Source organism: Durio zibethinus, chromosome 7 (genome assembly GCF_047325235.1).
Source record: "Durio zibethinus cultivar Kanyao isolate XHJ-2024 chromosome 7, ASM4732523v1, whole genome shotgun sequence".
NCBI lineage: Eukaryota > Viridiplantae > Streptophyta > Magnoliopsida > Malvales > Malvaceae > Durio > Durio zibethinus.
The window spans coordinates 26,857,135-27,102,500 of record NC_143168.1 but is presented as its reverse complement, the minus strand read 5'-3'; the positions used below and the strand labels follow the sequence as shown (position 1 = coordinate 27,102,500).

At 30.6% G+C, this 245,366-nt stretch overlaps 7 protein-coding genes, 4 long non-coding RNA genes and 8 pseudogenes across 19 annotated transcripts; 17 read left to right on the top strand and 2 right to left on the bottom strand.

The window, feature by feature from the left end:
• Positions 1–9,197: 9,197 nt before the first annotated feature.
• Positions 9,198–12,496, top strand: LOC111277606 (disease resistance protein At4g27190-like; annotated as a pseudogene).
• A 48-nt stretch (positions 12,497–12,544) lies between these two features.
• LOC149518282 (uncharacterized) lies at positions 12,545–13,917 on the top strand. The gene is made up of 4 exons (XM_089763459.1): positions 12,545–12,592; positions 12,715–13,458; positions 13,736–13,801; positions 13,894–13,917. Exons 1-4 carry the CDS (start codon positions 12,545–12,547, stop codon positions 13,915–13,917), a joined length of 882 nt encoding a protein of 293 aa, XP_089619585.1.
• On the top strand, positions 13,659–27,671 carry LOC111277604 (uncharacterized). The gene is made up of 9 exons (XM_089763458.1): positions 13,659–14,569; positions 14,764–15,228; positions 22,713–23,543; positions 24,296–24,423; positions 24,482–24,536; positions 25,012–25,033; positions 26,347–26,460; positions 27,048–27,100; positions 27,573–27,671. Exons 1-9 carry the CDS (start codon positions 13,937–13,939, stop codon positions 27,669–27,671), a joined length of 2,400 nt encoding a protein of 799 aa, XP_089619584.1. The 5' UTR covers positions 13,659–13,936.
• A 2,018-nt stretch (positions 27,672–29,689) lies between these two features.
• On the top strand, positions 29,690–33,370 carry LOC149518281 (uncharacterized). Its single transcript, XM_089763457.1, has 8 exons — positions 29,690–30,091; positions 30,668–30,850; positions 31,370–31,495; positions 31,965–32,046; positions 32,272–32,403; positions 32,697–32,958; positions 33,042–33,180; positions 33,362–33,370. The coding sequence occupies exons 1-8, from the start codon at positions 29,690–29,692 to the stop codon at positions 33,368–33,370; spliced, it is 1,335 nt and encodes a 444-aa protein (XP_089619583.1).
• On the top strand, positions 31,971–34,421 carry LOC149518280 (uncharacterized; annotated as a pseudogene).
• Positions 34,422–50,509: 16,088 nt separating this feature from the next.
• On the top strand, positions 50,510–52,732 carry LOC149518279 (uncharacterized). The gene is made up of 4 exons (XR_016343837.1): positions 50,510–50,790; positions 50,875–51,898; positions 52,137–52,225; positions 52,370–52,732. It is a non-coding gene; the product is annotated as an uncharacterized LOC149518279 (long non-coding RNA).
• Positions 52,733–53,326: 594 nt separating this feature from the next.
• Positions 53,327–55,400, top strand: LOC149518278 (uncharacterized). Its single transcript, XR_016343836.1, has 3 exons — positions 53,327–53,605; positions 54,186–54,871; positions 55,017–55,400. It is a non-coding gene; the product is annotated as an uncharacterized LOC149518278 (long non-coding RNA).
• A 4,406-nt stretch (positions 55,401–59,806) lies between these two features.
• LOC149518277 (putative CCR4-associated factor 1 homolog 7 pseudogene) lies at positions 59,807–80,948 on the bottom strand (annotated as a pseudogene).
• An 850-nt stretch (positions 80,949–81,798) lies between these two features.
• LOC111277908 (uncharacterized) lies at positions 81,799–100,625 on the top strand. Of its 6 annotated transcripts, none has more exons than XM_089764083.1 (17): positions 81,799–85,041; positions 85,844–86,308; positions 87,005–87,469; positions 87,572–88,309; positions 88,591–89,427; positions 89,617–90,060; positions 91,544–92,008; positions 94,102–94,593; positions 95,559–96,395; positions 96,918–97,373; positions 97,482–97,702; positions 97,783–97,973; positions 98,087–98,189; positions 98,663–98,780; positions 98,861–99,606; positions 99,808–99,933; positions 100,092–100,625. In XM_089764083.1, exons 1-11 carry the CDS (start codon positions 82,504–82,506, stop codon positions 97,590–97,592), a joined length of 7,848 nt encoding a protein of 2,615 aa, XP_089620209.1. In that variant the 5' UTR covers positions 81,799–82,503; the 3' UTR covers positions 97,593–97,702; positions 97,783–97,973; positions 98,087–98,189; positions 98,663–98,780; positions 98,861–99,606; positions 99,808–99,933; positions 100,092–100,625. The 6 variants fall into 6 exon arrangements, with proteins under 6 accessions (XP_089620209.1, XP_089620208.1, XP_089620207.1 ...); XM_089764082.1 differs by having other exon boundaries at positions 97,783–98,000; XM_089764081.1 differs by having other exon boundaries at positions 97,783–98,189; positions 98,861–99,467; positions 99,554–99,606.
• A 4,660-nt stretch (positions 100,626–105,285) lies between these two features.
• Positions 105,286–119,903, top strand: LOC111277596 (uncharacterized). Its single transcript, XM_089763456.1, has 15 exons — positions 105,286–107,811; positions 107,924–108,385; positions 108,508–108,601; positions 108,782–109,251; positions 109,529–110,362; positions 110,555–111,019; positions 113,739–113,858; positions 114,961–115,791; positions 116,240–116,304; positions 116,559–116,648; positions 116,707–116,761; positions 117,237–117,258; positions 118,579–118,692; positions 119,280–119,332; positions 119,805–119,903. Exons 1-15 carry the CDS (start codon positions 105,286–105,288, stop codon positions 119,901–119,903), a joined length of 6,300 nt encoding a protein of 2,099 aa, XP_089619582.1.
• A 285-nt stretch (positions 119,904–120,188) lies between these two features.
• On the top strand, positions 120,189–123,339 carry LOC149518276 (uncharacterized; annotated as a pseudogene).
• A 57-nt stretch (positions 123,340–123,396) lies between these two features.
• On the top strand, positions 123,397–124,277 carry LOC149518275 (secreted RxLR effector protein 161 pseudogene; annotated as a pseudogene).
• A 5,774-nt stretch (positions 124,278–130,051) lies between these two features.
• On the top strand, positions 130,052–133,409 carry LOC149518274 (uncharacterized; annotated as a pseudogene).
• A 16,648-nt stretch (positions 133,410–150,057) lies between these two features.
• Positions 150,058–152,294, top strand: LOC149518273 (uncharacterized). Its single transcript, XR_016343735.1, has 4 exons — positions 150,058–150,349; positions 150,434–151,459; positions 151,698–151,786; positions 151,931–152,294. It is a non-coding gene; the product is annotated as an uncharacterized LOC149518273 (long non-coding RNA).
• Positions 152,295–152,887: 593 nt separating this feature from the next.
• Positions 152,888–154,961, top strand: LOC149518272 (uncharacterized). Its single transcript, XR_016343736.1, has 3 exons — positions 152,888–153,166; positions 153,747–154,432; positions 154,578–154,961. It is a non-coding gene; the product is annotated as an uncharacterized LOC149518272 (long non-coding RNA).
• Positions 154,962–159,397: 4,436 nt separating this feature from the next.
• Positions 159,398–180,568, bottom strand: LOC149518271 (putative CCR4-associated factor 1 homolog 7 pseudogene; annotated as a pseudogene).
• Positions 180,569–181,375: 807 nt separating this feature from the next.
• On the top strand, positions 181,376–198,686 carry LOC111280948 (uncharacterized). Of its 3 annotated transcripts, none has more exons than XM_089764077.1 (15): positions 181,376–184,618; positions 185,421–185,885; positions 186,582–187,046; positions 187,149–187,886; positions 188,168–189,004; positions 189,194–189,637; positions 191,121–191,585; positions 193,680–194,171; positions 195,137–195,973; positions 196,497–196,952; positions 197,061–197,281; positions 197,362–197,552; positions 197,666–197,768; positions 198,242–198,359; positions 198,440–198,686. In XM_089764077.1, the coding sequence occupies exons 1-11, from the start codon at positions 182,081–182,083 to the stop codon at positions 197,169–197,171; spliced, it is 7,848 nt and encodes a 2,615-aa protein (XP_089620203.1). In that variant the 5' UTR covers positions 181,376–182,080; the 3' UTR covers positions 197,172–197,281; positions 197,362–197,552; positions 197,666–197,768; positions 198,242–198,359; positions 198,440–198,686. The 3 variants fall into 3 exon arrangements, with proteins under 3 accessions (XP_089620203.1, XP_089620202.1, XP_089620201.1); XM_089764076.1 differs by having other exon boundaries at positions 197,362–197,579; XM_089764075.1 differs by having other exon boundaries at positions 197,362–197,768.
• Positions 198,243–200,202, top strand: LOC149518270 (putative protein S-acyltransferase 17; annotated as a pseudogene). The gene is made up of 7 exons (XR_016343444.1): positions 198,243–198,268; positions 198,440–198,514; positions 198,574–198,628; positions 198,956–199,046; positions 199,133–199,185; positions 199,387–199,512; positions 199,671–200,202. The product of XR_016343444.1 is annotated as a putative protein S-acyltransferase 17 (transcript).
• Positions 200,203–204,755: 4,553 nt separating this feature from the next.
• Positions 204,756–216,630, top strand: LOC149518269 (uncharacterized). The gene is given in 8 exon segments (XM_089763454.1): positions 204,756–205,002; positions 205,005–207,412; positions 207,509–207,970; positions 208,093–208,836; positions 209,114–209,947; positions 210,139–210,603; positions 214,440–214,559; positions 215,663–216,630. Coding segments are annotated over 8 exon segments (6,087 nt in total). The 5' UTR covers positions 204,756–204,872; the 3' UTR covers positions 216,587–216,630.
• The last annotated feature ends 28,736 nt before the right edge of the window (positions 216,631–245,366 follow it).

Here is a 245,366-nt window from a genome sequence, read left to right as displayed (position 1 = left end):
TAAAAAATCAGCCAATTATTTTCTTTCGTCTTCCCACTCTCTACCTCACCTTTTATTTAAAAATTTCGATGTGCACTCCTGTTTGTCTGTGCCCTTTTGTTCTCTTTTAATCTTTTTAAACATACACATTCATACTTTTAATCTCTTATAATTTTATGAGTTATGTATCTCATAAAATTGTAAAACTTTTTTATATTTTTTTATCATATCAAATTTCGTAAAAACCTCTTTATAAGCTTAATAATTTGACTATAAAAAAATTATATTTTTTAAATTTAAAATTTTTTTTATCAAATATATCTAATTAATTTTGAAAAAATTTTACTTAAAATTTTTTACGAGATTTGAGTTATTATCCCAATGGAGTTCGTGTTAAGTTAGGGATTGTGGTTGTTATGGGTATTGTAAGGTGGCGTGAATGAGGTCTGTGATTATTGCCGGAGGTTAGTGACGAGAGGATGGTAGGCGATCGAAAAGGAAAATTTGGCAGAGAGTGTATCTCTGGTCTCAAAGGTGATAATTGTAGGCTGTGAAAGATTGTCTATGAAAACTGTAGTTAGTAGAAAACAAGTTAGAGGATCAAGGTGTTTTATTGCTTGTGTGATTGATCCCCCTACTCTCGGCTCTCATGTTTGAAGGCTCCATTTATGAATAAAATTGGGAGTTCAAATCTCTTATTTTCAGGGATCCAGCCTCCATTATCAATTGAATTTCAACTGCTAATAAAGACCAACAGTGTGAAACTTTTTTCTAATTTGGAATTTGGATTAACAAACCAGTTGATTTAGCTTCTGCCCTTTTTTTCTAATTTTTTTAACTTTTTTCAAAAATTTTTTATTTTTTGGATTTTCTTTTTGACTTTTTCCAACTTTTTTACAATTTTTTCTTTATTTTTTGTTCACAAAAATAAAAATAAAATCAAATTAGTTTCTAACAAGCTTTAAAATTTAGGATTCATTATTGGAATTTGGGCTTGGCCCAAACTAAACTTTGAATTAGATTGATTTTTTATTTAAGAAAATTTAAAATTCAATTAAGCTCAAAATATAAATCACAATTAACTTGCAACTCGTGCAATGCACAGATTATTTTTGTTTTATTTTAATTTAAATAAAAATAAAAATTAATATTATTAAATTAGTAACATGTTCAAAATATATATAAAATTTAAATAATATAATTAAAATATTAAATCATAATAAAAATAAAACTTTTAGTTAACAAATTAATAAACTTTAAAATATATGATAAATAATATTGGAGGAAGAAAAAACATCTATAAGATATTGTAAAAAATATTATTAATTATGTCAACAAAATATTAAAATAGAAACTAAAATTCTTATCACTTTAAATGAACTTTATTCAATTTGCATCATTTCCAATTTTTTTTTATTATTTTTGTATACTTACAAATTTATGTAATTTTAAGATAAGTTTTATTTATTTAAGAGAAATAATCATTTTAAATGTTTAAATATTATAACTGATAACTTACTCTTGTGTGACATTTTTTTTTGTAGGAGTTTTAATAATATCATAATCTTTAGCATTTATATGGCTTTCCAAATCTTTGTCCTTTTCAATTGTTTTGAGGTTGATATCTGATACGAAATTATGTTTTTGTAAAAAGTAAAATAAAATAGTTTTAAATTTTAAATAATAGTATTAAATTATAAATAATTATCTAAAAAAATTATTGGCAAAAAATTTTAATGAAATGTATTAAACTACTTACCTTTTGTATTTTTTCAAGTAAATACCAACTCTCTTCTGTATAAAGTATCTCATAAACATATGTAACAGTCAATCTTAAACTTTCATGAAAAATGTTGTAATTATTGAGTTCTACTTCAAAAATATATGAATGGCCTATCAACTCTTCCAATATTTTTTACACTTTGGCATCTCCATATTCCTATGAATGAGTTTTATATAAATTTAATTAAATAACATTGATATTCATACAAATTTAGAAAATTATTTTGAATATGATATAACCTTATTTTTCATTTGAAACAATTGTTCAACTGTATATTCTAGAATTCGATTAGCTTTTCCATAAAAAAGGACAAATGGTGCATTGCCAAGCTCATCCGATACATTGACAATTAACTTGTACCTATGATGGAATATTAATAATAATCAAACTTACCTTTAATTGAAAAAAATGAAAAAAAAATATATATCCAAACGATTATGTTTTAAATTAATTATTTAAAAATATCTCAATAAATTTTACTTAAATTGACATATAATGATGATGGAATTTAATGATACCTTATAACTGAAAGTTGGGTTTAATGTACACAATCCTTGCAAGCATAACCTCTGTCAACTTCTAACACCTTTTTTCTATGCACTGCACATGACAAATAATACCATCCATACCTCGTGTCGATTTGCATTATAATACCTTGGTTAGGGAGAATCCATAAATATTAAATTTTGAATAATTACTATAATCTCCTTGGAATAATAATTATAATATCTAATTTTTATAATGAGATTATTGAAAGTGTTTTTGACAAAAAAAACCTTCAATAATCCCTTCTTAAAAATTGAAGGAGATTATTCAAGGCATTTTTAATCAAAACCACATTGAATAATCTCCTTAATAAAAATGGAAGCAGAATATTGAAGGTATTTTTGATAAAAAACACCTTCAATAATCTTTTCTAAAAAATTAGAGGGGATTACTTACAGCGTTTTTGACAAAAAATACCTTCAATAATCTCATCACTAAAAATAGAAGGGAAATGTTGAAAGCGTTTTTTGGTCAAAAATGCCTTTAATAATGTTTTCTAAAAAATTGAAAAGGATTATTTAAGGCATTTTTGGTCAAAAACGTCATAAATAATTCCTTTCAAAAATATTTGAAAAGATTATCGAATGTATTTTTTAGGTAAAAACACCTTCAATAATCTCTTCTAAAAAATTAGTGGGGAATATTAAAGGTGTTTTTTTTATCAAAAAACGCTTTAAATAATCCTCACTACAAAATTGAAAGGGATTATTAAGACTTTTTTAGCCAGAAACACCTTTAATAACCCATTCAATTTTATGAGTGAATTATTTAAGGCGTATTCTAGGGAAAAAAAACCTTGAATAATCTCTAATACAAAATTGGAAGGCATTATTCAAGGCGTTTTTAGAAAAAAATACATTGAATAATCATCTCATAAAAATTGAAAGGGATTATTGAAGGTGTTTTTAGTTAGAAATACCTTCAATAATCCCATTAAATTTTATGAGGAGATTATTGAAGGTATTTTTACCTATAAAATACCTTGAATAATTCTCAAATTGAGTGATCATTTTTTTTAGCTTATTCAAGGCGTTTTTATCCAACAATGCCTTGAACAATCAATTCATAAAAATTAAAATGGATTATTTAAGGCATTTTTTGCCAGAAACGCCTTGAATAATCTTCATTAAATTTTTTGTTTAAAAAATACCTTAAATAATCCCTTCAAAAAATATTTGAGGGGATTATTAAAAATGTTTTTGGGCAAAAATGCCTTCAATAATTCATTCTAAAAAATTGGAAAGAAATACTGAAGGTAATTTTAGCTAAAATCACCTTTAGTAATCCCCTTAATAAAAATGAATGAGGAATATTGAAGGCGTTTTTGGTAAAAAAAAAACCCTTGAATAATCTCCAATACAAAATTGAAGGGAATTATTGAAAGTATTTTTAGCCGAAAATACCTTAAATAACCCATTCAATTTTATGATTGGATTATTCAAGGCGTATTTTGAAAAAAATGCCTTGAATAATCCCTAATACAAAATTGGAGGGGATTATTCAAGACATTTTTAGCTAAAAATGGTTTCAATAATTACCTCATAAAAATTGAAAGGGATTATTAAATGTATTTTTGACCAGAAATGCTTTTAATAACCCCATTAAATTTTATGAGGAGATTATTGAAGGTGTTTTTACCCATAAAATGTATTGAATAATTCCCAAATTGAGTAATCACCTTTTTGGAGATTATTCAAGGCATTTTTATCCATAAATGCCTTGAATAATCCATTCATAAAATTAGAGAGGATTATTCGAGACGTTTTTAGCCAAAAACGGTTTGAATAATCATTTCATAAAAATTGAAGGAGATTATTAAATGTATTTTTTTATCAGAAACGACCTTAATAACCCTATTAAATTTTATGAAGAGATTATTGAAGGTGTTTTTGCCTATAAAACACTTGAATAATTTTCAATTGAGTGATAACTTTTTTGGAGATTATTAAGGCATTTTTATCCAAAAACACATTGAATAATCAACTTATAAAATTTGAAGTGAATTATTGAAGGCATTTTTTGTCAAAAATACCTTGAATAATCTTCATTAAAATTTTTTGTTTTGGAGATTATTCAAGGCATTTCTGGACAAAAACGCCTCAAATAATCCTAAAAAAAAAATGATAGGAGATTATTGAAGGCGTTTTTGGTCAAAAGCGCCTTGAATAATCCCTTACGAAAAATTTAATGGAGGTTATTCAAGGTGTTCTAGCTAAAAACACCTTCAATAATCCTCTCATAAAAATTTTTGAGAATTATTCAAAGTGTTTTTGGTCAGAAACGCCTTGAATAATCCCATTCAATTTTTTGTAAATTGAAAGCATTTTCATGCCAAACGTCATATATAAACCAAAATTTTTACCAGAATGATGCCTACAACTGACTTGCATTCATTTTTAGTACAACTAACTTGCATGCTTTTCAAAATGGTAATGGTTATTTCATTCGATTACTATATTTTTATTGTTATCATTCATCAATCATTAATTTGTATCATTCGATTTGTTTTAGATTTTTGGTTGGTATGTTAAAAAACACAAAAGACTTGCATGCTTTATTTATAAATATCATATAAAAACATAAATATAGTAGTAGTGTGGAAAATTAAGGAAAGCAATATTCAAACAGATATATATGGTAGCAATAATTAATTAATTTAGTGCAATATCATGTCCCTTATTCTTTAAAACAGCCGAACATGATGTATAGTTACGTTGGAAATCACCAAAAGCAGGAAAATTTAGCTTGAGAAATTGAAAACATTTTAAAACTACTCAGGACCATGGCAAAAAGTGGAAGACTATTTAAAATTAAAACATTTATTTCTAAATGGAAGATCCATCCGATTAGTTTGTTGAATGTGATGGGTGATGAGGTGATACATGGGATAAGGAAATTTTTTTTGAATTTAAATTGGTTTTTTATTTAAAATTTAAAATTTTAGATAATTTAATAATTTTTTAAATATATTTTTTAATAAGTAGTTTAAATTTAGTAAATATCTTATGTATCATTAAAAAAAAATTTAAGGAATTTTCTTATGTGTCGAAAACAGAAGATATCCATGTAAACGTTTACGTCAACAAATTTTATCTGGTAATTATGTATGTTGTAATATAATATATATATATATATATATGATTAGTTAAAGATTCAACGATCCATTTTATGAATTTGGACAAAATTAAGCAATAATAATAATAATAATAATAATAATAATAATACAATTTTAAGAAAGAAGGGTTTTGACCATTAGAATCATGAGAGAGAATGCATCTATCTTGTACAAGAGAAAATATATGTGATTTTTACATGAGAGATGGTTTTTCTATAAAAGAAAAAAGTAAGGAAAACATAGACCTTGTATGGAATAAGAGATATTATATGGATTTAAATACTAATGAAAATGATGAGATTTGCGTCGAAGTATGAGTGCATTGTTTGTTTTGTTGGATGTACATACTGATTTTTTTTTTACATTTATAATAATTTTTTTATGGTTCATAAATAAATAATGGATAAATATAATTTTTTACCTAATTTAGTTTATTATTTTCTCGATGTTGTATATGCTTTTACTAGAAAATCTCAATTTTTTTTCTTTCTTTCTTTCTTTCTTCTTAACAAAAAATTCATAATATGAGGATAAAAAGTAAAGAAAAGTGATTGCAAGTATTAATATTTGAATTTTAAATTTGTTGAAGCAATCACTTTTCTTTACTTTTTATCCTCATATTATGAATTTTTTGTTAAGAAGAAGAAGAAAAAGAAGTAGAAGAAGAAGAAGAAGAAGAAGAAAACTTGCAATCAAATTTTTTTACATTTTATCCCCATATTCTGAATTTTTTGTTAAGAATAAGAAGAAGAAGAAGAAAGAAAGAAAAAATATTGAGATTTTCTAGTAAAAGCATATACAACATCAAGAAAATAATAAACTAAATTAGGTAAAAGATTATATTTATGCATTATTTATTTATGAACCATAAGTAGTAATAATAATAATAATAATAATAATAATAATAATAATAATATATTATTATTATTATTATTATTATTATTATTATTATTATTATAATACAATTTTAAGAAGGAAGGGTTTTGACCATTAGAATCATGAGAAAGAATACATCTATCTTGTACAAGAGAAAATATATGTGATTTTTACATGAGAGATGAGTTTTCTATAAAAAAGAAAAAGTAAGGAAAACATAGACCCTGTATGGAATAAGAGATATTATATGGATTTTAATACTAATGAAAATGATGAGATTTGTGTTGGAGTATGAGTGCATTGTTTGTTTTGTTGGATGTACATACTGATTTTTTTTTTTTACATTTATAATAAGTTTTTTTATGGTTCATAAATAAAAAATGCATAAATATAATCTTTTACCTAATTTAGTTTATTATTTTCTTGATGTTGTACATGCTTTTACTAGAAAATCTCAATATTTTCTTCTTCTTCTTCTTCTTTTTCTTAAAAAAAAAATTCATAATATGAGGATAAAAAGTAAAAAAAAGTGATTGCAAGTCTTCTTCTTCTTTTTTCTCTTTTTTTTTTTCTTTTTCTTCTAAACAAAAAATTCATAATATGAGGATACGAAGTAAAGAAAAGTAATTGCAAGTATTAATATTTGAATTTTAAATTTGTTGAAGCAATCACTTTTCTTTACTTTTTATCCTCATATTATGAATTTTTTGTTAAAAAGAAGAATAATAATAAAAAGAAGAAGACTTGTAATCACTTTTCTTTACTTTTTATCCTCATATTATGAATTTTTTGTTAAGAAGAAGAAGAAGAAAAAGAAGAAGAAGAAAGAAAAAAAATTAAGATTTTCTAGTAAAAGCATATACAACATCGAGAAAATAATGAACTAAATTAGGTAAAAGATTATATTTATGCATTATTTATTTATGAACCATAAGTAATAATAATAATAATAATAATAATAATATTATTATTATTATTATTATTATTATTATTATTATTATTATTATACAATTTTAAGGAGGAAGGGTTTTGACCATTAGAATCATGAGAGAGAATGCATCTATCTTGTACAAGAAAAAATATATATGCTTTTTAAATGAGAGATGAGTTTTCTATAAAAAAGAAAAAGTAAGGAAAACATAGACCTTGTATGGAATAAGAGATATTATATGGATTTAAATACTAATGAAAATGATGAGATTTGTGTCGGAGTATGAGTGCATTGTTTGTTTTGTTGGATGTACGTACTGATTTTTTTTTTTACATTTATAATAAGTTTTTTTTTATGGTTCATAAATAAAAAATGCATAAATATAATCTTTTACCTAATTTAGTTTATTATTTTCTCAATGTTGTACATGCTTTTACTAGAAAATCTCAATATTTTTCTTCTTCCTCTTCTTCTTCTTCTTCTTAACAAAAAATTCATAATATGAGGATAAAAAATAAAGAAAAGTGATTGCAAGTATTAATATTTGAATTTTAAATTTATTGAATATGGTAGTAAAATAGAACCAAATGAATTAAATCTTAAGTTTATAGGGTTTATAATTTTACATTTCCATTTATAATTTTTTCTTTTATATTTCCTACAATATGAAGTAAGTGGTATAGTATTATTGTAGCTAGTATGTATTTATTTATTAATTTGTTTTATAATTGGTTGGTAGTTGTCATGGCTAAAAAGATAATGACCAACTAATTTTGGGGTTAGTCTTTCTTTGTAATTTGCTTGTAGCTTCTATTGTCCTTATCATGATAATGTATGACATTAACTTACTGAATTAAAAAAAGTTATTAAAGAGTATAGAAAAACATTGTTATAACAACTACCTTATTTGCTTGTCGCTTCCAAATGTCTTCTTTTTTTGTCTATATCAATTTTTGTAGATTTATAAGTGTTAACACATGATTTGTTGGCCGGTCATATTTTATTAGTAATTGCTAACTCTCATTAATTTTAAAAAAAAAATTGCAAGTTGCAGTAAAATCAGATGATTTTATTGTCATAGAAGTTGATTTTATCGCCATAAAAGTTAAATGAATCAAGAAAAATTGAAATATTTCGTAGATGAAATTTAGATTCCAATCATATTATCAATTATTTATCTTTGGTGGTGCATGGAAAGCACCCTAAACTTTGTTTGACCGAAAAAAAGTTGATATATATATATATATATATATATATATATATAATCCAAATACAGAGTTGTTTTTTTCTTTCTTATTTGTTAGTGTTGGTGAATGGAGCTACTTTCTTGCTTATGCTTTTGGAATGATGTATTATTTAGACTCCATTTGATTGGTTGTTATTTTTTATATTTATTAAAAGATATAAATGTAAATCAAACAGAACCTGATTTATTTAATAAAATTAGTAACCAAGCTTTCTTTACTTAATTAGTAATATTTCTATTGTGAATTACATTGCTCATATAATTAAAAAACAAAAAAACTATGAAGGCTTATTTTCTATGGGAAATAAAAAAAAAAAAAGACTTTGTTTTGGTAATGAAAAAATTTTGTACGATGCTGGAGTTTTTCTATTATTTAGTTGAAGTGATAATATATATATTTTTAATATAGCTATCTAAGGCATTTTTGTCTTTCATCAAAACTGCTCTTTCCTATTTGGATTGGGACTGCATTTAGACAGCGACGCATGAAACAGTTTGGAAGCTTTATTTTCGAAAGTCAGTCTTTCATTATAATTGCTATTTCTATGTTCAAAATTCTAAGCAAATCGCAATGTGAAACAGTTTCTTAATTTCTTCCTTTAATAGAAAGGAAAGAACTTTGGGCAATCTGATGACTGATCCAATTTTTTCATCATGGGTCGCTTTCTTCTATCTGCCCACAAATAAGGCTTCAACCTTTCTCCTAAACTCATCTCATCCCTTTAATCGTTTTCCACTCTTAAGTTTTTGCTTAAATTCAGTTTCTCTTTTTACAAAAACCCTTTTCCCTACTTCCCTCCTTGCTGCATTTGTCTTTTTCTAACCTGCTTTTAATCCCCTTGTTCTTCTCTTTTTTTCCTCTCTGTTTCTCTCATTGATTGCTAACGGTTCGGAAGACGAGTCTGTCTAAACCATTTCCAGTCTTTACCCATAACTGATTTTACATATATTCCTCGCTGTCATTATCTTTCTTGTTAATTGCTCTCCTGTTGTCTCTGTTTTATTCTGTCATTTGCTTTGCTTGTTTGCTTGAAACTAAACAATCAACCAAAAAATAAACATGGAACCAATTGCAACTGGCACTGCAGCCAGACTTTCTTCGGAAGCTGGGAAAGGCATCTTTCATGAAATCAAACGTCATATGAGATATGTAACTATCTATAAGAAAAACGTTGAAAATTTTGAGGAGAAAATCAAGATGTTGTTGGCGAAAAGAGAAAGTGTTCAGAAAGAGATCGAAGTTGCAGAAAGGAACGTGGAGAAGATTAAACCGCACGTCGAGCTTTGGTGCAGTACTGTGGACAAGGTCATCAAAGACGAGGTGGAAAGTGTGAAGGATCTTCAAGACAAAGCAACCACCACGTGCTTCATTGGCTTGTGTCCTAACATTAAGTCTCGCTACCAACTTAGCAGGAAAGCAGAAGAAGTTGTCGCGGCTGTTAATGAACACCTTAAACAAGGTGAATTCAACACTGTTTCATGCCCTGCTCCTCCGCCAGCAATAGTTGATGCAACTCCTAAAGATTTTGAGAACTTCGAATCAAGAGCAATGGTTTTTAAAGACATCACGGAGGCATTGAAAGATGTTACTATCAACGTGATAGGGGTGTATGGGATGGCTGGCGTGGGCAAAACCACTCTAGTCAAAGAAGTCGCTAGACAAGTCAAAGAAGATAAGTTATTTAATTTGGTGGTTATGGCAGTTGTGAATCAGACTCCTGACGTTCAAAAAATTCAAGACCAACTTGCAGATTTATTGGGTCTATAATTAGAAGAAACGAGTATGGTTGTAAGAGCAGGTCGGTTGCGCGAAAGATTGAAGAAAGAGAAGAAGGTTCTCGTTATGTGGGGATTCCTTTAGGAGATGAGAATAGGGATGCAACATATTGATCACGTCAAGAGATCTAAATGTTCTAAGGAATGAGACGGATGCTCAGAAAAATTTTGCTCTATCTGTTTTAGAAGGTAAAGAAGCTTGGGACCTGTTTAAGAAGATGGCTGGGGACGATGCTGAAAGTCCTGAGTTGCGATCTACAGCAATCGAAGTAGCGAAAAAATGTGCAGGACTGCCTGTCGCCATTGTAACAGTTGCAAGGGCTTTAAGAAACAAAGGGTCACGTGGAATGATGCTTTGAGAAAACTACAAAGGCCTTCCCCAACAAACTTCACTGGAATACCAGCACATATTTATTCAGCGATAGAGTTGAGTTACAACCAGTTGGAAAGCGAAGAACTCAAACAGACATTCTTGCTTTGTGGTCTACTAGGTCATAACACTGCCATTGGAGACTTGCTGAAATATACCGTTGGTTTGGGTTTATTTCATGGTGTCAACACAGTAGAAGAAACCCGAGATAGATTGCTGACAGTGGTGAGTGACCTCAAATCCTCTCGTTTGTTGCATGATAGTTACACCAATGTGCGTGTTGATATGCATGATCTCATTTGTGATGTGGCGTTAGCAATTGCTTCTAGGGACAACAATGTGTTTGCATTAAAAGACGAAGATGTTCTGAAAGATTGGCCTAATGGAGAGACAATGGAAAAATGCACCATGATTAGTTTGAGATATGCTAATATTAGCTATTTTCCGAAAGAGTTGAAATGTCCGCGACTTACCTTTTTCTTTGTGGGTAGCAAAGATTCTTCTGTGAAAATACCAACCAGCTTTTTCATGGAAATGAAAAATCTTGAAGTATTAGATTTGACTAAGATGCATTTTTCGTACTTACCTTCATCAATTAGTCTTTTAAAAAATCTTCGAACATTGTGCCTAGATCAATGTGTGCTGCGAGATATTACCCTTATTGGAGAGCTTAAGAATTTAGAAATTCTTAGCCTTTTGAGTTCTGATATTGAAATGCTGCCTAAGGAAATTGGGCAACTGGTTAAACTAAAGTTGTTAGATCTGAGTGACTGTACCAAACTCAAGATAATACTACGAGGTCTCTTATCAAGTTTTTCCAGATTAGAAGAATTATTTATGGCCAATAGTTTTGTTCATTGGGAAGTAGAGGGACAAGTCAATGCTAGTCTTGCTGAATTGAAGGCTTTGTCTTGCTTGACCACTTTAAATGTTCATATTTTTGATGCTAAGATTATTCCAAAAGACTTGTTCCCAGCGAAATTGAAAAGATATAAGATTTTCATAGGAGATCAGGCAAGGGATAGGTTTTTTAAGAATGAATGCTTGAGAGCACTTAACTTGAAGCTAAACACAAGCATTCATCATTTGGATCCTGGAATTAAAAGGTTGTTGATGAACACTGAAGATCTGTACCTTGAAGAAATGAAAGGTGCCAAGATTGTGCTGCCTGAATTCCATGACTGGCATTGTTTTCGATATTTGAAGAATCTCGATATCCAAAATGGTTTGGAGATCCAATATATCGTTGATGATCATGATGCAGTTGATATAATTGAGTTTCTCCAATTACGATCTTTGACACTTGAAGATCTACCAAAGCTCGTTAGCTTCTGCTCTGGGAACAAACCGGGCTCTGCTTTCATACCTCAACATCAGTTGCCACTTTTCAGTCGAAAGGTAATTATGTATTCTTGAGTAGTAATGTTTTTTGAACCTATTCTTGTGTTGGAAAACATCATTCCTTTTTTTTTCAATGTTTTAATTCTAGAGTAATTACACACATGTAGATGGTCTTCCCTTGCTTGGAGAATCTTCATTTGTCCTCAATCAATGTTGAAAGGATATGGCAGAGCCAGCTTTCAAATAAATCTGACTACACTCAGAATCTGACAAGTTTGATCATTAAGGGTTGTGACAACTTAAAACATCTATTATCATCTTCCATGGCTACAAGTCTAGCACATCTCAAATGTTTTGAGATAGTTGAATGCAAGTGCTTGAGGGAGATAATATTTACAGAAGATATAGAAGAAGAAAACAAGTCTACGATTTCATTTCCTCAATTAAACTCTCTAAAGATAAGGAATCTTCAGCATATCATTGGATTTTGTTCAAAAGATTATAATATTGAATTCCCATCCTTGAAGTTATAGGAGATAAAGAACTGTCCTCGATTGGAGGGATTCGTATATAAATCTACAATGGAGGAGAACCAATGTTTCTCTCCACAAGTTCTCTTCAGTGAAAAGGTATTACAGTTAATATTTTCTTTTGTAAACTTGCTTACCCTGTGTATGGCTTTTAAGGTTTTTGATATATTGTTGGAACTAACTTTTATATATTACTTATTAATGGTATGAATTACATATAGGTTGCATTTCCTACTTTGGCAAAGATGAACCTATCCCACTTGAGCAATATGAAGATGATATGGCACAATCACCTGTCTGCAAGTTCCTTTTGCAAACTGGAAAGAATGGAGGTTAGACACTGTGATGAGTTATTGACTATTTTTCCATCTACTATGCTGTTGGGAGGAACATTCCAACTACTGCAAAGTATGTCAGTATCCCATTGTGGTTCACTAGAAGAGGTATTTGAACTACAAATGTTAAAAATGGAAGACCCGCGAGTTGTGGCTACCCAACTAAGAGAATTGTATGTTTTTAATCTACCAAAATTGAAGAATGTTTGGAACAAGGACCCCCAAGGAATTTTGACATTTCAAAATTTAAATGTAGTATACGTTAGGGCCCGTTGGAGTTTGAAGTATGTGTTTCCGGCCTCAATTGCCAGAGTTCTTCCACAACTTAAAGATCTTACAGTAGATAGCTGCGCAGTGGAGGAGATTGTTTCGAAAGCGGAAGGATGGGAAATGGGTGTTACTAATTTTGAGTTTGATCAAGTGTCCTCCCTAGTGCTATGGAACCTTCCAAAACTTAAATGTTTCTATCCAGGAATGCATACAACAAAGTGGCCAATGTTAAAAAAGTTTAAAACATACCACTGCAACAAAGTGAAGATACTTGACATCGGATACCTTAATTTGCCAGAAATGAATGAGGATGACCATTTGGAGTCCCCAATCCAACCACCACTCTTGTTAGTTGAAAAGGTATGACCTCTAGCACATACTTAAAAAGCTACCTTGTTAATAATACCTTGTACCTGATCTTTTTTATTGATCATTTCATTCAAATTTGAATTATATCATTTCTAAAAGTCTTATAATGGAAATTCACTAGCTCTTTAGACTTTAAGCAAAGAGACACAAGCACCTATGTACCAATTAGCCAAATGCTTAGATGCTGTAATATATCTCTTAGTAGATAAATTTTCCATTTTCACTAGAAAAGTACAAAATTCTAATTGATTTTTCTTTGCTTTTTTAGGTGGTTCCTAAATTAGAAGAAGTGTCCTTGACCAGCGATGACATTGCAATCATATGTGATAGCAAGGTTTCCAAAGGCATTTTCCATGAAATAAAAGCTCTTTATTTGGAATGCTACCACGATGAATCTGCTATTTTCCCAACTATCTTTCTTGAAAGATTCAGCAATTTGGAAAAGCTTGAGGTGATTTGTTGCAAATTTATGGATTTATTCTCCTCCGAAGGAGGTTTTGGTAAGGGGACCAATGCTCAAACGCTTTTACCTATTAGAAACTTAAGACTGAACAGCCTTTATTATAAAAAACACATATGGACGCAAGGGTCACGACTTGACTGCAATTTTCCCAATCTTGAAACACTTGAAGTTTCCAATTGTGGCAACTTGATTAGCTTAGGATTGTCCTCAACACCTTTTCAAAATCTCATGACTTTGGATGTTCGGGAATGTGAAGCAATGATAAACTTAGTTACATCCTTAGCAGTCGAAAGTTTGGTCCAACTCAAAAATTTGAGAATAAAAAACTGTGTTTCAATGAAACAAATTATTGGAAATGAGGGAGATGATGAAGCAGCCTCTGTCATTATTTTCAACCGGTTGAAATGTTTGGAACTTGGACATTTACCAAGCCTCAAAAGCTTTTGTTCAGGCAATCACACATTTGGATTCCCATCTTTGGACCAAGTAATTGTAAGCCAGTGTCCTGAATTGGAGATCTTTTGCAAGGGAGAGTTAAATGCTCCAACTCTGCAAAGAGTACAAGTAACTGACAAAGATGAGAAGGGACATTGGGATGGTGACCTTAATAGCACAATTCAACAGTTGTTCAAAAAAAAGGTACTTACTGATTTACAAAAGTTTATTTTTTTTTAATCTTTGAAATAAATGTCTTTTTAGGCAAGCTTTTTATTGGTAGATGTTATTTTCAACCATTTATTATTATTTTTTGGGTTTGATTTTATTCAAGTTTTATATATTCTTTTTTTTTTTTGTGTGTGGTAATAATTGGTGTCATAAATTGGATTCCGTAGGTTGACTATGAAGCAATGGAGTATCTAATGCTTACTGAGTTTTCCAAGGCAATAGAGATCTGGAGGGATAATCTTCCAAAAAGTTTAAATTTAAAAAATCTTAAATGTTTGGAAGTTTATGAATGTAATAGCTTGACATACGTATTTACCACTTCCATGGTTTTGGATCTTGTGCAATTGAAGCAGATGCAAGTTAGAAATTGTCCGATGATGGAGCAAATTATCACAAATGATGGAGTAGAGGAAGCAGCTACAAACACAATCATGTTCCCTTCCCTTCAATCCATAAGTATTGTGTCATGTTCAAACTTAAGAAGTTTTTATTTGGGAAGTAATACGGTGGAATGTCCATATTTGACAGCACTTGGGTTAGTGGATTGCCCTAAGATGGTTGCATTCATATCTTCATCTCCAAGAGAGCAGAATATAGAGAATATTGGTATTGCACCATTGTTCAATGATAAGGTTAGTTTTTGTTTCTGCATTTGGTTCTTTATTTTCTATTAATGACTTTTTATTAAATTGAAATATTGGATAATATTTGTTTATTTCTTATTCATTACATTAACTATTTTACTCTTAATTAATATATTTTATTAAATTGAAATGTTGTCTAATATTTATTTATTTTCTTATTAACACTGAAAACTTTATTAAAATAAACTTATCTTAATTGATAATTTTTTTATTGAACTAAATATTAATTAATTTTGATCTATTTTATTTCTTTTTTAATCTTGAATTTTTTATCAAAATAAACTATTTTTAATCAAATTTAATTCGTATACCTTTCTATCATTAAAAAGTTTAAATATGTATAAGATTTATTATTAATATATAATAAATAAGTTGCAAAATGTTATTTTTTTATATATTCTAATTGAATTAGATATAAAGGGACTATTGTTTTTCCTCTTCATATTTTTTTTTCTTTTTTATGAAAGTCTATTTTCCTATTAAAGAGAGGAGAGATTCACTTATACTAGCTTAAGAGCTACACATTTTTTGACCTTTTAATCAAAATGGTTAAATGTAAGTGTTAAAGATTTAATTTTGATATAAAGGTCAAAAAAATATGTAACTCTAATATCGATTGTAAGTAGATCCTTACACACACGCGCGCGCGCACACACACACATATATATATATATATAAAGTGATTAACTTACGTCAGTGTAAAACTTTTTAATTTTAGTTTTATATCTTTTTCTAGTCATTGATATTAATAGATTTAACAGATGAGATTAAACCATTTTTTCATTTGTCTCTTCAATTACTTTGATATATTGAAATCAATGATTAAAAAAAAAATATAAAACTAAAAAATTTTAGACTGATGTAAATTTGTCCCTCTTTTCTTTATATATGAAGAGGTATCTACCTACATTAGTGTAAATCTTACATTTTATATTATTCTTGGATCAAAATTACTAAAATTAAAATTATTATTTTGATTCAAATTATTTATGAATTTGATTTTGATCCAAATGTCAAAAAAAATATAAGACTTATATTAGTATAAGTAAATCCTTACTTTCTCTTTCTCTCTCTCTCTCTCTATATATATATATATATATATATATATCTTATGTTAGTTATTTAAATTTATTTTATATCTCGTAATATATAAAAATAGTCAATAAATTTTAAATAGCATAATAAATTGGTTTTAATGTACTTTCTTGAAAATAATTTAACAAAATAAGGAAAACATAATATTAGAAAGCCAGATAATGAAATGACAATGTTACATAATTCATAGAATATGTTGTTGGGAAATACCACAATACCCACGCGCAGCAACCACACACAAAATAACAAGCTCAAATCAAGAATAAGAAAACACAAATATATTTGGTTCAGCCCAACTCAAAATGGCCTACTCCAAATCTAATCCACTATCAAATAAATCTTTACAATTGTGAGACTTTTAGAATGAGAAAAGTCTCCTAAAACTCCTTACTCAAAACTTAACCCAAAACCCAATTACACCCTTTAATAGCCTACTCACTTAGCTATTCTCTTGGTGTCTAACTCTCTGAGGTTACTAAACTAAAACCAAAACATCTTATTTATAGGGGTGAAACCCTTTATACCTTTACTAAACTCCCGATGTGGGATACAAGACAAATTCAAACTTACTTAACTTTCGATGTGGGATTCTGAGATTCAAGGCAAATCCCAACAAATCCTCCCTTGACTTGAATCTCCAAACACTTCAACAGTATCTGCAAAGCTAACATGCTTACCTTTCTTCTTTTCTTTCATCACAGGCATTCCAGCAACTGAGCCTCCATCAAACATGTACAAGTGATTGACCCTATTCCCTTGTAGAATCACACTACCATTCTTGTACACTTTCAACCAATCATTACTACCATAATATGTGTACCCTCGAGAAGCTAACTCACCCAAAGCAATCAAATTGTAGTGACAATTTGGTACATACCTTACATGACGAAGTGTCCTAATAACACCATTGTGAGATTTAAGGCGAACACTCCCAATGCCTTGAATCTGCACATTTTCTTTGTTAGCAACCACAATATCCCCATACTTTTCATTCTCATTCAACTCCACAAAGCAGCTCCTATCATTGCAAACATGAACTGTAGCAGCTGAATCTAAAACCCAACCTTTGTCACTTTTCAAAGTCTGGGTCTCATCCACACAAGTTGTCAAAACAACATCATCATCATCAGACAAAATAGCAGCAGTATCACTCTTTTCTTCATCTGATTTCTTCTCATCATTCGCCCTTTTGAAAGCAGCCATATCCCTTCTCAGCTTCCTGCAGCGCACTTGGATATGTCCCTTCTTACCACAATAATAACATTCTACATCATTGTAATCTCTGTCTCTTGACTTAGATCTCCATCTTGATCCATCAATCCTCTTTTGAGTCCTCCCTCGATCAAAACCCTCTACAGCTAGTGTACTCCCCCCAGGTGATGAGTTCTGAGCTCCCATAAACCTTTCATTCTCACGCAACAGGGCAGTCACATCATCCAACTTCAAAGTAGACCTACCTACCAACACAGTCTGAACTAAAGGCCTATAAAACTTGGGCAAAGATGACAGCAAAATTAAAGCTTTCTCTTCATCTTTTAACTCATCAACAGAAATCGCTAGCAATTGAGAAACCAATTTATTAAATTCATTCAGGTGATTATGAAGACTCATACCTTTTTCCATCTTCAGAGAATACAGATCCATCTTCAAACATAATCTATTAGTCAACGACTTCGAAGCATAAATACCTTCAAGCTTATCCCACAAACTCTTCGGAGTACTCTCAGTCAACACACTGTACTTTACTTCTGGAGCTAACGCCAATCTAATAGTACTAACGGCTTTCTTCTGAATCCTATTCCAATTAGCATCAGACATTCCTTCAGGCTTACTACTCTCTAATGCTTGATCCAACCCTTGTTGTACTAACAGATCTTGAATCGTACTTTGCCATAACATAAAATTACTCTTTCCATCAAATAACGGAATCTCAAACTTAGGCATAGACATACCAGACATACCTTCTTCAGACATCTTCAAACACTGCTTCACGATCTCTTGGACCCACGAACCTCGAACCTGGAACCTCGCTCTGATACCACTTGTTGGGAAATACCACAATACCCACGCGCAGCAACCACACACAAAATAACAAGCTCAAATCAAGAATAAGAAAACACAAATATATTTGGTTCAGCCCAACTCAAAATGGCCTACTCCAAATCTAATCCACTATCAAATAAATCTTTACAATTGTGAGACTTTTAGAATGAGAAAAGTCTCCTAAAACTCCTTACTCAAAACTTAACCCAAAACCCAATTACACCCTTTAATAGCCTACTCACTTAGCTATTCTCTTGGTGTCTAACTCTCTGAGGTTACTAAACTAAAACCAAAACATCTTATTTATAGGGGTGAAACCCTTTATACCTTTACTAAACTCCCGATGTGGGATACAAGACAAATTCAAACTTACTTAACTTTCGATGTGGGATTCTGAGATTCAAGGCAAATCCCAACATATGTATATTATTAAATAATTATAAAGTGATAATTCCTCATGTTACTCAATGTCCTATTTAAATTTATTTTTATAAGTAGTTTGTGTATTATATTAGCACTCTTTCACTTTGTGTATTTTTTTTCTCTTTTTGCATGCAAAAGGATGATAGCAAATTAGAAAATATCGAACTTCAATACTACTTTAGGATTTTAATTACTTAGTCTATAAAAAATTAATTATAAAAAATAATACAATAAATTTCTATGATAATAGATGAGGTATACCTTTAATTACCTTAATATGTATATACATTTTAATTACTTATCTATACCTTACTATTAAAAGAATTTCCAAAGGATTTTGCATTTGACATCCATTGAAAATCTTTTAATTGCCGAGGATGTTAAAGGGATTTGTTTTTTTGTGCTTCTAAATGCATCTCTATTTTTTTTCGACACCTATTTTATTTTTTTAAAATCATATTTAAGTGAAATTACTTAATTACTCTTCTTACCTTTAAAATATTTGAATATTCATATCTGAAAAGTCAAATATCTTACCAAATATATGTTTTTGGTAAGTTATATAAGTTATCGGAATATCCGATAACTTATATAAATTACTAGATTAAGTTACCTGATATGCATGTCTAGTAACTTATATAATTTAACGAAATTTTATATATGATAAATTATTTAAACTTAAAAAACTTTAAATCTTAAATTGTAAATCTTAAATTTAAAAATTTAGTTGAGAAAAAAAAATCACATAGCTTGAAAATTTTCGTAACACTGACTGATAAAAACTATAGCTTTAATAAAAATAGGACTTCATTACAACATATAAGTTTTGGATTTTCTTCTTGATTTTAATGATCTAAGAGAAGGGAAATGACCAATGTTTTTTTATGAAATTTTTAAGCCACTTAAATGATGTTTCTAATGAGAATCGAAAATTTTTAAAAGTTTTCAAATTTGAGAATTTGAAATCTTTTAAAAATTTTTGGATAGAGAATCCTAAAGTTTATAAAAGCTTTTTTTTTTAAAAAAAATAATTAAATAATTTCACCTAAAATAGCTTTGAAAAAAAGAATAGGCATGAAGAATAAGCACGGAATACAAATAAAAACTTTTTTTTGAAGTAAAGGGTTTTGTTATATATTAAAGTTAGGTACATATAAATTTACTTTAATACCTTTTGTTTCCAATGTGAGATATATTTTTTGTTTGCTACTTGGCTCACAAGAGCTTGGCATGTCCCAAGCTTTTTTTCTTTTAAATTTCATCTTTATTGAATATAAATAATAATATTACTAATAGAGAGGGATCTGTTGTCACTAGTATAAGAGTTACACTTTTTTGCTCTTATATCAAAATTAAATTTATAACACTTATATTTAGTCATTTTGATTCAAAGGTAAAAAATATATAATACTCACACTAATATAAGTGGAACCCTCATCTTCTTAATAAGTTATCTTATTTTTTATTTTTTAAATATAAATTTTTATTTTTTTTGAAGTGGTCTCCTTAATGTTGCAATTTTTTATATTTATTTATTTTTGATATATTCTTCTATGTTAAATTTAATATTTTAATTTGATTTTCTTATAGAAAAAAGATATTGAAAAATCTAAAAAGAGAGAGAATGATAGAGAAATAGTCATAATATTTATTTTTTAATAAAAATTAAAATATGATAAAATTAAAAAATTCTCAAATAATAGATGAGATAATTTTCCTACTTACAATATCTACAAATATCTACTCTATTAGTAGTAATAGTAACTATATATTTACTATATAAAAATTTATATTATATACAAAATTTCCAACACTACTGTAAGATTGATATATGTTCAACATTAGAAGTACATACATAATAAAAGGATGTAAAATAAAACAATCATAAAAATTGTATATATAGTAGTTTAAAAACAAGAAAAAATATATAAAAATTAAAATAATATATTTACATTTCAAGTGTTATTATCCTCTATATCCTACTTAATTTTATCTAGTTATAAGTAATTAATATATTAAAATTAACCCCATGCAACGCAAGGGCTAAACACTAGTTATTTTATTATTATAATTATTGCAATGATGTGCTATCTACTTGCAATGCAATTGTAGAAAAAATTAGTAGTTTTTTATGCTCTTAATCAGAATCCTTTAAACAGTGGTTCTTTCATCAACTAATTTCATCTTTCTTAAATTTTTGTTAAGATTTGAAATTGACATTTTTCCTTCTCTTTTGTGTATCTTATCAATTTAGTAGTATAGTTTATTTCTTCTTATTAATGCAATCAAATAAATTTTTTTATAGGTGGTGTTTCCTAACTTAAGAGATTTGGCAATCGTTGGCTCTGGAAATTGGACAATGATATGGGATGATAAACTCATTTTGGATTCATTTTATGAACTAACTGTCCTTTTAGTGGAAAATTGTGAGAAACTTTTGAATATATTTTCATTTCATATGATGGAAAGACTTGACAAACTCGAAAATTTTTTAATTGTGAACTGTGAATCCTTAGTAGACATAATTAGACCTGATCATGGATTCAATTCCATTGAATCAGCCACTAATTTTATATTTCCTAATGTAAGAAGCCTGTTACTTCAACAATTGCCCAAATTGAAGAACTTCTACTCCAGGCAGCATACTACAAGCTGGCCATCCTTAAAACAATTGCAGGTGAAAGGATGCGACAATGTGGAGATATTAGCTAGGCAGTACCTAAGCTTTTCGGAAACACTTAGAGAGAGCTAATCGGAAATTATCTCTTTTCAACAACCCTTGTTTTGCGTCACTGAGGTATGAACCCCTAATATTTATGTACAATGTAAGCATTTAAAGATTGTTATACTATACCTTTCTATTTTCATTTTTTTTGTTTTCAAAAATTTTGTTTTGAAAACATAAAACATAGTTGATAAGTAATTTTGTTAAATATAAAAAAAAATACTTAAATCATTGCAAATATAATAATAATTCAATAAACAATAAAATTTTAAGAATTAAATAAAAATAATATTGTATTTGTTAAATAAAATTATAATATTTGCATAATATTTTTATTACTATTTGATAGTACGTAATATTAAATATTTTATTTCATTATATTAGAATTTAATGTCCTTTAAATAATAATATAATTGAATATATACATAATAATAAAATTAGAAAATATTAATTAAATTAATATTTAAAAAACAATAATTTGACTAATATTAATAAAATTAAATTTATAATATTTAAATTAATTAATATAATTCTAATTGTGATATATTCTATAATAAAATGAACCTATAACCCATAATTAAAATTCAATAATATTAGCTATCGATTGTTGAATTTTTAGTGACATAAAATCCTTTTATAGAAACAACAAAGGATTTAAACCTTTCAAAACTTTTAACTTTTTGTAGAATTTGTTTAGTTAAGTTCTAATTTGCTGATTAATTTATTTATTTGATTATTCAATGATTTCTTATATATAGGTGTAGTATTTTATTATAATTATAATTTCTCTTTTACTTGTAATTTCAAAAAAAAAAATTCTTATATATAGATGTAATACTAAAAAAATTTTCGTTAACACAAGTTAGGTTGGTTAAACATAACATGTTTTACATGCATGATAAATTTCATCCATGATTTTTATTTTTATTTTTTTTTTATATTTTGGGCCCGCCACTGCACCAAATAAGGCTTTTACCATGTAACATGTCACGTGGACATTCTGTTTGAATGCCATGTGAACATTTGTCTCAATTGTTATTGAAAAAATGTGAGAAAATAATCAACATGGAAATTTCAAAGGTTAAGGATATAAATAGAGCAACTTAAAAGTTAAAGATCATAGATGAAATTTATCATTCAAAATCATTGTTTTTGTTTTAACATATTTTGTAATTGTGATTCTCAGAATGCATTCCCCAATTTAGAATGGTTACTTTTGGAAAAGAATGACATTATGATGGAGATATGGCATGGACAACTTCCGACCCAATACTTTTGCAAACTAACAGATCTTTGGCTCGAAAGAGTTCCCAATAGATCAGTTACTATCTTAAACAGTTTCACTCATTTACTACCAAATCTTGAAAAGCTTGTTGTGAGAGAAGCTCCCTTCAGTAACATATTTCAATGCGAAGGACTTGGGGGTGAGGAGGAACATCCAGGAACACTTGCTCGGTTGAGTGAATTAACGCTGCATGAGCTTCCTGAGTTGACACATATCTGGAAGGAAGAATTCCAAGTTGGAGAAGTTTTCAGCAACCTTTCAACACTACAACTGTGGAAATGTGACAAATTAAAGAATTTAGTGCCGTCCTATGTGTATTTTAAACATTTGACAACTCTGGAAGTGTCAAATTGTCAAGGGCTTAAGAATTTAGTAGCACTCCCAACGGCAAAAAGCATGGTGGCACTCACAAAATTGAGAATTATTGATTGCCAAATGATAGAAGAAACCATAGCTTATGGAAGTGATGATGTGAAGGATGGCATCGTCTTCTCGCAGCTGAAGTCTTTGGAACTTTGTAGTCTTCCGATCTTATCAAGCTTCTGCTCAGGGGATTATGCCTTCGAATTCCCTTCTTTGGAAGAGGTTATTGTGAGAAACTGTCCAAAGATGGAGATTTTCTGCGGAGGAGAGTTAGCTACACCAAGTTTGCGGAGAGTGCAATTTGCTGAAGATAAAGAGCGTTGGGATGGCAATCTAAACACCACCATGGAACAAATTTTCATAGAAATGGTATGTGTTCATTCAAATACTCTCTTTTCTTTTCTTTTTTTTTTTTTTACAAAATTTCAGAATTTTTTGTTCTTTTTGCTTCTAAAGTATGTTAAAGCTAACCATTCTAAATAGTTGCAATTTGGCTTAATTAACTAGGATTGTTTTTCTATGTTCTGACATATTATACTAAAGCAGAATGTCATAAAGAATAATTACGGACTAATTAAGTTTAATCTTTCTGAAAAGAAATTCAGGAATTCAGTTGATGGATAAGTGTTTTTCAGCAGACAGTAAAACTACATATACAGGATGGAGTAGACGCACCTTTATTCTTTATCCGGTAATAAAGATTATTATTATTGAAATGAAGATTTGATGCCCACTCATAAAATTGCAGTCACATTTTTATGGAATGGAAGATTATAGCCATGAAATCAGAAGTAATCTGATATGTTAAACCTTTTTTGCAGTTGCATAGTCAAAACTTAGTGGTTATATATGTCACCTTGTTTTTAGAATTCTCTGCAAATATGTGGTTCTTTTAACAGAGTTTGATTTCACTTTTATTATGATGTTGTTATGTTTACAGAGTGTCCAGAATTCTATAGCGGAGGAAGGTTGCGTGACACAAGCTCAAGCTGAATAAAAAAAACGTTTTCTATGTTTTTGAGACAAGTGCTTCACCTCATGTTCTTTTGCTTCACCTCATGTTCTTTTGAGAATTAAAGGTATTCTTTTGCAAAACTTCATTTGTCTTCTCATATTGTCAGAATTTCTTTATAGTTGGTGTGGTGCTTCTTTGTTTCAGGATGAATGGAGCACACCTCTGCTCTACAACCAACCCTGTCAAAGCTGCCATGTTTCAGGGTTCCAGAAGCCTATTTCTCTACCTAACAATGTTTGTTTTTAAAATTTTTGCAATATTGAGTGATTTGGATTTTTGTATTGATCTCTAGGTACCTTGACAGTAGTTCGGATTTTGATATTCTTAAAGATCTTGTTTACGAATATGTATATTTTATTTAACTGTAAATTACATCACATGATATTGATCTTTCTTGTGTTCTTGTCATGGCTACTGTCAATAGATGGCTACCATAGACATCAAATTCTAAGCTAGGATTTCCTCTGTTAATGCTTTACTGGTTCAGCCTTTGACAATGTGGATTTTGGTATGATATTTGTAATTAGTTGTATCAACAATTCTTGTTTTGTCCTTCAATTAGTCAATCCTAGTTATTTCTTCAAACCCACAATTCTGAAGAAGAATGAAGATCATATTTAGCATTCTGCAGTCATATCCTTCTTTGCATGTACGGGACAATTTTTGCGGGACAATTGAAAGAATTGAGAGTTGTATATATTTTGAGGGGTAAATCGATTTGGACTAACGTTTTCTAGATTCTTAATGATCCATCGACTAAACAATTAATGTAATTGTCTTTGTTTTTCCAGTTTATTATGGTGTAGATGATTCTTTTGGCAGTTTAGCTCCTCATATCGTGCAGGTGAGTGTCATATGCCATCTGAATTATTGCTAAGGGTTATTGCTTGATGTGAGCTACAATTATTGTTTTGAAACAACTAAAGGAAGATTAACTTCCTATATTATCTTCATTATTTTGAGATATTTTCTGCTTTAAGTTTTGCTTCTTGCAGTAGATATTTTGAGTTTAATAAATTGTCTTTTGGTTTGTCGCTGTGGCTGTTGGGCTCTTTACCATTTTTCCATTTGATTTGTTGAGTACATTTCAACGACTTCAAACTCTCAAAATATCTAGTTGTAGTTCAGTGGAACATATATTTGAACTCCAAAGGTTAAATATGAAAGAAACAAATGTTGTGGCTACTCAACTAAGAGAATTGTATGTTGTTAATCTACCAAAATTGAAGAATGTTTGGAACATGGACCCCCAAGGAATTTTAACGTTTCAAAATCTAAATTTATTTTTTGTTTTGAATTGTTGGAGTCTGAAGGATGTGTTTCCAGCTTTAGTAGCCAGAGTTCTTCCACAACTTAAAGATCTTACAGTAGATAGCTGAAGATAAAGAGCGTTGGGATGGCAATCTACACTCTTACTTTTCATAGAAATGGTATGTGGTCATTCAGATACCTTTTTTTTTTTCAAAATTTTAGAATTTTTTATTCCTTTTGCTTCTACACTCTGTTAAAGCTAACCATTCTAAATACTTGCAATTTTGCTTAATTAATTATGGTTGCTTTTCTATGTTCTGAGATGTTAACTAAAGCAGAACGTCTTAGAGTGTGATTTCGGACTAATTAAATTTAATCTTTCTGACAATAATTCATGGATTTAGTTTATGGATAAGTGTTTTTTAGCAGACAACAAAACTACATATATAGGATGTAGTAGATACTTCTGTATTCTTTATCTGATAATAAAGATTATCATTATTCAAATGAAGATTTGATGCCCACTCATAAAAGTGTACAATCCATAGTAACATTTTTATAGAACGGAAGATTACAGCCATGCAATCAGAAGTAATTTTAAATATTTTTTTAGTTTCATATTCAAAACTTAGTGGCTATGTATGTCACCTTGTTTATAGAATTCTCTGAAATATGTGGTTCTTTTAACAGAGTTTGGTTTCACTTTTATTATGATGTTGTTATGTTTACAGAATGTCCAGAATTCTATAGCGAAGGAAGATTGTCTGACACAAGCTCAAGCTGAATAAAAAAGAATGTTTTCTATGGTTTTGAGAGAAGTACTTCACCTTATGTTCTTTTGAGAAGTAAAGGTATTCTTTTGCTAAACTTCATTTGTCTTCTCATATTCTCACAATTTCTTTATAGTTGGTGTGGCAATTCTTTGTTTCAAGATGAATGGAGCACTCTCTGCACTACCACCAACCCTGTCAAAGCTGCCATGTTTCAGGGTTCCAGAAGCCTATTTCACTACCTACCAATGTTTGTTTTTAAATTTTTTCTATTTTCGATTGATTTGGATTGTCTCTATTGATTTCTAGGTAACTTTAACCCTAGTTTGGATTTTTCTCTACCTAAAGATCTCTTTTACGAATATGTATATGGAGACACCTAGCATCTATTTAACCGTAAATTTCGTCGCATGATATTGATCTTTCTTGTGTTCTGTCATGGCCACTGTCAATAGATGGATACCATAGACATTAAATTTTAAGCTAGCATTTCCTCTGTTAATGCTTTACTGGTTCAGCCTTTGACAATGTGGATTTTTGTATGATATTTGTAATTAGTTGTATCAACAATTCTTATTTTGTCCTTCAATTAGTCAATCCTAATTATTACTTCAAACCCACAATTTTAAAGAAGACTGAAGATCATATTTAGCATTCTGCAGTTATATCCTTCTTTGCATTTACGGGACAATTGCTATTGGATTGGTTCTTGCTGGGCGATTGAAAGAATTGAAAGTAGTATATATTTTAACAGGTAAATCGATTTGTACTAAGATTTTCTAGTTTCTTAATGCTCTACATACTAAATGTTCAACGCCATTTTCTTTGTTTTTCCAGTTTATTATGTTGTAGATAATTCTTTTGGCAGTTCAGCTCCTCACATTGTACAGGTGAGTTTTTATATATTCTGTAATCTGAATTATTGCCAAGGGTTATTGCTTGATGTGAGACTACAACTTTTGTTTTGAAACAACTAAAGCAAGATTAACTTCCTATAGTGTCTTCATTATTTTGAAATGTTTTCTGCTTTATGTTTTGGATCTTGCAGTAGATATTTTGAGTTCAATAAATTGTCTATTGGTTTGTCGCAGTGGCTGTTGTGCTTATATAACACCCAAGTACTACTTAAGGTTTTCATGGCTATAGTTTCTCTCTTATTGGTGTATCATGGTAATCTTTGTCTTACAAACACCACAACAAACAATGTGAGATCCGTTGAAACCTTGTCGAGTAGTTTGTTACTTGAATTTGCCAACCCAGCCTTGACCGAACATAAACCTTCAAATAGCTGGCTACGCTAATTGAGCTGTTATTGAAACCATGAAACTATAATCATATGTTTTCATCTGTCTGAAAATACAGACCTTCAAGTGGCAAGACTACTTTGGCTGGCGGAAGAAACTGAGTGCAGCAAGAGCCAAGCCCTGCAGCATTAAAGGCAAGCATCACCTGGATGAGTAGCAATGGAAAACCTCTGGAGAGCAAATGTAAATCCTTCTTCAGAAGGTCCCCTCTAGAGGAGACTGAAGGTGTTGTAAAGAATAATGCGTATAACAATGGATTCTTTTACAATTTCTTTGAGGTCATTTGTCCGGTTTCGACAAAAGCATCATTTTTGCAGACCGAAACAAAATTTGGCTAAGATTGTCAGCTGTTAATAGCTATTCATTCACTCGGCTTTCACCTCCAGTCATCAAGTTGTCAGCCAGAAATTCAAGATGATCAGGTTTAAATCTCAAGAGTTGCATATGGAGCAAAGTCCATTGTACAGCTTCTTCACTGGCTGTAGAATTATTGTTCAAGTAAAAGGATTAACGATACATCTTATTTTAATTGTAAGAACAGCATTTAGATTCCCCAATGCCATTGCCTCTGCCAGTCTTGATCCAGTTTCATTATGATGGTGCAAGAATTAGATAGTATTCACTGCAGCCCATCTAACTTCATCACCTGCTTGACTTTCTGTGTAACCAAACTATCTAAGTACTTTTATCCAGCTGCTTCCATTGATGGGAAGCATTTGTTAGATATTGACTCAAATTCTAATTGATAATCAGTTTGAATTTCAGTGAAATTTTATAAGTTAATACTCCCTCTATATTTATAAAGCTTCATTACTTGATCATCAAGAATTCTTATTTACTAAGAACTTTTATCCATTAAAAATATTTATTCTTAATTATCAAGTAATTTTTTAATTAATAGAATTTTATTGGAATTCAAATTGATTCTCAAATAGAATTTGAGTTAATATCGAACAAATCTCTATCTTAGCACAAATTTTACTATAACATTGACATCCAAAAACCTTTTCATTCATTTATAGTGTATAGAAATATATATTCTTATAATGAATCAAATATAAATCTTTTTGTTTATATATTCATTCAAATGTTGGTCTCAATTCCAACTTCCCCTAAAACTATATATGCTCATAAATGCAATCCTTTTTTGATTGACAATAAGGCTATGACCTGAATGTGGATGCTTTAACATATTATTTCTATTCAGATTTTTTTAATAAATTTATTATCATAAATTAGTGATAATCATTAATCTGATTCTAATCTCAAATTGATTAGAATAATAATTTAGATCTTCGAATAAAAAATTGATAACACGAAATCAGTTTCTCTTGAGGTAGGGAAGTAATTTCTGTTCAAATGCACCGCCTGCCATTGCATTGGCAAACACCATTTCGTAGTTTTTGTCATAGCATTTTATACTAAAAAACTAGTCTTTTTCTTATGTTACATTTTAATTTTCTAATTTCTCTATTAATTTAGTATAATTTCATGATTGTAGTCAGTGTTCCCTTGCTTGTAGAACCTTCATTTGTCTTCAATCAATGTTGAAAGGATATGGCACAATCGGCTTTCAAATATATCTGAGTACTACACTCAAAATCTAACAAGTTTGATTATTGAAGCTTGTGACAACTGAAAACATCTATTTGTCATCTTCCATGGTTAGAAGCCTAGTGCATCTTAAATGCTTTGAGATAGTTGAATGTAAATGCTTAAGAGAGGTGATATTCACAGAGGATCTAGAAGAAGAAGGCAAAGCTATGATTTCATTACCTCAATTAAACTCTCCAAAGACAAGGAATCTTCAACTTCTCATTGGGTTTTGTTCAGAAAATTATATTATTGAATTCCCATCCTTGAAGTTTCTGGAGATAGAGCAATGTCCTCAGTTGCAGGGTTTCGTAAATAAATCTACAATGGAGGAGAACCAACATTTCTCTCCACAAACTCTCTTTGATGAAAAGGTAGATTTATTGTTATAAAGTTCTTTGCTCTACTTGATTTCCTATTTTATTTTACCTTTATCTTTGGAACTAATTGCTCTTGTTTTCACATTACACGTAGGTTGCGTTCCCTAGTTTGGAAAGACTGAGCATTTCCTGCTTGAGAAATATGAAAATGATATGGCACAATCAATAACTCTCTGTAAATTCCTTTTGCAAACTGGAAAAAATGGCAGTTGAACAGCGTAATGAGGCCTTTACCATTTTTCCATTTGATTTATTGAGTACATTTGAACGACTGCAAACTCTAGAGGTATCTAATTGTGGTTTAGTGGAACATATATTTGAACTCCAAAGGTTAAATATGAAAGAAACACATGCTGTGGCTACTCAACTAAGAGAATTAATGTATGTTGTTAATCTACCAAAATTGAAGAATGTTTGGAACAAGGACCCCCAAGGAATTTTAACATTTCAAAATCTAAATGTAGTATTTGTTTGGAACTATTGGAATCTGAAGAATGTGTTTCCAGCTTTAGTAGCCAGATTTCTACCACAGCTGAAAGATCTTACGGTAGCTAGCTGCGCGGTGAAGGAGATTGTTTTGAAAGCGGAAGGATGGGAAACGACTGTTACTAATTTTGAGTTTGATTGAATCTCCTCCCTTATGCTCTGGAACCTGCCAAAACTCAAATGCTTCTATTCAGGGATGCATACAACAAAGTGGCCAATGTTAAAAAAGTTGAAAACATACCATTGCAACGAAGTGCAGACATCGGATGTCTTAATTTGCCAGATATGAATTGAGGATGGCCAATTGGAGTCCCCAATCCAACCACCACTTTTCTTAGTTGAAAATGTATGAAACCTACCTCATACTAAGTTACCAGCTGGTCCCAACAATAACATATACTTGATTTTTTTTCTTGGTAACCTAGAATATTTATCATTAATCATTTGATTCAAATGTGATCGTATAAGTTCCCTATATTTCAAATGTGTTTCAATTGGATTAGGAAAATTCAAATCAATTGTGATTAAAAAAAGTGAACTAAAGTTTAAGATACGACCTGAACGCATTAAAAGACTAGCATGTCTCACATGTTTGCATGTAATTTTTTTTTCTCTCGCACGCTAGTAGAATAAATTTTTCATGATTTTTTTCATAAAGTACAAAATTGTAATTGACTTTACATTGGTTTTGCAGGTCATTCCAAAATTAGAAGAAGTGTCTTTAAACAGTGATGACATTGCAATGATATGTGATAACAAGTTTTCTACTGGTCTTTTCCATAAAATTAGAGTTCTTCAAATCTTCTACCACCAGGATTCATCTGCTGTTTTCCGAATTACTTTTCTGGAAAGATTCAACAATCTGGAAATGCTTGAGGTAACTTGCTGCAAATTCAAAGAGGTGTTCTCTTATGAAGGAGATGTTGGAAATGAGACAAAAGCTGAGATAATTTTACCAATTAGAAACTTAAGACTGAACAGCCTTCATCATCTAAAACATATATGGAAGCAAAAGTCACGACTAGAGTGCATTCTTCCCAATCTTGAAACTTTCGAGGTTTTCAGTTGTGGCAATATGATTAGTTTAGGATTGTCCTCAACACCTTTTCAAAATCTCATGATTTTGGATCTTTGGGAGTGCGAAGCACTGATAAACTTGGTTACATCCTCAACAGTCCAAAGTTTTCCGCAGCTCAAAAATTTGAAACTGTGTTTCAATGAAAGAAATTGTGAGAAATGAAGGAGATGTTGAAGCAACATATGACATCATTTTCAATAGGTTGAAATGTCTGGAGCTTCGACATTTACCAAGCTTTAAAAGCTTTTGTTCAAGCAATCATAATTTTGGGTTTCCATCTTTGGATCAAGTAATAGTGAGCCGTGTTCTGAATTGAAGGTTTTTTGCAAGGTAGATATCAATGCACCAATTTTGCAAAGAGTACAAGTAATTACAGGTGAAGATGGGAAGAGACATTGGGATGGTGACCTTAATAGCACTGTTCAACATTTGTATGCAAAAAAGGTACTAAAATGGTTTATTTATCTTTGAAATCATTTGTCCTGATAGGCTCATTTTAAGATTTTTATTAATGGGTGTTGTTCTGAAGCACAGATAAGGATCAAATTATTTGTCTGGTTTAATTTTGCTTTAAGCTTTTTGTTTTTCTTGGGATGAGGCTCAAAGTTTATCATTCTAATTAAGGTGACGAACCAAAATTACCACGTATCATTGAACGTGTACAATTTTAACATTGTACTTCTAATTATAAAAATAATAAAAATTAATAGTAAAAGATAATATTCCTATTATTTATCGATTTGAATCGCATTAAAAGTATATATTAAAATTGCACTTCTTCATGGATTAGAGTTAAATTTGGTTCAATATTATTCTAAGTAGAGTGATAAATTTGGCTTTCATCCTTTTTTTTTTTTTTTGTCATGGTAGTTGCTTTCATAATATAACTGATGTAGTAAATTGGATCTTGTAGGTTGAATACAAAGCAAGGGAGTATCTAGTACTCTCTGAGTTTTCTAAGTCAGTGGAAATATGGAAGCAAAATCTTCAAGAAAGTTTACATTTCAAAAGTCTTCAATGTTTGAAAGTTTATGAATGTAATAGCTTGGTATACATATTTACTGCTTCCCTGACTTTGGATCTTGTGCAACTCAAGAAGATCATTGTAAAAAATTGCTCCATGATGAAGCAAATTATCTAGAATGACGGAACAGAGGAATTCACAACAAACTCAATCATGTTCCCTTCCCTTCAGAGCATGAGTCTTGTGTCATGTTCAGACTTGACGAGCTTTTATTTGGGAGGTACTACTATGGAATGCCCATCTTTGGTAGAGATTATGGTAGTAGATTGTCCAAAGATGTTTGTATTCGCTTCTACTTTTATTAGAGAGAATGAGTCAGAGGCAATTGGTACTCCACCCTTTTTCAGTGATAAGGTTAGGGTTTTTTTTTTTTTTTTCAAGTACTTATAAGATTAGTTTTTGTTGGTTTCTTCAATGTTACTTTCTTCTTCTATGCTCATGTATTCGTAAATGCTCTTATATTTCTTTATGCTTGTAGCTTTTCTTTTATTTATTGGTTTCAGCTTTCTTTAATTTTTGTTCAAATTTGAAGTTGTTACTTTTCTATCTCTTTTGTATATCTTATCACTGGTACTATAGTGTATTTTCCATCGTTAGCACAACCAAATAAATCTTTGGTAGGTGGCATTCCCCAACTTGAGAGATTTGGTAATCCAAGGCACTGGAAATTGACGAAGATATGGGACGACAACTTCGCCGTGGATTTATTTCGTGAACTAGATGCCATCGTAGTGAAGAATTGTGGAAAAGTTTTGAATATTTTTCCACTTAATATGATGGAAAGACTTGATAAACTAGAAGAGCTACATATAATGGACTGTGAATCTTTAGAGGAAATAATCAGTTCTGATCATGGACTCAATTCCAGTGAATCAACCATGATGTTTGTACTTCCCAAAATGAGATTCTTGGCACTTCATAGGCTGCCTAAATTGAAGAGTTTGTACTCCATGTTGCATTCTACAGATCCTTAAAAGAATTGCAGGTGATCGCATGTGACAAAGTGGAGATATTGGCTAGGGAGTTCGTTAGCTTCCCAGCTGAAACGCTTGGAGAGAGCCAACTTGGAGTCTCTTCTCAACAACCCCTGTTTTGGATTAGTGAGGTATGAACCTATAATAACTATACAAAGCAAGTGACATTTGGCTTGAACTGATGAATTTTCGATGCCAATTTTCTGTGGTCGATTAAATCAGGGTCTAATTTAACTAAATTTGCTTTATCTTTAATTTCTGGTAATTCCACAAGCATCTACTATTGCTTTACCATGCCATTGTACCTTGCAGCTAAGATGAACTATATCCTCTTTGTTTGTCTTGTGTAATATGAACTAATTTTCACTCATTAACGAGATGAATTACACACAGGTTGCATTTCCTAAGTTGGAGATTACGATAATTTCCCACTTGAGAAATATGAAGATGATATGGCACGACCAACTCTCTGCAAATTCTTTTTGCAAAGTGGAAAAATTGGTAGTTGAACACTGTGATGAGCTATTGACCATTTTTCCATTTGATATGTTGCTGACATTCCATCGATTGCAAACTCTGAGGGTATCCTATTGTGTTTCACTTCAAGAGATATTTCAACTCCAATGGTTAAATATGGAAGAAACGCCAGTTGTGGCTGCCCAATTGAGAGAATTGCACATCCAAAATCTACCAAAATTGAAGCATGTTTGGAACAAGGACCCCCAAGGAATTTTAACATTTCGAAATTTAAGTGTAGTATTTGTTGGGAACTGTTGGAATCTGAAGAATGTGTTTCCAGCTTCAGTAGCAAGAGTTCTTCCATAACTTAAAGATCTTACAGTAGCTAGCTGCGCGGTGGAGGAGATTGTTTCGAAAGCAGAAGGATGGGAAACGACTGTTACTAATTTTGAGTTTGAACGAGTGTCCTCCCTTACGCTCTGGAACCTGCCAAAACTCAAATGTTTCTATCCAGGGATGCATACAACAAAGTGGCCAATGTTAAAAAAGTTGAAAACGTACCATTGCAATGAAGTGAAGATATTTGACATTGGATGTCCTAATTTGTCAGATATGAATGAAGATGACCAATTGGAGTCCCCAATCCTGCCACCACTTTTCTTAGTTGAAAAGGTATGAACTCGAGCTCATAGTTAAAAAGCTACCTTCTTGTAATAATATCATGTACCTGATTTTTTGTATTGATCATTTGGTTCAAATTTGAATTATATCATTTTTCTAAATTTTCTAAAATTGGCAAAAGTTTTGTAGTTGGTTCCCAAATTAGAAGAACTGTCCTTGACCAACGATGACATTGCAATCATATGTGACAACAAGGTTTCCAAAGGCCTTTTCAATGAAATAAAAGCTCCTTATTTGCTATGCTACCATAATGAATCTGCTATTTTCCCAACTATCTTTCTTGAAAGATACAACATTTTGGAAAAGCTTGAGATGATTTGCAGCAAATTTGAAGATCTTTTCTGCCACGAAGGCGGTGTTGGTAAGGGGACAAATGTTTTAACAATTTTACCAATTAGAAAAGTTCATTATCTAAAACACATATGGATGCAATGGTCACAACTTGACTGCATTCTTCCCAATCTTGAAACAATTGAAGTTTCCAGTTGTGGCGATGTGATTAGTTTAGTATTGTCCTCGACACCTTTTCAGAATCTCATGACTTCAGATGTTTGGGAGTGTGAAGCAATGATAAACTTAGTTACATCCTTAGCTGTCCAAAATTTGCTGCAACTAAAAATTTTGAGGATAAGAAACTGTGTTTCAATGAAAGAAATTGTTGGAAATGAGGGAGATGATGAAGCTGTTTACAGATCGGAGGTTGGTAGCATCCATCAACTCCATGTGCTTGAACACCGATATTAAAATGTTCAACTTGGATGCAGTAAGTATATGATAATATATAAAAGCTGAATAGGGCAATGTATTGAGTCAACCTGGAGTGCAAGCTTAAATGGGCACTGAGACAACCTAGGTGACAAGGTTGAGTGCTGTGACCTAACCTAAAAGCGTACTAGAGATGTGAAGTTGCCTGACCTAAAGAAGATGTTACTAAGACTTACTCGCACGGGAAAGACGAGGTGGAACTCATAAATGAACAGAAGAGATTATGGGGATAAGATTCAAATGTGAGTAAAGAATCTCACATCACTAAAATTTTGAATAAAATATTTTATATATACATGGAGGATCGAAGAACCTAATAGCTTAAATTTTTAGACTCAAATAATATCTAACATATATGTATAAATTCCCTGATGTGCTCCCATGAACTTCGATATTTATGAAGCCTTAAAAGCTTTTGTTCAGGCAATCATACATTTGGTGTCACGCCCTGAGACTAAGACGTAACACGGCTATATTACCTTAAAGTAAACCCTAAAGTAATACGAAGCTTTTTTTTTTAATCATTCTAAAATTCTTCAATAAACTGATATAGTCTGCCTAGTAAAATTCATATCTTTAATCCAACTAATGATACATCTCTAAATATCCAAATACAAATCATATAAAATACAAAATCATTTCATAAGATTTCATTTGCCAACATTGTCTCTGATGACTAAGTAATCTTTCCCATTTGATCTTCTAGCTTTCACAAAACTAAGCAAACTTATCACTTACTCATCTGTAAAGAAAAAGAAAAAAGAAAATGAGCAAACCACATCTCAACAAATATAGGCTCACACACTTTACCAGATTAAACATATTTTTCATACATATCATATAGATCATTTAAAACGTTCGTCAAATCATAATGTCAAAACATTTCAAAGATCATCTTTCTATCAAACATTTCATAAATTCATAAATTAATATAAAAACATGTCAATTCATAAATCATTACAAAATATGCTATCATTTAAATATCGTAATCAAACCAATCATGGATCAATCATTAAAAATCATTGTCAATCATTATTATCATTTGTTTATCGTTAGCTACAGCCACTGCTATAACCCGTGACATTGGCCGTATCGACAATTTCATCTTCATGATCATTGCTAACTATTATAGCTGTTAGCCAAGACCTTATGCTAACTACTATAATCCGTTAGCAGGGCCGTATGATAATGTCTATGCTAACTACTATAACCAATTAGCCAAGGCTGTAGAACTAGTTTTAATGTCGATGATCCCACTTTTCAAAGATGTAAAAATGTAGCTATCATAAAATTGTTCTTTAAACATAAATCATTTTCTCATTTCATTTATAAGCATAATCTATCGTTTACATAGCAAAAACACAAAATAATCATATGCTTGGTTTTATTTTCATATATAAAAAAATAATGAAATAAAATATTTTCTCATTTAGAAACATATATATATATATATATATATATACATAGGTTCCAAAATAAGTAAAGTGTGCGAGATTCTACTTACCTCCTTTCGATTCCACCACCTAGTTTTTTCTCTCCAAATAATTAATGACCCATTCAAGATAATTTCAACATAACAGTAATTAATCAACCCATTTGAGACCACTTATACTAAAACAATTAAGTTAAACAAGAATTAACTTAAGTAACTAATTCTGGCAGCCTACACTTCTTTCACTAAAACAATCATATCTTAAAATATCCAACTCAAAATCAAAATCTTTTTAATATATTAGAAACTAGACTCGATATGTTTTCTAACCATATATGGCCCATCTCGTTATTCCTTGTGGATTAATTATAACCATTTTTGAAATCCACGTCATATGCTGCTGCCAGATAACCTGTATGCCTTCTAATAAAAATTACGTATATATTCATAGGAAACTTCAAATTCGATTCCATTTCTTTCATTGGAAAGTAGACTCAATAAGCTTTCGAAAAATATATAGCTTAATATGTAAATTCTTGTATAAAAATTAATACAATTTTCGTAATTCAACCTTAATATTGCTGCTTTACAGCCTATATATCCTTAAGTAAAAATTAGATAACTCTTCATAAAGAACTTGGATTCGACTTCTGTTTATTTCATTAGAAAATAGATTCAACATTCTTTCCAATGATATATAATAATCACAGTAATAATCTATCCATTAATATAAAATTTTATTTTAATTCATTAATGCAGATTATAGCATCTCATCCAAAAATAGAATTTCTCTCTTAATCTTTAAAAACTCAAATCCCCACTTTCAGCCTTTAAACTCCATTCAATAATCATCAATAAATCTTAAGAACATGAAATAAACAAAGCCCAGTAATTTACCCAAATAGATCATGAAGATTAATGAAAGATTTCATAATTTTCTTGATTTTTCTCTCAAAACTTTAACTTCAAATAATAGCAATCAACATGATGTTTTTTCTTAAATAAAAAGAGGGCATATACTCACCATTAGGAGATTAACTCAATTGTAGCTTTTGATTTTGAATCTTCAACTTGATTTTTTATGTTCTCTAACCCCAAGGAAGATGAGAAAGAATAACTCCTATTTTCTTTCTGTTTCATGATAGCTAGGTTTTCTTTCATATAATTAATCTCTTAATAAACTGATTGGTTTTGGTATTAGTCTAACCCAATTATCATTTGGGCTGGGTATTACATTCTCCCCTTCTTATAAAAAGTTTTGTCTTTGAAACTTGATTTACATCCACATCTTATTCCTCTATTTTTGTCATCACTTCTCTTGTTGTATGATTGTCTTATTAGACTTTAACAAAAGTAATCATTTTGCCTCAAAAACTAGTTCTTTCCAATCAACCATTCGAAAAAGATATTTTTAATATGTTAAAACTCATATCATCTTGAATTTTCAAATACTCATATCCAATCACATAACTTCTACCAAGATATTCTCTTAACATAGATTCATCATGTACACTAGACATCAAAGGTGATAGTATTCTTTTATTTTGAACTTTTTTCACTTTACCAAGAACTTTAAATGTCCTTACATAATACAAACTTAACCTTTCTTACTTTATAATCTTCATAACGAGTATAAATCATTAACCACTTGAAGCTTTAAATCATATCTCCAAATTCTGGTATAATTCTTTTGCTTACTTTAAACCATTGCTTAATTAACCAAAATTTATCAGCCATTTGTTCCATAAATTCAAAAAATAAAAGTTTTTCTTCTTTGTCCTTATCCCAATAAGTTTAAGACTTCTACTCCCATACTAAACCTCCAAATGAATAATTGAATATTTGTCTTATGACTATCATTATAAAATATATCTTCAAGTCATGACATAAGCACTTCTTAAAAGAATGTCAATCAATGATAAAACCTCAAAAACTAGAAAGAACACAAAATATTCTTATCCAAAATCCATTAGTCCTTATTTATTAAAGATTCATCACTTTCTCCACTAACAATAGCATAAAAGTTTAGAACTTAAAATAAATCAGGCTTTCACTGCGCACTCTGATATTTCTTTCCAATAAAATTCTAACAAATTTACTTTCATAACATTGTTTTATAACAAGAAAAACATATGTCCACAAATTTTCATGTAATTCACTTTACGTTGGGTATATACAACCTTAAAGTTGAATAATAGTATCAACAAATCCTTTAGTCACAAAAAAAAATCATATAGTACTTTAATTTTCTTTTCTTCTCTACTGACAATATGAAATTTTCTATCAATTAACCATTAGAATACATATGTAATCAATGCAATAAATCATATCCATAAATTTATACCATGTAAATTCAAACATAAATCTCTAGTTATTAAAGTTGTCTCCAATTTTGAATATTATGCTTTCTAATTTAATAGACCAATTATTATATAACAATTGATTCTTCATAATCCCCACAAACATCATAATGTCTAAAATTTTCTTTTTACCAAATATATTGCTATCATCTCTAAGTCAAAATCAAAACCTATGCATCATAATCCATAAGTAAAATTCTCTTGTAGAATTTAAATAATAAAAACTCCAAATACTTGAATTTGTGCTGAAAATATAGTTATAAATAATAACCAAATGCATCACATTATTTCAGAAGTTCTTTCAAACTTTTCTAAAATCGAATACATGCTCAGCATCACCAAGTACACAAAATCATCACTTGTAAGATTTCAACCAATCTTTCTTAGCCAAAACATATATATTTTTCTATAAATTAATTACTCCTTCAAAAGCAACTTTCTTACTAAATCATCTAGATAACCATAATTTTAATTTTTATCCACAATTTTAATTCCTTGCTAAATACATAGCCTTGTACCACAATAGGCAATGTTCTCCATAAATATAAAATTCGAAAGAATCCAATAGTATACTTCAATTAGAAATTATAAGCACAAATTAATCACTTTAGCCATTAAGAAAAAAAAATCAACACACCCCAAATAGGAATTTAATGATCAAACTTTAAATTAACTATACAAACATCCAACTCGCATGATCAATCCTTAAATACTTTGGCAATAAAAAATGTAGAACCAAATCAAGTGAACATCATTCTTTACGTGTATTAGACTATTTACCACAATTATCATATTTCGGATTAAATCCTTCAAAATAAATTCTCAAACATTATAATCCATAAATAATTACTTTAAAATTTCAAAACATCATTTCATTCAAGCTCCAATATTCTATACTTTTAATTTCAATAATGTACACCAATATTCCAATCTTAATTCATGATTAGGGATTCACTTTGCACTTATCAAATACTTTAAAAAAAATCTTATTAAGTTAAAGATCTTTTCTCAAACCCATAGGATCTCCAATGATCAAATTGTTCTCTTGAATAATCCTTTAACTCATAAAGTATATCTCATTATAAGCCGCATCAAAATCTCTTCAACTTATAAAATCGCACTATATCAAAGTAATTACACTTCTTTTTAACTATAAGATCCAAAAGTAATATGTAAATATCAATAAAAATAATTACACAAAAAATTTCTTGAATCATTGATTCCTTAAAATTCATTGAAACTTTAACTACTACAAAATTCATTGAATCTTTTTACTTATACTCACCACTATAGTTTATGGATCAAAGTTATGCTCTCAAAAAAATCATCACATTATCCAAAGGTCATCATCTAAATTCTTAAAAATCTTCACATAATATATAGATCATAACGATGTTCATAGAACGTCTCTTTCAATTCAAAGATCATAAGCTACCTTTTTTGAAAATCATTATTAATCTAATTATCATAATCTAACTTCTTAGAAATCTCCAAAGATCATAATCATAGTTCTTAAAAAATCTTCAAAATTATCATATAAGCTTTTTAACATCTCACATAGTTTAAAGATCATAACCTGAACTCTTAGAAAATCTCCAAGAAACATAACATAGGCTTTTAAAGAAAATCTCATCATAATCTACAAATCATAATCTAACTCTTAAAAATTCTACAAAAATCGTAACTTAAGCTTTGATATCACTTTATGTCATGCCCCAAGACTAAGGCGTAACACGGTCATATTACCTTAAAATAAACCCCAAAGTAATACGAAGCCTTATTTCTTAATCATTTTAAAATTCTTCAATAAACTAATATAGTCTACCTAGTAAAATCTATATCTTTAATCTAACTAATGATACATATCTAAATATCCAAATACAAATCATACAAAATACAAAATCGTTTCATAAGATTTCATTGGCCAACATTGTCTCAGACAACTAAGTAATCTTTTCCATTTGATCTTTCAGCTTTCACAAAACTAAGCAAACTTATCACTTACTCATTTGTAAAGAAAAAGAAAAATGAGCAAACTACAGCTCAGCAAGTATAAGCTCACACACTTTATCAGATTAAGTATCTTTTTCATACATATCATATAGATCATTTAAAATGTTCGTCAAATCATAATGTCAAAACATTTCAAAGATCATCTTTCTATCAAACATTTCATAAATTCATAAATCAATATAAAAACATGTCAATTCATAAATCATTGCAAAATATGCTACCATTCAAATATCGTAATCAAACCAAATCATAGATCAATCATTAAAAATCATTACCAATCATCATCATCATAAATCATCATTATCATTTGTTTATCGTTAGCTATGGTCACTACTATAACCCGTGACATTGGTCGTATCAATAATTTCATCCTCATGATCATTACTACCTATTATAACCCGCTAGCCGGGATTGTACGCTAACTACTATAATCCGTTAGCAGGGCCGTACTTCCTAAGGATGTAAAAACGTAGCTATCATAAAATCTTTCTTTAAACATAAATCATTTTCTCATTTCATTCATAAGGATGATCCATCGTTTATATAGCAAAAACACAAAATAATCATATGCCTGGTCTTATTTTCATATATAAAAAATAATGAAATAAAATATTTTCTCATTTAGAAACATATATATACATATACATAGGTTCAAAAACAAGCTAAGTGTGTGAGATTCTATTTGTCTCCTTTCGATTCTACCACTTAGTTTTTCTCTCCAAATAATTAACGGCCTATTCAAAATAATTTCAACATAACAATAATTAATCAATCCATTTGAGACCATTTATACCAAAACAATTAAGTTAAACAAGAATTAACTTAAGTAACTAATTCTGGAAGCCTGCATTTCTTTCACTAAAACAATCATATCTCAAGATATCCAACTTAGAATCAAAATCTTTTTAATGCGTTAGAAACTAGACTCGATAAGCTTTCTTACGGCCCATCTCGTTATTCCTTGTGGATTAATTATAACCATTTTTAAATTCTACGTCATATGCTACTGCCAGACAGCCTATATGCCTTCTAATAAAAATTATGTATATATTCATAGGAAACTCCAAATTTGATTCCACTTCTTTTGTTGAAAAGTAGACATAATAAGCTTTCCAAACATATATGGCTTAATCTATAAATTCTTGTATAAAAATTAAGAAAATTTTAGTAATTCAACCCTGATGTTGCTGCCTTATAACCTGCATATCCTTAAGTAAAAATTAGATAAGTCTTCATAAAGAACTCAGATTCGACTTTCGTTTGTTTCATTAGAAAATAGATTCAACATTCTTTCCAATTATATATAATAATCATAGCAATAATCTATCCATTAATACAAAATTCTATTTTAATTCATTATTGTAGATCATAGCATCTCATCCAAATATAGAATTTCTCCCTTGATCTTTAAAAACTCAAATCCTCACTTTCAGCCTTTAAACTCCATTCAATAATTAATAAATCTTAAGAACATAAAATAAACAAAGCCCAATAATTTACCCAAATAGATCATGAAGATTAATGAAAGATTTCATAATTTTCTTAGTTTTCCTCTCAAAACTTCAACTCTAAATAATATCAATCAACATAATATTTTTTTTAAATAATAAAAAAAAGGTATTTACTTACCATTAGGAGATTAACTCAATTGTAGCCTTTGATTTTAAATCTTCAACTTGATTTTTCATGTTCTCTACCCTAAAAAAGATGAGAAAGAATAACTTATATTTTTTTCTGTTTCATGGTAGCTAGGTTTTCTTTCATATAATTAATCTTTTAATAAACTGATGGGCTTTGGTATTAGTCTAGGCCAATTATCATTTGAGCTGGGGTATTACATTTGGCTTCCTTTCTTTGGACCAAGTAATTGTTAGCAAGTGTCCTGAATTGGAGATTTTCTGCAATGGAGAATTGAATGCACCAATTTTGCAAAGAGTACAAATAGTTATGGGCAATGATGAGAAGGAACACTAGGTTGGTGACCTGAATAGCACCATCCAATAGTTATACACAAAAAAGGTGCTTATTTATTTACAAAAGCTTTTTTCTTTTATCTTTGAAATTATTTGTCTTGTGAGGGGTTTTAAAAACACTTGGAAAGAGCCAAGAGAAAATTATCTCTTCTCAACAATCCTTGTTTTTGGTCACTCAGGTATGAACACATAATATTTGTGTTTCTTATTTTTAGTTTTTTGTTTTAAAAAATTTTGTTTTGAAAATATAAACATGTTTGATAAGTAATTTTGTTACATATGAAAAAAAAACACTTAAATCATTGCAAATGTAATTTTCAATACACAAAATAAAATCTTACAAATTAAATATAAATAATATTGTATTTATTAATAAAATTATATTATTTGCATAATATTATTTAATAGATTTGATAATAGTATTAAATAATTTTATTTAATCATATTTGATTTAGTGTCCTTTAAATAATATTATAATTAAATATAATATTAAATATAATTAAATATAATATTAAATAACAAGGTTATAAATATTAATTAAATTAAAAAAATAAAAAGTAATAATTATATAGATATTAAATTAAATTAAATTGATAATATTTATATAATTAGTAATTCTAAGTGATGTATTCAATTATGATATGAATCCATAATCCATAATCCATAATTGATAATTCAATAGCATTAGCTATGACTATTGAATTTTTAGTGCCAACTTATGGATTAAGCTCTCTTTAAACAAACAACAAAGATTTAAACCTTCTAAAGCGCTATGTTAATACAAGTTAGGTTGGTTGATCGTTAGGGTTGCAAATAGTATGTTTTATATGCATGATAAATTTCATCCATGATCTTTAGTTTGCTTTTTTTTTTTTTTTGTTTCACTTTCACCACTATGCGTCTATGCCATGTAAAGCTTTTACTATGTAACATGCGATGTGGACATTCCCTTAGCTTACAATTTGAACAAATTTTTTTTTTTTTTTTTTGCAATTGTTAGTAAACAATGTGATAAAATAATCAAAATGAAAATCTAAAAGATTAAGAATCTAAATAGAACAATTCAAAAGTTAGGAGAAGGATTAAAACTAGAATAAAAGTTAGAGATCATAGATGAAATTTTCTAATTCAAAATCCTTTGCTTTTGTTTAACATGTTTCTTAATTTTGGTTCTCAGGATACATTCCCCAATTTAGAGTAGTTATTTTTGGAAAAAAAATGACATTATGATTGAGATATGGCACGGACAACTTTTGACCCAATATTTTCCCAAACTAACTCTTTTTTCCCTTGAAAGAATTCCCAACAGATCCGGTACTATCCTAAACAGATTCATTTAGTCATTACCAAATCTTGAAGCACTTTATGTGAGAGAAGCTCCCTTCAAGGAAATATTTCAATACGAAAGACTTGGGGGTGAGGAGGAACATCCAAGGGCACCTTCCCGATTGAGTGAATTAACACTGATAGAACTTCTTGAGTTGACAAATATCTGGAAGGAAGAATTCCAAGTTGGAGAAATTTTCAGTAACCTGAGAACCCTAGAAGTGTCAAAATGTGACAGATTAAAGACTTTAGTGCCATCCTCTATATACTTTAAAAATTTAACAACTCTGTAAGTGTCAAATTGTCACGGGCTTAAGAATTTAGTTTCACTCCTAACGACAAAAAGCTTGGTGGTATTCACAAAAATGATTATTACTAATTGCCAAATGATAAAAGAAATCATAGCTCATAAAAGGGATGATGTGAAGGATGGCATCGTGTTCTTTTAGCTAAAGTCATTAGAGATTGGTAGTCTTTCGAGCTTATCAAGCTTCTACTAAGGGAATTATGCCTTTGGATTCTCTTTCTTGGAAAAGGTTATTGCGAGAAACTCTCACAAGATGAAAATTTTCTGTTGAGAAGAGTTAACTGCACCAAGTTTGTGTTGGGCCTAAAGTAATAAATACAACAATACAAAATCAATATATCATAATAACCCATAATAATAGACAATAATCAACAATGCAAGAAAAATAAAGTACACCTAGATTTATGTGAAAAATCTTTCAGTGTAGAGGAAAAAATCACGAACCACCAAAAAATCTCTACTATCAAATAATGGATATACAAAGTTATTTTCTAGCTAAAACTAGAGCTAATCAATAACTAGAGAGAGATAGTTAGCAAAAATCTCATCAAATAAGTGACTCAATAAATACACCTTAGATTTATTCCTTGAAAGCTTCAAACTCGATCTTCACCATTTAAAATATAAAACTTTAAATCATAAACCTGCTAACAAAATTTTAGCTTAATCGAACCACGGATTGATTTTTGTTCAACCAACTCTCCCTTCTCCCTTTTCTCTCTATTTTTTTAGCTTTTTTTCTTTCTTTTCTTGGTTTGCGACACTACCTTAAAACAATATCTCTTTTTTTTATTAAGTAGCTAGGGCTTTGTATAAAAAGAAAGACCAATGCCCATAGCCTTTGTTTGGTCCAAAACCAATTACATAGGGCTAGACTACATTTTTCTAACAATCTCCCCCTCCATCCCCATTGGGAGGAGATTCATCACCATAGTAGTTTCATTTGAAACTTACCTTGGCCAAGTTACTGTAGAGTTCAAGCTTTTTCCTGAGAAGTATCTTAGTTAACATATCTACTGCATTCTCATTTGTATGGATTTTCTTCAACAATGTCTGCTATTTTTTAGTCACTGAACGTAACTAATGATATCTAATATCAATGTGCTTTGTTCTAGCATGGTACATGGCATTCTTACTCAAATCTAAAGCATTCTGACTATCACAAAATATCACATACTCTTTTTGATTCAACTTCAATTCAAGAAGAAAATGTTTCATCCAAAGCATTTCTTTACCTACTTCGATTGCTACAATATACTCAGTCTCTGTAATTGACAAAGCAACACACTTTTATAACTTAGACTGTCAAGACACAACTCCTCTTGTAAAAGTGAACAAATACCCTGAAGTAGATTTCCTACCATCAAGATCACCTGCCATGTTAGCATCAGTAAACCCTTCTAGAACTAGTTGTGAAACTTCATAAATTAAGCACATTTTTAAAGTATCTATCAAATATGTGAAAATCTATTTCATTGTTTTCCAGTGAACCTTTCTCGGATTAGAAAGAAATCTGCTCAATATACCAATTGCATGAATAATATTAGGCCATGTACAAACCATAAGATACATTAAAAAATCGATTGCAGAAGAATAAAAAATACTACACATAGCTAGTTGCTCTTCCTTAGTCACTGGATAAGATTTCTTACTCATATGAAAATGGTAGGCAAGTGGATTGCTAACTGATTTAGCATGTTGCATGTTGAATTTACTAAACACCCCTTCAACATACCTTTTATAGGACAATCATAGCTTTTCAGCTCTCTTATCCCGAATAATGTCCATACCAAGAATTTGTTTTGTTGGATCTAAATCCTTTATGTCAAAAGACTTAGATAATTATTCTTTCAACTTGCGAACCATACTAGCATCTTGTCTCACAATCAACATATTATTAACATATAACAAAAGAATAATGAAGTTACCATCAGAAAAGTTTTTGACATACACACAAGGCTTCACTATCATTTTTTTATAGCAATGGCTCACCATAAAAGAATCAAACTTTTTGTACCACTATCGTGGAGCTTGTTTCAAGCCATACAAGCTTTTCTTTAGGTTACAAACTAAGTGTTGTTTCCCTTTCACTTCAAAACCCTCAGGCTGATTCATATAAATGTCTTCCTACAAGTTACCATGCAAGAATGCAGTTTTAACATTAAGTTGCTTAAGCTCAAGATTCGAACTAGCTATTAATCCCTGCACCACTCGAATGAAACTTATCTTCATAACTGGTGCGAAGATTTCATCAAAATCGATGCTTGATTTTTGAGAAAAACCTTTACCACCAATTTAGCTTTATACCTCACTAGTTAGTTACCATTCTTTTTTAACTTGAACACCCATTTATTTTTCTATAGCCTCTTTCTTTTCAAAAGTTTAATAAGATCATAAGTACTATTTTTTCGTAATGACTCAATATCTTTTTTCATTGCTTTTAATCAGTGCTCTCTATCAGAAGTAACTTGCACATCTTGAAAGCTCTCTGGCTCCCCCTCACTGGTAACTAAAATAAAATCTAAACTTGGATGCTTGGTAGATGACCTATGCTATCTAGTAGATCTCCTAGGCTGAAACTCCACACCACCTGATATCGAAGGTAGCTCCCCTTGCTCAACACTCTTTGGTGAAAAAGATTACTTTTCTTGCTCAAAACTGATTGCATCTGGCTCATCACTAACTGTGGCTGACTTATTCATATCTCCAAGTTTTATTTTTTACTCATTTTCACCATTTATGGCTCTTTCTTGTGAAACTCCTATCGGTGTTAAAACGTCACACTTAATAGTAACTTATGTAGTCTTCTCATTTTTTTCAAGATCTGCTACGGTTACTTTTTCATGAAAGATCACATCTTTGCTTCTGATTGTCTTTTTTTTCATTGGATCCTATATCTTGTAGCCAAATTTTTCATCACTATATCCTATAAATACAATAGTATAACTTTACTATCAAGCTTTGACCTATATTTTTTCGGTACATGCATGAATGCTTTACATCCAAAAACTTTTAAGTGAGAGTATCAAGCATCTTTCTCTATCCATACTCTTTCTAGAATGTCAAAGCCCAAAAGAATTGATGGTGATCTATTAAGCAAATAACAAGTTGTGTTGACTGTTTCACCCCAGAATGGCTTTAGAAATTTTGTCATCCTTATCATGCATCTGACTTTTTTCATAATGGTGTAGTTCATCCTTTCAACTATACCATTATGCTATAATGTTTCAGGTTCTATTATCTCATGCTTGATCTCATGCTTTGAATAGTACTCTTCAAAGTCTTTGGATGTGTATTCCTCACCATTATCAGTCTGAATACACTTTAAGGGTAACCTTGTCATCTTTTTCACTATGGCATAAAATTTTTAAAAATACTATAATCCATGGCTTTTGTTTTTTAACATATACACCTAAATCTTATGTGAAGCATCATCAATAAAAGTAACAAAATACCTCCTACCACCAATGACTCAATCTCAATGGGACCACATACATCAGAATAAATTAATTTTAATCTATTTTCTTTTCTTTGAGAACTCTTACGAAAGGAAACTCTATTATGCTTACCAAACAAATAATGATCACATGAATTGAAAGACATACCTTTGGTCAAGGGAATGAGAAACTACCTTGCCAAAATCTGTAACCTCTTTTCACTCATGTGTGCGAGCCTCTGTGCCATAAGTTTGCTGAAGCATCAACCTCAATGGCATTTATCTTGTTGTTGTTCAATTGTATCTATGTCTTATACATTATGCAGCATAGTTTTTTCCTTGCAACTACCATAGATCCTTTGAAAAGCTTTCACTATCCATTCTTTTGTTGACTCTCATATCCTTTTTTATTAAGGACATTAATAGCAAGCAAGTTTATTCTCATATCCGAAATGTGTCTGACATCCCTCAAAGTCAACATGCAGCCAGTACTAATTTGTACAACAATATCACCAATCCTAACAATCTGTGACACACTCTTATTTTCCATCTTAGTGTAACCTAAGTCTCCTACTTTGTAAGTTGTAAACAACTCTCTCTTAAGAATACAATAATATGTCGCTCCTGCGTCAACCATCCATTCAATATCAGAATCATCAACATGATTACAATCACCATGTGTACAAATCAAAGTAACTAAATCACTACCTGAATTCGTTACAATATTATCATCATCTGAACTCTTTCTTTCTTATCTTTTCACTCTTGCTTTAAGATTTTACAATGTCATTTTATATGACCTATTTTACCATAATGAAATACTTCATTTTATCTTTGGACTTAGATCTATGTTTAGATTTACTATAGCATTTTGAGTTTTGACCTCTATCAATGTTTCTACCCTTGTTCTCTATAACCAGAGCTTGATTCCCAAGGTCTATATCTTTTCACCTTGTTTATTCATTAAGCATATTGTCCTTTATCATTTCTAATGTCACCTTATAATCAAAAGCTGAATTAAGAATAGTCACAACTAGAGTATTCTAACTGTTTGACAATAAACCCAAAAGAAATAATGCCTTCATTTCATCATCCATCTTAAGCTCCATAGTAGTCATCCGATTAAATATATCTTGAAAATCACTCAAGTGCTCTGTAATAGATTGTCCATCACTATACTGTAAAGTTGTAAGCTTTTTAACAAGCATAACTTTATTCATACCTGTTTTTCTCTCATACAATACTGTTAATTTTTCTCAAACAATGTAGGCATCTGCTTTGTGCGCTACATGATAGAACATGCTAATATCAACCAATTTTCTAATTGTAGCCAGCATCTTTTTACCTAACTTCTTTCAGTTTTCATCTGTCATATCTACTGGTTTAGTCGAATCACCCAATACTAGCTCATACAAATCTTTACAATATAAATGATCTTCCATCATAGGCTTCTAAATTGAAAAATTTGATGTTGTCAATTTTATCATGGAACATGTATCACCCTTCATGATTTCAAATAGAATTTACTTCTATCTTGGGCTACTTTTGTATCATTATCTCAAAATAACCCTATCTCTAATACTATTTATTAGGCCTAAAGCAATAAACACAACAACGCAAAAGCAATATATCGTAATAATCAATAGTAATAGACAACAATCAACAATTAACAATGTAGGAAAAATAAAGCACACTAAGATTTACATGAAAAACCCTTTAATGTAGAGGGAAAAATCACGGACCACTAAAAAAATTTCCACTATCAAATAATGGATATATAAAGTTCTTCTCTAGCTAAAACTAGAGCTAATCAACAACTAAAAAGAGACAATTAGAGAAATCTCACCAAATAGGTGACTCAAGAAATACACTTTGGATTTGTTCCTAAAGAGTTTCAAACTCGATATTCACCGTTCAGAATGTAGAACTCCGAATCATAAACCTGCTGACAAAATTTTAACTCAATCGGATCATAGATCGACTTTCGTTCATCCAACTCTCCCTTTTGCTTTTTCTTTCTATTTTTTTGGCTTTTTTTCTTTCTTTTATTGGTTTATGACACCACTTTAAAATAACCTCACCTCTTTTTATTAAGTAGCTAGGGCTCTATGTAAAAAGAAAGACTAAGGCCCATGACCTTTGATTAGTTCAAAACCAATTACATGGGGCTGGACCCCATTTTCCTAACAGATTGCCAGAGAGTGAAATTTGCTGAAGATAAAAGAGCGTTGGGATGGCAATCTAAACACCACCATGGAACAAATTTTCATAGAAATGTTATGTGTTCATTCAAATACTTTAGTTTTTGCAAAATTTCAGAATTTTTTATTCTTTTTGCTTCTACACTCTATTAAAGCTAAGCATTCTAACTTAGTTGCAATTTTGCTTAATTATGATTGCTTTTCTATGTTCTGACATTTTATACTAAAGCAGAATGTCTTAAGAGTGTAATTGCAGACTAATTAACTTTAATCTTTTCTGAAAAGAAGTTTATGAATTCAGTTGATGGATAAGTGTTTTTCAGCATGCATCAAAACTACATATATATGATGGAATAAACACACCTGTATTCTTTATCTGGCAATGAAGATAATAATAATAATAATAATAATAATAATAATAATTATTATTATTATTATTATTATTATTAGTGAAATGAAGATTGATGCCGACTCATAAAATTCTAATAAAATTTTTATAGAATGGAAGATTATAATCATGTAATCAGAAGTAACATGATATTTTAAACATTTGTGGCATATTCAAAATATAGTGGTTATATATGCCTCCTTATAGAATTCTCTGAAAATATGTGTTTCGTTTAACAGTGTTTGGTTTCAATTTTAGTAAGATGTTGTTATGTTTACAGAATGTCCAGAATTCTATAACAGAGGAAGGTTGTCTGACACAAGCTCAAGCTGGATAAAAACAATGTTTTCTATGTTTTTGAGTGGAAGTACTTCACCTCATGTTCTTTTGAGGATTAAAGGTATTCTTTTTCAAAAACTTCATTTGTCTTCTGATATTGTCACAATTTCTTTATAGTTGTTGGTGCGGTGCTTCTTTGTTTCAGGATGAAGGGGAACTCCTCGGCTCTACCACCAACCCTGTCAAAGCTGCCATGTTTCAGCATTCCAGAAGCCTATTTCACTAGCCACCAATTTTTGTTTTTAAAATTTTTGCAATATTGAATGACTTGGATTTTTTTTATTGGTTTCTAGGTACCTCAACAGTAGTTTGGATTTGAAACTTCTTAAAGATATCTTTTACGAGAATGTGTATGGAGACACCTTGCATTTATTTAACCGTAAATTCAATCAGGTGATATTGGATCTTTCGTGTTTCAGTCATGGCTGCTGTCAATAGAGGGCTGCCATAGACATCAAATTCTAAGCTAGGATTCCTCTGCAATATACATCATTGTAGATTTCTGTACGATATTTGTCAACAATTCTTGTTTTGTCCTTCAATTAGTCAAACATAGTTATAACTTCAAACCTATAATTCCAAAGAAGGCTGAAGACCATATATATCTTGGATTTGGCTAAGCTCGAAAAACGGATAAGTTTGCACATAATTTGTGCGACTCCTTGAGTTAAATTTAGATGGTGACTGACAACCAAGCATCAGCTCAAATGCATGCATGTTAGTCAGATTTTTGGACTTTATGAGTTCGAGAAGATTTAGATGTCTAAGATCTTTTTGAAGTGAGTTAAGTAAATAGGAGTTTGAGGTTAGAAATAGATTAAAAATTTCAAACAATAGAATTAGATAGTGAGTGGCCCTTATGCTTCCATTACCTCCACTTCTCTGTTTCATTTTATAATTGCTTGTAAAATGATACCAACCTTGCTAATTTTTTTTTTCGATCTTCATTTTAAACCAGTTTTCAATTGCATTTCAAAATAGTGGTTATATCGCCTTGTTAAATGAATTTCTCTGAAAATAGAGGGTTACTTCAGTGTTTGCTTTGATTTCACATTTATTGTGAAGTTGCTACGTTTTCAGAATGCCCAGAATTCTGTAGAAGACTAAGGCTGATGATACACAACAAAGGTGGATAAAGACAATGCTTGTATATATGTTCTTTTGAGAAGGTATTCTTTCGCAGAACTTCATTTGAGTGCTTTAGCTGTGCCCCATATTGTCACAATTGCTTTTATAGTTATTTATTCCATTCTCTTCCCCAAATCTCAATTTTATGCAAAGGCTTCTCTGTTCTAATATGCTTTACTAGTTCATATTTTTAGGCTGTGGATTTCTGTATGATATATATTCATAATAAGTTGTATTAAAAATTAATTCTTGATTTCTCCATTATTTTGTCATTCTTAGTTGTCTGAAAAATATATTACAAAGAAGACTGAAGATCCATATCACGCATTTGCCTTTGGTATTCATGATTGACGGGGGAAAGTTAGACGGTGAGTGGATCCTTATGCTTCCACCAACCCTTTTTTTTATTGGGTACTTTATTTGTGTGGTTTTTTCTTTCATTATTCATGATTGATTTTTTTACTGTACAAATTGAAATAATTGAGTAGCAATTGATGACTTTTCTTGTGTAGGTTAAAATAATTGATTAAAAGAAAGATTGTCTTCTATCTACCTTCCCAGTTCTTACCCTAGCAGTGCAGTGTGGACTGAATGATGCATTTTCTTCGGCGAAGCAGGATAGATGTTGCCCAGTTGTTTCATTCTTTTTGTTCTTACAAAATGTTAGTTCAAGGAAAAAAACAGTGTGGATTAAAAGAGTGTTATTTCTTTTAATTCTTTTAATTTTCTTCGGCTGTGTGGACTAAAAGAGTGTTTCACTTCCTACAAAATGTTAGTTGAAGGAGTTTTGTTTTGTTTTGTTTTTTTTTTTAACTTTTTAATATTAATGTATGATATATGTTAAAATCCAGTAAAAAATTCCATTTTTCTACAGTTAATTTTGTGCTCTTTTGAAATATGATGTGTGTGTTTTTTTATATTTCCAAAAGATTAGCATATATATAAAATTTTGGATTGAGTGGGTGTTAAATTTACTCATTAATAATAAAAATAATATAAATTTCAGATTGAGTGGTTTTGTAAAAATTGATATCCCACCAAATTGTAAAAAATATATATTTTATTATTAATTTTATATTTTCTATATACATTATATTAATAAAATTATTATTTAATAACTTAACTTATGAAATTAATATTTTAAGTTTAATGAGATATTCATGCGGAGTCCCTTATAAATTTTTTTAAATTTTTATTCTTTTAATTAAATAAATTTTATGAAAAATAAAATCAATTAAAATATTCATGTATCACTTTGTTTGGATTTTTTATCTTTTATTTTTTTAATTAAATAAATTTTACGATAAAAGTTAATAAAATAATAAAATTTTGACTCTTGAAAACGCGCGTTTGTTATGCTAGTAAATTACAAAGAAGACTGAAGATATATATCTTACATTTGTGTAAGCTATAAAAAGGAATTGTTTCCGTGGGTCCTTATGCTTCCACCAAGTTCATTTTTCTTGGATTCTTTGCTTGTGTGGTTTTTGCTTTCCTTATTCATAATTGATGGAAAGTTAGACAGTGAATGGATCCCTATGCTTCCACCAACCTTTTTTTGTATTGGGTATTTTATTCGTGTGATTTTATCATTCATTATTCATAATTGATGCTTTTTATCGTGCAAGTTGAAATAATTAAGTAGCAGAAAGATGCCGCTTTTTCAGTCAAGCAAGATAGAGGTTGTCCAATTGTTTCATTCTTTTAATTCTTTTGAAGCTAAAGGATTGTTTCACTCCTTACAAAATGTAAGTTCAAGAAATTTTTTTTGGTAACTTTTTAATATATATATTGGAAACCAATAAATAACACAATTTTTGTACATTTAATTATGTGCTCTTTTAAAACATGACGTGCTTTTTGTTTTCATTTTCTAGAGATTAGCATATACTATATATCAATTGTTTACATCTATTTTTAATATTATATAAAATTTCGGATCGAGTTGGGTGTTAAATTTACTCATTAATACTAAAAATAATATAAATTTCAGATTGCATGATTTGTAAAAAATTCATATTCAGTCAAATCGGATAGATCTTTTATTTAAAAATTAGGAAAGAGTAAGAAATAGATTTAAAGTGCCCTATATCAAATTATTCCATGTAATTTATAAAAACATATATTTTATTATCTTTTTATATTTATATTTATATATATTATATTAATAAAATTATTATTTTATAATTTAATTTAAAATATTAATATTTTAAACTTAATTAAGATATTTATGTAATTTTCCTATGAGCTCTATTTTCTCATTTTTTGTTTTTTTTTTTTTGTGAACATTGAAATAATTGAGCAGCAATTTATGTTTTTTCTGTGCAGATTGAGTTGATTGAGCAGCAGAAATATTCTCTTCTTTCTACATTCCCAGTTCCGACCCTAGCAGTGCCGTGTCAACTGAATGAAACATTTTCTTCAACCAAGAAGATAGCTGTTGCCCGATTTTTAAAATGGTTTATCAAACACATTAACAATAAAATTATTAAAAAATTTTAATTTTTAATGATTTAAAAATTTTAAATAAGTTATCAAATGAATTAAAAAACTTTTATCAAAGAGTATAAGAAAAGCTACCGCAAGTGCCTTTTTTTTTTTTTTGGCTAAAAGCTATTTCCTGCTTTTTTTCTGTCGGCAGGTTAAAAATGTTAATTCACATTATTTGTTGGCAACTGCAGACTTTTATTAAATATTTTTTTTAAAATTGCGAGTGCTTTAGCTATGCCCCATATTGTCACAATTGCTTTTATAGTTATTTATTCCATTCTCTTCCCCAAATCTCAATTTTATGCAAAGGCTTCTCTGTTTTAATATGCTTTACTGTTTCATATTTTTAGGCTGTGGATTTCTGTATGATATATATTCATAATAAGTTGTATTAAAAATTAATGCTTGATTTCTCCATTATTTTGTCATTCTTAGTTGTCTGAAAAATATATTACAAAGAAGACTGAAGATCCATATTACGCATGTGCCTTTGGTATTCATGATTGACGGGGGAAAGTTAGACGGTGAGTGGATCCTTATGCTTCCACCAACCCTTTTTTTTATTGGGTACTTTATTTGTGTGGTTTTTCCTTTCATTATTCATGATTGATTTTTTTACTGTACAAATTGAAATAATTGAGTAGCAAATTGATGACTTTTCTTGTGTAGGTTAAAATAATTGATCAAAAGAAAGATTGTCTTCTATCTACCTTCCCAGTTCTTACCCTAGCAGTGCAGTGTGGACTGAATGATGCATTTTCTTCGGCGAAGCAGGATAGATGTTGCCTAGTTGTTTCATTCTTTTTATTCTTACAAAATGTTAGCTCAAGGAAAAAAACAGTGTGGACTAAAAGAGTGTTATTTCTTTTAATTCTTTTAATTTTCTTCGGCTGTGTGGACTAAAAGAGTGTTTCACTTCCTACAAAATGTTAGTTGAAGGAATTTTGTTTTTTTTTTTTGTAACTTTTTAATATTAATGTATGATATATGTTAAAATCCAGTAAAAAACTCCATTTTCTACAGTTAATTTTGTGCTCTTTTGAAATATGATGTGGATGTGTGTGTTTTTTTATATTTCCAAAAGATTAGCATATATATAAAATTTTGGATTGAGTCGGGTGTTAAATTTACTCATTAATAATAAAAATAATACAAATTTCAGATTGAGTGGTTTTGTAAAAATTGATATCCCACCAAATTGTAAAAAATATATATTTTATTATTAATTTTATATTTTCTATATACATTATATTAATAAAATTATTATTTAATAACTTAACTTATGAAATTAATATTTTAAGTTTAATGAGATATTCATGCGGAGTCCCTTATAAATTTTTTTAAATTTTTATTCTTTTAATTAAATAAATTTTATGAAAAATAAAATCAATTAAAATATTCATGTATCACTTTGTTTGGATTTTTTATCTTTTATTTTTTTAATTAAATAAATTTTACGATAAAAATTAATAAAATAATAAAATTTTGACTCTTGAAAACGCACGTTTGTTATGCTAGTAAATTACAAAGAAGACTGAAGATATATATCTTACATTTGTGTAAGCTATAAAAAGGAATTGTTTCCGTGGGTCCTTATGCTTCCACCAAGTTCATTTTTCTTGGATTCTTTGCTTGTGTGGTTTTTGCTTTCCTTATTCATAATTGATGGAAAGTTAGACAGTGAATGGATCCCTATGCTTCCACCAACCTTTTTTTGTATTGGGTATTTTATTCGTGTGATTTTATCATTCATTATTCATAATTGATGCTTTTTATCGTGCAAGTTGAAATAATTAAGTAGCAGAAAGATGCCTCTTTTTCAGTCAAGCAAGATAGAGGTTGTCCAATTGTTTCATTCTTTTAATTCTTTTGAAGCTAAAGGATTGTTTCACTCCTTACAATATGTAAGTTCAAGAAATTTTTTTTTTTGGTAACTTTGTAATATTAATGTACGATATATATTGGAATCCAATAAATAACACAATTTTTGTACATTTAATTATGAGCTCTTTTAAAACATGACGTGCTTTTTGTTTTCATTTTCTAGAGATTAGCATATCCTATATATCAATTGTTTACATCTATTCATAATATTATATAAAATTTCGGATTGAGTTGGGTGTTAAATTTACTCATTAATACTAAAAATAATATAAATTTCAGATTGAATGATTTGTAAAAATTTCATATTCAGTCAAATCGGATAGATCTTTTATTTAAAAATTAGGAAAGAGTAAGAAATAGATTTAAAGTGCTCTATGTCAAATTATTCCATGTAATTTATAAAAACATATATTTTATTATCTTTTTATTTTTATATTTATATATATTATATTAATAAAATTATTATTTTATAATTTAATTTAAAATATTAATATTTTAAACTTAATTGAGATATTTATGTAATTTTCCTATGAGCTCTATTTTCTCATTTTTTGTTTTTTTTTTTTGTGAACATTGAAATAATTGAGCAGCAATTTATGTTTTTTCTGTGCAGATTGAGTTGATTGAGCAGCAGAAATATTCTCTTCTTTCTACATTCCCAGTTCCGACCCTAGCAGTGCCGTGTCAACTGAATGAAACATTTTCTTCAACCAAGAAGATAGCTGTTGCCCGATTTTTAAAATGATTTATCAAACACATTAACAATAAAATTATTAAAAAATTTTAATTTTTAATGATTTAAAAATTTTAAATAATTTATCAAATGAATTAAAAAACTTTTATCAAAGAGTATAAGAAAAGCTACCGCAAGTGCCTTTTTTTTTTTTTTTTGATTTGGCTAAAAGCTATTTCATCCTTTTTTTCCATCGGCAGGTTAAAAATGTTAATTCACATTATTTGTTGGCAACTGCAGACTTTTATTAAATATTTTTTTTAAAATTGCGAGTTTCACCAAAATTCAAATAAAAAAAGTTGATTTTAATATATTACTATAGTAATAATCCCGGGAGATATATTTTTTATGAATTCAAATATTTTTTTTATAAAATATATCTTAAATAAAAAAATATAAAAAAAAGTTTAAGTTAAAAAAATTTATTTACATACTTCAATCTCAATTTTTTTTTTCATAAAGTCATATTTGATCATCTTATTTTTTAGTATTCAATAATATTTCTCGATTGAGAGCTTGAAATTATTCCATAATATATTTCTTAAATATAAAAATTTACACTAAGCAATAAATAAGTCTATGAAATTATGGAAAATAATAAGTAGATTTACAAAGAAGATTTAATTATTTTTATGTATCAAAGTAAATAAGCCACGCAATAATTTAGAGGTTAGAAAAAAATGAAATTGATATATAAATTGTAGACTTAATATAGTGTGCTGGTTTTTTACTTAAATTTTAATAATGAGCTGCTGGAATATATAGCTAATAATGAAAAAGGCCATGGAGAAGATAAAAGGTCGTAACAGTAGTATCCAACTTCTACTTTTTGACTTTCGCTATCTTGATTAGTGAATTTCACAAAGGATTTAATGACTCAGCATGCTAAATCAGATTAAAGTAAAAATTTTTGCTTTTTTTTTTTTTTTAAGGTCACACCCTTTATTTATATATACACAGCATGTTTTTGATATTATCTTCAAAATATTTAGCTGAAAGCCAAGAAAAAAAAAGATAAAATTAAAAAATAAAAAAAAAATGCAAAGGAGGTGAAATTAACTTGAAAGTAAGATTATGTGCAGATGTTTTGCTGGGATAAAATTGATATAGAAAATGTTTCATGGACCTTTGAAGAAAGACATCATTTTAGTCTCTAAGAACATGGTCCCGAAAATTGGATATCACTATCCACAAATATTGATATATTTCAACAACAAACAATTTACATTATTTATAGATGTCAATGTAAAATCAAATGTATATTTTGTAACAATAGCTACAATAGTTATTTTAGCCAACATACATCTGAGCACTGATCATTATATTTTTGGTATTTATATTATTACGTAAAGAAAAAAAATAATGATTTATATTTTTGGGATTAACAAACTATATTCATAAATCACTACGACACGTTGAAATCACATAAAGAAATAGCATTAGAGACTTTAAAATATCATTACCTAAAGAAAAAAAGAAACTTATTTTTATTTTCACTTGACAAAGCAAACCAAAAAAATCTTGTAAACATTAAGGAATTTAATTAATTTTGAAGCAAAATTATGCAACAAAGGATAGTATAAAATAGTAAAAAAAAGTTTAGAAAAAATGTTATAAGAATTTTGTATGCATTTTGTATGGGTTTAATGAGGATTGTAAAATTAATTTATGAAACGTAATTAGATATATCCAATTCCTCTCTCTTCTTAAATCTTTTCTCTTCTCTAATGTTCTTGTAAAAGTTCTTTCAATCTGTAAATATTAAGTTCTTTATTGAAAGCCTAAAATTAATTTTTAAAAATACATATAAAAAAATAATTCAATTTTTTTTTTCATTTTCACTAATCAGTTTGGTTTTTCTATAGTACAAAATCTCTAAACACTTATCTTTTCTCAAATTTTTTTAAGAAAACCTTCAATTTACTTTCTCTAATTTCGATTCTCTCTTTTTTGTTTTTTTTTTTCAATTATTTGGGAGAAGCTTAGTTTGGAATAACAAAAGTCAATTTTATTAAAGTTCAATCCAAGAAAATAAAAAGGAAACATAAAAATATTAAAGAACAAAAAAAAAAGACATAAAAAAGAAAATGAATAAAAAAATAAGACAAAACAATGAGAATAATTCGAAGTCGTGAACGAGTAAAAATTAAACACCCACTTGGCTTTTCTCTTCTCTACTGTCACATCTTTGTTTCCCCACCATCCTTCTCTCTCTCCCTCGTCCCTCTTATTTCTTATGCTCCGTCAGCTTTATCTTCTTTTAAAATCTTCTTACTTATTTGTTTTTTCTACCTAAAACTTTATTTTTATTATATTTTTTTAATATATAATACATAAATAAATTTTTTTAATAAAATACCTAAACTATATATTTATTTATTAAATTATTTTAACTCTTAACATAATTAAAAAAAAATATTGATGTAACATAAATATTTAATAAGATAATAATACATAAAAAAATTTTAATTAATGTCTCATCAGTATTAAAAATATTTTTAAAAAAATTTTATAAAATTTTAAAATTTTTTAAAAAAATTTAAAAAAATTCAAAATTTTTTTTAAAAATTATCAAAAAAATTAAGGAAAATTAAAAATTTTCAAAAAATCTAAAATTTTCAAAAAATCCAAAATTTTTCAAAAAAATCTTGAAAAATTCAAAAAATGAATATTTTAATAAAAATAAAAATTTTTTAAAATAAAAAAAAATCACAAAAACTTAAAAAATATTTAAAATAAAAAAAGCCTTTGACATTTATCTGTGGGTATGGAACGCACTCGTAAAGACAAACAAAGAGTCGTCCAAATCTATTTTTATCTTCTTTTTTTTTTTTGGTTTTTATTACTTTTCGTTATCAATGAATACTTTGTCCATCTCATCATCTAATCCATACACCACACCTGAATATTTTCCAAAGAGCCACTAAAGAAATCCTCTTTCAATTTTATGAATGTATAAGATGTGAGCAAACTATCAGAACCTGCTTGATGACAAATCCCAACTCTTTCCAAATCCAACAATTCTGCAAGCTTGTTCAATCCACCATGTAGACTGTTGCAAAACTTCATCAAGTGCTTGATATCTTAAAGGGTGGGGAAATAAACAATGATCAAACTAAAGAACCCAACTTGGGTATCTGGCAAATTATGGCAAAGTCAAAAGCTTTAGCAAGTAACCTAAATCATAAACACTATGGAAAGTAACCCAATGCACACTATCATCCAAAATAATCTCTGAATTATAGCCACCAAAATTGTTCGATTTTAAGTCAAGTCTTGTTTTAAAGTTCATCGCGTGTATTAAGTTTTCAGATCTAGACCTGATTTTGATTTTGAATCAATTAGGCTTCAGGCCTAATTTGATCTAACCAGACCCAAAGCCCAATCTCATTCTTTATGCCCAAAATATATTTATATTTATATTTTATTTTATTTTATTCTATTTTTTTACTTTAATATTTATTAATTAAACAAAAAATATAATTAATTAATAAATAAATAACAGAAAACAGGGGGTTGATGTACGGCATTGCTATCCAGTCCCATTAGACCAACCACTCAGTCCCATCAGACTAACCATCCCAGTCTCATCAGACCAGTCACGCTTGTGACCTAACTAGACCAGCCACCAAACCAGTTGCCAGACCAGCCACCCCTTCACCAGGCCCTACAACTGCTCTACAGACACCTACAGCCACCCTCTACAACCCCTAGACCACCCATTGTCCCGAACATATACCCGGCCCTATAAAAAACCACGCTTCCTCGCCTTCCAAGTTCTGGGACACACCTCTATTTTCACAAATTCACAAAAAAAAAAAAAACGCAATCATCCCCGTAGGAAGGAGCCTCAGTGCCAAAGCCACCTACACAAAAAAAGGATCATCAGTTAATCTTAAAAGAAAAACACAAAAAACTTCAAACCCCGATCTATGCCAATTGGGGCTATTTCTCGCGAAAGAGATAGCGAATTTGAGCTTAGGAGGTTGAAAGGAGCTTTTCGATGAATTTTAAAAATTTTCAATCACCGACGATCATCGATGACGACCACTGGTAGTGACCTATACAGTGGTATGCGCGACGGTAGTACACCAGACTCTGGTGAAGCCAGAGAAAGCTTCTGAACTGAAAACTTTTTTTTTGAAAAAGTGAAAAAATGAGTTTAAAAAAAGTTGGCTTTTATATAAAAAAAAAACAAAGCCCAAAACGATGTCGTATTGGACCAAGGAGGATCTACGCGTCTACCCGAACTTGACTCGAGATCTGCACAATCGATCCGGTGACTCGTCTTTTAACCGACCCTGAACCAGCTCATCTAAACCGTTAGCCGAACCGCCACTCGACCGGCTCAACTGAACTGCTTACTGAATCGCCTCTGTTTTCGACCCAGCTGAACCAACGTTGACCGATCCGATTCAGGTAAAAAATTTGTTTATTATTTTTATTTTTATATAGTATTTATTTATATCATTTTTAAAATTATTATTATTGTTTCTTATGCATGCTTTAAAACTTTTAGAGTTTATTAAAATAAATACTTTTTGTTTTATAGTAATAATTAACAATAATAATAATTAAATGACAATAACAATAATAAAATTCAAATGTTTTTTAAAAACTTTTAATTCCTATTAATGTTTTTTTTAATAATCCAAGTATTAAATAAAAAATAATAAAATATGCATAAAATAATAATAATTAATAACAAAAAACTTTTTCCTGCCTAGATGTTGAAGGGAATACAATCGTGTTTTAAAAAATAATAATTTTGCTTAGATGTTGGAGAATTACTATTAAAAATAATAAATAATATTAAAACTAAATAAATTAATATTAACTCTTCATAATAAAAATTTATTTTCTTGAAAATCATAAAAATCGAACTTGCTCCAAAAGTTCACATAGATGTTAGAGATTTTTAGAGATGTTTGCGTTTTCTTTAACCCTAAAATTAAAATCCTAAAATCCAAAATCCCAAACCTTAAAATCCAAAATCCCAAACCCTAAGAGTTTGAACCCCAAATTTAGCATACACCCCTTAATCATTCCCCAAAAATCATCCAAGTCATAAACCTATACCCTAAATCTATTTCGAAACTTTAAGGAAACGTGCGAAAATCTCACATGAAATGATTTGTTTTCGAATGCTGCCTAGATGATAGGGTATTTAGGAAACTTTATTTCATTAAGTTTTTTTACACGAATTCTTAATTCGTATTAATAATGGGATTAATAAATAAAAAGTATAATAGTAAATTAGAATCTTAAATATAAATAGTTGCACCTAAGCTCTGCCTAGATGTTGAAGAGTTAAGGTGGTCTCATTATACTAAAAATTCGACTTTAAAATTGCATTTCATCCTATATAATATTCATTGGCATACTTACATTAGCATGTTATCGTTGGCAGTCATTTGCATCTTTTTGTCTTTAATTTTTACTATAGGATGATAAAGTGTTTTATAATAAAAAGGGACAATACATTCTTTTAAAAAAAATTTTTGTGATATTATAAAATAAAACAAAAATAATATTTCAAAGGAAATAATTCTTGGTACTTTACCTAGATGTTACAGAGTTACCAACAATTATCTTTTATAAAGCGTGTTATTTAATTTTAAGGATTGTTATGTTAAATCTTAAGTGAAAAGAGTTATTTTAAATTCTGCCTAGATGTTGAAAAATTTGAAGATAATTCTTTAACTTAAAGATTTTCTCACTATTCTTAAAATAAAGAGTTTTAGCAAATTTTTTTTTTCAAATGAAAAGGATTATTATTAAATTTTAAATTAAAACTATTTCATCCAACATAGAAAATATCGTATAATGAATTGGTACCAATTTATAGGCATTATGGGGGTGCTAATCTTTCCCCATACGTAATTAACTTTCGGACTCAACTTGATTTTTGTAGACCAAAATTTATCTTTTTGATAAACTTTAAACCCATTTTTATAGTTTTGTTAAAAAGATAAACTTTTGGGTGGCCAATCACACCATAAAAAAAGATTGGTGGCGACTTTTTTTATTTTTCTTGATTTTTAAAATTTTTTACGTCTAGGGGTCCTAAACAGTTTGGTGACTCCACTGGGATTATTAGTTGAGAGTCAAGCTAAAATTTTCATTATGCGTTATTGACAATGGTTGGATTTAATTAGTTTTATTTGATAGTTAATTTAATTGCTTTATTTTATTTTTCACAAATATAGAAGTTAATGAATAAAATAAATTGTATGTTAGTTATTACTTTATTTTGGTTTTGTGTTATGATTTATTTATGTTATGTTGATTAATACATCACTTTTTACACATTTTACATATTCATTTGCATGCATGAGCTCTAGATCCGAGCTCTATTCTTTTTAGGAGGAAGTGAAGTAGCTACGTGCTCGTGAGGTGATAACCTCTGCATTTACTAGCGAAATACTTTCACTTAGATTGAACCATTTCCGTTAGTAGCCTGTAATGGGTAAGGATCAGGGAGCCTTACTAGTCTATAACGGACAATAATGTGAGGAATAGTGAGAATCTTTAGATACGTAAATCTTAACCTGGCATATAGTGAGCCGTAAGGCCTAGCCTTAGGATAGAGCCATGCCGTCCTTTAGAAAATTACCTAAAATTGGGACACCATATATTCTGTTCTGTCATATACATGTTTATTTATTTATTTACTTCTTTATTTATTTATTTTATTTACATTACTAATTTGTTTAATTCTTTTGTTGCCTTTAATTTTGCTGCATGCATCATATAGGTATCATATTTCTTAAGAGGGTATTGTTTTGGATCAATCTTTAGTAAAGAACTTTTAGAAAACCTACGAGATGTCATCTGTGTGTAAGAGCTACTTAGAGGTTAAGAGCTAATAAAAAAGTACTCAGAAGAAAGAAAGAGATTATTTAGTAGATGATCATATCCCGTCGCTACTACAGTCAGTGCACATGGATCTTAATCAAAATGACATATCAAAATTGAAAGTCATTTGGAAATAGTGGGGAATAGAAAGAAAGAAATCTTTTTTCAAGAAATATGGGGATGTGGCACTATTCATGTCAGTAAAGATTGATGAACAGCTGATTAGAGCAACAATAGAATTTTGGGATCTATCTTACCAATGCTTTGTTTTTAAACAAAAAGACTTGACCCCTATAATTGAAGAATATTCATCTTTACTTCGGATCAAATTTGTCAATCAAGACAAGATCTATTGAAAAGAGAAGAAAACCACTTAATATAAAAAAAAAACTAGCCAAGATCATGTAAGTAAAGGTTGAAGAGATAGACAAGCACAAGAAGGAAAAGAATGGGTTGAGACTATTCCATCAGCTTTTCTGTTCGAGTATATAAAAAAGTATATTGATATTGATCAAGGGTTGGATGTGTTTGCTTTGGCCATGTATGGATTGATGATATTTCCTAAGGTGTTAAGACATATAGAAACATCAGTGATTGACTTTTTTGAGCAATTGGATAAAGGAATCAACTCTTCACCAAATATTTTGGCAGAAACTGTTAGATCACTTAATTTTTGTTGAAGAAAGGGTGATGGGCAATTTATGAAGTGTGCTCAATTACTTTTTGTTTGGCTCACAAGCCACTTTTGGAGAAAAGAAAAGGTATCATTTCGACCATTCTTCATTCATTTCATTCTCATTAAGGAGTTTGTTGTCAATGAATAGAGAAGGGATTGGACAAAAGGTCAGTGGATGTCATTCTTTCTAGAACTCACTAGTGATGATGTAACATGAAAGGCACCATGGATGCTTCCTATGACTATCTTGTATAGTTGTGGAGATGAGTCATGGGTACCTTTGTTAGGAATATGGGAGGTAGTGAGTTATGCACTTCTTATAGTTCAAAGATAATATGACTCACGACAGTTTATTCCTATGAGTCATAGACTCAGTTCACTCGAGTTTGATTATAGGACACCCGATTATGTGAAAAGGGTTCGTGAAATCATCAAAGCATGAAAGCAAGTCAATTGAATGAGCCCAGCTAGATTTATAGATAATGTTACAGAAGGTTACTTTACGTGAAGGATAAAAAATGTCTAATGAAATTAGGCCTTTTGATACCAGTATTGTTAACTTTTAAGATTGCGCAATGAGAGTTTGAGATTGAAAGAAAAAAGTTAAAGAAAGAGAAGATGACTATGATGGATCAAGTTAACTAATTGAGACATGATTTAATGATAAAAGATGATGTAGTACAGAAGTTGACCAAGGAACGAAAGGTATTGAAAGAAGATTTGCAAAATCTGCATCAAAAAAATAAGAAATTGAGGTTGGACAGTAGACCTTTAAAGGGATTTAAGAAGGATATGGAAGAATTAAGAGATATGGTGGAGTATTGAAAGAATAAAGCTCGATAGAATAAGGAAGTGATCTCTACACTCACCAAAGAACAGCATGAATGAAAAGAAAAACTTTCAAGAGCTTTTAAAAAGGTAGCGAAGTGCCAAAAGGAAACCAAAAAGCTAAAAATTAAACTAAGGAATGAATAGAATAGGAACTCCGATTTGTAAAATGAGAAAAAGGCTTTAGAGCAAGAATTAATGAGCTTAAAGCTTTAGTTGACAAACAATCAAAGTCACATAGATAAGATTTTAGCTGAATGATAAGAGAGAAAGGATTATTGGGCTCGCACTTGCAATATGAAAGTGGATGCTCGAGAAATATAGAGATCTGAAAGTTTAAGGAGACAACAATACATAGAACATTTGACCATTCAAATTTACAAGGCTATCCGAAAAACAAGATATATGGTCAAAAAGGCAGAAGCACTGGAATGAAAGATTGTACCGACTCAAGGCTACAGTCAGAGACTATTGAACTTTTTGTGTGAAGCTAGAGAGCAATATGCTCAAATCAAATGTTTTTATGGTTTTAATGCAAGGATGATCGGATGATGTATAAAGATTCTCATGGTTAATGAAAGTTTCTTTTTGTTCCTATTGATCTAAAATAATACCCACAATTTGCATATCATTCATTCCATACATGCATTTTAATAAAGGTAAATACTGACATAATAAACAATGATATTATATTATGCGTTCTAATTCATGGTTAAAAAACTACGGTTCAAGAATAGCAAAGTCGAATAATCTAAGTTAGACAATCCCGCATAGATATAATACTCGTTTTCAAGCTCGAGTTATGGAAGAAGAGAACGCAACTAAATTTAAGAGAGTTGAAAGAGCACAAGAGAAAATAAGAGAAAGAGTGATGGAGATACAACAAAGTATCAAAGCACAAATAGCTGAATTAAGACAACTACTAACTGGTTCATTGAACGATGTAGACACTAAATTTATCCAGATTTTAATTAAGTTTTAGTTATCAAATTTTAATTCTCGAGCTATCGAGTCAAAACCCGATTTTAATTCAATTGGGCTTCAAGCTCGATTTCAATTCGACTGGGCCTAAAGTCTGATTTTGATTGGGCCTGAAACCCATTTTATTTTTTAAACCCCAGCCTGCCTTTTATTATTTATTTATTAAATTAAACAAAAATATGAAATACAAAAAAATACAAAATACAAAATACAAAAAAATACCAAAAAACCAAAATATAAAATACCAAAAATATATAAAATACAAAAAAAAGAATAAAAAAATAAAAAATGGGGGATGGCAGTGGTGCCTTCCTCAGCACCACTGGCATCATGCCCTACCCACCATACCCTATCCCTCTCCCATACCTTACAAATGTTATCCTAGCTATCCTACCCTACCACTGAATAAAACAGAAAAAATAAAAAAGGGTGAGGAGCTCGTGCTCACCCCCATGTCGAGTCTTGTGCCACCTACTCAGGCATAAGACACGGTAAGAGCTCTATAAATAGAGCTCCTGGCCGAATGAAAAGAGGGAAGAAAAGGGAATCCTGCCAAAAAAAATCAACACAATCCTCGCCATTCGACAAGGAACCCAACGCCAAGTGAGAGCCTCTGCACAAAAAATAAAATAAAATCAGTTTAAAAAAAATGACACACAAAAAAAATTGTGGTCAAAACTTTCAAGCTAGATCTACGCTATTTGGAGCATTTTTAGGTGAAATGGGGGTTGGATCTATGTTTAGGGTGTTAAGAGGAATATTTTGGGAAATTTTGAAAATTTTTGACATCGATAACGATGGTCGGAGCTCGTCGCCGACGAGGACTACGGCGGCCATCACGATGGATAGCCACCGGCCCCAGGTCGACCTGAAAAAAAAAAGAAGGAGAGAGCGATTTTTAGATGAGGGAAGAAATGACCAAAAAACAATTTGGCTTTTATATAAGCTGTCAATAGCCAAAATAACACCGTTTTAATAAACGCCCAAAACGACGCCATTTTAGACACCCAGATCCGCGTGTCAACTCGTGACCCGACCTGGGGTCCGCGCACCTGACCCGATGATCCGTTTCTCCTTCAGCCTCTGATCGATCCATCTGAATCGAACCAGACCAAATCGAATTGCCCCAAACCGTTGAACCGACCCAGACCGAACCGCTGATGCCAGACCGAACCGTCGGTTCGAATCGCACGTTGATCGATCCGGTTCAGGTAAAAAATTTTTTTTTTAATTTTTTAAATTTTTTTAAAATATTATTTTTGTTATTTTAATTATCATTATTAATATTTATGCATGTAAAAATGTTTAAATTTACCAAAATAAATTTTTATTATTTTATTAATATTAATTATGATAAAAGCTTTTATATTAATTTTAGAATAAATCTTATAAAATAATAAAAAATAATAATATAAATAAGGAAAAAGGAAATTTTATCCAATGATGGGATTCTAAAAGTATTCCGAGTAATGATGCTTTACGAAATCTCTAGGTGAGAAGATTTTTTTAAAAATATTACTAGTGTATTCGAATATTTATAAAAAATATTCAATATAATAAAATTCTTTTTTTCTTTAAAATTTCAATTAAAAATAAAAAAATCAAATTAAAATTAATAATTTTTTTTTTTTAAAAATAAAATGTTTGCATCAACAAAATTATCATTTGCATTGTATACATGGCATAAGTTTTATGAAACATAAATTTGAGCCTCTAAGAATGAGATTCTAAAATATTCTGAAAAGCGATGCCTAAGAAATCTCTAGATGAAAAAAGTTCTTCTAATGTTACCAACATATTGGAACATTTTAAGAATTATTTCAATAAAAAGGTTCTAATTTATTTTTCTCAAATAAAAATGAAACAATAATTAAAAAAATTAAAAACCAATTTTTAATAAATAAAATATCAAGAAAATTATTTTTTAAACACTGAAAATGGGACTTTTTTTTTTTCAAAATCAAAGGATAACATGTAGTTAATTGGTACCATTTTAAACAGGCACTGTGGGGGTGCTAATCCTTCCCTACACGTAACCGACTCCCGAACCCAGACCGTTACGCAAACCCTAAAATTATCCTTTTAATAAATTTTGATTAATTTTAAGATTTCATAAAAGGATATGTTTTAATAGGTGGCCAATCATACCTAGCCAAAAAAGATTGGTGATGACTCTGTTTTTTTTTTATTTTTTTATTTTCGTTTCCAAATTCGTCAGGCAAACACAAAACCGTTACGACAAATGGTAAATGAGTTACTGGTGCATCAAGGATAGAGGAATAAGTTAATACTGAAGAACCACTTTATCCTCTAAGATTCACTCTGCCTTAGGCCCAAGCTCAAGCTCCTTGTGGCATACATATATGCCCACCAAGTGTGCAGCCATACCCCTATGTCAATCATTCTGCTAGCCAACAATCGATCCACTTGAATACTAATGTGAGGCCTATCCCAACTGATCCTATCATAGTACCAAATCTTGATGAACCAGTTGAATAAGAAAAGTCCTGTGAAATGTCAGAGCCCATTATAAACTCAAAAATACAAAACAAGTATGATCAATTTGAAGAGAAGCTCAAAAGTAATAAAAAGTAATTATATATGCGGGGTTATTGATGCTAATAAGCTAAGCTTGGTACTTAATTTAGTTATCCTGATTAAATTTAAAATCCTAAACTTTGAAAAATATGATGAAACAAAATATCCTTCTGCTTATATTATCATGTTCTATCAAAAGATAACAGATCATACCCAGAATGACAAACTCATGATAACTATTTTCAAGATAATTTAACTGGATCAACAGTAAGATGGTTAGTACAGTTAGATCAAAGTAAAATTCATACATGAAAAGACTTGACCAAAACCTTTATTACTCAATATAAGCATGTCATTGATATGACCCTTGATAGGTTGTCATTACAAAATATGGAGAAGAAATCAATGAAAACCTTTAAAGAATATGCATATCGATGAAGAGATGCAACGGCCTAGGTCTAACCACCACTAATTAAAAAAGAGATAACTGTGCTATTTGTCAACACACTAAAAACCCCATACTATAATAGGTTGGTGAGGAATACCATGAAAAACTTCTCTAACATGGTAATCTTGGAAGAAATGATAGAGAATGTCATCAAAAGTGGTAAAATTGAAGGGACCGAAAGAAAAACAGTGAGCTCAAAAAAAAAATAATAAGAGAGACATGCTATCACTTACAAAAATTTTTCATATCGTCCTTTTATCCCATATAGTTCAAATCCATCATACCCTCTCTATTACCCTGCTACCAACCAAATTTTTCAGTAATTATATTATTACTGAGCACCCCTAACAACTACCGCGTAGATCAAGCTTTAGCCCTCAACCATCTAATTGCACCCCCGTATCTCTAACCCAACCATTCGCCCAATCAACCCACCAAAATAATAATCAAAGAAACCCACTAAACAATAACAATCAGGAAAGACCTCATTTCGATCCAATTCTCATGTTTTACATCGATTTGTACTCTTAGTTGGTGAGAGGCCACCTTATCACTTCTTCTTATGTGAAACCATTAAAGCCACCTTACCCTAGTTGATATGACCCTAACGCTAAGTGCGATTATCACTATTGTGTTACATGACACTTTACTGAAAATTGCATAGCATTTAAATATAAAGTACAGGGTCTAATAAAATTATGGGCTTTTAACTTTTGACACCAAATTCAAGCCAAGTGTGAGTGAAAACCCTTTGCCAGATCACATCGAAAGAAAAATTGATATGGTGGGTAACGAAAAAGATGTGAAAATCAAAAGATACGTGGATAAAGTAAAGATCCCTTTTGAACGGTTGTATGATTGTTTATGTGAGACAAGTATGATTCAAACGCTATTTTTGGATGAAAATGAAAGTTATGAAGACCTTGACCAATTTTTCAAATACCATGAAAAAACGGTTGGATATTCGATCCAAGTTTGTGAAACCTTTAGACAAATATTACAGAGCTTGATGAATGAGGCCATCATTAAGTTTTATGATGAATGTGATGAAAAAAATGTAAATACAGTAGGTGGCGAGCATCCTAGCAAGTCTTTTTTTCCAAACCTCTCACTGTCTACTATAATGAGAAATCAAAGCCCGTAGCTGAGAAAACCATTTCCTCTTCCAAGACACCAATAACTATTTATGTCCCCAATCCATTTTCTTACCAAACTGATAAAATAGTCTCATAAAAGTACGATTATGATGTTGTGATAGAAGGGATTGATGTGACTTCGAATGATCTAGGTATGAAAAATATTGCCAACATAACAGGAGTAGAATGAATGACTCAAAGTGGTCGGATTTACACTCTCAATATGTCAGCGAGGGCCAGAAGGGGAAAGTAAAATAAGAAAAGAAAACATAAAGGTAAATTAAAATTTTCAGCCAGTAGCAAGCCTAGAAGTGTAAATCAACAAATCGATGTTAGAAAAAGAAGCCTTTGAGTTTTTAAAAATCATCAAGCATAATGAGTATAGTGAGGTAGATCAGCTGAATAAACTACCAGCTCGTATTTTTTTATTGTCATTATTGCTAAATTCAGAGCCACACAAGAATGCTTTTTTAAAAGTACTTAATCAGGTTTATGTCAAGCATAATATTTTTGTTGAAAAGATAGATCACACAGTCAAAAATATTATAGACCCAAATTTTATCTCTTTTAATAATAATGAAATACCTTCAAAAAGACGATGTAGTGTTAAGGCCTTGCTTATTACTGTAAAATATAAAACCCACACTATGGCCAAAGTTTTGATTAACAATGGATCCTCCATTAATGTCATACCTCTAATGATGTTGACAAGACTCCCGGTAGACTCCTCTCACATGTAAAATAGTCATATGATTGTAAGAACGTTTAATGGAGCACGAAGAGAAGTAATTGGCGATATAGAGATCCCATTATAGATCGATCCTTGTACCTTTAACATTTTATTTCAAGTGATGGACATAACTCATGCATATAGTTATTTACTGAGAAAATTTTGGATTCACACGACCAAAGTTATACTTTCATCTCTGCACTAGAAGGTCAAATTTATCGTAAAAGGGAAACAAGTATGTGTAAATGGTAAGGAGGATTTATTAGTAACAAAAACCTTAACCATTCCTTACGTTGAGGTTGCAGAAGAAGCAATCGAATGTTCATTCAGAGCTTTTGAAGTAGCAAATGCTACTTATGTCAGAGATGGGTCAAAGATACCGATCTCTCAATTGTCAAAAACAATAAATATGGTGATTAAAAAGACTATTGACAAAGGTTGGCAAGCTGGGTAAGGCTTACGAAAAGCTTTACAAGGAATTGCAACAGCACCCCGTTTGGTGAAAAATGGGGATTAAGCTATAAGCCTATGGCTATTGATAAAAAGAACATAATGCTAGAAAAGAAAAAAAAAAGAGAATGACACGCTTCAAAGGGCAAGACTTGATTGATAAAGAAATGGTGTTCCCTTATTTGTATAAAACATTTTATTCAGGCGGGCATATTTATCCTAGATCAATAGAGGTTGAACAGAGAAAACTAGTAATAGGATTGAAGGAAGCCTTTTCTCGATTTCAAATTGAAGCAAATGAAAGAGTCATGCAAGATAAAGAGATCTTTTTTTCTTTTTAGGTTAAGAGACCCGAGAATGGTATACCATTTTTGTTATCTTTGAACCTTTTAACTCAAAAATTTCAATTGCTTCTGCCCAAGAGCATGCGGAGGTTAAATGTATAGGCTTATTTTCATTGTCTTAATAAAATGATGGATGCAATGCATTTCATGTATACTGTGTTCTCTATTTTTCATTTTTCATTCTTTTTTCATAGCTATCATCTTTCTTTTTGCCAAGATCAATATATATTTCTTTATGATTATACCCATTTTTAGGTTTTCTAATAATGAACATTATGGATGACCAAGGCAATAACACCAGGTTTGATTTTAAAAATTCGATTTACATTAGCGAGCTTGATAACGATAATAATTCAGAAAACTATGATTTGCCTCACGATCTACTGAAATGGATGGAGTAAGAAGAGAAAATTATAATACCCCATCAAGAATTGACTGACATGTTGAATTTGAAAGACGATGAGAATAAGAAAAAAGTTAGGATCGGTACTTTATTATCACCGATTGAGAAACAAAAACTGGTGAATTTATTACAAGAATATATAGATGTATTTGCATGGTCCTATCAAGATATGCTCAAACTTAGCACGGAGGTGGTTAAGCATAGATTGTCTTTAAAACCCAGAGTGTTGATTGGTACAGTAAAAGTTGAGACGCATGAAGCCAAAAATGTTAGTAAAGATAAAAGAGGAAGTAAAGAAGCAATTTGATGCTGATTTTTTGTAAGTAGCCAAGTACCCTGAATGGGTAGCCAATATAGTCTCGGTTTTAAAGAAAGATGAAAAAGTTAGAATATGTGTAGACTATCAATATTTGAATAGGGCTAGCCTAAAAGATAATTTTCGTTGCCACATATTGATACCTTTATGGATAACACTGTTAAACACTTCACTTTTTTCAATCATGGATGGGTTTTCTAGCTTTAACCAAATTAAAATAGCTCGTGAAGATATGGAAAAAACCACATTTGTGACAATGTGAGGCACATTTTGCTATAAAGTCATGCCTTTCGGGTAAAAAAATGATGGTGCCATATATCAAAAAGTGACGGTCATTTTTTTTCATGATATAATGCACAAAGAGACAGAAGTATATGTCGATGATATGATAGCTAAGTTTTAAGAAAGTCAAGATCATGTTGTTAATTTTAAAATACTTTTTGAAAGATTACTGAGATACCAGCTCAAGTTAAATCTAGCCAAATGCATCTTTGATGTTAAATCTGAAAAGCTTCTAAGGTTTATAGTCAATGAAAGAGGTATAGAAATAGACCCTGATAAGATTCAAGCCATTCAAGAGTTGTCAGTGCTGTACATGCAGAAGGAAGTGAGAGGCTTTTTAGGACGATTGAATTATATTTCTTGCTTCATATCTCAACTTACCTCAAAATGCGATCCAATCTTTAAGTTACTTAGTAAAAATAATCCTGGTGAATGGGATGAAGAATGCCAAAATGCCTTTGAAAAGATTAAAGAGTATTTGACAAGCCCATCAGTGTTAGTACCACCAGTTGTAGGAAGGTCGTTAATTGTATATCTAACTAATCAAGAAAAATTAAAATGATGTGTATTGGGGTAAAAAGATGAAACAGGCAAGAAAGAGCACGTTGTTTACTATTTGAGTAAAAAGTTTACAGAATATAAGGCCAAGTATCCCCAAATAGAAAAAATATATTGTGCCCTAGCTTGGACTACTCGTAGATTCAGGCAGTATATGCTCTATCATACGACTTGGCTGATATCAAAATTAGATCCCTTCAAGTACATTTTTGAAAAACCATTTCTATCAGATAGGATAAGGAGATGGTAAGTCATGCTCTCGAAATATGATATTGTGTATGTGACATAAAAGTTCATAAAAGGGAGCGTAATAGCTAATTTTTTTGCGTATCGAGCTATAAAAGATTACAAGCCTATGAAGTTTGAGTTTTTAAATAAAGACTTGATGGCGATCTTGCAAGACGAAAATGAAAAGCTTGTAAGAAAAGTGTGGAAGATGTTTTTTAATAAGGCATCCAGTATAATAGGGCATGGCATTGGGGCATGGCTAATATCCTTATAAGGGAATTATTACCTCTGTACTGCAATGTTAGATTTCAATTGCACAAACAATGTTGCTAAATACAAAGCATGTGTCATGAGGTTACAAATGGCCATTGAAAAGAAGATTGAAACATTAAAAGTATATGGGGATTTAGCCTTGGTAATTTATCAACTAAAAGGTGAATGGAAGACCATGGCCCCGAAACTAGTGTTATATTAAAGGCACATAATCGGCTTGATGAAACATTTTAAAAAGATCCAATTTCAAAATGTTTCTCAAAAAAAAATTCAGATTGCTGATGCCTTGACTACTTTGACAACAATGTTCAAGTTAAATGATAGTACGAGAATCTAGCCTATCATAGTATAAATGAAAAATTCACCAACCTATTGTTCGAACGTGAAAGAAGAGGTAAATCGATAACTATGGTACTATGACATTATACAGTATATCAAGTGCCAAAACTACCCAGAGCAGGCCTTAGAAAATGATAAGAGGATCATTTAAAAATTAACAGCAGGATTTGTGCTTGATGGAGAAATCCTATATAATAAGAGTTGAAACTAGATCTTGCTAAGTTGTGTAGACACTATCAAAGCAAGAATGATTCTCGAAGAAGTACACGAAAGAATTTACGAAACACATGCTAATGGGAATATAATGGCCAAATAGATTATAAGAGCAGGTTACTATTGGTCTACGATGGAAAATGATTGTATCAATTACACCAGAAAGTGCCATAAATGCCAAATTTATACAAATAAAATTCATTCCAATTCAGTCTCACTGTATGTCTCGACACCACCATGGCCTTTTTTTATGTGAGGAATGGATATGATCGAACCCATAACCCTAAAAGCTTCAAATGGGCATCGCTTTATCTTTGTGATAATCGATTACTTTACCAAAAGGATAGAAACAACTTCGTACGCTAGTATCACACGATCAGTAGTGTGCGGATTCATCTTAGATAATATATCGGTATAAGCTCCCAAAAAGAATCATCTTAGATAATGCTAGCCACTTAAACAATAAAATGATGAAAGAATTGTGTGCATAGTTCAAGATAAAGCATCATCATTTAGCACCATATCGCCTAAAAATAAATGGTGCAATGAAAGTTACCTTTTGCCATACTTGCCTATAGAACATCAATTCAAACCTCCATGGGGGCCACCCCATTTTCGCTAGTATATATGATGGAAGCTGTACTACCGATTGAAGTAGAAATTCCTTTTCTGAGAATTTTGATGAAGGTAAAATTGAATGAAGCAAATTGGGTTCGAGATCATTTCAAGCAACTGAATCTTATTGAAGAGAAAAGGCTCTCGGCACTCAGCCATTGACAAATGTACCAAAGAAGAATCAAGAGAGCACATGACAAGAAGATACAATCTCGAAGTTTTCATGAAGGTGAATTGGTTTTGAAAAGGGTTTTGCTATAACAACATGACAATAGAGAAAAATGGACGCCCAATTGGGAAAATCCATATATGGTAAAAAAAGTATTTTCTAGCAAAGCTCTGATCCTTACAGAAATGGATAGTGATAAATTACCAAATCTTGTGAATTTAGACACTGTCAAGAAATATTTTACTTAAAAAAAAGATGTATAAAAAAATAAAAAAAGGGAGATGATTCAGACTGAAAACCCGAAAAGGCAGTTTGAACCAAAAAGTGGTCATTTGAGCTGTAAACTTAAAAATGTAGCTTAAATAAAGGTGGAGCTAAAAAAAAATCCTTCAAAGAATGAAGGAGTGGCACCAAATGGACAAATCGTTGCCAGAATTAAGAGAGATGACTTTTAGGGGTAAGTTCTCATTAGTTATAGATATAGGGCAATGATTGGTTGTATGAAATCAAACGTGATAAAATCACAAATGTAACGTGTTTTTGGAAAAGATCTAATCTGAGTAGGCCAAGGTCATTCAAATGTTCATTATCTAGGGAATTGATATTCGATTTTTGAAATACTTTTGAGTTAACTATTCTTTGTGTCCCAAAAAGCTTATCTTTATCTTTCTAAATCCAAAATACCCCATTACTGACCTTGAACCTGAAATCATTGCATTTATCATTTAAAATTAAGATAATGATTGATAAAGTTCATAATAGACCAATGCATCATTCGAAAAGAGAATGCAATATAAGGATGACAGAAATAATGATACAGGGTCAGAAAGAATAAAATGAAATTGATTAATCACTGAAAATAAAGAAAAGAGAAGAGATAAAAAAAGAATTCAAAGAAGATTTTAGAGTAACTAAAAGCCAAATAGGTCTATCAGAAGATGAAGATTTTTGGATGAAAATCAAAAGTCTTAAAAAGATGAGACTACTGGAAACAGCTCTTAAAGTTTGAAAGAATTGAATCAAAAACTTGAATTAACTTGGATGAAAACACATGATATAATTCATTGATTACATCTTTGTCTTTTCATTCATCATAATCATTGCATACATCACATATCTCTTGATAAGTTGCATAAAAGGTTTCTTTATGAAACATCAGGAAGAATCAGCATTTTTTAAAAAAAAAAAACAAAGATGATGACCTTGAAGATGGTATGTTATCTTTAGCACGATTCTTAGAATTGAAACTATCAACCTATAAAGTGCCCAATCCTTTATTGTTCAACTCACAGCTTAGTCTTAGTCACATTTATTATCTCGATTCATGGTTTAATCCCGATCTCATTATTCTTTAACTTACGATTTAATCCTAATCACATTATTTCTTGACTCGCAGTTTAATCCCCGTCTTGTTATTCATTGACTCGTGATTTAATCTCAGTCCCTTTATCTTTTGACTTGCAGTTCAATCCCGATTATCTTTATTTATTTATTTATTTCTGTTATTTTTTTGTTTACTTGCGGTTTAATCCCAATCTCTTTACTTTTAAGTCGAGGTTTAATCTCGATCCTTATTATTTCTCTAACTTACGGTTTAATCCCAGTCTCTTTATTTTTTTGACTCGTGATTCAATCTTGATCGTCTTTATCCTCTTGACTCGTGGTTCAACCTCAATCCTCATGATTCATTGACTCACGATTTAATCCTGGTCGTTATTATTTTCTTTACTTATGGTTCAGTCCCAATCGTCTTTATCCTCTTAACTTATGATTCAATCTCAATCATCTTTATCCTTTGGACTTGCGGTTCAACCCCAGTCCTTATGATTTCTTGACTCACTATTTAATCCCAGTAATCATTGTTTTCTTAACTCGTGGTTCAATCTCAATCGTCTTTATCCTATTAACTTGTGATTCAATCCCGATTGTCTTTATTCTCTTGACTCACGGTTTAATCCCAATCATCGTCATTCATTGACTCGCAATTCAATCATGGTCTTATTATTCTTCGACTCGCGATTAAATCCTGATCTCTTCAGCTTCTCTGACGAGCGGTTCAATATCGATCTCTTTATTTCTAAGTAGCAATTTCATCCTGATGGTCATTATTTTTTGACTCGTAGTTCGATCATGGTCTTATTATTCATCGACTCGTGGTTTAATCCCAATCATCTTAATTTTTTGACTCATGGTAACAAAAAAAAAAAACAACAAAAAAGAAAAAACAAAACAAAATTTTTTAGCTTCAGACAAAATTGATGTCTTTATCTTTGCCATATTACTGATTCTCAGTAATGTACAAAAAGGGGTAGCTGTAGACACCAAATTTATCTGATTTTTAGTCAAGTCTCATTTTAAAGTTCATCGTGTGTTTGAGTTTTCAGGCCTAGGCCTGATTTCAATTTTGACTCTATTAGGCTTCAGGCGAAGCCCAATCTCATTCTTTAAGCCCAAAACATATTTATATTTATATTTTATTTTATTTTTTTACTTTAATATTTATTAATTAAACAAAAAATACAATTAATAAATAAAAAATAAAAAAGATAGAAAACATGGGATTGGTGTATGACGTCGCTATCCAGTCCCATCAAACCAACCATCCCAGTTTCATCAGACCAGTCACACTTATGACCTAACCAAACCAGCCTCCAGACCAGTCGCTAGACCAGCCACCCCTTCATTAGAGCCCTACAGTTGCCCTATGGACACCTATAGCCACCCTTTACAACCCCTAGACCACCTACTGTCCCGAACATATACCTAGCCCTATAAAGAACTCAGCTTCATCCCCTTTCAAGTTCTAGGACACACTTCCATTTCCAAAAACACAAAAACTTCCACACCTAGAAGCTTAAAACCATTCCTAGAAACCCAAACATTTCCCCATCCCCACCTATCAGAAAATAAAAAAAAAAAAACCAAAACAAATCCATAAAAACAAAAAAAAAAACACAGTCCTCTCGTTAAGGAGGAGCCTCAACGCTGAAGCCACCTGCACAAAAAAAAGATCATTAGCTAATCTTAAAAAAAAAAGAACACAAAAAATTTCAAACCCCGATCTATGCCAATTGAGGCTATTTCTCACGAAAAGGATAGTGGATCTGAGCTTAAGAGGTCGAAAAGAGCTTTTCGGTGAATTTTGAAATTTTTTGATCACCAGCGATCACCGGCGACGACCATCGATGACGACCCATATGGCGACCGACGCGATGACAGTACACCAGACTCTGGTGAAGCCAGAGAAAGCTTCTAAATTGAAAACTTTTTTTTCTGGAGAGGTGAAAAAATGAGTTAAAAAAAACTTGACTTTTATATAAGAAAAACAAAGCCCAAAACAACGTGGTATTGGACCCAGGAGGATCCACTCGTCTACCCGAACCCAATCAGAGATCCACGCAACTGACCTGGTGACCTATCCTTCAATTGACCCTGAACCGACTCAGTCGAACTGCTAGCCGAACCGCCACTCAATCGACTTAACCAAACTGCTTATCGAACCGCCCCTGTTTTTAGCCCAACCAAACTGGTGTTGACTGAACCATTGACCGGTCTGGTTCAGGTAAAACTCTTTTTTAAAATTTTTTTTATTTTTATATATTATTTATTTATATCATTTTTAACATTATTATTATTGTTTCTTATGCATGCTTTAAAACTTTTAGAGTTTATTAAAATAAATATTTTTTATTTTATAGTAATAATTAACAATAATAATAATTAAATGACAATAACAATAATAAAATTCAAATGTTTTTTAAAAACTTTTAATTCCTATTAATTTTTTTTAATAATCCAAGTATTAAATAAAAAATAATAAAATATGCATAAAATAATAATAATAATAATAATATAAAAAAAACTTTTTCCTACCTAGATGTTGGAGAGAATACAATCATGTTTTAAAAAATGATAATTCTGCCTAGATATTAAGAAATTATTATTAAAAATAATAAATAATATTAAAACTAAATAAATTAATATTAACTCTTCATAATAAAAATTTATTTTCTTGAAATTCATAAAAATTGAACTTGCTCCAAAAATCTGCCTAGATGTTGAAAATTTTTAAAAATGTTCGCTTTTTCTTTAACCATAAAATTGAAATCCTAAAATCCAAAATCCAGAATCTTAAAATCCAAAACTTTAAAATCCAAAATCCCAGACCCAGAAGAGTTTAAACCCCAAATTTAGGATACACCCCCTAATCATTCCCTAAAAATTGTGCAAGTCATAAACCTATACCCTAAATCTATTTCGAAACTTTAAGGATACGTGTGAAAATCTCACATGAAATGATTTGTTTTTGAATGCTGCCTAGATGATGGAGTATTTAGGGAACTTTATTTCATTAAGTTTTTTCACATGAATTCTTAATTCGCATTAATAATGAGATTAATAAATAAAAAGTATAATAGTAAATTGAGATCTTAAATATAAATAGTCACACCTAAGCTTTACCAAGATGTTAGAGAGTTAGGGTGGTCTCATTATACTTAAGAACCCGATTTTAAAATTGCATTTCATCATACATAATATTCATTGGTATACATACATTAACATGTTATCATTGGCAGTCATTTGCACTCTTTTGTCTTTAATTTTTACTATAGGATGATAAAGTGTTTTATAATAAAAAAGGACAATACATTTTTAAAAAAAATATTTGTGATATTATAAAATAAAATAAAAATAACATTATGAAGGAAATAATTCTTGGTATTCTACCTAGATGTTAGAGAGTTACCAATAATTATCTTTTATAAAGAGTGTTATTTCATTTTAAGGATTGTTGTGTTAAATTTTAAGTGAAAATGATTATTTTAAATTCTACTTAGATGTTGGAGAATTTGAAGATAATTCTTTAACTTAAAAATTTTCTCAATATTCTTAAATAAAGAGTTTTAGCAAAATTTTTTTTCAAACGAAAGGGATTATTATTAAATTTTAAATTAAAACTATCTCATCCAACATCGAAAATAGCACATAAAGAAGTGATATCAATTTATGGGCGTTGTGGGGGTGCTAATCCTTTCCTACACGTACTGACTCTTGAACTCAATATGATTTTTATAAACCAAAATTTATCTTTTTGATAAACCTAAAATTTTTTTTTATAGTTTTGTTAAAAAGATAAATTTTTAGGTGACCAATCATACCATAAAAAAGATTGATGACGACTTCTTTTATTTTTTTCGATTTTTAAAATTCTTTACGTTTGACAGTCTCAAAACTATTACGACATGAACACGTCAAAAGCTCACCAAACCTCATTGCTTTAATGCCCTTCTCATTGTTTTTTTTTCTTGAAATCTTGCCTCAAAAGCTCGACAGAATCATTAGCAAACACATCCTCGTTGATATTAAACTCACCGAAATTGAATTGTCAAATGCAAAACTTATCAGTTCCACATGTAGGCAAGGTTCCTTTCTCATGATCCGAAAACGTAAGACCCAGCTGAATCAACTTTAACCTATCAACATTGTCTTTCAAAGTTTGGTTGTTATACTCATAGCTGTTCTTGAAATTGACCACGGGATGCAATACAATGCTTGGAAACTTGGTTTCCATGGCAATGTAAGGGTAATCATCGACCATTTCAAGAATTTTTCAAAATTTTTTTGAAAATTTATGGATTTTTTTAATTTTGATTTTTTAAAAAATTTTTAAAATTTTTTAGAATTTTCTTAGATTTTTTTAATTTTTAAAAAATTTTTGAATGTTTTTTGAATTTTAAATTTTTTTTATAATTTTTAAAAATATTTTAAAATATTTTAAATTTTTTATAATTTTTTTTTTAATTTTGATATGATATTGGTGATATCATATTAATTAAATTATTTTTAACAAGTGCTAACATTAAATGTTCATGTGACGTTAATATTTTTTTAATGATCTTAAAAATTGAGATAATTTATTATGCGAAAATACAACTTAAATATTTAATTAAAATTTTTTTATTTAAATAGCACGTTAAAAAAAGTACATAGTTTAGAGACAAAATGATATGTTATCTCTTTTTTTTTATTATTTTAACTGAAAGGATAAAATGAGTATTTTCAAACTTAACAGTTTGTCAAGAGAAAACTCTCATGCATTTATCTTTCATCAAAATTTTTCTTTGATCTATTATTATTATTATTTGTGCAATTTTGAAGGTTGGAAAAGATAAATATCGGAAAAGTTAACGACTAAGTGCAATTTCAAAGCAAGTAACCAATAGAAAATGGTGAATAATTAATGCATCACAAAGGAGCAAAAAACAAGTTGCACTAAAATTCAAATGGAGAAAGTTGATATTTCTTTTCAAAAGCTATTGTCTAATTTTCAAAGGTCAGGAAACTGGGGCTGTACTTTCAAAGGTCTGCCTTTCTTCGTAATTTCTTAAAATTTTCTTCAACGAAAAAGAAAATACTTAAAAAAAATTTAAAAGAAAAGACTTTGAGCAATGTGACTACTGATTCAACTTCTTTGTGATCGGCTTGCATCTGAAATACTTTGTCTTTCTTCTCTCCACCCATAAATAAAGCTTCAACCTTTCTCCCCAACTCATCTTCCTCTAGGCCTCTACAGTACCCACTCTAACTTTCTACTGAAACTCAGCTGCTCATTTTTTCGAAAAACCGTTTCCCCAACTCCTCACCTTGCTTTGCTTTTGTGTTTTACTTGCCTGGTTTTAGTCCCCTTGCTGTTCTTTCTTTCTTCTTTGTTTTTCTCCTAGGTTCCCTCGAATGGATTGGAAGACGAGTCTGTCCAAACCGTTTCTAGTCTTTACCCATAAATAAATCTTCAACCTTTCTCCTCAACTCATCTGTCTCTAATCAATTTCCACTCTAACTTTCTCCACAATCTCAGTTGCTCTTTTATTTTTTTCCCCAAAAACCATTTCCCCTACATCCCACCTTTCAGCTTTTCCTTTTGTTTTTTAAACTGGTTTTAGTTTCCTTCTTGTTCTGTTTTTCCTCTCTGTTTTTCTCCGGTTCCCTCATCGGAAGGGAGTCTGTCCAAACCATTTCTAGTCTTTGCCCATAACTGATTACATATATTGCTTGCTGTCGTAATCTTTGTTGTTAATTATTCCCCTCTTGTCTCTGTTTTCTTCTGTCATTTGCTTTGCTGGTCTGCTTCAAACAAACCAATCAACCAAAAAAAAATGGAAGCCGTTGCTACTGGCGCTGCAGCCAACCTTTCTTCGGAAACTGCGAAAGGCATCTTCCAAGAAATCAAACGTCATATGAGATATGTAATCATCTATAAGAAAAACGTTGAGAAGTTTGAGGCGAAAATGCGGATGTTGTTGGCGAAAAGAGAAAGCGTGCAGAAAGAGATCGAAGTTGCAGAAAGGAATATGGAGAAGATAAAACCGGACGTCGAGCTTTGGTGCAGTACTGTGGACAAGGTAATCAAAGACGAGAGGAAAAATGTTAATGATCTTCAAGACAAAGCAAAGAGCAAGTGCTTCATTGGCTTGTGTCCTAACATCAAGTCTCGCTACAAACTTAGCAGGAAAGCTGAAGAAGTTGTCGCGGCTTTTAATGAACACCTTCGACAAGGTGAATTCAACAGTGTTTCTTGCCCTGCTCCTCCTCTAGACATAGTGGATGCAACTCTTAAAGATTTTGAGGCGTTCGAATCAAGAGCGAAGGTATTTAAAGACATCATGGAGGCATTGAAAGATGGCAGTACCAACCTGATAGGGGTGTATGGGATGGCTGGTGTGGGCAAAACCACGCTAGTTAAAGAAGTTTATAGACAGGCCAAAGAAGACAAGTTATTTGATTCGGTGACTATGGCATTTGTGAATCAGAGTACTCCTGACCTTCAAAAAGTTCAAGATCAACTTGCAGCTTCATTGGGTCTAAAATTAGAAGGAAAGGATGTGGTGGTTAGAGCAGCCCGATTGCGCGAAAGATTGAAGAAAGAGAAGAAGGTTCTTGTTATTTTAGATGATATTTGGAAGAAACTAGATTTGAAGGAAGTGGGAATTCCTTTTGGAGATGAAAACAAGGGATGCAACATATTGCTCACGTCAAGAGATGTAAATGTTCTAAGTAATGAGATGGATGCTCGGCAAATTTTTGAAATATCTGTTTTAGAAGATAAAGAAGCTTGGGACCTGTTTAAGAAGATGGCTGGGGACGACGCTGAAAGTCCTGAGTTGCGATCTACAGCAATTGAAGTAGCCAAAAAATGTGCAGGACTGCCTCTCGCCATTGCAACAGTTGCAAGGGCTTTAAGAAAAAAAAGCTCTTTTGCGTGGAATGATGCTTTGAGAAAACTACAAAGGCCTTCCCCAACAAGCTTCACAGGAATATCAGTACATGTTTATTCAGCGATAGAGTTGAGTTACGACCATTTGGAAACAGAAGAACTCAAACAGACATTCTTGCTTTGCGGGCTGCTAGGTCGCAACACTTCTATTCAAGACTTGCTGAAATATACCATTGGTTTGGGTTTCTTTCATGGTGTCAACACAGTAAAAGAAACACGAGATAGATTGTCGACAGTGGTGAGTGACCTCAAATCCTCTTGTTTGTTGCGTGATAGTTACACCAATGTGCGAGTTGATATGCATGATCTTATTTGTGATGCGGCCTTAGCAATCGCTTCTAGGGACAACAATGTGTTTGCATTAAAGCCCGAAGATGGTTCAAAAGATTGGCCTAATGGAGAGACAATGGAAAAATGCACCATGATTAGTTTGAGTTATGCTAATATTAGCTATTTTCCCAAAGAGTTGAACTGTCCGCGACTTACCCTTTTCTATGTGTGTAGCAAGGATTCTTCTGTGAAAATACCAATCAGCTTTTTTGAGGAAATGAAAAATCTTAAAGTTTTAGATTTGACTAAGATGCAGTTTGAGTCCTTGCCTTCCTCAATTAGTCTCCTAACAAACCTTCGGACTTTGTGCCTGGACCAATGTATTTTGGGAGATATTGCTGGGGTTGGTGAGCTTAAGAATTTAGAAATTCTTAGCCTTTTTGGTTCTGATATTGAAAGGCTACCTAAGGAAATTGGGGAATTGATTAAATTAAGGTTATTAGATCTCAGTGGTTGTAACACACTCAATATAATTCAACCAGGGGTCTTATCGAGTTTGTCTAGATTGGAAGAATTGTATATGGGTAACAGTTTTGTTCAATGGGAAGTAGAGAGTCAAGCCAACCAACAAAGAAATGCTAGTCTTGCTGAATTGAAGCTTTTGTCTCATCTGACCACTTTAGATGTTCATATTCCTGATGCCAAGATTATGCCAGCGGACTTGTTCTCCAAGAAGTTGGAAAGATACAAGATTTTCATAGGAAAAGGATGGGATTGGGTTGGTGAGTGTAATCACCCAAGGACATTGAAACTCGAGTTAAATACAAGTGTCGATGAGTTGGATCATGGATTTAAGATGTTTCTTAACAAAACTGAAGATTTATATTTAGATGACATGAAAGGTATCAAGGTTGCACTGCATGACTTAATGGATGAGGACGGCTTTCAGCGGTTGAAGAATCTCCATATCCAAAATGGTTCGGAGATCGAATATATCATTAGTGATGACGGTGCAGCTTATGAAAATGAATTTCTTCAATTGAGATCCTTGACACTTTATGGTCTACCACAGCTCATTAGCTTTTGCTTTGAAAACAAAAAGGGCTCTAATTCTTCATGTCAAAATGAGTTATCGCTTTTTAGTGAAAAGGTATGCTTTCCTTTGCGTCAGTTGCTAAATGATTTTGCTTTAAAAAAAAATGAATGGAAAGAAAAAGGCAAAAAATAAAAAAAAAATCAGTGATATAGAGAAAAAAAAAAAAGGAAAAAGCATCTATCAAGGAAAGTCTGAACAAATATCCAAAATTTGAAGTAGTCTATTTTCAAGGACATTTTAGCTTTTAGGTTTACTAATGAACGAGGTTTCAACCTTTCATTCATTGATGGTGTATTGAAATATATACTCTTTAATCAAAACATAAATCCTTTTTGTTTAAATGCTCATTCAAATGCATATCATGTTGGTCTTATTTCTGACTTCTTCTAAATCTATATATGCTCTTAAATGAAAGCCTTTGTGATTGACAATGAGGCCATGACCTGAATGTGAATGTTTTATTGTTCGAGGGCTAAATGTCAGAATTAAAATTCAATCATAGTTTGCACATGATTTTTCACTTGAGAATTTAATGTTTTATTTCAATTTGGATTTTTTAATAAACAGAAATTGATAAACATAAATTAGTGACTATTATTAATCTGATTTTGATCTAAAATTAATCAGAATAGTCATTTATATCTTGGAATAAAAAATTGATAACACTAAATCACTTTTTATTGAGAGGGGAAGTAATTTCTCTTTCAATGTACTGCATTCCGTTGTATTGGCAAACCCCATTCCTTGGTTTTTGTTGGAAGTCGGAACATGTTACACTAAAAGACTAGTCTTTTTCTTTTGTTGTATTTTAATTTTTTAATATTTCTAATAATGTAGTATAATTACATTAATGTAGTTGGTGTTCCCTCGCTTGGAGAGCCTTCGGTTGTCCTCAATCAATGTTGAAAGGATATGGCACAACCGGTTTTCAAATATATCTGAGTGCGGCACTCAAAATCTAACAAGTTTGACTATTGAGGGTTGCGACAACTTGAAACAGCTATTGTCATCTTCTATGGCTAGAAGTCTAACGCATCTTAAATGCTTTGAGATAGTTGAATGCAAATGCTTAAGAGAGGTGATATTTGCAGAGGATATAGAAGAAGAAGACAAGGCTACGATTTCATTTCCTCAATTAAACTCTCTAAAGATAAGGAAGCTTCAGCATCTTACTGGGTTTTGTTCAGAAAGTTATAATATTGAATTCCCATCCTTGAGGCTTCTGAAGATAGAGCAATGTCCTCAATTGCGGGGATTCATATATAAATCTAAAATGGAGGAGAACCAACATTTCTCTCCACAAGCTCTCTTCGATGAAAAGGTAGATTTATTGTTATAAAGTTATGGACTATGCTTGCTTTTCTTTCTTTTGTCTTTATTCTTGGAACTAATTATTCTTATTATCTTTACACATTACACATAGGTTGCGTTCCCTCGTTTGGAGCATCTAAGCATTTCCTGGTGTATTGAAATATATACTCTTTAATCAAAACATAAATCCTTTTTGTTTAAATGCTCATTCATGCATATCATGTTGGTCTTATTTCCGACTTCCTCTAAATCTATATATGCTCTCAAATGGAAGCTTTTGTGATTGACTATCAGGCCAGGACCTGAATGTAGATGCTTTATTGTTCGGGGGCTAAATGTCAGAATTAAAATTCAATCATAGTTTGCACATGATTTTTCACTTGAGAATTTAACGTTTTATTTCAATTTTGATTTTTTAATAAATAGAAATTGATAACATAAGTTAGTGACTATTGTTAATCTGATTTTGATCTAAAATTAATCAAAATAGTTATTTATATCTTGGAATAAAAAATTGATAGCACTAAATCACTTTTTCTTGAGACGGAAGTAATTTCTCTTTCAATGTACTGTATTCCGTTGCATTGGCAAACAGCATTCCTTGGTTTTTGTCGGAACATGTTACACTAAAAGACTAGTCTTTTTCTTCTGTTATATTTTAATTTTTTAATATCTCTGATAATGTAGTATAATTAAATTAATGTAGTTGGTGTTCCCTTGCTTGGAGAGCCTTCGGTTGTCCTCAATCAATGTTGAAAGAATATGGCACAACCGGTTTTCAAATATATCTGAGTACGGTACTCAAAATCTAACAAGTTTGACCATTGAGGGTTGCGACAACTTGAAACAGCTATTGTCATCTTCTATGGCTAGAAGTCTAACGCATCTTAAATGCTTTGAGATAGTTGAATGCAAATGCTTAAGAGAGGTGATATTTGCAGAGGATATAGAAGAAGAAGACAAGGCTACGATCTCATTTCCTCAATTAAACTCTCTAAAGATAAGGAAGCTTCAGCATCTTACTGGGTTTTGTTCAGAAAGTTATAATATTGAATTCCCATCCTTGAGGCTTCTGAAGATAGAGCAATGTCCTCAATTGCGGGGATTCATATATAAATCTAAAATGGAGGAGAACCAACATTTCTCTCCACAAGCTCTCTTCGATGAAAAGGTAGATTTATTGTTATAAAGTTTTGGACTATGCTTGCTTTTCTTTCTTTTGTCTTTATTCTTGGAACTAATTATTCTTATTATCTTTACACGTTACACATAGGTTGCGTTCCCTCGTTTGGAGCATCTAAGCATTTCCTGGTTGAGAAATATGAAGATGATATGGCACAATCAACTCTCTGCAAATTCCTTTTGCAAATTGGAAAAAATGGTAGTTGAACATTGTAATGAGCTCTTTACCATTTTTCCATTTGATTTGTTGACTACATTTCAAGGACTTCAAACTCTGGAAGTATCTAGTTGTCGTTCAGTGGAACATATATTTGAACTCCAAAGGTTAAATATGAAAGAAACAAATGTTGTGGCTACTCAACTAAGAGAATTGTATGTTGTTAATCTACCAAAATTGAAGAATGTTTGGAACGAGGACCCCCAAGGAATTTTAACATTTCAAAATCTAAATGTAGTATCTGTTAGGTACTGTTGGAGTCTGAAGAATGTGTTTCCAGCCTCAGTTGCCAGAGTTCTTCCACATCTTAAAGATCTTAGAGTAGATAGCTGTGCAGTGGAGGAGATTGTTTCAAAAGCGGAAGGATGGGAAACGAGTGTAACTAATTTTAAGTTTGATCAAGTGTCCTCCCTTATGCTATGGTACCTGCCAAAACTCAAATGTTTCTATCCTGGAATGCATACAACAAAGTGGCCAATGCTAAAAAAGTTGAAAACATACCATTGCAACAAAGTGAAGGTACTTGACATTGGAGGGCTTAATTTGCCAGATATGAATGAGGACAATCAATTGGACTCCCAAATCCAACCACCACTTTTCTTAGTTGAAAAGGTATGAACTCTAGATCACACTTAAAAAGCTACCTATTTGTAATAATACCATGTAACTGATTTTTTTAATCGATCATTTAGTTAAAATTTGAATTTTATCATTTCTCTAAATTTCTAAATTTGGGAAAAGTCTTATAATGGAAATTCACCAGCTTTTTAGACTTTAAGCTAGGAGACACAAGCACATCTGTACCAATTAGCCAAATGCTTAAATGCTGTAATGTTTCTCTTGGTAGATAGATTTTCCATTTTATTGTAATTGGATTTTCTTTGGTTTTGTAGGTGGTTCCCAAATTAGAAGAAGTGTCTTTGACCAGTGATGACATTGCAATAATATGTGACAGCAATGTTTCCCAAGGCATTTTCCATGAAATAAAAGCTCTTAATCTGCTCTGCTACCACGATGAATCTGCTATTTTTCCAACTACCTTTCTTGAAAGATTCAACAATTTGGAAAAGCTTGAGGTGGGTTGTAGCAGATTTAATGATTTATTCTCCTACGAAAGAGGTGTTGGCAAGGGGACAAATGCTCCGACATTTTTGCCAGTTAGAAAGTTAACACTGGGTGGTCTTCATTACCTAGAACACATGTGGATGCAAGGGTCACGACTTGACTGCATTCTTCCCAATCTTGAAATACTTGAAGTTGTCCTTTGTGGCAATATGATTAGTTTAGGATCATCCTCAACACCTTTTCAAAATCTCATGACTTTGGATGTCCAGGAGTGTAGAGCAATGATAAATTTAGTTACATCCTTAGCAGTCCAAAGTTTGGTCCAACTCAAAATTTTGCGGATAAAAAACTGTGGTTCAATGAAAGAAATTGTTGGAAATGAGGGAGATGATGAAGCAACCTATGACATTATTTTCAATAGGTTGGAATGTATAGAACTTCGACATTTACCAAGCCTTAAAAGCTTTTGTTCTGGCCATCACACATTTGGATTCCCATCTTTGAACCAAGTGATAGTGAGCCACTGTCCAGAATTGGAGATCTTTTGCAAGGGAGATTTAAATACACCAATTTTGCAAAGAGTACAAGTAATTGCAGGTGAAGATGAGAAGGTACACTGGGATGGTGACCTTAATGTTACCATCCAACGGTTGTACACAAAAAAGGTACTTCTTGATTTACAGAATTTTTTAATCTTTGAAATAAATGCCTTTTTAGGCTAGCTTTTTATTGGTGGATGTTATTTTTAACCATTTATTATGAATTTTGGGGGGTTTAATTCTACTTAAGTCTTATAATTTTCTTTCTTTTTTTTTTTTTTGGTAATAATTGGTGTCATAAATTGGATTTTGTAGGTTGACTATGAAAGTATAGAGTTTCTGGTGCTCTCTGACACTTCTAAAGCCATACAGATATGGAGGGATAATCTTCAAAAAAGTTTAAATTTAAAAAATCTTAAAGTTTTGGAAGTTTGTGGATGTAATAGCTTGAAAAACATATTCACCACTTCCATGGCTTTGAATCTTGTGCAATTGAAGGAGATGCAAGTAAGAAATTGTGTGATGATGGAGCAAATTATCACAAATGATGGGGCAGAGGAAGCAACAAGAAGCACAATCATGTTCCCTTTCCTTGAATCCATAACCCTTGAGTCATGTTCAAACTTAAGAAGTTTTTATTTGGGAAGTAATTCAGTGGAATGTCCGTCTTTGATAAGACTTACGGTACAAGATTGTCCTAAGATGGTTGCTTTCGCGACTTCGTCTCCAAGACAGCAGAAACCATTTTTCAGTGATAAGGTTAGTTTTTATATATGTATATGGTTCTTTACATAGCAAATGATTCTAAGATGATGTATTTAAATACTGAATTTTTAGTTTTGAAGATTTAACTATTGAATTGTAATATAAAATTTTTTGGTATGCTATTAAAAATTAGTAGCTTTTTGATTGAATCTTTTGTATGAAAGAGATAATGATTTTATAAGTATTTCGATTAAAAAAAGTTAAAAAAGAAAAATGATTGTTAAAAGAAAATATTATAAGAGTAATATAATTAAATAATTTTTTTTGAAGAAATTAACTTAATACATTAAGTAGTTAAAAAGTACATAAGATTTTCAACACTCTTTTATTAAAATCTTCTATTCAGTCGTTTTTTAATTGAATTATCAAACATATAGAAAAAATTAAATATTGAAATTTAAAATTTTCAATATTTTGAAAACTTTCAATAAATTATCACAAAGTTTGACCCAAAGAAATATCACACCCCTTTTAATTTTAGAGTCATTTTTCCTTCTATGTTAGTTTTTTAATTCATGATTGCATCTTTATCTTATATTTATCGTTATTTTATATATAAAACTATCAATTTCAAAAGTTTAAAAAGTGAACAACTTACTATTTACTAAATCAACTATTTTATCCTTAATTAATGGTTTTCCTAATGTTGGCTAATATTTTTTATTTATTAACATTGAAAACTTTATTTAAATAAGTTTTATCCTTAATTGATAATTTTTATATGAAATTAAATAATTGACTATTTTTATCTATTTATTTCCTTATAAATCTTGAATTTTGTACTAAATTAAACTATTTTTAGTAAAATTTAATCTTTATTCCATTGAATCATTAAAGAGTTTAAATATATATGAGATTTATTATTAATATGTAGTATGTCACAAAATAGATTGTTTTATATGCTCTAAATGAATTAGATATAAAAGGATTATTGCTTTTCAACTTTACATATTTTTCCTTTTTAGGTTGTTTATTTTCATATTATTTAATGTCAAGTTGCTATTAAAATTGGATGATTTTTGTTTCTCATTATTTTTTAATTATTATTATTATTATTTTTTTTTTGGTTTTTCATATAGCCAACTTTACAATACAGGATATAAAGTTTAGTTTATTGTTGTTTGCTGTTTTATTTTTTTTAGTTATTCTTCAAGTGTTTTCTTTTATTATCTAGTTGTTTTGAATGGATTAACTTTATATATTTATATGAGCAAAATAATAGTTTAATATTTATATGATAAATGATATGACATAATATATATGTTATAATACTGATTTAAATTTATTTTAGGTCCTATAACATATAAAAATAGCCAATAAATTTTAAATAGCTTAATATATTGATTTTAATGTACTTTCTTTAAAATAATTTAACAAAATAAAGTAAAACATAATATCAAAAAGCCATATAATGAAATGGTAATTTTACATAATTCATAGAATATGTATAATTGGTGTCATAAATTGGATTTTGTAGGTCGACTGTGAAGGAATAGAGTGCCCGGTGCTCTCTGACTCTTCCAAGGCAATAGAGATACGGAGAGATAATTTTCAAAAAAGTTTAGATGTCAAAAATCTTAAATTTTTGGACGTTTATGGATGTAATAGCTTGAAAAACATATTCACCACTTCCATGGCTTTGAATCTTGTGCAATTGGAGCGGATGCGAGTAAGAAATTGTGTGATGATGGAGCAAATTATCACAAATGATGGAGCAGAGGAGGCAACAACAAACACAATCATGTTCCCTTCCCTTGAATCCCTAATTCTTAAGTCATGTTCAAGCTTAAGAAGTTTTTATTGGGGGCATGGTACAGTGGAATATCCCTGTTTGACAAATCTTGCAGTAAAAGATTGTCCAAAGATGGTTGCATTCGCAACTTCGTCTCCAAGAAAGCAGAACATAAAGACTATTGGTATTGCACCATTTTTCAGTGATAAGGTTAGTTTTTGTTTGTGCATATTGATCTTTACATAGCAAATGCTTCTAAGATGATGTTTGTTAGATTTAATAAATTCAAGACCAAAAAATTAAATACTAAATTTTTAGTTTTGAAGATTTAAGCATGGAATTGTCATATAAAAATGTTTGGTGTGCTACTAAAAGTTAGTAGCTTTTTTATTGAATCTTTTGTATAAAAGAGAGGTGGTTTTATAAGTATTTTCAAATTAAAAAAGTTCAAAAAGGAAAGAATAAATTGTTAAAAAATATTATAAGAGTAATGTAATTAAATAATTTTTTTAAAATTAACTTAATACATTAAGTAGGTAAAAAGTACTTAAGATCTTCGGTACTTTTTAAATTAAAATATTTTATTAAATTTTTTTGAAATGAATTATCAAACGTATTAAAAAAATAAATCATTGAAAATTTTAAATTTTTGTTATTTTGAAATTTTGAAAATTTCAATATTTTGAAAATTTTCAATAAATAATCATAAAGTTTGAACAAAAAAATATAAATCACCTTCTAAATTCAGAATCATTTTTCCTTCTGTTTTAGTTTCTTATTTCATGATGGTATCTTTATATTTATTGTTATTTTATTTATAAAACTATTAAGTTCAAAAGTTTAAATTGTGAACAACTTATTATTTATTAAATTAATTATTTTATCCTTAACTAATGATTTTTTAATATTGGCTATTATTTATTATTTATTATGATTGAAAACTTTATTTAAATAAACTTTATCCTTAATTGATAGTTTTCATATGAAATTAAATAATTGACTATTTTATCTATTTATCTCCTTATAAATCTTAAATTTTGTACCAAATTAAATTATTTTTAGTAAAATTTATTTTTTTATTCTATTAAATCATTAAGAAGTTTAAATATCTATGAGATTTATTATTCCTATATAATATGCCACAAAATGGATTGTTTGATATACTCTAATTGAATTAGATTTAAAATGATTATTGCTTTTCAACTTTACATTGTTTTTCTTTTTTAGGGCTGTTTATTTTCGTATTATTTAATGTCATATTGTTATTAAATTTGGATGATTTTTTTGTTATTTTTTTAATTATCCTTCAAGTGTTTTCCATTATTATCTAATCGTTTTGAATGGATTAACTTTATATATTTATATGATCAAAATAAAAGTTTGATGGCGATTGGAACTTTTAGATATTGATTTGGTAACTATAAAAGATCAAACAATTAAAATATGAATTTAAATTTTTTATTATATTTATGCTCCCAAAAGTATTAATGAAACATTATGATATTTATTTGATAAATGATATGACTTATATATATTTTAAAATACTGATTTAAATTTATTTAGGTCTCATAATATATAAAAATAGCTAGAAAATTTTAAATGGCTCAATAAATTAATTTTACTGTGCTTTCTTTAAACTAATTTAACAAAATAAGCAAAACATAATATCAAAAAGCCATATAATGAAATGGCAATTTTACATAATTTATAGAATATGTATATTATTAAATAATTATGAATTCATAGCGGCACAAATTATTCAATGACCCATTTAAATTTATTTATAAGTAGTTTATCTATTATATAGCAGACTCTAGCTTTGTGTATGTCTTTCTTTTTTCTCCTTTTGCGGGCGAGAGGATAATAACAAGTTAAAAAATATCGAATTTTAATATTAATTTAGAGTTTTGATAGTGAGCAAAAAATTTTATGGTTTTACTAAGTTAATCCATAAAAAAATTAATTATCAAAATAATGCAACAAATTTCTAGTGTAATAGATGAGGAATACCTTTAATTGCCTCAATTTGTATATACATGTTAATTACTTAATATTTTATTATTATTGTTATTACAATTATGAGTTAAATCATCCTATTTTGTAATTGAATTAGTAGTTTTTAATGCTCTTAGAATCCTTTGGTTATGCTTGTAGCTAGCTTTTCTTTTCTTCATTAATTTCATCTTTCCTAAATTTTTGTTAGGATTTGAAATTGATACTTTTGCTCTTCTTTTGTGTATCTTGTTAAGCTAGTAGTATAATTTATTTCCCTTTACTAACACAATCAAATAAATTTTTTGTAGGTGGTGTTCCCTAACTTAACAAAATTGGTAATCGTTGGCAGTGGATATTGGACAACGATATGGGATAATAAACTCACATTTAGTTCATTTTCTGAACTTACTTTCCTTAGAGTGAAAAATTGTGAAAGTCTTCTGAATATTTTTCCATTTCACATGATGAAAAGACTTGACAAACTTGAATATCTTGAAATAGTGAAGTGTGAATCTTTGGTAGAAGTAATTGGACTTGATTATGGGCTCAATTCCACTGAATCAACCACTATGTTTATATTTCCTAAAATAAGAGACTTGTTACTTCATTGGCTACCCAAATTGAAGAATTTCTACTCCAGGTTGCATACTACAAGCTGGCCGTCCTTAAAACAATTGCAGGTAATAGGATGCGACAATGTGGAGATATTAGCTCGGGAGTATTTGAGCTTTTCAGAAACACTCGGAGAGAGCCAACTGGAAATTATCTCTTTTCAACAACCCTTGTTTTGGGTTACTGAGGTATGAACCTCTAATATCTATGTAGAATGTAAGTATTTATAATTTGTTTGGTATAGTTTCCTGTTTTCAGTTTTTTTTTTTTGAAAAGTTTGTTTTGAACACATAGAATATGTTTTGTAAGTAATTTTGTTACAGAATATGTTTTGTAAGTAATTTTGTTACATATGAAAAGAAAATACTTTAATCGTTGCATATATAATAATTCGATACACAATAAAATTTTAAAAACTAATTAAAAATAATATTACATTTATAAAATAAAATTATATTATTTGCATAATATTATCTAATACTATTTGATAGTAACATTGAATATTGCCATTTAATCATATTAGAATTTAATTTCCTTTAAATAATATTAAAATTAAATAGATAAATAAATAATAAAATTCGAAAATATTAATTAAAGTACTATTAAAAATTAAAAATTATATAAATATTAAATAAATTTTTTAATATTAAATTTCTAATATTTATATGAATTAATATAATTTTAAGTGATATATTTTATAATAATATGAATTCATAATCAATTATTGAAAATTCAATAATATCATCTATTGATTGTTGAATTTTCGATGCCAAATTATGGATTAAACTCTTTTTGTACAAGCAACAAAGGATTTCGACCTTCTAAAATTTAAAAGGTTAATCATTAAGATTGCAAATAAAATGTTTTACATGCATTATAAATTTCATCCATGATTTTTTATTTTTTATATTGATTCCACTTCCACCATCACGCGTTTACGCCAAAAAAAACTTTTATTATGTAACATGCTATTTGTTAGTGAAAAATGTAACAAAAAAGTCAAAATGAAAATTTAGAAGGCTAGAAATCTAAATAGAATAATTCAAAAGTTAAGGGCGGGATTAAAATTAGAATAAAAGTTAGAAACTATGGATGAAATTTACCGATTCAAAATCTTTGCTTTCGTTTAACGTATTTTTTATTTTCTTCTCAGGATACGTTTCCCAATTTAGAAAAGTTATTTTTGGAAGCGAATGATATTATGACGGAGATATGGCATGGACAACTTCCAACCCAACATTTTTGCAAACTAACATATCTTTCGCTCCAAAGAATTCCGAACAGATTAGTTACTATCCTAAACAGTTTCATTCAGTCATTGCCAAATCTTGAAACACTTAAAGTGGAAGAAGCTCCCTTGAATGAAATATTTCAATGCGAAGGACTTGGGGGTGAGGAGGAACATCCTGGAGCACTTGTTCGGTTGACTGAATTATTCCTGATAGAACTTCCTGAGTTGACACATCTCTGGAAGGAAGAATACCAAGTTGGAGAAGTTTTCAGTAACCTGGAAACTCTAAAAGTGTGGAAATGTGACAAATTGAAGAATTTAGTGCCGTCTTCTGTGTACTTTAAACATTTGACAAATCTGCAAGTGTCAAATTGTCACGGGCTTAAAAATTTATTAACACTCCCAACGGCAAAAAGCTTGGTGGTACTCACAGAAATGAGTATTACTGATTGCCAAATGATAGAAGAAATCATAGCTCGTGGAAGTGATGATGTGATGGATGGCATCGTGTTCTCCCAACTGAAGTCTTTGGAACTTCGTTGTCTTCCGAGCCTATCAAGCTTCTGCTCAGGGAATTGTGCCTTTGGATTCCCTTCCTTGGAAGAGTTAATAATGGGACAGTGTCCAAAGATGGAAATTTTCACTACGGGAGAGTTGAGCACACCAATGCTGCAGGGAATACAATCAACTGAAGGTGAATATGTAGGGCATTGGGAAGGGAACCTCAATGCCATTGTTCAACAGTTGTTTACAGAAAAGGTATGCATCAATTCAAATGATTTTCTTACCACTGTTACATTGTTTTATGTGCATGATCATATTCCACTTGAATTGCAACATTGCCCGATTGTTGGCTTTCCAACTTTCCATGTTGTACATTCTGTTAATGGTTATATGACTTGTAAGAATGTTGTAACAATAGATTTTTCTGCTTTTTGGCTCCCTTAAAAATTTCATTGATTCATATGCAGCAAGATTTACACCAGACATTTATGCAGACCTATCAACAAGTAAGTTGGGCACAAATACAGACAGTTGGATGTGTCTGCCAACGCAACTGATCACATTATAGAGTTTTGATTAAGTTAAAATTTTCTTCTAGTTAAAATCTTTTGTTCTTATTTGGTGATCGAGGAAATGAAAAACAAAAGCAGCAGACACGTTCTTATTATTTGCATGCTTCCCTAGTACCGTCATTCATGTGTTCTTTTTTTTTTTTTATTTATCAGCTAAAGAGTGGAAAGTTTTTCATGCATTGAGGAATATATATACTGTATGCAGGTTTTTCCAAGCTTGGAGGATTTGGAACGGTCATCAATCAACATTCAGAGAATCTGGCATAAAAAATTTCTGGCAACAGCTTCTTGTGCCCAATATTTAACATGCTTGACTATCGAGGGCTGTCACAATTTAAACTGTCTATTTTCGTCCTCAATGATGGAAAGTTTTGCACAACTCAAGATTCTTAACATTGAGAATTGTGAGAATGTAGAAAAAGTAATCTTGATAGAGGGATTAGCGAAAGAAGAACTGATGAGCCAAAAGTTGTTCGGTAAACTAGAATTCCTATTGCTCAAATACCTTCCCAAACTGACGAGATTCTGCCATGGAAGTTACCTTGATTTCCCCTCCTTGAGAACTGTTAGGATAGAGAGTTGTCTTACATTAGATACGTTCGTCTCTGATGCAGAAGGAAACAACTCAGAGATTGCCTCTCCGACTCTTTTCAATGAAAAGGTGATAGTGATACTCCATTACTTTGTTTTCTCTGTGTCATTACTCTCTCTCCATTAATCTTACCTTAAATTCTATGCAATTATTGACACAATCAAACAAATTTCATAGGTGGCATTCCCTTGCTTAAAGGAATTGAGCATCATAGGTGTGGGAAACTGGAGAAAGATCTGGCATAACGAGGCAACCAACTCCGGGGGGGTTCATTTTGCAAATCACTAAATCTTCTATAGGTGTTTGATTGTAAAAGACTTGAATACTTTTTTTCATTTAAATTTGTGAGATACTTGAGGCTTAGTCATGTTCCTTCAGTTGAAGTGAGAAAGCAGATGGTGAGTAAGTCTTTTACTTCCATAACCTTCATTTTTTTTTCTCACACACTTCGTTGTTGACCGTTTACCAAATTTTATAGGTTAAAATCCACACAGCTCAGAAATGAATTTTGATGCATACATATGTTAGGATCTACCCTGAATCACCTGTGAGGAGTTTAAGCCAGTCAAAGAGTACTTAGCTACCTTGTTTAAACATAGCGGCTATGGCATTCCATGACTACTTATAACCAGGGCGATACCTTGATAAGCTTTCACCTCCATCGAACAGGTGCACCAAATGCACTTGCTTTACAGAGTAAAATATCGTAATTATGCCTTTGGATTCCATTCCTTGGAAGAGGTTATTGAGAGAAACTGTCCAAAGATGAAAATTTTCTGCAGAGGAGAGTTACCTTCAAGTTTGCTGAAAGCGAAATTTGCTGAAGAAAAAGATCGTTGGGACGGTAATCTAAACACCACCATGGAACAAATTTTCATAGAAATGGTATATGCTTATTCAGATACTTATTTTTCAAAATTTTAGAATTTTTTATTCTTTTTGCTTCTACACTCTGTTAAAGCTAACCATTCTAAATGCTTCCAATTTGCTTAATTAATTTAATCTTTCTGAAAAGAATCCGTGGATTTAGTTGATGGATAACTGTTTTTTAGGACGTAACTACGTATATAGGACGTAGTATACACACCTACATTCTTTATCTGGTAATAAAGATTATTATTATTGAAATGAAGATTTGATGCCCACTCATAAAAGTTTACAATTCATAGTAACATTTTTATAGAATGGAAGATTATAGCTGTGCAATGAGTATTAATCTGATATTTTAAATATTTTATTCAGTTGCATATTCAAAATATAATGGTTATATATGTCACCTTGTTCATAGAATTCTTTGAAAATATGTGGTTCTTTTAATGGTGTTTGCTTTCACTTTTATCATGATGTTTTGTTTACAGAATGTCCAGAATTTATAGCGGAGGAAGGTTGTCGGACACATTTTCAAGCTGAATAAAAACAATATTTTCTATGTTTTTGAGAGAAGTGCTTCACCTCATTTTCTTTTAAGAATTAAAGGTATTGTTTTGCAAAACTTCGTTTGTCTTCTCATATTGTCACAATTTCTTTATAGTTGGTCTGGTGCTTCTTTGCTTCAGGATGAATAGGGAACTCCTCTTCTCTGCCACAAACCCTGTCAAAGCTGCCATGTTCCTATCTCACTACCCACCGATGTTTGTTTTTAAATTTTTGCTATTTTCGAGTGATTTGGATTGTTTGTGTTGATTTCTAGGTACCTTAACATTAGTTTGGATTTTGATCTTCTTAAGGATCTCTTTTACGACTATGTATATGGAGGGATCTCTTTTACGACTATGTATATGGAGACACCTTGCATTTATTTAACTGTAAATTCTATCACCTGATAATGATCTTTCTTGTGTTCCTGTCATGGCTACTGTCAACAGATGGCAGCCATAGACATCAAATTCTAAGTTATTATTTCCTCCGTTATTGCTTTACTGGTTCAGCCTTTGACAACGTGGATTTCTGTATGATATTTGTAATTAGTTGTATCAACAATTCTTGTTTTGTCCTTCAATTAGTCAATCCTAGTTATTACTTCAAACCCACAATTCTAAAGAAGACTGAAGATCATATTTAGCATTCTGTAGTCATATCCTCTTTGCATGTACGGGACAATTGCTCTTGGATTGGTCCTTACTGGACGATTGAAAGAATTGAAAGTAGTATATATTTTAACAGGTAAATCGATTTGTACTAAGATTTTCTAGTTTCTTAATGCTCTACATATATACTAAATGTTCCGTGCCATTTTCTTTGTTTTTCAGTTTATTTTGGTGTAGATGATTCTTTTGGCAGTTTAGCTCCTCATAATGTACAGGTGAGTTTCATATATATTCTGTAATCTGAATTATTGCCAAGGGTTATTGCTTGATGTGAGACTACAATTTTTGTTTTGAAACAACTGTAGGAAGATTAACTTCCTATAGTGCCTTCATTATTTTGAATGTTTTCTGCTTTATGTTTTGGATCTTGCGGTAGATATTTTGAGTTCAATAAATTGTCTTTTGGTTTGTCGCAGTTGCTGTTGGGTTCATATAACACCCAAATACCACTTATGATGTTCATGGCTTTAGTTTCTCTCTTATTGGCGAGTTTCTTTGGGTATCATGCTAATCTTTGTCTCACAAACACCTCAATGAACGAGGTGAGAGCCGTTTAAACCTTGCCCATTTAGTTTGTTACCTGAATTTGCCAACCCAGCCTTGACCGAACATAAACCATGAAATAGTTTGCTACGCAGATTGAGTTGTAGTTGAAACCATGAAACTAGAATCACATGTTCTCATCTGTCTGAAAATACAGAACTTCAAGTGGCAAGACTACTTAAGCTGGCAGCTAGAAGAAACTGAGTGAAGCAAGAGCAAATGTTGCAGCATTGAAAGCAAGCATCACCGGGATGAGTTGTGATGGAAAGCCTCCAGAGACCAAATGTAAATCCTTCTTCAGAAGGTCCCCTCTAGAGGATACTGAAGGTGTTGTAAAGAATAATGTGTATGAAAACGGATTCTTTCACAATTTCTTTGAGGTCGTTTGTCCGTTTTCGACAAGAGCATCAATTTTGCAGACCAAAACAGAATCTGGCTAAGATTGTGAACTGTTAATGCCTATACATTCACTCGGCTTTCGCCTTCGGTCATCATGTTGTCAGCCAGAACTTCAAGATAGATGATCAGGCTTAAATCTCAAGAGTTGCATGTGGAGCAAAGTCCATTGTACAGCTTCTTCACTGGCTGCAGTATTATTGTTCGGTAAAAGAGTTAACAATACATCTTATTTTAATTGTAAGAACAGCATTCGAGACTACAGTAATTGGAGAGAGCAGTACATTTTCTTACATCTCGGGTTATTATTGTCCTTTTAGTCAAGGAGACTCGGTCCTTCGACCTTGGAAAAAATATAGAATCATTATCAATTTTTTTTTTATTTTAATGTGATTGATCATTTAAAATTTTATTTTTTAATAAAATTCTAAAATTAATTAAAGCTTATCAAAAAATAATTTTGTTTTATGACAATCAAAGCTGAGTTTGAAAATATAATTACACTTAAGAAAGGTATTAGCATCTCATTTAAGCAAATGTTATCCTTCATTTGATATTTTTCATTTGATATATGGTCTTTTTTAATATTTGAAATTTATTCCAAAAATATAATGTTAAAAAATTTATTTTTATTATTTTATTTAAAAAATTTATTATTTACATTTTATAAAATTTCCAACTTTCTTGTGGAATTTATAGAAAATATTTTCATTTGTAAAATTTTGAAAAAAATATTCAACCATTCACAATATTTTTAAAATTTTTTTATGAGATATTTTTATTCACAAATATAATGAAATAAAAAACATATATAATTTAAACAAATAATAATTATAATTTTATTATTATGTAAAATTTTGCAATTATTTAATATTTTGTGATTATTTAAATGAAATCTTTATTTGTAAAAATTGATTTTAAGGTTTTCCCAAATCTTTGGTGTAATTTAAAAAATCATTTTTACTTAGTTATAATTAAGAAAAATAAGACTCCTTTATTTTTCTCTAACAACCCCTTTTTCAACAGATTTTGATCAACTAATCACTTTTTATTTTTATTATTTTATATTTTGTTTATTTATTTATTTTGATTATTTAAATAAATCTATATTTAATAAAAATAATTTTTAAATTATCCCAAATTTTGGTGAAATCCAAAAATATTTTGACTTGTCAATAATAAAAAAAATAAAACTGTTATTTAAACAATATTTTTGAATTATTTATTCATTATTTATTTACAACAATAATTTACACAACTCATTTAAACAATATAAATATAAAAAAGTAAAATAAAGAAAATATATACCTTAAAATCTTAGGCCAAATTTGATGGACTTCCAATTGAATTGGAACCTTGAAGTATTTGATATTGGACTCCCAAATGAAATTGGGCTACATTAAAAATTCCAACAACCTGAGACTAAAAATATCAGCCAATTATTTTCTTTTATCTTCCTCCTCTCTACCTCACCTTTTATTTAAAAATTTCGATGTGCACTCATGTTTATATGATATCCTTTTATTCTCTTTTAATCTTTTTAAACATACGTATTCATAAAAAATTCTTTTAATTTTTTCTAATTTTATGAGTTGTGTATCTTATAAAATTTTAAAACTCATTTATATTTTCATCATATTATAGAAGCCTCACTATTTATAAGCTTATTAATTTGACTATCAAAAAAAATTTTTTCTTAAATTTTTTTAAAAATCTTCTTACTTATTAAATATTATCTAATTAATCTCGAAAAAAATTTCAATCAAATTTTTTATGAAATTTGAATTATTATCTCAATAGAGTTTATGTTAAGTTAGGGATTGTGATTGTTATGAGTATTGTAAGGTGGCGTGAATGATGTCTGTGATTATTACCGGAGGTTAGTGATGAGAGGAGATGGTGTCTGGATGGTAGGCGACCAGAAAGGAAAATTTAGCAGAGTGTATCTCTGGTCTCAATGGTGATAATTGTAAGCTGTGAAAGATTGTAGATGAAAACTGTAGGTAGTAGAGAACATGTTAAAGGATCAAGGTGTTTTATTGCTTGTGTGATTGATCCCCCTACTCTCGGCTCTCATGTTTGAAGGCTCCATTTATGAATAAAATTGGGAGTTCAATTCCCTTATTTTCAGGGATCCAGCCTCCATTATCAATTGAATTTCAACTGCTAATAAAGACCAATGGTGTGAAACTAAGATGGCAGGCGGTTGGAATTTGGATTAACAAACCAGTTGATTTAGCTTCTACCATTTTTTTCTGATTCTTTTAACTGTTTTTTTTTTTCAAAATTTTTTATTTTTTGGATTTTCATTTTGATTTTTTCCAACTTTTTTACAAATTTTTCTTTTTTTTATTCACAAAAATAAAAATAAAACCAAATTAATTTCCAACAAGCTTTAAAATTTTGGATTCATTATTGGAATTTGGGCTTGACCCAAACTCAACCGTGAATTAGATTAATTCTTGATTTAAGAAAAATTAAAATTTAATTAAGCTCAAAATATAAATCACAATTATTTAAAGATTCAATGATCCATTTTATGAGTTTGGACAAAAGCAAGTAATAATAATAATAATAATAATAATAATAATAATAATTATTATTATTATTATTATTATTATTATTATTATTACACAATTTTAGGGAGGAAGGGTTTTAACCTTTAGAATCATGAGAGAGAATGCATCTACCTTGTACAAGAGAAAATATATGTGATTTTAACATGAGACATGAGTTTTCTATAAAAAGAAAAACTAAGGAAAACATAGGCCTTGTATGGAATAAGAGCTATTATATGGATTTAAATACTAGTGAAAATGATGAGATTAGTGTCGGATTACAAGTTCACTGTTTGTTCTTTTGCATGTACGTACTAATTTTTTTTACATTTATAATAAGTTTTCTTTTATGGTTCATAAATAAATAATTAATAAATATAATCTTTTACCTAATTTAGTCTATTATTTTCTCGATGTTGTATATGCTTTTACTAGAAAATCTCAATATATTTTTTTCCTTTATATCTGTTTGAATTCACTTTTTTTTTGGCTGAAAATATATTTATATTTACGGATATCAACAGAGTTTTATACAAAAAAAAAAGACATATTTTAATCTCCTTCTTCTTCTTATTTTTTAACAAAAAATTCGTAATATGAGGATAAAGAGTAAAGAAAAGTGGTTGTAAGTATTAATATTTGAATTTTAAATTTATTGAATACGATAATACAATAGAATCAAATGAATTAAATCTTAAGTTTATAGAGTTTATAATTTTACATTTCTATTTATAATTTTTTTTTATATTTCCTGTAACATGAAGTAAGCGGTAAAATATTATTGTAGCTAGTATGTATTTGTTTATTAATTTGTTTTATATTTGGATAGCAGTTGTCATGGCTAAAAAAATAATGACCAACTAATTATGGGGATAGTCTTTCATTAAAATTTGCTTGTAGCTTCTATTGTCCTTATCATGATAATGTATGACATTAACTTAATGAATTAAAAAAAAGTTATTAAAAAGCATAGAAAAACATTGTTATAACAACTACCTTATTTGCTTGTCGCTTCCAAATGTCTTCTTTTTTTGTCTATATCAATTTTTGTAGATTTATAAGTGTTAACACATGATTTGTTGGCCGGTCATATTTTATTAGTAATTGCAAACTCTCATTAATTTAAAAAAAAAATTGCAAGTTGCACTAAAATCAGATGATTTTATTGTCATAGAAGTTGATTTTATCGCCATAAAAGTTAAATGAATCAATAAAATTGAAATATTTCGTAGATGAAATTTAGATTCCAATCATATTATCAATTATTTATCTTTGGTGGTGCATGGAAAGCACCCTAAACTTTGTTTGACCGAAAAAAAAAGTTGATATATATATATATATATATATATATATATATATAAAATCCAAATACAGAGTTGCTTTTTTCTTTCTTATTTGTTAGTGTTGGTGAATGGAGCTACTTTCTTGTCTTATGCTTTTGGAATGATGTATTATTTAGACTCCATTTGATTGGTTGGTATTTTTTATATTTATTAAAAGATATAAATGAAAATCAAACAGAACCTGATTTATTTAATAAAATTAGTAACCAAGCTTTCTTTACTTAATTAGTAATGTTTCTATTGTGAATTACATTGCTCATATAATTAAAAAACAAAAAAAATATGAAGGCTTATTTTCTATGGGAAATAAAAAAAAAAAAGACTTTGTTTTGGTAATGAAAAAATATTGTACGATGCTGGAGTTTTTCTATTATTTAGTTGAAGTGATAATATATTTTTTTTAATATAGCTATCTAAGGCATTTTTGTCTTTCATCAAAACTGCTCTTTCCTATTTGGATTGGGACTGCATTTAGATTGCGACGCATGAAACGGTTTGGAAGCTGTATTTTCGAAGGTCAGTCTTTCTTTATAATTGCTATTTCTATGTTCAAAATTCTAAGCAAATCGCAATGTGAAACAGTTTCTTAATTTCTTCCTTTAATAGAAAGGAAAGGACTTTGGGCAATCTGATGACTGATTCAATTTTTTCATCATGGGTCGCTTTCTTCTATCTGCCCATAAATAAGGCTTCAACCTTTCTCCTCAACTCATCTCATCCCTTTAATCGTTTTCCACTCTTAAGTTTTTGCTTAAATTCAGTTTCTCTTTTTAAAAAAAACCCTTTTCCCTACTTCCCTCCTTGCTGCATTTGTCTTTTTCTAACCTGCTTTTAATCCCCTTGTTCTTCTCTTTTTTTCCTCTCTGTTTCTCTCATTGATTGCTAACGGTTCGGAAGACGAGTCTGTCTAAACCATTTCCAGTCTTCACCCATAACTGATTTTACATATATTCCTATTATCTTTCTTGTTAATTGTTCTCCTGTTGTCTCTGTTTTATTCTGTCATTTGCTTTGCTTGTTTGCTTGAAACTAAACAATCAACCAAAAAATAAACATGGAACCAATTGCAACTGGCACTGCAGCCAGACTTTCTTCGGAAGCTGGGAAAGGCATCTTTCATGAAATCAAACGTCATATGAGATATGTAACTATCTATAAGAAAAACGTTGAAAATTTCGAGGAGAAAATCAAGATGTTGTTGGCGAAAAGAGAAAGTGTTCAGAAAGAGATCGAAGTTGCAGAAAGGAACGTGGAGAAGATTAAACCGCACGTCGAGCTTTGGTGCAGTACTGTGGACAAGGTCATCAAAGACGAGGTGAAAAGTGTGAAGGATCTTCAAGACAAAGCAACCACCAAGTGCTTCATTGGCTTGTGTCCTAACATTAAGTCTCGCTACCAACTTAGCAGGAAAGCAGAAGAAGTTGTCGCCGCTGTTAATGAACACCTTCAACAAGGTGAATTCAACAGTGTTTCATGCCCTGCTCCTCCGCCAGAAATAGTTGACGCAACTCCTAAAGATTTTGAGAACTTCGAATCAAGAGCAATGGTTTTTAAAGACATCACGGAGGCATTGAAAGATGATACTATCAACGTGATAGGGGTGTATGGGATGGCTGGCGTGGGCAAAACCACTCTAGTCAAAGAAGTCGCTAGACAAGTCAAAGAAAATAAGTTATTTGATTCGGTGATTATGGCAATTGTGAATCAGACTCCTGACGTTCAAAAAATTCAAGACCAACTTGCAGATTTATTGGGTCTAAAATTAGAAGAAACGAGTATGGTTGTAAGAGCAGGTCGATTGCGCGAAAGATTGAAGAAAGAGAAGAAGGTTCTCGTTATTTTAGATGATATTTGGAAGAAACTAGATCTGAATGATGTGGGGATTCCTTTAGGAGATGAGAATAAGGGATGCAACATATTGCTCACGTCAAGAGATCTAAATGTTCTAAGGAATGAGATGGATGCTCAGAAAAATTTTGCTCTCTCTGTTTTAGAAGGTAAAGAAGCTTGGGACCTGTTTAAGAAGATGGCTGGGGACGATGCTGAAAGTCCTGAGTTGCGATCTACAGCAATCGAAGTAGCGAAAAAATGTGCAGGACTGCCTGTCGCCATTGTAACAGTTGCAAGGGCTTTAAGAAACAAAGGGTCATTCGCGTGGAATGATGCTTTGAGAAAACTACAAAGGCCTTCCCCAACAAACTTCACTGGAATACCAGCACATATTTATTCAGCGATAGAGTTGAGTTACAACCAGTTGGAAAGCGAAGAACTCAAACAGACATTCTTGCTTTGTGGTCTACTAGGTCATAACACTGCTATTGGAGACTTGCTGAAATATACCATTGGTTTGGGTTTATTTCATGGTGTCAACACAGTAGAAGAAACCCGAGATAGATTGCTGACAGTGGTGAGTGACCTCAAATCCTCTTGTTTGTTGCATGATAGTTACACCAATGTGCGTGTTGATATACATGATCTCATTTGTGATGTGGCGTTAGCAATTGCTTCTAGGGACAACAATGTGTTTGCATTAAAAGACGAAGATGTTCTGAAAGATTGGCCTAATGGAGAGACAATGGAAAAATGCACCATGATTAGTTTGAGATATGCTAATATTAGCTATTTTCCGAAAGAGTTGAAATGTCCGCGACTTACCTTTTTCTTTGTGGGTAGCAAGGATTCTTCTGTGAAAATACCAACCAGCTTTTTCTTGGAAATGAAAAATCTTGAAGTATTAGATTTGACTAAGATGCATTTTTCGTACTTACCTTCATCAATTAGTCTTTTAAAAAATCTTCGAACATTGTGCCTAGATCAATGTGTGCTGGGAGATATTACCCTTATTGGAGAGCTTAAGAATTTAGAAATTCTTAGCCTTTTGAGTTCTGATATTGAAATGCTGCCTAAGGAAATTGGGCAACTGGTTAAACTAAAGTTGTTAGATCTGAGTGACTGTACCAAACTCAAGGTAATACCACGAGGTCTCTTATCAAGTTTTTCCAGATTAGAAGAATTATTTATGGCCAATAGTTTTGTTCATTGGGAAGTAGAGGGACAAGTCAATGCTAGTCTTGCTGAATTGAAGGCTTTGTCTTGCTTGACCACTTTAAATGTTCATATTTTTGATGCTAAGATTATTCCAAAAGACTTGTTCCCAGCGAAATTGAAAAGATATAAGATTTTCATAGGAGATCAGGCAAGGGATAGGTTTTTTAAGAATGAATGCTTGAGAACACTTAACTTGAAGCTAAACACAAGCATTCATCATTTGGATCCTGGAATTAAAAGGTTGTTGATGAACACTGAAGATCTGTACCTTGAAGAAATGAAAGGTGCCGAGATTGTGCTGCCTGAATTCCATGACTGGCATTGTTTTCGATATTTGAAGAATCTCCATATCCAAAATGGTTTGGAGATCCAATATATCGTTGATGATCATGATGCAGTTGATATAATTGAGTTTCTCCAATTACGATCTTTGACACTTGAAGATCTACCAAAGCTCGTTAGCTTCTGCTCTGAGAACAAACCGGGCTCTGCTTTCATACCTCAACATCAGTTGCCACTTTTCAGTCGAAAGGTAATTATGTATTCTTGAGTAGTAATGTTTTTTGAGCCTATTCTTGTGTTGGAAAACATCATTCCTTTTTTTTTTTCAATGTTTTAATTCTAGAATAATTACACACATGTAGAGGGTCTTCCCTTGCTTGGAGAATCTTCATTTGTCCTCAATCAATGTTGAAAGGATATGGCACAGCCAGCTTTCAAATAAATCTGACTACACTCAGAATCTGACAAGTTTGATCATTAAGGGTTGTGACAACTTAAAACATCTATTATCATCTTCCATGGCTACAAGTCTAGCACATCTCAAATGTTTTGAGATAGTTGAATGCAAGTGCTTGAGGGAGATAATATTTACAGAAGATATAGAAGAAGAAAACAAGTCTACGATTTCATTTCCTCAATTAAACTCTCTAAAGATAAGGAATCTTCAGCATATCATTGGATTTTGTTCAAAAGATTATAATATTGAATTCCCATCCTTGAAGTTATTGGAGATAAAGAACTGTCCTCGATTGGAGGGATTCATATATAAATCTACAATGGAGGAGAACCAATGTTTCTCTCCACAAGTTCTCTTCAGTGAAAAGGTATTACAGTTAATATTTTCTTTTGTAAACTTGCTTAACCTGTGTATGGCTTTTAAGGTTTTTGATATATTGTTGGAACTAACTTTTATATATTACTTATTAATGGTATGAATTGCATATAGGTTGCATTTCCTACTTTGGCAAAGATGAACCTATCCCACTTGAGCAATATGAAGATGATATGGCACAATCACCTGTCTGCAAGTTCCTTTTGCATACTGGAAAGAATGGAGGTTAGACACTGTGATGAGTTATTGACTATTTTTCCATCTACTATGCTGTTGGGAGGAACATTCCAACTACTGCAAAGTATGTCAGTATCCCATTGTGGTTCACTAGAAGAGGTATTTGAACTACAAATGTTAAATATGGAAGACCCGCGGGTTGTGGTTACCCAACTAAGAGAATTGTATGTTTTTAATCTACCAAAATTGAAGAATGTTTGGAACAAGGACCCCCAAGGAATTTTGACATTTCAAAATTTAAATGTAGTATACGTTAGGGCCTGTTGGAGTTTGAAGTATGTGTTTCCGGCCTCAATTGCCAGAGTTCTTCCACAACTTAAAGATCTTACAGTAGATAGCTGCGCAGTGGAGGAGATTGTTTCGAAAGCGGAAGGATGGGAAATGGGTGTTACTAATTTTGAGTTTGATCAAGTGTCCTCCCTAGTGCTATGGAACCTTCCAAAACTTAAATGTTTTTATCCAGGAATGCATACAACAAAGTGGCCAATGTTAAAAAAGTTGAAAACATACCACTGCAACAAAGTGAAGATACTTGACATCGGATACCTTAATTTGCCAGAAATGAATGAGGATGACCATTTGGAGTCCCCAATCCAACCACCACTCTTGTTAGTTGAAAAGGTATGACCTCTAGCACATACTTAAAAAGCTACCTTGTTAATAATACCTTGTACCTGATCTTTTTTATTGATCATTTCATTCAAATTTGAATTATATCATTTCTAAAAGTCTTATAATGGAAATTCACTAGCTCTTTAGACTTTAAGCAAAGAGACACAAGCACCTATGTACCAATTAGCCAAATGCTTAGATGCTGTAATATATCTCTTAGTAGATAAATTTTCCATTTTCACTAGAAAAGTACAAAATTCTAATTGATTTTTCTTTGCTTTTTTAGGTGGTTCCTAAATTAGAAGAAGTGTCCTTGACCAGCGATGACATTGCAATCATATGTGATAGCAAGGTTTCCAAAGGCATTTTCCATGAAATAAAAGCTCTTTATTTGGAATGCTACCACGATGAATCTGCTATTTTCCCAACTATCTTTCTTGAAAGATTCAGCAATTTGGAAAAGCTTGAGGTGATTTGTTGCAAATTTATGGATTTATTCTCCTCCGAAGGAGGTTTTGGTAAGGGGACCAATGCTCAAACGCTTTTACCTATTAGAAACTTAAGACTGAACAGCCTTTATTATAAAAAACACATATGGACGCAAGGGTCACGACTTGACTGCAATTTTCCCAATCTTGAAACACTTGAAGTTTCCAATTGTGGCAACTTGATTAGCTTAGGATTGTCCTCAACACCTTTTCAAAATCTCATGACTTTGGATGTTCGGGAATGTGAAGCAATGATAAACTTAGTTACATCCTTAGCAGTCCAAAGTTTGGTCCAACTCAAAAATTTGAGAATAAAAAACTGTGTTTCAATGAAACAAATTATTGGAAATGAGGGAGATGATGAAGCAGCCTCTGTCATTATTTTCAACCGGTTGAAATGTTTGGAACTTGGACATTTACCAAGCCTCAAAAGCTTTTGTTCAGGCAATCACACATTTGGATTCCCATCTTTGGACCAAGTAATTGTAAGCCAGTGTCCTGAATTGGAGATCTTTTGCAAGGGAGAGTTAAATGCTCCAACTCTGCAAAGAGTACAAGTAACTGACAAAGATGAGAAGGGACATTGGGATGGTGACCTTACTAGCACCATTCAACAGTTGTTCAAAAAAAAGGTACTTACTGATTTACAAAAGTTTTTTTTTTTTAATCTTTGAAATAAATGTCTTTTTAGGCAAGCTTTTTATTGGTAGATGTTATTTTCAACCATTTATTATTATTTTTTGGGTTTGATTTTATTCAAGTTTTATATATTCTTTTTTTTTTTGTGTGTGGTAATAATTGGTGTCATAAATTGGATTCCGTAGGTTGACTATGAAGCAATGGAGTATCTAATGCTTACTGAGTTTTCCAAGGCAATAGAGATCTGGAGGGATAATCTTCCAAAAAGTTTAAATTTAAAAAATCTTAAATGTTTGGAAGTTTATGAATGTAATAGCTCGACATACGTATTTACCACTTCCATGGTTTTGGATCTTGTGCAATTGAAGCAGATGCAAGTTAGAAATTGTCCGATGATGGAGCAAATTATCACAAATGATGGAGCAGAGGAAGCAGCTACAAACACAATCATGTTTCCTTCCCTTCAATCCATAAGTATTGTGTCATTTTCAAACTTAAGAAGTTTTTATTTGGGAAGTAATACGGTGGAATGTCCATATTTGACAGCACTTGGGTTAGTGGATTGCCCTAAGATGGTTGCATTCATATCTTCATCTCCAAGAGAGCAGAATATAGAGAATATTGGTATTGCACCATTGTTCAATGATAAGGTTAGTTTTTGTTTCTGCATATTGTTCTTTATTTTCTATTAATGACTTTTTATTAAATTGAAATATTGGATAATATTTGTTTATTTCTTATTCATTACATTAACTATTTTACTCTTAATTAATATATTTTATTAAATTGAAATGTTGTCTAATATTTATTTATTTTCTTATTAACACTGAAAACTTTATTAAAATAAACTTATCTTAGTTGATAATTTTCTTATTGAACTAAAGATTAATTAATTTTGATCTATTTTATTTCTTTATTAATCTTGAATTTTTTATCAAAATAAACTATTTTTAATCAAATTTAATCTGTATACCTTTCTATCATTAAAAAGTTTAAATATGTATAAGATTTATTATTAATATATAATAAATAAGTCACAAAATGTTATTTTTTTTTATATATTCTAATTGAATTAGATATAAAGGGACTATTGTTTTTCCTCTTCACATTTTTTTTCTTTTTTATGAAAGTCTATTTTCCTATTAAAGAGAGGAGAGATTCACTTATCCTAGCTTAAGAGCTACACATTTTTTGACCTTTTAATCAAAATGGTTAAATGTAAGTGTTAAGGATTTAATTTTGATATAAAGGTAAAAAAAATGTGTAACTCTCATATCGATTGTAAGTAGATCCTTACACACACATATATATAAATATATAAAGTGATTAACTTACGTCAGTATAAAACTTTTTAATTTTAGTTTTATACCTTTTTCTAGTCATTGATATCAATAGATTTAATAGATGAGATTAAACCATTTTTTCATTTGTCTCTTCAATTACTTTGATCTATTGAAATTAATGATTAAAAAAATATATAAAACTAAAAAATTTTAGACTGATGTAAATTTGTCCCTCCTTTCTTTATATATGAAGAGGTATCTACCTACATTAGTGTAAATCTTACATTTTATATTATTCTTGGATCAAAATTACTAAAATTAAAATTATTATTTTGATTCAAATTATTTATGAATTTGATTTTGATCCAAATGTTAAAAAAAATATAAAACTTATATTAGTATAAGTAAATCCTTACTTTCTCTCTCTCTCTCTCTCTCTCTATATATATATATATATATATATATCTTGTGTTAGTTATTTAAATTTATTTTATATCTCGTAACATATAAAAATAGTCAATAAATTTTAAATAGCATAATAAATTGGTTTTAATGTACTTTCTTGAAAATAATTTAACAAAATAAGGAAAACATAATATTAGAAAGTCAGAAAATGAAATGACAATGTTACATAATTCATAGAATATGTATATTATTAAATAATTATAAAGTGATAATTCCTCATGTTACTCAATGTCCTATTTAAATTTATTTTTATAAGTAGTTTGTGTATTATATTAGCACTCTTCCACTTTGTGTATTTTTTTTTCTCTTTTTGCATGCAAAAGGATGATAGCAAATTAGAAAATATCGAACTTTAATACTACTTTAGGATTTTAATTACTTAGTCTATAAAAAATTAATTATAAAAAATAATACAATAAATTTCTATTATAATAGATGAGGTATACCTTTAATTACCTTAATATGTATATACATTTTAATTACTTATCTATACCTTACTATTAAAAGAATTTCCAAAGGATTTTGCATTTGACATCCATTGAAAATCTTTTAATTGCAGAGGATGTTAAAGGGATTTGTTTTTTTGGTGCTTCTAAATGCATCTCTATTTTTTTTTCTACGCCTATTTTATTTTTTTTAAATTATATTTAAATGAAATTACTTAATTACTCTTCTTACCTTTAAAAGATTTGAATATTCACATATGATAAATCGAATATCTTACCAAATTTATATTATATACAAAATTTCCAACACTACTGTAAGATTGATATATGTTCAACATTAGAAGTACATACATAATAAAAGGGAGTAAAATAAAGCAATCATAAAAATTGTATATATAATAGTTTTAAAAAAAGAAAAAATATATAAAAATTAAAATAATATATTTACATTTCAAGTGTTATTATCCTCTATATCCTACTTAATTTTATCTAGTTATAAGTAATTAATATATTAAAATTAACCCCATGCAACGCAAGGGCTAAACACCAGTTATTTTATTATTATAATTATTGCAATGATGTGCTATCTACTTGCAATGCAATTGTAGAAAAAATTAGTAGTTTTTTATGCTCTTAATCAGAATCCTTTAAACAGTGGTTCTTTCATCTACTTATTTCATCTTTCTTAAATTTTTGTTAAGATTTGAAATTGACATTTTTCCTTCTCTTTTGTGTATCTTATCAATTTAGTAGTATAGTTTATTTCTTCTTATTAATGCAATCAAATAAATTTTTTTATAGGTGGTGTTTCCTAACTTAAGAGATTTGGCAATCATTGGCTCTGGAAATTGGACAATGATATGGGAGGATAAACTCATTTTGGGTTCATTTTATGAACTAACTGTCCTTTTAGTGGAAAATTGTGAAAAACTTTTGAATATATTTCCATTTCATATGACGGAAAGACTTGACAAACTCGAAATTTTTTTTTAATTGTGAACTGTGAATCCTTAGTAGACATAATTAGACCTGATCATGGATTCAATTCCATTGAATCAGCGACTAATTTTATATTTCCTAAAGTAAGAAACTTGTTACTTCAACAATTGCCCAAATTGAAGAACTTCTACTCCAGGCCGCATACTACAAGCTGGCCATCCTTAAAACAATTGCAGGTGAAAGGATGCGACAATGTGGAGATATTAGCTAGGCAGTACCTAAGCTTTTCGGAAACACTTAGAGAGAGCCAATCGGAAATTATCTCTTTTCAACAACCCTTGTTTTGCGTCACTGAGGTATGAACCCCTAGTGTTTATGTACAATGTAAGCATTTAAAGACTGCTATACTATACTTTTCTATTTTCATTTTTTTGTTTTCAAAAATTTTGTTTTGAAAACATAAAACATATTTGATAAGTAATTTTGTTAAATATAAAAAATTACTTAAATCATCGCAAATATAATAATAATAATTCAATACGCAATAAAATTTTAAGAACTAAATAAAAATAATATTGTATTTGTTAAATAAAATTATATTATTTGCATAATATTTTTATTACCATTTGATAGTAATATTAAATATTTTATTTCATTATATTAGAATTTAATGTCCTTTAAATAACAATATAATTGAATATATACATAATAATAAAATTAGAAAATATTAATTAAATTAATATTTAAAAAATAATAATTTGACTAATATTAATAAAATTAAATTTATAATATTTAAATGAATTAATATAATTCTAATTGTGATATATTCTATAATAAAATGAACCTATAACCCATAATTAAAATTCAATAATATTAGCTATCGATTGTTGAATTTTTAGTGACATAAAATCCTTTTATAGAAACAACAAAGGATTTAAACCTTTCAAAAGTTTTAACTTTTTGTAGAATTTGTTTAGTTAAGTTCTAATTTGCTGATTAATTTATTTATTTGATTATTCAATGATTTCTTATATATAGGTGTAGTATTTTATTATAATTATAATTTCTCTTTTACTTGTAATTTAAAAAAAAAATTCTTATATATAGATGTAATACTAAAAAAAGTTTCGTTAATACAAGTTAGGTTGGTTAAACATAATATGTTTTACATGCATGATAAATTTCATCCATGATTTTTAATTTTTTTTTTTATTTTGGTCCCGCCACTGCACCAAATAAGGCTTTTACCATGTAACATGTCACGTGGACATTCCCTTTGAATGCCATGTGAACATTTGTCTCAATTGTTATTGAAAAAATGTGACAAAATAATCAACATGGAAATTTCAAAGGTTAAGGATATAAATAGAGCAACCTAAAAGTTAAAGATCATAGATGAAATTTACCATTCAAAATCATTGTTTTTGTTTTAACATATTTTGTAATTGTGATTCTCAGAATGCATTCCCCAATTTAGAATGGTTACTATTGGAAAAGAATGACATTATGATGGAGATATGGTATGGACAACTTCCGACCCAATACTTTTGCAAACTAACAGATCTTTGGCTCGAAAGAGTTGCCAATAGATCAGTTACTATCTTAAACAGTTTCACTCATTTATTACCAAATCTTGAAAAGCTTGTTGTGAGAGAAGCTCCCTTCAGTAACATATTTCAATGCGAAGGACTTGGGGGTGAGGAGGAACATCCAGGAACACTTGCTCGGTTGAGTGAATTAACGCTGCATGAGCTTCCTGAGTTGACACATATCTGGAAGGAAGAATTCCAAGTTGGAGAAGTTTTCAGCAACCTTTCAACACTACAACTGTGGAAATGTGACAAATTAAAGAATTTAGCGCCGTCCTATGTGTATTTTAAACATTTGACAACTCTGGAAGTGTCAAATTGTCAAGGGCTTAAGAATTTAGTGGCACTCCCAACGGCAAAAAGCATGGTGGCACTCACAAAATTGAGAATTATTGATTGCCAAATGATAGAAGAAACCATAGCTTATGGAAGTGATGATGTGAAGGATGGCATCGTCTTCTCCCAGCTGAAGTCTTTGGAACTTTGTAGTCTTCCGAGCTTATCAAGCCTCTGCTCAGGGGATTATGCCTTCGAATTCCCTTCTTTGAAAGAGGTTATTGTGAGAAACTGTCCAAAGATGGAGATTTTCTGCGGAGGAGAGTTAGCTACACCAAGTTTGCGGAGAGTGCAATTTGCTGAAGATAAAGAGCGTTGGGATGGCAATCTAAACACCACCATGGAACAAATTTTCATAGAAATGGTATGTGTTGATTCAAATACTCTCTTTTCTTTTCTTTTTTTTTTACAAAATTTCAGAATTTTTTGTTCATTTTGCTTCTAAAGTATGTTAAAGCTAACCATTCTAAATAGTTGCAATTTGGCTTAATTAACTAGGATTGTTTTTCTATGTTCTGACATATTATACTAAAGCAGAATGCCATAGAGAATAATTACGGACTAATTAAGTTTAATCTTTCTGAAAAGAAATTCAGGAATTCAGTTGATGGATAAGTGTTTTTCAGCAGACAGTAAAACTACATATACAGGATGGAGTAGACGCACCTTTATTCTTTATCCGGTAATAAAGATTATTATTATTGAAATGAAGATTTGATGCTCACTCATAAAATTGCAGTCACATTTTTATGGAATGGAAGATTATAGCCACGAAATCAGAAGTAATCTGATATGTTAAACCTTTTTTGCAGTTGCATAGTCAAAACTTAGTGGTTATATATGTCACCTTGTTTTTAGAATTCTCTGCAAATATGTGGTTCTTTTAACAGAGTTTGATTTCACTTTTATTATGATGTTGTTATGTTTACAGAGTGTCCAGAATTCTATAGCGGAGGAAGGTTGCGTGACACAAAGCTCAAGCTGAATAAAAAAAACGTTTTCTATGTTTTTGAGACAAGTGCTTCACCTCATGTTCTTTTGAGAATTAAAGGTATTCTTTTGCAAAACTTCATTTGTCTTCTCATAATGTTAGAATTTCTTTATAGTTGGTGTGGTGCTTCTTTGTTTCAGGATGAATGGAGCACACCTCTGCTCTACCACCAACCCTGTCAAAGCTGCCATGTTTCAGGGTTCCAGAAGCCTATTTCTCTACCTAACAATGTTTGTTTTTAAAATTTTTGCAATATTGAGTGATTTGGATTTTTGTATTGATCTCTAGGTACCTTGACAGTAGTTCGGATTTTGATATTCTTAAAGATCTTGTTTACGAATATGTATATTTTATTTAACTGTAAATTACATCACATGATATTGATCTTTCTTGTGTTCTTGTCATGGCTACTGTCAATAGATGGCTACCATAGACATCAAATTCTAAGCTAGGATTTCCTCTGTTAATGCTTTACTGGTTCAGCCTTTGACAATGTGGATTTTGGTATGATATTTGTAATTAGTTGTATCAACAATTCTTGTTTTGTCCTTCAATTAGTCAATCCTAGTTATTTCTTCAAACCCACAATTCTGAAGAAGAATGAAGATCATATTTAGCATTCTGCAGTCATATCCTTCTTTGCATGTACGGGACAATTTTTGCGGGACAATTGAAAGAATTGAGAGTTGTATATATTTTAAGGGGTAAATCGATTTGGACTAACGTTTTCTAGATTCTTAATGATCCATCGACTAAACAATTAATGTAATTGTCTTTGTTTTTCCAGTTTATTATGGTGTAGATGATTCTTTTGGCAGTTTAGCTCCTCATATCGTGCAGGTGAGTGTCATATGCCATCTGAATTATTGCTAAGGGTTATTGCTTGATGTGAGCTACAATTATTGTTTTGAAACAACTAAAGGAAGATTAACTTCCTATATTATCTTCATTATTTTGAGATATTTTCTGCTTTAAGTTTTGCTTCTTGCAGTAGATATTTTGAGTTTAATAAATTGTCTTTTGGTTTGTCGCTGTGGCTGTTGGGCTCTTTACCATTTTTCCATTTGATTTGTTGAGTACATTTCAACGACTTCAAACTCTCAAAATATCTAGTTGTAGTTCAGTGGAACATATATTTGAACTCCAAAGGTTAAATATGAAAGAAACAAATGTTGTGGCTACTCAACTAAGAGAATTGTATGTTGTTAATCTACCAAAATTGAAGAATGTTTGGAACATGGACCCCCAAGGAATTTTAACGTTTCAAAATCTAAATTTATTTTTTGTTTTGAATTGTTGGAGTCTGAAGGATGTGTTTCCAGCTTTAGTAGCCAGAGTTCTTCCACAACTTAAAGATCTTACAGTAGATAGCTGAAGATAAAGAGCGTTGGGATGGCAATCTACACTCTTACTTTTCATAGAAATGGTATGTGGTCATTCAGATACCTTTTTTTTTTTCAAAATTTTAGAATTTTTTATTCCTTTTGCTTCTACACTCTGTTAAAGCTAACCATTCTAAATACTTGCAATTTTGCTTAATTAATTATGGTTGCTTTTCTATGTTCTGAGATGTTAACTAAAGCAGAACGTCTTAGAGTGTGATTTCGGACTAATTAAATTTAATCTTTCTGACAATAATTCATGGATTTAGTTTATGGATAAGTGTTTTTTAGCAGACAACAAAACTACATATATAGGATGTAGTAGATACTTCTGTATTCTTTATCTGATAATAAAGATTATCATTATTCAAATGAAGATTTGATGCCCACTCATAAAAGTGTACAATCCATAGTAACATTTTTATAGAATGGAAGATTACAGCCATGCAATCAGAAGTAATCTGATATTTTAAATATTTTTTTAGTTTCATATTCAAAACTTAGTGGCTATGTATGTCACCTTGTTTATAGAATTCTCTGAAATATGTGGTTCTTTTAACAGAGTTTGGTTTCACTTTTATTATGATGTTGTTATGTTTACAGAATGTCCAGAATTCTATAGCGAAGGAAGATTGTCTGACACAAGCTCAAGCTGAATAAAAAAGAATGTTTTCTATGGTTTTGAGAGAAGTGCTTCACCTTATGTTCTTTTGAGAATTAAAGGTATTCTTTTGCTAAACTTCATTTGTCTTCTCATATTCTCACAATTTCTTTATAGTTGGTGTGGCAATTCTTTGTTTCAAGATGAATGGAGCACTCTCTGCACTACCACCAACCCTGTCAAAGCTGTCATGTTTCAGGGTTCCAGAACCCTATTTCACTACCTACCAATGTTTGTTTTTAAATTTTTTCTATTTTCGATTGATTTGGATTGTCTCTATTGATTTCTAGGTAACTTTAACCGTAGTTTGGATTTTTCTCTACCTAAAGATCTCTTTTAAGAATATGTATATGGAGACACCTAGCATCTATTTAACCGTAAATTTCGTCGCATGATATTGATCTTTCTTGTGTTCTGTCATGGCCACTGTCAATAGATGGATACCATAGACATCAAATTCTAAGCTAGCATTTCCTCTGTTAATGCTTTACTGGTTCAGCCTTTGACAATGTGGATTTTTGTATGATATTTGTAATTAGTTGTATCAACAATTCTTATTTTGTCCTTCAATTAGTCAATCCTAATTATTACTTCAAACCCACAATTTTAAAGAAGAATGAAGATCATATTTAGCATTCTGCAGTCATATCCTTCTTTGCATTTATGGGACAATTGCTATTGGATTGGTTCTTGCTGGGCGATTGCAAGAATTGAAAGTAGTATATATTTTAACAGGTAAATCAATTTGTACTAAGATTTTCTAGTTTCTTAATGCTCTACATACTAAATGTTCCACGCCATTTTCTTTGTTTTTCCAGTTTATTATGGTGTAGATAATTCTTTTGGCAGTTCAGCTCCTCACATTGTACAGGTGAGTTTTTATATATTCTGTAATCTGAATTATTGCCAAGGGTTATTGCTTGATGTGAGACTACAACTTTTGTTTTGAAAAAACTAAAGCAAGATTAACTTCCTATAGTGTCTTCATTATTTTGAAATGTTTTCTGCTTTATGTTTTGGATCTTGCAGTAGATATTTTGAGTTCAATAAATTGTCTATTGGTTTGTCGCAGTGGCTGTTGTGCTTATATAACACCCAAGTACTACTTATGGTTTTCATGGCTATAGTTTCTCTATTATTGGCGTATCATGCTAATCTTTGTCTTACAAACACCACAACAAACAATGTGAGATCCGTTGAAACCTTGTCCAGTAGTTTGTTACTTGAATTTGCCAACCCAGCCTTGACCGAACATAAACCTTCAAATAGCTGGCTATGCTAATTGAGTTGTTATTGAAACCATGAAACTATAATCATATGTTTTCATCTGTCTGAAAATACAGACCTTCAAGTGGCAAGACTACTTTGGCTGGTGGAAGAAACTGAGTGCAGCAAGAGCCAAGCCCTGCAGCATTAAAGGCAAGCATCACCTGGATGAGTAGCAATGGAAAGCCTCTGGAGAGCAAATGTAAATCCTTCTTCAGAAGGTCCCCTCTAGAGGAGACTGAAGGTGTTGTAAGGAATAATGCGTATGACTGTTAGAAGATGTGTTTAGGACTACTAATGTGGATTCATGAATGTTGCTTAGTTGAATGTTTCATGTTGTTCCTATTTTTCTGGTGTTGGTTATTTTTTTGTTATTTATGCTAGTGGTCATGGCTTAATCTTAGGATTATGATTTTAGTGGGTAGTTATTAATTAGGCTTAAATTGTAATGTTTTTGATGTTAAGAAATGTAACAGTGAGTAAAGTTTTCTTTGCTTCAAAAATAACAACATTTGGTATCAGAGCTATCTTCTTAAGGGATCTGTGTGTGAAATTGACGCGTCATGGAAGCTGAAGCCAGTTTCTCCGCAATTGCTCTGGCGGTGTTCGACAGAGACAACTACCAGATTTGGGCAGTACGTATGGAGACATACTTGGAAGCTTTAGATCTTTGGGAAGCAGTGGAAGAAGACTATAAAATTCCTGCACTTCCAAACAATCCCACCATGGCACAGATTAAAGCACAGAAAGAAAAGAAGACAAAGAAATCAAAGGCAAATGTCTACTTATTTGTTGTAGTCTCATCCATCATCTTCACTCGTATCATGTCTCTGAAGTCAGCAAAAGAGATATGAGATTATCTCAAGAATGAATATGAAGAGATGAAAGAATTAAAGGGATGCAAGTTTTTAACTTGATTAGGGAATTTGAACTTCAAAGAATGAAAGACTCCGAGACGATTAAAGATTACTCCGATAAGCTTCTGAGTATCGCAAACAAAGTAAGGCTTCTTGGATCTGAATTTACTGACTCAAGAATTGTAGAAAAAATTCTTGTTACAGTACCTGAAAGATATGAAGCAACCATCACTGTCTTGGAGAATACGAAGGATATGTCAAAAATTTCCTTAACAGAATTGCTTAACGCTTTGCAAGCACAAGAACAAAAAAGACTGATGAGGGAAGATACAACAATTGAAGGAGCTTTGGCAGTCAAGCATCAAAATGTGGCCAAAAGCAAAAGAAAGAAGAAAAAATATTTTGAAGGAAATGGGGCAAGTACTGCATCAGCCAATGCAAAAGGAAAGAATGAAAATCAGAAGAAATTCTATTCACCTTGCCAACATTTTGGAAAGAAAAGTCATCCTCCATTTAGATGCTGGAGAAGACCTGATGCTAAATGCACTAAATGTAATCAGATGGGGCATGAAGCTGTTATCTGCAAAAACAAAAATTTGCAACATGGTGAAGATGCAAAGGTTGCTGATCAAGAGGAGGAGGATCACCTGTTCGTAGCTACATGTTTCTCTGGCATCGAATCAAGTGAGAGTTGGCTTATAAATAGGGGTTGTACTAACCACATGACACATGACACATGACAAGGATCTATTCAGGGAACTAAGCAGCGCAAACTCATCGAAAGTTCGAGTTGGTAATCGCAAGTACATAACTGTGAAGGGAAAATGAACAGTTGCAATTTCAACTTGTTCGGGTACAAAGTTCATTTCTGATGTATTATATGTCCCTAAAATTGATCAAAACTTGTTAAGTGTTGGACAACTAATTGCAAAAGGGTTATAAAGTTGTGTTCGAAGATAAAAGTTGCTTGATTAAAGATGCAGTTGGCTAAGATATTTTCAAAGTAAAAATGAAAGGGAAAAGCTTTGCTCTAAATCTATTGGAGGAGGAGCAAACTGCTTTCCCAATCAAAGAAAATATCATTGAAGTATGGCACAAGAGGCTCGGACACTATCATCATCAGGGGCTGCAGCAGATGAAATCCAAGAAGATGGTAAATGATTTTTCAAAACTTGATGATCATGTTTCAAACTGCAAAACATGTCAGTTTGGAAAGCAAAGTAGGAAACCATTTCCCAAGGCAACATGGAGAACATCAAAGAAGTTACAATTAATTCATACTGACATTACAAGCCCACAAAGAATGCTTTCTCTGAAAGGTAATCTTTATTATGTTGCATTCATTGATGATTTCACCCGTATGTGTTGGATCTTCTTTTTAAAGTACAAGTTAGAGGTGGCTCAAGTCTTTTGAAACTTTAAAGCCAGAGTTGAGAATGTGAGTGGCTGTAGAATTTAAACTTTCAGATCAGATAATGACAAAGAGTACACTTCTGAAGCATTCACTCATTTTTGTGAAGAGGCAGGCATCCAACATCAATTAACTGCTCCATACACTCCACAACAAAATAGAGTAAGTGAGAAACGAAATAGATTCATATTGGAGATGACACGATGTATGCTACATGAGAAGAACCTGTCAAAGCAATTTTGGGCTGAAGCAGTAAATACAACTGTTTTTTTACAAAACAGGCTTCCCACAAGAGCAATGAAGGATCAAACACCCTTTGAGGCATGGTATGGTTATAAACCATCTCTGAATTTCCTTAAAATATTTGGATGTTTGTGCTTCACTTATGTTTCACAGACCAAGAAAGATAAATTAGATAAAAGAGCACTTTCAGGCATCTTCATTGGCTACAGCTCAGTTGCAAAAGCTTATAAAGTTTTTCAGCCACAAACTAAAAAAATTATTATAAACAGGGATGTGCACTTTATGAAAGATGAAGAGTGGTACTAGGATGATGCAAAAAAGGTGGATCCAACCTTAAAAGAGCACACGCTCAAGTTTTCTAGCATTGGAGACTAAGAGAATGAAATGGTGGATGACAGTCCTACCAGAGGTACAAGACTACTTTTTGATGTTTATTAAAGATGCAATATTGCTGTGTGTGAACCTACAAATTATGAAGAGGTCAAGCCGGATCAAAATTGGATTGCTGCAATGAAGGAAGAGCTATTCATGATTGAAAGGAATGAAACATGGGAGTTAGTTGATCGACCCCAAAACAGAAAAGTAATTGGAGTCAAATGGGTGTACAGAACCAAGCTTAATGCTGATGGCTCAATCAACAAGTATAAAGCTAGACTCGTGGTTAAAGGATATGCTCAAATACTCGGTGTGGACTACTTAGATACCTTCGCACCAGTCGCTAGACTCGACACCATCAGGCTCTTACTCGTCGTTGCAGCATAAAAGAATTGGAAAGTGCACCAATTAGATGTCAAGTCAACATTCTTGAATGGTTTTCTGCAGGAGGAGATTTATGTAAAACAACCAGAAGGTTATGTCAATGAAGGAGAAGAAGACAAGGTTTATCTTCTTAAAAAAGCACTTTACGAATTGAAGCAAGCTCCAAGAGCTTGGTACAGCAGGATTGATGAACATTTGCAGAACTTGGGATTTGTCAAAAGTTTATTTGAATCAACTTTATATGTCAAGCATAATGGAGCTGACATTCTTATCATCTCACTATATGTGGATGACTTACTTGTGACAAGAAACAACACAAGTATTGTGGAGAAGTTTAAGTAAGAGATGATGGAATTTTTTGAAATGACAGATCTTGGATTGATGACCTTTTTTCTTAGAATGGAAATCAAACAGAATGAACATGAAGTCTTCATCTGTCAGAAGAAATATGCTAAGGAGATTCTGAAAAAGTTTAAACTCGAAGAATGTAAAGAAATGAGGACACCAATGAACTCAAAGGAAAAGCTTTGTAAAGAAGATGGAACAGAGAAGATTGATCAGGCATATTTCAGAAGCCTGATTGGTTGCTTAATGTTTCTCACAGCAACTCGGCCTGACATTTTGAATGTTGTAAGCATTTTGTCTCGGTTTATGCATTGTGCAAGTGAATGGCATCTCAAGGTTGCAAAGAGGGTGCTTAGATATGTGAAAGGCACAAGTGATTTTGGCATTAAATACACAAAGAACAAAGAGTTCAAGCTGGTTGGTTTCTCAGACAGTGATTGGGGAGGTTCCATTGATGATATGAAGAGCACTTCAGGCTATTGTTTCACACTTGGTTTTGGTGTTTTCTCATGGAGCTCGAAAAAACAAGAAATTGTAGCTCAATCCACAGTTGAAGCAAAGTTTATTGCTGCAACAGCTGCTGTTAATCAAGCTTTGTGGCTAAGGAAGATTTTAATCGATCTTAACTTAGAGCAGGAGGAAAGCACGAAGATTCTTGTTGACAACCAAGCTGCCATTGCTATCTCTCAAAATCCTGTGTTTCACGGGAAAACTAAACATGTTAATATTAAATTATTCTTCTTAAGGGAAGTATAAAAAGATGGAGCTGTTGTTCTTGTCTACTACAAAACAGAAGATCAGGTTACAGATGTTTTCACCAAGCCACTGCCAATTAGCAAGTTTGAATTTTTGAGGACAAAACTTGGTGTTTGCAGCTCCTAAAGCAAGGAGGAGTGTTAGAAGATGTGTTTAGGACTGCTAATGTGGATTCATGAATGTTGCTTAGTTGAATGTTTCATGTTGTTCCTGTTTTTCTAGTGTTGGTTAATTTTTTTGTTATTTATGCTGGTGGTCATGGCTTAATCTTAGGATTATGATTTTAGTGGGTAGTTATTAATTAGGCTTTAAATTGTAATGTTTCTGATGTTAAGAAATGTAACAGTGAGTAAAGTTTTATTTGCTTCAAAAATAACAACAATGACAATGGATTCTTTCACAATTTCTTTGAGGTCATTTGTCCGATTTCGACAAAAGCATCATTTTTGCAGACCGAAACAAAATTTGGCTAAGATTGTCAGCTGTTAATAGCTATTCATTCACTCGGATTTCAACTCCAGTCATCAAGTTGTCAGCCAGAAATTCAAGATGATCAGGTTTAAATCTCAAGAGTTGCATATGGAGCAAAGTCCATTGTACAGCTTCTTCACTGGCTGTAGAATTATTGTTCAAGTAAAAGGATTAACGATACATCTTATTTTAATTGTAAGAACAGCATTTAGATTCCCCAATGCCATTGCCTTTGCCAGTCTTGATCCAGTTTCATTATGATGGTGCAAGAATTAGATAGTATTCACTGCAGCCCATCTAACTTCATCACCTGCTTGACTTTCTGTGTAACCCAACCATCTAAGTACTTTATCCAGCTGCTTCCATTGATGGGAAGCATTTGTTAGATATTGACTCAAATTCTAATTGATAATCAGTTTGAATTTCAGTGAAATTTTAAAAGTTAATACTCCCTCTATATTTATAAAGCTTCATTATTTGATCATCAAGAATTCTTATTTACTAAGAACTTTTATCCATTAAAAATATTTATTCTTAATTATCAAGTAATTTTTTAACTAATAGAATTTTATTGGAATTCAAATTGATTCTCAAATAGAATTTGAGTTAATATCGAACAAATCTCTATCTTAGCACAAATTTTACTATAACATTGACATCCAAAAACCTTTTCATTCATTTATAGTGTATAGAAATATATATTCTTATAATGTATCAAATATAAATCTTTTGTTTATATATTCATTCAAATGTTGGTCTCAATTCCAACTTCCCCTAAAACTTTATATGCTCATAAATGCAATCCTTTTTTGATTGACAATAAGGCTATGACCTGAATGTGGATGCTTTAACGTATTATTTCTATTCAGATTTTTTTAATAAATTTATTATCATAAATTAGTGATAATCATTAATCTGATTCTAATCTAAAATTGATTAGAATAATAATTTAGATCTTCGAATAAAAAATTGATAACACGAAATCAGTTTCTCTTGAGGTAGGGAAGTAATTTCTGTTCAAATGCACCGCCTGCCATTGCATTGGCAAACACCATTTCGTAGTTTTTGTCATAGCATTTTATACTAAAAAACTAGTCTTTTTCTTATGTTACATTTTAATTTTCTAATTTCTCTATTAATTTAGTGTAATTTCATGAATGTAGTCAGTGTTCCCTTGCTTGTAGAACCTTCATTTATCTTCAATCAATGTTGAAAGGATATAGCACAATCGGCTTTCAAATATATCTGAGTACTACACTCAAAATCTAACAAGTTTGATTATTGAAGCTTGTGACAACTGAAAACATCTATTTGTCATCTTCCATGGTTAGAAGCCTAGTGCATCTTAAATGCTTTGAGATAGTTGAATGCAAATGCTTAAGAGAGGTGATATTCACAGAGGATCTAGAAGAAGAAGGCAAAGCTATGATTTCATTACCTCAATTAAACTCTCCAAAGACAAGGAATCTTCAACTTCTCATTGGGTTTTGTTCAGAAAATTATATTATTGAATTCCCATCCTTGAAGTTTCTGGAGATAGAGCAATGTCCTCAGTTGCAGGGTTTCATAAATAAATCTACAATGGAGGAGAACCAACATTTCTCTCCACAAACTCTCTTTGATGAAAAGGTAGATTTATTGTTATAAAGTTCTTTGCTCTACTTGATTTCCTATTTTATTTTACCTTTACCTTTGGAACTAATTGCTCTTGTTTTCACATTACACGTAGGTTGCGTTTGTTAGGCTAAAAGCCTCCAATCCAATCATACCAGCGGAAGCGAAATCAAACACACAAGAGATAATAATTTAACGTGGTTCGGTCCAACTGACCTACATCCACGGATGAGAAAAAAGATCCACTAGTTGTAGGGAATTACAAACTTACATCAAATCATCAACCTCACTCAACAATCAATACTCATAAGACACTCTCAATCTCCTCTAGTCCTATGGAGTATTCTCAACCCAAACAAACACAAACCCAAACCCTTGTGCACCCTTTCAACATAACCAAACACATACCCATATGCTCCCATACATCATACCTATGTGGACCCTCTCAGTCTCCTCTAGTCCACTCACAAACAAACATACACACCATAAGACGTAGAGCCCCAATACTCCTATGGGGTGTCTATCCCACAAAACCCTACAACTCTCTTACATCTTTTTCTCATACCTAACCCTGTAGAGACTTCACCTATTTAAAACCATACAAACTTGCCCATTAAGAATCCCTCTTCTCTTAGAATTCTTCTCCTGTAAGTCAAACTTGCCTATTAAGAATCCTCTTTCTCTTGGAATTCTTCTTTTGCAAGTCTTCTTGTCCATCAAGTAATATCTGACAAATCTCAAACAAATCTCTAACAAATCTCTTATGGGATTTGAGTCAATATTCTCAACAATCTTCACCTTGACTCAAATTCCATCAATCATCTGTCTTCATACTAGACATGCTTGGCTTCACCTACAATGGAAGTCTCACAATCATCTTCTCTTCTCTTGTGTCTTCACGCTTAATACAAACCAATCCTCAATCTTCAAAACTTGAACTCGAACTTTTCTCTTGAATCGAGCTCTTTTGGACTTGCTTCTTCCCATGTCTCAAAACATGCACTTCCCAAACCTCGAACTTTCAGCTCTTTCCCGTCTCGAACCTTCGGCTCTTTCCATATCTTGAATCTTCAACTCTTCTTACGTTTTGAACCTTCAGCTTTGATACCACTTGTTGGGGAACACCACAGCTCTGATACTATTTGTTGAGGATTACCCCAGCTCTAATACCATTTGTTGGGCTAAAAGCCTCCAATCCAATCACACCAGCGGAAGCAAAATCAAATAATAAATCAAACACACAAGAGACAACAATTTAACGTGGTTCGGTCTAACTGACCTACATCCACGGATGAGAAAAAAGATCCACTAGTTGTAGGGAATTACAAACTTACATCAAATCATCAACCTCACTCAACAATCAATACTCATAAGACACTCTCAATCTCCTCTAGTCCTATGGAGTATTCTCAACCCAAACAAACACAAACCCAAACCCTTGTGCACCCTTTCAACATAACCAAACACATACCCATATGCTCCCATACATCATACCTATGTGGACCCTCTCAGTCTCCTCTAGTCCACTCACAAACAAACATACACACCATAAGACGTAGAGCCCCAATACTCCTATGGGGTGTCTATCCCACAAAACCCTACAACTCTCTTACATCTTTTTCTCATACCTAACCCTGTAGAGACTTCACCTATTTAAAACCATACAAACTTGCCCATTAAGAATCCCTCTTCTCTTAGAATTCTTCTCCTGTAAGTCAAACTTGCCTATTAAGAATCCTCTTTCTCTTGGAATTCTTCTTTTGCAAGTCTTCTTGTCCATCAAGTAATATCTGACAAATTTCAAACAAATCTCTAACAAATCTCAAACAAATCTCTTATGGGATTTGAGTCAATATTCTCAACAATCTTCACCTTGACTCAAATTTCATCAATCATCTGTTTTCATACTAGACATGCTTGGCTTCACCTACAATGGAAGTCTCATAATCATCTTCTCTTCTCTTGTGTCTTCACGCTTAATACAAACCAATCCTCAATCTTCAAAACTTGAACTCGAACTTTTCTCTTGAATCGAGCTCTTTTGGACTTGCTTCTTCCCATGTCTCAAAACATGCACTTCCCAAACCTCGAACTTTCAGCTCTTTCCCGTCTCGAACCTTCGGTTCTTTCCATATCTTGAATCTTCAACTCTTCTTACGTTTTGAACCTTCAGCTTTGATACCACTTGTTGGGGAACACCACAGCTCTGATACTATTTGTTGAGGATTACCCCAGCTCTAATACCATTTGTTGGGCTAAAAGCCTCCAATCCAATCACACCAGCGGAAGCAAAATCAAATAATAAATCAAACACACAAGAGACAACAATTTAACGTGGTTCGGTCTAACTGACCTACATCCACGGATGAGAAAAAAGATCCACTAGTTGTAGGGAATTACAAACTTACATCAAATCATCAACCTCACTCAACAATCAATACTCATAAGACACTCTCAATCTCCTCTAGTCCTATGGAGTATTCTCAACCCAAACAAACACAAACCCAAACCCTTGTGCACCCTTTCAACATAACCAAACACATACCCATATGCTCCCATACATCATACCTATGTGGACCCTCTCAGTCTCCTCTAGTCCATTCACAAACAAACATACACACCCATAAGACGTAGAGCCCCAATACTCCTATGGGGTGTCTATCCCACAAAACCCTACAACTCTCTTACATCTTTTTCTCATACCTAACCCTATAGAGACTTCACCTATTTATAACCATACAAACTTGCCCATTAAGAATCCCTCTTCTCTTAGAATTCTTCTCCTGTAAGTCAAACTTGCCTATTAAGAATCCTTTTTCTCTTGGAATTCTTCTTTTGCAAGTCTTCTTGTCCATCAAGCAATATCTGACAAATCTCAAACAAATCTTTAACAAATCTCAAACAAATCTCTTATGGGATTTGAGTCAATATTCCCAACAGCGTTCCCTAGTTTGGAAAGACTGAGCATTTCCTGCTTGAGAAATATGAAGATGATATGGCACAATCAATAACTCTCTGTAAATTCCTTTTGCAAACTGGAAAAAATGGCAGTTGAACACCGTAATGAGGCCTTTACCATTTTTCCATTTGATTTATTGAGTACATTTCAACGACTGCAAACTCTAGAGGTATCTAATTGTGGTTTAGTGGAACATATATTTGAACTCCAAAGGTTAAATATGAAAGAAACACATGCTGTGGCTACTCAACTAAGAGAATTAATGTATGTTGTTAATCTACCAAAATTGAAGAATGTTTGGAACAAGGACCCCCAAGGAATTTTAACATTTCAAAATCTAAATGTAGTATTTGTTTGGAACTATTGGAATCTGAAGAATGTGTTTCCAGCTTTAGTAGCCAGATTTCTACCACAGCTGAAAGATCTTACGGTAGCTAGCTGCGCGGTGAAGGAGATTGTTTTGAAAGCGGAAGGATGGGAAACGACTTTTACTAATTTTGAGTTTGATTGAATCTCCTCCCTTATGCTCTGGAACCTGCCAAAATTCAAATGCTTCTATTCAGGGATGCATACAACAAAGTGGCCAATGTTAAAAAAGTTGAAAACATACCATTGCAACGAAGTGCAGACATCGGATGTCTTAATTTGCCAGATATGAATTGAGGATGGCCAATTGGAGTCCCCAATCCAACCACCACTTTTCTTAGTTGAAAATGTATGAAACCTACCTCATACTAAGTTACCAGCTGGTCCCAACAATAACATATACTTGATTTTTTTTCTTGGTAACCTAGAATATTTATCATTAATCATTTGATTCAAATGTGATCGTATAAGTTCCCTATATTTCAAATGTGTTTCAATTGGATTAGGAAAATTCAAATCAATTGTGATTAAAAAAAGTGAACTAAAGTTTAAGATACGACCTGAACGCATTAAAAGACTAGCATGTCTCACATGTTTGCATGTAATTTTTTTTTCTCTCGCACGCTAGTAGAATAAATTTTTCATGATTTTTTTCATAAAGTACAAAATTGTAATTGACTTTACATTGGTTTTGCAGGTCATTCCAAAATTAGAAGAAGTGTCTTTAAACAGTGATGACATTGCAATGATATGTGATAACAAGTTTTCTACTGGTCTTTTCCATAAAATTAGAGTTCTTCAAATCTTCTACCACCAGGATTCATCTGCTGTTTTCCGAATTACTTTTCTGGAAAGATTCAACAATCTGGAAATGCTTGAGGTAACTTGCTGCAAATTCAAAGAGGTGTTCTCTTATGAAGGAGATGTTGGAAATGAGACAAAAGCTGAGATAATTTTACCAATTAGAAACTTAAGACTGAACAGCCTTCATCATCTAAAACATATATGGAAGCAAAAGTCACGACTAGAGTGCATTCTTCCCAATCTTGAAACTTTCGAGGTTTTCAGTTGTGGCAATATGATTAGTTTAGGATTGTCCTCAACACCTTTTCAAAATCTCATGATTTTGGATCTTTGGGAGTGCGAAGCACTGATAAACTTGGTTACATCCTCAACAGTCCAAAGTTTTCCGCAGCTCAAAAATTTGAAACTGTGTTTCAATGAAAGAAATTGTGAGAAATGAAGGAGATGTTGAAGCAACATATGACATCATTTTCAATAGGTTGAAATGTCTAGAGCTTCGACATTTACCAAGCCTTAAAGGCTTTTGTTCAAGCAATCATAATTTTGGGTTTCCATCTTTGGATCAAGTAATAGTGAGCCGTGTTCTGAATTGAAGGTTTTTTGCAAGGTAGATATCAATGCACCAATTTTGCAAAGAGTACAAGTAATTACAGGTGAAGATGGGAAGAGATATTGGGATGGTGACCTTAATAGCACTGTTCAACATTTGTATGCAAAAAAGGTACTAAAATGGTTTATTTATCTTTGAAATCATTTGTCCTGTCAGGCTCATTTTAAGATTTTTATTAATGGGTGTTGTTCTGAAGCACAGATAAGGATCAAATTATTTGTCTGGTTTAATTTTGCTTTAAGCTTTTTGTTTTTCTTGGGATGAGGCTCAAAGTTTATCATTCTAATTAAGGTGATGAACCAAAATTGCCACGTATCATTGAACGTGTACAATTTTAACATTGTACTTCTAATTATAAAAATAATAAAAATTATAGTAAAAGATAATATTCCTATTATTTATCGATTTGAATCGCATTAAAAGTATAATATTAAAATTGCACTTCTTCATGGATTAGAGTTAAATTTGGTTCAATATTATTCTAAGTAGAGTGATAAATTTGGCTTTCATCTTTTTTTTTTTTTGTCATAGTAGTTGCTTTCATAATATAACTGATGTAGTAAATTGGATCTTGTAGGTTGAATACAAAGCAAGGGAGTATCTAGTACTCTCTGAGTTTTCTAAGTCAGTGGAAATATGGAAGCAAAATCTTCAAGAAAGTTTACATTTCAAAAGTCTTCAATGTTTGAAAGTTTATGAATGTAATAGCTTGGTATGCATATTTACTGCTTCCCTGACTTTGGATCTTGTGCAACTCAAGAAGATCATTGTAAAAAATTGCTCCGTGATGAAGCAAATTATCTAGAATGACGGAACAGAGGAATTCACAACAAACTCAATCATGTTCCCTTCCCTTCAGAGCATGAGTCTTGTGTCATGTTCAGACTTGACGAGCTTTTATTTGGGAGGTACTACTATGGAATGCCCATCTTTGGTAGAGATTATGGTAGTAGATTGTCCAAAGATGTTTGTATTCGCTTCTACTTTTATTAGAGAGAATGAGTCAGAGGCAATTGGTACTCCACCCTTTTTCAGTGATAAGGTTAGGGTTTTTTTTTTTTTTTTCAGGTAGTTATAAGATTAGTTTTTGTTGGTTTCTTCAATGTTACTTTCTTCTTCTATGCTCATGTATTCGTAAATGCTCTTATATTTCTTTATGCTTGTAGCTTTTCTTTTATTTATTGGTTTCAGCTTTCTTTAATTTTTGTTAAGATTTGAAGTTGTTACTTTTCTATCTCTTTTGTATATCTTATCACTGGTACTATAGTGTATTTTCCATCGTTAGCACAACCAAATAAATCTTTTGTAGGTGGCATTCCCCAACTTGAGAGATTTGGTAATCCAAGGCACTGGAAATTGATGAAGATATGGGACGACAACCTCGCCGTGGATTTTTTTCGTGAACTAGATGCCATCGTAGTGAAGAATTGTGGAAAAGTTGTGAATATTTTTCCACTTAATATGACGGAAAGACTTGATAAACTAGAAGAGCTAAATATAATGGACTGTGAATCTTTAGAGGAAATAATCAGTTCTGATCATGGACTCAATTCCAGTGAATCAACCATGATGTTTGTACTTCCCAAAATGAGATTCTTGGCACTTCATAGGCTAACTAAATTGAAGAGTTTGTACTCCATGTTGCATTCTACAGATCCTTAAAAGAATTGCAGGTGATCGCATGTGACAAAGTGGAGATATTGGCTAGGGAGTTCGTTAGCTTCCCAGCTGAAACGCTTGGAGAGAGCCAACTTGGAGTCTCTTCTCAACAACCCCTGTTTTGGATTAGTGAGGTATGAACCTATAATAACTATACAAAGCAAGTGACATTTGGCTTGAACTGATGAATTTTCGATGCCAATTTTCTGTGGTCGATTAAATCGGGGTCTAATTTAACTAAATTTGCTTTATCTTTAATTTCTGGTAATTCCATAAGCATCTACTATTGCTTTACCATGCCATTGTACCTTGCAGCTAATATGAACTATATCCTCTTTGTTTGTCTTGTGTAATATGAACTAATTTTCACTCATTAACGAGATGAATTACACACAGGTTGCATTTCCTAAGTTGGAGATTACGATAATTTCCCACTTGAGAAATATGAAGATGATATGGCACGACCAACTCTTTGCAAATTCTTTTTGCAAAGTGGAAAAATTGGTAGTTGAACACTGTGATGAGCTATTGACCATTTTTCCATTTTATATGTTGCTGACATTCCATCGATTGCAAACTCTGAGGGTATCCTATTGTGTTTCACTTCAAGAGATATTTCAACTCCAATGGTTAAATATGGAAGAAACGCCAGTTGTGGCTGCCCAATTGAGAGAATTGCACATCCAAAATCTACCAAAATTGAAGCATGTTTGGAACAAGGACCCCCAAGGAATTTTAACATTTCGAAATTTAAGTGTAGTATTTGTTGGGAACTGTTGGAATCTGAAGAATGTGTTTCCAGCTTCAGTAGCAAGAGTTCTTCCATAACTTAAAGATCTTACAGTAGCTAGCTGCGCGGTGGAGGAGATTGTTTCGAAAGCAGAAGGATGGGAAACGACTGTTACTAATTTTGAGTTTGAACGAGTGTCCTCCCTTACGCTCTGGAACCTGCCAAAATTCAAATGTTTCTATCTAGGGATGCATACAACAAAGTGGCCAATGTTAAAAAAGTTGAAAACGTACCATTGCAATGAAGTGAAGATATTTGATATTGGATGTCTTAACTTGTCAGATATGAATGAGGATGACCAATTGGAGTCCCCAATCCTGCCACCACTTTTCTTAGTTGAAAAGGTATGAACTCGAGCTCATAGTTAAAAAGCTACCTTCTTGTAATAATATCATGTACCTGATTTTTTTTATTGATCATTTGGTTCAAATTTGAATTATATCATTTTTCTAAATTTTCTAAATTTGGCAAAAGTTTTGTAGTTGGTTCCCAAATTAGAAGAACTGTCCTTGACCAACGATGACATTGCAATCATATGTGACAACAAGGTTTCCAAAGGCCTTTTCAATGAAATAAAAGCTCCTTATTTGCTATGCTACCATAATGAATCTGCTATTTTCCCAACTACCTTTCTTGTAAGATACAACAATTTGGAAAAGCTTGAGATGATTTGCAGCAAATTTGAAGATCTTTTCTGCCACGAAGGAGGTGTTGGTAAGGGGACAAATGTTTTAACATTTTTACCAATTAGAAAAGTTCATTATCTAAAACACATATGGATGCAATAGTCACAACTTGACTGCATTCTTCCCAATCTTGAAACAATTGAAGTTTCCAGTTGTGGCGATGTGATTAGTTTAGTATTGTCCTCGACACCTTTTCAGAATCTCATGACTTCAGATGTTTGGGAGTGTGAAGCAATGATAAACTTAGTTGCATCCTTAGCTGTCCAAAATTTGCTGCAACTAAAAGTTTTGAGGATAAGAAACTGTGTTTCAATGAAAGAAATTGTTGGAAATGAGGGAGACGATGAAGCTGTTGACAGATCGGAGGTTGGTAGCATCCATCAACTCCATGTGCTTGAACACCAATATTAAAATGTTCAACTTGGATGCAGCAAGTATATGATAGTATATAAAAGCTGAACAGGGCAATGTATTGAGTCAACCTGGAGTGCAAGCTTAAATGGGCACTGAGACAACCTAGGTGACAAGGTTGAGTGCTGTGACCTAACCTAAAAGCGTACTAGAGATGTGAGGTTGCCTGACCTAAAGGAGATGTTACTAAGACTTACTCGCACAGGAAAGACGAGGTGGAACTCATAAATGAACAGAAGAGATTATGGGGATAAGATTCAGATGTGAGTAAAGAATCTCACATCACTAAAATTTTGAATAAAATATTTTATATATACATGGAGGACCGAAGAACCTAATAGCTTAAACTTTTAGACTCAAATAATATCTAACATATATGTATAAATTCCCTGATGTGCTCCCATGAACTTCGATATTTATGAAGCCTTAAAAGCTTTTGTTCAGGCAATCATACATTTGGTGTCACGCCTTGAGACCAAGACATAACACGGCCATATTACCTTAAAGTAAAACCCAAAGTAATACGAAGCCTTCTTTTTTAATCATTCTAAAATTCTTTAATAAACTGATATAGTCTGTCTAGTAAAATTCATATCTTTAATCCAACTAATGATACATCTCTAAATATCCAAATACAAATCAAATAAAATACAAAATCATTTCATAAGATTTCGTTGGCCAACATTGTCTCTGACGACTAAGTAATCTTTCCCATTTGATCTTCTAGCTTTCATAAAACTAAGCAAACTTATCACTTGCTCATCTGTAAAGAAAAAGAAAAAGGGAAATGAGCAAACTACAGCTCAACAAGTATAGGCTCTTACACTTTACCAGATCAAACATATTTTTCATACATATTATATAGATCATTTAAAACGTTCGTCAAATCATAATGTCAAAACATTTCAAAGATCATCTTTCTATCAAACATTTCATAAATTCATAAATTAATATAAAAACATGTCAATTCATAAATTATTGCAAAATGCTATCATTTAAATATCGTAATCAAACCAAATCATGGATCAATCATTAAAAATCATTGTCAATCATTATTATTATTTGTTTATCGTTAGCTACGGTCACTGCTATAACCCGTGACATTGGTCGTATCGACAATTTCATCCTCATGATCATTGCTAACTATTATAGTTGTTAGCCAAGACCTTATGCTAACTACTCCGTTAACAGGGCCATATGATAATGTCTATGCTAACTACTATAACCCATTAGCCAAGGCTGTAGAACTAGTTCTAATGTCGATGATCCCACTTTTCAAAGATGTAAAAATGTAGCTATCATAAAATTGTTCTTTAAATATAAATCATTTTCTCATTTCATTTATAAGCATAATCCATTGTTTACATAGCAAAAACACAAAATAATCATATGCTTGGTCTTATTTTCATATATAAAAAATAATGAAATAAAATATTTTCTCATTTAGAAACATATATATATATACATAGGTTCAAAAACAAGTAAAGTGTGCGAGATTCTACTTACCTCCTTTCGATTCCACCGCCTAGTTTTTTCTCTCCAAATAATTAATGACCCATTCAAGATAATTTCAACATAACGGTAATTAATCAACCCATTTGAGACCACTTATACTAAAATAATTAAGTTAAACAAGAATTAACTTAAGTAACTAATTCTGGCAGCCTGCACTTCTTTCACTAAAACGATCATATCTTAAAATATCCAACTCAAAATCAAAATCTTTTTAATGTGTTAGAAACTAGACTCGATAAGTTTTCTAACCATATATGGCCCATCTCGTTATTCCTTGTGGATTAATTATAACCATTTTTGAAATCCACGTCATATGCTGCTGCCAGACAACCTGTATGCCTTCTAATAAAAATTACGTATATATTCATAGGAAACTTCAAATTCGATTCCATTTCTTTCATTGGAAAGTAGACTCAGTAAGCTTTCCAAAAATATATGGCTTAATCTATAAATTTTTGTATAAAAATTAATACAATTTTCGTCATTCAACCTTGATGTTGCTGCTTTACAGCCTGTATATCCTTAAGTAAAAATTAGATAACTCTTCATAGAGAACTCGGATTCGACTTCCGTTTATTTCATTAGAAAATAGATTCAACATTCTTTCCAATGATATATAATAATCACAGTAATAATCTATCCATTAATACAAAATTCTATTTTAATTCATTAATACAGATTATAGCATCTCATCCAAAAATAGAATTTCTCTCTTAATCTTTAAAAACTCAAATCCCCACTTTCAGCCTTTAAACTCCATTCAATAATCATCAATAAATCTTAAGAACATGAAATAAACAAAGCCCAGTAATTTACCCAAATAGATCATGAAGATTAATGAAAAATTTCATAATTTTCTTGATTTTTCTCTCAAAACTTTAACTTCAAACAATAGCAATCAACATGATATTTTTTCTTAAATAAAAAGAGGGCATATACTCACCATTAGGAGATTAACTCGATTGTAGCTTTTGATTTTGAATCTCCAACTTGATTTTTTATGTTCTCTAACCCCAAGGAAGATGAGAAAGAAGAACTCCTATTTTCTTTCTGTTTCATGATAGCTAGGTTTTCTTTCATATAATTAATCTCTTAATAAACTGATGGGTTTTGGTATTAGTCTAACCCAATTATCATTTGGGCTGGGGTATTACATTCTCCCCTTCTTATAAAAAGTTTCATATTTGAAACTTGATTTACATCCATATCTTATTCCTCTATTTTTGTAATCACTTCTCTTGTTGTATGATTAATCTTATTAGACTTTAACAAAAATAATCATGTTGCCTCAAAAACTTGTTCTTTCCAATCAACCATTCGAAAAAGATATTTTTAATATGTTAAAACTCATATCATCTTGAATTTTCAAATACTCATATCCAATAACATAGCTTCTACCAAGATATTCTCTTAACATAGATTCATCATGTACACTAGACATCAAAGGTAATAGTATTCTTTTATTTTGAACTTCTTTCACTTTACCAAGAACTTTAAATGTCCTTACATAATACAAACTTAACCTTTCTTACTTTATAATCTTCATAACGAGTATAAATGATTGACCACTTAAAGCTTTAAATCATATCTCCAAATTCTGGTATAATTCTTTTGCTTACTTTAAACCATTGCTTAATTAACCAAAATTTATCAGCCATTTGTTTCATAAATTCAAGAAATAAAAGTTTTTCTTCTTTGTCCTTATCCCAATAAGTTTAAGACTTCTACTCCCATACTAAACCTCAAAATGAATAATTGAATATTTGTCTTATGACTATCATTATAAAATATATCTTCAAGTCATGACATAAGCACTTCTTAAAAGAATGTCAATCAATGATAAAGCCTCAAAAACTACAAAGAACACAAAATATTCTTATCCAAAATTCATTAGTCCTTATTTATTAAAGATTCATCACTTTCTCCACTAACAATAGCATAAAAGTTTAGAACTTAAAATAAATCAGGCTTTCACTGCGCACTCTGATATTTCTTTCCAATAAAATTCTAACAAATTTACTTTCATAACATTGTTTTATAACAAGAAAAACATATGTCCACAAATTTTCATGTAATTCACTTTACGTCGGGTATATACAACCTTAAAGTTGAATAATAGTATCAACAAATCCTTTAGTCACAAAAAAAATCATATAGTACTTTAATTTTCTTTTCTTCTCTACTGACAATATGAAATTTTCTATCAATTAACCATTAGAACACATATGTAATCAATGCAATAAATCATATCCATAAATTTATACCATGTAAATTCAAACATAAATCTCTAGTTATTAAAGTTGTCTCCAATTTTGAATATTATTCTTTCTAATTTAATAGACCAATTATTATATAACAATTGATTCTTCATAATCCCCACAAACATCATAATGTCTCAAATTTTCTTTTTACCAAATATATTGCTATCATATCCAAGTCAAAATCAAAACCTATGCATCATAATCCATAAGTAAAATTCTCTTGTAGAATTTAAATAATAAAAACTCCAAATACTTGAATTTGTGCTAAAAATATAGTTATAAACAATAACCAAATGTATCACATTATTTTAGAAGTTCTTTCAAACTTCTCTAAAATCGAATACATGCTCAGCATCACCAAGTACACAAAATCATCACTTGTGAGATTTTAACCAATCTTTTTTAGCCAAAACATATATATTTTTCTATAAATTAATTACTCCTTCAAAACCAACTTCCTTACTAAATCATCTAGATAACCATAATTTTAATTTTTATCCACAATTTTAATTCCTTGCTAAATACATAGCCTTGTACCACAATAGGCAATGTTCTCCATAAATATAAAATTTCAAAGAATCCAATAGTATACTTCAATTAGAAATTATAAGCACAAATTAATCACTTTAGCCATTAAGAAAAAAAAATCAACACACCCCAAATAGGAATTTAATGATCAAACATTAACTATACAAACATCCAACTCGCATGATCAATCCTTAAATACTTTCACAATAAAAAATGTAGAACCAAATCAAGCGAACATCATTCTTTACGTGTATTAGACTATTTACCACAATTATCATATTTTGGATTAAATCCTTCCAAATAAATTCTCAAACATTATAATCCATAAATAATTACTTTAAAATTTCAAAACATCATTTCATTCAAGCCCCAATATTCTATACTTTTAATTTCAATAATGTACACCAATATTCCAATCTTAATTCATGATTAGGGATTCACTTTGCACTTATCAAATACTTCAAAAAAAATCTTATTAAGTTAAAGATCTTTTCTCAAACCCATAGGATCTCCAATGATCAAATTGTTCTCTTGTATAATCCTTTAACTCATAAAGTATACCTCATTATAAGCCGCAACAAAATCTCTTCAACTTATAAAATCGCACTATATCAAAGTAATTACACTTCTTTTTAACTATAAGATCCAAAAGTAATATGTAAATATCAATAAAAATAATTACACCAAAAATTCCTTGAATCATTGATTCTTTAAAATTCATTGAAACTTTAACTACTCCAAAATTCATCGAATCTTTTACTTATACTCACCACTATAGTGTATGGATCAAAGTTATGCTCTCAAAAAAAATCATCACATTATCCAAAGGTCATCATCTAAATTCTTAAAAATCTTCACATAATATATTGATCATAACAATGTTCATAGAACATCTCTTTCAATTTAAGGATCATAAGCTACCTTTTCTGAAAATCATTATTAATCTAATTATCATAATCTAACTTCTTAGAAATCTCCAAAGATCATAATCATAGTTCTTAAAAAATCCTCAAAATTATCATATAAGCTTTTTAACATCTCACATAGTTTAAAGATCATAACCTGAACTCTTAGAAAATCTCCAAGAAACATAACTTAGGCTTTTAAAGAAAATCTCATCATAATCTACAAATCATAATCTAACTCTTAAAAATTCTCCAAAAATCGTAACTTAAGCTTTGATACCACTTTATGTCATGCCCAAAGACCAAGGCGTAACACGGTCATATTACGTTAAAATAAACCCCAAAGTAATACGAAACCTTATTTCTTAATCATTTTAAAATTCTTCAATAAACTAATATAGTCTACCTAGTAAAATCTATATCTTTAATCTAACTAATGATACATCTCTAAATATCCAAATACAAATCATATAAAATACAAAATCATTTCATAAGATTTCATTGGCCAATATTGTCTCAGACGACTAAGTAATCTTTCCCATTTGATCTTTCAGCTTTCACAAAATTAAGTAAACTTATCACTTACTCATTTGTAAAGAAAAAGAAAAAGAAAAATGAGCAACCACAGCTCAACAAGTATAGGCTCACACACTTTACCAGATTAAGTATCTTTTTCATACATATCATATAGATCATTTAAAATGTTCGTCAAATCATAATGTCAAAACATTTCAAAGATCATCTTTCTATCAAACATTTCATAAATTCATAAATCAATATAAAAACATGTCAATTCATAAATCATTACAAAATATGCTACCATTCAAATATTGTAATCAAACCAAATCATAGATCAATCATTAAAAATCATTGCCAATCATCATCATAAATCATCATTATCATTTGTTTATCGTTAGCTATGGTCACTGCTATAACCCGTGACATTGGTCGTATCAATAATTTCATCCTCATGATCATTGCTAACTATTATAACCTGCTAACCGGGGTTGTACGCTAATTACTATAATCCATTAGCAGGGCCGTATGATAATGTCTATGCTAACTACTATAACCCATTGGCCAGGGCCATAGAACTAGTTCTGGTGTCGATGATCCCACTTCCTAGGGATGTAAAAACGTAGCTATCATAAAATCATTCTTTAAACATAAATCATTTTCTCATTTCATTCATAAGGATGATCCATCGTTTACATAGCAAAAATACAAAATAATCATATGCTTAGTCCTATTTTCATATATAAAAAATAATGAAATAAAATATTTTCTCATTTAGAAACATATATATACATATATATAGGTTCAAAAACAAGCAAAGTGTGCGAGATTCTACTTATCTCCTTTCAATTCCACCATTTAGTTTTTCTCTCCAAATAATTAACGGCCTATTCACAATAATTTCAATATAACAGTAATTAATCAATCCATTTGAGACCATTTATACCAAAACAATTAAGTTAAACAAGAATTAACTCAAGTAACTAATTCTGGAAGCCTGCATTTCTTTCACTAAAACAATCATATCTCAAGATATCCAACTTAGAATCAAAATCTTTTTTAATGCGTTAGAAACTAGACTCAATAAGCTTTCTTATGGCCCATCTCGTTATTTCTTGTGGATTAATTATAACCATTTTTGAAATCTACGTCATATGCTACTGCTAGACAGCCTGTATGCCTTCTAATAAAAATATTCATAGGAAACTCCAAATTTGATTCCACTTCTTTCGTTGAAAAGTAAACACAATAAGCTTTCCAAACATATATGGCTTAATCTATAAATTCTTGTATAAAAATTAAGACAATTTTCGTAATTCAACCCTAATGTTGCTGTCTTATAGCTTGCATATCCTTAAGTAAAAATTAGATAAGTCTTCATAGAGAACTTAGATTCGACTTTCGTTTATTTCATTAGAAAATAAATTCAACATTCTTTCCAATGATATAAAATAATCATAGCAATAATCTATCCATTAATACAAAATTCTATTTTAATTCATTATTGTAGATCATAGCATCTCATCCAAATATAGAATTTCTCCCTTGATCTTTAAAAACTCAAATCCTCACTTTCAGCCTTTAAACTCCATTCAATAATCAATAAATCTTACGAACATAAAATAAACAAAGCCCAATAATTTACCCAAATAGATCATGAAGATTAATGAAAAATTTCATAATTTTCTTAGTTTTTCTCTCAAAACTTCAACTCTAAATAATATCAATCAACATAATTTTTTTTTTAAATAAAAAAGGTATTTACTCACTATTAGAAGATTAACTCAATTGTAGCCTTTGATTTTAAATCTCCAACTTGATTTTTCATGTTCTCTACCCTAAAAAAGATGAGAAAGAATAACTCCTATTTTTTTTCTATTTCATGGTAGCTAGGTTTTCTTTCATATAATTAATCTCTTAATAAAATGATGGGCTTTGGTATTAGTCTAAGCCAATTATCATTTGAGCTGGGGTATTACATTTGGGTTCCTTTCTTTGGACCAAGTAATTGTTAGTAAGTGTCCTGAATTGGAAATTTTCTTCAATGGAGAATTGAATGCACCAATTTTGCAAAGAGTACAAATAGTTATGGGCAATGATGAGAAGGAACACTGGGTTGGTGACCTGAATAGCACCATCCAATAGTTGTACACAGAAAAGGTGCTTATTTATTTACGAAAGCTTTTTTCTTTTATCTTTGAAATTATTTGTCTTGTGAGGGGTTTTAAAAACACTTGGAAAGAGCCAAAAGGAAATTATCTCTTCTCAACAATCCTTGTTTTTGGTCACTCAGGTATGAAAACATAATATCTGTGTTTCTTATTTTTAGTTTTTGTTTTAAAAAATTTTTTTTTGAAAATATAAACATGTTTGATAAGTAACTTTGTTACATATGAAAAAAAAAACACTTAAATCATTGCAAATGTAATTTTCAATACAGAAAATAAAATCTTACAAATTAAATATAAATAATATTGTATTTATTAATAAAATTATATTATTTGCATAATATTATTTAATAGATTTGATAATAGTATTAAATAATTTTATTTAATCATATTTGATTTAATGTCTTTTAAATAATATTATAATTAAATATAATTAAATATAATATTAAATAACAAGGTTATAAATATTAATTAAATTAAAAAAAGTAATAATTATATAGATATTAAATTAAATTAAATTGATAATATTTATATAATTAGTAATTCTAAGTGATGTACTCAATTATGATATGAATCCATAATCCATAATCCATAATTGATAATTGATAATTCAATAGCATTAGCTATGACTATTGAATTTTTAGTGCCAAATTATGGATTAAGCTCTCTTTGAACAAACAACAAAGATTTAAACCTTCTAAAGGGCTATGTTAATACAAGTTAGGTTGGTTGATCATTAGGGTTGCAAATAGTATGTTTTATATGCATGATAAATTTCATCCATGATCTTTAGTTTGCTTTTTTTTTTTTGTTTCACTTTCACCACTATGCGTCTATGCCATGTAAAGCTTTTACTATGTAACATGCGATGTGGACATTCCCTTAGCTTACAATTTGAACAATTTTTTTTTTTTTTGCAATTGTTAGTAAACAATGTGATAAAATAATCAAAATGAAAATCTAAAAGATTAAGAATCTAAATAGAACAATTCAAAAGTTAGGAGAAGGATTAAAACTAGAATAAAAGTTAGAGATCATAGATGAAATTTACTAACTCAAAATCCTTTGCTTTTGTTAACATGTTTCTTAATTTTGGTTCTCAGGATACATTCCCCAATTTAGAATAGTTATTTTTGGAAAAAAAAATGACATTATGATTGAGATATGGCACGGACAACTTGTGACCCAATATTTTCCTAAACTAACTCTTTTTTCCCTTGAAAGAATTCCCAACAGATCTGGTACTATCCTAAACAGATTCATTTAGTCACTACCAAATCTTGAAGCACTTCATGTGAGAGAAGCTCCCTTCAATGAAATATTTCAATACGAAAGACTTGGGGGTGAGGAGGAACATCCAAGGGCACCTTTTCGGTTGAGTGAATTAACACTGATAGAACTTCTTGAGTTGACAAATATCTGAAAGGAAGAATTCCAAGTTGGAGAAGTTTTTAGTAACCTGGGAACTCTAGAAGTGTCGAAATGTGATAGATTAAAGACTTTAGTGCCATCCTCTATATGCGTTAAAAATTTAACAACTCTGTAAGTGTCAAATTGTCACGGGCTTAAGAATTTAGTTTCACTCCCAACGACAAAAAGCTTGGTGGTATTCACAAAAATGATTATTACTAATTGCCAAATGATAAAAGAAATCATAGCTCATAAAAGGGATGATGTGAAGGATGGCATCGTGTTTTTCTAGCTAAAGTCATTGGAGATTGGTAGTCTTTCGAGCTTATCAAGCTTTTACTCAGGGAATTATGCCTTTGGATTCTCTTTCCTGGAAAAGGTTATTGCGAGAAACTCTCAAAAGATGAAAATTTTCTATTGAGAAAAGTTAACTGCACCAAGTTTGTGTTGGGCCTAAAGCAATAAACACAACAATACAAAATCAATATATCATAATAACCCACAATAATAGATAATAATCAACAATGCAAGAAAAATAAAGTACACCAAGATTTATGTGAAAAATCTTCCAGTATAGAGGAAAAAATCACGGACCACTAAAAAATCTTCACTATCAAATAATGGATATACAAAGTTATTTTCTAGCTAAAACTAGAGTTAATCAATAACTAGAGAGAAACAGTTGGAGAAATCTCATCAAATAAATGACTCAATAAATACACCTTAGATTTATTCCTATAAAGCTTTAAATTCGATCTTCACCATTTAAAATGTAAAACTCTGAATCATAAACCTACTAACAAAATTTTAGCTTAATCGGACCACGGATTGATTTTCGTTCAACCAACTCTCCCTTCTCCCCTTTCTCTCTATTTTTTTAGCTTTTCTTCTTTCTTTTCTTGGTTTGCGACACTACCTTAAAATAATATCTCTTTTTTTTATTAAGTAGCTAGGGCTCTGTATAAAAAGAAAGACCAATGCCCATGGCGTTTGTTTGGTCCAAAACCAATTACATAGGGCTAGACTACATTTTTCTAACAATCTCCCCTTCCAGCCCCATTAGGAGGAGATTCATCACTATAGTAGTTTCATTTGGAACTTTTCTTGGCCAAGTTACTGCAGAGCTCAAGCTTTTTCCTAAGAAGTATCTTAGTTAACATATCTACTGCATTCTCATTTGTACTAACTTTCTTTAATAATGTCTGCTATTTTTTAGTCACTGAATGTAACCAATGATATCTAACATCAATGTGCTTTGTTCTAGCATGGTACATGGCATTCTTACTCAAATCTAAAGCATTCTGACTATCACAAAATATCACATACTCTTTTTTATTCAACTTCAATTCAAGAAGAAAATGTTTCATCCAAAGCATTTCTTTACCTACTTCGATAGCTACAATATACTTAGCCTCTGTAATTGACAAAGCAACACACTTTTATAACTTAGACTGCCAAGACACAACTCCTCTTGTAAAAGTGAACAAATACCCTGAAGTAGATTTCCTACCATCAAGATCACCTGTCATGTTAGCATCAGTAAACCCTTCTAGAACTAGTTGTAAAACTTCATAAATCAAGCACATTTTTTAAGTGTCAATCAAATATGTGAAAATCTATTTTACTGTTTTCTAGTGAACCTTTCTCAGATTAGAAAGAAATTTGCTCAATATACCAATTGCATGAATAATATTAGGCCATGTACAAACCATAAGATACATTAAAAAATCAATTGCAGAAGAATAAAAAATACTACACATAGCTAGTTGCTCTTTCTTAGTCACTGGATAAAATTTCTTACTCATATGAAAATGGTAGCCAAGTGGATTGCTAACTGATTTAGCATGTTGCATGTTGAATTTACTAAACAATCGTTTAACATACCTTTTTTGTGAAAATCACAGCTTTTCAGCTCTCCTATCCTGAATAATGTCCATACCAAAAATCTGTTTTGCTGGATCTAAATCTTTTATGTCAAAAGACTTAGATAATTATTCTTTCAACTTGCGAACCATACTAGCATCTTGTCTCACAATCAACATATTATTAACATATAACAAAAGAATAGTGAAGTTACCATCAGAAAAGTTTTTGACATACACACAAAGATTCACTATCATTCTTTTATAGCAATGGCTCACCATAAAAAAATCAAATTTTTTGTACCACTATCGTGGAGCTTGTTTCAAGCCATACAAGCTTTTTTTTAGGTTACAAACTAAGTGTTGTTTCCCTTTCACTTCAAAACCCTCAAGCTGATTCATATAAATGTCTTCCTACAAATTACCATGCAAGAATGCAATTTTAACATCAAGTTGCTTAAGCTCAAGATTCGAACCAACTGCTAATCCCTGCACCACTCGAATGAAACTTATCTTCATAACTGGAGCAAAGATTTCATCAAAATCGATGCTTGATTTCTGAGAAAAATCTTTTACCACCAATTTAGCTTTATACCTCACTAGTTAGTTACCATTCTTTTTTTAACTTGAACACTCATTTATTTTTCTATGGCCTTTTTCCTTTCAAAAGTTTAATAAAATCATAAGTATCATTTTTTCATAATGACTCAATCTCTTCTTTCATTGCTTTTAACCAGTGCTCTCTATCAGAAGTAACTTGCACATCTTGAAAGCTCTCTGGCTCCCCTTCACTGGTAACTAAAATAAAATCTAAACTTTGATGCTTGGTAGATGACCTATGCTATCTAGTAGATCTCCTAGGCTGAAACTCCACACCACCTGATATCAAAAGTAGCTCCCCTTGCTCAACACTCTTTGGTAAAAAAGATTACTCTTCTTGCTCAAAATTGATTGCATCTGGCTCATCACTAACTGTGGCTGACTTATTCATATCTCCAAGTTCTATTTTTTGCTCATTTTCACCATTTATGGCTTTTTTCTTGTGAAACTCCTGTCAGTGTTAAAACATCACACTTAATAGTAACTTGTGTAGTCTTCTCATTTTTTTCAAGATCTGCTACTATTTTTTTTTATGAAAGATCACATCTTTGCTTCTGATTGTCTTTTTTTTCATTGGATCCTATATCCTGTAGCCAAAATTTTCATCACTATATCCTACAAATACAATAGTATAACTTTACTATCAAGCTTTGACCTATGTTTTTTCGGTACATGCATGAATGCTTTACATCCAAAAACTTTTAAGTGAGAGTATGAAGCATCTTTCTCTGTCCATACTCTTTCTAGAATGTCAAAGCCCAAAAGAACTGATGGTGATCTATTAAGCAAATAACAAGTTGTGTTGACTGTTTCACCCCAGAATGGCTTTAGAAATTTTGTCATCCTTAACATACATCTTACTTTTTTCATAATGGTGCAGTTCATCCTTTCAGCTATACCATTATGCTACAATGTTTCAAGTTCTATCATTTCATGCTTGATCTCATGCTTTGAATAGTACTCTTCAAAGTCTTTGGATGTGTATTCCTCACCATTATCAGTTCGAATACACTTTAAGGGTAACCCTGTCATCTTTTCACTATGGCATAAAATTTTTAAAAATACTGTAATACATGGCTTTTATTTTTCAACATATATACCCAAATCTTATGTGAAGCATCATCAATAAAAGTAACAAAATACCTCCTACCACCTAATGACTCAACCTCAATGGGATCACATACATCAAAATAAATTAATTTTAATCTATTTTCTTTTCTCTGAGAACTCTTAAGAAAGGAAACTCTATGATGCTTACCAAACAAACAATGATCACATGAATTGAAAGACATACCTTTGGTCAAGGGAATGAGAAACTACCTTGCCAAAATCTATAACCTCTTTTCACTCATGTGTGCGAGCTTCTTGTGCCATAAGTTTGCTAAAGCATCATCCTCAATGGCATTTATCTTGTTGTTGTTCAATTGTATCTATGTCTTATACATTATGCAGTATAGTTTTTCCCTTGTAACTACCATAGATCCTTTGAGAAGCTTCCACTGTCCATTCTTTTGTTGACTCTCATATCCTTCTTTATTAAGGACATTAATAGCAAGCAAGTTTATTCATATCCGAAATGTGTTTGACATCCTTCAAAGTCAACATGCAGCCAGTACTAATTTGTACAATAATATCACCAATCCTAACAATCTGTGACACACTATTGTTTTCCATCTTAGTGCAACCTAAGTCTCCTACTTTGTAAGTTGTAAACAACTCTTTCTTAAAAACACAATGATATGTCGCTTTTGTGTTAACTATCCATTCAATGTCAGAATCATCAACATGATTACAATCACCATATGTACAAATCAAAGTAACTAAATCACTACCTGAATTCGCTGCAATATTATCATCATCTGAACTCTTGTCTTTCTTATCTTTTCGCTCTTGCTTCAATATTTTACAGTGTCATTTTATATGACCTATTTTACCATAATGAAAATACTTCATTTTTATCTTTGGACTTAGATCTATGTTTAGATTTACTATAGCATTTTGAGTTTTGACCTCTGTCAATGTTTCTACCCTTGTTCTCTGTGACCAGAGCTTGATTCCTAAGGTCTATATCTTTTCGCCTTGTTTATTCATTAAGCATATTGTCCTTTATCATTTCTAATGTCACCTTATAATCAAAAGCTGAATTAAGAATTGTCACAACTAGAGTATTCCAACTATTTGGCAATAAACCCAAAAGAAATAATGCCTTCATTTCATCACCCATCTTAAGCTCCATAGTAGTCATCCGATTAAATATATCTTGAAAATCACTCAAATGCTCTGTAATAGATTATCCATCACTATACTGTAAAGTTGTAAGCTTTTTAACAAGCATAACTTTTTTCATACTTGTTTTTCTCTCATACAATGCTGTTAATTTTTCTCAAACAATGTAGGTATCTGCCTTGTGCGCTACATGATAGAACATGCTAATATCAACCCATTTTTTAATTGTAGCCAGCATCTTTTTACCTAACTTCTTTCAGTTTTCATCTTTCATATCTCCTGGTTTAGTCGAATCACCCAATACTAGCTCATACAAATCTTTACAGTATAAATGATCTTTCATCATAGACTTCTAAATTGAATAATTTGATGTTGTTAATTTTATCATGGAACCTGTATCACCTTCTATGATCTCAAATAGAATTTACTTCTATCTTGGGCTACTTTTGTATCATTGTCTCAAAATAACCCTATCTCTGATACTACTTATTAGGCCTAAAGCAATAAACACAACAACGCAAAAGCAATATATCGTAATAATCAATAGTAATAGACAACAATCAACAATTAACAATGTAGGAAAAATAAAGCACACTAAGATTTACATGAAAAACCCTTTAATGTAGAGGGAAAAATCACGGACCACTAAAAAAATTTCCACTATCAAATAATGGATATATAAAGTTCTTCTCTAGCTAAAACTAGAGCTAATCAACAACTAAAAAGAGACAATTAGAGAAATCTCACCAAATAGGTGACTCAAGAAATACACTTTGGATTTGTTCCTAAAGAGTTTCAAACTCGATATTCACCGTTCAGAATGTAGAACTCCGAATCATAAACCTGCTGACAAAATTTTAACTCAATCGGATCATAGATCGACTTTCGTTCATCCAACTCTCCCTTTTGCTTTTTCTTTCTATTTTTTTGGCTTTTTTTCTTTCTTTTATTGGTTTATGACACCACTTTAAAATAACCTCACCTCTTTTTATTAAGTAGCTAGGGCTCTATGTAAAAAGAAAGACTAAGGCCCATGACCTTTGATTAGTTCAAAACCAATTACATGGGGCTGGACCCCATTTTCCTAACAGATTGCCAGAGAGTGAAATTTGCTGAAGATAAAAGAGCGTTGGGATGGCAATCTAAACACCACCATGGAACAAATTTTCATAGAAATGTTATGTGTTCATTCAAATACTTTAGTTTTTGCAAAATTTCAGAATTTTTTATTCTTTTTGCTTCTACACTCTATTAAAGCTAAGCATTCTAACTTAGTTGCAATTTTGCTTAATTATGATTGCTTTTCTATGTTCTGACATTTTATACTAAAGCAGAATGTCTTAAGAGTGTAATTGCAGACTAATTAACTTTAATCTTTTCTGAAAAGAAGTTTATGAATTCAGTTGATGGATAAGTGTTTTTCAGCATGCATCAAAACTACATATATATGATGGAATAAACACACCTGTATTCTTTATCTGGCAATGAAGATAATAATAATAATAATAATAATAATAATAATTATTATTATTATTATTATTATTATTATTAGTGAAATGAAGATTGATGCCGACTCATAAAATTCTAATAAAATTTTTATAGAATGGAAGATTATAATCATGTAATCAGAAGTAACATGATATTTTAAACATTTGTGGCATATTCAAAATATAGTGGTTATATATGCCTCCTTATAGAATTCTCTGAAAATATGTGTTTCGTTTAACAGTGTTTGGTTTCAATTTTAGTAAGATGTTGTTATGTTTACAGAATGTCCAGAATTCTATAACAGAGGAAGGTTGTCTGACACAAGCTCAAGCTGGATAAAAACAATGTTTTCTATGTTTTTGAGTGGAAGTACTTCACCTCATGTTCTTTTGAGGATTAAAGGTATTCTTTTTCAAAAACTTCATTTGTCTTCTGATATTGTCACAATTTCTTTATAGTTGTTGGTGCGGTGCTTCTTTGTTTCAGGATGAAGGGGAACTCCTCGGCTCTACCACCAACCCTGTCAAAGCTGCCATGTTTCAGCATTCCAGAAGCCTATTTCACTAGCCACCAATTTTTGTTTTTAAAATTTTTGCAATATTGAATGACTTGGATTTTTTTTATTGGTTTCTAGGTACCTCAACAGTAGTTTGGATTTGAAACTTCTTAAAGATATCTTTTACGAGAATGTGTATGGAGACACCTTGCATTTATTTAACCGTAAATTCAATCAGGTGATATTGGATCTTTCGTGTTTCAGTCATGGCTGCTGTCAATAGAGGGCTGCCATAGACATCAAATTCTAAGCTAGGATTCCTCTGCAATATACATCATTGTAGATTTCTGTACGATATTTGTCAACAATTCTTGTTTTGTCCTTCAATTAGTCAAACATAGTTATAACTTCAAACCTATAATTCCAAAGAAGGCTGAAGACCATATATATCTTGGATTTGGCTAAGCTCGAAAAACGGATAAGTTTGCACATAATTTGTGCGACTCCTTGAGTTAAATTTAGATGGTGACTGACAACCAAGCATCAGCTCAAATGCATGCATGTTAGTCAGATTTTTGGACTTTATGAGTTCGAGAAGATTTAGATGTCTAAGATCTTTTTGAAGTGAGTTAAGTAAATAGGAGTTTGAGGTTAGAAATAGATTAAAAATTTCAAACAATAGAATTAGATAGTGAGTGGCCCTTATGCTTCCATTTCCTCCACTTCTCTGTTTCATTTTATAATTGCTTGTAAAATGATACCGACCTTGCTAATTTTTTTTTTTCGATCTTAATTTTAAACCAGTTTTCAAATTGCATTTCAAAATAGTGGTTATATCGCCTTGTTAAATGAATTTCTCTGAAAATAGAGGGTTACTTCAGTGTTTGCTTTAATTTCACATTTATTGTGAAGTCGTTACGTTTTCGGAATGCCCAGAATTCTATAGAAGACTAAGGCTGATGATACACAACAAAGGTGGATAAAGACAATGCTTGTATATATGTTCTTTTGAGAAGGTATTCTTTCGCAGAACTTCATTTGTATGCTTTAGCTATGCCCCGTATTGTCACAATTGCTTTTATAGTTATTTATTCCATTCTCTTCCCCAAATCTCAATTTTATGCAAAGGCTTCTCTGTTTTAATATGCTTTACTGGTTCATATTTTTAGGCTGTGGATTTCTGTATGATATATATTCATAATAAGTTGTATTAAAAATTAATTCTTGATTTCTCCATTATTTTGTCATTCTTAGTTGTCTGAAAAATATATTACAAAGAAGACTGAAGATCCATATCACGCATTTGCCTTTCGTTTTCATGATTGACGGGGGAAAGTTAGACGGTGAGTGGATCCTTATGCTTCCACCAACCCTTTTTTTTATTGGGTACTTTATTTGTGTGGTTTTTTCTTTCATTATTCATGATTGATTTTTTTACTGTACAAATTGAAATAATTGAGTAGCAATTGATGACTTTTCTTGTGTAGGTTAAAATAATTGATTAAAAGAAAGATTGTCTTCTATCTACCTTCCCAGTTCTTACCCTAGCAGTGCAGTGTGGACTGAATGATGCATTTTCTTCGGCGAAGCAGGATAGATGTTGCCCAGTTGTTTCATTCTTTTTGTTCTTACAAAATGTTAGTTCAAGGAAAAAAACAGTGTGGATTAAAAGAGTGTTATTTCTTTTAATTCTTTTAATTTTCTTCGGCTGTGTGGACTAAAAGAGTGTTTCACTTCCTACAAAATGTTAGTTGAAGGAGTTTTGTTTTGTTTTTTTTTTTTTTTTAACTTTTTAATATTAATGTATGATATATGTTAAAATCCAGTAAAAAATTCCATTTTTCTACAGTTAATTTTGTGCTCTTTTGAAATATGATGTGTGTGTTTTTTTATATTTCCAAAAGATTAGCATATATATAAAATTTTGGATTGAGTGGGTGTTAAATTTACTCATTAATAATAAAAATAATATAAATTTCAGATTGAGTGGTTTTGTAAAAATTGATATCCCACCAAATTGTAAAAAATATATATTTTATTATTAATTTTATATTTTCTATATACATTATATTAATAAAATTATTATTTAATAACTTAACTTATGAAATTAATATTTTAAGTTTAATGAGATATTCATGCGGAGTCCCTTATAAATTTTTTTAAATTTTTATTCTTTTAATTAAATAAATTTTATGAAAAATAAAATCAATTAAAATATTCATGTATCACTTTGTTTGGATTTTTTATCTTTTATTTTTTTAATTAAATAAATTTTACGATAAAAGTTAATAAAATAATAAAATTTTGACTCTTGAAAACGCGCGTTTGTTATGCTAGTAAATTACAAAGAAGACTGAAGATATATATCTTACATTTGTGTAAGCTATAAAAAGGAATTGTTTCCGTGGGTCCTTATGCTTCCACCAAGTTCATTTTTCTTGGATTCTTTGCTTGTGTGGTTTTTGCTTTCCTTATTCATAATTGATGGAAAGTTAGACAGTGAATGGATCCCTATGCTTCCACCAACCTTTTTTTGTATTGGGTATTTTATTCGTGTGATTTTATCATTCATTATTCATAATTGATGCTTTTTATCGTGCAAGTTGAAATAATTAAGTAGCAGAAAGATGCCGCTTTTTCAGTCAAGCAAGATAGAGGTTGTCCAATTGTTTCATTCTTTTAATTCTTTTGAAGCTAAAGGATTGTTTCACTCCTTACAAAATGTAAGTTCAAGAAATTTTTTTTGGTAACTTTTTAATATATATATTGGAAACCAATAAATAACACAATTTTTGTACATTTAATTATGTGCTCTTTTAAAACATGACGTGCTTTTTGTTTTCATTTTCTAGAGATTAGCATATACTATATATCAATTGTTTACATCTATTTTTAATATTATATAAAATTTCGGATCGAGTTGGGTGTTAAATTTACTCATTAATACTAAAAATAATATAAATTTCAGATTGCATGATTTGTAAAAAATTCATATTCAGTCAAATCGGATAGATCTTTTATTTAAAAATTAGGAAAGAGTAAGAAATAGATTTAAAGTGCCCTATATCAAATTATTCCATGTAATTTATAAAAACATATATTTTATTATCTTTTTATATTTATATTTATATATATTATATTAATAAAATTATTATTTTATAATTTAATTTAAAATATTAATATTTTAAACTTAATTAAGATATTTATGTAATTTTCCTATGAGCTCTATTTTCTCATTTTTTGTTTTTTTTTTTTTGTGAACATTGAAATAATTGAGCAGCAATTTATGTTTTTTCTGTGCAGATTGAGTTGATTGAGCAGCAGAAATATTCTCTTCTTTCTACATTCCCAGTTCCGACCCTAGCAGTGCCGTGTCAACTGAATGAAACATTTTCTTCAACCAAGAAGATAGCTGTTGCCCGATTTTTAAAATGGTTTATCAAACACATTAACAATAAAATTATTAAAAAATTTTAATTTTTAATGATTTAAAAATTTTAAATAAGTTATCAAATGAATTAAAAAACTTTTATCAAAGAGTATAAGAAAAGCTACCGCAAGTGCCTTTTTTTTTTTTTTGGCTAAAAGCTATTTCCTGCTTTTTTTCTGTCGGCAGGTTAAAAATGTTAATTCACATTATTTGTTGGCAACTGCAGACTTTTATTAAATATTTTTTTTAAAATTGCGAGTGCTTTAGCTATGCCCCATATTGTCACAATTGCTTTTATAGTTATTTATTCCATTCTCTTCCCCAAATCTCAATTTTATGCAAAGGCTTCTCTGTTTTAATATGCTTTACTGTTTCATATTTTTAGGCTGTGGATTTCTGTATGATATATATTCATAATAAGTTGTATTAAAAATTAATGCTTGATTTCTCCATTATTTTGTCATTCTTAGTTGTCTGAAAAATATATTACAAAGAAGACTGAAGATCCATATTACGCATGTGCCTTTGGTATTCATGATTGACGGGGGAAAGTTAGACGGTGAGTGGATCCTTATGCTTCCACCAACCCTTTTTTTTATTGGGTACTTTATTTGTGTGGTTTTTCCTTTCATTATTCATGATTGATTTTTTTACTGTACAAATTGAAATAATTGAGTAGCAAATTGATGACTTTTCTTGTGTAGGTTAAAATAATTGATCAAAAGAAAGATTGTCTTCTATCTACCTTCCCAGTTCTTACCCTAGCAGTGCAGTGTGGACTGAATGATGCATTTTCTTCGGCGAAGCAGGATAGATGTTGCCTAGTTGTTTCATTCTTTTTATTCTTACAAAATGTTAGCTCAAGGAAAAAAACAGTGTGGACTAAAAGAGTGTTATTTCTTTTAATTCTTTTAATTTTCTTCGGCTGTGTGGACTAAAAGAGTGTTTCACTTCCTACAAAATGTTAGTTGAAGGAATTTTGTTTTTTTTTTTTGTAACTTTTTAATATTAATGTATGATATATGTTAAAATCCAGTAAAAAACTCCATTTTCTACAGTTAATTTTGTGCTCTTTTGAAATATGATGTGGATGTGTGTGTTTTTTTATATTTCCAAAAGATTAGCATATATATAAAATTTTGGATTGAGTCGGGTGTTAAATTTACTCATTAATAATAAAAATAATACAAATTTCAGATTGAGTGGTTTTGTAAAAATTGATATCCCACCAAATTGTAAAAAATATATATTTTATTATTAATTTTATATTTTCTATATACATTATATTAATAAAATTATTATTTAATAACTTAACTTATGAAATTAATATTTTAAGTTTAATGAGATATTCATGCGGAGTCCCTTATAAATTTTTTTAAATTTTTATTCTTTTAATTAAATAAATTTTATGAAAAATAAAATCAATTAAAATATTCATGTATCACTTTGTTTGGATTTTTTATCTTTTATTTTTTTAATTAAATAAATTTTACGATAAAAATTAATAAAATAATAAAATTTTGACTCTTGAAAACGCACGTTTGTTATGCTAGTAAATTACAAAGAAGACTGAAGATATATATCTTACATTTGTGTAAGCTATAAAAAGGAATTGTTTCCGTGGGTCCTTATGCTTCCACCAAGTTCATTTTTCTTGGATTCTTTGCTTGTGTGGTTTTTGCTTTCCTTATTCATAATTGATGGAAAGTTAGACAGTGAATGGATCCCTATGCTTCCACCAACCTTTTTTTGTATTGGGTATTTTATTCGTGTGATTTTATCATTCATTATTCATAATTGATGCTTTTTATCGTGCAAGTTGAAATAATTAAGTAGCAGAAAGATGCCTCTTTTTCAGTCAAGCAAGATAGAGGTTGTCCAATTGTTTCATTCTTTTAATTCTTTTGAAGCTAAAGGATTGTTTCACTCCTTACAATATGTAAGTTCAAGAAATTTTTTTTTTTGGTAACTTTGTAATATTAATGTACGATATATATTGGAATCCAATAAATAACACAATTTTTGTACATTTAATTATGAGCTCTTTTAAAACATGACGTGCTTTTTGTTTTCATTTTCTAGAGATTAGCATATCCTATATATCAATTGTTTACATCTATTCATAATATTATATAAAATTTCGGATTGAGTTGGGTGTTAAATTTACTCATTAATACTAAAAATAATATAAATTTCAGATTGAATGATTTGTAAAAATTTCATATTCAGTCAAATCGGATAGATCTTTTATTTAAAAATTAGGAAAGAGTAAGAAATAGATTTAAAGTGCTCTATGTCAAATTATTCCATGTAATTTATAAAAACATATATTTTATTATCTTTTTATTTTTATATTTATATATATTATATTAATAAAATTATTATTTTATAATTTAATTTAAAATATTAATATTTTAAACTTAATTGAGATATTTATGTAATTTTCCTATGAGCTCTATTTTCTCATTTTTTGTTTTTTTTTTTTGTGAACATTGAAATAATTGAGCAGCAATTTATGTTTTTTCTGTGCAGATTGAGTTGATTGAGCAGCAGAAATATTCTCTTCTTTCTACATTCCCAGTTCCGACCCTAGCAGTGCCGTGTCAACTGAATGAAACATTTTCTTCAACCAAGAAGATAGCTGTTGCCCGATTTTTAAAATGATTTATCAAACACATTAACAATAAAATTATTAAAAAATTTTAATTTTTAATGATTTAAAAATTTTAAATAATTTATCAAATGAATTAAAAAACTTTTATCAAAGAGTATAAGAAAAGCTACCGCAAGTGCCTTTTTTTTTTTTTTTTGATTTGGCTAAAAGCTATTTCATCCTTTTTTTCCATCGGCAGGTTAAAAATGTTAATTCACATTATTTGTTGGCAACTGCAGACTTTTATTAAATATTTTTTTTAAAATTGCGAGTTTCACCAAAATTCAAATAAAAAAAGTTGATTTTAATATATTACTATAGTAATAATCCCGGGAGATATATTTTTTATGAATTCAAATATTTTTTTTATAAAATATATCTTAAATAAAAAAATATAAAAAAAAGTTTAAGTTAAAAAAATTTATTTACATACTTCAATCTCAATTTTTTTTTTCATAAAGTCATATTTGATCATCTTATTTTTTAGTATTCAATAATATTTCTCGATTGAGAGCTTGAAATTATTCCATAATATATTTCTTAAATATAAAAATTTACACTAAGCAATAAATAAGTCTATGAAATTATGGAAAATAATAAGTAGATTTACAAAGAAGATTTAATTATTTTTATGTATCAAAGTAAATAAGCCACGCAATAATTTAGAGGTTAGAAAAAAATGAAATTGATATATAAATTGTAGACTTAATATAGTGTGCTGGTTTTTTACTTAAATTTTAATAATGAGCTGCTGGAATATATAGCTAATAATGAAAAAGGCCATGGAGAAGATAAAAGGTCGTAACAGTAGTATCCAACTTCTACTTTTTGACTTTCGCTATCTTGATTAGTGAATTTCACAAAGGATTTAATGACTCAGCATGCTAAATCAGATTAAAGTAAAAATTTTTGCTTTTTTTTTTTTTTTAAGGTCACACCCTTTATTTATATATACACAGCATGTTTTTGATATTATCTTCAAAATATTTAGCTGAAAGCCAAGAAAAAAAAAGATAAAATTAAAAAATAAAAAAAAAAATGCAAAGGAGGTGAAATTAACTTGAAAGTAAGATTATGTGCAGATGTTTTGCTGGGATAAAATTGATATAGAAAATGTTTCATGGACCTTTGAAGAAAGACATCATTTTAGTCTCTAAGAACATGGTCCCGAAAATTGGATATCACTATCCACAAATATTGATATATTTCAACAACAAACAATTTACATTATTTATAGATGTCAATGTAAAATCAAATGTATATTTTGTAACAATAGCTACAATAGTTATTTTAGCCAACATACATCTGAGCACTGATCATTATATTTTTGGTATTTATATTATTACGTAAAGAAAAAAAATAATGATTTATATTTTTGGGATTAACAAACTATATTCATAAATCACTACGACACGTTGAAATCACATAAAGAAATAGCATTAGAGACTTTAAAATATCATTACCTAAAGAAAAAAAGAAACTTATTTTTATTTTCACTTGACAAAGCAAACCAAAAAAATCTTGTAAACATTAAGGAATTTAATTAATTTTGAAGCAAAATTATGCAACAAAGGATAGTATAAAATAGTAAAAAAAAGTTTAGAAAAAATGTTATAAGAATTTTGTATGCATTTTGTATGGGTTTAATGAGGATTGTAAAATTAATTTATGAAACGTAATTAGATATATCCAATTCCTCTCTCTTCTTAAATCTTTTCTCTTCTCTAATGTTCTTGTAAAAGTTCTTTCAATCTGTAAATATTAAGTTCTTTATTGAAAGCCTAAAATTAATTTTTAAAAATACATATAAAAAAATAATTCAATTTTTTTTTTCATTTTCACTAATCAGTTTGGTTTTTCTATAGTACAAAATCTCTAAACACTTATCTTTTCTCAAATTTTTTTAAGAAAACCTTCAATTTACTTTCTCTAATTTCGATTCTCTCTTTTTTGTTTTTTTTTTTCAATTATTTGGGAGAAGCTTAGTTTGGAATAACAAAAGTCAATTTTATTAAAGTTCAATCCAAGAAAATAAAAAGGAAACATAAAAATATTAAAGAACAAAAAAAAAAGACATAAAAAAGAAAATGAATAAAAAAATAAGACAAAACAATGAGAATAATTCGAAGTCGTGAACGAGTAAAAATTAAACACCCACTTGGCTTTTCTCTTCTCTACTGTCACATCTTTGTTTCCCCACCATCCTTCTCTCTCTCCCTCGTCCCTCTTATTTCTTATGCTCCGTCAGCTTTATCTTCTTTTAAAATCTTCTTACTTATTTGTTTTTTCTACCTAAAACTTTATTTTTATTATATTTTTTTAATATATAATACATAAATAAATTTTTTTAATAAAATACCTAAACTATATATTTATTTATTAAATTATTTTAACTCTTAACATAATTAAAAAAAAATATTGATGTAACATAAATATTTAATAAGATAATAATACATAAAAAAATTTTAATTAATGTCTCATCAGTATTAAAAATATTTTTAAAAAAATTTTATAAAATTTTAAAATTTTTTAAAAAAATTTAAAAAAATTCAAAATTTTTTTTAAAAATTATCAAAAAAATTAAGGAAAATTAAAAATTTTCAAAAAATCTAAAATTTTCAAAAAATCCAAAATTTTTCAAAAAAATCTTGAAAAATTCAAAAAATGAATATTTTAATAAAAATAAAAATTTTTTAAAATAAAAATTTTTTAAAATTAAAAAAAATCACAAAAACTTAAAAAATATTTAAAATAAAAAAAGCCTTTGACATTTATCTGTGGGTATGGAACGCACTCGTAAAGACAAACAAAGAGTCGTCCAAATCTATTTTTATCTTCTTTTTTTTTTTTGGTTTTTATTACTTTTCGTTATCAATGAATACTTTGTCCATCTCATCATCTAATCCATACACCACACCTGAATATTTTCCAAAGAGCCACTAAAGAAATCCTCTTTCAATTTTATGAATGTATAAGATGTGAGCAAACTATCAGAACCTGCTTGATGACAAATCCCAACTCTTTCCAAATCCAACAATTCTGCAAGCTTGTTCAATCCACCATGTAGACTGTTGCAAAACTTCATCAAGTGCTTGATATCTTAAAGGGTGGGGAAATAAACAATGATCAAACTAAAGAACCCAACTTGGGTATCTGGCAAATTATGGCAAAGTCAAAAGCTTTAGCAAGTAACCTAAATCATAAACACTATGGAAAGTAACCCAATGCACACTATCATCCAAAATAATCTCTGAATTATAGCCACCAAAATTGTTCGATTTTAAGTCAAGTCTTGTTTTAAAGTTCATCGCGTGTATTAAGTTTTCAGATCTAGACCTGATTTTGATTTTGAATCAATTAGGCTTCAGGCCTAATTTGATCTAACCAGACCCAAAGCCCAATCTCATTCTTTATGCCCAAAATATATTTATATTTATATTTTATTTTATTTTATTCTATTTTTTTACTTTAATATTTATTAATTAAACAAAAAATATAATTAATTAATAAATAAATAACAGAAAACAGGGGGTTGATGTACGGCATTGCTATCCAGTCCCATTAGACCAACCACTCAGTCCCATCAGACTAACCATCCCAGTCTCATCAGACCAGTCACGCTTGTGACCTAACTAGACCAGCCACCAAACCAGTTGCCAGACCAGCCACCCCTTCACCAGGCCCTACAACTGCTCTACAGACACCTACAGCCACCCTCTACAACCCCTAGACCACCCATTGTCCCGAACATATACCCGGCCCTATAAAAAACCACGCTTCCTCGCCTTCCAAGTTCTGGGACACACCTCTATTTTCACAAATTCACAAAAAAAAAAAAAACGCAATCATCCCCGTAGGAAGGAGCCTCAGTGCCAAAGCCACCTACACAAAAAAAGGATCATCAGTTAATCTTAAAAGAAAAACACAAAAAACTTCAAACCCCGATCTATGCCAATTGGGGCTATTTCTCGCGAAAGAGATAGCGAATTTGAGCTTAGGAGGTTGAAAGGAGCTTTTCGATGAATTTTAAAAATTTTCAATCACCGACGATCATCGATGACGACCACTGGTAGTGACCTATACAGTGGTATGCGCGACGGTAGTACACCAGACTCTGGTGAAGCCAGAGAAAGCTTCTGAACTGAAAACTTTTTTTTTGAAAAAGTGAAAAAATGAGTTTAAAAAAAGTTGGCTTTTATATAAAAAAAAAACAAAGCCCAAAACGATGTCGTATTGGACCAAGGAGGATCTACGCGTCTACCCGAACTTGACTCGAGATCTGCACAATCGATCCGGTGACTCGTCTTTTAACCGACCCTGAACCAGCTCATCTAAACCGTTAGCCGAACCGCCACTCGACCGGCTCAACTGAACTGCTTACTGAATCGCCTCTGTTTTCGACCCAGCTGAACCAACGTTGACCGATCCGATTCAGGTAAAAAATTTGTTTATTATTTTTATTTTTATATAGTATTTATTTATATCATTTTTAAAATTATTATTATTGTTTCTTATGCATGCTTTAAAACTTTTAGAGTTTATTAAAATAAATACTTTTTGTTTTATAGTAATAATTAACAATAATAATAATTAAATGACAATAACAATAATAAAATTCAAATGTTTTTTAAAAACTTTTAATTCCTATTAATGTTTTTTTTAATAATCCAAGTATTAAATAAAAAATAATAAAATATGCATAAAATAATAATAATTAATAACAAAAAACTTTTTCCTGCCTAGATGTTGAAGGGAATACAATCGTGTTTTAAAAAATAATAATTTTGCTTAGATGTTGGAGAATTACTATTAAAAATAATAAATAATATTAAAACTAAATAAATTAATATTAACTCTTCATAATAAAAATTTATTTTCTTGAAAATCATAAAAATCGAACTTGCTCCAAAAGTTCACATAGATGTTAGAGATTTTTAGAGATGTTTGCGTTTTCTTTAACCCTAAAATTAAAATCCTAAAATCCAAAATCCCAAACCTTAAAATCCAAAATCCCAAACCCTAAGAGTTTGAACCCCAAATTTAGCATACACCCCTTAATCATTCCCCAAAAATCATCCAAGTCATAAACCTATACCCTAAATCTATTTCGAAACTTTAAGGAAACGTGCGAAAATCTCACATGAAATGATTTGTTTTCGAATGCTGCCTAGATGATAGGGTATTTAGGAAACTTTATTTCATTAAGTTTTTTTACACGAATTCTTAATTCGTATTAATAATGGGATTAATAAATAAAAAGTATAATAGTAAATTAGAATCTTAAATATAAATAGTTGCACCTAAGCTCTGCCTAGATGTTGAAGAGTTAAGGTGGTCTCATTATACTAAAAATTCGACTTTAAAATTGCATTTCATCCTATATAATATTCATTGGCATACTTACATTAGCATGTTATCGTTGGCAGTCATTTGCATCTTTTTGTCTTTAATTTTTACTATAGGATGATAAAGTGTTTTATAATAAAAAGGGACAATACATTCTTTTAAAAAAAATTTTTGTGATATTATAAAATAAAACAAAAATAATATTTCAAAGGAAATAATTCTTGGTACTTTACCTAGATGTTACAGAGTTACCAACAATTATCTTTTATAAAGCGTGTTATTTAATTTTAAGGATTGTTATGTTAAATCTTAAGTGAAAAGAGTTATTTTAAATTCTGCCTAGATGTTGAAAAATTTGAAGATAATTCTTTAACTTAAAGATTTTCTCACTATTCTTAAAATAAAGAGTTTTAGCAAATTTTTTTTTTCAAATGAAAAGGATTATTATTAAATTTTAAATTAAAACTATTTCATCCAACATAGAAAATATCGTATAATGAATTGGTACCAATTTATAGGCATTATGGGGGTGCTAATCTTTCCCCATACGTAATTAACTTTCGGACTCAACTTGATTTTTGTAGACCAAAATTTATCTTTTTGATAAACTTTAAACCCATTTTTATAGTTTTGTTAAAAAGATAAACTTTTGGGTGGCCAATCACACCATAAAAAAAGATTGGTGGCGACTTTTTTTATTTTTCTTGATTTTTAAAATTTTTTACGTCTAGGGGTCCTAAACAGTTTGGTGACTCCACTGGGATTATTAGTTGAGAGTCAAGCTAAAATTTTCATTATGCGTTATTGACAATGGTTGGATTTAATTAGTTTTATTTGATAGTTAATTTAATTGCTTTATTTTATTTTTCACAAATATAGAAGTTAATGAATAAAATAAATTGTATGTTAGTTATTACTTTATTTTGGTTTTGTGTTATGATTTATTTATGTTATGTTGATTAATACATCACTTTTTACACATTTTACATATTCATTTGCATGCATGAGCTCTAGATCCGAGCTCTATTCTTTTTAGGAGGAAGTGAAGTAGCTACGTGCTCGTGAGGTGATAACCTCTGCATTTACTAGCGAAATACTTTCACTTAGATTGAACCATTTCCGTTAGTAGCCTGTAATGGGTAAGGATCAGGGAGCCTTACTAGTCTATAATGGACAATAATGTGAGGAATAGTGAGAATCTTTAGATACGTAAATCTTAACCTGGCATATAGTGAGCCGTAAGGCCTAGCCTTAGGATAGAGCCATGCCGTCCTTTAGAAAATTACCTAAAATTGGGACACCATATATTCTGTTCTGTCATATACATGTTTATTTATTTATTTACTTCTTTATTTATTTATTTTATTTACATTACTAATTTGTTTAATTCTTTTGTTGCCTTTAATTTTGCTGCATGCATCATATAGGTATCATATTTCTTAAGAGGGTATTGTTTTGGATCAATCTTTAGTAAAGAACTTTTAGAAAACCTACGAGATGTCATCTGTGTGTAAGAGCTACTTAGAGGTTAAGAGCTAATAAAAAAGTACTCAGAAGAAAGAAAGAGATTATTTAGTAGATGATCATATCCCGTCGCTACTACAGTCAGTGCACATGGATCTTAATCAAAATGACATATCAAAATTGAAAGTCATTTGGAAATAGTGGGGAATAGAAAGAAAGAAATCTTTTTTCAAGAAATATGGGGATGTGGCACTATTCATGTCAGTAAAGATTGATGAACAGCTGATTAGAGCAACAATAGAATTTTGGGATCTATCTTACCAATGCTTTGTTTTTAAACAAAAAGACTTGACCCCTATAATTGAAGAATATTCATCTTTACTTCGGATCAAATTTGTCAATCAAGACAAGATCTATTGAAAAGAGAAGAAAACCACTTAATATAAAAAAAAAACTAGCCAAGATCATGTAAGTAAAGGTTGAAGAGATAGACAAGCACAAGAAGGAAAAGAATGGGTTGAGACTATTCCATCAGCTTTTCTGTTCGAGTATATAAAAAAGTATATTGATATTGATCAAGGGTTGGATGTGTTTGCTTTGGCCATGTATGGATTGATGATATTTCCTAAGGTGTTAAGACATATAGAAACATCAGTGATTGACTTTTTTGAGCAATTGGATAAAGGAATCAACTCTTCACCAAATATTTTGGCAGAAACTGTTAGATCACTTAATTTTTGTTGAAGAAAGGGTGATGGGCAATTTATGAAGTGTGCTCAATTACTTTTTGTTTGGCTCACAAGCCACTTTTGGAGAAAAGAAAAGGTATCATTTCGACCATTCTTCATTCATTTCATTCTCATTAAGGAGTTTGTTGTCAATGAATAGAGAAGGGATTGGACAAAAGGTCAGTGGATGTCATTCTTTCTAGAACTCACTAGTGATGATGTAACATGAAAGGCACCATGGATGCTTCCTATGACTATCTTGTATAGTTGTGGAGATGAGTCATGGGTACCTTTGTTAGGAATATGGGAGGTAGTGAGTTATGCACTTCTTATAGTTCAAAGATAATATGACTCACGACAGTTTATTCCTATGAGTCATAGACTCAGTTCACTCGAGTTTGATTATAGGACACCCGATTATGTGAAAAGGGTTCGTGAAATCATCAAAGCATGAAAGCAAGTCAATTGAATGAGCCCAGCTAGATTTATAGATAATGTTACAGAAGGTTACTTTACGTGAAGGATAAAAAATGTCTAATGAAATTAGGCCTTTCGATACCAGTATTGTTAACTTTTAAGATTGCGCAATGAGAGTTTGAGATTGAAAGAAAAAAGTTAAAGAAAGAGAAGATGACTATGATGGATCAAGTTAACTAATTGAGACATGATTTAATGATAAAAGATGATGTAGTACAGAAGTTGACCAAGGAACGAAAGGTATTGAAAGAAGATTTGCAAAATCTGCATCAAAAAAATAAGAAATTGAGGTTGGACAGTAGACCTTTAAAGGGATTTAAGAAGGATATGGAAGAATTAAGAGATATGGTGGAGTATTGAAAGAATAAAGCTCGATAGAATAAGGAAGTGATCTCTACACTCACCAAAGAACAGCATGAATGAAAAGAAAAACTTTCAAGAGCTTTTAAAAAGGTAGCGAAGTGCCAAAAGGAAACCAAAAAGCTAAAAATTAAACTAAGGAATGAATAGAATAGGAACTCCGATTTGTAAAATGAGAAAAAGGCTTTAGAGCAAGAATTAATGAGCTTAAAGCTTTAGTTGACAAACAATCAAAGTCACATAGATAAGATTTTAGCTGAATGATAAGAGAGAAAGGATTATTGGGCTCGCACTTGCAATATGAAAGTGGATGCTCGAGAAATATAGAGATCTGAAAGTTTAAGGAGACAACAATACATAGAACATTTGACCATTCAAATTTACAAGGCTATCCGAAAAACAAGATATATGGTCAAAAAGGCAGAAGCACTGGAATGAAAGATTGTACCGACTCAAGGCTACAGTCAGAGACTATTGAACTTTTTGTGTGAAGCTAGAGAGCAATATGCTCAAATCAAATGTTTTTATGGTTTTAATGCAAGGATGATCGGATGATGTATAAAGATTCTCATGGTTAATGAAAGTTTCTTTTTGTTCCTATTGATCTAAAATAATACCCACAATTTGCATATCATTCATTCCATACATGCATTTTAATAAAGGTAAATACTGACATAATAAACAATGATATTATATTATGCGTTCTAATTCATGGTTAAAAAACTACGGTTCAAGAATAGCAAAGTCGAATAATCTAAGTTAGACAATCCCGCATAGATATAATACTCGTTTTCAAGCTCGAGTTATGGAAGAAGAGAACGCAACTAAATTTAAGAGAGTTGAAAGAGCACAAGAGAAAATAAGAGAAAGAGTGATGGAGATACAACAAAGTATCAAAGCACAAATAGCTGAATTAAGACAACTACTAACTGGTTCATTGAACGATGTAGACACTAAATTTATCCAGATTTTAATTAAGTTTTAGTTATCAAATTTTAATTCTCGAGCTATCGAGTCAAAACCCGATTTTAATTCAATTGGGCTTCAAGCTCGATTTCAATTCGACTGGGCCTAAAGTCTGATTTTGATTGGGCCTGAAACCCATTTTATTTTTTAAACCCCAGCCTGCCTTTTATTATTTATTTATTAAATTAAACAAAAATATGAAATACAAAAAAATACAAAATACAAAATACAAAAAAATACCAAAAAACCAAAATATAAAATACCAAAAATATATAAAATACAAAAAAAAGAATAAAAAAATAAAAAATGGGGGATGGCAGTGGTGCCTTCCTTGGCACCACTGGCATCATGCCCTACCCACCATACCCTATCCCTCTCCCATACCTTACAAATGTTATCCTAGCTATCCTACCCTACCACTGAATAAAACAGAAAAAATAAAAAAGGGTGAGGAGCTCGTGCTCACCCCCATGTCGAGTCTTGTGCCACCTACTCAGGCATAAGACACGGTAAGAGCTCTATAAATAGAGCTCCTGGCCGAATGAAAAGAGGGAAGAAAAGGGAATCCTGCCAAAAAAAATCAACACAATCCTCGCCATTCGACAAGGAACCCAACGCCAAGTGAGAGCCTCTGCACAAAAAATAAAATAAAATCAGTTTAAAAAAAATGACACACAAAAAAAATTGTGGTCAAAACTTTCAAGCTAGATCTACGCTATTTGGAGCATTTTTAGGTGAAATGGGGGTTGGATCTATGTTTAGGGTGTTAAGAGGAATATTTTGGGAAATTTTGAAAATTTTTGACATCGATAACGATGGTCGGAGCTCGTCGCCGACGAGGACTACGGCGGCCATCACGATGGATAGCCACCGGCCCCAGGTCGACCTGAAAAAAAAAAGAAGGAGAGAGCGATTTTTAGATGAGGGAAGAAATGACCAAAAAACAATTTGGCTTTTATATAAGCTGTCAATAGCCAAAATAACACCGTTTTAATAAACGCCCAAAACGACGCCATTTTAGACACCCAGATCCGCGTGTCAACTCGTGACCCGACCTGGGGTCCGCGCACCTGACCCGATGATCCGTTTCTCCTTCAGCCTCTGATCGATCCATCTGAATCGAACCAGACCAAATCGAATTGCCCCAAACCGTTGAACCGACCCAGACCGAACCGCTGATGCCAGACCGAACCGTCGGTTCGAATCGCACGTTGATCGATCCGGTTCAGGTAAAAAAATTTTTTTTTAATTTTTTAAATTTTTTTAAAATATTATTTTTGTTATTTTAATTATCATTATTAATATTTATGCATGTAAAAATGTTTAAATTTACCAAAATAAATTTTTATTATTTTATTAATATTAATTATGATAAAAGCTTTTATATTAATTTTAGAATAAATCTTATAAAATAATAAAAAATAATAATATAAATAAGGAAAAAGGAAATTTTATCCAATGATGGGATTCTAAAAGTATTCCGAGTAATGATGCTTTACGAAATCTCTAGGTGAGAAGATTTTTTTAAAAATATTACTAGTGTATTCGAATATTTATAAAAAATATTCAATATAATAAAATTCTTTTTTTCTTTAAAATTTCAATTAAAAATAAAAAAATCAAATTAAAATTAATAATTTTTTTTTTTAAAAAATAAAATGTTTGCATCAACAAAATTATCATTTGCATTGTATACATGGCATAAGTTTTATGAAACATAAATTTGAGCCTCTAAGAATGAGATTCTAAAATATTCTGAAAAGCGATGCCTAAGAAATCTCTAGATGAAAAAAGTTCTTCTAATGTTACCAACATATTGGAACATTTTAAGAATTATTTCAATAAAAAGGTTCTAATTTATTTTTCTCAAATAAAAATGAAACAATAATTAAAAAAATTAAAAACCAATTTTTAATAAATAAAATAATCAAGAAAATTATTTTTTAAACACTGAAAATGGGACTTTTTTTTTTTCAAAATCAAAGGATAACATGTAGTTAATTGGTACCATTTTAAACAGGCACTGTGGGGGTGCTAATCCTTCCCTACACGTAACCGACTCCCGAACCCAGACCGTTACGCAAACCCTAAAATTATCCTTTTAATAAATTTTGATTAATTTTAAGATTTCATAAAAGGATATGTTTTAATAGGTGGCCAATCATACCTAGCCAAAAAAGATTGGTGATGACTCTGTTTTTTTTTTATTTTTTTATTTTCGTTTCCAAATTCGTCAGGCAAACACAAAACCGTTACGACAAATGGTAAATGAGTTACTGGTGCATCAAGGATAGAGGAATAAGTTAATACTGAAGAACCACTTTATCCTCTAAGATTCACTCTGCCTTAGGCCCAAGCTCAAGCTCCTTGTGGCATACATATATGCCCACCAAGTGTGCAGCCATACCCCTATGTCAATCATTCTGCTAGCCAACAATCGATCCACTTGAATACTAATGTGAGGCCTATCCCAACTGATCCTATCATAGTACCAAATCTTGATGAACCAGTTGAATAAGAAAAGTCCTGTGAAATGTCAGAGCCCATTATAAACTCAAAAATACAAAACAAGTATGATCAATTTGAAGAGAAGCTCAAAAGTAATAAAAAGTAATTATATATGCGGGGTTATTGATGCTAATAAGCTAAGCTTGGTACTTAATTTAGTTATCCTGATTAAATTTAAAATCCTAAACTTTGAAAAATATGATGAAACAAAATATCCTTCTGCTTATATTATCATGTTCTATCAAAAGATAACAGATCATACCCAGAATGACAAACTCATGATAACTATTTTCAAGATAATTTAACTGGATCAACAGTAAGATGGTTAGTACAGTTAGATCAAAGTAAAATTCATACATGAAAAGACTTGACCAAAACCTTTATTACTCAATATAAGCATGTCATTGATATGACCCTTGATAGGTTGTCATTACAAAATATGGAGAAGAAATCAATGAAAACCTTTAAAGAATATGCATATCGATGAAGAGATGCAACGGCCTAGGTCTAACCACCACTAATTAAAAAAGAGATAACTGTGCTATTTGTCAACACACTAAAAACCCCATACTATAATAGGTTGGTGAGGAATACCATGAAAAACTTCTCTAACATGGTAATCTTGGAAGAAATGATAGAGAATGTCATCAAAAGTGGTAAAATTGAAGGGACCGAAAGAAAAACAGTGAGCTCAAAAAAAAAATAATAAGAGAGACATGCTATCACTTACAAAAATTTTTCATATCGTCCTTTTATCCCATATAGTTCAAATCCATCATACCCTCTCTATTACCCTGCTACCAACCAAATTTTTCAGTAATTATATTATTACTGAGCACCCTAACAACTACCGCGTAGATCAAGCTTTAGCCCTCAACCATCTAATTGCACCCCCGTATCTCTAACCCAACCATTCGCCCAATCAACCCACCAAAATAATAATCAAAGAAACCCACTAAACAATAACAATCAGGAAAGACCTCATTTCGATCCAATTCTCATGTTTTACATCGATTTGTACTCTTAGTTGGTGAGAGGCCACCTTATCACTTCTTCTTATGTGAAACCATTAAAGCCACCTTACCCTAGTTGATATGACCCTAACGCTAAGTGCGATTATCACTATTGTGTTACATGACACTTTACTGAAAATTGCATAGCATTTAAATATAAAGTACAGGGTCTAATAAAATTATGGGCTTTTAACTTTTGACACCAAATTCAAGCCAAGTGTGAGTGAAAACCCTTTGCCAGATCACATCGAAAGAAAAATTGATATGGTGGGTAACGAAAAAGATGTGAAAATCAAAAGATACGTGGATAAAGTAAAGATCCCTTTTGAACGGTTGTATGATTGTTTATGTGAGACAAGTATGATTCAAACGCTATTTTTGGATGAAAATGAAAGTTATGAAGACCTTGACCAATTTTTCAAATACCATGAAAAAACGGTTGGATATTCGATCCAAGTTTGTGAAACCTTTAGACAAATATTACAGAGCTTGATGAATGAGGCCATCATTAAGTTTTATGATGAATGTGATGAAAAAAATGTAAATACAGTAGGTGGCGAGCATCCTAGCAAGTCTTTTTTTCCAAACCTCTCACTGTCTACTATAATGAGAAATCAAAGCCCGTAGCTGAGAAAACCATTTCCTCTTCCAAGACACCAATAACTATTTATGTCCCCAATCCATTTTCTTACCAAACTGATAAAATAGTCTCATAAAAGTACGATTATGATGTTGTGATAGAAGGGATTGATGTGACTTCGAATGATCTAGGTATGAAAAATATTGCCAACATAACAGGAGTAGAATGAATGACTCAAAGTGGTCGGATTTACACTCTCAATATGTCAGCGAGGGCCAGAAGGGGAAAGTAAAATAAGAAAAGAAAACATAAAGGTAAATTAAAATTTTCAGCCAGTAGCAAGCCTAGAAGTGTAAATCAACAAATCGATGTTAGAAAAAGAAGCCTTTGAGTTTTTAAAAATCATCAAGCATAATGAGTATAGTGAGGTAGATCAGCTGAATAAACTACCAGCTCGTATTTTTTTATTGTCATTATTGCTAAATTCAGAGCCACACAAGAATGCTTTTTTAAAAGTACTTAATCAGGTTTATGTCAAGCATAATATTTTTGTTGAAAAGATAGATCACACAGTCAAAAATATTATAGACCCAAATTTTATCTCTTTTAATAATAATGAAATACCTTCAAAAAGACGATGTAGTGTTAAGGCCTTGCTTATTACTGTAAAATATAAAACCCACACTATGGCCAAAGTTTTGATTAACAATGGATCCTCCATTAATGTCATACCTCTAATGATGTTGACAAGACTCCCGGTAGACTCCTCTCACATGTAAAATAGTCATATGATTGTAAGAACGTTTAATGGAGCACGAAGAGAAGTAATTGGCGATATAGAGATCCCATTATAGATCGATCCTTGTACCTTTAACATTTTATTTCAAGTGATGGACATAACTCATGCATATAGTTATTTACTGAGAAAATTTTGGATTCACACGACCAAAGTTATACTTTCATCTCTGCACTAGAAGGTCAAATTTATCGTAAAAGGGAAACAAGTATGTGTAAATGGTAAGGAGGATTTATTAGTAACAAAAACCTTAACCATTCCTTACGTTGAGGTTGCAGAAGAAGCAATCGAATGTTCATTCAGAGCTTTTGAAGTAGCAAATGCTACTTATGTCAGAGATGGGTCAAAGATACCGATCTCTCAATTGTCAAAAACAATAAATATGGTGATTAAAAAGACTATTGACAAAGGTTGGCAAGCTGGGTAAGGCTTACGAAAAGCTTTACAAGGAATTGCAACAGCACCCCGTTTGGTGAAAAATGGGGATTAAGCTATAAGCCTATGGCTATTGATAAAAAGAACATAATGCTAGAAAAGAAAAAAAAAAGAGAATGACACGCTTCAAAGGGCAAGACTTGATTGATAAAGAAATGGTGTTCCCTTATTTGTATAAAACATTTTATTCAGGCGGGCATATTTATCCTAGATCAATAGAGGTTGAACAGAGAAAACTAGTAATAGGATTGAAGGAAGCCTTTTCTCGATTTCAAATTGAAGCAAATGAAAGAGTCATGCAAGATAAAGAGATCTTTTTTTCTTTTTAGGTTAAGAGACCCGAGAATGGTATACCATTTTTGTTATCTTTGAACCTTTTAACTCAAAAATTTCAATTGCTTCTGCCCAAGAGCATGCGGAGGTTAAATGTATAGGCTTATTTTCATTGTCTTAATAAAATGATGGATGCAATGCATTTCATGTATACTGTGTTCTCTATTTTTCATTTTTCATTCTTTTTTCATAGCTATCATCTTTCTTTTTGCCAAGATCAATATATATTTCTTTATGATTATACCCATTTTTAGGTTTTCTAATAATGAACATTATGGATGACCAAGGCAATAACACCAGGTTTGATTTTAAAAATTCGATTTACATTAGCGAGCTTGATAACGATAATAATTCAGAAAACTATGATTTGCCTCACGATCTACTGAAATGGATGGAGTAAGAAGAGAAAATTATAATACCCCATCAAGAATTGACTGACATGTTGAATTTGAAAGACGATGAGAATAAGAAAAAAGTTAGGATCGGTACTTTATTATCACCGATTGAGAAACAAAAACTGGTGAATTTATTACAAGAATATATAGATGTATTTGCATGGTCCTATCAAGATATGCTCAAACTTAGCACGGAGGTGGTTAAGCATAGATTGTCTTTAAAACCCAGAGTGTTGATTGGTACAGTAAAAGTTGAGACGCATGAAGCCAAAAATGTTAGTAAAGATAAAAGAGGAAGTAAAGAAGCAATTTGATGCTGATTTTTTGTAAGTAGCCAAGTACCCTGAATGGGTAGCCAATATAGTCTCGGTTTTAAAGAAAGATGAAAAAGTTAGAATATGTGTAGACTATCAATATTTGAATAGGGCTAGCCTAAAAGATAATTTTCGTTGCCACATATTGATACCTTTATGGATAACACTGTTAAACACTTCACTTTTTTCAATCATGGATGGGTTTTCTAGCTTTAACCAAATTAAAATAGCTCGTGAAGATATGGAAAAAACCACATTTGTGACAATGTGAGGCACATTTTGCTATAAAGTCATGCCTTTCGGGTAAAAAAATGATGGTGCCATATATCAAAAAGTGACGGTCATTTTTTTTCATGATATAATGCACAAAGAGACAGAAGTATATGTCGATGATATGATAGCTAAGTTTTAAGAAAGTCAAGATCATGTTGTTAATTTTAAAATACTTTTTGAAAGATTACTGAGATACCAGCTCAAGTTAAATCTAGCCAAATGCATCTTTGATGTTAAATCTGAAAAGCTTCTAAGGTTTATAGTCAATGAAAGAGGTATAGAAATAGACCCTGATAAGATTCAAGCCATTCAAGAGTTGTCAGTGCTGTACATGCAGAAGGAAGTGAGAGGCTTTTTGGGACGATTGAATTATATTTCTTGCTTCATATCTCAACTTACCTCAAAATGCGATCCAATCTTTAAGTTACTTAGTAAAAATAATCCTGGTGAATGGGATGAAGAATGCCAAAATGCCTTTGAAAAGATTAAAGAGTATTTGACAAGCCCATCAGTGTTAGTACCACCAGTTGTAGGAAGGTCGTTAATTGTATATCTAACTAATCAAGAAAAATTAAAATGATGTGTATTGGGGTAAAAAGATGAAACAGGCAAGAAAGAGCACGTTGTTTACTATTTGAGTAAAAAGTTTACAGAATATAAGGCCAAGTATCCCCAAATAGAAAAAATATATTGTGCCCTAGCTTGGACTACTCGTAGATTCAGGCAGTATATGCTCTATCATACGACTTGGCTGATATCAAAATTAGATCCCTTCAAGTACATTTTTGAAAAACCATTTCTATCAGATAGGATAAGGAGATGGTAGGTCATGCTCTCGAAATATGATATTGTGTATGTGACATAAAAGTTCATAAAAGGGAGCGTAATAGCTAATTTTTTTGCGTATCGAGCTATAAAAGATTACAAGCCTATGAAGTTTGAGTTTTTAAATAAAGACTTGATGGCGATCTTGCAAGACGAAAATGAAAAGCTTGTAAGAAAAGTGTGGAAGATGTTTTTTAATAAGGCATCCAGTATAATAGGGCATGGCATTGGGGCATGGCTAATATCCTTATAAGGGAATTATTACCTCTGTACTGCAATGTTAGATTTCAATTGCACAAACAATGTTGCTAAATACAAAGCATGTGTCATGAGGTTACAAATGGCCATTGAAAAGAAGATTGAAACATTAAAAGTATATGGGGATTTAGCCTTGGTAATTTATCAACTAAAAGGTGAATGGAAGACCATGGCCCCGAAACTAGTGTTATATTAAAGGCACATAATCGGCTTGATGAAACATTTTAAAAAGATCCAATTTCAAAATGTTTCTCAAAAAAAAATTCAGATTGCTGATGCCTTGACTACTTTGACAACAATGTTCAAGTTAAATGATAGTACGAGAATCTAGCCTATCATAGTATAAATGAAAAATTCACCAACCTATTGTTCGAACGTGAAAGAAGAGGTAAATCGATAACTATGGTACTATGACATTATACAGTATATCAAGTGCCAAAACTACCCAGAGCAGGCCTTAGAAAATGATAAGAGGATCATTTAAAAATTAACAGCAGGATTTGTGCTTGATGGAGAAATCCTATATAATAAGAGTTGAAACTAGATCTTGCTAAGTTGTGTAGACACTATCAAAGCAAGAATGATTCTCGAAGAAGTACATGAAAGAATTTACGAAACACATGCTAATGGGAATATAATGGCCAAATAGATTATAAGAGCAGGTTACTATTGGTCTACGATGGAAAATGATTGTATCAATTACACCAGAAAGTGCCATAAATGCCAAATTTATACAAATAAAATTCATTCCAATTCAGTCTCACTGTATGTCTCGACACCACCATGGCCTTTTTTTATGTGAGGAATGGATATGATCGAACCCATAACCCTAAAAGCTTCAAATGGGCATCGCTTTATCTTTGTGATAATCGATTACTTTACCAAAAGGATAGAAACAACTTCGTACGCTAGTATCACACGATCAGTAGTGTGCGGATTCATCTTAGATAATATATCGGTATAAGCTCCCAAAAAGAATCATCTTAGATAATGCTAGCCACTTAAACAATAAAATGATGAAAGAATTGTGTGCATAGTTCAAGATAAAGCATCATCATTCAGCACCATATCGCCTAAAAATAAATGGTGCAATGAAAGTTACCTTTTGCCATACTTGCCTATAGAACATCAATTCAAACCTCCATGGGGGCCACCCCATTTTCGCTAGTATATATGATGGAAGCTGTACTACCGATTGAAGTAGAAATTCCTTTTCTGAGAATTTTGATGAAGGTAAAATTGAATGAAGCAAATTGGGTTCGAGATCATTTCAAGCAACTGAATCTTATTGAAGAGAAAAGGCTCTCGGCACTCAGCCATTGACAAATGTACCAAAGAAGAATCATGAGAGCACATGACAAGAAGATACAATCTCGAAGTTTTCATGAAGGTGAATTGGTTTTGAAAAGGGTTTTGCTATAACAACATGACAATAGAGAAAAATGGACGCCCAATTGGGAAAATCCATATATGGTAAAAAAAGTATTTTCTAGCAAAGCTCTGATCCTTACAGAAATGGATAGTGATAAATTACCAAATCTTGTGAATTTAGACACTGTCAAGAAATATTTTACTTAAAAAAAAGATGTATAAAAAAATAAAAAAAGGGAGATGATTCAGACTGAAAACCCGAAAAGGCAGTTTGAACCAAAAAGTGGTCATTTGAGCTGTAAACTTAAAAATGTAGCTTAAATAAAGGTGGAGCTAAAAAAAAATCCTTCAAAGAATGAAGGAGTGGCACCAAATGGACAAATCGTTGCCAGAATTAAGAGAGATGACTTTTAGGGGTAAGTTCTCATTAGTTATAGATATAGGGCAATGATTGGTTGTATGAAATCAAACGTGATAAAATCACAAATGTAACGTGTTTTTGGAAAAGATCTAATCTGAGTAGGCCAAGGTCATTCAAATGTTCATTATCTAGGGAATTGATATTCGATTTTTGAAATACTTTTGAGTTAACTATTCTTTGTGTCCCAAAAAGCTTATCTTTATCTTTCTAAATCCAAAATACCCCATTACTGACCTTGAACCTGAAATCATTGCATTTATCATTTAAAATTAAGATAATGATTGATAAAGTTCATAATAGACCAATGCATCATTCGAAAAGAGAATGCAATATAAGGATGACAGAAATAATGATACAGGGTCAGAAAGAATAAAATGAAATTGATTAATCACTGAAAATAAAGAAAAGAGAAGAGATAAAAAAAGAATTCAAAGAAGATTTTAGAGTAACTAAAAGCCAAATAGGTCTATCAGAAGATGAAGATTTTTGGATGAAAATCAAAAGTCTTAAAAAGATGAGACTACTGGAAACAGCTCTTAAAGTTTGAAAGAATTGAATCAAAAACTTGAATTAACTTGGATGAAAACACATGATATAATTCATTGATTACATCTTTGTCTTTTCATTCATCATAATCATTGCATACATCACATATCTCTTGATAAGTTGCATAAAAGGTTTCTTTATGAAACATCAGGAAGAATCAGCATTTTTTAGAAAAAAAAAACAAAGATGATGACCTTGAAGATGGTATGTTATCTTTAGCACGATTCTTAGAATTGAAACTATCAACCTATAAAGTGCCCAATCCTTTATTGTTCAACTCACAGCTTAGTCTTAGTCACATTTATTATCTCGATTCATGGTTTAATCCCGATCTCATTATTCTTTAACTTACGATTTAATCCTAATCACATTATTTCTTGACTCGCAGTTTAATCCCCGTCTTGTTATTCATTGACTCGTGATTTAATCTCAGTCCCTTTATCTTTTGACTTGCAGTTCAATCCCGATTATCTTTATTTATTTATTTATTTCTGTTATTTTTTTGTTTACTTGCGGTTTAATCCCAATCTCTTTACTTTTAAGTCGAGGTTTAATCTCGATCCTTATTATTTCTCTAACTTACGGTTTAATCCCAGTCTCTTTATTTTTTTGACTCGTGATTCAATCTTGATCGTCTTTATCCTCTTGACTCGTGGTTCAACCTCAATCCTCATGATTCATTGACTCACGATTTAATCCTGGTCGTTATTATTTTCTTTACTTATGGTTCAGTCCCAATCGTCTTTATCCTCTTAACTTATGATTCAATCTCAATCATCTTTATCCTTTGGACTTGCGGTTCAACCCCAGTCCTTATGATTTCTTGACTCACTATTTAATCCCAGTAATCATTGTTTTCTTAACTCGTGGTTCAATCTCAATCGTCTTTATCCTATTAACTTGTGATTCAATCCCGATTGTCTTTATTCTCTTGACTCACGGTTTAATCCCAATCATCGTCATTCATTGACTCGCAATTCAATCATGGTCTTATTATTCTTCGACTCGCGATTAAATCCTGATCTCTTCAGCTTCTCTGACGAGCGGTTCAATATCGATCTCTTTATTTCTAAGTAGCAATTTCATCCTGATGGTCATTATTTTTTGACTCGTAGTTCGATCATGGTCTTATTATTCATCGACTCGTGGTTTAATCCCAATCATCTTAATTTTTTGACTCATGGTAACAAAAAAAAAAAACAACAAAAAAGAAAAAACAAAACAGAATTTTTTAGCTTCAGACAAAATTGATGTCTTTATCTTTGCCATATTACTGATTCTCAGTAATGTACAAAAAGGGGTAGCTGTAGACACCAAATTTATCTGATTTTTAGTCAAGTCTCATTTTAAAGTTCATCGTGTGTTTGAGTTTTCAGGCCTAGGCCTGATTTCAATTTTGACTCTATTAGGCTTCAGGCGAAGCCCAATCTCATTCTTTAAGCCCAAAACATATTTATATTTATATTTTATTTTATTTTTTTACTTTAATATTTATTAATTAAACAAAAAATACAATTAATAAATAAAAAATAAAAAAGATAGAAAACATGGGATTGGTGTATGACGTCGCTATCCAGTCCCATCAAACCAACCATCCCAGTTTCATCAGACCAGTCACACTTATGACCTAACCAAACCAGCCTCCAGACCAGTCGCTAGACCAGCCACCCCTTCATTAGAGCCCTACAGTTGCCCTATGGACACCTATAGCCACCCTTTACAACCCCTAGACCACCTACTGTCCCGAACATATACCTAGCCCTATAAAGAACTCAGCTTCATCCCCTTTCAAGTTCTAGGACACACTTCCATTTCCAAAAACACAAAAACTTCCACACCTAGAAGCTTAAAACCATTCCTAGAAACCCAAACATTTCCCCATCCCCACCTATCAGAAAATAAAAAAAAAAAAACCAAAACAAATCCATAAAAACAAAAAAAAAAACACAGTCCTCTCGTTAAGGAGGAGCCTCAACGCTGAAGCCACCTGCACAAAAAAAAGATCATTAGCTAATCTTAAAAAAAAAAGAACACAAAAAATTTCAAACCCCGATCTATGCCAATTGAGGCTATTTCTCACGAAAAGGATAGTGGATCTGAGCTTAAGAGGTCGAAAAGAGCTTTTCGGTGAATTTTGAAATTTTTTGATCACCAGCGATCACCGGCGACGACCATCGATGACGACCCATATGGCGACCGACGCGATGACAGTACACCAGACTCTGGTGAAGCCAGAGAAAGCTTCTAAATTGAAAACTTTTTTTTCTGGAGAGGTGAAAAAATGAGTTAAAAAAAACTTGACTTTTATATAAGAAAAACAAAGCCCAAAACAACGTGGTATTGGACCCAGGAGGATCCACTCGTCTACCCGAACCCAATCAGAGATCCACGCAACTGACCTGGTGACCTATCCTTCAATTGACCCTGAACCGACTCAGTCGAACTGCTAGCCGAACCGCCACTCAATCGACTTAACCAAACTGCTTATCGAACCGCCCCTGTTTTTAGCCCAACCAAACTGGTGTTGACTGAACCATTGACCGGTCTGGTTCAGGTAAAACTCTTTTTTAAAATTTTTTTTATTTTTATATATTATTTATTTATATCATTTTTAACATTATTATTATTGTTTCTTATGCATGCTTTAAAACTTTTAGAGTTTATTAAAATAAATATTTTTTATTTTATAGTAATAATTAACAATAATAATAATTAAATGACAATAACAATAATAAAATTCAAATGTTTTTTAAAAACTTTTAATTCCTATTAATTTTTTTTAATAATCCAAGTATTAAATAAAAAATAATAAAATATGCATAAAATAATAATAATAATAATAATATAAAAAAAACTTTTTCCTACCTAGATGTTGGAGAGAATACAATCATGTTTTAAAAAATGATAATTCTGCCTAGATATTAAGAAATTATTATTAAAAATAATAAATAATATTAAAACTAAATAAATTAATATTAACTCTTCATAATAAAAATTTATTTTCTTGAAATTCATAAAAATTGAACTTGCTCCAAAAATCTGCCTAGATGTTGAAAATTTTTAAAAATGTTCGCTTTTTCTTTAACCATAAAATTGAAATCCTAAAATCCAAAATCCAGAATCTTAAAATCCAAAACTTTAAAATCCAAAATCCCAGACCCAGAAGAGTTTAAACCCCAAATTTAGGATACACCCCCTAATCATTCCCTAAAAATTGTGCAAGTCATAAACCTATACCCTAAATCTATTTCGAAACTTTAAGGATACGTGTGAAAATCTCACATGAAATGATTTGTTTTTGAATGCTGCCTAGATGATGGAGTATTTAGGGAACTTTATTTCATTAAGTTTTTTCACATGAATTCTTAATTCGCATTAATAATGAGATTAATAAATAAAAAATATAATAGTAAATTGAGATCTTAAATATAAATAGTCACACCTAAGCTTTACCAAGATGTTAGAGAGTTAGGGTGGTCTCATTATACTTAAGAACCCGATTTTAAAATTGCATTTCATCATACATAATATTCATTGGTATACATACATTAACATGTTATCATTGGCAGTCATTTGCACTCTTTTGTCTTTAATTTTTACTATAGGATGATAAAGTGTTTTATAATAAAAAAGGACAATACATTTTTAAAAAAAATATTTGTGATATTATAAAATAAAATAAAAATAACATTATGAAGGAAATAATTCTTGGTATTCTACCTAGATGTTAGAGAGTTACCAATAATTATCTTTTATAAAGAGTGTTATTTCATTTTAAGGATTGTTGTGTTAAATTTTAAGTGAAAATGATTATTTTAAATTCTACTTAGATGTTGGAGAATTTGAAGATAATTCTTTAACTTAAAAATTTTCTCAATATTCTTAAATAAAGAGTTTTAGCAAAATTTTTTTTCAAACGAAAGGGATTATTATTAAATTTTAAATTAAAACTATCTCATCCAACATCGAAAATAGCACATAAAGAAGTGGTATCAATTTATGGGCGTTGTGGGGGTGCTAATCCTTTCCTACACGTACTGACTCTTGAACTCAATATGATTTTTATAAACCAAAATTTATCTTTTTGATAAACCTAAAATTTTTTTTTATAGTTTTGTTAAAAAGATAAATTTTTAGGTGACCAATCATACCATAAAAAAGATTGATGACGACTTCTTTTATTTTTTTCGATTTTTAAAATTCTTTACGTTTGACAGTCTCAAAACTATTACGACATGAACACGTCAAAAGCTCACCAAACCTCATTGCTTTAATGCCCTTCTCATTGTTTTTTTTTCTTGAAATCTTGCCTCAAAAGCTCGACAGAATCATTAGCAAACACATCCTCGTTGATATTAAACTCACCGAAATTGAATTGTCAAATGCAAAACTTATCAGTTCCACATGTAGGCAAGGTTCCTTTCTCATGATCCGAAAACGTAAGACCCAGCTGAATCAACTTTAACCTATCAACATTGTCTTTCAAAGTTTGGTTGTTATACTCATAGCTGTTCTTGAAATTGACCACGGGATGCAATACAATGCTTGGAAACTTGGTTTCCATGGCAATGTAAGGGTAATCATCGACCATTTCAAGAATTTTTCAAAATTTTTTTGAAAATTTATGGATTTTTTTAATTTTGATTTTTTAAAAAATTTTTAAAATTTTTTAGAATTTTCTTAGATTTTTTTAATTTTTAAAAAATTTTTGAATGTTTTTTGAATTTTAAATTTTTTTTATAATTTTTAAAAATATTTTAAAATATTTTAAATTTTTTATAATTTTTTTTTAATTTTGATATGATATTGGTGATATCATATTAATTAAATTATTTTTAACAAGTGCTAACATTAAATGTTCATGTGACGTTAATATTTTTTTAATGATCTTAAAAATTGAGATAATTTATTATGCGAAAATACAACTTAAATATTTAATTAAAATTTTTTTATTTAAATAGCACGTTAAAAAAAGTACATAGTTTAGAGACAAAATGATATGTTATCTCTTTTTTTTTATTATTTTAACTGAAAGGATAAAATGAGTATTTTCAAACTTAACAGTTTGTCAAGAGAAAACTCTCATGCATTTATCTTTCATCAAAATTTTTCTTTGATCTATTATTATTATTATTTGTGCAATTTTGAAGGTTGGAAAAGATAAATATCGGAAAAGTTAACGACTAAGTGCAATTTCAAAGCAAGTAACCAATAGAAAATGGTGAATAATTAATGCATCACAAAGGAGCAAAAAACAAGTTGCACTAAAATTCAAATGGAGAAAGTTGATATTTCTTTTCAAAAGCTATTGTCTAATTTTCAAAGGTCAGGAAACTGGGGCTGTACTTTCAAAGGTCTGCCTTTCTTCGTAATTTCTTAAAATTTTCTTCAACGAAAAAGAAAATACTTAAAAAAAATTTAAAAGAAAAGACTTTGAGCAATGTGACTACTGATTCAACTTCTTTGTGATCGGCTTGCATCTGAAATACTTTGTCTTTCTTCTCTCCACCCATAAATAAAGCTTCAACCTTTCTCCCCAACTCATCTTCCTCTAGGCCTCTACAGTACCCACTCTAACTTTCTACTGAAACTCAGCTGCTCATTTTTTCGAAAAACCGTTTCCCCAACTCCTCACCTTGCTTTGCTTTTGTGTTTTACTTGCCTGGTTTTAGTCCCCTTGCTGTTCTTTCTTTCTTCTTTGTTTTTCTCCTAGGTTCCCTCGAATGGATTGGAAGACGAGTCTGTCCAAACCGTTTCTAGTCTTTACCCATAAATAAATCTTCAACCTTTCTCCTCAACTCATCTGTCTCTAATCAATTTCCACTCTAACTTTCTCCACAATCTCAGTTGCTCTTTTATTTTTTTCCCCAAAAACCATTTCCCCTACATCCCACCTTTCAGCTTTTCCTTTTGTTTTTTAAACTGGTTTTAGTTTCCTTCTTGTTCTGTTTTTCCTCTCTGTTTTTCTCCGGTTCCCTCATCGGAAGGGAGTCTGTCCAAACCATTTCTAGTCTTTGCCCATAACTGATTACATATATTGCTTGCTGTCGTAATCTTTGTTGTTAATTATTCCCCTCTTGTCTCTGTTTTCTTCTGTCATTTGCTTTGCTGGTCTGCTTCAAACAAACCAATCAACCAAAAAAAAATGGAAGCCGTTGCTACTGGCGCTGCAGCCAACCTTTCTTCGGAAACTGCGAAAGGCATCTTCCAAGAAATCAAACGTCATATGAGATATGTAATCATCTATAAGAAAAACGTTGAGAAGTTTGAGGCGAAAATGCGGATGTTGTTGGCGAAAAGAGAAAGCGTGCAGAAAGAGATCGAAGTTGCAGAAAGGAATATGGAGAAGATAAAACCGGACGTCGAGCTTTGGTGCAGTACTGTGGACAAGGTAATCAAAGACGAGAGGAAAAATGTTAATGATCTTCAAGACAAAGCAAAGAGCAAGTGCTTCATTGGCTTGTGTCCTAACATCAAGTCTCGCTACAAACTTAGCAGGAAAGCTGAAGAAGTTGTCGCGGCTTTTAATGAACACCTTCGACAAGGTGAATTCAACAGTGTTTCTTGCCCTGCTCCTCCTCTAGACATAGTGGATGCAACTCTTAAAGATTTTGAGGCGTTCGAATCAAGAGCGAAGGTATTTAAAGACATCATGGAGGCATTGAAAGATGGCAGTACCAACCTGATAGGGGTGTATGGGATGGCTGGTGTGGGCAAAACCACGCTAGTTAAAGAAGTTTATAGACAGGCCAAAGAAGACAAGTTATTTGATTCGGTGACTATGGCATTTGTGAATCAGAGTACTCCTGACCTTCAAAAAGTTCAAGATCAACTTGCAGCTTCATTGGGTCTAAAATTAGAAGGAAAGGATGTGGTGGTTAGAGCAGCCCGATTGCGCGAAAGATTGAAGAAAGAGAAGAAGGTTCTTGTTATTTTAGATGATATTTGGAAGAAACTAGATTTGAAGGAAGTGGGAATTCCTTTTGGAGATGAAAACAAGGGATGCAACATATTGCTCACGTCAAGAGATGTAAATGTTCTAAGTAATGAGATGGATGCTCGGCAAATTTTTGAAATATCTGTTTTAGAAGATAAAGAAGCTTGGGACCTGTTTAAGAAGATGGCTGGGGACGACGCTGAAAGTCCTGAGTTGCGATCTACAGCAATTGAAGTAGCCAAAAAATGTGCAGGACTGCCTCTCGCCATTGCAACAGTTGCAAGGGCTTTAAGAAAAAAAAGCTCTTTTGCGTGGAATGATGCTTTGAGAAAACTACAAAGGCCTTCCCCAACAAGCTTCACAGGAATATCAGTACATGTTTATTCAGCGATAGAGTTGAGTTACGACCATTTGGAAACAGAAGAACTCAAACAGACATTCTTGCTTTGCGGGCTGCTAGGTCGCAACACTTCTATTCAAGACTTGCTGAAATATACCATTGGTTTGGGTTTCTTTCATGGTGTCAACACAGTAAAAGAAACACGAGATAGATTGTCGACAGTGGTGAGTGACCTCAAATCCTCTTGTTTGTTGCGTGATAGTTACACCAATGTGCGAGTTGATATGCATGATCTTATTTGTGATGCGGCCTTAGCAATCGCTTCTAGGGACAACAATGTGTTTGCATTAAAGCCCGAAGATGGTTCAAAAGATTGGCCTAATGGAGAGACAATGGAAAAATGCACCATGATTAGTTTGAGTTATGCTAATATTAGCTATTTTCCCAAAGAGTTGAACTGTCCGCGACTTACCCTTTTCTATGTGTGTAGCAAGGATTCTTCTGTGAAAATACCAATCAGCTTTTTTGAGGAAATGAAAAATCTTAAAGTTTTAGATTTGACTAAGATGCAGTTTGAGTCCTTGCCTTCCTCAATTAGTCTCCTAACAAACCTTCGGACTTTGTGCCTGGACCAATGTATTTTGGGAGATATTGCTGGGGTTGGTGAGCTTAAGAATTTAGAAATTCTTAGCCTTTTTGGTTCTGATATTGAAAGGCTACCTAAGGAAATTGGGGAATTGATTAAATTAAGGTTATTAGATCTCAGTGGTTGTAACACACTCAATATAATTCAACCAGGGGTCTTATCGAGTTTGTCTAGATTGGAAGAATTGTATATGGGTAACAGTTTTGTTCAATGGGAAGTAGAGAGTCAAGCCAACCAACAAAGAAATGCTAGTCTTGCTGAATTGAAGCTTTTGTCTCATCTGACCACTTTAGATGTTCATATTCCTGATGCCAAGATTATGCCAGCGGACTTGTTCTCCAAGAAGTTGGAAAGATACAAGATTTTCATAGGAAAAGGATGGGATTGGGTTGGTGAGTGTAATCACCCAAGGACATTGAAACTCGAGTTAAATACAAGTGTCGATGAGTTGGATCATGGATTTAAGATGTTTCTTAACAAAACTGAAGATTTATATTTAGATGACATGAAAGGTATCAAGGTTGCACTGCATGACTTAATGGATGAGGACGGCTTTCAGCGGTTGAAGAATCTCCATATCCAAAATGGTTCGGAGATCGAATATATCATTAGTGATGACGGTGCAGCTTATGAAAATGAATTTCTTCAATTGAGATCCTTGACACTTTATGGTCTACCACAGCTCATTAGCTTTTGCTTTGAAAACAAAAAGGGCTCTAATTCTTCATGTCAAAATGAGTTATCGCTTTTTAGTGAAAAGGTATGCTTTCCTTTGCGTCAGTTGCTAAATGATTTTGCTTTAAAAAAAAATGAATGGAAAGAAAAAGGCAAAAAATAAAAAAAAAATCAGTGATATAGAGAAAAAAAAAAAAGGAAAAAGCATCTATCAAGGAAAGTCTGAACAAATATCCAAAATTTGAAGTAGTCTATTTTCAAGGACATTTTAGCTTTTAGGTTTACTAATGAACGAGGTTTCAACCTTTCATTCATTGATGGTGTATTGAAATATATACTCTTTAATCAAAACATAAATCCTTTTTGTTTAAATGCTCATTCAAATGCATATCATGTTGGTCTTATTTCTGACTTCTTCTAAATCTATATATGCTCTTAAATGAAAGCCTTTGTGATTGACAATGAGGCCATGACCTGAATGTGAATGTTTTATTGTTCGAGGGCTAAATGTCAGAATTAAAATTCAATCATAGTTTGCACATGATTTTTCACTTGAGAATTTAATGTTTTATTTCAATTTGGATTTTTTAATAAACAGAAATTGATAAACATAAATTAGTGACTATTATTAATCTGATTTTGATCTAAAATTAATCAGAATAGTCATTTATATCTTGGAATAAAAAATTGATAACACTAAATCACTTTTTATTGAGAGGGGAAGTAATTTCTCTTTCAATGTACTGCATTCCGTTGTATTGGCAAACCCCATTCCTTGGTTTTTGTTGGAAGTCGGAACATGTTACACTAAAAGACTAGTCTTTTTCTTTTGTTGTATTTTAATTTTTTAATATTTCTAATAATGTAGTATAATTACATTAATGTAGTTGGTGTTCCCTCGCTTGGAGAGCCTTCGGTTGTCCTCAATCAATGTTGAAAGGATATGGCACAACCGGTTTTCAAATATATCTGAGTGCGGCACTCAAAATCTAACAAGTTTGACTATTGAGGGTTGCGACAACTTGAAACAGCTATTGTCATCTTCTATGGCTAGAAGTCTAACGCATCTTAAATGCTTTGAGATAGTTGAATGCAAATGCTTAAGAGAGGTGATATTTGCAGAGGATATAGAAGAAGAAGACAAGGCTACGATTTCATTTCCTCAATTAAACTCTCTAAAGATAAGGAAGCTTCAGCATCTTACTGGGTTTTGTTCAGAAAGTTATAATATTGAATTCCCATCCTTGAGGCTTCTGAAGATAGAGCAATGTCCTCAATTGCGGGGATTCATATATAAATCTAAAATGGAGGAGAACCAACATTTCTCTCCACAAGCTCTCTTCGATGAAAAGGTAGATTTATTGTTATAAAGTTATGGACTATGCTTGCTTTTCTTTCTTTTGTCTTTATTCTTGGAACTAATTATTCTTATTATCTTTACACATTACACATAGGTTGCGTTCCCTCGTTTGGAGCATCTAAGCATTTCCTGGTGTATTGAAATATATACTCTTTAATCAAAACATAAATCCTTTTTGTTTAAATGCTCATTCATGCATATCATGTTGGTCTTATTTCCGACTTCCTCTAAATCTATATATGCTCTCAAATGGAAGCTTTTGTGATTGACTATCAGGCCAGGACCTGAATGTAGATGCTTTATTGTTCGGGGGCTAAATGTCAGAATTAAAATTCAATCATAGTTTGCACATGATTTTTCACTTGAGAATTTAACGTTTTATTTCAATTTTGATTTTTTAATAAATAGAAATTGATAACATAAGTTAGTGACTATTGTTAATCTGATTTTGATCTAAAATTAATCAAAATAGTTATTTATATCTTGGAATAAAAAATTGATAGCACTAAATCACTTTTTCTTGAGACGGAAGTAATTTCTCTTTCAATGTACTGTATTCCGTTGCATTGGCAAACAGCATTCCTTGGTTTTTGTCGGAACATGTTACACTAAAAGACTAGTCTTTTTCTTCTGTTATATTTTAATTTTTTAATATCTCTGATAATGTAGTATAATTAAATTAATGTAGTTGGTGTTCCCTTGCTTGGAGAGCCTTCGGTTGTCCTCAATCAATGTTGAAAGAATATGGCACAACCGGTTTTCAAATATATCTGAGTACGGTACTCAAAATCTAACAAGTTTGACCATTGAGGGTTGCGACAACTTGAAACAGCTATTGTCATCTTCTATGGCTAGAAGTCTAACGCATCTTAAATGCTTTGAGATAGTTGAATGCAAATGCTTAAGAGAGGTGATATTTGCAGAGGATATAGAAGAAGAAGACAAGGCTACGATCTCATTTCCTCAATTAAACTCTCTAAAGATAAGGAAGCTTCAGCATCTTACTGGGTTTTGTTCAGAAAGTTATAATATTGAATTCCCATCCTTGAGGCTTCTGAAGATAGAGCAATGTCCTCAATTGCGGGGATTCATATATAAATCTAAAATGGAGGAGAACCAACATTTCTCTCCACAAGCTCTCTTCGATGAAAAGGTAGATTTATTGTTATAAAGTTTTGGACTATGCTTGCTTTTCTTTCTTTTGTCTTTATTCTTGGAACTAATTATTCTTATTATCTTTACACGTTACACATAGGTTGCGTTCCCTCGTTTGGAGCATCTAAGCATTTCCTGGTTGAGAAATATGAAGATGATATGGCACAATCAACTCTCTGCAAATTCCTTTTGCAAATTGGAAAAAATGGTAGTTGAACATTGTAATGAGCTCTTTACCATTTTTCCATTTGATTTGTTGACTACATTTCAAGGACTTCAAACTCTGGAAGTATCTAGTTGTCGTTCAGTGGAACATATATTTGAACTCCAAAGGTTAAATATGAAAGAAACAAATGTTGTGGCTACTCAACTAAGAGAATTGTATGTTGTTAATCTACCAAAATTGAAGAATGTTTGGAACGAGGACCCCCAAGGAATTTTAACATTTCAAAATCTAAATGTAGTATCTGTTAGGTACTGTTGGAGTCTGAAGAATGTGTTTCCAGCCTCAGTTGCCAGAGTTCTTCCACATCTTAAAGATCTTAGAGTAGATAGCTGTGCAGTGGAGGAGATTGTTTCAAAAGCGGAAGGATGGGAAACGAGTGTAACTAATTTTAAGTTTGATCAAGAGTCCTCCCTTATGCTATGGTACCTGCCAAAACTCAAATGTTTCTATCCTGGAATGCATACAACAAAGTGGCCAATGCTAAAAAAGTTGAAAACATACCATTGCAACAAAGTGAAGGTACTTGACATTGGAGGGCTTAATTTGCCAGATATGAATGAGGACAATCAATTGGACTCCCAAATCCAACCACCACTTTTCTTAGTTGAAAAGGTATGAACTCTAGATCACACTTAAAAAGCTACCTATTTGTAATAATACCATGTAACTGATTTTTTTAATCGATCATTTAGTTAAAATTTGAATTTTATCATTTCTCTAAATTTCTAAATTTGGGAAAAGTCTTATAATGGAAATTCACCAGCTTTTTAGACTTTAAGCTAGGAGACACAAGCACATCTGTACCAATTAGCCAAATGCTTAAATGCTGTAATGTTTCTCTTGGTAGATAGATTTTCCATTTTATTGTAATTGGATTTTCTTTGGTTTTGTAGGTGGTTCCCAAATTAGAAGAAGTGTCTTTGACCAGTGATGACATTGCAATAATATGTGACAGCAATGTTTCCCAAGGCATTTTCCATGAAATAAAAGCTCTTAATCTGCTCTGCTACCACGATGAATCTGCTATTTTTCCAACTACCTTTCTTGAAAGATTCAACAATTTGGAAAAGCTTGAGGTGGGTTGTAGCAGATTTAATGATTTATTCTCCTACGAAAGAGGTGTTGGCAAGGGGACAAATGCTCCGACATTTTTGCCAGTTAGAAAGTTAACACTGGGTGGTCTTCATTACCTAGAACACATGTGGATGCAAGGGTCACGACTTGACTGCATTCTTCCCAATCTTGAAATACTTGAAGTTGTCCTTTGTGGCAATATGATTAGTTTAGGATCATCCTCAACACCTTTTCAAAATCTCATGACTTTGGATGTCCAGGAGTGTAGAGCAATGATAAATTTAGTTACATCCTTAGCAGTCCAAAGTTTGGTCCAACTCAAAATTTTGCGGATAAAAAACTGTGGTTCAATGAAAGAAATTGTTGGAAATGAGGGAGATGATGAAGCAACCTATGACATTATTTTCAATAGGTTGGAATGTATAGAACTTCGACATTTACCAAGCCTTAAAAGCTTTTGTTCTGGCCATCACACATTTGGATTCCCATCTTTGAACCAAGTGATAGTGAGCCACTGTCCAGAATTGGAGATCTTTTGCAAGGGAGATTTAAATACACCAATTTTGCAAAGAGTACAAGTAATTGCAGGTGAAGATGAGAAGGTACACTGGGATGGTGACCTTAATGTTACCATCCAACGGTTGTACACAAAAAAGGTACTTCTTGATTTACAGAATTTTTTAATCTTTGAAATAAATGCCTTTTTAGGCTAGCTTTTTATTGGTGGATGTTATTTTTAACCATTTATTATGAATTTTGGGGGGTTTAATTCTACTTAAGTCTTATAATTTTCTTTCTTTTTTTTTTTTTTGGTAATAATTGGTGTCATAAATTGGATTTTGTAGGTTGGCTATGAAAGTATAGAGTTTCTGGTGCTCTCTGACACTTCTAAAGCCATACAGATATGGAGGGATAATCTTCAAAAAAGTTTAAATTTAAAAAATCTTAAAGTTTTGGAAGTTTGTGGATGTAATAGCTTGAAAAACATATTCACCACTTCCATGGCTTTGAATCTTGTGCAATTGAAGGAGATGCAAGTAAGAAATTGTGTGATGATGGAGCAAATTATCACAAATGATGGGGCAGAGGAAGCAACAAGAAGCACAATCATGTTCCCTTTCCTTGAATCCATAACCCTTGAGTCATGTTCAAACTTAAGAAGTTTTTATTTGGGAAGTAATTCAGTGGAATGTCCGTCTTTGATAAGACTTACGGTACAAGATTGTCCTAAGATGGTTGCTTTCGCGACTTCGTCTCCAAGACAGCAGAAACCATTTTTCAGTGATAAGGTTAGTTTTTATATATGTATATGGTTCTTTACATAGCAAATGATTCTAAGATGATGTATTTAAATACTGAATTTTTAGTTTTGAAGATTTAACTATTGAATTGTAATATAAAATTTTTTGGTATGCTATTAAAAATTAGTAGCTTTTTGATTGAATCTTTTGTATGAAAGAGATAATGATTTTATAAGTATTTCGATTAAAAAAAGTTAAAAAAGAAAAATGATTGTTAAAAGAAAATATTATAAGAGTAATATAATTAAATAATTTTTTTTGAAGAAATTAACTTAATACATTAAGTAGTTAAAAAGTACATAAGATTTTCAACACTCTTTTATTAAAATCTTCTATTCAGTCGTTTTTTAATTGAATTATCAAACATATAGAAAAAATTAAATATTGAAATTTAAAATTTTCAATATTTTGAAAACTTTCAATAAATTATCACAAAGTTTGACCCAAAGAAATATCACACCCCTTTTAATTTTAGAGTCATTTTTCCTTCTATGTTAGTTTTTTAATTCATGATTGCATCTTTATCTTATATTTATCGTTATTTTATATATAAAACTATCAATTTCAAAAGTTTAAAAAGTGAACAACTTACTATTTACTAAATCAACTATTTTATCCTTAATTAATGGTTTTCCTAATGTTGGCTAATATTTTTTATTTATTAACATTGAAAACTTTATTTAAATAAGTTTTATCCTTAATTGATAATTTTTATATGAAATTAAATAATTGACTATTTTTATCTATTTATTTCCTTATAAATCTTGAATTTTGTACTAAATTAAACTATTTTTAGTAAAATTTAATCTTTATTCCATTGAATCATTAAAGAGTTTAAATATATATGAGATTTATTATTAATATGTAGTATGTCACAAAATAGATTGTTTTATATGCTCTAAATGAATTAGATATAAAAGGATTATTGCTTTTCAACTTTACATATTTTTCCTTTTTAGGTTGTTTATTTTCATATTATTTAATGTCAAGTTGCTATTAAAATTGGATGATTTTTGTTTCTCATTATTTTTTAATTATTATTATTATTATTTTTTTTTTGGTTTTTCATATAGCCAACTTTACAATACAGGATATAAAGTTTAGTTTATTGTTGTTTGCTGTTTTATTTTTTTTAGTTATTCTTCAAGTGTTTTCTTTTATTATCTAGTTGTTTTGAATGGATTAACTTTATATATTTATATGAGCAAAATAATAGTTTAATATTTATATGATAAATGATATGACATAATATATATGTTATAATACTGATTTAAATTTATTTTAGGTCCTATAACATATAAAAATAGCCAATAAATTTTAAATAGCTTAATATATTGATTTTAATGTACTTTCTTTAAAATAATTTAACAAAATAAAGTAAAACATAATATCAAAAAGCCATATAATGAAATGGTAATTTTACATAATTCATAGAATATGTATAATTGGTGTCATAAATTGGATTTTGTAGGTCGACTGTGAAGGAATAGAGTGCCCGGTGCTCTCTGACTCTTCCAAGGCAATAGAGATACGGAGAGATAATTTTCAAAAAAGTTTAGATGTCAAAAATCTTAAATTTTTGGACGTTTATGGATGTAATAGCTTGAAAAACATATTCACCACTTCCATGGCTTTGAATCTTGTGCAATTGGAGCGGATGCGAGTAAGAAATTGTGTGATGATGGAGCAAATTATCACAAATGATGGAGCAGAGGAGGCAACAACAAACACAATCATGTTCCCTTCCCTTGAATCCCTAATTCTTAAGTCATGTTCAAGCTTAAGAAGTTTTTATTGGGGGCATGGTACAGTGGAATATCCCTGTTTGACAAATCTTGCAGTAAAAGATTGTCCAAAGATGGTTGCATTCGCAACTTCGTCTCCAAGAAAGCAGAACATAAAGACTATTGGTATTGCACCATTTTTCAGTGATAAGGTTAGTTTTTGTTTGTGCATATTGATCTTTACATAGCAAATGCTTCTAAGATGATGTTTGTTAGATTTAATAAATTCAAGACCAAAAAATTAAATACTAAATTTTTAGTTTTGAAGATTTAAGCATGGAATTGTCATATAAAAATGTTTGGTGTGCTACTAAAAGTTAGTAGCTTTTTTATTGAATCTTTTGTATAAAAGAGAGGTGGTTTTATAAGTATTTTCAAATAAAAAAAGTTCAAAAAGGAAAGAATAAATTGTTAAAAAAATATTATAAGAGTAATGTAATTAAATAATTTTTTTAAAATTAACTTAATACATTAAGTAGGTAAAAAGTACTTAAGATCTTCGGTACTTTTTAAATTAAAATATTTTATTAAATTTTTTTGAAATGAATTATCAAACGTATTAAAAAAATAAATCATTGAAAATTTTAAATTTTTGTTATTTTGAAAATTTGAAAATTTCAATATTTTGAAAATTTTCAATAAATAATCATAAAGTTTGAACAAAAAAATATAAATCACCTTCTAAATTCAGAATCATTTTTCCTTCTGTTTTAGTTTCTTATTTCATGATGGTATCTTTATATTTATTGTTATTTTATTTATAAAACTATTAAGTTCAAAAGTTTAAATTGTGAACAACTTATTATTTATTAAATTAATTATTTTATCCTTAACTAATGATTTTTTAATATTGGCTATTATTTATTATTTATTATGATTGAAAACTTTATTTAAATAAACTTTATCCTTAATTGATAGTTTTCATATGAAATTAAATAATTGACTATTTTATCTATTTATCTCCTTATAAATCTTAAATTTTGTACCAAATTAAATTATTTTTAGTAAAATTTATTTTTTTATTCTATTAAATCATTAAGAAGTTTAAATATCTATGAGATTTATTATTCCTATATAATATGCCACAAAATGGATTGTTTGATATACTCTAATTGAATTAGATTTAAAATGATTATTGCTTTTCAACTTTACATTGTTTTTCTTTTTTAGGGCTGTTTATTTTCGTATTATTTAATGTCATATTGTTATTAAATTTGGATGATTTTTTTGTTATTTTTTTAATTATCCTTCAAGTGTTTTCCATTATTATCTAATCGTTTTGAATGGATTAACTTTATATATTTATATGATCAAAATAAAAGTTTGATGGCGATTGGAACTTTTAGATATTGATTTGGTAACTATAAAAGATCAAACAATTAAAATATGAATTTAAATTTTTTATTATATTTATGCTCCCAAAAGTATTAATGAAACATTATGATATTTATTTGATAAATGATATGACTTATATATATTTTAAAATACTGATTTAAATTTATTTAGGTCTCATAATATATAAAAATAGCTAGAAAATTTTAAATGGCTCAATAAATTAATTTTACTGTGCTTTCTTTAAACTAATTTAACAAAATAAGCAAAACATAATATCAAAAAGCCATATAATGAAATGGCAATTTTACATAATTTATAGAATATGTATATTATTAAATAATTATGAATTCATAGCGGCACAAATTATTCAATGACCCATTTAAATTTATTTATAAGTAGTTTATCTATTATATAGCAGACTCTAGCTTTGTGTATGTCTTTCTTTTTTCTCCTTTTGCGGGCGAGAGGATAATAACAAGTTAAAAAATATCGAATTTTAATATTAATTTAGAGTTTTGATAGTGAGCAAAAAATTTTATGGTTTTACTAAGTTAATCCATAAAAAAATTAATTATCAAAATAATGCAACAAATTTCTAGTGTAATAGATGAGGAATACCTTTAATTGCCTCAATTTGTATATACATTTTAATTACTTAATATTTTATTATTATTGTTATTACAATTATGAGTTAAATCATCCTATTTTGTAATTGAATTAGTAGTTTTTAATGCTCTTAGAATCCTTTGGTTATGCTTGTAGCTAGCTTTTCTTTTCTTCATTAATTTCATCTTTCCTAAATTTTTGTTAGGATTTGAAATTGATACTTTTGCTCTTCTTTTGTGTATCTTGTTAAGCTAGTAGTATAATTTATTTCCCTTTACTAACACAATCAAATAAATTTTTTGTAGGTGGTGTTCCCTAACTTAACAAAATTGGTAATCGTTGGCAGTGGATATTGGACAACGATATGGGATAATAAACTCACATTTAGTTCATTTTCTGAACTTACTTTCCTTAGAGTGAAAAATTGTGAAAGTCTTCTGAATATTTTTCCATTTCACATGATGAAAAGACTTGACAAACTTGAATATCTTGAAATAGTGAAGTGTGAATCTTTGGTAGAAGTAATTGGACTTGATTATGGGCTCAATTCCACTGAATCAACCACTATGTTTATATTTCCTAAAATAAGAGACTTGTTACTTCATTGGCTACCCAAATTGAAGAATTTCTACTCCAGGTTGCATACTACAAGCTGGCCGTCCTTAAAACAATTGCAGGTAATAGGATGCGACAATGTGGAGATATTAGCTCGGGAGTATTTGAGCTTTTCAGAAACACTCGGAGAGAGCCAACTGGAAATTATCTCTTTTCAACAACCCTTGTTTTGGGTTACTGAGGTATGAACCTCTAATATCTATGTAGAATGTAAGTATTTATAATTTGTTTGGTATAGTTTCCTGTTTTCAGTTTTTTTTTTTTGAAAAGTTTGTTTTGAACACATAGAATATGTTTTGTAAGTAATTTTGTTACAGAATATGTTTTGTAAGTAATTTTGTTACATATGAAAAGAAAATACTTTAATCGTTGCATATATAATAATTCGATACACAATAAAATTTTAAAAACTAATTAAAAATAATATTACATTTATAAAATAAAATTATATTATTTGCATAATATTATCTAATACTATTTGATAGTAACATTGAATATTGCCATTTAATCATATTAGAATTTAATTTCCTTTAAATAATATTAAAATTAAATAGATAAATAAATAATAAAATTCGAAAATATTAATTAAAGTACTATTAAAAATTAAAAATTATATAAATATTAAATAAATTTTTTAATATTAAATTTCTAATATTTATATGAATTAATATAATTTTAAGTGATATATTTTATAATAATATGAATTCATAATCAATTATTGAAAATTCAATAATATCATCTATTGATTGTTGAATTTTCGATGCCAAATTATGGATTAAACTCTTTTTGTACAAGCAACAAAGGATTTCGACCTTCTAAAATTTAAAAGGTTAATCATTAAGATTGCAAATAAAATGTTTTACATGCATTATAAATTTCATCCATGATTTTTTATTTTTTATATTGATTCCACTTCCACCATCACGCGTTTACGCCAAAAAAAACTTTTATTATGTAACATGCTATTTGTTAGTGAAAAATGTAACAAAAAAGTCAAAATGAAAATTTAGAAGGCTAGAAATCTAAATAGAATAATTCAAAAGTTAAGGGCGGGATTAAAATTAGAATAAAAGTTAGAAACTATGGATGAAATTTACCGATTCAAAATCTTTGCTTTCGTTTAACGTATTTTTTATTTTCTTCTCAGGATACGTTTCCCAATTTAGAAAAGTTATTTTTGGAAGCGAATGATATTATGACGGAGATATGGCATGGACAACTTCCAACCCAACATTTTTGCAAACTAACATATCTTTCGCTCCAAAGAATTCCGAACAGATTAGTTACTATCCTAAACAGTTTCATTCAGTCATTGCCAAATCTTGAAACACTTAAAGTGGAAGAAGCTCCCTTGAATGAAATATTTCAATGCGAAGGACTTGGGGGTGAGGAGGAACATCCTGGAGCACTTGTTCGGTTGACTGAATTATTCCTGATAGAACTTCCTGAGTTGACACATCTCTGGAAGGAAGAATACCAAGTTGGAGAAGTTTTCAGTAACCTGGAAACTCTAAAAGTGTGGAAATGTGACAAATTGAAGAATTTAGTGCCGTCTTCTGTGTACTTTAAACATTTGACAAATCTGCAAGTGTCAAATTGTCACGGGCTTAAAAATTTATTAACACTCCCAACGGCAAAAAGCTTGGTGGTACTCACAGAAATGAGTATTACTGATTGCCAAATGATAGAAGAAATCATAGCTCGTGGAAGTGATGATGTGATGGATGGCATCGTGTTCCCCCAACTGAAGTCTTTGGAACTTCGTTGTCTTCCGAGCCTATCAAGCTTCTGCTCAGGGAATTGTGCCTTTGGATTCCCTTCCTTGGAAGAGTTAATAATGGGACAGTGTCCAAAGATGGAAATTTTCACTACGGGAGAGTTGAGCACACCAATGCTGCAGGGAATACAATCAACTGAAGGTGAATATGTAGGGCATTGGGAAGGGAACCTCAATGCCATTGTTCAACAGTTGTTTACAGAAAAGGTATGCATCAATTCAAATGATTTTCTTACCACTGTTACATTGTTTTATGTGCATGATCATATTCCACTTGAATTGCAACATTGCCCGATTGTTGGCTTTCCAACTTTCCATGTTGTACATTCTGTTAATGGTTATATGACTTGTAAGAATGTTGTAACAATAGATTTTTCTGCTTTTTGGCTCCCTTAAAAATTTCATTGATTCATATGCAGCAAGATTTACACCAGACATTTATGCAGACCTATCAACAAGTAAGTTGGGCACAAATACAGACAGTTGGATGTGTCTGCCAACGCAACTGATCACATTATAGAGTTTTGATTAAGTTAAAATTTTCTTCTAGTTAAAATCTTTTGTTCTTATTTGGTGATCGAGGAAATGAAAAACAAAAGCAGCAGACACGTTCTTATTATTTGCATGCTTCCCTAGTACCGTCATTCATGTGTTCTTTTTTTTTTTTTTATTTATCAGCTAAAGAGTGGAAAGTTTTTCATGCATTGAGGAATATATATACTGTATGCAGGTTTTTCCAAGCTTGGAGGATTTGGAACGGTCATCAATCAACATTCAGAGAATCTGGCATAAAAAATTTCTGGCAACAGCTTCTTGTGCCCAATATTTAACATGCTTGACTATCGAGGGCTGTCACAATTTAAACTGTCTATTTTCGTCCTCAATGATGGAAAGTTTTGCACAACTCAAGATTCTTAACATTGAGAATTGTGAGAATGTAGAAAAAGTAATCTTGATAGAGGGATTAGCGAAAGAAGAACTGATGAGCCAAAAGTTGTTCGGTAAACTAGAATTCCTATTGCTCAAATACCTTCCCAAACTGACGAGATTCTGCCATGGAAGTTACCTTGATTTCCCCTCCTTGAGAACTGTTAGGATAGAGAGTTGTCTTACATTAGATACGTTCGTCTCTGATGCAGAAGGAAACAACTCAGAGATTGCCTCTCCGACTCTTTTCAATGAAAAGGTGATAGTGATACTCCATTACTTTGTTTTCTCTGTGTCATTACTCTCTCTCCATTAATCTTACCTTAAATTCTATGCAATTATTGACACAATCAAACAAATTTCATAGGTGGCATTCCCTTGCTTAAAGGAATTGAGCATCATAGGTGTGGGAAACTGGAGAAAGATCTGGCATAACGAGGCAACCAACTCCGGGGGGGTTCATTTTGCAAATCACTAAATCTTCTATAGGTGTTTGATTGTAAAAGATTTGAATACTTTTTTTCATTTAAATTTGTGAGATACTTGAGGCTTAGTCATGTTCCTTCAGTTGAAGTGAGAAAGCAGATGGTGAGTAAGTCTTTTACTTCCATAACCTTCATTTTTTTTTCTCACACACTTCGTTGTTGACCGTTTACCAAATTTTATAGGTTAAAATCCACACAGCTCAGAAATGAATTTTGATGCATACATATGTTAGGATCTACCCTGAATCACCTGTGAGGAGTTTAAGCCAGTCAAAGAGTACTTAGCTACCTTGTTTAAACATAGCGGCTATGGCATTCCATGACTACTTATAACCAGGGCGATACCTTGATAAGCTTTCACCTCCATCGAACAGGTGCACCAAATGCACTTGCTTTACAGAGTAAAATATCGTAATTATGCCTTTGGATTCCATTCCTTGGAAGAGGTTATTGAGAGAAACTGTCCAAAGATGAAAATTTTCTGCAGAGGAGAGTTACCTTCAAGTTTGCTGAAAGCGAAATTTGCTGAAGAAAAAGATCGTTGGGACGGTCATCTAAACACCACCATGGAACAAATTTTCATAGAAATGGTATATGCTTATTCAGATACTTATTTTTCAAAATTTTAGAATTTTTTATTCTTTTTGCTTCTACACTCTGTTAAAGCTAACCATTCTAAATGCTTCCAATTTGCTTAATTAATTTAATCTTTCTGAAAAGAATCCGTGGATTTAGTTGATGGATAACTGTTTTTTAGGACGTAACTACGTATATAGGACGTAGTATACACACCTACATTCTTTATCTGGTAATAAAGATTATTATTATTGAAATGAAGATTTGATGCCCACTCATAAAAGTTTACAATTCATAGTAACATTTTTATAGAATGGAAGATTATAGCTGTGCAATGAGTATTAATCTGATATTTTAAATATTTTATTCAGTTGCATATTCAAAATATAATGGTTATATATGTCACCTTGTTCATAGAATTCTTTGAAAATATGTGGTTCTTTTAATGGTGTTTGCTTTCACTTTTATCATGATGTTTTGTTTACAGAATGTCCAGAATTTATAGCGGAGGAAGGTTGTCGGACACATTTTCAAGCTGAATAAAAACAATATTTTCTATGTTTTTGAGAGAAGTGCTTCACCTCATTTTCTTTTAAGAATTAAAGGTATTGTTTTGCAAAACTTCGTTTGTCTTCTCATATTGTCACAATTTCTTTATAGTTGGTCTGGTGCTTCTTTGCTTCAGGATGAATAGGGAACTCCTCTTCTCTGCCACAAACCCTGTCAAAGCTGCCATGTTCCTATCTCACTACCCACCGATGTTTGTTTTTAAATTTTTGCTATTTTCGAGTGATTTGGATTGTTTGTGTTGATTTCTAGGTACCTTAACATTAGTTTGGATTTTGATCTTCTTAAGGATCTCTTTTACGACTATGTATATGGAGGGATCTCTTTTACGACTATGTATATGGAGACACCTTGCATTTATTTAACTGTAAATTCTATCACCTGATAATGATCTTTCTTGTGTTCCTGTCATGGCTACTGTCAACAGATGGCAGCCATAGACATCAAATTCTAAGTTATTATTTCCTCCGTTATTGCTTTACTGGTTCAGCCTTTGACAACGTGGATTTCTGTATGATATTTGTAATTAGTTGTATCAACAATTCTTGTTTTGTCCTTCAATTAGTCAATCCTAGTTATTACTTCAAACCCACAATTCTAAAGAAGACTGAAGATCATATTTAGCATTCTGTAGTCATATCCTCTTTGCATGTACGGGACAATTGCTCTTGGATTGGTCCTTACTGGACGATTGAAAGAATTGAAAGTAGTATATATTTTAACAGGTAAATCGATTTGTACTAAGATTTTCTAGTTTCTTAATGCTCTACATATATACTAAATGTTCCGTGCCATTTTCTTTGTTTTTCAGTTTATTTTGGTGTAGATGATTCTTTTGGCAGTTTAGCTCCTCATAATGTACAGGTGAGTTTCATATATATTCTGTAATCTGAATTATTGCCAAGGGTTATTGCTTGATGTGAGACTACAATTTTTGTTTTGAAACAACTGTAGGAAGATTAACTTCCTATAGTGCCTTCATTATTTTGAATGTTTTCTGCTTTATGTTTTGGATCTTGCGGTAGATATTTTGAGTTCAATAAATTGTCTTTTGGTTTGTCGCAGTTGCTGTTGGGTTCATATAACACCCAAATACCACTTATGATGTTCATGGCTTTAGTTTCTCTCTTATTGGCGAGTTTCTTTGGGTATCATGCTAATCTTTGTCTCACAAACACCTCAATGAACGAGGTGAGAGCCGTTTAAACCTTGCCCATTTAGTTTGTTACCTGAATTTGCCAACCCAGCCTTGACCGAACATAAACCATGAAATAGTTTGCTACGCAGATTGAGTTGTAGTTGAAACCATGAAACTAGAATCACATGTTCTCATCTGTCTGAAAATACAGAACTTCAAGTGGCAAGACTACTTAAGCTGGCAGCTAGAAGAAACTGAGTGAAGCAAGAGCAAATGTTGCAGCATTGAAAGCAAGCATCACCGGGATGAGTTGTGATGGAAAGCCTCCGGAGACCAAATGTAAATCCTTCTTCAGAAGGTCCCCTCTAGAGGATACTGAAGGTGTTGTAAAGAATAATGTGTATGAAAACGGATTCTTTCACAATTTCTTTGAGGTCGTTTATCCGTTTTCGACAAGAGCATCATTTTTGCAGACCAAAACAGAATCTGGCTAAGATTGTGAACTGTTAATGCCTATACATTCACTCGGCTTTCGCCTTCGGTCATCATGTTGTCAGCCAGAACTTCAAGATAGATGATCAGGCTTAAATCTCAAGAGTTGCATGTGGAGCAAAGTCCATTGTACAGCTTCTTCACTGGCTGCAGTATTATTGTTCGGTAAAAGAGTTAACAATACATCTTATTTTAATTGTAAGAACAGCATTCGAGACTACAGTAATTGGAGAGAGCAGTACATTTTCTTACATCTCGGGTTATTATTGTCCTTTTAGTCAAGGAGACTCGGTCCTTCGACCTTGGAAAAAATATAGAATCATTATCAATTTTTTTTTTTATTTTAATGTGATTGATCATTTAAAATTTTATTTTTTAATAAAATTCTAAAATTAATTAAAGCTTATCAAAAAATAATTTTGTTTTATGACAATCAAAGCTGAGTTTGAAAATATAATTACACTTAAGAAAGGTATTAGCATCTCATTTAAGCAAATGTTATCCTTCATTTGATATTTTTCATTTGATATATGGTCTTTTTTAATATTTGAAATTTATTCCAAAAATATAATGTTAAAAAATTTATTTTTATTATTTTATTTAAAAAATTTATTATTTACATTTTATAAAATTTCCAACTTTCTTGTGGAATTTATAGAAAATATTTTCATTTGTAAAATTTTGAAAAAAATATTCAACCATTCACAATATTTTTAAAATTTTTTTATGAGATATTTTTATTCACAAATATAATGAAATAAAAAACATATATAATTTAAACAAATAATAATTATAATTTTATTATTATGTAAAATTTTGCAATTATTTAATATTTTGTGATTATTTAAATGAAATCTTTATTTGTAAAAATTGATTTTAAGGTTTTCCCAAATCTTTGGTGTAATTTAAAAAATCATTTTTACTTAGTTATAATTAAGAAAAATAAGACTCCTTTATTTTTCTCTAACAACCCCTTTTTCAACAGATTTTGATCAACTAATCACTTTTTATTTTTATTATTTTATATTTTGTTTATTTATTTATTTTGATTATTTAAATAAATCTATATTTAATAAAAATAATTTTTAAATTATCCCAAATTTTGGTGAAATCCAAAAATATTTTGACTTGTCAATAATAAAAAAAATAAAACTGTTATTTAAACAATATTTTTGAATTATTTATTCATTATTTATTTACAACAATAATTTACACAACTCATTTAAACAATATAAATATAAAAAAGTAAAATAAAGAAAATATATACCTTAAAATCTTAGGCCAAATTTGATGGACTTCCAATTGAATTGGAACCTTGAAGTATTTGATATTGGACTCCCAAATGAAATTGGGCTACATTAAAAATTCCAACAACCTGGGACTAAAAATATCAGCCAATTATTTTCTTTTATCTTCCTCCTCTCTACCTCACCTTTTATTTAAAAATTTCGATGTGCACTCATGTTTATATGATATCCTTTTATTCTCTTTTAATCTTTTTAAACATACGTATTCATAAAAAATTCTTTTAATTTTTTCTAATTTTATGAGTTGTGTATCTTATAAAATTTTAAAACTCATTTATATTTTCATCATATTATAGAAGCCTCACTATTTATAAGCTTATTAATTTGACTATCAAAAAAAAATTTTTCTTAAATTTTTTTAAAAATCTTCTTACTTATTAAATATTATCTAATTAATCTCGAAAAAAATTTCAATCAAATTTTTTATGAAATTTGAATTATTATCTCAATAGAGTTTATGTTAAGTTAGGGATTGTGATTGTTATGAGTATTGTAAGGTGGCGTGAATGATGTCTGTGATTATTACCGGAGGTTAGTGATGAGAGGAGATGGTGTCTGGATGGTAGGCGACCAGAAAGGAAAATTTAGCAGAGTGTATCTCTGGTCTCAATGGTGATAATTGTAAGCTGTGAAAGATTGTAGATGAAAACTGTAGGTAGTAGAGAACATGTTAAAGGATCAAGGTGTTTTATTGCTTGTGTGATTGATCCCCCTACTCTCGGCTCTCATGTTTGAAGGCTCCATTTATGAATAAAATTGGGAGTTCAATTCCCTTATTTTCAGGGATCCAGCCTCCATTATCAATTGAATTTCAACTGCTAATAAAGACCAATGGTGTGAAACTAAGATGGCAGGCGGTTGGAATTTGGATTAACAAACCAGTTGATTTAGCTTCTACCATTTTTTTCTGATTCTTTTAACTGTTTTTTTTTTTCAAAATTTTTTATTTTTTGGATTTTCATTTTGATTTTTTCCAACTTTTTTACAAATTTTTCTTTTTTTTATTCACAAAAATAAAAATAAAACCAAATTAATTTCCAACAAGCTTTAAAACTTTGGATTCATTATTGGAATTTGGGCTTGACCCAAACTCAACCGTGAATTAGATTAATTCTTGATTTAAGAAAAATTAAAATTTAATTAAGCTCAAAATATAAATCACAATTATTTAAAGATTCAATGATCCATTTTATGAGTTTGGACAAAAGCAAGTAATAATAATAATAATAATAATAATAATAATAATAATTATTATTATTATTATTATTATTATTATTATTATTATTATTATTATTACACAATTTTAGGGAGGAAGGGTTTTAACCTTTAGAATCATGAGAGAGAATGCATCTACCTTGTACAAGAGAAAATATATGTGATTTTAACATGAGACATGAGTTTTCTATAAAAAGAAAAACTAAGGAAAACATAGGCCTTGTATGGAATAAGAGCTATTATATGGATTTAAATACTAGTGAAAATGATGAGATTAGTGTCGGATTACAAGTTCACTGTTTGTTCTTTTGCATGTACGTACTAATTTTTTTTACATTTATAATAAGTTTTCTTTTATGGTTCATAAATAAATAATTAATAAATATAATCTTTTACCTAATTTAGTCTATTATTTTCTCGATGTTGTATATGCTTTTACTAGAAAATCTCAATATATTTTTTTCCTTTATATCTGTTTGAATTCACTTTTTTTTTGGCTGAAAATATATTTATATTTACGGATATCAACAGAGTTTTATACAAAAAAAAAGACATATTTTAATCTCCTTCTTCTTCTTATTTTTTAACAAAAAATTCGTAATATGAGGATAAAGAGTAAAGAAAAGTGGTTGTAAGTATTAATATTTGAATTTTAAATTTATTGAATACGATAATATAATAGAATCAAATGAATTAAATCTTAAGTTTATAGAGTTTATAATTTTACATTTCTATTTATAATTTTTTTTTATATTTCCTGTAACATGAAGTAAGCGGTAAAATATTATTGTAGCTAGTATGTATTTGTTTATTAATTTGTTTTATATTTGGATAGCAGTTGTCATGGCTAAAAAAATAATGACCAACTAATTATGGGGATAGTCTTTCATTAAAATTTGCTTGTAGCTTCTATTGTCCTTATCATGATAATGTATGACATTAACTTAATGAATTAAAAAAAAGTTATTAAAAAGCATAAAAAAACATTGTTATAACAACTACCTTATTTGCTTGTCGCTTCCAAATGTCTTCTTTTTTTGTCTATATCAATTTTTGTAGATTTATAAGTGTTAACACATGATTTGTTGGCCGGTCATATTTTATTAGTAATTGCAAACTCTCATTAATTTAAAAAAAAAATTGCAAGTTGCACTAAAATCAGATGATTTTATTGTCATAGAAGTTGATTTTATCGCCATAAAAGTTAAATGAATCAATAAAATTGAAATATTTCGTAGATGAAATTTAGATTCCAATCATATTATCAATTATTTATCTTTGGTGGTGCATGGAAAGCACCCTAAACTTTGTTTGACCGAAAAAAAAAGTTGATATATATATATATATATATATATATATAAAATCCAAATACAGAGTTGCTTTTTTCTTTCTTATTTGTTAGTGTTGGTGAATGGAGCTACTTTCTTGTCTTATGCTTTTGGAATGATGTATTATTTAGACTCCATTTGATTGGTTGGTATTTTTTATATTTATTAAAAGATATAAATGAAAATCAAACAGAACCTGATTTATTTAATAAAATTAGTAACCAAGCTTTCTTTACTTAATTAGTAATGTTTCTATTGTGAATTACATTGCTCATATAATTAAAAAACAAAAAAAATATGAAGGCTTATTTTCTATGGGAAATAAAAAAAAAAAAAAGACTTTGTTTTGGTAATGAAAAAATATTGTACGATGCTGGAGTTTTTCTATTATTTAGTTGAAGTGATAATATATTTTTTTTAATATAGCTATCTAAGGCATTTTTGTCTTTCATCAAAACTGCTCTTTCCTATTTGGATTGGGACTGCATTTAGATTGCGACGCATGAAACGGTTTGGAAGCTGTATTTTCGAAGGTCAGTCTTTCTTTATAATTGCTATTTCTATGTTCAAAATTCTAAGCAAATCGCAATGTGAAACAGTTTCTTAATTTCTTCCTTTAATAGAAAGGAAAGGACTTTGGGCAATCTGATGACTGATTCAATTTTTTCATCATGGGTCGCTTTCTTCTATCTGCCCATAAATAAGGCTTCAACCTTTCTCCTCAACTCATCTCATCCCTTTAATCGTTTTCCACTCTTAAGTTTTTGCTTAAATTCAGTTTCTCTTTTTTAAAAAAACCCTTTTCCCTACTTCCCTCCTTGCTGCATTTGTCTTTTTCTAACCTGCTTTTGATCCCCTTGTTCTTCTCTTTTTTTCCTCTCTGTTTCTCTCATTGATTGCTAACGGTTCGGAAGACGAGTCTGTCTAAACAATTTCCAGTCTTCACCCATAACTGATTTTACATATATTCCTATTATCTTTCTTGTTAATTGCTCTCCTGTTGTCTCTGTTTTATTCTGTCATTTGCTTTGCTTGTTTGCTTGAAACTAAACAATCAACCAAAAAATAAACATGGAACCAATTGCAACTGGCACTGCAGCCAGACTTTCTTCGGAAGCTGGGAAAGGCATCTTTCATGAAATCAAACGTCATATGAGATATGTAACTATCTATAAGAAAAACGTTGAAAATTTCGAGGAGAAATGAAGATGTTGTTGGCGAAAAGAGAAAGTGTTCAGAAAGAGATCGAAGTTGCAGAAAGGAACGTGGAGAAGATTAAACCGCACGTCGAGCTTTGGTGCAGTACTGTGGACAAGGTCATCAAAGACGAGGTGAAAAGTGTGAAGGATCTTCAAGACAAAGCAACCACCAAGTGCTTCATTGGCTTGTGTCCTAACATTAAGTCTCGCTACCAACTTAGCAGGAAAGCAGAAGAAGTTGTCGCCGCTGTTAATGAACACCTTCAACAAGGTGAATTCAACAGTGTTTCATGCCCTGCTCCTCCGCCAGAAATAGTTGACGCAACACCTAAAGATTTTGAGAACTTCGAATCAAGAGCAATGGTTTTTAAAGACATCACGGAGGCATTGAAAGATGATACTATCAACGTGATAGGGGTGTATGGGATGGCTGGCGTGGGCAAAACCACTCTAGTCAAAGAAGTCGCTAGACAAGTCAAAGAAAATAAGTTATTTGATTCGGTGATCATGGCAATTGTGAATCAGACTCCTGACGTTCAAAAAATTCAAGACCAACTTGCAGATTTATTGGGTCTAAAATTAGAAGAAACGAGTATGGTTGTAAGAGCAGGTCGATTTAGCGAAAGATTGAAGAAAGAGAAGAAGGTTCTCGTTATTTTAGATGATATTTGGAAGAAACTAGATCTGAATGATGTGGGGATTCCTTTAGGAGATGAGAATAAGGGATGCAACATATTGCTCACGTCAAGAGATCTAAATGTTCTAAGGAATGAGATGGATGCTCAGAAAAATTTTGCTCTCTCTGTTTTAGAAGGTAAAGAAGCTTGGGACCTGTTTAAGAAGATGGCTGGGGACGATGCTGAAAGTCCTGAGTTGCGATCTACAGCAATCGAAGTAGCGAAAAAATGTGCAGGACTGCCTGTCGCCATTGTAACAGTTGCAAGGGCTTTAAGAAACAAAGGGTCATTCGCGTGGAATGATGCTTTGAGAAAACTACAAAGGCCTTCCCCAACAAACTTCACTGGAATACCAGCACATATTTATTCAGCGATAGAGTTGAGTTACAACCAGTTGGAAAGCGAAGAACTCAAACAGACATTCTTGCTTTGTGGTCTACTAGGTCATAACACTGCTATTGGAGACTTGCTGAAATATACCATTGGTTTGGGTTTATTTCATGGTGTCAACACAGTAGAAGAAACCCGAGATAGATTGCTGACAGTGGTGAGTGACCTCAAATCCTCTTGTTTGTTGCATGATAGTTACACCAATGTGCGTGTTGATATACATGATCTCATTTGTGATGTGGCGTTAGCAATTGCTTCTAGGGACAACAATGTGTTTGCATTAAAAGACGAAGATGTTCTGAAAGATTGGCCTAATGGAGAGACAATGGAAAAATGCACCATGATTAGTTTGAGATATGCTAATATTAGCTATTTTCCGAAAGAGTTGAAATGTCCGCGATTTACCTTTTTCTTTGTGGGTAGCAAGGATTCTTCTGTGAAAATACCAACCAGCTTTTTCTTGGAAATGAAAAATCTTGAAGTATTAGATTTGACTAAGATGCATTTTTCGTACTTACCTTCATCAATTAGTCTTTTAAAAAATCTTCGAACATTGTGCCTAGATCAATGTGTGCTGGGAGATATTACCCTTATTGGAGAGCTTAAGAATTTAGAAATTCTTAGCCTTTTGAGTTCTGATATTGAAATGCTGCCTAAGGAAATTGGGCAACTGGTTAAACTAAAGTTGTTAGATCTGAGTGACTGTACCAAACTCAAGGTAATACCACGAGGTCTCTTATCAAGTTTTTCCAGATTAGAAGAATTATTTATGGCCAATAGTTTTGTTCATTGGGAGGTAGAGGGACAAGTCAATGCTAGTCTTGCTGAATTGAAGGCTTTGTCTTGCTTGACCACTTTAAATGTTCATATTTTTTATGCTAAGATTATTCCAAAAGACTTGTTCCCAGCGAAATTGAAAAGATATAAGATTTTCATAGGAGATCAGGCAAGGGATAGGTTTTTTAAGAATGAATGCTTGAGAACACTTAACTTGAAGCTAAACACAAGCATTCATCATTTGGATCCTGGAATTAAAAGGTTGTTGATGAACACTGAAGATCTGTACCTTGAAGAAATGAAAGGTGCCGAGATTGTGCTGCCTGAATTCCATGACTGGCATTGTTTTCGATATTTGAAGAATCTCCATATCCAAAATGGTTTGGAGATCCAATATATCGTTGATGATCATGATGCAGTTGATATAATTGAGTTTCTCCAATTACGATCTTTGACACTTGAAGATCTACCAAAGCTCGTTAGCTTCTGCTCTGAGAACAAACCGGGCTCTGCTTTCATACCTCAACATCAGTTGCCACTTTTCAGTCGAAAGGTAATTATGTATTCTTGAGTAGTAATGTTTTTTGAGCCTATTCTTGTGTTGGAAAACATCATTCCTTTTTTTTTTCAATGTTTTAATTCTAGAATAATTACACACATGTAGATGGTCTTCCCTTGCTTGGAGAATCTTCATTTGTCCTCAATCAATGTTGAAAGGATATGGCACAGCCAGCTTTCAAATAAATCTGACTACACTCAGAATCTGACAAGTTTGATCATTAAGGGTTGTGACAACTTAAAACATCTATTATCATCTTCCTTGGCTACAAGTCTAGCACATCTCAAATGTTTTGAGATAGTTGAATGCAAGTGCTTGAGGGAGATAATATTTACAGAAGATATAGAAGAAGAAAACAAGTCTACGATTTCATTTCCTCAATTAAACTCTCTAAAGATAAGGAATCTTCAGCATATCATTGGATTTTGTTCAAAAGATTATAATATTGAATTCCCATCCTTGAAGTTATTGGAGATAAAGAACTGTCCTCGATTGGGGGGATTCATATATAAATCTACAATGGAGGAGAACCAATGTTTCTCTCCACAAGTTCTCTTCAGTGAAAAGGTATTACAGTTAATATTTTCTTTTGTAAACTTGCTTAACCTGTGTATGGCTTTTAAGGTTTTTGATATATTGTTGGAACTAACGTTTATATATTACTTATTAATGGTATGAATTGCATATAGGTTGCATTTCCTACTTTGGCAAAGATGAACCTATCCCACTTGAGCAATATGAAGATGATATGGCACAATCACCTGTCTGCAAGTTCCTTTTGCAAACTGGAAAGAATGGAGGTTAGACACTGTGATGAGTTATTGACTATTTTTCCATCTACTATGCTGTTGGGAGGAACATTCCAACTACTGCAAAGTATGTCAGTATCCCATTGTGGTTCACTAGAAGAGGTATTTGAACTACAAATGTTAAATATGGAAGACCCGTGGGTTGTGGTTACCCAACTAAGAGAATTGTATGTTTTTAATCTACCAAAATTGAAGAATGTTTGGAACAAGGACCCCCAAGGAATTTTGACATTTCAAAATTTAAATGTAGTATACGTTAGGGCCTGTTGGAGTTTGAAGTATGTGTTTCCGGCCTCAATTGCCAGAGTTCTTCCACAACTTAAAGATCTTACAGTAGATAGCTGCGCAGTGGAGGAGATTGTTTCGAAAGCGGAAGGATGGGAAATGGGTGTTACTAATTTTGAGTTTGATCAAGTGTCCTCCCTAGTGCTATGGAACCTTCCAAAACTTAAATGTTTTTATCCAGGAATGCATACAACAAAGTGGCCAATGTTAAAAAAGTTGAAAACATACCACTGCAACAAAGTGAAGATACTTGACATCGGATACCTTAATTTGCCAGAAATGAATGAGGATGACCATTTGGAGTCCCCAATCCAACCACCACTCTTGTTAGTTGAAAAGGTATGACCTCTAGCACATACTTAAAAAGCTACCTTGTTAATAATACCTTGTACCTGATTTTTTTTATTGATCATTTCATTCAAATTTGAATTATATCATTTCTAAAAGTCTTATAATGGAAATTCACTAGCTCTTTAGACTTTAAGCAAAGAGACACAAGCACCTATGTACCAATTAGCCAAATGCTTAGATGCTGTAATATATCTCTTAGTAGATAAATTTTCCATTTTCACTAGAAAAGTACAAAATTCTAATTGATTTTTCTTTGCTTTTTTAGGTGGTTCCTAAATTAGAAGAAGTGTCCTTGACCAGCGATGACATTGCAATCATATGTGATAGCAAGGTTTCCAAAGGCATTTTCCATGAAATAAAAGCTCTTTATTTGGAATGCTACCACGATGAATCTGCTATTTTCCCAACTATCTTTCTTGAAAGATTCAGCAATTTGGAAAAGCTTGAGGTGATTTGTTGCAAATTTATGGATTTATTCTCCTCCGAAGGAGGTTTTGGTAAGGGGACCAATGCTCAAACGCTTTTACCTATTAGAAACTTAAGACTGAACAGCCTTTATTATATAAAACACATATGGACGCAAGGGTCACGACTTGACTGCAAATTTCCCAATCTTGAAACACTTGAAGTTTCCAATTGTGGCAACTTGATTAGCTTAGGATTGTCCTCAACACCTTTTCAAAATCTCATGACTTTGGATGTTCGGGAATGTGAAGCAATGATAAACTTAGTTACATCCTTAGCAGTCCAAAGTTTGGTCCAACTCAAAAATTTGAGAATAAAAAACTGTGTTTCAATGAAACAAATTATTGGAAATGAGGGAGATGATGAAGCAGCCTCTGTCATTATTTTCAACCGGTTGAAATGTTTGGAACTTCGACATTTACCAAGCCTCAAAAGCTTTTGTTCAGGCAATCACACATTTGGATTCCCATCTTTGGACCAAGTAATTGTAAGCCAGTGTCCTGAATTGGAGATCTTTTGCAAGGGAGAGTTAAATGCTCCAACTCTGCAAAGAGTACAAGTAACTGACAAAGATGAGAAGGGACATTGGGATGGTGACCTTAATAGCACCATTCAACAGTTGTTCAAAAAAAAGGTACTTACTGATTTACAAAAGTTTTTTTTTTTTTAATCTTTGAAATAAATGTCTTTTTAGGCAAGCTTTTTATTGGTAGATGTTATTTTCAACCATTTATTATTATTTTTTGGGTTTGATTTTATTCAAGTTTTATATATTCTTTTTTTTTTTGTGTGGTAATAATTGGTGTCATAAATTGGATTCTGTAGGTTGACTATGAAGCAATGGAGTATCTAATGCTTACTGAGTTTTCCAAGGCAATAGAGATCTGGAGGGATAATCTTCCAAAAAGTTTAAATTTAAAAAATCTTAAATGTTTGGAAGTTTATGAATGTAATAGCTTGACATACGTATTTACCACTTCCATGGTTTTGGATCTTGTGCAATTGAAGCAGATGCAAGTTAGAAATTGTCCGATGATGGAGCAAATTATCACAAATGATGGAGCAGAGGAAGCAGCTACAAACACAATCATGTTTCCTTCCCTTCAATCCATAAGTATTGTGTCATGTTCAAACTTAAGAAGTTTTTATTTGGGAAGTAATACGGTGGAGTGTTCATATTTGACAGCACTCGGGTTAGTGGATTGCCCTAAGATGGTTGCATTCATATCTTCATCTCCAAGAGAGCAGAATATAGAGAATATTGCTATTGCACCATTGTTCAATGATAAGGTTAGTTTTTGTTTCTGCATATGGTTCTTTATTTTCTATTAATGACTTTTTATTAAATTGAAATATTGGATAATATTTGTTTATTTCTTATTCATTAAATTAACTATTTTACTCTTAATTAATATATTTTATTAAATTGAAATGTTGTCTAATATTTATTTATTTTCTTATTAACACTGAAAACTTTATTAAAATAAACTTATCTTAATTGATAATTTTCTTATTGAACTAAAGATTAATTAATTTTGATCTATTTTATTTCTTTATTAATCTTGAATTTTTTTATCAAAATAAACTATTTTTAATCAAATTTAATTGTATACCTTTCTATCATTAAAAAGTTAAATATGTATAAGATTTATTATTAATATATAATAAATAAGTTGCAAAATGTTATTTTTTTATATATTCTAATTGAATTAGATATAAAGGGACTATTGTTTTCCTCTTCATATTTTTTTTCTTTTTTATGAAAGTCTATTTTCCTATTAAAGAGAGGAGAGATTCACTTATACTAGCTTAAGAGCTACACATTTTTTGACCTTTTAATCAAAATGGTTAAATGTAAGTGTTAAAGATTTAATATTGATATAAAGGTCAAAAAAATGTGTAACTCTCATATCTATTATAAGTAGATCCTTACACACACGCGCGCGCGCACACACACACATATATATATATATATAAAGTGATTAACTTACGTCAGTGTAAAACTTTTTAATTTTAGTTTTATACTTTTTTTTAGTCATTGATATCAATAGATTTAATAGATGAGATTAAACCATTTTTTCATTTGTCTCTTCAATTACTTTGATCTATTGAAATTAATGATTAAAAAAAATATAAAACTAAAAAATTTTAGACTGATGTAAATTTGTCCCTCCTTTCTTTATATATGAAGACGTATCTACCTACATTAGTGTAAATCTTACATTTTATATTATTCTTGGATCAAAATTACTAAAATTAAAATTATTATTTTGATTCAAATTATTTATGAATTTGATTTTGATCCAAATGTTAAAAAAAATATAATACTTATATTAGTATAAGTAAATCCTTACTTTCTCTTTCTCTCTCTCTCTCTCTCTCTATATATATATATATATATATATCTTGTGTTAGTTATTTAAATTTATTTTATATCTCGTAACATATAAAAATAGTCAATAAATTTTAAATAGCATAATAAATTGGTTTTAATGTATTTTCTTGAAAATAATTTAACAAAATAAGGAAAACATAATATTAGAAAGCCAGATAATGAAATGACAATGTTACATAATTCATAGAATATGTATATTATTAAATAATTATAAAGTGATAATTCCTCATGTTACTCAATGTCCTATTTAAATTTATTTTTGTAAGTAGTTTGTGTATTATATTAGCACTCTTTCACTTTGTGTATTTTTTTTTTTCTCTTTTTGCATGCAAAAGGATGATAGCAAATTAGAAAATATCAAACTTTAATACTACTTTAGGATTTTAATTACTTAGTCTATAAAAAATTAATTATAAAAAATAATACAATAAATTTCTATTATAATAGATGAGGTATACCTTTAATTACCTTAATATGTATATACATTTTAATTACTTATCTATACCTTACTATTAAAAGAATTTCCAAAGGATTTTGCATTTGACATCCATTGAAAATCTTTTAATTGCAGAGGATGTTAAAGGGATTTGTTTTTTTGGTGCTTCTAAATGCATCTCTATTTTTTTTTCGACGCCTATTTTATTTTTTTAAAATCATATTTAAGTGAAATTATTTAATTACTCTTCTTACCTTTAAAAGATTTGAATATTCATATTTGATAAGTCAAATATCTTACCAAATATATGTTTTTGGTAAGTTATATAAGTTATCGGAATATCCGATAACTTATATAACTTACTAGATTAAGTTACCTTATATGCATGTCTGGTACCTTATATAATTTAACGAAATTTTATATATGATAAATTATTTAAATTTAAAAAACTTTAAATCTTAAATTGTAAATCCTAAATTTAAAAATTTAGTTGAGAAAAAAAATCACATAGCTTGAAGAATTTTCGTAACACTGACTGATAAAAACTATAGCTTTAATAAAAATAGGACTTGATTACAACATATAAGTTTTGGATTTTCTTCTTGATTTTAATGATCTAAGAGATGGGAAATGACCAATGTTTTTTTATGAAATTTTTAAGCCACTTAAATGATGTTTCTAATGAGAATCGAAATTTTTTAAAAGTTTTCAAATATGAGAATTTGAAATCTTTTAAAAATTTTTGGATAGAGAATCCTAAAGTTTATAAAAGCTTTTTTTTTTTTAAATAATTAAATAATTTCACCTAAACTAGCTTTGAAAAAAAGAATAGGCATGAAGAATAAGCACGGAATACAAATAAAAACTTTTTTTTGAAGTAAAGGGTTTTGTTATATATTAAAGTTAGGTACATATAAATTTACTTTAATACCTTTTGTTTCCAATGTGAGATATATTTTTTGTTTGCTACTTGGCTCACAAGAGCTTGGCATGTCCCAAGCTTTTTTCTTTTAAATTTCATCTTTATTGAAAAAAATATATAATACTCACACTAATATAAGTGGAACCCTCATCTTCTTAATAAGTTATCTTATTTTTTATTTTTTAAATTTAAATTTTTATTTTTTTTGAAATGGTCTCCTTAATGTTGCAATTTTTTATATTTATTTCTTTTTTTTATATATTCTTCTATGTTAAATTCAATATTTTAATTTGATTTTCTTATAGAAAAAAGATATTGAAAAATCTAAAAAGAGAGAGAATGATAGAGAAATAGTCATAATATTTATTTTTTAATAAAAATTAAAATGTGATAAAATTAAAAAATTCTCAAATAATAGATGAGATAATTTTCCTACTTACAATATCTACAAATATCTACTCTATTAGTAGTAATAGTAACTATATATTTACTATATAAAAATTTATATTATATACAAAATTTCCAACACTACTGTAAGATTGATATATGTTCAACATTAGAAGTACATACATAATAAAAGGGAGTAAAATAAAACAATCATAAAAATTGTATATATAATAGTTTAAAAACAAGAAAAAATATATTTACATTTCAAGTGTTATTATCCTCTATATCCTACTTAATTTTATCTAGTTATAAGTAATTAATATATTAAAATTAACCCCATGCAACGCAAGGGCTAAACACTAGTTTTTTTATTATTATAATTATTGCAATGATGTGTTATCTACTTGCAATGCAATTGTAGAAAAAATTAGTAGTTTTTTATGCTCTTAATCAGAATCCTTTAAACAGTGGTTCTTTCATCTACTAATTTCATCTTTCTTAAATTTTTGTTAAGATTTGAAATTGACATTTTTCCTTCTCTTTTGTGTATCTTATCAATTTAGTAGTATAGTTTATTTCTTCTTTTTAATGCAATCAAATAAATTTTTTTATAGGTGGTGTTTCCTAACTTAAGAGATTTGGCAATCATTGGCTCTGGAAATTGGACAATGATATGGGAGGATAAACTCATTTTGGGTTCATTTTATGAACTAACTGTCCTTTTAGTGCAAAATTGTGAAAAACTTTTGAATATATTTCCATTTCATATGATGGAAAGACTTGACAAACTCGAAAATTTTTTAATTGTGAACTGTGAATCCTTAGTAGACATAATTAGACCTGATCATGGATTCAATTCCATTGAATCAGCCACTAATTTTATATTTCCTAAAGTAAGAAACTTGTTACTTCAACAATTGCCCAAATTGAAGAACTTCTACTCCAGGCCGCATACTACAAGCTGGCCATCCTTAAAACAATTGCAGGTGAAAGGATGCGACAATGTGGAGATATTAGCTAGGCAGTACCTAAGCTTTTCGGAAACACTTAGAGAGAGCCAATCGGAAATTATCTCTTTTCAACAACCCTTGTTTTGCGTCACTGAGGTATGAACCCCTAATATTTATGTACAATGTAAGCATTTAAAGATTGTTATACTATTCTTTTCTATTTTCATTTTTTTTGTTTTCGAAAATTTTGTTTTGAAAACATAAAACATATTTGATAAGTAATTTTGTTAAATATAAAAAAATACTTAAATCATCACAAATATAATAATAATAATTCAATACGCAATAAAATTTTGAACTAAATAAAAATAATATTGTATTTGTTAAATAAAATTATATTATTTGCATAATATTTTTATTACCATTTGATAGTAATATTAAATATTTGATTTCATTATATTAGAATTTAATGTCCTTTAATAACAATATAATTGAATATATACATAATAATAAAATTAGAAAATATTAATTAAATTAATATTTAAACAATAATAATTTGACTAATATTAATAAAATTAAATTTATAATATTTAAATGAATTAATATAATTCTAATTGTGATATATTCTATAATAAAATGAACCTATAACCCATAATTAAAATTCAATAATATTAGCTATCGATTGTTGAATTTTTAGTGACATAAAATCCTTTTATAGAAACAACAAAGGATTTAAACCTTTCAAAAGTTTTAACTTTTTGTAGAATTTGTTTAGTTAAGTTCTAATTTGCTGATTAATTTATTTATTTGATTATTCAATGATTTCTTATATATAGGTGTAGTATTTTATTATAATTATAATTTCTCTTTTACTTGTAATTTCAAAAAAAAAATTCTTATATATAGATGTAATACTAAAAAAGTTTCGTTAATACAAGTTAGGTTGGTTAAACATAATATGTTTTACATGCATGATAAATTTCATCTATGATTTTTAATTTTTTTTTTTTTTATTTTGGTACCGCCACTGCACCAAATAAGGCTTTTACCATGTAACATGTCACGTGGACATTCCCTTTGAATGCCATGTGAACATTTGTCTCAATTGTTATTGAAAAAATGTGACAAAATAATCAACATGGAAATTTCAAAGGTTAAGGATATAAATAGAGCAACCTAAAAGTTAAAGATCATAGATGAAATTTACCATTCAAAATCATTGTTTTTGTTTTAACATATTTTGTAATTGTGATTCTCAGAATGCATTCCCCAATTTAGAATGGTTACTATTGGAAAAGAATGACATTATGATGGAGATATGGCATGGACAACTTCCGGCCCAATACTTTTGCAAACTAACAGATCTTTGGCTCGAAAGAGTTCCCAATAGATCAGTTACTATCTTAAACAGTTTCACTCATTTATTACCAAATCTTGAAAAGCTTGTTGTGAGAGAAGCTCCCTTCAGCAACATATTTCAATGCGAAGGACTTGGGGGTGAGGAGGAACATCCACGAACACTTGCTCGGTTGAGTGAATTAACGCTGCATGAGCTTCCTGAGTTGACACATATCTGGAAGGAAGAATTCCAAGTTGGAGAAGTTTTCAGCAACCTTTCAACACTACAACTGTGGAAATGTGACAAATTAAAGAATTTAGTGCCGTCCTATGTGTATTTTAAACATTTGACAACTCTGGAAGTGTCAAATTGTCAAGGGCTTAAGAATTTAGTAGCACTCCCAACGGCAAAAAGCATGGTGGCACTCACAAAATTGAGAATTATTGATTGCCAAATGATAGAAGAAACCATAGCTTATGGAAGTGATGATGTGAAGGATGGCATCGTCTTCTCCCAGCTGAAGTCTTTGGAACTTTGTAGTCTTCCGATCTTATCAAGCTTCTGCTCAGGGGATTATGCCTTCGAATTCCCTTCTTTGGAAGAGGTTATTGTGAGAAACTGTCCAAAGATGGAGATTTTCTGCGGAGGAGAGTTAGCTACACCAAGTTTGCGGAGAGTGCGATTTGCTGAAGATAAAGAGCGTTGGGATGGCAATCTAAACACCACCATGGAACAAATTTTCATAGAAATGGTATGTGTTCATTCAAATACTCTCTTTTCTTTTCTTTTTTTTTTTTACAAAATTTCAGAATTTTTTGTTCTTTTTGCTTCTAAAGTATGTTAAAGCTAACCATTCTAAATAGTTGCAATTTGGCTTAATTAACTAGGATTGTTTTTCTATGTTCTGACATATTATACTAAAGCAGAATTCCATAGAGAATAATTACGGACTAATTAAGTTTAATCTTTCTGAAAAGAAATTCAGGAATTCAGTTGAAGGATAAGTGTTTTTCAGCAGACAGTAAAACTACATATACAGGATGGAGTAGACGCACCTTTATTCTTTATCCGGTAATAAAGATTATTATTATTGAAATGAAGATTTGATGCCCGCTCATAAAATTGCAGTCACATTTTTATGGAATGGAAGATTATAGCCATGAAATCAGAAGTAATCTGATATGTTAAACCTTTTTTGCAGTTGCATAGTCAAAACTTAGTGGTTATACATGTCACCTTGTCACCTTGTTTTTAGAATTCTCTGCAAATATGTGGTTCTTTTAACAGAGTTTGATTTTACTTTTATTATGATGTTGTTATGTTTACAGAGTGTCCAGAATTCTATGGCGGAGGAAGGTTGCGTGACACAAGCTCAAGCTGAATAAAAAAAACGTTTTCTATGTTTTTGAGACAAGTGCTTCACCTCATGTTCTTTTGAGAATTAAAGGTATTCTTTTGCAAAACTTCATTTGTCTTCTCATATTGTTAGAATTTCTTTATAGTTGGTGTGGTGCTTCTTTGTTTCAGGATGAATGGAGCACACCTCTGCTCTACCACCAACCCTGTCAAAGCTGCCATGTTTCAGGGTTCCAGAAGCCTATTTCTCTACCTAACAATGTTTGTTTTTAAAATTTTTGCAATATTGAGTGATTTGGATTTTTGTATTGATCTCTAGGTACCTTGACAGTAGTTCGGATTTTGATATTCTTAAAGATCTTGTTTACGAATATGTATATTTTATTTAACTGTAACTTACATCACATGATATTGATCTTTCTTGTGTTCTTGTCATGGCTACTGTCAATAGATGGCTACCATAGACATCAAATTCTAAGCTAGGATTTCCTCTGTTAATGCTTTACTGGTTCAGCCTTTGACAATGTGGATTTTGGTATGATATTTGTAATTAGTTGTATCAACAATTCTTGTTTTGTCATTGAATTAGTCAATCCTAGTTATTTCTTCAAACCCACAGTTCTGAAGAAGACTGAAGATCATATTTAGCATTCTGCAGTCATATCCTTCTATGCATGTACGGGACAATTTTTGCGGGACAATTGAAAGAATTGAGAGTTGTATATATTTTAAGGGGTAAATCGATTTGGACTAACGTTTTCTAGATTCTTAATGATCCATCGACTAAACAATTAATGTAATTGTCTTTGTTTTTCCAGTTTATTATGGTGTAGATGATTCTTTTGGCAGTTTAGCTCCTCATATCGTGCAGGTGAGTGTCATATGCTATCTGAATTATTGCTAAGGGTTATTGCTTGATGTGAGCTACAATTATTGTTTTGAAACAACTAAAGGAAGATTAACTTCCTATATTACCTTCATTATTTTGAGATATTTTCTGCTTTAGGTTTTGCTTCTTGCAGTAGATATTTTGAGATTAATAAATTGTCTTTTGGTTTGTCGCAGTGGCTGTTGGGCTCTTTACCATTTTTCCATTTGATTTGTTGAGTACATTTCAACGACTTCAAACTCTCAAAATATCTAGTTGTAGTTCAGTGGAACAAATATTTGAACTCCAAAGGTTAAATATGAAAGAAACACATGTTGTGGCTACTCAACTAAGAGAATTGTATGTTGTTAATCTACCAAAATTGAAGAATGTTTGGAACATGGACCCCCAAGGAATTTTAACGTTTCAAAATCTAAATTTATTTTTTGTTTTGAATTGTTGGAGTCTGAAGGATGTGTTTCCAGCTTTAGTAGCCAGAGTTCTTCCACAACTTAAAGATCTTACAGTAGATAGCTGAAGATAAAGAGCGTTGGGATGGCAATCTACACTCTTACTTTTCATAGAAATGGTATGTGGTCATTCAGATACCTTTTTTTTTTCAAAATTTTAGAATTTTTTATTCCTTTTGCTTCTACACTCTGTTAAAGCTAACCATTCTAAATACTTGCAACTTTGCTTAATTAATTATGGTTGCTTTTCTATGTTGTGAGATGTTAACTAAAGCAGAACGTCTTAGAGTGTGATTTCGGACTAATTAAATTTAATCTTTCTGACAATAATTCATGGATTTAGTTTATGGATAAGTGTTTTTTAGCAGACAACAAAACTACATATATAGGATGTAGTAGATACTCCTGTATTCTTTATCTGATAATAAAGATTATCATTATTCAAATGAAGATTTGATGCCCACTCATAAAAGTGTACAATCCATAGTAACATTTTTATAGAATGGAAGATTACAGCCATGCAATCAGAAGTAATCAGATATTTTAAATATTTTTTTAGTTTCATATTCAAAACTTAGTGGTTATGTATGTCACCTTGTTTGTAGAATTCTCTGAAATATGTAGTTCTTTTAACACAGTTTGGTTTCACTTTTATTATGATGTTGTTATGTTTACAGAATGTCCAGAATTCTATAGCGGAGGAAGATTGTCTGACACAAGCTCAAGCAGAATAAAAAAGAATGTTTTCTATGGTTTTGAGAGAAGTGCTTCACCTTATGTTCTTTTGAGAATTAAAGGTATTCTTTTGCTAAACTTCATTTGTCTTCTCATATTCTCACAATTTCTTTATAGTTGGTGTGGCAATTCTTTGTTTCAAGATGAATGGAGCACTCTCTGCACTACCACCAACCCTGTCAAAGCTGCCATGTTTCAGGGTTCCAGAAGCCTATTTCACTACCTACCAATGCTTGTTTTTAAATTTTTTCTATTTTCGATTGATTTGGATTGTCTCTATTGATTTCTAGGTAACTTTAACCGTAGTTTGGATTTTTCTCTACCTAAAGATCTCTTTTACGAATATGTATATGGAGACACCTTGCATCTATTTAACCGTAAATTTCGTCGCATGATATAGATCTTTCTTGTGTTCCTGTCATGGCCACTGTCAATAGATGGATACCATAGACATCAAATTCTAAGCTAGCATTTCCTCCGTTAATGCTTTACTGGTTCAGCCTTTGACAATGTGGATTTTTGTATGATATTTGTAATTATTTGTATCAACAATTCTCATTTTGTCCTTCAGTTAGTCAATCCTAATTATTCCTTCAAACCCACAATTTTAAAGAAGACTGAAGATCATATTTAGCATTCTGCAGTTATATCCTTCTTTGCATTTACGGGACAATTGCTATTGGATTGGTTCTTGTTGGGCGATTGAAAGAATTGAAAGTAGTATATATTTTAACAGGTAAATCGATTTGTACTAAGATTTTCTAGTTTCTCAATGCTCTGCATACTAAATGTTACACGCCATTTTCTTTGTTTTTCCAGTTTATTATGGTGTAGACAATTCTTTTGGCAGTTCAGCTCCTCACATTGTACAGGTGAGTTTTTATATATTCTGTAATCTGAATTATTGCCAAGGGTTATTGCTTGATGTGAGACTACAACTTTTGTTTTGAAAACTAAAGTAAGATTAACTTCCTATAGTGTCTTCCTTATTTTGAAATGTTTTCTGCTTTATGTTTTGGATCTTGCAATAGATATTTTGAGTTCAATAAATTGTCTATTAGTTTGTCGCAGTGGCTGTTGTGCTTATATAACACCCAAGTACTACATATGGTTTTCATGGCTATAATTGTTGTGCCTGAAGCAATAATCACAATAATACAGAAATAATATATCGCAATAAACTCACAAAAATAGACAACAATCAATAATAAAAAACATAGGAAAAATAAAGCATACTAAGATTTACGTGAAAAACCCTCCAATGTAGAGGAAAAAATCACAGACCACCAGAAAAATCTCCACTATCAAATAATGGATATACTAAGTTCTTATCTAGCTAAAACTAGAGCTAATCAACAACTAGAGAGACAATTGAAAAAATCTCATCAAATAGGTAACTCAACAAATACACCTTGGATTTGTTCTTAGAGAGCTTCAAACCCGATCTTCACTATTCAGAATGTAAAACTTTGAATCATAAACCTCCTGACAAAGTTCTAACTTAATCAGACCACAGATCAACTTTCATTCAACGAATTTTCCCTTCTCATTTTTCTCTCTACTTTTCCTGGCTTTTCTTTTTTCTCTTCTTGGTTTGCGACACTACCTCAAAAACAACCTCACATCTTTTTTTATTAAGCAGCTAGGGCTCTGTGTAAAAAGAAAGACCAAGACCCATGGCCTTGACTTGGTCCAAAACCAATTACATGGGGCTGGATCCCATTTTCCTAACAATCTCCCCCTCCAACCCCATTAGGAGGAGATTCATCACCATAGCAATTTCATTTGGAACTTACCTTGGCCAAGGAATTCATTCAGACTAAGTTACTGCAAAGCTCAAGCTTTTCCCTGGGAAGTGTCTTAGTCTACATATCTACTACATTCTTATCAGTATGGACTTTCTTCAACAACATCTGCTGTTCTTCAATCACTGAACATAACCAATGATATCTAACATCAATGTGCTTTGTTTTAGCATCGTACCTGGTATTCTTACTCAAATCTAAAGTACTATGGATATCATAAAATACCACATACTCTTTCTAATTCAACCCCAATTCTAGAAGAAAACGTTTCATTCAAAGTATTTCTTTACCTGCTTCGATTGCTGCAATATACTCAGCCTTTGTAGTTGACAAAGCAACACACTTCTGCAACTTAGATTGTCAAGACACAACTCTTCCTACAAAAGTGAATAAATTCCCTGAAGTAGATTTTTTACTATCCAGATCGCCTGCCATGTCAACATCAATAAACCCTTCTAGAACTAGTTGTGAAACTCCATAAGTCGAGCACATTTTTAAGGTGCCCCTCAAATATCTAAAAATACATTTCACTGCTTCCCAGTGAATCTTTTTCAGATTAGAAAGAAATCTGCTCATTACAACAACTACATGAGCAATATCAAGCTGTGTACAAACCATAAGATACATTAAAGAATCGACTGTAAAAGAATAAAGAATACTAGATATAGCTAGTTGCTTTTCCTTAGACACTGGACAAGATTTCTTATTTAGATGAACATGGTTGACAAGTGGACTGCTAACTGATTTAGCATATTGCATGTTGCATGTTGAATTTACTAAGCACTCGTTTAACATACTTTTCTTGTGACAATCACAGCTTTCTAACTCTCCTATTTCGGATAATGTCCATATCAAGAATCTACTTTGCTCGACCTAAATCTTTCATATCAAAGGACTTAGACAATTGTTCTTTTAACCTGCAAACCATACTAGCATCTTGTCCTACAATCAACATATCATCAACATATAATAAGAGAATAATGAAGTTATCATCAGAAAATTTTTTAACATACACATAAAAATTCGCTACCGTTCCTTTATAGCTATGACTCACCATAAAAGAATCAAACTTATTGTACCATTATCGCGGAGCTTGTTTCAAGCCATACAAGCTTTTTTTCAATTTGTAAACTAAGTGCTCTTTCCCTTTCACTTCAAAACCCTCAAGCTGATTCATATAAATATCTTCATGCAAGTCACCATGCAAGAATGCAGTTTTAACATCAAGTTGCTCAAACTCAAAATTCAAACTAGCTGATAATCTCAGTACCACTTGAATGAAACTCATCTTTACAACTGGAGTAAAGACCTAATAAAAATCGATGCTCGATTTTTGAAAAAAACCTTTTACTAACAATTGAGCTTTGTACCTCACTAGTTTGTCACCATCTTTCTTCAACTTAAATACCCATTTATTCTTTAATGGCCTCTTCCCTTTTAAAACTTTAACAAGATCATAAGTATCATTTTTTCGCAATGACTCTATCTCTTCTTTTATTGCTTTTAACCAGTGCTCTCTATTCGGAGTAGCCTGCACATCTTAGAAGCTTTCTGGCTCCCCCTCACTGGTAACTAAAATAAAATTTGAACTTGGATACATGGTAGATGGCTTGCACTCTTCAGTAAATCTCCTAGGCTGAGATTCTACATCACCTGATGCCAAAGGTAGCTCCCTTTGCTCGACACTCTTAGGTAGAAAAGATTGCTTCTCCTGCTAAAAACTAATTGCATCTAGCTCATCACTAACTGTGACTGGCTCATTCATATTCTCAAGTTCTGTTTTTTGCTCATTTTCACTATTGGTGGCTCTTTTTAATGGAATCCTTGTCGTTGAAACATCATACTCAACAGTAACCTGTGTAGTCTTTTCATTTTTCTCAAGATCTGTTATGATTTTTTTTTCATGAAAGATCACATCTTTGCTTCTAACTATCTTTCTCTTCACTGAATCCCATACCCTGTAGCCAAATTTTTCATCACCATATCCTACAAACACACACTGTGTGATTTTACTATCAAGCTTTGACCTCTGCTCTTTCAGCACATGTATGAATGCTTTACACCCAAAAACTTTTAAGTGAGAGTATGAAGTATCTTTCCCTGTCCACACTCTTTCTAAAATGTCAAAGCCCAAAAGAACTGATAGTGACCTGTTAAGCAAATAACAAGCTGTGTTGACTGTTTCACCCCAGAATGGCTTCGATAAATTTGCCATCCTCAACATACATCTGACTTTTTCTATAATAGTACGATTTATTCTTTCAGCTACACCATTATGTTATGGTGTTCCAAGTTCTGTCATCTCATGCCTAATCCTATGCTTTGAACAATACTCTTCAAAGTCTTTGAATGTGTATTTCTCACCATTATTAGTCCGAATATACTTTAAAGACAACCCTATTATCCTTTCCACCATAGCATGAAATTTTTGAAAGTACTACAATACCTGACTTTTATATTTCAACATATACACCCAAGTTTTACGTGAAACATCATTAATAAAAGTAACAAAATACTTGCTATCACCTAATGACTCAACCTCAATGGGATCACATATGTTAGAATAAATCAATTCCAATTTATTTTCTTTTCTTTGAGAACTCTTACGAAAAGAAACTCTACGATGCTTACCAAATAAATAATAATCACATGAATCAAGAAACATACCTTTAGTCAAGAGAATGAGAGATTGCCTTGCCAAAACTTGTAGTCCCTTTTTACTCATGTGTGCCAACCTCATGTGCCACAAGTTTACTGAAGCATCATCCTCAATGGCATTTACTTGGTTACCATTCAATTACATCCATGTCTTATACATTGTACAACATAGTTTTTTCTTTGCAACTACCATAGATCCTTTAAGAAGCTTTCATTGTCCATTTTTTTGTCGGTTTTCATATCCCACCTTATTAAGGACATTAATAGCAAGCAAGTTCATTCTCATATCTGAAATGTGTTTGACATCTCTCAAAATCAACATGCAACCTGTACTAGTTTGTACAATAATATCATCAATCCCAACAATCTGTGACACTCTTATTTTTCATTTTGGTACAACCAAAGTCTCTTGTTTTATAAGTTGTAAATAACTTTCTCTTAGGAACACAATGATATGCCACTCCTGTGTCAACAATCCACTCAATGCCAGGATCACCAACATGATATAATCACTATGTGTACAAATCAAAGTAACTAAATCACTATCTGAATTCACTGCTGCAATATTGCCATCATCTGAACTCTTACTTTTCTCATCTTTTTGTTCTTGCTTCAAGATTTTATAGTGTCATTTTATATGACCTGTCTTACCATAATAAAAACACTTCACTTTATCTCTGGACTTGGATCTATGTTTAGACTTACTACGACCTTTTGAGTTCTGACCTCTGTCAATGTTTTTACCCATGTTTTTCATGACTAGAGCTTGATTTTCAGGGTCTACATCTTTTTGCCTTACTTTTTCATTAAACATACTATCATTTACCATCTCCAATGTCACATTGTAATCAGAAGCTGAATTAAGAACAATCACAACTAGAGTATTCTAACTGTCTGGCAATAAACCCAAAAGAAATAACGCCTTCATTTTATCATCCATCTTAAGCTCTATAGTAGTCATTCGATTAAATATATCTTGAAACTCAGTCAAGTGCTCTGTAACAGATCGTCTATCCCTGTACTGTAAAGTTGCAAGCTTTTTAATAAGTATAACTTTATTCATACCTATTTTTTCTCATACAATGCTGTCAATTTTTCTCAAACAATGTGAACATCTGACTCTTGCGCTACATGATGGAACATGCTAATATTAACTTATTTTCTAATTATAGCCAGCGTCTTTCTACCTAGCTTCTTTCAACTTTCATCTTTCATATATGCTGGTTTAGCCGAATCACCCAATACTAGCTCATACAAATCTTTGCAGTATAGATAATCCTCCATCATAGGCTTTCAAATTGAATAATTCGATATTGTCAATTTTATCATGGAACCTGTATCACCTTTTATGATCTCAAACAGAATTTACTTCTATCCTAGGTTGTTTTTGTATCGATGTCTCAAAATAACTCTCGCTCTTATACCACTTGTTGCACCTGAACCAATAATCACTACAATACAGAAGTAATATATCGCAATAAACCCACAACAATAGACAACAATCAATAATAAAAAATATAGGAAAAATAAAGCACACTAAAATTTACGTGAAAAACTCTCCAGTGTAGAGAAAAAAATCACAGACCACCAGTAAAATCTCCACTATCAAATAATGGATATACAAAGTTCTTCTCTAGCTAAAACTAGAACTAATTAACAACTAGAGAGACAATTGGAGAAATCTCACCAAATAGGTAACTCAACAAATACACCCTGGATTTGTTCTTAGAGAGCTTCAAACTCAATCTTCACTGTTCAAAATGTAAAACTTTGAATCATAAATCTCTTGACAAAGTTCCAACTTAATCGGACCACAGATCGACTTCCGTTCAACCAACTCTCCCTTCTCCTTTTTCTCTCTACTTTTCCTGGCTTTTCTTCTTTCTCTTTTGGGTTTGCGACACCACCTCAAAAACAACCTCACCTCTTTTTTTATTAAGCAGCTAGAGCTCTGTGTAAAAAGAAAGACCCAAGCCCATGGCCTTGACTTGATCCAAAACTAATTACATGGGGCTGGACCCCATTTTCCTAGCAATAGTTTCTCTCTTATTGGCGTATCATGCTAATCTTTGTCTTACAAACACCACAACAAACAATGTGAGATCCGTTGAAACCTTGTCCAGTAGTTTGTTACATGAATTTGCCAACCCAGCCTTGACCGAACATAAACCTTCAAATAGCTGGCTACGCTAATTGAGTTGTTGTTGAAACCGTGAAACTATAATCATATGTTTTCATCTGTCTAAAAATACAGACCTTCAAGTGGCAAGACTACTTTGGCTGGCAGAAGAAACTGAGTGAAGCAAGAGCTAAGTCCTGCAGCATTAAAAGCAAGCATCACCTAGATAAGTAGCAATGGAAAGCCTCCGGAGAGCAAATGTAAATCCTTCTTCAGAAGGTCCCCTCTAGAGGAGACTGAAGGTGTTGTAAAGAATAATGCGTATGACAATGGATTCTTTCACAATTTCTTTGAGGTCATTTGTCCGGTTTCGACAAGAGCATCATTTTTGCAGACCGAAACAAAATTTTTCTAAGATTGTCAACTGTTAATAGCTATTCATTCACTCGACTTTCACCTCCAGTCATCATGTTGTCAGCCAGAAATTCAAGAGAGATGATAAGGTTTATATCTCAAAAGTTGCATATGGAGCAAAGTCCATTGTACAGCTTCTTCACTGGTTGTAGAATTATTGTTCAAGTAAATGGATTAACGATACATCTTATTTTAATTGCAAGAACAGCATTTAGATTCCCCGATGCCATTGCCTCTGGCAATCTTGATCCCGTTTCATTATGATGGTGCAAGAATTAGATAGTATTCACTGCAGCCCATCTAACTTGATCACCTGCTTGACTTTCTGTGTAACCCAACCATCTAAGTACTTTATCCAGTAGCTTCCATTGATGGGAAGTATTTGTTAGATATTGACTCAAATTCTAATTGGTAATCAGTTTGAGTTTCAATGAAATTTTAAAAGTTAATACTCTCTCCATATTTATAAAACTTTATTACTTGATCATCAAGAATTCTTATTTACTAAGAACTCTTATCCATTAAGAATGTTTATTTTTAATTATCAAGTAATTTTTTAACTAAGAATTTTATTAGAATTCAAACTGATTCTCAAATAGAATTTGAGTTAATATCAAACAAATCTTTACCTTAACACAAATTTTACTATGACATTGACATCCAAAAAACCTTTCATTCATTGATAGTGTATAGAAATATATATTCTTATAGCGTATCAAATATAAATCTTTTTGTTTATATATTCATTTAAATGTTGGTCTCAATTCCAACTTTCCCTAAAACTATATATGCTCATAAATGCAATCCTTTTTTTATTGACAATAAGACCATGACCTGAATATGGATGCTTTAACGTATTATTTCTATTCAGATTTTTTTAATAAATTTATCATCATAAATTAGTAACCATCATTAACTGATTCTGATCTAAAATTGACTAGAATAGTCATTTAGATCTTCGAATAAAAAATTGATAACATGAAATTAGTTTCTCTTGAGGCAGGGAAGTAATTTCTGTTCAAATGTACTGCCTACCGTTGTATTGGCAAACACCATTTCGTAGTTTTTGCCATAGCATTTTATACTAAAAAAACTAGTCTTTTTCTTATGTTACATTTTAAATTTCTAATTTCTCTATTAATTTAGTATAATTTCATGAATGTAGTCAGTGTTCCCTTGCTTGTAGAACCTTCATTTTTCTTCAATCAATGTTGAAAGGATATGGCACAATCGGCTTCCAAATATATCTGAGTACTACGCTCAAAATCTAACAAGTTTGATTATTGAGGCTTGTGACAGCTGAAAACATCTATCATCATTTTCCATGGTTAGAAGCCTAGTGCATCTTAAATGCTTTGAGATAGTTGAATGCAAATGCTTAAGAGAGGTGGTATTCACAGAGGATCTAGAAGAAGAAGGCAAAGCTATGATTTAATTTCCTCAATTAAACTCTCCAAAGGTAAGGAATCTTCAACATCTGATTGGGTTTTGTTCAAAAAATTATATTATTGAATTCCCATCCTTGAAGTTTCTGGAGATAGAGCAATGTCCTCAGTTGCAGGGTTTCATAAATAAATCTACAATGGAGGAGAACCAACATTTCTCTCCACAAACTCTCTTTGATGAAAAGGTAGATTTATAGTTATAAAGTTCTTTGCTCTACTTGATTTCCTATTTTATTTTACCTTTATCTTCGGAACTAATTGCTCTTGTTTTCACATTACACATAGGTTGCGTTCCCTAGTTTGGAGAGATTGAGCATTTCCTGCTTGAGAAATATGAAGATGATATCGCACAATCAATAAATCTCTGTAAATTTCTTTTGCAAACTGGAAAAAATGGCAGTTGAACACCGTAATGAGCTCTTTACCATTTTTCCATTTGATTTATTGAGTACATTTAAACGACTGCAAACTCTAGAGGTATCTAATTGTGGTTCAGTGGAACATATATTTGAACTCCAAAGGTTAAATATGAAAGAAACACATGCTGTGGCTACTCAACTAAGAGAATTAATGTATGTTGTTAATCTACCAAAATTGAAGAATGTTTGGAACAAGGACCCCCAAGAAATTTTAACTTTTCAAAATCTAAATGTAGTATTTGTTTGGAACTATTAGAATCTGAAGAATGTGTTTCCAGCTTTAGTAGCCGGATTTCTACCACCGCTGAAAGATCTTACGGTAGCTAGCTGGGCAGTGAAGGAGATTGTTTCGAAAGCAGAAGGATGGGAAACGACTGTTACTAATTTTGAGTTTGATCGAATCTCCTCTCTTATGCTCTGGAACCTGCCTAACTCTAATGCTTCTATTGAGGGATGCGTACAACAAAGTGGCCAATGTTAAAAAAGTTGAAAACATACCATTGCAACGAAGTGCAGACATCGGATGTCTTAATTTGCCAGATATGAATTGAGGATGACCAATTGGAGTGCCCAATCCAACCACCACTTTTCTTAGTTGAAAATGTATAACCTACCTCATACTAAGTTACCAGCTGGTCCCAACAATAATATATACTTGATTTTTTTTCTTGGTAACCTAGAATATCTATTAGAATCTGAAGAATGTGTTTCCAGCTTCAGTAGCATGAGTTCTTCCATAACTTAAAGATCTTACAGTAGGTAGCTGCGCGGTGGAGGAGATTGTTTCGAAAGCAGAAGGATGGGAAACGACTGTTACTAATTTTGAGTTTGAACGAGTGTCCTCCCTTACGCTCTGGAACCTGCCAAAACTCAAATGTTTCTATCCAGGGATGCATACAACAAAGTGGCCAATGTTAGAAAAGTTGAAAACGTTAATGAAGTGAAGATATTTGACATTGGATGTCTTAATTTGTCAGATATGAATGAGGATGACCAATTGGAGTCCCCAATCCTACTACCACTTTTCTTAGTTGAAAAGGTATGAACTCAAGCTCATACTTAAAAAACTACCTTCTTGTAATAATATCATGTACCTTATTTTTTTTGTTGATCATTTGGTTCAAATTTGAATTATATCATTTCTCTAAATTTTCTAAATTTGGCAAAAGTTTTGTAGTTGGTTCCCAAATTAGAAGTGTCCTTGACCAGCGACGACATTGCAATCATATGTGACAGCAAGGTTTCCAAAGGCCTTTTCAATGAAATAAAAGCTCCTTATTTGCTATGCTACCACAATGAATCTGCTATTTTTCCAACTACCTTTCTTGAAAGATTCAACAATTTGGAAAAGCTTGAGATGATTTGCAGCAAATTTGAAGATCTTTGCTGGTACGAAGGAGGTGTTGGTAATGGGACAAATGCTTTAACATTTTTACCAATTAGAAAAGTTCATTATCTAAAACACATGGATGCAATGGTCACAACTTGACCGCATTCTTCCCAATCTTGAAACACTTGAAGTTTCCAGTTGTGGCAATGTGATTAGTTTAGTATTGTCCTCGACACCTTTTCAGAATCTCATGACTTCGGATGTTTGGGAGTGTGAAGCAATGATAAACTTAGTTACATCTTTAGCTGTCCAAAATTTGTTGCAACTAAAAATTGAGGATAAGAAACTGTGTTTCAATTAAAGAAATTGTTGGAAATGAGGGAGATGATGAAGCTATTGACAGATCAAAGGTTGGTCGCATTTATCAGTTTCATGTGTTCGAATACCGATATTAAAATGTTAAACTTGGATGCAGTGAGTATACGATAATATATAGAAGCTGAACAGGTAGATGATGTATAACGTGGAGAGTACAAGCTTAAATGGGTATTGAGACAACTTAAGTAATAAAGTTGAATGCTATGACTTGATTTAAAAGCGCACTAAAAATATAAGATTGTCTGACCTAAAAGATATATTACTTGAATTTACTCGTACAAAAAAGACAAGATGAAACTTATATATGATTAGAAAAAATTATTGAGATAAAATTTATATATAAGTAAAAAATTTCACGTCATTAAAAATTTAAATAAAATATTTTATATATACATGAAAAATTAAAAAATTTAATAAATTAAAATTTTAAACTTAAATAATATCTAATATATATGTTTAAATTTTTTGACGTGCTCCGATAAACTTTGATATTCACGAAGCCTTAAAAGCTTTTGTTCAGGCAATCATACATTTGGATTCCCATCTTTGGACCAAGTAATTGTCAGCAAGTGTCCCAAATTGGAGATTTTTTGCAAGGGAGAATTGAATGCACCAATTTTGCAAAGAGTACAAATAATTATAGGCAATGATAAGGAACACTGGGCTGGTGACCTGGATAGCACCGTCCAACAGTTGTACAGAGAAAAGGTGCTTATTTATTTACAAAAGCCTTTTTCTTTTTTCTTTGAAATTATTTGTCTTGTGAGGGGTTTTAAAAACACTTGGAGACAGCCAATACGAAATTATCTCTTCTCAACAATCTTTATTTTAGGTAATTGAGGTATGAACCTATAATATTTATGTGTTTTTTATTTTTAGTTTTTTGTTTTAAAAAATTTTGTTTTGAAAATATAAACATGTTTGATAAGTAATTTTGTTACATATGAAAAAAAATACACTTAAATCATTGCAAATGTAATTTTCAATACACAAAATAAAATCTTACGAATTAAATATAAATAATATTGTATTTATTAATAAAATTATATTATTTGCATAATATTATTTAATAGATTTGATAATAATATTAAATATTTTTATTTAATCATATTTGATTTAATGTCCTTTAAATAATATTATAATTAAATATAATATTAAATAACAAGGTTATAAATATTAATTAAATTAAAAAAATAAAAAGTAATAATTATATTGATATTAAATTAAATTAAATTGATAATATTTATATATTTAGTAATTCTAAGTGATGTATTCAATTATGATATGAATCCATAATCCATAATTGATAATTGATAATTCAATAGCATTAGCTATGACTATTGAATTTTTAGTGCCAAATTATGGATTAAGCTCTGTTTGAACAAACAACAAAGATTTAGACCTTCTAAAGGGCTTTGTTAATACAAGTTAGGTTGGTTGATCATTGAGGTTGCAAATAGTATGTTTTATATGCATGATAAATTTCATCCATGATCTTTAGTTTGCGCTTCTTTTTTTTTCACTTTCACCACTATGCGTCTATGCCATGTAAAGCTTTTACTATGTAACATGTGATGTGGACATTCCCTTAGCTTACTATTTGAACAATTTTTTTTTCAATTATTAGTAAAAAATGTGATAAAATAATCCAAAAATGAAAATCTAAAAGATTAAGAATCTAAATAGAACAATTCAAAAGTTAGGAGAAGGATTAAAACTAGAATAAAAGTTAAAGATCATAGATGAAATTTACTGATTCAAAATCCTTTACTTTTGTTTAACATGTTTCTTAATTTTGATTCTCAGGATAAGTTCCCCAATTTAGAATGCTTATTTTTGGAAAAAAAAAATGACATTATGATTGAGATATGGCATGGACAACTTCTGACCCAATATTTTGGCAAACTAACTCTTTTTTCCCTTTAAAGAATTCCTAACAGATTTGGTATTATCCTAAATAGTTTCATTTAGTCATTACCAAATCTTGAAGCACTTCATGTGAGAGAAGCTCCCTTCAATGAAATATTTCAATGTGAAGGACTTAAGGGTGAGGAAGAACATCCAAGGGCACCTTCCTGGTTGAGTGAATTAATGCTGATAGAACTTCTTAAATTGACAAATAACTGGAAGAAAGAATACCAAGTTGGAGAAGTTTTCAGTAACCTGGGAACTTTAGAAGTGTCAAAATGTGACAGATTAAAGACTTTAATGCCATCCTTCATATACTTTAAAAATTTGACAACTCTACAAATGTCAAATTGTCATGGGCTTAAGAATTTAGTTTCACTCCCAACGGCAAAAAGCTTGGTGGTACTCACAAAAATGATTATTACTAATTGCCAAATGATAGAAGAAATCATAGCTCATAGAAGGGATGATGTGAAGGATGGCATCGTCCAGCTAGAGTAATTGGAATTAGTAGTCTTCCTTGCTTATCAAGCTTCTGCTCAGGGAATTATGCCTTTGGATTCCTTTTCTTGGAAGAGGTTATTGCAAGAAACTCTCAAAAGATGAAAATTTTTTACCAAGGAGAGTTAACTACACCAAGTTTGTGTTGGGCTTGAAGCAATAAACACAATAATACAGAAGCAATATATCGTAATAACCCACAATAATATACAACAATCAATAATCAATAACACAGAAAAAATAAAAGGTACCAAGATTTATATGAAAAACCTTCCAGTGTAGAGAAAAAAATCACATACCACTAAAAAATCTCCACTATCAAATAATGGATATACAAAGTTCTTCTCTAGCTAAAACTAGAGCTAATCAACAACTAGAGAGAGACAGTTAGAGAAATCTCATCAAATAGGTGACTCAACAAATACACCTTGGATTTATTCCTAAAGAGCTTTAAACTTGATCTTCACTGTTTAGAATGTAAAACTCTGAATCATAAACCTACTGATAAAATTTCAGCTTAATCAGACCACTGATCGACTTTTGTTCAACCAACTCTCCTTTCTCTTTTTTTTTCTACTTTTTTGACTTTTTTTCTTTGTTTTCTTAGTTCACGACACCACCTTAAAACAATCCCACCTCTTTTTATTAAGTAGCTAGGACTCTGTGTAAAAAGAAAGATCAAGGCCTATGGCCTTTGTTTGGTCCAAAACCAATTACATAGGGCTGGTTTCCTTAACAATACCTCTAGCCCCATTAGGAGGAGATTCATCACCATAGCAGTTTCATTTGAAACTTACCTTGGTCAAGGAACTCATTCCAATCAAGTTACTGTAGAGTTTATGCTTTTTTCTAATAAGTATCTTAGTCAATATATCTACTGTATTCTTATTTATATGGACCTTTTTTAATAGCATCTACTATTTTTTAGTCACTCAACGTAACCAGTAATATCTAACATCAATATACTTTTTTTTAGTATGGTACATGACATTCTTACTCAAATCTAAAGCACTTTGGCTATCACAAAATACCACATATTTTTTTTGATTTAACCCCAATTCAAGAATAAAATATTTCATCCAAAGTATTTCTTTACTTGCTTCGATTGCTGCAATATACTCAGCGTCTGTAGTTGATAAAATAATACACTTTTGCAACTTAGACTATCAAGACATAGCTTCTTTTACAAAAGTGAACAAATATCCTGAAGTAGATTTTCTACTATCAAGATCACTTACCATGTCAACATCAGTAAATTCTTTTAAAACTAGTTGTGAAACTTCATAAATCAATCACAATTTTGAAGTATCCCTCAAATATCTGAAAATCTATTTTACTACTTTTCAATGAACCTTTCTCGAATTAGAACCAATTACATGAACAATACCAAGCCGTGTACAAACCATAAAATACATTAAAGAACCAACTGCAGAAGAATAAAGAATACTAGACATAGCTAGTCTACCAAGCACCTATTCAACATGCTTTTTTTATGACAACCACAGCTTTCTAGCTTTTTTATCCTGAATAATGTCCATACCAAGAATCTACTTTGCTGAACCTAAATCCTTCATGTCAAAAGACTTAGATAATTTTTCTTTCAACCAGCAAACCATACTAGCATCTTGTCCCACAATCAATATATCATCAACATATAATAAAAGAATAATGAAGTTATCATCAAAAAATTTTTTTACATATACACAAGGATCCGTTGTTGTTTTTTTATAGCTATGGCTCACCATAAAAGAATTAAACTTTTTGCACCACTATCATGGAGCTTATTCCAAGCTATACAAGCTTTTTTTTTTCAGTTTACAAACTAAGTGCTTTTTTTCTTTTACTTCAAAACCTTCAGGCTAATTCATATAAAAATTTTCCTACAAGTTACTATGCAAGAATGTAGTTTTAACATCAAGTTGCTTAAGCTCAAGATTCAAACTAGCTATAATCTTAACACCACTGGAATGAAACTCATCTTCATAACTGGAGCGAAGATCTCATCAAAATTGACGCTTGATTTCTGAGAAAAATCTTTTACCACCAATCTAGCTTTGTACCTTACTAGTTTTTCACAATCTTTTTTCAACTTAAACACCCATTTATTTTTTAACGACCTCTTTTCTTTCAAAAGGTTAACAAGATCATAAGTACCATTTTTTCACAATGACTCAATCTCTTTTTTCATTACTTTTAACTAGTGCTATCTATTCGGAGTAACCTATACATTTTGGAGGCTCTCTGGCTCCTCTTCACGGGTAACTAAAATAAAATTTGAACTTGAATATCTGATAGATGACCTATGCTCTTTAGTAGATCTCTTAGGCTGAAATTCGACACCATCTGATGTCAAAGATAGTTCTCTTTATTCAAAACTAATTGTATTTGGCTCATCACTAACTATGACTGGCTCATTCATATTTTTAAGTTTTGTTTCTTGCTCATTTCTACCATCTGTGACTTTTTCTTATGGAACCCCTATCAGTGTTAAAATATCACACTCAATAATAACCTGTATAGTCTTTTCATTTTTTTCAAAGTTTATTATGGTTTCTTTTTCATGAAAGATCACATCTTTGCTTCTAGCTATTTTTCTCTTTACTGGATCCTATACCCTATAACCGAATTCTTTATCACTATATCTTACAAATACACACTGTATAGCTTACTATCAAGCTTTGACTTTTGCTCTTTCGACACATGCATAAATACTTTACATCTAAAAATTTTTAAGTGAGAGTATGAAGCATTTTTTCATGTCCACACTCTTTCTAGAATGTCAAAGCTCAAAGGAACTGATGGTGATCTATGAAACAAACAACAAGTTATGTTGACTACTTCACCCCAAAATGGTTTTGATAATTTTATCATCCTCAATATACATCTGACTTTTTTCATAATGGTGCAGTTCATCCTTTCAGCTACATCATTATGCTATGGTATTCCAAGTTCTATCATCTCATGCTTGATCCCATGCTTTAAATAGTACTCTTCAAAATCTTTGGATGTGTATTCTCTACCATTATCAGTCCGAATACACTTTAAAGGTAACCCTATCATCTTTTCCACCCTGGCATGAAATTTTTAAAAATACTATAATACATAACTATTATTTTTCAACATATACATCCAAGTCTTATGTGAAGCATCATCAATAAAAGTAATAAAATATCCGCTACCACTTAATGACTCAACCTCAATGGGACCACATACGTTAGAATAAATTAATTTTAATCTATTTTCTTTTCTCTGAAAACTCTTATAAAAAAAAACTCTATGATGTTTATCAAAAAAACAAAAATTACATAAATAGATAGACATACATTTGGTTAAGGGAATGAGAAATAACATTGCCAAAACCTATAACCCTTCTCACTCTTGTGCCATAAGTTTGCTGAAGCATTATCTTCAACGGTATTTATCTAGTTATCGTTCAATTGTATCTATGTCTTATACATTGTGCAACATAGTTTTTTTTTTTGTAACTACTATAGATCTTTTGAGAAGCTTTTAATTGTTAGGAATAATGACTCAAATCCCATAAGAGATTTATTTAAGATTGGTCAGATATTGCTTGATAGACAAGAAGACTTGTAAAAGAAGAATTCTAAGAGAAAGAAGATTCTTAATAAGTAAATTTAACTTGTAAGAGAAAAATTCTAAGAGAAAGAAGATTTTTAATAGGCAAGTTTGACTTGCAGGAGAAGAATTTTAAGAGGAAAGGGATTCTTAATAGGCAAGTTTGTATGGTTATAAATAGATAAAGTCTTTACAAGATTAGGTATGAGAAAAAGATGTAAAAGAGTTGTAGAATTTTGTAGGATAGATATTCTATATGAGTACTGGGGTTTTACGTCTTATGAGTGTGTATATTTGTTTATGAGTGGACTAAAAGAGACTGAAAGGGTCTACATAGATATGATGTATAGGTGCATATGGGTATATGTTTAGTTATGTTGAAAAGATGTACATGAGTATGTGTTTGTTTGGGTTGAGAATACTTCATAGAACTAGAAGAGATTGAGAGTATCTTATGAGTATTGATTGTTGAGTGTGATTATTTTTATGTATGTTCGTAATTCTTTACAATTAATGAATCTTATTTCTTATCCATGGACATAAGTCAGTTAAATCGAACCACGTTAAATTGTTATCTCTTGTGTGTTTAATTGATTGTTTGATTTCACTTACACTGGTAAGATTAGATTTGAAGCTTTTTTCTCAACAAATGATATCAGAGCTATGATGATTTTTCCAACAAGTGGTATCAGGTCAAGTTTAAGATATGAGAAGAGTTAAAGGTTTAAGACATGAGAAGAGTTGAAGGTTCGAGATGTAAAAAGAGCATGGTTCAAGATATGAGAAAAAACAAATCCAGAGGAGCTTAATTTAAGAGAAAAATTTGAATTCAAGTTTTAAAGATTGAAGATCGATTTACGTGATACATGAAGGCACACAAGAAAAGATGATTGTGAGACTTTTATTACAGGTGAAGCTAAGCATGTCTAGCATGAAGATAGATGATTGATAAAATTTAAGTCTAGATGGAGATTGTTAGGAATAATGACTCAAATCTTATGAAAGATTTGTTTGAGATTAGTCAGATATTGCTTGATGGACAAGAAGACTTACAAAAAAAAAATTCTTAGAGAAAGAGGATTCTTAATAGGCAAGTTTATATAGTTATAAATAGATAAAGTCTTTATAGGGTTAGGTATGAGAAAAAGATGTAAGAGAATTATAAGGTTTTGTGGGATAAACATTTCATAAGAATATTGGAGCTTTACATCTTATAGGTGTGTATGTTTGTTTATGAGTGGACTAGAAAAGACTGAAAGGGTCCACATAGATGTGATGTAAATGTGCATATGGGTATGTGTTTGGTTGTGTTGAAAAGGTACACATGGGTATGTGTTTATTTGGGTTGAGAATACTTTATAGGACCAGAAGAGATTGAGAGTGTCTTATGAGTATTGATTGTTGAAAGTGATTGTTTTGATGTATGTTTATAATTCTCTACAACTAATGGATCTTATTTCTCATTTATGGACGTAGGTCAGTTAGATCGAACCATGTTAAATTATTATCTATTGTGTGTTTAATTGATTGTTTGATTTTACTTACGCTGGCATGATTAGATTGAAAGCTTTTTGCCCAACAAGTGGTATCAGAGCTATGGTGATTATTCCAACATCACTATTAATAGCAAGTAAGTTCACTCTCATATCTGGACTGTATTTAACATCCCTCAAAATCAATATACAGCTTGTACTAATTTGTACAATAATATCACCAATCCTAACAATCTATGATACACTCTTATTTCTCATCTTGGTGCAACCAAAATCTCTTGCTTTGTAAATTGTAAACAACTCTCTCTTAGAAACACAATGATATACCGCTCCTATGTCAACTATCTATTCAATATCAGAATCATCAACATGATTACAATCACTATGAGTATAAATCAAAATAATTAAATCACTATCTGAATTCACTACTGCAATATTACCATCATCTGAACTCTTACCTTTTTTCATCTTTTAGCTCTTACTTCAAGATTTTATAGTGTTATTTTATATGACCTACTTTACCACAATGAAAATATTTCACTTTATCTTTGGACTTGGATCTATGTTTAGATTTACAATGGCATTTTGAGTTTTAACCTCTGTCAATGTTTTTACCCCTGTTCTCTATGACTAGAGCTTGATTCTTAGGTCAACATCTTTTTACCTTACTTCTTCATTAAGCATATTATCATTTACCATCTTTAATATCACCTTGTAATTGAGAACTGAATTAAGAACAGTCATAACTAAAATATTCTAGCTGTCTAGCAATAAACTAAAAAAAAATAATACCTTCATTTCATCATCCATCTTAAGCTCAATAGTAGTAATTTGATTAAATATATCTTGAAAATCACTCAAATATTTTGTAATAGATTGTTCATCCATGTACTGTAAAGTTATAAGCTTTTTAACAAGCATAATTTTATTCATACTTATTTTTCTCTCATACAATACTGTTAATTTTTCTCAAATAGTGTGGGCATCTGCCTTCTGCGCTATATGATGGAACACATTGATATCAACCTATTTTCTAATTATAGCCAGCATCTTTTTGCCTAACTTCTTTCAGTTTTCATCTTTCATATATATTGGTTTAGCCGAATCACTCAATATCAGCTCATATAAATTTTTACAGTATAAATGATCTTCTATCATAGGCTTCTAAATTGAATAATTAGATGCTGTCAACTTTATCATGGAACCTATATCACCTTTAATGATCTCAAATAGAATTTACTTTTGTCTTAGGCTACTTCTGTATCATTGTCTTAAAATAACCCTCACTCTGATACTACTTATTAGGCCTGAAGCAATAAACACAACGTAAAAGCAATATATTGTAATAACCCACAATAATAGACAACAATCAACAATCAACAACGTAGGAAAAATGAAGCACACTAAGATTTACGTGAAAAACCCTTCAGTGTAGAAGAAAAATCTACAAACCACTAGAAAAATCTCCATTATCAAATAATGAATATACAAAGTTCTTCTCTAGTTAAAACTAGAGCTAATCAACAACTAGAGAGAGACAATTGAAGAAATCTCACCAAATAGGTGACTCAACAAATATATCTTAGATTTATTTTTAGAGAGCTTCAAACGCGATCTTCATCATTTAGAATGTAGAACTCTGAATCATAAACTTGTTGACAAAATTTCAACTCAATTGGACCATGGATTGACTTCTGTTCAGCTAACTCTCCCTTTTTCCTTTTCTCTTTATTTTTTTGGCTTTTTTTCTTTCTTTTCTTGGTTTGTGACACCACCTTAAAACAACCTCACCTCTTTTTATTAATTAGCTAGGGCTCTGTGTAAAAAGAAAAACTAAGGCCCATGGCCTTTAATTAGTTCAAAACTAATTACATGGGGCTGGACCTCATTTTCCTAACAATTTGCTAGTGAGTGAAATTTGCTGAAGATAAATAGCGTTGGGATGGCAATCTAAACACCACCATGGAACAAATTTTCATAGAAATGATATGTGTTCATTCAAATACTTTATTTTTTTGCAAAATTTCAAAATTTTTTATTTTTTATTTTGCTTCTACACTGTTAAAGCTAAACAATCTAGCTAGTTGCAATTTTGCTTAATTATGACTACTTTTCTATGTTCTGACATGTTATACTAAAGTAGAATGTCTTAGAGTGTAATTGCAGACTAATTAACTATAATATTTCTAAAAAGAAATTTATGAATTCAGTTGATGGATAAGTGTTTTTCAGCATGCAACAAAACTACATATATATGATGAAGTAAACACCTGTAATCTTTATATGGCAATAAGGATTATTATTATTATTATTATTATTATTATTATTATTATTATTATTATTATTGTTGTTGTTGTTGTTGTTGTTGTTGTTATTGGAATGAAGATTTGATGCCCACTCAAGAAATTCTAATAAAATTTTTATAGAATGGAAGATTATTATCGTGTAATCAGGGGTAACATGATAATTTAAACATCTGTTGCATATTCAAAATATATGCCACATTGTCATATAATTCCTTAAAAATATGTGTTTCGTTTAACAATGTTTGGTTTCACTTTTATTAAGATTTTGTTATGTTTACAGAATGTCCAGAATTCTATTAGAAAGGAAGGTTGTTTGACACAAGCTCAAGCTGAATAAAAAAAATGTTTTCTATGTTTTTGAAAGAAGTGCTTCATCTCATGTTCTTTTGAGAATTAAAGGTATTCTTTTGTAAAACTTCATTTGTCTTCTCATATTGTCACAATTTATTTTTGGTTGGTGTGGTGCTTTTTTGTTTCAAGGAATGGGGAACTCTTCTGCTCTACCACCAACCCTCTTAAAGCTGCGATGTTTTGATGTTCCACAAGCCTATTTCACTACCTACCGATGTTTGTTTTTAAAGTTTTGCTATTTTCAAGTGATTTGGATTTTGATCTTCTTAAATATCTTTGTATATGAGACACTTGCATTTATTTAACTATAAATTCGATTACATGATATTGATATTTCTTCTGTTCCTATCATGGCTACTGTCAATTAAGGGCTTCTATAGACATCCCATTCTAAGTTAGGATTCCTCTGCCATAGACATCATTGTAGATTTCTACACGATATTTGTCAACAATTCTTGTTTTCTCCTTCAATTAATCAATCCTAGTTATCACTTCAAACCCACATTTCTAAAGAAAGCTGAAAATCATATATATCTTGGATTTGGCTAAGTTGGAAAAAAGGATAAGTTTATGCATAATTTGTGAGACTCCTTTAGTTAAATTTAGATGGTGATTGAGAACTTAAGCATCAGCTCAAATTCATGCATGTTAGTCAGATTTTCGGAGCTTACGAGTTCAAGAAGATTTATACATATAATTTTTTTTTCAAGTAAGTTAAGTAAATTGGAGTTTGAAGTTAAAAATAGATTAAAAATAAAAAAAAATAATGAGTAAAGACCTGTAAATCTATAGCTAGACTTAACAAATGGAGTTGCCACCCTTTTTTACTAGTTGTGATTGGCCACCTACGGAATATATTCTTTTAAGGAGCTTTTATGTTTGACTAAAGATCCCTAAAAGAATAGGTTCGGATTTACTAACCAGAACAGGATTCGAAAGTTTGGTTATATATTATTAAGGTTATAGCACCCCCACATACCCCTCCAAAGGATAGTACCATATTATTTCAAATTTATCCTAAGGTCTAGAGTCTAGTGGTTTCAAATTTTATGTTGAATATTGAAAATAATTCATAAGATTCTTCCATCAATCTGGTAGAATTTTTAAAAATATTTTCTCATTTCAAGAGCATTCAAAATCTCATTTAATTTCTTGAAGAAGCTCCATCACTGGAAAAATGTTTAATTATTTTTTTATTTTTTATTAAAAATATATCTAATTATTCCACCATTTGGGCCAAATTAGAAATATGTTTTTGTTTTGAATTCCTAAATTTTTCACCATTTGAGTCTATTTAGAAATTCTTTTTATTTATTATTTTTTTAGAAAGAAAATAATATGACAATTATTTTTATTGAAATTTTATTTAAATTCTTCCACCGGACAAATTTAAAGAAAATTTATCATTTAGAGATTTCTTAAAAATTTACCATTTGAAATTTTTAAGAATCTCATCCTTGGATAATTATCAACTAGTTTCAAACCAAATTTGAAAAAGAATACAATTACTTTTATTGAACTTTCGTCTTAATTATTCCACCATTTGTGATAAATTTAAAAAAAATTTCTCACCTAAAGATGTCTTAGAAATTTATCATTTAAAATTTCTAAGAATCTCATCCTTGGATAATTTTTATTTAATTCCAAAAATTTTATTTTTATTTTTTTTGTTTTGAAAATAAATATTAATTATTGTTATTAAAACTTTATTTAAATTATTCCACCATTTAGGACAAATTTAGACAAAATTTTTCATTTAGGAATTTTATAGAAATTTACCATTTGAAATTTCTATAAATTCCATCATTGGATAATTAATATTTATTTCTAAAATTTATTTTATTTTTTACCTTTTTTATTTTTTTTCTAAAAATTAATCATACAAAAATACTCAAAAAATAAATAAATAAAGTGAAAAAAACTCAAAACAAGAGGTAACTCAACTTTAATGGTTATAGTGCGGCTCGACTGTAGGAAGAAAAGTTGGAATGACTTAAAAAGTGGCTTCATTTGGCTCAGCTTGAGACAAAAATTTAAAAAAAATCGTTGGACTGAGAATTTTTTAGATTTTTTTCAAAAATTTTTTTTAGAACCCCAAAAAATCTTTGAAAAATTTTCTTGACTGCTTTCCTTAATTTCTGCCTCTTTTCCTAATTTTTTTTTTTTTATCTTTGTATGATTTATGTGGGCATATATTTATAGTGTTCTGAATTTGAGAACTCCAATCTAAAAAGGAATCTCAATTTCCTTTGAATTCCAACCTTAAATCCAACTCCAACTTTACAAATCAATTCCAAAAATTTTACACAAACTCAACTACCTATTTTTTTGTTTTTTTATTTTAAAATTTTTTTATTAACAAAAATCAAAAGTAGACCCTCGGATAGATTAAAGTGTCTACACCCCTTACGCTTTCATTATCTCCATTTTTCTATTTCATTTTATAATTGCTTGTAAAATAATACCAACCCTGCCAATAATTTTTTATTCGATCTTAATTTTAAACCATTTTTCAAATTGCATTTCAAAATAGAGGTTATATCACCTTGTCTATCGAATTTCTCTGAAAATAGGGGGTTTCTTCACAGTGTTTGCTTTCATTTCACATTTGTTGTGATGTTGTTACATTTACAGAATGCCCAGAATTCTATCGAAGACTAAGGCTGAAGGTACACAAAAAAGGTGGATAAAGACAATGCTTCTAATTATGTTCTTTTGAGAAGGTATTCTGTTGCAAAATTTCATTTGTATGCTTTGGCTATGCTCCATGTTATCACAATTGCTTTTATAGTTATTTATTCCATTCTCATTCCCAAATCTCAATTTTATGCAAAAGCTTTTCAGTTTTAATATGCTTTACTGGTTCATCCTTTTTGTAGGTTGTAGATTTTTGTATGATATATATTGATAATAAGTTGTATGAAAAGTTAATTCTTGATTTCTCCATTATTTTGTCATTCCTAGTTATCATTACTTCACACGCGTACGGAAAAATATATTACAAAGTAGACTGAAGATATATATCTTGCATTTGTCTAAGCTGTGGAAAGGAAAATCTCCACGGGTCCTCATGCTTCTACCAAGTTCATTTGTCATGGATTCTTTACTTGTGTGGTTTCACTTTCGTTATTCATGATTGCTGGGAAAGCCAGACAGTTAGTGGGACGTTTATGCTTCCACCAAAAAAATTTTTTATTGGGTATTTTATCTGTGATGTTTACCTTTCATTATTCAAGATTGATGCTTTTTAATGTGCAAGTTGAAATAATTGAGTAGCCATTGATGCTTTTTTCTGTATGGGTTAATAATTGAGTAGCAAAAAGATTCTCCTCTATCTAGAGGTGTAAGCAGATAGAACTTTCGACGAATCATTTGTAAATATGTTTGATTTTTATTTATTTTTATTCATTTATTAAGCTTAACAAATAATTTCGAACATCATTTGTACGTTCATTTATTAAACGAATTGAATATGAACAGTTATCTATTCATTTATTTATGTTTACGAATAAGTTCGTTTACGATTCATTTAAAACTCATTCGTTTATTGTTCATTTATTATTAATTTGTTATTTATTTATAATAATACTAATAAAATTATATTTTTATCCTTCAACCTAATCCTATTTTAAGGTTTGTTTATGCTTGTTTGGGTTCGTTTATGTTTGTTTAAAATTTGTTTGTTTAAATTTATTTAATTATAGTTTATTTATTATTCATGAATGTATTCATTTATATATGTTCATGATCATGTTTATTTATTATTCATAAATGAGCTCATTTAACTTAATTGAACAAACACTAACCGAACATAAATAACTTAATATTTAAACAAACGAACATGAACAAACAGGACAATTTTCTTAATGAACCGAATACGAATACCTTTAAATATAAATGAACAAATATGAATATATGTTCATTCATTCATGTTCAAATTATTCACAATCTTACTTCTATTTATATATGTAGTTCTTATCCTAATAGTACAGTGTGGATTGAATGATGTATTTTTTTCAGCCTTACACTCCTTTTATTCTTTTCAAGCTAAAAGAGTGTTTCACTCTCTACAAAATGTTAGTTCAAGGAATTTTTTTGTAATTTTTTAATAATAATGTATGATACATGTTACAATGTTAGAATCCAATAAAGAACACAATTTTTGTATATTTAATTATGTGCTTTTTCTTTGATTATAAAAAAAAAATTGTGTGCTCTTTTAAAAAATGCCATGTTTTTTAAAAGATTAGCATATACATATATATATATATATATATCAATTGTTGACATCTATTAATAATATTATATAAAATTTTGGATTGAGTTGGATGTTAAATTTACTCATTAATAATAAAAATAATTTGAATTTTGGATTAAGTGTTTTTGTTAAAAATTAATATCCAGCTAAATTGAATAGGTTTTTTATTTAAGAAATTAGGAATGAGTTAGAAGCATATCTAAAGTGCTCTACCTCAAATCACCGCATAGTATACATGAAAGCATATATTTTATTATCTCTTTATTTTTATATTTATATATATTATATTAATAAAATTATTATTTTATAATTTAATTTAAAACATTAATATTTTAAACTCAACTAAAATATCTATGTAATTCTCCTATGAGCTCTATTTTCTCATTTTTTGTTTTTTATTTTTTGTGTTTTTCGTTTTAATGCTTTTTTTAAGTAAATTAATTTTGTGAAAAAAAAAAACCAATGAAAGTGTTAACATGGCATCTTATTTGTTTTTTTTTAATTAAATAAATTGGACAACAAAATATGTCAATTGATAAAAATACTAAAATAATTCATATCCAATTGGCTTCGATTCATCTGAATTCGCTAAGGATAATTTTTGAAGTCCAGATCTAATTGAGAGAAGTCAAATTTAAAAAAAAAAATGAAATTGAAACAAAAACATATTTAAAATGTCTTATCTTAATCCATTTTAGGTACATGTAAAAATATATATTTTATTATTAATTTTATTTTTTATATATACATTATATTAGTAAAATTATTATTTAATACCTTAACTTATGAAATTAATATTTTGAGTTTATTGAGATATTCATGTGGCGTCCCTTACAAAAAAATTTTTAATTTTATTCTTTTAATTAAATAAATTTGATGAAAAATAAAATCAATTAAAATATTCATGCATCACTTTGTTTGGATTTTTTATCTTTTATTTTTTTAATTAAATAAATTTTACAATAAAAATTAATAAAATAATAAAATTTTGACTCTTGAAAACGCACGTTTGTTGTGCTAGTAAATTACAAAGAAGACTGAAGATATATATCTTATATTTGTGTAAGCTATAAAAAGAAATTGTTTCCGTGGGTCCTTATGCTTCCACCAACTTCATTTTCCTTGGATTATTTACTTGTGTGGTTTTTGCTTTCCTTATTCATAATTGATGGGAAAGTTAGACGGTGAATGGATCCTTATGCTTCCACCAACCTTTTTTTTTTATTGGGTA

Coding starts and splice junctions, on each gene's coding strand:
- LOC149518282 (XM_089763459.1), top strand. CDS start 12,545: ATGGAGGAGAACCAATGTTTCTCTCCACAAGTTCTCTTCAGTGAAAAG. Junction 12,593..12,714: donor AAGTTCTCTTCAGTGAAAAG/GTATTACAGTTA, acceptor AATTACATATAG/GTTGCATTTCCTACTTTGGC. Junction 13,802..13,893: donor CAATCATATGTGATAGCAAG/GTTTCCAAAGGC, acceptor CTTTCTTGAAAG/ATTCAGCAATTTGGAAAAGC.
- LOC111277604 (XM_089763458.1), top strand. CDS start 13,937: ATGGATTTATTCTCCTCCGAAGGAGGTTTTGGTAAGGGGACCAATGCT. Junction 14,570..14,763: donor AACAGTTGTTCAAAAAAAAG/GTACTTACTGAT, acceptor TGGATTCCGTAG/GTTGACTATGAAGCAATGGA. Junction 24,424..24,481: donor CTATTTCTCTACCTAACAAT/GTTTGTTTTTAA, acceptor ATTGATCTCTAG/GTACCTTGACAGTAGTTCGG.
- LOC149518281 (XM_089763457.1), top strand. CDS start 29,690: ATGGCAGTTGAACAGCGTAATGAGGCCTTTACCATTTTTCCATTTGAT. Junction 30,092..30,667: donor CGGAAGGATGGGAAACGACT/GTTACTAATTTT, acceptor TTGGTTTTGCAG/GTCATTCCAAAATTAGAAGA. Junction 31,496..31,964: donor AACATTTGTATGCAAAAAAG/GTACTAAAATGG, acceptor TGGATCTTGTAG/GTTGAATACAAAGCAAGGGA.
- LOC111277908 (XM_089764083.1), top strand. CDS start 82,504: ATGGAAGCCGTTGCTACTGGCGCTGCAGCCAACCTTTCTTCGGAAACT. Junction 90,061..91,543: donor AACCATTTTTCAGTGATAAG/GTTAGTTTTTAT, acceptor TGGATTTTGTAG/GTCGACTGTGAAGGAATAGA. Junction 94,594..95,558: donor CCTTGTTTTGGGTTACTGAG/GTATGAACCTCT, acceptor TTTTCTTCTCAG/GATACGTTTCCCAATTTAGA.
- LOC111277596 (XM_089763456.1), top strand. CDS start 105,286: ATGGAACCAATTGCAACTGGCACTGCAGCCAGACTTTCTTCGGAAGCT. Junction 108,386..108,507: donor AAGTTCTCTTCAGTGAAAAG/GTATTACAGTTA, acceptor AATTGCATATAG/GTTGCATTTCCTACTTTGGC. Junction 118,693..119,279: donor CTATTTCACTACCTACCAAT/GTTTGTTTTTAA, acceptor TTGTTTTTCCAG/TTTATTATGGTGTAGATAAT.
- LOC111280948 (XM_089764077.1), top strand. CDS start 182,081: ATGGAAGCCGTTGCTACTGGCGCTGCAGCCAACCTTTCTTCGGAAACT. Junction 184,619..185,420: donor TATCGCTTTTTAGTGAAAAG/GTATGCTTTCCT, acceptor ACATTAATGTAG/TTGGTGTTCCCTCGCTTGGA. Junction 194,172..195,136: donor CCTTGTTTTGGGTTACTGAG/GTATGAACCTCT, acceptor TTTTCTTCTCAG/GATACGTTTCCCAATTTAGA.